At 44.9% G+C, this 288358-nt stretch overlaps 4 protein-coding genes across 6 annotated transcripts; 3 read left to right on the top strand and 1 right to left on the bottom strand.

The window, feature by feature from the left end:
- The first annotated feature begins 57800 nt into the window (after positions 1-57800).
- LOC141077409 (general transcription factor II-I repeat domain-containing protein 2A-like) lies at positions 57801-158385 on the top strand. Of its 2 annotated transcripts, none has more exons than XR_012227558.1 (4): positions 57801-59053; positions 150207-150313; positions 150385-150529; positions 158229-158385. XR_012227558.1 is itself a non-coding variant. In XM_073564324.1 (4 exons), the coding sequence occupies exon 1, from the start codon at positions 130516-130518 to the stop codon at positions 131428-131430; it is 915 nt and encodes a 304-aa protein (XP_073420425.1). In that variant the 5' UTR covers positions 129730-130515; the 3' UTR covers positions 131431-131859; positions 150207-150313; positions 150385-150529; positions 158229-158385. The 2 variants fall into 2 exon arrangements, 1 of the variants encoding a protein (XP_073420425.1); XM_073564324.1 differs by lacking the exon at positions 57801-59053 and adding an exon at positions 129730-131859.
- SNRNP40 (small nuclear ribonucleoprotein U5 subunit 40) lies at positions 80591-172932 on the bottom strand. The gene is made up of 10 exons (XM_073564314.1): positions 172793-172932; positions 148261-148390; positions 116115-116208; positions 107727-107892; positions 105425-105547; positions 99392-99512; positions 89540-89622; positions 89402-89463; positions 89209-89312; positions 80591-80976 (listed from the first exon to the last, which is right to left on the bottom strand). Exons 1-10 carry the CDS (start codon positions 172871-172873, stop codon positions 80927-80929), a joined length of 1014 nt encoding a protein of 337 aa, XP_073420415.1. The 5' UTR covers positions 172874-172932; the 3' UTR covers positions 80591-80926.
- On the top strand, positions 132862-135948 carry LOC141077392 (uncharacterized). Its single transcript, XM_073564302.1, has 2 exons — positions 132862-133628; positions 134430-135948. Exons 1-2 carry the CDS (start codon positions 133382-133384, stop codon positions 135131-135133), a joined length of 951 nt encoding a protein of 316 aa, XP_073420403.1. The 5' UTR covers positions 132862-133381; the 3' UTR covers positions 135134-135948.
- On the top strand, positions 172928-278174 carry ZCCHC17 (zinc finger CCHC-type containing 17). Of its 2 annotated transcripts, none has more exons than XM_073564342.1 (8): positions 172928-173051; positions 187732-187825; positions 235629-235686; positions 235780-235880; positions 262034-262125; positions 262201-262301; positions 271828-271949; positions 277837-278174. In XM_073564342.1, the coding sequence occupies exons 1-8, from the start codon at positions 173035-173037 to the stop codon at positions 278020-278022; spliced, it is 771 nt and encodes a 256-aa protein (XP_073420443.1). In that variant the 5' UTR covers positions 172928-173034; the 3' UTR covers positions 278023-278174. The 2 variants fall into 2 exon arrangements, with proteins under 2 accessions (XP_073420443.1, XP_073420453.1); XM_073564352.1 differs by having other exon boundaries at positions 173051-173181.
- Positions 278175-288358: the final 10184 nt, after the last annotated feature.

Raw genomic sequence — 288358 nt, 5'->3', positions numbered from 1 at the left:
CTTTTTCGGAGAAAACGTCAGTATAATCTATCAGGCACTCCGGAATGCCTTCTAGACCCACGGATGACACAGACACAGAAACAAGACATTTCTCAGAGCAATAGGGACCCCATTTAACAATATCCCGAGATTCCCAATTAATCACAGGATTATGCAGCTGTAACCAGGGGAACCCCAACACCAGTCCCGCAGGCAGGTTGTTCATTACAAAACATGAAATACGTTCCTGGTTTAAGGAACTCACTTTAAGGAGAAACTCTTCAGTACAAAACACAATGTCATTCTTAACCAGTGGTGTTTTGTCAATAGCAACAAGGTGAATCGGAGTTTCCAACCTAACTGTCCCTAACTTACACCTGGCCACCAAGTCAGAGTCAATAAAGTTCAATGATGAACCGCAATCCACGAAACGAAGGCAAAAGTGGATGTGGAGACACCCCCACAACAAAGTTCCACTTGAAATGACATTTTAGAAAATGCAGAAAAGGGTACCTGAGAGACTGGGTGACCTCCACGATAATCACCCGGGCTCAGTCGCTTGTTGGTTAGTGGCCGGGAGGGGCAATCCTTTTTCCAATGTCCAGACTCGCCACTGTGAACACAGCATTTTCTCACGTGCCGTTGTCTCCTTTCTTCCTCCTTAAGGTTGATGGTTCCCATCTCCGTGATTTTCAATGAACTGGCTCCCCTTCCTTGGGAGAATAATGAAGTCTCGGTTTGTATCACTCCCCTTGCCCGTAACCTGCGATCCATTCGGATGGCCTGTGTCATAGCTTCCTCCAGGGCATCAGGTGGGGGGTGGAGAGCCAAGGCGTCTTTCAGATGCTCAGACAGGCCTCTACGGAACAACCCCCGGAGAGCGGCGCCGTTCCAGCAGACCTCAGCAGCCCAGCGTCTGAACTCTGAGCAAAACCACTCGGCTGAGTGTTTCCCCTGGCAAACATTCATCAGCCTGTCCTCAGCCATACGCACCCGATCAGGCTCATCATAAATATGCCCCAGGGCCTCAAAAAATGCATCCACAGTCATACGCTCAGGGGCCGTGGTAGGAAGGGAGAAAGCCCAAGCTTGGGGGGCTCCCCTTAACAGAGACATAATGACCCCCACTTTCTGACTTTCATCCCCAGAAGAGTGTGGTCTTAAGGAAAAAAAAAGCTTACAGCCCTCCTTGAAAACTCTGAAGTCATTTTTATCTCCAGAAAAGGTATCTGGTAACTTAACCGGAGACTCAGGGGAAACTAATGTAACATCCCGAGCCCCCCATGAAAGAACCCCCTGCACAGTGTCGGCGATCAGCTGCTGAGACTGAGCCAGGACTCTTTGTTCTCCAAAGAGTTTCTGAGACATCTGCGTCAGATGCTTAACATGCTCAGAAAGAGTGTGCATAGGATCCATCACACACACAGGTGAATGGGAGCAGAGAAAAAAAAATGGTATGGGTCAGTTATAATGTCAGAGACACCGCACTGCACTTGCTCATAGAGCCAGTGCGCGTGTCCTGAGTACAGAAGCAGTGCTGAATGTTACCTGTGGAGCAGGGCAGCAGAGGTGACCATGCGTGCTTCAGGCTAATAGTGTCAGGGTCCAGTCAGCGCTGGAAAGTAAAGAGGCATAGGACCTGCGGACACTGAAACTGAATAGTCTGCACGGGACCTATGGTCATGTGACAGCAAGGGGGCGGGGCTTAGCGTCCTGTATTCAGATAGGACAGGACACCATACAAACAACTCAGAGTCAGGCAAAACAGAGGTCACAGCAGTACGGGCAAACGAGGTACAGAGGGACAAACAGACGGGAGGTCAGACAGAGCCAAAGGTCATACACAAGAGGGCGGTGCGGTACCAAGGGGACGAGCAGAGAGGAGTCGGGTCACAAGCAGAGAGTCATACACGAGAGGTAGCGCAGTACAAGAGGGTCAGGCAGAATTCGTAACAGGGACAGAACCAGATCACAACCGAATAAGCAAGCAAGTTATCAGGCACAAGGCACACGTATACAAGAGGTCACTTAACTCAGCCGAGGGCAGGAGTATAACTGACACCGGACCCAGGTCCAGTGAGCACTAAATAGCCTCCTGCTGCCAGAGAGAGGCAGCACAATTAACCCATAGTCTAACCAGGACGGGTCAAAGCGAAATCCCGTTCTGGATCATGACAGTTTGTATGTTCTCCCCGTGTTTGCGTGGGTTTCCTCCGGGTCCAGGTCCCACACTCCAAAGACATACTGATAGGGAACCTAGATTGTGAGCCCCATCAGGGACAGTGATGATGTCTGTAAAGCGCTGTGGAATTAATGGCGCTATATAAATTAGTAAAATAAATAAATGTCCTGTTCTCTCAGGTGTGCCATTGCCTCCGCCACTAATTTGGTAAATACCCAAGGGGCTATTGATAACCCAAAGGGAAGGGCTTTGTACCGGAAACGTTTATGGAGACCGCTACTCTGAGAAATCTCTGGGAGTCTTTTTGTTTAGGGACATGGTAGTATGCATCATTGAGATCCAGAACCATCATGAAACAATTTGGAAACAGTATTTTGACGGTCGACATTATTGACTCATTATTGAATTTTTGAGTCTTTACATAACCGTTCAGCCCGCTCAAGTTTATGATTATCCGGTAAGACCCATCTGGTTTGTTTACCAGAAACAACGGGGAGTAGAATCCTTCCCTTCTTTCTCAAGGGGGAACTTGCTGGAGAACGGCTTTGCTTACAAGGTCCAAAACCTCGCACTCTAGGGCCTCTTGTTCCTCTGGAGGGGACCGTAGGAGAGTCACAACAAAGTTCTGGGGAGCGAGAGAATGGAAGTCTACTCGAAGGCCTGTCCTAACAAGATTTAGAATCCAGGGGCTGTTTGAAATCTTTTCCCAGGCCGGAAGGAAACGGGATAGTCTGTCCCCCACCTGGGAAAAAGTTATTTCGACAGCTTCCTATCCCGAGGGGAGTTTCCGAAGAGGAAACCCTTGTCTTTCCTCTTGGGTCACACGCATTAAGCAAAGCATCGCATTAGCTAAGCATCCAGCAAAAGACAGTTAGTCCATGACAAGGAACTATCATCCACCTTCTCTCTTCACTCAGGTAACCATGTCATTCAACTTCTGATTTGAACCAGCCTGCATGTATTTCACTCCATTCAATGTTAGCAAGCAGTGTGAATGGTAACCATGTCATTCAATTTCTTTGCTATAATTCATCTGTTACATTGTTCTCAGTACTTACTATTGTATATCCACAGGAGGGAACTGTGTAGATGTTATCTCAGGAGAGGTGCTATAGCATAGAGATGGTATCAGGACTGCGTCTTTGATCATGTTTTGCACACAAGTAAAGCGGGAGTCACACATAGCAATCTCGCTAGCGAGATCACTGCTGAGTCACAACTTTTGTGACACAACAGCGATCTCACCAGCGAGATCTCTGTGTGTGTCAGCGATCAGCGACCGGCCCCCCTGCCGGTATCGCTGATCGCTGCAAGAAACCTCTGGACATATTTTTCGTCGCTGGTCTCCGGCAGGCCAGCACACATCGCTGCATGTGATAGGCGGGAGACCAGCGATCAGCTGTAAAAAATAAAAAAAAAATTAAAAATATTGTTATTCTCACCTTCCGATATCCCGCGCAGCCATCCTGCCTCTCTCCACGCTCTGGTCCCAGTGATCCTTTGCACGAATGACCGCGAGACGTCGCGCTGCCGTGAGACCTTGACATTCTCGCGGTCATTCTCGCAAAGGATTACTGGGACCGGAGCGTGGAGAGAGGCAGGATGGCTGCGCGGGACGTCGGAAGGTGAGAATAACAATATTTTTTATTTTAATTCTATTTTTTTACAGGGATATGGCATCAGCGCTAACGATCACAGCGATGCCAGGAGCTCGGCATCACTGTGCTGATCGCTGGTGAAGCTGTCTGTTTGACAGCTCACCAGCGATCACATAGCGACTTACCAGCGATCCTGACACGTTGATATCGTTGTCGGGATCGCTGGTAAGTCTCTATGTGTGACTCCAGCTTAAGTGTGGAGCAGCTGTTGGTAATTTATAACTAAGCAGCTCCCACAATCAATCTCTCCTGGCCCTGTATTGGGGTGTATAAATTAAGACTAATTCTAAGGGGAACACGCAAGGGAGGGGTCGCACGCATTAAGCAAAGCATCGCATTAGTTAAGCATCCAGCAAAAGACTACTCCATGACAGTTAGTCAGGACAGGAGTCAGGTAAATCACACTTTGCTCTCCCTTTTAACCATGTACTTTATTTCTATCCTCCTGTGCTCCCTTGCCATCCACATTCACCACCCCATCCCCCCACCATCACGACTCATACACATCAGCCCCTCTATACTTCCCTCTCCAATGTACAGCTCCCATGCACTTCTCACCTTCCTGAAAAATCTCAGCCCATCTTGCCCAAACACATTGCACAAAAAAAGGTCTTACTTTTCAAAGAACTACTTTCTTTTTATGTTCCTTCTCCTTGTGATTTCAGCGGACATCTCCCCCAACCCCGGTCCACCATCCCCCAACCTCAGCCACTACCCTTCCCCATATCAAAACCATAATTATCTTATTAACATAACTTGTATTCCCTCATCTCCTTCATTTAATTGTGCCCTCTGGAATCCATGGTCTGTATGAAAAAAACTTCCTTTCCTGCACAATTACTTTCTGAACAACTCTCTGAATCTGTTGGCCCTCACTGAAACCTGGGTTCAGGACTGACACTGTCTCCCCTGCTGCCATTTCCCATGGTGGCTTACAATTCACTCATTCCCCGAGACCCACAAACAGACCTCGTTATGGAGTCGGCATACTCCTATCCCCACAATGCACTTTCCAGGTCATCCCCCCAGTTCCGTCACTCTCATTCCCTTCTTTTGAGGTACACACCATCGGCTCTTTCGTCCCCTCCCCCTCAGAGTAGCGGTCATTTACCGGCCCCCAGGCTCACCCACCCACTTCCTTGACCACTTCTCAGCCTGGCTTCCGCACTTCATGTCCTCAGAACTACCAACCCTTATCCTGGGAGACTTCTACATTCCTATTAACAGCCCCACTTCCACAGCTGCATCCCAGCTTCTAACAGTAACTACTTCTCTTGGCCTCTCACAGCTCTCAACTTCTGCGACACACAAAGACGGTAACACCCTTGACCTGGTCTTTGTCCGGCTCTGCTCAATCTCCTACCTAAATACCTCACGGCTTCCCCTCTCTGACCACAACATTCTCTCCTTCACGCTCACAAATCCTCGCCCACCCCAGCACACTCCTACCTACCACACATTCAGAAATCTACAAGCCTTTAACCCTCAGACACTTTCAGACTCCCTACACTCATCACTGTCCCTCATCTCCTCTTTTTCCTGTCCTGATCTGGCTGTACATCACTACAATAACACTCTTAGAAGCACCCTTGACCAAGTAGCGCCCCTCACCCTCAGAACCTCCAAACACAGGGTAAAACAGCCCTGGCTCATATCCCAAACTCGACTTCTCTAGCGTTGCTCTAGAAGTGATGAACGCCGATGGAGAAAAACCCGCACACCAGAAGACTTCATCCAATTAAAATTTATGTTAAGAACCTATAACTCTGCCCTTTACCTCGCCTAACAGACCTACTTCACCACCCTGATCTCACTAGCCAACAACCCCAAGAAACTTTTTGACAACTTTCACTCCCTCCTCAGGCCAAAAGTACAAGCCCCTGTCACAGACATTTATGCGGATGACCTGGCCTCCCACTTTATAGAGAAAATAGATAACATCCATCAGGAAATCCGCTCCCAACCACCAACTGCTGTGACTCCTATCCTTCCCTGAATTTCCCATGGCTCACTTTCCACATTTGATCCAATCACAGAAGAAGTCTCCAGACTCCTCTCTTCTTCTCGTCCGACTTACATGCACTACTGACCCCATTCCCTCACATATCCTCCAGTCTCTCCAGTCGTCACAACTCACCTAACTACTATCTTTAATCTCTCCCTCTCCTTGGGCATTTTCCCATCCTCCTTCAAACACTCTATCGTTACTTCATTACTAAAGAAACCCACTCTCGACCCATCCTGCACAAATAACTACAGACCAGTCTCCAATCTCCCCTTCATCTCTAAACTTTTGGAGCGCCTAGTCTACTCCCGCCTTACCCGTTACCTCTCGACTCACTCCCTCCTAGACACTTCACAGTCCGGCTTCCACCCACTACATTTGACAGAAACTGCACTCATCAAAGTGACCAACGACCTTCTGACAGCAAAATGTAACGGTGACCACTCTCTGCTCATTCTTCTTGACCTTTCTGCAGCCTTCGACACTGTTGACCACTGTCTCCTCCTCTCTAGACTCCAGTCACTAGGCATTAAGGACACTGCTCTCTCCTGGTTCTCTTCCTACCTTTCTGACCCACTCCTTCAGTGTTTTGTTTGCTGGCTCCGATTCATCTCCTCTTCCTCTTGCTGTCGGGGTACCTCAGGGCTCAGTCCTTGGCCCCCTTCTCTTCTCTCTCTACACAGCCCCAATTGGACAGACCATCAGCAGATTTGGCTTTCAGTGCCATCTTTATGCTGATGACACACGACTATACACGTCATCCCCCGACCTTACCCCTGCGGTACTACAGAATGCCAGTGACTGTCTGTCTGCAGTCTTCAACATCATGTCCGCTCTCTATCAGAAACCTAACCTTTCAAAAACTGAACTTCTTCTGCTCCTGCAGTCTACTAACCTCCCTAAATCTGACATTTCCCTCTCCGTGGGTGGCCCCATAATAACACCCTGACAGCAGGTGTGCTGTCTGGGTGTTATGTTTGACACCAATCTCTCCTTCACATCCCATATACAATCTCTTGCCCGCTCTTGCCACTTACACCTAAAGAACATCTCTAGAATCCGCCCTTTTCTCACCATAGAAACAAAAACTCTCACTGTAGCATTGATCCACTCCCGCCTAGACTACTGCAATGCTCTATTAATTGACCTCCCTGTTACTCGACGTTCCCCTCTCCAGTCCATACTTAATGTAGCGGCCATGGTTATCCATCTGGCTAATCGGTACTCAGACGCGTCCGCTCTTCGCCAATTGTTACACTGGCTGTCCATTCATTATAGGATCCAATTCAAAGTACTTGTTCTCACCCACAAAGCTCTCCACAGTGCAGCACCCACCTACATCTCCTCCCTCATTTCTGTCCATCGGCCTAACCGACCGCTGCACTCTGCAAACGACTTTCGACTAACCTCTGCACTAATCCGCACCTCCCACTCCCGACTCCAAGATTTCTCCCTTGCTGCACCAATCCTCTGGAATGCTCTACCCCAAGAAATTAGGACTATCCACAATTTACACAGCTTTAAGCGCTCCCTCAAACACATTTGTTCAGAGCGGCCTATCACGTTCACTAATCAGTCATTTTATGTGTAAGTGTGCGTGTGTAGCCCATTCACTATCTCAATCTATCTCTCACTCCCTCAAGATAGCTGGACCATCATTGAAAATACACCATTGTAATAGACACATGTACTTTGTAACTCCCCCACCTCATTGTAGATTGTAAGCTCTCAAAAGCAGGGTCGTCTTATTTTGTCTAATTTTGCTTTAATTATTGTATTGTTAACGTTGTTACTTATGACTTGTGTTTTGAAACTTGTGTTTTGTTAAACTGTAAAGCACTGCAGAATATTTTGGCGCTATATAAAGATTATTATCCATCTACACTGTTCCTTTGGGGGCCTCCTACGGAATAATTTTCTGCTCCAAAAGGACCAAATGAGTGTGAGGGTGGCCATGTTAGGGAACCCTTTTTTCTTGTCCCCTGCCTTCTGAAGGGTGTCATCTAATGTTTCCCCAAATAAAAACTCTCCTTCACATGGGACTGAGCATAACTTTAATTTGATCTGCAAATCCCTCAACCAGCATTTGAGCCAAAGTGCCCTAGGGGCTGCGTTCGAGAGAGCTGCAGATTTGGATGCTAATCTCAATCAATCAATCAATCAATCAAATTTATTATCGCCAAGTACATATTACATATATACAAGGAATTCTTTGTGGCAAAGAGGCAACATAATATATCACAACAGATACAACAAGTAACATCTAACAAGACAGATACAGTATATATGACGATTTAATTGTTGAACAGAGAGTGGATAGAAGCTGTTCATATGGCGGTTGGTGCTGCATTTGGGGACTCTGAAGCGACGTCCTGAAGGGAGTAGTTGGAATGAGGAGTGTCCCGGGTGAGAGGGATCGGATAACATTTTCAATGCGTGGGATCGAATACTCTTATCATAAAGATCCTGGATTTTAGGCAGGGGGGAACCTATAATTCTCTCTGCTGTTCTGAAAGTCCTTTGTAAGCGGAGTTTGTCATGCGCAGTGGCTCCCCCATACCAGACTATCAGAGAGGAACAAATCACAGATCTGATGACAGCATTAAAGAATAAGATCAGCAGATTCTTAGACAAACCATATCTTTTCAGCTGACGCAGGAAGAACATCCTCTGTTGTGCTTTTCTTATAACAGCATCCACGTTTTTTCCCCCATTTAAGATCATGAGAGATGATAACACCAAGGAATTTGGTCTCTGTGACCCTAAGAACCACTTCGTCATGGATGTAGATTGGAAGTATCTCATGTTGATCTTTCCTAAAATCCACAACCATCTCAGCAGTTTTTTTAGCGTTGAGTACAAGATTATTGGCTTTACACCAGTCACATATTCTTTTCACCTCACTCCGATACAAGTCTTCAGCATTTCCCCTGATGAGACCAATCAGTGTCATATCATCGGCAAATTTCAAGATTTTTACTGAGTCTGCTGAAGAGATGCAATCATTCGTATAGAGAGAAAACAGTAACAGGGACAAAACACACCCCTGAGGTGCCCCGATGTTTGTGAGTCAGCTGAAGAATCCGCCAAGAAAGCAGCAGAGGTACAGGTAGCCGCTATAGTGGGCCTAAGATTACTCTGATGTTTCCCATGCCCCTTTAAGAAAAGCATCAGCCTTTTTATCTAATGGGTCTTTCAAGGTTCCCATGTCTTCAAAGGGGTGGGCAAATATTTTAGAGGCCTTGGCAACCGCGACATCTAATTTTGGGGCTTTATCCCATGATGTTGATGCCGCATCCTCAAAGGGGTATTTTCTTTTAAGGGAAGGCACTGATTAATGCTTCCGATCAGGTTTTTCCCACTCTTTTTTGGTCAGGGCCTGAATATTTTCACTCAGGGAAATGCTTTCCGCTTAATCTGGAACAATGCACCAAACATTACGTGCTGTACTCTTTTATTGGGGCGAGGGTCTATCACCCCCCTCCCATTTCATCATCAGAGGATGAGGAGGAATCTGATATATCTGAGCCTTTTTCCCCGGAGCTAGAGGGCTCAGACTGGGTGGACTTTATCCCCCTGTGTGAGGGACCTAAAGGCACTTTCGACCTCCGATTAGATTATTGATCTTAGCTCGAAGGCAAAGTCTGGGGTTTGCATAGCACTTGTCCTATGTAGGAATGGCATAACCTCTTGTCCCAGGTGACTGGTAATTCTTTATCACATATGGGGCAACATCTGTGCTTTGATTTTCTCAATCTCTTCCTTCCCTAAATAACAAAAGAGGAGAAAGGAACCCTAATTACAAGGTGAACTTTCACGAAAATCACTCACCAATCAGACGCAGCCGCGGGTACCGGTTCTGGAGGAGGGGTTGCTGTCACTGTGGTGGTTGTGGCTGCTGCTGGTGCTGAGGTTTGCGGTCTTCCATCATGCCTGGGACTGCTTGCGGCAGGGAGCATCTCCACGCTTTCCCTATTTGAATCTGCCGCCCGGCATCCTCAGCCCTACTTCCAGTCTGCCCCGGAAGTACCTTCTCTATACTGATCTCCCTAGCCACGTCATCAGGGGGCACGTGTCCGCCTGCGCGCCGGCCGGAAACCCAGAAGCCCTGAAGATCTGGTGCGGCGGCTGCGGTCCCCCCGCTCACCAGCGGTGATGGCTTCATGCACCGAACCAGCTGCAGCAGGGGCCTCCCCACTGCCTGAACCGAACTGGCCAGGCCTGGACCATTTTCATTCAGAATCTTCATCCAAGTACCACTGAACTGAAGGTTCCCCATCAGGGACAGGAAACCAACTGATGCGAGAGGTGCCACCATTTTTATCTGTAGGTTTCCTGTCCCTGAAGGCAGGGCTGGTTTTAGACAAATTGGGGCCCTAGGCAAAGTTCAAAGTGGGGCCCCCATGTCCATATAAAACACGTACATGTTACACTGTCATCAGTGTTTTCAATCAGTGTGCCGTCCATGTGCCATCCGTGTTTTTCCGGTATGAATAATGGAAATGAAATTACAAAGTTTCTCACCTACTTTCCATGTTAAACACGGACGACACACGTACAGCACACGGACGGCATGTTTAACACGGACCCATAGACTTGTATTGGCCCTTGTCATCTGTGCTGCTGGGAAAACACGGACATGAGTGCAGCACTGTAGGTCAAATAGAGGACACATGGCATCTGTGAAAAACATGATAGGTTGTGTGTTACATAATAGAAAACATTAGCAGAATTGCCATATTTTTCTACATCCTACCTCCCAAACAGCAGAATAAAAAGCAAATAAAAAACAAGTCCTACATTTCTCCCAACCTACTCTGCTAAATCCCCTCTGGCTCCGTGGCCAATGGTTCGGGGTCCCTGATAGTTATTATTCACTTTGCAGCTATAATATAAGGTGAGGTCACAAGACCCCTGTAGCCCAGTGCTAAGACTGGCAGAGACCCCCGGAGCCACAAGACCACTGCAGCCCAGTGCCAAGACTGGCAGAGAACCACTGCAGCCCAGTGCTAAGACTGGCAGAGACCCCAGGAGCCACAAGACCCCTGCAGCCCAGTGCTAAGACTGGCGGAGACCCCCAGAGCCACAAAACCACTGTAGCCCAGTGCTAAAACCCGCAGAGACCCCCGGAGCCACAAGACCCTGCAGCCTAGTGCCAAGACTGACGGAGACCCCCAGAGCCAGAAGACCCTTGCAGCCTAGTGTTAAGACTGATGGAGACCCCCAGTGCCACAAGACCCCTGCAGCCTAGAGCTAAGACTGACGGAGACCCTCGGAGCCACAAGACCACTGCAGCCCAGTGCTAAGACTGGTAGAGACCCCTGGAGCCACAAGACCACTGCAGCCCAATGCTAAGATTGGCAGAGATCCCCGGAGCCACAAGACCCCTGCAGCCCAGTGCTAAGACTGGCGGAGACCCCCAAAGCATCAATGCTGGAGCCCCAGGGGACTTATCATTTCATGCTAATTAGTTTTACATTATCAGAAAACCCCTGTAGACACTGTTCACATGCACCATTTTTGCTGCGGATTGATCTACAGTGTTGGCAGGAAATATTCAGCATTTTTGCAGCCTTTTCACTTGCCTTTTTGTGTCCCATTCATTTGAATAGGGAAAAAAGTCTGCAGAAACGTTGAAAGACGACAGCAACAGATTTATTTATATAAAAAAAAAGTCTTCTGGCTGCTATCCGTGTCTGGCCGTTGTCCGTGTCTGGCTGCTGCACTGGGACAGTGCGGAATAGTATGGTAGACTACACTATGCCACACAAAATTATATTAAGCCATGTTCACATTGCTCTTCTGCAGTGCGTCCGGGGGGCTCTGCCTGAATCCTTCTAATAGGATTCACGTGAGGCTAGTTTCAAACTAGCGTATGACCGAGCTGCGGAGGGATGCAGACTTCCTCCGTGAAGCTCCGTCCATGGCCGCACCTCCTCCGGTCAGCTCCGCCTACGTGGCCATGCGTCCTGCATACCCTATCTTTAGCATTGGGTACACAGGCCATACCGATGTATGCGGATGTCTCTGCATGCGTCGTTTTGATGGTGCGGCGACCGCAACAAAAGGCAACATGTTGCATTTGGCGCAGGTCGCCGCACCGTCAAAACGACGGATGCAGAGGCATCCGCATACATCGGTATGGCCTGCGTACCGAATGCTAAAGATAGGGTACGCAGGACGCATGCCGACGTAAGTGGAGCTGACAGGAGGAGGTGCGGCCGTGGACGGAGCTTCACGAAGTAAGTCTGCATCCCTCCGCAGCTCGGCCATACGCTAGTGTGAAACTAGCCTAAATCCCCGATGGGGCCACAGATGGCACTGACACAAGCAGAGGTCAAATGATTTTTTTTTTCCTGAAATTGACTGATTCATTTTCTTAGGCCGGGTGCACATGATCAGGAATTGGCAGCGCTTTGGATACAGCACATGTCCGCTACCGGCTATTGAACACAGGTGACTCCACATGTGATCATTGAACTGTGCGGATTCACTGTGTCCAATACATTGTACTGGTGAGATTTATCGTGTCGATAAAAAGACATTTTACGATCTGGAAACATGCATCACATGTCCGTCTCAGCGGGTGAGTCACAGGCGTCTGTGGATGCATAGTGGGCATGGGGTTTCTTGAGATCCCATCCACTATGCTGTAACATCTGGATGCTGCACAAGTACATAGCGTCCAACCCGCAGCGATCACTGATCATGTGCACCTACCATCAGAGTCTGTTTGTGGTTTTTGGCTAAAAGTGTCCACTTTTCTGTGGCCGTTGGAACAGACGGACACGTTCAGAAAAAAAAACATCACATGTGGAATTCATCTAAGCTCCATTCCTGTCATTGCAATCTATGGCTCTATACAGGATTCAGGCAGAACGCACCGGGTGCAGTAAAGAAAAGAAAGACAGTGTGAACATGCACTAATTTAAGAAACAGGGAATAGACGGTATGTTTTCAGATTATAACATGCACTTTTTTCCCAAAAAATTTTGGGGGAAAATGGGGATGTGTCTTATAATGCAGATATATCTTACCGACCGCGGTGGAGCAGGGTCCCAGGGTCTCTGCAGGCCGCAGGCTGGGATGAGGGGGTGATCACATGTGCGGTGCTCCGCTGCGGGTGTTCGGTACTGCAGGTTTATGGTGCTGCGGGTGTACGGTGCTGCGGGGGCTCTGCCGACATTTTGTGAAGGGCCTGAGCCCCCGCAGTTGCATGTTTTCCTACGGGGTGGACTCCGGGAAAATGGCTGCCAGGGGCGGCGCATGCGCAGATGAGGAGCTCTACACCGGGATCTCGGGAGATGAGATTTCAGCGCTGAGATCTCATCTCCTGAGATCTTGGTGCCGAGATCTCCATCTGTACATGTGCCGCCCCTGGCAGCCATTTTCCCAGGAGTCCACCCCATAGGAACCCATGCAACAGGGGAGGCACGGTCGCTCAGTGGTTAGCACTGCAGCCTTGCAGTGCTGGCATTCTGAGTTTAAATCCCACCAAGGATGACATCTGCAGGGAGTTTGTATGTTTTCCCTGGGTACTCTGGTTTCCTCCTACATTTCAAAGATAGGGAACTTAGATTGTTAGCCCCTTGGGGACAGTGCCACTGATGTCTGTAAAGCGCTGTGGAATTAATGGCTCTATATAAATGAGTAAAAATAAATAAACTGCGGGGGTACTGGCCTTTCACAAAATGTCGGCAGAGCCCCCGTAGCGGCGCGCCGCACATCCGAACACCCTCTCATCGCGGCCAGCAGCAATGCTCCTCTCTTGCTTCTCCAGCAGCGACCCTGGGAACCCACTTCACCGCAGCCACAACCCCCTGTAAGCAATAAGACTCATGGAGCACCACCATTTTATTAAAAGAAAGGTTTTTTTTTCCATATTTTTCACCTCAAAATTTGGGGTGCGTCTTATAATCAGGAGCGGCAAAATACGGTAAACTACTTATTCTTATTATGGTGACACTGCAATTACAGAACTATATATGCAGCACATATACACAGATACACACTATACAGTACATGTACACACAATATATATATTTTATAAATATAGAAATGTCGGGGTAGCTATTGAGGGAGGGCTAAATTAACCCTTCACGGTTGAGCCAGTGATGTCCAAATTATTCCACAGTGTGTTGCTAGCAACGCAAATGACCACACGGAGACGGGGGTCTCTGTACGGGAGGATCGAGACAGATCACTAGTCCCCTTTATTTTAGTCACTTCTTTTATAAATCTTTTGCTTAATTATGCAATGTTCTCAACTACCAATAGCATCATTTCACTTTATAAGCCAATAATATTGCAAGAAAACCGGAAACTGCATATATGTCCATATCCAAAAGTAGTATAATGGCATATTCTTCAGAGTTCTACACCCCCGCCTCCCTTATCTTGCACCTGATGTGAACAGTCTGGTTTCATGACAGCCCAACCCAATTACAAAAATTTATCTTACAGCAACAAAAATGGAGAAACGAAACCTTCAAAGAAATGGAGAAATGAAACTTCAGCTGATTTTAGTTTTAAACCTTCACATTCCCCCCAGATACATTTTTTAACACATATGCAGCATCAGAGGTGCTATCCCAAGCTAACAGCTTGAGGGGTACTGGTCTTCACATGACTGATGCCGCGTTACCAGTCATGGCTGTCGCGGCGCACCCGTCCCCCCTGTATACTGCAATTCACGAATAACAATTTTTGATGACGGTGGTGGAGATCTTTTGTAGGTAGCCATGTGCTTGGCTTCAACATCTTCATCAAGTAGCCTTTTGAGATCGGTGTAGAGAAGAGCAGGGGCAACGACGCCTATGGTATCATCATTAGCTGTCTTAGTGCAGAATTTCCTAATACATACAGAAATACACCAAAGAACAAGTTTTAGTATCACATATACAACAAGGATACAGGCAGCAATATGCAACAAGCTTTGTAAGATCCCAGCTATCCAGCCCCAAATTCCCTTAAACCAATTGTCTGGATTGAGAAAGGAGAAGGTGTCTGACCACCAACTGTCCTTATTACGATCATTGTCTTTATCGTATTGATCTCTGAGTCTTTGAATATCTTCTAACTTTAACTTTTACCAATAATAATATGGAAAATGCGAAAAACCAAAACATTATGTCCCTTTATTTGCTATTGGCTTGTTGGGTGATGAGGAGGACTTGTTAGGGACCGTCGTACAAGAGTTCTAGTCCGTGCTTCCTGACATGCCTCTTCACGACTACCAAATCTCCAGGCTTCAGGTTATAACAGGTGTCGGTTTCTGCTGAATCTGGAAGAGAAGAAGAAACTAGAGCATGGGTGTTAGCAAGATTTTTACTAAGCTGAATAACACATTGAACAGCACGGTCAGTTTCGTTTGATAACTGCTGAGGCTGGAAATTTGCAATTGGGGGCCTAGCACCAAACAATATCTCATATGGGGACAGTACATGTTTTGCAATAGGGGTAGTGCGAATGTGCTATAGCACAATGGGTAGGAGCTCTGGTCATGGAGCCGTAATCTCCTGCATCATTTTGGTCACTTGTCCCCTCAGTGTGCCATTCAGCCTCTCAACTTTCCCACTGGATTGTGGGTGGTACGGAGTATGGAGGGCTACAGTGGATCCAAGCATTGTCAGAACTTCTTGGTACACAGGAGAAGAAAAGGCCAGATCTTGATCACTTTCATCAACTTCTGGAACCCCATATCTGCATATAACTTCCATGACCAGTTTCTTCGCTGTTGTATTTGCAGTCATGTTGGTAACAGGGAATGCTTCTGGCCAACTGGAGAACTTGTCAACAACAACCAAACAGTATTCATACCTTCCAGACTTAGGCAACGTGATATGGTCCACCTGGAGCCTTTGGAAAGGATAGTCGGGCTTAGCAGGATACTTCGGGGGTACACGTTGACCGGGATTACAAGTCTGACAGATATTACAGGCATGGATGAGCGCTGTCAAAACTGTGGAAATTCCCGGGGCCCAGTAGAATTTTTGCACCAGGGCGAGGGCCTGATTCTTTCCTCGATATATTGGCCCATATGGTAATAGCAGGGTACATCCACTTAGGGAGACACACGAGTTGGTCCTTTTTTCCAGAGACCATTATCCATACGTGCTCCATCAGTCTTCCATTGCTTCACCTCTTCCTTTGGAGACATTCTCTGCATCGTCATTAAGCGGTCTCGCAGGGTCCGACAGAAAACTTCAGTCTGTTGTAGATCTTCAGGTTCTTGTAGGGTCAATGCTTCTTGTAACTGTTTACGCTGAGAGCGTGTGGTCACCATAGTTGGTATGGTTGGTTCAACGGGTAAGAGAGTGGTGGCTTTCGCTTGCATATCCGCAAATACATTGCCAACAGTCTGTGGACTGTTCCTAGGACCGTGCGCCTTAACTTTGATAATAGCACCTGAGTAGGTAATTTGATTGAGTCCATGAGAGTTTTAACAGCTTTAGCATTTTTCACAGGAATTCCGGCAGTAGTAATAAACCCTCGATTGGCCCATAGAGCCCCAAAATCGTGAGCAATACCAAATGCATACCTTTAGTCCATGTATATATTACCTCATCTGTTCTTGGCCAAAGTACATGCAGTAGACAGAGACTGGAGTTCGGCTTCTTGTGCTGACTGTGAGGGCGGGAGTGCAGCTGCGTGCACTACAGTGTCCTCTGTGGTAACAGCATATCCCGTGTGGAATCTACCAAACTCATCAGCATATCTTGAACCATCCGTGTATAACACCAGATTGGGATTTGGGAGTGAATTCTCACTGACATTTGATGGAGTAGCTGTTTCTTCTATCAGAAATTGGGAACAATCATATTGGAGGTAATCCTCATCACTGCCATTTTTCCTTATAATTCATTATACCGTCTTTCAAGGCGTTGTAAAGGGGTTTCATTATGCGGGATGCATCCAGTATCCACTGACAAAAATAAGTGCATAGTCCAAGAAAACGCTGGAGTTCAGTTTCATCTTTTGGGAAAGGAAGGGAGCGGACAGCTATTTTTCTTTCATCTGCGAGGTGTTTGGCACCCTGAAGGAGACAGTGACCCAAGAATATCACTTGACCAAGGCAGAACTGAAGTCTCGAGGCCGAAACCTGACAGTTCAGTGCTGCCAGATGCTTGAGGAGGCTAACAGTGGCAACAATGGCAAAAGACACTCGCTCATATTTTTTTTTTTTGCAAAGTAGTTGGGACTGTTTTGGGCCCCTTGTGGCACCTGTGGGAAAGGCATGCAAAATACAGATTTCCTCACTGTCTTCATCTACATAGAGATTATATAACGTAAGAGCCATCTGACCATCATCTTGGAATTGTATTCTGGAGCGAAACTGTGATAATAAATCTGCCCCTAGTAAATTTACTGGACATATGGAAGAGATTACAAACTGAGTAGTAACCTTGGGGAAGGGTCCCACATGATGGGGTTTATAAAAGTATATTAATTGGGAGTATTTAGATTATGATTAGAAGAGGGAACTTGAGGGTAGCATCTATCAGCGAGAGTGTGACAGTCTCTCTGGAAGTGTCCGAGTCGGCCACAGTGCCAACATTGCAGACGAGAATTGGCATGGCGGGTCTGGGTAGTAAGGTTCCTAGTCATAGGATTAGGAGAGTAGGGAGCTGAAGTCTGAGGGGGGGCAGAGTTTGCTGTGTGCTCGCAGCCGCACTGGGCACGATGGTGGGGGCTGCTGCTAGAGCAGGGACGTCTGTCACAGCTGCCGCTGTTGATTTATTTTTCTGTTTCCTTGCTGCTGCAGAATGGGTTAAATTCTTCTGAAAACTTTTTATTACTTTCAATGCATTGTCAGAAGTGGAATTCGCAACGTCAGGTTTAACTGAAATTATTGCCTCTTGCAATTCGGGTCTGAGGCCGGACATCAAAGCTGCCACAAAAAGATGTGTATGGGCTTCATTACACAGTGAGAATCCCAGATCTCTAAATACTACCATAAGACGCCTATAAAACTTCTTGGCAGTCTCCCCTTTGGCCTGTGTGATATCTGTGAGAGGTAGCCTGGTCTGCTAATCTATCTTCTGCCCAAACCTTTAAAGCATTGCAGAAATCACCACTCTCATAGGTTCCCCCATCCAGATTCACATTATACATTATGCCACCCTCAATAATTGGAAACTGCCCCTCCCCAACTTTTACTCGAAGTATGTGTAATAGATCTCTTCGGGGAGTGGAGTAAATCTCTCGATTTGCTGCCATTTGCCTGTAGAAAGCCATGGGGGAAGTCTCTGGATTGGGTAATTGATTGCAAATGGTGTCTATTTGGGATGGGGTGAAGGGAGTATACTCATAACCACTAGCAATATTAGACATAGCGGGGACTGAGGCTGGCGGCGGATGATAATAGGTACCGTCAGCGTCTCCCGGTCTCCTTGTACAATTGTCATCTAGCAGGGAGACCTCTTCTTTCAAATCATTGTTTGTCTGCCCGACACATCAGTCTTGATATCCATTTCTTCTTTAATCACTTCCTCAATTCTCACACCACAGTCACTTTCTTGAACCACAATACATCCAGTCCTTGCCATAATAGACAATTTTCCTTCTTTAACATAGCAGTAACAGAAACAATCAGAATTCACTTTCTCTGTTCTTCCTAACACCTTCGTCACACAATTCATGTGCCAAGCCACAAAATTCTTCTTTTCCTTCCACGGATTCTCTCATTTAGAGCTAAATATCCTTACTTCAGTTGTGCACAGATCTGGAGCGGCCGTTTCGGTCTCTGTTCCACTGGGTCAATATTCCCCCTCTGGGAAGCCCAAAATTCAACGCGGTACTCCGTGAAAGGAGGAGGGCGTCTCAGACTATCCCTCCGGACACCTCTGGTTATATATATCTATCTATATATACCTGAGTTACGTATCCTACCCAGTCTTCGATCACATCACCACGCCTGACTCTAACAGTGAATTCAGGATTTCAGGATATTTTGACTATAAAGAGAGTCACAATCACTGGTCAATCCGGGGTGTCTGTCCCTTATGAGGTACAGTTCGAGCACTGGGCCCCCAATGGGACTGCACCTCTATATGATTCCACCCATGAATCACCCCACCACAGGGACAAACCTCAGATCCTCTTTGCAGCAACAAGCACAGGAAAAACCACACCAACGGTCAGTCTGAACAGTATAACTGCCAACTTACCGTGGTTGATGATCAGTCCCAATTTTCCAGCACCTGCGTCCGCTCCGAGGGTCCTTTGTCTTGCTGTCCTCCGGGGGCAGAGGTGTCCCTGTTCGGGGGCCCCACATTGGGCGCCAAGCTGTCGGGGTAGCTATTGAGTGAGGGCTAAATTAACCCTTCACGGTTGAGCCAGTGATGTCCAAATTATTGCACAGAGTGTTGCTTGCAACTCAAATGACCACACGGAGACGGGGGTCTCTAGAACGGGAGGATCGAGACAGATCACTAGTCCCCTTTATTTTAGTCACCTCTTTTATAATCTTTTGTTTAATTATGCAATGTTCTCAACTACCAATAGCATCATTTCACTTTATAAGCCAATAATATTGCAAGAAAACTGGAAACTGCATATATGTCCGTATCCAAAAGTAGTATAATGATATTCTTCAGAATTCTACACCCCCGCCTCCCTTATCTTGCACCTGATGGGAACAGTCTGGTTTCATGACAGCCCATCCCAATTACAAAAATTTATCTTACAGCAACAAAAATGGACAAGCGAAACCTTCAGAGAAATGGAGAAATGAAACTTCTGCTCTGATTTTAGTTTTAACTCTTCACAGAAACACACTATATACTGTATATTCAGTATACAGACACATACAGTGTGTACAAGCACATATATAAAGTATATACACACAAAAACATTCAGTTTATATACAGTATATACAGTATGCTCACATACATATATATACTAACCCCAGCTTACCCCAGTGGTATTTATGACCTTGTTTACTCTGGCTTGATTGTATGCATCTGGTCCACCCTTACTTCTCTGACCAAGATGAGCAGAGACCACTCCTCTCTGCTTCACACCTGACTGCACTTAGTTGTACATAAATTGCAGAGCACAAGTCTGCATAAAGACTTCAGTCTGCAGTGTGATTTCTATAAGTGTGTTCTAGAAGTGTGAAGATTAATTTAAGAATTAAAACCAGAATTGAACCAGAAGGGAACTGAAGGTAACTGTACACAGTCACTGTAAACAATGTTTCTGTTTGTTTTCACCCCTATAATCCTTCACTTTCTGCTAATTCCCCTAATCCCTACTCCTAGTAAGGAACTGTTCATCTCTTCTTCAATCCTCCCCATCCACCTCACCTCCGCCTCAAAACTGTTCCTTACCATACAATCCTCTGTCTCCAAACACAGACAGCCCCCTCATTCCCTCTCCTGCTCCCACCTGCTAACACTTTCTCTGCTCCTTCTCACTGCTGGTGATATCTCTCCAAATCCTGGTCCTCCTCACCACATTCCCACAGTCATTTCTACCTCCCATCCACGCTCTATCACAATCTTCCGTAACCTCTCCAACCTTATACCCATTCACCCAGCCCCCGCTTCCCCAGTCCCACTAACAGGAGCTCTGTGGAACGTTCGCTCTGTCTGCAACAAGCTTTCCTACATCCATGAGCTTTTTGTTACTACCAAACTTTCCTTCCTCGCCATCACCGAAACCTGGCTCACCCCTTCTGACACAGCCTCTCCTGCTGCACTTTCGTATGGCGGCTTCCACCTTTCTCACACCTCCCGCCCCAGCAGCAAACATGGCGGAGTTGGTTTTCTCCTGTCAGATACCTGCTCCTTCACCCCAATCCCACTGCCACCCTCTGTTACCCTCCCTTCCTTTGAGGTGCACTCTGTGCGCATCTACTCCCCCTCCAACCTCCAACTGGCTGTCATCTACCTCCCCCCAGGGCCAGCCATCACCTTCTTTGACCACTTCACCACCTGGTTACTTCATTTCCTTTCCACGGACATCCCTACTATCATCATGGGCGACTTCAACATCCCCATTGACACTTCCCTCTCAGCTGCCACTAAACTCCTATCTCTCACTTCCTCCTTCTGCCTCACTCAATGGTCTTCTACAGCCACCCACAAAGATGGCCACACACTGGACCTCATCTTCACCCGCCTCTGCTCCCTATCTAACCTCTCTAACTCACCTCTTCCTCTCTCTGACCACAACCTTCTCACATTCTCTTCCCTCTTCACTCCATGTCTACAATCCCCACCCCACAAACTTTCACACCCTCGCAGGAATCTTAAACACCTTGACCTACACTCATTCTCTGAATCCCTCCTCCCTCTTACAGATATAAGTTCCTTACACAATGTGGATGACGCTGCCGCTCTATATAACACCACAATAGCTGTAGCTTTGGAATCCGCTGCCCCACTTACACATACCAAAACTCACAAAATCAACAGACAGCCCTGGCACACCAGCCTGACCAAAGAGCTGAGGCGAGCTTCCAGGGCTGCTGAGCGCAGATGGAAAAGATCCCACTCCAACGAGCACTTCATCGCATTCAAACAGTCCCTCACTACTTTCAAGACCACACTCGCCACAGCTAAACAAACCTACTTCTCATCTCTCATATCCTCCCTGTCTCACAACCCTAAACAGTTATTCAACACCTTCAATTCTCTACTCCGCCCCCCAGCACCTCCTCCCTCCCCACTCATCTCAGCTGAAGACTTTGCCTCATTTTTCAAGCAGAAGATTGATAACATCAGAGACAGTTTTGGTCAACAACCCCCAGAGCCCTTCCTCCCGACTTCCCAGCCCTCCACCTTCAAAACCAACTTCTCCACCATTACAGAAGATCGACTCTCCACTCTACTCTCAAGATCACATCTCACCACCTGTGCACTTGACCCGATCCCATCCCACTTCATACCAAACCTCACCACAGTCTTCATCCCAACCCTAACCCATCTCTTCAACCTATCACTAACAACTGGTGTTTTCCCCTCAAACTTTAAACATGCCTCCATCACACCTATCCTCAAAAAGCCCTCTCTTGACCCATCCTCTGTATCTAGCTATCGCCCTATATTACTTCTCCCCTACGCCTCCAAGCTTCTGGAACAACACGTCTACCTTGAACTGTCCTCCCATCTCTCTTCTTGCTCCCTCTTCGACCGCTTACAATCTGGCTTCCGGTCACACCACTCCACTGACACTGCCCTTACTAAGGTCACCAATGACCTCTTAACCGCCAAGAGCAAGCGACACTACTCTGTCCTCCTCCTCCTGGACCTGTCGGCTGCCTTTGACACAGTGGACCATTCCCTATTATTACAGACTCTCTCATCCCTCGGCATCACAGACTTGGCCCTATCCTGGATCTCATCATACCTAACAGACCGGACATTCAGCGTCTCCCACTCACACACCACCTCCTCACCTCGCCCCCTATCTGTCGGAGTCCCACAAGGTTCAGTCCTTGGGCCCCTGCTGTTCTCTATTTACACCTTTGGCCTGGGCCAGCTCATAGAATCTCATGGCTTTCAGTATCATCTCTATGCTGATGACACACAGATCTACATCTCTGGACCAGATATCACCTCCCTGCTAACCAGAATCCCTCAATGTCTGTCCACTATTTCATCCTTCTTCTCCGCTAGATTTCTGAAACTCAACATGGACAAAACAGAATTCATCATCTTTCCCCAATCTCACGTGACCCCCCCTACGAACCTATCAATTACAGTAAATGACTGCCCACTCTCCCCAGTCCCACAAGCTTGCTGCCTTGGAGTAATCCTTGACGCTGATCTCTCTTTCAGGCCACATATCCAAGCCCTTTCCACTTCCTGCCGACTTCAACTCAAAAATATTTCACGAATCCGTTCATTCCTCACCCAAGAATCTGCAAAAACCCTAGTCCATGGCTTCATCATCTCTCGCCTTGACTACTGCAACCTCCTGCTCTGTGGCCTCCCCTCAAACACTCTCGCACCCCTCCAATCTATCTAAACTCTGCTGCCCGACTAATCCACCTGTCCCCCCGCTATTCCCCAGCTTCTCCCCTCTGTCAATCCCTTCACTGTCTCCCCATTGCCCAGAGACTCCATTACAAAACCCTAACCATGACATACAAAGCCATCCACAAGCTGTCTCCTCCATACATCTGTGACCTCGTCTCCCGGTACTTTCCCACATGCAACCTCCGATCCTCAAAAGATCTCCTTCTCTACTCCCCTCTTATCTCCTCTTCCCACAATCGCATACAAGATTTCTCTCGAGCATCACCCCTACTCTGGAACTCTCTACCACAACACATCAGACTCTCACCTACCATCGAAACCTTCAAAAAGAGCCTGAAGACCCACCTCTTCCGACAAGCCTATAACCTGCAGTAACCACCGATCGACCAAACCGCTGCACGACCAGCTCTACCCTCGCCTACTGTATTATCACCCATCCCTTGTAGATTGCAGAAATGACGTGGAAGTGCAATAAGGACTGCACTTGCTTCTGGTAGAGTAAAGGGTTCTTTATTCAGCCAACGCGTTTCCTGAGCCTGCTGGCTCACTTCATCAGGGCAGTTATTGCACTGCCACGTCATTTCTGCAATTCTGTCCTAGGACCCTGTGCAGACTTGCTGCTGCTTCTCAAGTGTTCATGGGTGTTGTGACTTCCTCACAACCCCAATAGGTGAGCACCTTCCCTACTGTTCCACAATTTTAATTGTTTTATACGGATTTCACACAGTGGATGCGCCCTGTATCTCTCCTTTTATCCCTTGTAGATTGTGAGCCCTCGCGGGCAGGGTCCTCTCTCCTCCTGTACCAGTTATGACTTGTATTAAGATTATTGTACTTGTTTTTATTATGTATACCCCTCCTTACATGTAAAGCGCCATGGAATAAATGGCGCTATAACAATAAATAATAATAATAATAATAATATTTACACAATATACTGCAAAAATTAAGTATACAAATATAATATATACACATACTATATACTGTATGTACGTGTGTGTGTGTGTGTATATATATATATATATATATATATATATATATGTGTGTATATATATACACACATGCACCAGATATACACAATCATACTATATACTGTATATATGCATTGCACACACATACTATATACACATATACAGATACACATACTCTATATACAGCACATGTACACACACAGATATACATATTCATGTAAACTTACAAGATTCTGCGGCTTCACTTGTACAGATCCATTCCCAGGACAGTGCTAGGAGCAGCCAAGATGAGGAATCAGGAGGAGATGATGGCACAGACACACAGGACAGTAGGCATATTCCTGGCCCCGCTGTGACCTCTGTTTGCTGTGCTATAATTGGCCCCTCCCCTCAGTCTCAACTAACCTGACTTCAGGGAGAAAGAGAGGGGGGGCGGCTGCAGAGGTGTGTGTGAGAGACGCTCCGGGACTACAGAGGATGCACAGCATTATTCACTGCTGTACACCCTATGGGCACTTCATAAAGAGGCTGCAGACGCAGGGGGCCCCCTTTGTGGGTGGGGGCCCCAGGCATCTGCCTGCCAAAAATGCCGACCCTGCCTGAAGGGCGGCTCCCCTCTCTCAGTGGTGCTGTCTTGGGGAAAGCAGAAACATATAGACTGAGAAAGGTTTGCTAGAATATTGGACAACCCCTTTACATTTACACTGTTCCTTGTGCTGCACAAATTGTTAACTTTGTTTTGTGGGTCAGTATGACTCAAACAATATCAAGTTTATATAGTCTTTATATTTTATTTTTTATACAATATACACTTTAAAAAAAACACTTTTTCCCAGGACATCCGTCATAACAGCACTACAGGAGGTAGTTCTACTCATCCTCTAGGGACAGGAAACACACATGAGGTTTAAGGCCCCCTCCACCACACCCTCAGTGTTTTTCCTGTCCCTAACAGGACAGAGCACAAAAGAGAAGAGCGGAAAGAACTTAACTTGGAGATCAGTGAGATCAGAGAGAACTGGATGTCTTCCCTTCCCGCTGTCAAGAGACTCCCACGCTGATACCTCACTGGGCGGGGGTCCATCAGCCTGTCGGTGGAGCAGGACAGAGGTCCTGAATTTGCGGCTTTCCTCTGCGGATGGCTCTCAGCTCCCTGCTGCTGCTGCCACCGGACTTCCAGGTTGCGCATACAGGCGTGCGTTCCAGCGTGGAATGCATTTCCGGCCTGGGACGCCTTCTGATGACGCATTTGCGTTCCACAATGGAGCGCACTTCCGATCGGGGTGGCGAGGCATGCGTTCCACCCAGGAATGCAAGAAAATGCTAAGGGGTAATATGAAGGCCAGGTTGAGGAGGTTCTAGTGCCACACACGATACAAGAGGAAATGTTTGGAGGGCTGAGAACACAAATAAATAGGATGTTCTTGGTTAACAAACATATAAGGGCAATGATCCAGGAAGTAAGGGAAGATACAAAGAAGCGTCTTGTCATTCCCAGAGATTTTAAAGCCCATCTCCCCTTTGATCCAGAGGAAGTCAAGGTTTGGGAAGAGATCCCAAAAGTGGATATTCCTATCACCAAGCTGGTAAAAAATACCTCAATACCATTCAAGGGTTCTTCCTGCCTTCGGGATGCTATGGAAAAGAAGGCAGAGGGTCTGCTAAAGAGATTGGGAATTTTCAGCGGCCGTCATTAAGGCTAATATAGCAGCCACCTCGGTAGCTAGGTCCACGAGTATCTGGATCGACGAGATGACATCTCAATTCAAATACAACACCCCTAGAGAGGTCATGCTAGAATCCCTCCCTGTGTTGAAAATGGCGACACAATTTATGGTGGATGCCTCATCTGAATCCGTGAGGTTTGCAACAAGGAGTTATGTCATCTAACTTGGCGCATCGAGCGATCTGGTTTAAAACGTGGTTCGGGGACAGCCATTCAAAAAACAAGCTCTGTTATATCCCATTCTCAGGCCCACATGTCTTTGGTCTAATGCTAGATGACATTTTAAGGCTCATACTCACATGCGAGAAACTCGGACGAGTCTCGCACGTCAAGCACTCAGATCGGAGCGTTCAGCTGCATAGAAATACATGCAGCTAAACGCTCCCATCCGAGTGCCTGCGGCAGTGCCGGGTATGATCTGCGAGACTCGTTCAAGTTTCTTGCATATGAGTATGCGCCCTTAGAGAGGGTCTCTGACATTTAGAAAAAAAAGTACCACTCCTTTCGTAGGTCCTATCAGTCCCAAAGGCAGAATTATAAGGTGGAGTTACCCCAAGGGGGCAGAAGTAGATCTACCCAGTTTTCTTCCAGCTCACCAGGGAGATCTTGACTCCAGAAAGGTGGGAGACCATTACAAACAATCAGTGCATCCTATGAACCATAAGGGAAAGGTACAGGACAGACTTCTCCCATCTCCCTCCACAACAGTATTGCACCACCAGACCCTAGTCTCTCTAGCTTCAAAAAGATTCTGGGGTGGGGAAGGCCGGAACCTCTTAAAACTAGGGGGCAGCTGATCCAGTACCCATTTCCGAGATAGGTCAGGGTCACCATTCCTCCCTTTTTTCCATTAAAAAGCCTTTGGGCAAATATCGTACCATTATAAATCTAAAACCCCTAAATCAATGGGTCAGGTACAAAAAAATCAAGTTGGAGACAGTAAGAGCAAGCATTCAGTTGATAGGGGAGGAGTCCACCATATACACATTGGATCTAAGAGATGCATACTACCATGTGCCAATCCACACCAACCAACGTCAGTCTCTGAGGCTTGCGCTGGAACATCAGGGATGTAATGTCTATTGTCTGTAGAAGTCCCCTCTATAATGTAAAGTGCTGCGGAATATGTTGGAGCTATAGAAATAAAAATTATTATTATTATCAGGGATCAATCCACCATTTCCAGTTCACATGTCTACAATTCAGCCTTTCCTCAGCGCCTCATATCTTTATGAAGGTAATGATGGAGGACGCGGCTTTCCTATGGAAGAAGGGAATTATTGTAGTGCCATATCTGGACAACATCCGTCCAGTAGCAGACTCAACCATCCTCCTCACTCAGCAGCTTACCCAGACTATCGACATACTAGAGAACTTGGGATGGCGCATCAACTGGGAAAAATCCAACTTGCGACCAGGTACTCAATAAGTGTTCTTAGGAGTCCTCCTTGAGTCACATCTCAGGATGTCTTCCCTGCCACTCATAAAGCAGGAGGAAATCAAGGAGAAGATGCAAGCATTGCAGAGAAAGAGGCTAGCCTCTATCAGGTATGCCATGAGAGTCCTAGGCCTGATGACGTCCTACATTCCAAGTGTATGGTGGAGTCAGGCCCACTCGAGACAGCTAGAAGGAACAATCCTGTCAGTCTGGAACATACATCCATCTGGCCTAGACAAGAAAATGAGGATTTCGACAAGCCTGAGAAATTCCCTGTCATGGTGGACATCTGGGAAGAAACTTTTTTGCAAAAAACGTATCAACTAAATACCCTGTTTTGTTATCTTTTTACTAGCACTTGCTGCTCATTGTTGGAATTTTTTTACAGCGGAGTATTTTTTTCATGTTTGTTGTACTGTGGCTCTCTGTGTTTCAGTCTCTTTGTGGTGTGAACACCGTCTTACCGAACTGTTCACTGTATGTGCATGGCCCATGCGTTCATTTTTATTCTATTGGCTTCTTGCTTTTGCAAGTCTTTGGGAGGTTTCCACCCCTCCCATGTGAGCCATGCACATATAAAGCCGTCTCACACAGCATTCCCACATCAGACATTGCCTCTCTGAACCCTGCTCATATAGGCACTGTTCACATGGTCAGGTTTTAAACACATTGAATAAGACTGCTCTGAGGGGTATACCTTGGCGTTGGTGGTGCGGCTTAGCGTACATTTTTTGCAAAAAACGTATCAACTAAATACCCTGTTTTGTTATCTTTTTACTAGCATTTGCTAGTTCATTGTTAGAATTTTTTTAATAGCAGAGTATTTTTTCATGTTTGTTGTACTGAGTCTCTGTGTTCCAGTTTCTTGGTGGTGTGAACACTGTCTTACCGACCTGTTTACTGTATGTGCATGGCCCATGCGTTCGTTTTTATTATACCATGTGGTGCTGTGCTATATACCATGGTGGACTGTGCTATATACCTTGTGGTTCTGTGCTATAAGTACTGTGCTATATACCATGTGGTACTGTGCTATATACCATGGTGGGCTGTGCTATATACCATGTGGTGCTGTGCTATATATCATGGTGGGCTGTGCTATAAGTACTGTGCTATATACCATGTGGTACTGTGCTATATACCATGTGGTGCTGTGCTATATATCATGGTGGGCTGTGCTATATACCATGTAGTACTGTGCAATATACCATGTAGTACTGTGCTATATACCATGTGGTACTGTGCTATATACCATGGTGGGCTGTTCTATATACAATGTGGTGCTGTTCTATATACCATGTGGTACTGTGCTATATACCATGGTGGGCTGTGCTATATACCATGTGGTACTGTGCTATATTCCATGGTGGGCTGTGCTATATACCATGTGGTGCTGGGCTATATACCATGTGGTGCTGTGCTATATACCATGTGGTGCTGTGCTATATACCATGTGGCCTGTGTTATATACCATGGTGTTGTGCTATATACCATGTGGTGCTGTGCTATATACCATGTGGTGCTATGCTATATACCATGTGGTGCTGAGCTATATACCATGTGTGGCTGTGCTATATACTATGTGCTGCTGTGCTATATACCATGTGGGGCTGTGCTGTTGTGAACTCCCTTGCTCGGATTTCTGAGCCGACGTTCCCTCTGCTCCCTCTGGTGGTTGCTTAGAGTAGTGGAGCTGGCCAGGTGGATGGAGGTTCTCCACCTGACGATGATAACTGGGAATCTGGGATTGCTGCTCTTGAAGGTTGCTGGTGATTTTTTCCTCTGTGTGCATTTGGAGCTCTTTCGTCCCCTGCCTGATCTGCATGTTCAGCTAAGAGATTATTTTGCTAATCCTTTGCATCTAATCTGGTTGTCTTTTTTTGCTTTGATGCTAGGTTATACCAGAGTGCTGATCTAGCGGGGGTGAGATCGTGTGATCTCAGGTTTTTTTGTATAATCAGAAGTGTTGGACTTTTTCAGGGTTTTGGGCGTGATTGCAGACAGTATCTTTTTCTGTCCTGTCCTGTGTAGACAGGTTGGGCCCCACCGTTTGCTCAGTCTGTTCTCTGCCTGTTTGTGTCTCATCTTGTCTCACCGACAATATATGTTTGGGGGCTGTCTATTCCTTTGGGGATCTGCTCCGGGGCAGTTTAGAATTCATCTTTCTGTCTTTAGGGTTAGTTAGTCCTCTGGCTGTGACGAAGCGTCTAGGGCATCGTAGGAACGCTCCATGGCTACTGCTAGTTGTGCGGATAGGATCGGGGGTCTGCAATCCGTTTAGCTACCAACCTCTCTGGTCTTCTGGTGACTTAGCCTGTTCCTGCATCCTCCTTGGTGACCCATTCATAACAGAATCACCAGCCTAACCACAGACTCTAGGGTACTCAAAAGAAGGAGAGAATTGTAAAAAAAAAATGTCAATTTTTTTTTATATATTTTTCCACTTTTTCTTTGGGGCCGAAAAAGGATTTTTCTTTAATGGAGACTAAGCAATTATCAGATCGTGTTGAGCAGCTCGCTGCTGAAGTGCGGGGAATTTCTGCCTATCTCGCTCAATCATCTGCTGTAGAACCAAAGATCCCTACTTCTGTGTGTTTTCTGGAGATCGGTCTAAATTTTTGAATTTCAAGAATAACTGTAAACTATTTCTTGCCTTGAAGCCTAATTCACCGGGGAGCTCGGTGCAGCAGGTTAAAATTGTCATCTCACTGCTGTGCAGCTATCCCCAGGATTGGGCTTTTTTCTGACACCTGGAGATCCTATTCTGGCTAATGTGGATGCGCCTTTTCAGGCCCTGGGGTTGTTGTATGATGAACCTAATACTATTGATCAAGCTGAAAAGACCTTATTGGCATTGAAACAGGGTCAGGATGCTGCGGAGTTATACTGCCAGAAGTTCCGAAAGTGGGCAGTTCTTACTAAAGGGAATGATGATGCCCTAGCAGCTCTCTTTCGGAAAGGTCTGGCAGAAACCGTAAAAGATGTTATGGTGGGATTTCCTGTCCCCTCTGGTCTTAATGACGCCATGTCATTAGCCATTCAAATTGATCAACGTTTACGTGAAAGTAAAAGTACGCGAGAGGCGGTGCTGCCTTTTGAACAAACTTCTGAACCCATGCAATGTGATAGGGTTCTGTCTAGGACGCAACGTCAAGAGTTTAGAAGGCGTAATAAGTTATACTTCTTTGGTGGGGACGCCTCTCATGTTTTTGCGGTCTGCCCTAAGCTAGAAAAACGTTTTGCTCATGCTTTTGCGGTGGGCAGTGTACAGCCAAAGTTTCTTTTGGCGGTTACCTTGATCTGCTCGTCTACTTTTTCTGCTAAGGTCTTTGTGGATTCAGGAGCAGCTTTGAATCTGATGGATCTTGACTTTGCTAAGCGTTGTGGTTTCCCCATGGTGCCCCTGAGAACCCCTATTCCCTTGAGTGGGATTGATGTTACCCCTTTGGTGGAGAATAAACCCCAGTTTTGGACCCAGGTGGTAATGCGGGTCGCCCCGGACCATCAAGAAAATTGTAAATTTTTGGTGTTGCACAATCTACATGATACTATTGTACTGGGTTATCCTTGGTTGCAAACCCATAATCCTATTTTAGATTGGAAATCTTTGTCTGTGGAGAGTTGGGGTTGTCAATGTGTTTTTAGTGACACTCCTGTTTTCTCCACCTCTCCCCAGTCTCAAGACGTTCCTGATTATTTGGCTGATTTTTCTGATGTATTTAGTGAGAGTAAGTCCGCGTCTTTGCCTCCTCATAGGAGTTATGACTGCGCAATTGAGTTAATGCCCGGTTGTAAATTTCCCAAGGGTCGGCTTTTCAACTTATCTGTACCTGAACATGATGCTATATGATCTTATATCAAGGAATCATTAGAGAAGGGTTATATCAGACCATCCTCTTTGCCTTTTGGGTGCTGGTTTTTTTCTTTGTGGCAAAAAAAGATGGCTCATTAAGGCCATGTATTGACTATTGTTCCCTTAACAAGATCACTGTGAAATATCAGTACCCGTTACCCATGATTTATGATTTATTTTCCAGAGTTAAAAGTGCTTGTTGGTTTACCAAACTTGACCTCAGGGGGGCGTATAATCTTATTCGCATCAAGCACGGGGATGAATGGAAGATGGCGCTTAATACTCAAGAGGGACATTTTGAGCACCTGGTGATGCCTTTTGGGCTCACTAATGCCCCTTCCGTCTTCCAATCTTTTATGAACGATATTTTCCGGGACCTTGTAGATAAGTTTTTGATCATTTATCTGGATATTTTGATTTTTTCCAGTGATTGGGATTCTCATGTGGAATATGTCCAGACTGTATTCCAGATTTTGAGGGAAAATACTCTGTATGTTAAGGGATCGAAATGTCTTTTTGGTGTACAGAGGATTTCGTTTTTGGGATTCATTTTGTCCCCGTCTGCTATTGAAATGGACCCGGCCAAGGTACAAGCCATTTATGATTGGGTTCAGCCCACTTCTCTGAAGGCTCTTCAGAAGTTTTTGGGTTTTGCTAATTTCTACCGTAAATTTATAATTAATTTTTCTGGTATTGTTAAACCTTTGACGGATTTGACCAAAAAGGGCGCTGATGTGGTAAATTGGTCTCCAGAGGCAGTCTCGGCATTTCAGGATCTTAAGCAGAGATTCACTTCTGATCCGGTTCTACGGAAACCTGATGTTTCACTCCCTTTTCAGGTGAAGATAGATGCTTTTGAGATTTGTGCAGGTGCCGTTTTGTCTGAAAGAGATCCGGTAACCTCTAGGATGAATCCCTGTGCCTTCTTTTCTCGAAAATATTTTCCATCTGAACGTAACTATGACGTGGGGAATCGGGAATTATTGGCCATGAAGTGGGCATTTGAAGGGTGGAGACATTGGTTGGAGGGAGCTAGATATCAAATTGTGCTCCTCACCGAACGCAAGAATTTGATTTATCTTGAATCAGCCAAGCCCAACCTAGAGAGGCTAGGTGGGCCTTGTTTTTCACGCGTTTTAATTTTGTGGTCTTCTTACTTTCGGGCACTAAGAATGTTAAGGCAGATGCCCTTTCTAGGAGTTTCTTTGCGGATTCTCTTGACGTGACCGAGCCTACGACCATTCTAAATGAGGGTGTAGTTCTTTCCACCATCTCTCCTGATTTGAGATGTGCCCTGAAGGAATTTCAGGAGGATAAACCTGAACGATGCCCTATGGGAAAATTTTATGTCCCTGACAAGTGGAGGAAAAGAGTAATGTCTGAAATTCATTGCTCCGTGTTGGCTGGTCATCCAGGTATCTTTGGTACCAGAGATTTGGTGAGTCGGTGTTTTTGGTGGCCTGCCTTATCTCGTGATGTCAGGAATTTTGTGCAGTCCTGTGGGACTTGTTCTCGGTCTAAGCCCTGTACTCATGCTAGTGGTTTATTGATGCCCCTGCCGGTGCCCAGGAGGCCCTGGACCCACATCTCAATGGATTTTATCTCTGATCTCCCTGTCTCTCAGAGAATGACTGTTATTTGGGTGATCTGTGACAGATTTTCTAAGATGGTCCATCTTGTACCACTCCCAAAGCTGCCATCGTCTTCTGAGTTGGTGCCCTTGTTTTTACAAATGGTTGCTTTGCACGGAATTCCTGAGAACATTGTGTCGGACAGAGGGGTCCAGTTTGTTTCCAGATTTTGGAGGGCTTTTTGTTCCAAACTGGGAATTCAGTTGTCTTTCTCCTCTGCATTTCATCCTCAGACCAATAGGCAGTCTGAGAGAACAAACCAGACGTTGGAGTCCTATTTGAGATGTTTGATATCTGCTGATCAGGATGATTGGGTCTCATTTTTGCCCTTGGACAAATTTGCGCTAAACAATAGAGCTAGCTCTGCCACTTTGATGTCTCCTTTCTTTTGTAACTTTGGGTTTCATCCTCGATTTTCTTCGGGACAGCTAGAAGCTTCTGCCTGCACAGGTGTGGATTCTGTGGTAGAGAGAATGCAGCAGATTTGGGACCACGCAGTGGATAAGTTGTCCCACTCTCAGGAAAAGACCCAACGGTTTTCCAACCGGCATAGGACCATTGGTCCCCAGTTTAAAGTGGGCGATATGGTTTGGTTGTCCTCAAAAAATATTCCCATGACGGCTGCATCTCCAAAATTCAAGCCAAGGTTTGTTGGACCTTATAAGATTTTGGAAATCCTTAACCCCGTTTCTTTTCGTTTGGCTCTTCCAGTTACGTTTAAGATTTATAACGTCTTTCATAAATCTTTGTTGAAAAGTTTTGTGGAGCCAGTCGTTCCCATGACAGCGCCCCCTGACCCTGTACTGGTTAAGGGTAATTTGGAGTATGAGGTAGAGAAGATATTGGATTCTCGTCTAGCTAGACGAAGGCTTCAGTACTTGGTCAAGTGGAAGGGTTATGGCCAGGAGGATAATTCTTGGGTCTCTGCTTCTGACATCCATGCCAAGAGATTGATTCATGCCTTTCACCGGGCCCATCCTGATCGGACTGGTGGTGTGGATGAGGGTTCGGTGACCCCTCCTCAAGGGGGGGGGTACTGTTGTGAACTCCTTTGCTCGGATTTCTGAGCCGAAACTCCCTCTGTTGGTTACTGAGAGTAGTGGAGCTGGCCAGGTGGATGGAGATTCTCCACCTGACGATGATAATTGGGAATCTGGGATTGCTGGCTGAGAGCATATAATGGAGCTGGCTGCTCTTGAAGGTTGCTGGTGATTTTTTCCTCTGTGTGCATTTGGAGCTCTTTCATCCCCTGCCTGATCTGCATGTTCAGCTTAGTGATTCTTTTGCTAATCCTTTGCATCTAATCTGGTTGTGTCTTTTTTTGCTTTGCTGCTAGGGTTCAGCGGGCTCCCTGCTGGGGGCAGCGCTGGGCCCTGCTTCATGTGTTGCAGCTTGTTCAGTCCTCTGTTATGTTAGTATCTTTTTGCTTGCTGCCAGTTTATACCAGAGTGCTGATCTAGCGTGGGTGAGATCGTGTGATCTCAGGTTTTTTGTATAATCAGAAGTGTTGGACTTTTTCAGGGTTTTGTGTGTAATTGCAGACAGTATCTTTTTCTTTCCTGTCCTGTCTAGACAGCTTGGGCCCCACCGTTTGCTCAGTCTGTTCTCTGCCTGTGTTTGTGTCTCATCTTGTCTCACCGACAATATGTTTGGGGGCTGTCTATTCCTTTGGGGGATCTGCTCCGGGGCAGTTTAGATTTTATCTTTCTGTCTTTAGGCTTAGTTAGCCCTCCGGCTGTGACGAAGCATCCTGTGCATCGTAGGAACGCTCCACGGCTACTGCTAGTTGTGCGGATAGGATCAGGGGTCTGCAATCCGCTTAGTTACCAACCTCTCTGGTCTTCTGGTGGCTTAGCCTGTTCCTGCCATCCTCCTCGGTGACACATTCATAACACTGTGCTATATACCATGGTGGTCTGTGCTATATACCATGTGGTGATGTGCTATATACTATGTGATACTGTGCTATATACCATGTAGTACTGTGCTATATACCATGTGGTGCCGTGCTATATTCCATGTGGTGCTGGGCTCTATACTATGCGGCTGTTTTATATACCATGGGGGTACATTTTACATTATATTCTCTGGGGAGGTGGGCTGTATTATATTCTATTTGGGGCTACATTATATTCTATGGGGGGCTGTATTATATTATATTCTATGGGGGGTGATTACATCATACTCTATGAGGCGTCTACATTGTATTCTCTGGGGGGGCTTCATTATATTCTATGGGGGGCTAGATTATTTTGTATGGGGGCTTCATTGTACTTTATGAGGGGGCTGCATTATTTTCTATGGGGGATGCATTGTACTATATGAGGAGGGCTACATTGTAGTGTATAGAGGGGCTACATTATACTATATAAGGGGATGCACTATACTCTATGAGGGGGTTGTCATATTCTATGGAGGGGCTGCATTATACTATATGCGGGGGCTACATTATATTCTATGGGGGAGTTACATTATATTCTGTGGAGTGGCTGCATTATTCTCTAAGGGGTGGCTGCATTATACAATAAGAGGGGGGCTGCATTATATTCTATGGGGGTTACATTATATTGTATAGCGGGGCTGCATTATACTCTGGTGTAGCTGCATTATGCTCTATGGGGTGGCTGCATTATACTGTATCGAGGACCATGGGGAATGCATTATATGAAGAACTATTGGGTGCATTATACTATGGGAAGTGATTTTTACTACATAGATGACTATGGCGGGGAATTATCCTATATGGAGCACTATGAGGAGTGTATTATACTATATGGAGGACTGAGCAGTGTATTTTAATATATGGAGGGCTATGAGGAGTGTATTATACTATATGGAGGACTATGGGGAGTGTTTTATACTATATGGAGGACTGAGAAGTGTATTATACTATATGGAGGACTATGGGGCACATTATATTATATGGAGGACTATAGGGACTGTATTATACAATATGGAGGACTACGGGGGACATTATATTATGTGGAGGACTATGGGGTGTAAACTGTAGATGTGCTGCTGATAACATGATACTGTATGGTGATCTGTTAGTGATCCATTAGTGATTGTTCTATCCCCTTCATTCTTTCTCAGACAGTGGAAAGAGGCTGGGAAACAAGTGTTGAACGACTTCAATACTGTCGATCACACTCATTTAGCGTCCTGAATTCAGCGCATGTAAATATAACCGAAATGCTTCTGTGTGATGTGCAATATGTTAGCATTTGGGGCCCCATTTTAAATTTTGCCTAGGGTCCCCCTTTGCCTGAAACCGTCCCTGCGCTCAGGATCCAGGCAGACAACGGTAGGAGCCTCACATTAGGATGGTGTATTCGCCCCTGAACTAGTAGATCGTGCCTCTCTGGAAGGATGATGGAATCTTCTATGGCCATCCTTCTTAGTAAGGGAAACAAGCTCCTTCTGGGCCAAAAAGGTAATATTATGATCACCTTGGCTTGAAACTTCTGTTTCTTCCTCAGCACTGCTGGGATTAGCAGAAATGGGGGAAAAGCATACGCCAGGTCCATGTCCCATTTTTGAGATAAGGCATCTACTCCTGTTGGCCTGTCTCCCTGATTGAGGAAAAAACATTTCTCTGCTTTTGAGTAGCAAACAGCTCCACCAGAGGGGGTACCCCTCGGCGTACTATGTGACTGAATCAGTAGCATAACTACAGGGGGGGCAGATGGGGCCGTTGCCCTGGGCCCCGGCACATGAAGGAGCCCACCGGGAGTGACTGTCACTTTTTTGATGATGCAGAACACAGCACAAGAGGAGAGCAGGAAAATGCATGCTCCCCTGCCTGACAGATTCTGCACGCCGGACACAGTGGCCAGTTGCAGAGTTTCCATCCTGGCTCCTACAGTGAAGAGTGCTGGCTTTACTGACCTGAGGAGTTTCTTCCGGGTTGCAGTTTGGTGCATGCTGGGATTGGCTCAGGCTGGGTCCTAGTGCCAACCCTGCATTTCTCCCAGACACTTCTTGGTCCTGTCTCACTGCCTGCAATGTAACCTGGTAAGTGGGGATGGAATGTAAATGTACTACATTGATTAAATGTAGGCATGTCATGGTCACTGGGGGGTGAATGTGAGAGGATGAGGATATTGTTGAGGCTTAAGTGGGGGAGGGGGGACAGGGCACTGGGGAGCTGAATGTGAGAGGATGGGGGTATTGTGGGGGCTGAAGTGGGGGAGGGGGACAGGGCACTGGGGAGCTGAATGTGAGAGGATGGGGTATTGTGGGAGCTGAAGTGGGGGAGTGAATATGAGAGGATGGGGGTATTGTGGGGGCTGGAGGGGGACAGGGCACTGGGGAGTGAATTTGAGAAGATGGGGTATTGTGGGGGCTGAAGTGGAGGGTGGAAGGGCACTGGGGGGCTGAATGTGAGAGGATGGGGGTATTGTGGGGGGAGGAAGGACAGGGCACTGGGGAGGCTGAATGTGAGATGATCGGGGTACTGTGGGGGAGGGGGGAGGGCACTGGGGGGATAAATGTGTGAGGATGGGGGGTACTGTGGGGAGGGAGGACAGGGCACTGTGGGCTGAATGCGAAAGGATGGTGTCATGATCCAGGCTGGATCTGACAGTTTAAATGCACAAATTGAACTTTTTTCCTTTGGCTTGGTGCCAAAGTGGGTTGATTGCCATTAGAATTATTACACATGGTGTTGTTCATTCTAAAGGCCCCGTCACACTAAGCAACTTACCAGCGATCCCGACACCGATATCAAGGTGTCAGGATCGCTAGTAAGTCGCTATGTGATCGCTGGTGAGCTGTCACACAGACAGCTTCACCAGCGATCAGCACAGCGATGCCGAGCGCTCGGCATCGCTGACCATCCCTGTAAAAAATAGAATCAAAATAAAAAATATAGTTGTTCTCACCTTCCGACGTCCCGTTCTGCCATCCTGCCTCTCTCCACGCTCCGGTCCCAGTGATCCTTTGCGAGAATGACAGCGAGATGTCACGGTCTCGAGGGATAACAAAGTCTCGCAGTCATTCGTGCAAAGGATCACTGGGACCGGAGCGGAGAGAGGCAGGATGGCTGAACGGGACGTCAGAAGGTGAGAATTACTATATTTTTTTCAATTATTTTTTACACCTGATCGCTGGTCTCCCGCCTGTCACACGCAGCGATGCTGGTGAGATCGCTGTTACATCACAAAAGTTGACGTCACAAAAGTTGTGATTCAGCAGCGATCTCGCTACCGAGATCGCTTAGTGAGACGGGGCCTTAAGTTGCCCGGTGGTGGTTAGTGGTATCGCACCTTAGTTTTAGGGTTAATGTGCACGCAATTACAAATCAGGTGTTAGGCTCTATAAAAGGGAGCCAGGTGGGTTCAATCACGGTTGGTGACATTGATTGTGTGTTAGTCATTCACAAGGAAGCCTGGGTGAATGAAGCATGGCATGGCGTAGTGGAGTCCCAGTTTATGGTGTTGGCAGGAAGTGCTTGCATGGCTTGGTGGAGTGACAACTATGGAGAGAGTTGCACTCAGCATGCGGGACTTGGTTGCTGAGAGCTGGACTCAAGCATGCTTGACTTTTGGGGCAGGAGCTGAACTCATCTTTGGGACTCTGTTACTGGACTTCTGCAATTGGTGGTGGACTCTGCTCCAAGGCTGCACTATGGTGAAGGATCCAGTTATGGTGATGGATCCGGGTGGAGAAGATGCACACAGGTGGTGGGCTCTGTTGCTAGGAACGTACGCAACAGAGCAAAGCTAAGTAGTGTTTCCCCTGTTTTGTCATCTTTCCTCATGTGTGTTTTAGTGCAGTGGTGGGATTAGTTTCCGCAACGACCAATTCCCTAGTGAGGGTTTAGGTCAGGACAAGCTAGGGTTTTTAGGTTCCTGTTGCGCGCCCGGTGCGGAACCGGCATAGGGAACGTTAGGAGTGCAGGGACACTGGCTCAGGGGAGCTCAGGAGGTCTCCACTTCCCTATTCCCTATCGCAGGGCCCACTATTGTTAATGTTTCCCAGGATTCCCTTATTGTTTAAATTCGCCTTACTGGAGACGGGGTTTCCAGACTTGTATATACGTGTAATGTCTAAATTCGCCAGTTGGAGACGGCGTATCCAGCTGCACGTATTATTTAAATTTGCCCCACTGGAGGCGGTGTATCCAGGGTCATGTGTGTCATATGGGTTCGCCTTGCGGTGCTCGCTGCGTCCAGACACACATGACCGTGACAGATGGGGGTATTGTGGGGGCTGAAATGGAGGAGGGGGATAGGGCACTGGGGGACTGAATGTGAGAGGATGGGTTTTTGTGTGGGCTGAAGTAGGGGGGATGGCACAGGGGGTGAATGTTAGAGGATGGGGTTATTGTGAGGGCTGAGGTGGGTGAGGGGCAACAGAGCCCTGGTGGGCTGATTATTATACTGTTCTGTTAGGAGAGTATATGCATTACATGTAATAGTTGCTATCTGGAGGGGCTGAAGATGTGGAGGTAGGGGGCTTTTGATACTTACCAACTGGGTCTTATACAAGTATTAGTATATACAAGCTCCCATATAGTATCCATAAACTGCATCACATTTAAAGGGGATCGGTCCCCTTTCCCTGGACGTATATGACCTATTAATATGGGCATACAGGTAATAAAAATATGTATGCCTCATATTTATGGTCTTGTTATGGAGAAATGTTATATTTTCTTGTTATGTTAATGATTACGTCAACGCGCCCTCTGCTGCCTGAACGTCACTGACAGAGGACGCGGAGTATAGAGTGGCGTGCAGCGATGGACCGGGGACAGGTGAATATCGCATATACTTACTCCCTCCTGGTGCGGTCTCTGCAGCCCCTGCGTCTCCGGCAGCTCCTTCAGCGGTCAAGTGGTACCGCTCATTAAAGTCAAGATCTGATCTTCACAAGGTACCCTATATACACTGAGCCTGCACCTGAGCCCCCAGCCACTGCCGCTTGCGTCTGTGGTGATCAATATAAACAAGGACCGTCTCCACATAATACCCTTCTTTAGGTTGGTTATGGACGTCCACCAGGCTAACAACATTTTTGTTACTGCTGACAGTTTTAACTTCTTGTCTAGCCTATCTGTCCTGCTCCAGGTTGTCAAGACCTGATGCTGCAGTTGTCTAGAGTGGAATTGACACCACTGGACCCCTGGAATACAAGCAGTCATCAGTCCCAGAATCCTCATAGCCTCTCTGATGGAAACCTGTGATCTCCTTCTGAAGGCTATAACCGGTTTCTTTTCTCGCAGGAAGGACATCTGCTGTTCGGAGTCCAAGAGAATTCCTAGGAAGACCTTTTGTCTTCCTGGCACCAGATCTGATTTTTTCCAGTTTAAGATCCATCCTAAGTTGTTTAACACTAAGATGGTTAACACTAAACTGGTCCTCAGTTGCTAGGGGGACTCTCATCAAGAAGAAGTCATCCAGATACTGGACAATGAATATTCCTTGCTCCCTGAGAAAGGCCATAACTTCTGCCACCAGCTTGGTGAAAATGCGTGGTGCTGAGGAAAGACCAAATGGGAGGCATTTGAATTGGTAATGTTGAGTTTTTCCCTCCTTTACCAATGCAAATCTTAGATACCGCTGGCTGTGAGAATGAGTAGGCACGTGATAATACGCTTCTTTGAGATGTAACGTGCACATTACCATATTCTCCTTGATTACTGGAGTCGTAGATCTTATAGACTATTTTGCCTCTTGTGTATGATACCCATCTCTTTAGTGACTTTAGATTTAATGCAGTGCGATAGTCTCCCCCTGGTTTCTTTATAAAGAACAGGCCCGAATAGTACCCGAGACCCCATTCCGCCTCTAGCACTGGAACCACTGCCCTTGATTTCACCAACTTTTTACGTCCGCCAGAAGCCTTCTTGCGACCTGGGAAGACTGGATAGTTGTCAGGTGGAATCTTCCCTGAGGTATCTGCACAAATTGTATCTTGTAACCGTCTGTTACCGTTTGCAATATCCATGGGTTCCTGGATACCTCTGTCCAAGCCGGAAAAAAGTTTTGTGAGACTTGCCCTCCACTTTCCTGGTGTCATAGTTTAGGTGACTATTTGCTGAACCGGAAAAGGTACTTCTTCCTTTACCGCCCTTTGGGTATCTTCATCTGTCTTCCCTTTCCCTTTGTATTCCGGTTTCTGATGGGATTGAGGCTTCTGAAAGGACAAAACTTTAAGGTTTCTCTTCCGGAAACCCCTTTATTCATCGAACGCCTTTTTCCAACATGTCGTCCAGTACTGGACCAAACATTCGAAGGCCAGAAAAGGGGATGGAGCACATTTTATTCTTAGAGTGACAATCCCCTAACCACATTTTCAGCCATATTGCCTGCCTAGCCAAATTGGCTAGTGACCCATTCCTTGCGCCGAATCTAAGGATTCTGCTGAGGCGTCCGCCATAAAACCTGTTGCCATTTTGAGCAACGGCATAGACTGCAAGTTCTCCTCTCTGGGTGTAATCTTTCTTAGATGAGCCTCCAACTATATATTCATGGATCTTGCCACAGAAGTAGAGGCTATATCAGCCTTAATTATGGCTGCAGAGGTCTCCCATGTTTTTGTGAGAAGACCTTCTGCCTTTCTGTCTACAGGATCTTTTAGGCATGAAGAGTCTTCAACGCGGATAGCAGTTTTCTTTGCTACCCTCGCTATAGGGATATCCACCTTAGGGATTTCTTCCCATAGTTTTATGTCCTTCGACTCAAAAGGTAGACGTGAAACTTCTTGGAATTGTCAGTCTCTTCTCCTCGTCTAATGAAAGAAAAAACACGGATGGCACCGCTATAACCGTAGAAGCGCTAGCTTAGCGTGAAACGGCCGTTGTCAGCTCTCTGCATACTCCTGCTCTCACACCCTCGGCCAGAATGTTTTACATGTGCCAATAAAAGAGCAAGTCTTTTCTTCACTAGCCCGGTGAGTGAGGTCCATCTTTTCCTCGTCTTCCCACTCCTCCAGGATCATGGCTTTAATATGCTTATTAACAGAGAACACCTTGCTCATATGGCTCCTTAAACCTCCAAACATTACATCCTGTATTGAGGAGGGGGGCTGGTGGGTAGCCTCCACCTTCGTAGTATTTGACATCTGATAATAGAGCAATAGAGCATCAGTATCTTCCCACGAGAAAAGGTCCTTCTTTTCCTCTGGGAGCATTGTAATAAATTCTTCCCTTTCCTCTTGTTCAGGATTAGAGTAATCTGATAATCTTCCCCTTCTGAACTGGATTCCATATCCCATCGTGGTCTTTTTTTTACCTGGGAGCCATTCGGGAGGATTGTGAGGGAACTAACTCAGTGATGGAATTCTGAACCTTTTATTATGCTCCTTATATTGGCAATAAATGAGGCATGTTTATCTTTAACCACCTTGGCAATACACTCAGGGCATAACTGTTTCCCATATGTGCCAGCGGTTTAGTATTATACATAGCACATCTCTTCCCTTTCTTTTAACCTCTTCCCGACCTTTGACGCCACATAGGCGTCATGAAAAGTAGCGCCAATATGACCCATGACACCTATGTGGCGTCATGAATTGATTGCCCCCCTGCGGGTCGGGTGACCGGAATCACTGAAAGGTCACCCAACCTGCACACTGAGGACACTTTATAGTTAACCCCAGGGGAGTGGCTTAGCCTACGATTGCTCTGATTGGTTGTTAAAAGTGAAACTGCCAATCAGAGCGATTTGTAATATTTCACCAATGAAATTTGGTGAAATATTACAATCCAGCCATGGCCGATGCTGCAATAGCATCAGCCATGGCTGGAGACCGAGACCTGACCCCCCCACACCAAAATGGGGTCACTTGCATTCCAAAATCGCGCTCCTTCCCTTCTGAGCTCTCCCGTGCGCCCAAATAGTGGTTCCCCACCCCACATATGGGGTATCGGTGTACTCAGGACAAATTGCACAACAACTTTTGTGGTCCAATTTCTCCTGTTAGACTTGTAAAAATAAAAAATAGCAGGCTAAAAAAAATCCTTTTTGAGGAAAAAAAGGATTTTTTATTTTCACTGCTCTGCTTTATAAACTTCTGTGAAGCACTTGGGGGTTCAAAGTGCCCACCACACATATAAATAAGTTCCATGGGGGGTCTAATTTCCAAAATGGGGTCACTTGTGGGGGAGCTCCAATGTTTAGGTACACAGGGGCTCTCCAAACGCGACATGGTGTCAGCTAACGATTGGAGCTAATTTTCCATTCAAAAAGTCAAATGGTGTTCCTTCCCTTCCGGGTCCTGCCGTGCGCCTAAATAGTGGTTTATGACCACATATGAGGTATCGGTGTATTCAGGAGAAATTGCCCAACAAATTTTAGGATCCATTTTATCCTGGTGTCCATGTGAAAATGAAAAAACTGAGGCTAAATGAAAATTTTTGTGAAAAAAAAAGTCCTTTTTTTTACGGATCAATTTGTGAAGCACCTGGGGGTTCAAAGTGCTCACTATGCATCTAGATAAGTTCCTTGGAGGGTCTAGTTTCCAAAATGGGGTCACTTGTGGGGGAGCTCCAATGTTTAGGCACACAGGGACTCTCCAAACGCAACATGGCAACCGCTAAATATTCCAGCATATTTTCCATTAAAAAATTCAAATGGTGCTCCCTCACTTCTGAGCCCTGTCTTGCACCCAAACAGTGGTTTATGACCACATATGAGGTATCGGTGTACTCAGGAGAAATTGCACAACAAATTTTAGGATTCATTTTATCCTGTTACCCATGTGAAAATGAAAAAATTGATGCCCAAAAAAAATTTTTGTTGGAAAAATTAAAATGTCCATTTTTTCCTTCCACGTTGCTTTAGTTCCTGTGAAGCACCTGAAAGGTTAATAATCTTCTTGAATGTAGCTTTGAGTAGCTTGAGGGGTGCAGTTTTTAGAATGGTGTCACCATTGGGTATTTCCTGCAATATAGACCCCTCAAAGTGACTTCAAATGTGAGGTGGTCCCTAAAATAAATAGTTTTGTAAATTTTGTTGTAAAAATGAGAAATCGCTGGTCAACTTTAAACCCTTATAACTTCCTAACAAAAAAAAAAATTTGATTCCAAAATTGTGCTGATGTAAAGTAGACATGTGGGAAATGTTATTTATTAACTGTTTTGTGTCACATAACTCTCTGGTTCAACAGAATAAAAATTCAAAATTTGAAAATTGCTAAATTTTCGCCAAATTTCCATTTTTTCCACAAAGAAACGCAAAAATTATCGACCTAAATTTACCACTAACATGAAGCCCAATTTGTCACGTAAAAACAGTCTCAGAATCGCTAGGATGCGTTGAAGCGTTCCCGAGTTATTGCCTCATAAATGGACACTGGTCAAAATTGCAAAAAATGGCCAGGTCATTAAGGTCACAATAGGCTGGGTCATGAAGGGGTTAATGTGTGGATGGTGCCACTGTACCTTTTAGGGGCTTGCTTGTCCTATACAGGAACCAGGGAAAGTGCTATGAATTATACCTTAGACAGACAGCGTGAGACCCAAACGCCCAGAAACTCACTTGTACCAAGGATTCAGCAGGGCTTGACTAGTGGCTTGACCTTCCATTGCTGGCTGACTAGATGCACTGGAACCTCAGCTCTCCCCTGCCCATACTTTAAATAGTATTGCGTCACTGGTCTTGCATCTGAATCGTCAAAAGGCGGTTCCCCTTTAACCCCTTTCTGCCATTAGACGTACTATCCCGTCCATGTGCCCTGGGACTTAATTCCCAAGGACGGGATAGTACGTCTAATGCGATCAGCGGCGCCCACGTGGTGAGCGCCGCTGATCGCGGCCGGGTGTCAGCTGATTATCACAGCTGACACCCGGCACAATGTGTCAGGGGCGGTCACGGACCGCCCCCGACACGTTAACCCCTTGTACACCGTGATCAAACACGATCACGGTGTACCGGGGGTTAAAGGGAAGCATCGGCAGGGAGGGGGGTCCCTCCTTGCTTCCCTGAGCCCCCCACGGCAGCGCAATGTGCAGCGCTGCTGCGGGGGACTCCTTCCCTACAGGCCCCCGGATCCAAGATGGCGACAGGGACCTTCGGGGGCCTGCAGGGAGCTGACTTCCTCACTGCCTGCAAAGTGCAGGCATGAGGAAGTCTGCAGAACTGTCTGTGACAGATTGCTGATCTGTCACAGTGATCTGTGATGTGACAGATCAGCGATCTGTCACAGGACAGTGATGGGACTATGTAATAAAGTAAAAAAAAAAGTACACATATTTGGTATCGCCGCGTCCGTAGCGACCCGCCCTATAAAACTGTCCCATTAGTTAACCCCTTTAGCGAACCCCTTAAAAAATAAAAATAAAAAAAGAAGCAAAAAATAATGATTTATTATCATACCACCGAACAAAAAGTGCAATAATGCGCGATCAAAAAGACACATATAAATATCCATGGTACCGCTGAAAACGTCATCTTGTCCCGCAAAAAACGAGCTGCCATACAGCGTCATCCTCAAAAAAAAATTAAAAAGTTATAGCTCGCAGAATAAAGTGATGCAAAAATAATTATTTTTTTATATAAAATTGTTTTCATTGCAAAAAACCGACAAAACAAAAAAACGACCTAAATGAGGTATCGCTGTAACCGTACCGACCTGAAGAATAAAACAGCTTTATCAATTTTACCGCACGTGGAACTGTGTAAACGCACCCCCCCCAAAATAAATTCATGAAACGCTGGTTTTTGTTCATTCTGCGTCCCAAAAATCGGAATAAAAAGCGATCAAAAAATGTCACGTGCCCAAAAATGGCACCAATAAAAACATCAATTCGTCCCGCAAAGAATAAGACCTCACATGACTCAGTGGGTCAAAATACGGAAAAATTATAGCTCTCAATATGTGGTGATGCAAAAACTATTTTTACAATAAAAAGCGTCTTTTAGCGTGCGACAGCCGCCAAACATAAAAACCGCGATAAATAGTAAATCAAACCCCCCGTTATCACCCCCTTAGTTAGGGAAAAATAATAAAATTAAAAAAACGGTAATTAGACCTACCGGTAATTGTGTTTCCAGGAAGCCATCCTGACAGCACGCTGGAGGACGTCCTTCTTATCCACAGTGGGACAGGAAACCACGAGAGTTCAAAAGGACCCTCCCCTCACCACCCTTCAGTGTTTTCTCAAAGTAACACATCTGGATGGATGCAAGATTTTTATTTAACAAAATTTCCACATACACAGGTTACATCACAATAGTACGGATGAGTATTCTAGGGAGGGAACTAATAGTGCTGTCAGGATGGCTTCCTGGAAACACAATTACCGGTAGGTCTAATTACCGTTTTCCAGGTCACCACCTGACAGCACGCTGGAGTAGTACCAAAGGAGACTGGTCCTAGGGTGGGACTACCACATGGAGTACCTTTCTGCCGAATGCTAATTGTGCGGATACCACATCTAATTTATAATGTTTAGAGAAGGTACTGAGACTGGACCAGGACGCGGCTCTGCAGATCTGCTCTGCTGAGGCTCCCCCCCCCCTCTCTGCCCATGACGTGGCCATGGCCCTAGTTGAGTGGGCTTTAAGGTTCCCGGGGGGATTCTGCCCCTGTGTCCTATAGGCTAGACTAATTGTGGATTTAATCCATCTCGCAATTGTGGACTTAGGCGCCTTTCTCCCTTTATTCGGACCACTATATTGAATGAAGAGATTATTATCTTTCCTCCAAGGCCTGGTTGCGTCTAGGTACCTGAGTACTGACTCCCTGACGTCTAGGTTATGGTAGGCGCTCTCTTTCCTATTCTTAGGGAACTGACAGAATGAAGGGAGCACTACCTCCTGATTCATGTTTGAATCTGAGACAACCTTTGGAAGGAAAGCCAGGTCAAGTCTTAAGATTAATCTATCGTTAAACACCTGTAGATAAGGGTCCTGGATAGACAGGGCCTGAAGTTCTCCTAGCCTCTTTGCTGACGTGATCGCTACCAGAAATGCCGTTCTGATCGAGAGGTTACCAATCCCTATGTCTGCCACTAGCTGGAATGGGTTTTTACATAGTGCATTGAGGACTAGGTTAAGATCCCAGGGGGGAACCGACTTCCTTATTAAGGGCCTCAGCCTCTGAACTGCCCTGGAGAACCGGGCTACTCAAGGGTGTGCTGACAGGGCGCAGTCATAGAACACACTAAGGGCTGCGATCTGTACTCTTAGCGTACTGGGTCTAAGACCCTTTTTGAACCCTGCCTGCAAGAAGTCCAGGATTTTGGGGATATTGGGGTGGTCAGTCTCAACTGTCGTCTCTCCACAGAAGCTGCAGAATCTTTTCCAGATCTTGTTATATATTGCAGCGGTTACCGGTTTCCTACTCGCCTGCAGGGCAGAGATGACGTCGTCTGAGAGGCCCTTTGATTTTAAGACCTGCCGCTCAGGATCCAGGCCGACAATTGGAGTGCTTCTGGTGCCAAACCGGACCCTGGTGGAGGAGGTCCCTTCTTTCTGGTAAAAGAATGGGTTCTTCCTCTGCCATCTTCCCCAGCAAGGGGAACCAACTTCTCTTCGGCCAGAATAGCACTATTAGTATGACTCTGGCTCTGTCTTCGTTGATTTTCCTGAGAGTTCGCGGTATGAGAGCGAGAGGTGGGAAGGTGTATAACAGGCCCCTGCTCCATGATTGTGATAGAGCATCGATTCCTGCTGGGTTCCCCAGAGGGTTCAGAGAGTAGAAGGTCTTGACCTTTGTGTTCTGCTTGACTGCGAACAGGTCTATCTCCGGTGCTCCCCACCGGCTGCATAGGTTGTTGAATACCTCGCTGTTCAGCTCCCATTCCGTTGCGACAACTCTTCTTCTGCTGAGAAAGTCTGCCACCTGTTTTTTTTGCCCTCTAGGTGCACTGCTGAGATCGAGAGGGTGTTCTTTTCTGCCCATCTGAAGATCTGTTCGGCTAGGCGCTGCAGTCCTGGGTGTCTTGGACCGCCTTGGTGACGCAGGAAAGCTACTGTCGTGGTATTGTCCGATAGTATCTTGACGTGCCTGTTCCTCACTAGTGACTGGGCGAACGATAGTACCTTCCATACCGCATGAAGCTCTCTGAAGTTGGAGGACTCCTTGCTGTCCTCTCGACCCCATCGTCCCTGGTAGTATCTTCCCTGGACGTGTCCGCCCTAACCTTGCTGACTTGCGTCTGTGGTGACTATGACCTCTGGGAACTGGATCCATGAGACACCGGTGCGTAGATTCTTCGGAATGGTCCACCACATCAGGGAATTCCTGACTCGGTGAGACAATCGGATCTTCTTGTCTAACGAGCTCTGCCTTCTGTCCCAGGAAGACAGAACTGCCCGTTGTAGATCTCGAGAGTGGAACTGGCTCCACCTGACACAGGGAATACAGGATGTCATTAGGCCCAGAATCTTCATGGCCTCTCTGATAGAGACCCGTTGTCTTGCGAACTGGCGAATCCTTTCCCTCGTGCTGGTCTGTTTTACCTCTGGAAGGTAAGACATTCTTTCCTCTGAGTCCAGCATTACTCCCAGGAACTTTATTTTTGACTTGGGTACTAGATCTGATTTTTGCCAGTTTATAATCCAACCCAAGCTCTGCAGTGTGGAAATCAAAGACTGACAGTCGAGTCTGAGCCGGGCCACTGAATCTGCTAAGATGAGGAAATCGTCTATGTAAGGGACCACCGTAATATTTCTGATTCTTAGGTAGGCAACTACCTCTACCATAAGCTTCGTAAAGACCCTTGGAGCTGAAGCTAGCCCGAAGGAGAGGCAGCGGAACTGGAAATGATAGATTCTTCCCTCTTTCCTGACTGCAAACCTGAGATATCTCTGATGGTCTGGGTGGATGGGAACATGGTAATATGCACTCTTTAAATCTAAAGTACACATTACCGCCCCCTTGCCTAGGAGAGGAATCGTGGATTTTATTGATTCCATTTTGAACCTTTTGTATCTTAGCCTCCTGTTTAGGGGTTTGAGATTGATTATAGTTCTGGACTCTCTTGACGGCTTTCTTATTGAGAAAAGGCTTGAGTAGTGCCCTCTGCCTTCCTCTCGCGCGGGTACTGGGATAACTGCGGCCGTTGTTAGGAGGTCCTGAATATCCAGCCACATGGGGGAGGCAGAGTGGAGGTGAGAGTTGGTTATCAGAAAACGGCTTGGAGGGAGGGAGTCGAATTCTATCCTGTACCCCTGCAAGATCACCTGTAGCACCCAGGGGCTGCTGGAAATTTTCTGCCATCCCTCTAGGAACCCCAGCAATCGTCCCCCTACTCTGGTGGCGTCATTTCCTTCGGGAGTTTGACCCGGAGAAGATGGAATCGTTATTTCTACCCCTGCTCTCTCCCCCTTTGGGGTAGCTCCATCTTCCAGTTTTCCCCTTCCCTCTGTAGTCAGACCTTTGGTTAATCCGGGGTCTACGAAAGGGCTGATATTTTTTGCGTTTCTCTTCCGGGAACCCTTTTTTCTCATCAGAGGCTTTCTCCAAAATATCATCGAGCACCGGCCCGAAGACTGTGCCTCCTGAAAAGGGGATTGATCAGAGCTTATTCTTGGACTGAACATCCCCCGACCAGCTCTTTAGCCAGATGGCTCTCCTGGCCGCGTTGGTCAGGGACTGATTCCTGGCCGTAAATCTGACTGTTTCTGCTGAAGCGTCAGCTAGAAACCCAGTGGCTAACTTTAACAAGGGAAGGGATTTTAGGATAGTCTCCCTTGGGGTTCTATCTGTAAGGTGCTCCTCTAAGTCATCTATCCAGAGGTGCACTGATTGCGCTACAGACGCTGCTGCTATATTTGCCCGTATGACCGCGGCTGAACTTTCCCAGGCTCTCTTTAAGAGGCCGTCTGCCTTCCGGTCCATGGGCTCCTTCAAATTGGAGGAGTCCTCAAAGGGAATTACCGTCTTTTTAGACACCTTTGCAACCGGGATATCTATTTTTGGGATTTCCTCCCAGACCTTGACCTCCTCTGGGTCAAATGGCAGTCGCAGCTTAATGTCTCTAGGGACAGTAAGTCTCTTCGCTGCCTTTTCCCATTCCTCCAGTATCATTGCTCGTATATGCATATTTACTGGGAAGACCATCGAGGTTTGCGACCGCAGTCCCCCAAACATCTCGTCCTGTACTGATAGAGTCTCTGGGGGTTCCTCGACCTGCATAGTGTGTCTTACAGCACCTAACAGTTCGTCCGTATCCCCTGATGAAAAGAGGTACAGTGGGGCAAAAAAGTATTTAGTCAGTCAGCAATAGTGCAAGTTCCACCACTTAAAAAGATGAGAGGCGTCTGTAATTTACATCATAGGTAGACCTCAACTATGGGAGACAAACTGAGAAAAAAAAAATCCAGAAAATCACATTGTCTGTTTTTTTTTATTTTATTTGCATGTTATGGTGGAAAATAAGTATTTGGTCAGAAACAAGCAATCAAGATTTCTGGCTCTCACAGACCTGTAACTTCTTCTTTAAGAGTCTCCTCTTTCCTCCACTCATTACCTGTAGTAATGGCACCTGTTTAAACTTGTAATCAGTATAAAAAGACACCTGTGCACACCCTCAAACAGTCTGACTCCAAACTCCACTATGGTGAAGACCAAAGAGCTGTCAAAGGACACCAGAAACAAAATTGTAGCCCTGCACCAGGCTGGGAAGACTGAATCTGCAATAGCCAACCAGCTTGGAGTGAAGAAATCAACTGTGGGAGCAATAATTAGAAAATGGAAGACTTACAAGACCACTGATAATCTCCCTCGATCTGGTGCTCCACGCAAAATCCCACCCCGTGGGGTCAGAATGATCACAAGAACGGTGAGCAAAAATCCCAGAACCACGCGGGGGGACCTAGTGAATGAACTGCAGAGAGCTGGGACCAATGTAACAAGGCCTATCATAAGTAACACACTACGCCACCATGGACTCAGATCCTGCAGTGCCATACGTGTCCCACTGCTTTAGCCTGTACATGTCCGGGCCCGTCAGAAGTTTGCTAGAGAGCATTTGGATGATCCAGAGGAGTTTTGGGAGAATGTCCTATGGTCTGATGAAACCAAACTGGAACTGTTTGGTAGAAACACAACTTGTCGTGTTTGGAGGAAAAAGAATACTTAGTTGCATCCATCAAACACCATACCTACTGTAAAGCATGGTGGTGGAAACATCATGCTTTGGGGCTGTTTCTCTGCAAAGGGGCCAGGACGACTGATCCGGGTACATGAAAGAATGAATGGGGCCATTTATCGTGAGATTTTGAGTGCAAACCTCCTTCCATCAGCAAGGGCATTGATGATGAAACGTGGCTGGGTCTTTCAACATGACAATGATCCAAAGCACACCGCCAGGGCAACGAAGGAGTGGCTTCGTAAGAAGCATTTCAAGGTCCTGGAGTGGCCTAGCCAGTCTCCAGATCTCAACCCTATAGAAAACCTTTGGAGGGAGTTGAAAGTCTGTGTTGCCAAGCGAAAAGCCAAAAACATCACTGCTCTAGAAGAGATCTGCATGGAGGAATGGGCCAACATACCAACAACAATGTGTGGCAACCTTGTGAAGACTTACAGAAAACGTTTGACCTCTGTCATTGCCAACAAAGGATATATCACAAAGCATTGAGATGAAATTTTGTTTCTGACCAAATACTTATTTTCCACCATAATATGCAAATAAAATGAAAAAAAAACAGACAATGTGATTTTCTGGATTTTTTTTTCTCAGTTTGTCTCCCATAGTTGAGGTCTACCTATGATGTAAATTACAGACGCCTCTCATCTTTTTAAGTGGTGGAACTTGCACTATTGCCGACTGACTAAATACTTTTTTGCCCCACTGTATCTCTTCCCCTTTTCTGCGGGTTCTCTCATCTCCTCCTCGTTTAGCCCTGATTCAGACGGGTCACCTTCCGACGAGGAGTCCGACTCCCTTGGCCTTTTACCGGATACCTGGGGAATCGGCTGCGGAGTCTGGGGGCATCTTAGGCCTGATACTGAAGCCTGTACCTCTTCCCTTATAATGGATCTCATGTTAGACATCATAGTGGCTTGCTCATCCCCCACTATGCGTCTGGTGCATGCGTCACATAAGGGCTTCTGCCATGTGTCTTTTAGTTTTTTGGCACAGATTGGGCACTTTCTCTCCTTCTTCTTAGACTCCTTCTCTGCAGGGGTCCCCTGGAATACATAGAATATGTGTCCTATGGGATCTGCCTACCTAGGGTCCTGCAGTAACCTTTGGTGAGGTACTCACGTGACCCTGGCCATCTGGCCCCGTCTCAGATTTCGCCTGATCCTCCATCTCTGCAGGAGTGGCTGTATGGGGCTGCTCTCCACCGCTAATCCGGGCGATGTCCGACCTGCTCTGAATCCTCCTGGAGGGGACGTCGCCTGTTGGCTTTCCACACCGGGGCACGCGGTTCAGTTCAAATCCTGTGACAGAACCGCTACCCGGAAGTACTGCCGTCGCCCGGGCCCGACCCCGGAAGTGACGCGGTCGCTCGGGTCGCAATCCGCCCTCCCCCCGGAAGCTGACGTCGTGGACCCCGTGACCGGAAGCCCTGCAAAGCCGCCGCCTGGAGAGGCGCGATCCACCCCACGCCGGCTCTGCTTCACCTGGCTGTGGGTCTTTTGCCGTGCTGGCTGCGGAGATGTCCTGCGGTCATCTGGTGCCGGGACCGCTTACAGGATACGGCTCTGTAGAGGCGGCCTGGCAGAGGGACATCTGAGGCGACGCCTGGAGTCGAGAGCCCCCTCAAGGGAAGCGACTCCATCCCCCAGGAGCAGCGCTACACTGGGTCTGCTGAGGGACCCTCAGGTGGGTGTTAGCCTGCAGAATTCTTGAGGCGGGAAGGGAAAGGCTGGGCCCCCCGATCCTCACCACCTGCTCAGAACGGTCAGATCTCTCGTCGTTCCCATCCGCAGTGGGACAGGAAAAAACACTGAAGGGTGGTAAGGGGAGGGTCCTTTTGAACTCTTGTGGTTTCCTGTCCCACTGTGGATAAGAAGGACGTCCTCCAGCGTGCTGTTAGGTGGTGACCTGGAAAAATGTATTTATTTCCATTTTCCCATTAGGGCTAGGGTTAGGGCTCAGATTAGGGTTAGGGGTGTGTTGGGGTTAGGGTTGGAGTTATAATTGGGGGGTTTCCACTGTTTGGGCACATCAGGTGCTCTCCAAATGCAACATGGCGTCTGATCTCAATTCCAGCCAATTCTGCATTGAAAAAGTCAAATGGTGCTCCTTCCCTTCCAAGCTCTGCCATGCGCCCAAACAGTGTTATACCCCCACATATAGGGTATCAGCATACTCAGGACAAATTGCAAAACAACATTTGTGGTCCAATTTCTCCTGTTACCCATAGGAAAATAAAAAATTGGGGGCAAAAATATCATTTTTGTGGAAAAAAATGATTTTTTTATTTTCACGGCCAGGCGTTATAAACTTCTGTGAAGCACTTGGGGGTTCAAAGTGCTCACCACACATCTAGATAAGTTCCGTGGGGGGTCTAGTTTCCAAAATGGGGTCACTTGTGGGGAGTTTCAATAGTTTAGGTACATCAGAGGCTCTCCAAATGCACATGACACCCGCAGACCATTCCATCAAAGTCTGCATTCCAAAACGTCACTACTTCCCTTCCGAGCCCCGACGTGTGCCCATACAGTAGTTTTCTCCCACATATGAGGTATCAGGGTACTCAGGACAAATTGGACAACAACTTTTGGGTCCAATTTCTCCTGTTACTCTTGGGAAAAATAAAAAAATTGGGAGACTAATTGATCATGTTTGTGGAAAAAATACGATTTTTTTATTTTTATTCCTGGGCATTATAAACTTCTGTGAAGCCCTTGGGGGTTCAAAGTGCTCACCACACATCTAGATAAGTTCCTTAGGGGGTCTAGTTTCCAAAATAGGGTCATTTGTGGGGGGTTTCCACTGTTTAGGTACATTAGGGGCTCTCCAAAGGCAACATGACACCCGCAGACCATTCCATCAAAGTCTGCATTCCAAAACGTCACTACTTCCCTTCCGAGCCCCGACGTGTGCCCATACAGTAGTTTTCTCCCACATATGAGGTATCAGCGTACTCAGGACAAATTGGACAACAACTTTTGGGGTCCAATTTCTCCTTGTACCCTTGGGAAAATTAAAAAAATTGGTGACTAAAAGATCATGTTTGTGGAAAAAATACGATTTTTTTATTTTCACGCCCGGGCGTTATAAACTTCTGTGAAGCACTGGGGGATTCAAAGTTCTCACCACACATCTAGATAAGTTCCTTGGGGGGTCTTAGTTTCTAAAATGGTGTCATTTGTGGGGGAGTTTCCACTGTTTTGGTACATCAGAGGTTTTCCAATCGCGACATGGTGTCCGATCTCAATTCCAGCCAAAAACGTCAAATGGCGCTGCTTCCCTTCCGAGCTCTGTCATGTGCCCAAATAGTCATTTACACCCACATATGGGGTATCAGCGTACTCAGGACAAATTGCACAATATCTTTTAGGGTCCTGTTACCCTTGGAAAAATAAAAATTGGGGTGAAAAGATCATTTTTGTGGAAAAAATATGATTTTTTAATTGTACCGCTGTACGTTATAAACTTCTGTGAAGCCCTTGTTGGTTCAAAGTTCTCACCACATATCTAGATAAGTTCCTTGGGGGGTCTAGTATCCAAAATGGGGTCACTTGGGGGGGGTTTCCACTGTTTAGGTACATCAGGGGCTCTCCAAACGCGACATGGCGTCCGATCTGAATTTCAGCCAATTTTGCATTGAAAAAGTCAAACGGCGCTCCTTCCCTGCTGAGGTCTGCCATGCGCCGAAACAGTGGTTCCCCCCCACATATCAGGTATCAGCGTACTCAGGACAAATTGCACAATAACTTTTGCAGTCCAATTTCTCCTGTTACCCTTGGTAAAATAAAAAAAATTGAACCTGAAGTATTTTTTTAGTGAAAAAGTGTTAAATGTTCATTTTTTTTAAATATTCAAAAAATTCCTGTGACGCACCTAAAAGGTTAATAAACTTCTTGAATGTGGTTTTGAGCACCTTAAGGGGTGCAGTTTTTAGAATGGTGTCACTTTTGGGTATTTCCTATCATATAGACCCCTCAAAGTGGCTTCAAATGTGATGTGGTCCGTAAAAATAAAATGGTGTTGCAAAAATGAGAAATCGCTGGTCAATTTTTAACCCTTATAACTTCCTAACAAAAAAAAATTTTGGTTCCAAAATTGTGGTGATGTAAAGTAAACATGTGGGAAATGTTACTTATCAAGTTTTTTGTGTGTCGTATTTCTGTGATTTAAGGGCATAAAAATTAAAAGTTGGAAAATTGCGAAATTTTCAAAATTTTCGCCAAATTTCTGTTTTTTTTCACAAATAAACGCAAGTTATTTGAATGAAATTTTACCACTAACATGAAGTACAATATGTCACGAGAAAACAATGTCAGAATCACCGGGATCCATAGAAGCGTTTCAGAGTTATTACCTCATAAAGGGACAGTGGTCAGAATTGTAAAAATTGGCCCGGTCATTAACTTGCAAACCACCCTTGGGGCTTAAGGGGTTAAATTAGGATTCTGCGTCTTTTTTTCCTGCAGGAAAAAGGGGAGAGATGACGAGAACCCGTCCCGTTACTCCTGCGTCCGGCATCAGGAGCTCCAGCTCGCTGGAAGATGACAAGTACACTCTTCTGTGTCTGGGCCGGATAGTGACAGGAAAAGCACTGAGGGGTGATGGAGTGAGGGGCCTTTTAACCTCTTGTGTTCCTGTCCCTATCAAGGATAAGGACGACAACCTCCTGATAGTGCTGTCAGGAGGGATGTCCTGGAAAATTCTATTCATATGTAGGGGAATCCGTTACAGAGTAATCCCATCCAGACATTCCTAAAATCCTAGAGTTCCTCCAGATAGGATTCGAGAAGGGACTAAAGCCTAGCACGCTAAAAGTACAGATTTCTGCCTTAGTGCCTTTCTGGACTTCCTTCTAGCAGACCACCCTTGGGTTTCGAGATTTACTCAAGCCGTTACTAGGTTGAGACCCACGATCAGTAAGACTGTTCCACGATGGGACCTAAACCTAGTGTTAGGGACCCTATGCAGACCTCCCTTTCAACCCTAGGAAGAAGCGAATATTAACTTTCTCTCCATGAAAACTGCATGTTTGGTGGCTGTCACCTCTACAAAACGGTTAGGGCAGATCCAGGCATTGTCAGTAAGGGATCCTCACCTACAGAACCATTTAATATTTAGACTTGACCTTTCTTTCCAAAGGTAGTATCAAAGCAAATTTGAACCAGGAGATCGTTTTGCCAATTTTTTGTCAGCTCCCGAAGAACAAAAAAGAAAGACTATGCCACACACTGGAAGTAAAGAGACCAGTGATGCGCTTTTGTGGAGGTCACAGATTCTTAAAGACAGGACTTTAGCTTGTTTGTGCAGTATGCAAGAAAGAATAAAGGCAAGAAAACCTCAAAGACAACTTTATCCAGGTAGATTACTTAAACCATTTCTCGGGCATACTAATCAGAAAACAAAGAGCCCCCACTTAACATTAAATATCACTCCACGAGAACGATTTCTGTATTCTAGGCTGAGCGAGCAGGGGCTTCCGTGGAGCAAATTTGTGGGGCCGTAACTTGGTCTAATATAATGACTTTCTGCAGACACTGCAAACTAGATATAATGTCAGGTCAGCATTTAACTTATGGACGCAAGGTCCTACAAGCTGTAGTCTCACCCTAGAATGCGATTGATTTGGTATTTCTCCTGTTGTGCTGTCACGAGGGACATCCTGGGGAAAATAGGTATTAGTCCTACCGGTATTGTACTTCTAGGAGTCCATCATGACAGCACCATTACATTCCCTCCCCTGAATTGTTTGTAGGAATTCAATAAAATAGCGTTGCATCCATCCTGGTGTGGTGATTGGTAAAAATACTGAGGGTGAGGTGGAGTGTGTGTGTGTGTGTTTATGTGTATGTGGGTACTTTTAACCTCTTGGGTGTTTCTTGTCCCTAAAGGATGAGTAGGACTACCTCCTGTCATGCTGTAATGATGGACTCCTGGAAATACAACTACCGGTAGGTAGGACTAATTCCTATTTTTTTGGGTTGCCATATTTTAAGAGTGATAATTTTCAATTTTCTGTCAGCAGCGCCTTACCAGGGCTTATTACTTGCGGGACAAGATGTAGATTTCACTAAAAACTTTTTGTTAACTCTTTGGGAGGCAAACAGAACAAAAAAAAATTATTCAGTTTAGTATTCGGTAAAATAATCATGTTGTTATTCTGTGGGTTGATACAATCACACTGATAGGAAAATTTTAAATTTGCTATGGTTTGATAATTTTGCACACAAAAAAATATTTTTTGATCACCGTATTCTGACAACTTATTTTTCAAGTGCTTGTTTTCACTGAGACAAGCTGTAGTTTTTACTAAGACAAGCTGTAGTTTTTACTGATACCATTTATGGATACATACAACTTTTGATCACTGTTTCTTTTTTTTGTCAGTAAGCATGAACAAAGAACATTTTACATAATTCATGGTGAATAATTGACATGTTTATATTGATACTTACATTTTTTTTTGCGTTTTGTTAGTCTTGGTTTAAAAAAAATATAGAACAGAAATTATGGCATAGTTTTACATATATTTATTTTTAGCTGCATCTCATACAATATGAAAAGTGGTTGTTTTATCCTATGGGTTGTTACAAACGCCACAATACCAAATATACAGCAGGTGAAGTAAGTATTGAACACATTACCAATTTTTTAAGTAAATACATTTCTAAATGTGAAACAGATAAAAAAAAAAAAAAAGGTATTCTCATACCAAAAAAAAGAACCACACTGTGTAAAGTGGCAAGGAAAACAAGATAAGTGGCGTACTGAGAGAACCACTCACGGCAGGAATGGCTGAAGTGACTACAGCGACAGCTAATAGCATTACAATACATTTAGCAATAAGTAAATAAACAGATAGAAAATATAAATAAGTAAATAACCCCAGGCAAGATGTACAATAGCAGAAAAACATTCAGTATAGAAATAAAGTGCCCATTTGCCAATCAGGTAAGTTATGTTTAATTATTTATCTTTATCAAATCTACATACAAAATTCGGCAGGTTGGCCAGCCACTTTGAGTCCAACATTATTTAGTAGGCGGTGGGGTTTTTACTTCTCAGTATTTCTAAAGGTGTCATTGAGATGAAATTCTCACTAGATATTCGTAACAACCCATCCAATCCACACGCATTGAAATCAAATCAGACATATGCATAAATTAAGTTATGTGCAATAATGGGAAATGACACAGGGAAAAAGTTTTGAATACATGAAGAAAGGAGCAAAAAGCCATAAGAAGTCATGACATCAGATGAAATACTGTATATCAGTAATTAGAAAGCAATCCTGCCACTTAGTGGAAAATAATATTGGGGCACGGCCTAGCACTCCATGTGAGCAGACTGCTTTCAGGACTCCTCTGCTGTAATCCTGATTTTATCCGGTTAAAGGTGCCTCTAGATTACCGTTACTGCCCTATACCAGTGCAGAAGATTGCAGGAACCAGCCCTGACGTGCGGTGTAACTGAGAACTGTGGCTATGGTGAGAAGAAGGCATAGGGATGCGGGTGCAGGGAGCCAGGATCATGATAGTGCCAATAGTGTGGAGGCAGTGGAGAAATCGGATGCAGCTCATGCAGCATACTAAAAGCGGCTGGAAATTGCTGCTAAACTTGAAAGATGTGCGTGGATGGATGGAGCAGCACAGGAGATGGCAGAAAAAGGTGAGGAGGGGGCCGGGGAGAAGCTGGATGGAGAAGATATGGAGGATTGTGCAACACAGGAGGGGCCAGAGGGAGAGGGGAGAAGGCAGGAGCAAGAAAGCATGATGTAAGAGACTTCTGAGGAGGCTGTAGTAGGGGAGCCCACAATGAGAGACATATATATGACCTGGTTAAGTTTTGCAAAACTGCACTAACTACCCTTACAAAGAGAGTGGACAGTTTAAGGGAGGAAATGATCAATATGAAGGCAGCCATTAACAAGGCTGATACCAGAGTGGGGGTGGTGGAAGAAAGAGTGAGCACACTGGAGGACCAACTTTCTAAGCTGTAGAAGTCTCACACTCAATGTTGGCAGTGGTGTGCCATTCTGGCTGATAAAAATGATGATTTAGAAAACTGCTCCAGGCAGAATGTGCAGTTGGTGGGCATCCCGGAAAAGGCAGAAGGGACTGATCCTACAGCATTTGTTGAGGACTGGCTCTGCAATAAAATTGACGCTAACAATCTGACCAAGCTGTTTGCACATCGAGTCCCCATGAGGCCCCTCCCTCCGGGTGCCCCCCCATGTACCATCCTGGCCAAGATCCTTAATTATAGAGATAGAGACATTATCCTACGGAAGGCAAGAACAGCTAAGGATATGAGTATTAACGGCCAAACAGTGTCCATATATCCTGACTACTCGGCTGAGGTTCAGAAGCAAAGAATGTGGTTTGGTGGGGTGAAGAAAAGGTTGAGATATGGAACTGGCTTACACTATTTTGTATCCTGCTAAGCTCAGGGTTGTGGCCCTGGGATCTGTTCATTTTTTTCCAACTCCGGAGGAGGCAACTAAGTGGCTAGATTTGAACGAGAAAAGGATCAGAGCTGGTAAAGGAAGGGAGAAGTGAGAAGACCCGCTGAGAGACCTGGAGGTTCGTATACTTGTGAAAGAGGAAAGATGGATGGTGCTGTTATATAGAGACATTTTGTTCCTGCGTTCTAGTTATGGTTAATGGATGGACTGTAGATGATAGCACATATAAGCAGAGGAGAAATGGAGGGATTGAATGTAATTTAAAGTTTAAAAATAACGTTTATGAGTTTGCTAGGTATAGAGTTACCCACTCTCTGGTTTAGAGGGGAGAAACACATTGGTAGTCTTTGGTAATGGTTTGTTATGTTCATCAACAGTGGGGAGGGAGGTCCTTCAGGCTATGGGTTGGTTCTGGGGATGCTTGGGAGAAGTTCTGTCCTCTATAGGATTGGGAATGTATACATATAGGAGAATATGGTGGGTGATAAGATTAAAGTTATTAATTGGAATGTGAGGGGATTGTCTGATGGAACGTGAAGAGTGGCGATTATGGACTATATTAGGAAGGGGGAAGCTGGATGTGATATGCCTTCAAGAGACACATTTGATTAAGGAGAATGTGGAGATATTGAAGAGAAGATGGATCGGGAAAGCATATCACTCCACGTACTCCTCATACGCTGGGGGGTCTCGATGGTGGGAGCGTCCACACCCTTTGAGGAAATTGAAAGCCATGTCGACAGTAAAGGCCGTTTTTTTAATTTGAAAATTTATGAATAATTGCCATGTATAGTGGCCATGTACATATCACCTCCGTACTCGCGGAAGAAGATCCAGGAGGTGATAGAGTTGTACAAAATGGGTGCGGGATTACCGTTAATTATTGGCCATTTTAATAATGTGATAGATGAGGGATGGGACAAACAGGAAAAGGCAACGGTAAATTGACATAATTTGGGAACTATGTGAAAGAGCTTGGAATGATAGATCTGTGGACAGTGAGAAATGAGGATGTGGTGTGTTATGTCTGCTATTCTGCTACTCATAGATCTCTCTTGCAAATTGATCTGGCGCTAGGTAATGAATTGTTGACAGGTTTCTGGAGTGAAATATCTTCCGAGAGTGATGTCGGACCATAAGCCTCTGGAGTTGCTTATTAAAAAGATGGGGGGGAAGGTCTAGACAGGGGAGTGGGTGGAGGCTCCATCCACTATGGCAGGAAAATATTAATATGGAAGCAATAAAGGTGCAGTTAGACGAATATTGGCAAATTAATAAAGGTAGTGCTGACAGGAGAGTGGTGTGGGATGCCATGAAGACATATTTGAGGGGTCTTCTGTTTCAAGAAATTTTTAGATGCAAGTCTAGAAAAAACAAAGATGGAAAGCGCACATAGGGTTTATCATCTAGAAGAACCACAATAACAAGCAAGCCCAATCAGTTAGACTCACCTGCTGAAGTTGTGTGAGTCACAACAAACTGAGAATCACTCATAAAAGTCCGGTCGTCGCTGGTATCCCGCTGATAGTGAATGAAACAAATCCAAAATGGAAAAAATCCAAAGTGGAAAAAAAAGAGTCTGGCTGAATAAACCACGCTGACCAGAAAAAAACACACCTTCGGCAGTCCATATAATAAAAAACTTCTTTAATAAGCCTACGTGTTTCGTGGCAAAACCAGCCACTTCATCAGGGCATAAAGAACAATCACAAATTCAGGATATAAATACAATCACAAACTGCTTCAATACACCTTTCTTTGACATCATTTCCTGTGGAAACGCCCATATATCATAAAAAACCAGGTATATAAATAATATGCTTAAATATAATTGTGATTAAAACCTAAAAACATTTCTATCAATATCATGGAAATATTATACACCAAAATAACAAATATATTATAAAATAAACTGCAAAAAAATATAAACTCGAACCCACCTCTTCAGAACAACTCAAAAATGTAGTTCACGTGTCTTAGCCCACTAGACCACACCAAGTCCACATACCTCCTCAGACCCTCATATATAATTAACAAATACCCCACTCATGTTATTATTTCACCAGAATATGTCTAAAAAAGGTCACTAATTTCATTTAAACCCATCGGTTGGAGTGTATTTAATCTATATATCCAATAAGTTTCCTTTCTTTTTAAATTTTGTATTCTATTTGGGGTATGTTCGGATACATGATCTATGGGAAGCACCGTTAGAAACACAGAACCCTGATGGAACACTGCGCAATGACGGGACAAACCATGTTTCATATATCCCTTCCGAATGTTAAATCTATGGGAATTAATCCTCTTATGTAATGGTAGAGATGTCCTACCTACATATTGCTTCCCACAGTTGCATTGAATCAGATAGATGACAAAACTGGTCATACACGTCATCCTATATCTGATCCTAAATTCCCCACTGGGATAACTAAGGGAGTGAAATCTATCAGTAGAATCAATTATAGATCTACAACACTGACAGCCCTTCCTGTTACATTGAAAAGCGCCTTTTTTCTCATGTGGTATACTACTGTTTAGTGAAATATCCCTTGAGGAGATAACACTAGGGGCTAAAATATTCTTAATGGTGGGAGCCCTCCTAAAAATCAACCCCAGCTTCTGATCCACCACCTTATTCAAAACTGGATCATTTAAAACAATTTTCCAGTGCTTTTCCAATATGTTACGAATCTGAGAATTCTGCACAGAAAAAGTGGTTATAAAATTCGCATCATAATTATCCACACCTCTATCAGTCTTACGAGAATAAATTAAATCCTTTTGGGTCAAATTTTTTGCTGATTTATATGCTCTTTTTATCAGTCTGGAAGGATAATTTTTTTCTTGTAATCTATTTAATAAACCTTTGCTCCCCTCCTCAAAGGTTATATCTGAGGAGCAATTTTTTCTAATCCTAGTATATTGATTGCGGGGAATATTTTTAAGCCAAGGCTTATAATGGCCACTATTATAGTGAACATAGCCATTGGCATCAACCTTTTTGAAATAATTACTAGTAAGAACCTTCCCAGAATTGTTTACATAAATAATGAGATCCAAAAAAATAACACTCTGCTTATCAATCAGTGGAATCAATTCTATACCCCAACAATTATTAGTCAACCCATCTAAAAAAATTTTGACATCGTTCCCTTCATTATTATAAATGACAATGTCATCAATAAAGCGTTTATATAACACTAATTTTGCCCCATAATCACCACGGAGGACATGTCGGGACTCGAAGACAGCCATAAACAAATTTGCATAAGTAGGTGCTGCCCTCGAGCCCATGGCGGTGCCCCGTGTCTGGTGGTATATAGCATCCCCAAAACAGAAGTAATTAGTCTGTAAAATAAAAGCCATACTTTTAATCAAAACATTTTTTTGTGCTATGGATAAAGCCAACTCCCTATTCACATACATCTCAAAAGCAAGACAGACCAATATTATGTTCAATATTCGAATATAATCCTGTAACATCCATAGTAATGAACATATATTCATCTTTCCATACGATATCTTGAAGTATCTGTATAAGATGGGTAGAATCTCTGAGATAACTTCCCAATCTTTTTACAGAGTTGTTCATTAACGAATCAACATTGGCGGCTAAATTAGAGGTTAATGAATTAATCCCTGCAATAATGGGGTGCGCAGGAGGGTTCACTAAATTCTTGTGTAGTTTTGGTAGGTGATAATAAATAGCCATACAAGGGTTCTTTATATCAAGATAGTCTTTCATTCTTATTTAAAATCCCAATCTTATCAGCATATTTAATCAATTCCCTATAGTTTTTAACCGCATTGTCCTATTCATCAATACTAGAGATGGCATAAGTAGTACCATCTGACAAAATCCGATCCGCTTCTTTTAAATAGACATTCAGATCCTGTATGACAATACCCCCCCTTTATCGGCAGATCTGATCACTATGTTGGTATCATTTTTTAGAGATCTCAAACCTCTGATTTCTGCAGCAGAGAGATTACCCATCTTTTTTCTTTTCAAATTAAGGGATTCAAAATCCTTCAAAACCAAATCAGTAAAGGTTTTTAAATGATGGCCTTTATTATGAATAGGGTAAAAATTGGATTTTCCACGAAGTTGAGAATGAACTATTCCATCTTCCTTGGTTCCCACTGCTTCTCCCCTAGCATGATTTATTGCAAAATGATGCTTAAGGGTTAATTTTCTCACAAAATGCTGCAAATCCATATATAAATCAATATCTCTAGAAGTATTTTCGGGGCAAAAAGATAATCCCTTATTTAGAATCAAAAATTCCTCCCTCCGTGAGGATATGTCCAGAAGTATTAAAAATATTTCCAATTCTTACTACACACTGTTCAAAAGTACGACCCACATCGATTCCAGAACTTCTATTTTCCATTAACACAGTCCTGATTTCTTGTTTTTTGTTTTTTTATTATTTTTTCCTCAAGTTCCCCTTCTACATTTTTTCTTTTTTGTGATTTTGGTGTAAGGTATCTCGTCCTAGTATTTTTTTGTTCCATTACCTTGGGTAAAAAAAGATACAGATTCCGATCCCGAGGTGGAATTATCTATTATATGCCCTTTTCTGGTTCGATCACACTCATTCCTTATTTTATTACTACTATTTTTATTTTTAGGGTCCTCAAAATTAGTATTTAATACAATTTCAGGAACAGGAACAAGGGGAGAGTGTGGAATGTTACCCACCTCACCCTCCTCAAATAAAGGGAGGTCCAAAATATTAGACTCTCCCACCAATTCTTCGGCTGCTAAAGAAATAAGTATATCCAAGGGGTTTGAGTGACATACAGTATTTAAATCTAAAAGTCTATCTTTTTTAATTTTACCCATTTGCTGTTTCACTTGCTCCAATTGTATATCAATATCTGAGGGGGACAATACAATGTCCCCTTTCTCATTACTTATGTGTTCACTAACTGAATCCCCAATAGCGATGTGATCACGTATTCATCATGATTTTTACTTTCATCAATAATACTGTCATCCTCCAAGGGAGTATCCTGAGAAAAATCTCCTTAGTCGCACAATCATCACGAATGTTTCCTACTGATTGAGCAAAATTATCAGATAAACGCTTATTTTGCTTGATCTTATTTTTCATAGTCTCTTGATGTTTCCCTTTATTAATGCTACCCATAGTAACAATTTGATTACTAGTGGTATCAGAAACAACATAATCCTGTTTCCTAGTGTGATTCATCCCATCTGATACCACGGGTGGGGCCAGTGACAAATCTTTCACAGGTAATTTAGACGGTTCCACTGATTTTTGTATCTCCTTCCTCATTTTTTTTTTAAATCATCTCTATCTCTCTGTAATTTTTTGGACTTTCGTGCAATTATATCCTACTATAGTTTAAGTATTCGAGCTGCTATATCAGAATTTAATCTGTTAAATTCTGGATGTGTACTAAATACTAAAAGTTCCTTGGATAAATTCGTAATTTTCTCAACAAATGCATCTACTAAAACAATTCTCTTCTTAAACAAACACCCTATTAGATTAAACATACATTCCCTTAGTGAAGCCTCCCACTCTTCAGTGAAGCTAACATCCTGGGGGAATGGAGATCTGCGATAAACTCTCAGGCCCCTAGGGCAAATCTTCTCATCCATATAAATGGATAAAAATCGTGCATCAAGCTGGTAATGTAATTCATCCTTTAATAAATCCTCAAACTTGTTGAATTTCCTCTTCATAATTATCGTCTCTTCCTTAGAGAAAGTCGATTCACATTCCTTATCCTTGTTCTCATATAAACTCCCCAGTCCAATGGATTGTATAATAAGTCTTTCTCTGGAGGATAGTCTATGTTGGAAATAATCCATGATGGAGACACCCGAGTGCTGCTGACCCAGGAAAGAGGGTTTTAGAATAAAGGGCCCTCAAAAATGCTAGAAAAAACAAAGATGGAAAGCGCACATAGGGTGTATCATCTAGAACAGTGGTCCCCAACCTTTTTTGCACCGGGGACCGGTTTCAAGCAAGACCATTCTTCCATGGCCCGGCAGGGCGGGGATGGAGGTGTGGCAGGGGCGGGGTTTTGGTCATAAGGGGGCGGGGCTATGGACACGGTTGTAGTGTAGCAGTGCATACTTATAATTAAATAACATTTATAATGTGACTCAACTCACCATAGGTTTTGAATGAGTGCTCCATCACCCCCTTCTCCCCATCATTGCCTTCACCCCATCACTCCCTTCTCCCCATCATTGCATTCACCCCATCACTGCTGTCTCCCCATCATTGCCTTCACCCCATCACTCCCCTCTCTCCATCATTGCCTTCACCCCATCACTCCCTTCTCCCCATCATTGCCTTCACCCCATCACTCCCCTCTCCCCATCATTGCCTTCACCCCATCACTCCCTTCTCCCCATCATTGCCTTCACCCCATCATTCCCCTCTCCCCATCATTGCCTTCACCCCATCACTGCCATCTCTCCATCATTGCCTTCACCCCATCACTCCCCTCTCCCCATCATTGCCTTCACCCCATCACTCCCCTCATGGCCTTCTCCTCATGTCCCCATCTCCTCCAGGGCCAGGCTACACACACACACACACACACATTATATACACACACACACACACAGACATACATGTACACACACATTATACACACACACACAGACAGACATGTACACACACATTATACACACACACACAGACATACATGTACACACACATTATACACACACACACACAGACAGACATGTACACACACATTATACACACACACACACAGACATACATGTACACACACATTATACACACACACACACAGACATACATGTACACACACATTATACACACACACACACATGTACACACACATTATATACACACACACACACACACACAGACCTACATGTACACACACATTATACACACACACAGACAGACATGTACACACACATTATACACACACACAGACAGACATGTACACACACATTATACACACACACACCACCTCTCTCCTCTCACCTGCCCGCCGCCCGCGCTTCCTTGCTCTCACACAGCAGCGGCCGCGCTCTCCTCTCTGTGTCAGAGACAGGAAGCGCGGGCAGTGGGCAGGAAGCTGGACGGGTCCTTGCAGCTCCGCTCCTGCTATTCCCTCTTGCAAGCAGCGGAGCTGCTTGATCGCTCCCTGGCCGCCGCTACACACGCCGCCCCAGCCCCCGCTACGCCACTGACCGCCCCTGGCTCCCCTTGTATCCGCGGACCGGCAAGGGCACTGCAGCGGCCCGGTGCTGGGCCGCGGACCGGCGGTTGGGGACCCCTGATCTAGAAGAACCACAATAGCAAGCAAGCCCAATCAGTTAGACTCACCCGCTGAAGTTGTGTGAGTCACAACTGGGAATCACTCATAAAAGTCCGGTCGTCGCTGGTATCCCGCTGATAGTGAATGAAACAAATCCAAAATGGAAAAAATCCAAAGTGGAAAAAAAGAGCCGGGCTGAATAAACCTCGCTGACCAGAAAAAAAACGCACCTTCAGCAGTCCATGTAATAAAAAACTTCTTTAATAAGCCTACGTGTTTCGTGGCAAAACTAGCCACTTCATCAGGGCATAAAGAACAATCACAAATTCAGGATATAAATACAATCACAGATTGTTTCAATATACCTTTCTTTGACATCATTTCCTGTGGAAACGCCCATATATCATATAAAACCATGTATATAAATAAAATGCTTAAATATTGTGATTAAAACCCAATAACATTTCTATCAATATCATGGAAATATTATACACCAAAATAACAAAAAATATATATTATAAAATAAACTGCAAAAGAATATAAACTCGAACCCACCACTTCAGAACAACTCAAAAATGTAGTTCACGTGTCTAGCCCACTAGACCACACCAAATCCACATACCTCCTCAGACCCTCATATATAATTAACAAATACACCACTCATTTTATTATTTCACCAGAATATGTCTAAAAAAGGTCACTAATTTCATTTAAACCCATCGGTTGGAGTGTTTTTAATCTATATATCCAATAAGTTTCCATTCTTTTTAAATTTTGTTTTCTATTCGGGATATGTTCGGATACATGATCTATGGGAAGCACCGTCAGAGACACAGGACCCTCCTAAAAATCAACCCCGACTTCTGATCCACCACCTTATTCAGAACTGGGTCATTTAAAACAATTTTCCAGTGCTTTTCCAATATGTTACGAATCTGAGAATTCTGCACAGAAAAAGTGGTTATAAAATTCGCATCATAATTATCCACACCTCTATCAGTCTTACGAGAATAAATTAAATCCTTTTGGGTCAAATTTTTTGCTGATATATATGCTCTTTTTATCAGTCTGGAAGGATAATTTTTTACTTGAAATCTATTTAATAAAACTTCTGAATAAGGTGGTGGATCAGAAGCTGGGGTTGATTTTTAGGAGGGCTCCCACCATTAAGAATATTTTAGCCCCTAGTGTTATCGCCTCAAGGGATATTTCACTAAACAGTAGTATACCACATGAGAAAAAAGGCGCTTTTCAATGTAACAGGAAAGGCTGTCAGTGTTGTAGATCTATAATTGATTCTACTGATAGATTTCAATCCCTTAGTTATCTCAGTGGGGAATTTAGGATCAGATATAGGATGACGTGTATGACCAGTTTTGTCATCTATCTGATTCAATGCAACTGTGGGAAGCAATATGTAGGTAGGACATCTCAACCATTACATAAGAGGATTAATTCCCATTGATTTAACATTCGGAAGTGATATATGAAACATGGTTTGTCCCGTCATTGTGCAGTGTTCCATCAGGGTTCTGTGTCTCTGACGGTGCTTCCCATAGATCATGTATCCAAACATACCCCGAATAGAATACAAAATTTTAAAAGAAAGGAAACTTATTGGATATATAGATTAAATACACTCCAACCGATGGGTTTAAATGAAATTAGTGACCTTTTTTAGACATATTCTGGTGAAATAATAAAATGAGTGGGGTGTTTGTTAATTATATATGAGGGTCTGAGGAGGTATGTGGATTTGGTGTGGTCTAGTGTGCTAGGACACGTGAACTACATTTTTGAGCTGTTCTGAAGTGGTGGGTTCGAGTTTATATTTTTTTGCAGTTTATTTTATAATATATATTTTTTGTTATTTTGGTGTATAATATTTCAATGATATTGATAGAAATGTTATTGGGCTTTAATCACAATATTTAAGCATTTTATTTATATACATGGTTTATGATATATGGCCGTTTCCACAAGAAATGATGTCAAAGAAAGGTGTATTTAAACAGTTTGTGATTGTATTTATATCCTGAATTTGTGATTGTTCTTTATGCCCTGATGAAGAGACTGGTTTTGCCACGAAACGCGTAGGCTTATTAAAGTAGTTTTTTTATTATATGGACTGCCGAAGGTGCGTTTTTTTCTCGTCAGCGCGGTTTATTCAGCCCGGCTCTTTTTTACCACTTTGGATTTTTTCCATTTTGGATTTGTTTCATAGATGTAAGTCTAAAACTAGTTCAGAAAACAGGGCAGTGATGGAAGCTTTAGAAGGGGCAGAAAGGGAACTGATAGTGAACCCATCAGTGGAGAGTCAGAACGGGCTCAAGGAAGCTCAGGAGGGAGTCAACGAACTATATATAAAGAGAGTAGAGAGGAAAAGAGCTTTCCAGAAGGCACAATTCTACGATGATGGAGAAAGGGTGGGGTATTTGCTATCAGTAGTAGCAGCAGCACAGAGGGAATCTTCATTTGTATATGGATGAGGGGATGGAGGTGGAGGATATACTGGAAGTTTTTAGTCGGTTTTATGAGCAGCTATATACTTCTAAGTCAGGAGCCTCATCTGCAGAGATGAAAGGGTTTCTTGGGGCGGCAGGACTCCCTAGGATTGTAGAGTGACAGAAGATTGGAAGAGCCTGTAACACAAGAGGAGGTTGAAATAGCTATAATGTCTATGACAAATAATAGGGCCCCGGGGGCGGATAGACTTCTGGGCGAGATCTATAAACAGTTGATTGTGATGGTAGCAACTAGACTGAAGGCAGTCTTCGAGGAGGCTTTGGAGTGTGGTGCACTGTTGTCCATGAGGGAGGCTGTGGTAGTGGTCATCCCTAAGGAAGGTAGAGACCCGAAGTTGGCAGAGTCCTACAAACCCATTTTGTTGCCGACGGCGGATGTAAAAATTCTGGCCAATCGATTAACCTGTGGTGCAAGACCTTCTCCACCCCGATCAATCTGGATTTATGTCAAATAGGTCTACAGCGATAAACATACGTAGACTCTACCTTAACCTGCAGCTGCCGTCGAATAACGGGGGTCATAGAGTAGTAGTAACGTATGCGCGTAAAGCATTTGACAGTATCGAATGGAGTTGTCTTTGGAAGGCGCTGGAGTGCTTGGGATTTGGACCAACCTTCATATCTTGGATACGGCTGTTGTATACATCCCCAACTGCTAGGGTCAGGGTTAATGTGCAGACATCCAGACAATTCGCTCTTCATAGGGGGACCAGACAGGGGTGTCCACTGTCTCCGCTGCTTTTTGCGTTGGTGGTGGAGCTCCTGCACAGATAATTAGAAAGGCAATATAAAGGAAAAAATAGCTTTATGTGCAGATGATGTGTTGCTTTTCCTGGAAGACCCTGATGAATCCTTGTGGGGTGTGATGAGCATCATTGAGAGATTTGGGGCAATGTCGGGCCTGGAAATCAATTGGGAGAAATCCAGTATTCTAACTGTGGACGGTAGTGGTGAAGATCTTAAGATAGAGGGGGATGGTAGTAGGCTGGCGGTTGTGCGGCAGTTCAAGTACCTGGACATTCAGATATCGCTCCCGCGTTCGAGTTATACAGGCTTAAATCTGGTCCCGCTATTGGGTAAGTTCAGAAGCAAAGTGGGAACGTGGTGTAGATTACATCTATCAGTGGTAGGAAGGACAAATCTGATTAAAATGGTACTGATGCCCCAGGTGTTGTACGTGCTGCTAATGCCCCCATATGGTTACCTAAGCGGTGGTTTCGTACAATCAAGTCCATATTTAGGGATCTTGTGTGGGGGAAATAAACAACCAAGGATTAGAATGGAAATATTACAGAGGCCCAAAGATGAGGGGGGCTGGCACTCCCGAATGGGTGGATTTATTATCTAGCTGCTCAGGGCCAACAGCTGAGGAGATGGAGAGAGACAGAGGGTAGGGGTTCGATGTGGCAGATCTTGTCTCGGGCTGGGGAGAGACTCATTGGTTCAAGGACTGGAGGCAGGTAGTTTTAGGAAACAGACTGTCATGCCGACTCTGGCCCAGGTACACAAGGTGTGGGAGGAGATTAAAAGGATTAGGGGAGTGGAGGCCCTGACAAATTATTCCCCTATATGGCAAAATGAAAATTTGCCATAGTTTGACAAAATGGGGGAATTTAGGAATTCAATACATGGCTCAATTACAGCACTCACAAGGACTAGAGACTTTTGAGAAATTACAGGAGAAATATGAGTTATCTGAGATCTGTAGGTTCCAGTATAGACAGCTCTGTCACACTTACATAGCGCAGAGTAAGACGGTTTCTATGAGGGTCCATGAGACATATTGGTGGACTGTGTGTGTAGTGATGGGGGAACAAAAGGAGTTATGTATTTATAAGGACTTAATGCACACCTTTTTAACTAATTACCCGATTAAGGCTAAAGAGAAGTGGGAAGACGAAGTGGGGCCAATAGAAGAGGATAAGTGGGAGGCGATTAAGGAATATATACCCCAATTGTCACTGAGTGAGCCAGGTAGACTCTCACAAATATATGTGCTCCATAGAGTATATAGGACACCTGAAAGACTATTTAGGGCAGGACTGGATGCCCTCGTTGTCAGGCTGATGGGGCCGGGATCTTACACGTTGTGGCAAGTTCTCCATACTGGACAGTGGTTATTAACACTATAGAGGGAGTGTGTGACTGTAGAATTGAGAGGATGGTTTGTATTTTGGGTTATGTGGAGGAGATTCATATTCAAAATCATTTCAAATTGGCGATTGCTAGGTTGTTATACAGTGCACATAAATTAATAGCCAGGCACTGGATAAATGAAGAACCGCAAATGATATAAGAATTTATTAGACAATCAGACTTTATTGTAAATATGGAAAAAGGTATTTATGCCAAAAGAAAAAGGGAAAAAATGTTCAATTCATTGTGGACACCGTGGGAGGAGAGACGATGATCCCAAAAGGAGGACTTACTTCTGAATATATGTTGCTGTTTTACTATAAGGCGGGAGGGAGGGGATGCGCTGTAACTGAAAATATGTGACCTTGTTGGACATTGTAATGTCTGGACTTTGTTCTCTGTTTAAATTTCGTCAATAACAATTTATCTGATTCAAAAAAAAGAAAAATAATATCAGCTGGTCTATAAATAGGTGTCTCATGACCAAAATGCCACTCAAGAAACATCTTATGATGGGTAAAATCAGTGAGCTGTCTCAAGATCTTTGAAACCTTATTGTTGCAAACATATCGATCACTTTGGTCACAGAAGAATTTCTAAACTACGGAAAATTCCAGTGAGCACTGGCCATAATCTTGAAGTAGAAAGAACATAATTTCACCATAAACAGACCATGGAAAAGTGCTCCCCGAAAGATTAAAGGAGTGAAAATTATTATCCAAATAGTTGTCCACCTGTCGAGAGCTACAGAAAGACCTGGGGTAATATTGTTTAAAAAAAACCAAAAAAAAAAACTAATAAGGCACTCAACCTCCATGGCCGGTATCCACGCTCACCATGCAAGACTCCATTACTGAGCAGGATGTTCAAGCGTGTTTAAAGTTAGATAAGCCTGTGAAATACTGGGAGAATATAGTCTGGTCAAATGAGACCAAATTGAACTCTGTCTGCTAAAATACACACGTTTGGAGGCCAAAAGGCACTGCATATCACCCCAAAAGCACCATACCAACAGTAACGTCTGAAGGTAGGAACCATCATGGTGTAGGGCTGATTTTTCAGCATACAGCAATTACAAACATATCATTGAAGGAAGGATAAATGGACAGATGTACGACGACATTCTTGAAAAAAAAAAGCTGCTGCCATCTACCAGGATGGTGTACATTTCAGCAAGACAAAAATCCCGAACACACAGCCAAGGAAACCCTCTATTGATTTTAACCCCTGTCCGACATCAGGCGTACATTTACGCAGATGTCGGACTCCCTCCCTTTGATGTCGGCTCCAGCGGTGAGCCCACATCTTTCCCGGAACATGTCAGCTGTTTTGAACTGCTGACATGCCCGCAATAGTCGCGGGTGGAATCATGATCCACCAGCATCTATTAGATTGTTAAATGCCGCTTCCGGCAATCGTGCCCAAAATATGCACACCGGTGACCTCCGTCACATGATCGCGTGTCACCAGTGTGTTGGCATGACAACCCGACCTCTATGGTTGCTAATGCCGGATTGCTGTGAGCGCCACCCAGTGGTCGGCGCTCATAGCAAGTCAGCAATTCTGCTACATAGAGGTGATCTGACCATCGCCTCTATGTGAAAGTTGCTGAAAGACCCGGTCTGAAGGGCGCTAAGGACAGGATTCTATTGATGCAAAAAATTCTTCATTTATTAAAGAAACAATTGGAATTTAAAAGAGTCCACAAGAGAAGATCCGTCTTCCTGAGGTGGCCAGAAGCGCGCGTTAAATGCCGCTCTCAGCGTTTGACAGTGGCATTCAACTAGTTAATAAATAGGGCAGCACTTTGTAGCGCCATAGCTTGCAAACATGAAATATGAAAGTTGAACTGCATTACTGCATTAGAAATATGAAAAATTGAGAATGCTTAGCGCATAAATTGGCCAACTCATGTGTACCTGGAACCCACATTAAGGCGATTCTCGTTTTCCAGGACCTAACACTGCCAAACCTCTTTTAGACTAAAGTCTTCATGTGTATGGGAAACTGTGAATCCTTTCTTGGACTAAAATCTATATCTTTGTGGAGGGGGAGGGTCCTGCTATGATTAAAAATGCCTGAGACTAAAAGGTGGAGTGCTCCTATACAGGTTCCCATACACATGAAGACTTTAATCTAAAAGAGGTTTGCCAGTGTTAGGTCCTGGAAAACGAGAATCGCCTTAACGTGGCTTCCAGGTACACATGAATTGGCCAATTTATGCGCTAAGCAGTCTCAATTTTTCATATTTCTAATGCAGTTCAACTTTCATATTTCATGTTTGCAAGCTATGGCGCTACAGAATGCTGCATTATTTATTTGATTATATTTGAGTTGGTGACTCTAGGTAAGCACCTGTTCAGACCTAGTCTATGTTTGTCAGATTTTTGAAATTTTTAACTAGTTAATAGGTGCGAGTCGATCGCGATTCCACTCGCACCTATTGCGGGCACATGACAGCTGTTCAAAACAGCTGACATATCCTGGGTTTTATGCGGTCTCACCGCCGGAGCCCTCATCAAAGCGGGAGTACTGCCATTGGATGTACTATAACATCCAGTGGCAGTAAAGGGTTACATATTACATATACACACACACAATTATATATATATATATATATATACACACACATACATACATACATACACACACACACACACACATCACCCCCCTTTCGCCCCATTCAAAATAAAGCGATAAAAAGAAATCAAGCATGCACATTTGGTATCGCCGCATTCAGCATCGCCCAATCTAGCAATAATAAAAGAAAAATGATTAAGGCTAGGTTCACATTAGTGTTTGAGTCAGCAGCGTATCATCCACATGCGCAAACGCATGTTTATGCAGCGGTTTTTATGCGCATCTTACGCATGACGGGGAAAAACGCTGTGTGTGCATGCGTTTACGTTTTTTATGTGCATGCGTTCGATATGACACCAGACAAAAATGGGCGTGTCTCATGGGATTCCTATCTGTATTTTGAATAACGCATGTGTTCCCATAGGCCGTAATGCATTTTTTGACACACTCATCCGCATGCACATGCCTGCGCATATTTGCCGGATTATTGCAACATGTTGCATTCGCCACGCACCGCGATATGACGCATCGTGAGCAAAAGCATGCAAATGCATGTCCCTGCGTACACCATGCTAAATATATGTACGCATGACACATGCGGATCAAATGCTGCACACACCGACGCAAATGTGAAACCAGCCTTAATAATAATAATAATCTTTATTTTTATATAGCGCTAACATATTCCGCAGCGCTTTACATTTTTGCACACATCATCATCACTGTCCCCGATGGGGCTCACAATCTAAATTCCCTATTAGTATGTCTTTAGAATGTGGGAGGAAACCGGAGTGCCCGGAGGAAACCCACGCAAACACGGGGAGAACATACAAACTCCTTGCAGATGTTGTCCTTGGTGGGATTCGAACCCAGGACCCCAGCGCTGCAAGGCTGCAGCGCTATCCACTGAGCCACCGTGCCTTACCTGATCGTTAAACGGCATGGTGAGAAATCACGAAAAATGAAGACGCTACAGGCCTTGGAAAGTGGCACAATTTTTTTTTTTTTTTTTTTAGTAAAGTTTGGAATTTTTTTTTTTACCACTTAGATAAAGAAAAAGAACCTACACATGTTTGGTGTCTATGGACTCGTAATGACCTGGAGAATCATATTGGCAGGTCGGATTTATCATTTAGTGAACCTAGCAAAAAAAAAAAAAAAGTGTGGGATTGCACTTTTTTTTTTGCAATTTCACCGCACTTGGATTTTTTCCCCGTTTTCTAGTACACGACATGGTAAAACCAATGGTGTCGTTCAAAAGTACAACTCGTCCTGCAAAAAACAAGCTCTGGGGGGTTAAGGAGTTAAAGAAAGAAAATAAAGCTACTAGAATGGCCCAGCCAATCACTGGACCTGAATCCAATATAAACTTTATGTTAGGAACTAAATCTCAGAGTTCATAGAAGGAGCCCACTGAACCATCAGGATTTGAAGAGTGTTTGTGTGGAAGAATGGGCCAAAAAAAATCACACCTGAGTAGAGATAGGCGGAAACCTGGATGTTTAGGACCCGTGGGTTTCCCTGAACAGTTACAAAAATGTCAGGTACCAAAACCAGGATCTCACTCACTTGAATGGGGGCCTGAAGATCCAGTGTTTACCACACCGTCATGTGCATGACAGAGTGACAAACACCGCTTCTGATAGGTGGTAAAATCATCACCGCCGGTCAGACAGCGAAGTGAAGAATAGGGCGCACTACAGTTTAATTGTACTTAAAAAAGGTGCCACATCCAGCAGTATTGTAAATAACAATGTGCAGAGAGAAGAAGAAAAAAAAGCACTATTGAAGGATGTGCACACTATAAGTCATATAACAATAACAAAATAATTTTATTGCACACAGTTTACGAACAATTAAAACAAGTAAAACAATGGAGGTTCCATCACTCCAACACCATAAATAACAAGTGAACAAATGCTACTATGGATAGAACATATAAAGCATGTCATCAACAAGATATAAACGACTACTATAAGTGTCTAAGAATAGACCCCTGGACGAAGCATTTCCAAGTGAAACATGCATCGGGTGTGGTAGGTCCCCGCATATTGTCCTAAGGAAATTATAGCTCTCAGTCCTGACATTAGATAATGGGCTTTTGACTACATTGCACTACTGTTATGGAAATATATATGTAATTCATATAGATCTCACTTGCCTGCTATAGGCTATACACTCATGCTCTCTGCTTTAGGCTATATACTGCTATATACTCAGATATACTGCACACAGATGCATATTCACAGTTAGAACCTTGTAAAATGACCTACTGCCCCCCCATGAGAGAGTCTGGGGAGCAGATGGTATCTTATGATAGCATTGTCTTGTGATATTTGTCCCAGACATAGAAAGAGGAAGTTTAGGCCAGATGTGCCAGCCGATACCAGAACATGCTGACACTGTAGAAACAATAGGCTGTAAATTACATTGCTAGAATCAGCTTTTTGGTAAACTCTTCCATATATGTTCATGTATTCAAACTGACCAATTACACTAGAAGGTCAGCCTTTATGTTAATGAGTAACCACTCCTTTTTTGTACAACTGATAAAACCAAGTATATTCAATAAACTTCCAGAGTTTTGCTGGGAGGTATTGCTGCCAACCAAGTCTGGCGTCTTTCCTTCTTTGAGCGCTCAGTAAGACGCTGTCAAATTTGGGCAGACCACAGTACGCACAGGGGTAAATTTACCCGACTATAAATTTCCACATCACTACTATATACCTTTGATACACTATGTATATATCTACATTTATGTCGCTACTGTGACGGCTGTCTGCGAATCTGGGCTGCAGTGGGGACAGCACCCCGAGTAACCCCGAGACCCTTAACCCCTATACAGGGATCTGGAATTGTAGCAAGGCCCAGGAGGTAGCTGTCTAGATTAGCAGTGGACCAGAGCAGGATGGCCACCAAGGGGTCAAAACTAAAACCCGTAATCAAGGTCAGGATGCAGGAGTCTGAGACCAGGGCGCCGCAGAGGCACAAAATCAGCAGACAGAGGGAGAGTCAAAAGTCCAGGCCAGGGTCAGTAAAACCAGGAGGGCAGCGAGGTACAGAATCAGCAGGCAGAAGGAGAGTCAGGAATCCAAGCAAAGGTCAGCGTCAAAAAGTCGGAAGAGAGGCGGAGGTACAAAAACGGCAGGCAATAGAATGGTCAAGAATCCAGGCTGAGGTCAGAGTATACACTATAGAAATTTACACAGTAACACGCAAGGGAACCAAGAATATATCCGGCGGCTTGCAAGACCATTCCCCAGGTATCTGAGGGATCAGGTCCTCCCTCACAGGTTCCCAGCCCGATGATGTAACCAGGACCGCCCCCGGACCAGGCCAGATGGACATGCAGTAAGCCCTACATGACTGACAGAGGGGCGGAGCCTGCGCCCACCAGATGCCTGTGCAGGAGCCCCCTCTCTGCCACCACCCTCACCCTGGAGCGAACCACGGCGCCTCCCAGTGGCTGAGGCAGGAATAGCCGTCCCCGAGTCCGACGGCGATGTGACGGTCCGGCGCCCCCGAGTGGCCGAGACCGGAACTGCAGGCCCTGAGTCTGGCAGTGACGTCCGGCGCCTCCTAGTGGCCGACGCCGAAACAGCAGGCCCTGAGTCCGACGGCGACGTGACGGTCCGGCGCCCCCGAGTGGCCGAGACCGGAACTGCAGGCCCTGAGTCTGGCAGTGACGTCCGGCGCCTCCTAGTGGCCGACGCCGGAACAGCAGGCCCTGAGTCTGGCTGCGACGTGACAGCTACATTACAGGGCTTAGTGTAATATATGTGTCTTTATTTGGAATCTGTGAATTCTATTTTTCTTATTATGATTGCTACTATGTTGTGTATATTGGACTGATACTTAAAATAGCTGTGGTAATACGCTCTTATATGTGAGGTTTCTACCAGGACTATTGACTTTTTTATTTTTAGGTGTACCCACCTAGTGTTCTGTACTTGTGGTGTTGTATCTGATTCTTTTATGTATTGTTTTTACTTGAATTTACAATAAACTGAATTTTTAACTGTTTTCTCTAGCCGGTGTTAAAGCAATTTTCTTTTGAGTTCTAAGAATAAACAAGTAGATATTTGACCACTAAATCAGCAAGCTCCAAAAATCCCTGCCAGCCCAAGGATAAATTTGTTAGGCCACACATCTACAGCATGTGTAACAGCAGCGGGCGCAGAGCTAAATGTGGAATAAGCAGTATGGAGGACTAAATGATATGACCATTGTGGTGAGGCAACGTGCGTGCTCAGCTTGTACCGTACACCATAAATGGCCTCACCGCCGAAGCAATGGCACGAGAAACAGTCCTATGAACCCTAATGGGTGCTGCTAGTGAGCGCACAGCTATGATCATAGGTATAAAGTTTACCTCCGGCCACTGGTGTCAGCTGATGGAACTACTGCTCCCATCAGCCGACGCCTGCTGCCACTAATAACAGTGTGATCAGGAGCAGCTGATGGGCGTATTCATCAGCCAGCTCCTGCACTGTAAATAAATAATTAAGCAAGGCTGGTTATTAAGAATACAGGGGTCCCCACGACATATTTTTTTATTTAAAATAAGTTTAAAAAAAAGGCACGGTGTCCCTCTCATTTTTGACAACCAGCCTTGCTAAAGCAGACAGCTGGGGGCTGGTATTCTCAAGCTGGTAAGGGGCCATGGATATTGGCCCCCAAAGCTGAAAAATAGCAGCCCATAGCAGCTCAGAAAAGGCACATCTATTAGAACCGCGGCTCTCTGATGATAATTGTACTGCCGATCAGAAGCGGTGTTTGCCGGCCTGTCAAGCACATGCCAGCATGACAAACACCTGGTGTTCAGGAGGCCAAACCCGAACAGTAACACAGACTTACTAGTGAAGTCCATGTTCGGTGTCCATGCCCGAACAGTAGGCGTTCGGTACCAACGCCGAACTTTACTGTTCGGGCTCGCCTGAGAAACGCAAGTGACTAGTTCCTCCATACAGGCGGAGTCTTGAAGCTGTCAATCACCAACAAAGGCTTTTGTATGAAGTGTAAATTAAATTTAAGTAAGCATGTTCAAAATGTTTTCCCCATGTCATTTCTTATTATTACACACAACTTAAAGGGAATCTGTCACCCCTTTTTTGAGATATCATATAATGATATCATTCAGTTGTGTGTCACATAAGGATTCTCTTAATACTTTTGCTTCCCCCGACCCCGCACCTTTCATGCATAAATACCTTTTTTATATCGGTTCAGATGTATGTAAACTGCCGGTGTCCGGTCCGCTGGGCGGGGCTTATTCAACTGCTCCCCCCCTCCCTGTCTTGCTCTACACATTTCTTCTTGTGTAGAGCAAGACAGGGAGGGGGGAGCAGTTGAATGAGCCCTGCCCATCGGACCGGACCGTGGCAGTTTACATACATCTGAAACGATATAAAAAAGGTATTTATGCATGAAAGGTGCGGGGTCAGGGGGAAGCAAAAGTATTAAGAGAATCCTTATGTGACACACAATTGAATGATATCATTATATGATATCTCAAAAAAGGGGTGACAGATTCCCTTTAATTTATGGACATCTGCTGAGAATTTCGTGTCAATAGCAGCTTAAGAAACATGTTTACCTATAAAATTGGTGACATGTTTTAATTTATTTTACCTCGCTGAACAAAATTATTTATTAAAATTGTGATTGTGTTAAAAATGAAAAAAAATAACATTTAGGCTATGTTCACACATTGATTTTTTGTCTTTATCCTGTAGACTGTGAGCCCTCGCTGGCAGGGTCCCATCTCCTTATGTACTTGTGTGTGTGTGTCCCTTGTCTTACATATGTTTATTATACTTGTTTATATTTCCACTTTTCACATGTAAAGCGCCATGGAATAAATGGCGCTATATAAATGCATAATAATAATAATAATTTCTGCAGCCCAATCCAGATATCTAGGCAGTAAAAAAAAAAAAAGCTGCAGGCAAAAAGCAGTGTTTTTTCAGGATCCCAAAGTTCAGCTTTGCTTTCACCATTCAAGCATGAACAATGCAAGATGTTAGGCCACCAATGCAAAACATATGTGAAAACGTAAAACATTTTTGGAAAAAAGGGCAATTTGATCAAATTTAGTAGAAAAAGATTTTTATGTCTGAAAAAATAGTGAGTATTCTGAACAAAAAAAAGTTCATGAAACAAACAATTGCAAATGTGAAAAACAGGTGGGGGTGGGGTGGGGAGTTCAATTGGTCAAGAATAGTTTACCCAAGACATTGGCAGAGCATTTTGATGATTGGGCAGTGTTTACCGTCTCACTTTGGTCAGTCCTTGAGTTGATCAGGTATTGTTCAATTTCACACCTTGTTCATCTTACTTTAAACACATATCACTAATTTAATTTAATTAAACTGAACTAATTAATAAATGCTAAGCTCATGTGAGGACACAAAGGCATTTTTGTTTAAACTTGAGAAAAATCACAAAAATAAATGGAATTTAACATGCTTCACATGTTTTTTTCACTAAAAACAATGATGGCAGCATTTTTTCCTGCATTTTTGCTCTTACTCATTGCTTTCTAGGAGTGAAAAAACGCTGTGAAAATGCTGAAAGTATTCATATGCTGGAGTTTTTTTTTTTTTTTTCTTTTAAGTCTTCCAATTCAGTCAGGAAAAAAAAAAACAATGTGTCTGCATGAAATTTCTGAAATCTCATAGCTTTTGCTGGAACTGTAAAAAGCAGCTTTTAATTTTCATTAAAAAATGAAGCAAAAAGAAAGTTTGGAAAAAACTGTAAACACTTACTTTCCTGTTTTACAGTACATACTGCTTCCGAAAGGAGACTTATCAATGTGATTAATTTTTGACTAACAGTAAATCTAAATGCCTTGGTCACTGGCGGTATCCAATTGGCTGATGGTTATGGCTGACATGGAGGTGATCCAATTGGCTGATGGTTATGGCTGACATGGAGGTCATTGCCACTGCAACCATTGGCACCCCACAATCATCTCCCTGTGCCAAACTCCTCACATGCCATCATCACAAATGAAAGCAGCATCTGATAGTTAAAGTGCTGTGATTGGAACTATGTCTGATCTCAGCGTATGCAGAAGCAGCCTGGTTGTGAAAAGCAAACTAGAAATAAGAGACAAATCACACAAATGTACCAAAACATTTTATAGTCTAAAATAAAAACGGGTCCTTGTATCAGTCAACAATGAACATTTTCTAATCCTACATGAATCCTACATTCATCATGCATTCTCATTGACACTTGTACATGTGCAGAAATAGAAAGGGGCAACCCTACTTCACAATTAGAATATCTTAATATATGGCAGATTTGTTGCAAAAAATATTCTGCAAATAAAAATGTATTCCTCGCATATGAATCTATTTATAAAGCATGCATGTACAAGTTCCTATTCAAATGTATGAAAAAGCCACAGAAGATCCTGTGACAAAACTGCAGTGTGAATGAATAAAAAAAAAATCTCTTCATTGTATTTCCCCCATGTAAAGTCTTTTATCACTGGAAGCAGAGAGAACTGTGAAGAAACCAAAACAAAAGAATTTAAAGTTATTAGATTAGATATGATGGGTTATTACGGTATACTGATGGTGAAGTGAACTGGCCACATGCATTTATTGCCCATGTCTATATTCAGAACACATGATGATGATGGAAATGTGCTTTACGCTCCAAGGTCAACCAAGTTTACTTCTGCCATCTCCAACATGACGAAGAATTATTATTTTTTGTTTAAACCCTAAAGTTCCTTAAAAGAATTTTTAGTGTACAAGAGTTCTATCACCAAGAAAGAGGTAACAGACCAAGTTCCTCTGTGCAGGTCACAACTCTAAGGTGACTGGCAAGAGGTAGGTTATTTCTCATTAAACACACTTCACCTGCAGCAAAACCTCCTCAACCTGATCATTTAGCTGCTTTTTGTCTGCCCCAATTGTATTTCATTCTCTGTAGTGGTTTTAACACATGTTGATAATAGATGCCACAGTTCCTAAAGCACCAATTGGGAAAGAAAGTCTTAGGCTACCTTCACATTTGCGTTTAGTGCAAACGCGCATAAAAACCGCATCATGCGTTTTAATGCGTTTTCTTGTTTTTTTTGCGCATGGTTTTTTACAAAAACGCATACGTTTTTAAACGCTGACGTGCGCATAACCATGCGCACGTCAGCGCTCCCATAGACTTTAATGTGTTTTTGGAAAAATTCCGTATGCATTGCGTGCGCATGCGTTTTTTTGAGACAGGTCGGACGCACAAAAAATGCAACAAGTTGCATTTTGTGCGCCTGGGCGCACACTACAAAAAAAACGCATGCGCATACAAACGCGTATAAACGCATGACAATGCGCACCCATGTTAAATATAGGGAAAAAGCGCATGTTTGCGCAAAAACGCAGCACAAAAAAACGCAAGTGTGAAACCAGTCTAAGTTGGTTAACGGTATTTTCCGGAGTCCATGACAGCACCACCTGAGAGAGGGCATCCGCCCTTCAGGAACAGGAAATCCTACAGATACATAAGGGCGGCACCTCTCCCACGCATCAGTTGGTTTACAGAGCACAAGAGGACCACCAAGGTTAATGGCATGATTTATGAACAATACTCTACTTAACTATTACCAGTGTACATATAAGAGGAAGAAGTGCACACCCAAACTAAACAAAAGGGAGGGAATCTACGGGTGCTGTCATGGACTCCGAAAAATACCGTTAACCGGTGAGTAACTAAGACTTTATTCGATCGTCCATGACAGCACCACCTGAGAGAATTACAGAGAGTAAAAATTACTTAGGGAGGGACTAGCCTGCAAAACCCTTACACCAAAGGAGAGGTCTGAGGAAGCACCCAAGTCTAGCCTATAATGGTTGTAAAAGGTGCTTGAAGGGGACCAGGTAGCTGCATTACATATTTGGTCGATCGAGACTTCCGATCTCTCCGCCCACAAGGTTGCCATGGCTCTGGTGGAATGTGCCCTCAGCTTGCTAGGCATCGACCTGCCCTTTGAGGTGTATGCGAAATGGCCTCCCTAATCCACCTAGCTAGCGATTTTTTTGGTGTCCTAAGGCCCTTCCTAGTGCCCTGATAGGAGATAAACAAGGCATTATCTTTTTTCCAGGGATCCTTAACTGTCAAGTATTCCAGGAGACATCTCCTAACGTCTAGGGTGTGTAGTTTCCTTTCCTTTTCATTGACTGGATTAGGGAGGAAGGATGGAACGACCATTTCCTGCATTCTGTGGAAACTGGAAGCTACCTTAGGCAAGTATGCTGGATCAGGTGTAAGTATTACCCTGTCGTCCCTGAATTGTATGTAAGGAGGAAGTCTAGATAACGCCTGGATGTCACTTACTCTACGGGCTGACGTCAGTGCTACCAGAAAGGCTGCTTTAAAGGGACAGATTTTTTGTAGCGGCTGATGAAATAGGTTCAAACGAGGCCTCTGTCATGGCAGTGAGGACTAGGTTTAGATCCCATGGAATAAACCTATCTTTCACTACTGGTCTGGACCTGCCTGCTGCTTTAATAAATCTACTGATCCAGTAGTTACTGGCGATGTTGCAGTTAAAAAGTGCCCCTAAGGCTGACACTTGTACTTTAAGGGTACTGGTAGAACGCCCCATGTCCAGACCTCTTTGAAGGAACTCTAGGATCTGCGCTATCGGTGTAGACTGTCCAGCTACTACCCCTGAGTTCTGAAGTAATCTTTTCCAGATCCTAACGTAGATTTTGGTTGTGATCAGCTTTCTGCTCTTAAGCAGGGTGTTAATCAAGGCTGGGGAGAAACCTCTTTCAGCAGTGACCATTCAAAATCCACGCCGCCAGATGTAGGCCAGCCACCTGAGGATGGTAAACTGGGCCCTGGGATAGGAGATCCGGGATGTCTGGTAGGACCCATGGGTCGGACACCGACATGGTCCTGAGGCATGAGAACCATGCCCTCCTGGGCCAAAACGGGGAGACCACTATAATCTTCGCCTTGTCCTTCCTGATTTTCCTCATCACCAGGGGTAGCAGAGACAGGGGAGGGAAGGTGTATGTTAGCCTGAAGTCCCACTTTATCAGAAGGGCATCTACCGCCAGAGGGCCTTCTCTGAGATTTAGAGAGCAAAACTGAGGCACCTTCCTGTTCTCCCTGGTGGCGAAAAGGTCCACTTCTGGCTGCCCCCATTTTTGTACGATCAGGTCGAAGATGGAGGTTTTTAAGGACCATTCCCCTTGTTTTAGCAGGTTGCGGCTTAAGAAGTCCACCGTGGTGTTTTCTCTTCCTTTTATATGCAGAGCTGTTAAAGACAGAAAATGCTGCTCTGCCAGTTGGAACAGCCGCTCTGCTACATTCATCAGGGGTCTGGAACGAGTCCCACCTTGGTGGTTGATATAAGCCACGATGACATGATTGTCGGAGAATATTCGAACATGATGACCCTGTAGATACACAAGGAGGCTTTTAACTGCCTGCTCTGCTGCTGTTAGCTCTTTCAGGTAAGAGGACATTTCTATCTGATGATGCTCCCATAGGTCCTGGACTAAGACCTCCCCCATGTGGGCACCCCAAAGGGTAGGGCTTGCGTCCGTGGTGACCACACGGGTTATGTCATATTCCCAGGGCACCCCCCTGGCTAGATTGTTTTACTCTAGCCACCAACCAAGGGATTTTATAGTATTTTGGGACAAAATCAGGATTTTTTGATGAAGCAAAACCTCGGCCTGTAGTACCCTTGTATGAAACTGGGCCCACCAGACCACGGGGATGCAGAACGAGAGAGAACCTAGGAGATATGGCTTTCCTGAGGGACATGGTGGGGTTATCGGAGGCGTTCAGGACCTGATGACATAGGCAAATCAATTTTTCAGGTGGCAGACGACACTTCTGATTCTGCGAATCTAGGATTAGTCCCAAGAACTGTTGAATCCTCATGGGATTTTTTAATGTTTAGTAGCCACCCTAATTATTCCAGGGCCGCCTTTGCTTTTTGCAATTGATCCAGACAATTGTCTGCTGTTTTGCCTACAATAAGGAAGTCATCCAGGTAGGGGACCACTAGAATATCTGCTTCGCGCAGATGGGCCATAACCTCAGCTATAACTTTACTGAACACTCGGGGGGGCAACCGCAATACCAAAGGGAAGGGTGACATACTGGAAATGCTGTACCGACCCCTTGAAATGAACCGCCACTCTAAGGAAACGCTGATGAGACGCATGGATGGTTATATGGTAGTAGGCATCCTTTAAATCCAACACCACCATAAAGCAGTTTTCAAACAGTAATTTTATTGTGGAATTGTTTCCATTTTAAATGGGCGAATGACCAAGAATTTATTGAGTGCCTTTAGATTGATAATGGTCCTGTAAGAGCCATCCGGCTTACGGACCAGGAATAGAGGGGAGTAGAAGCCTTTGCCTTTTTCTGCCTCCGGTACCTCTGTCAGGACCTTTTTATAGCATAGGTCACGGATTTTGGTTTCTAGGGCAGCTTGTTCCGATAGGGAAGACCTGAGAGGGGTGATCTTAAAACTGTTCCAGGGGGATACAGGAGAATTCTAGCCGTAGACCTGAGGCTACCAACCCCAGGATCCAGCTACTGTTTGAAATCAGTAACCAGGCCGGGTAGAAGGCAGATAGTCTACCTCCCACCGGAGCTGCTAGTCATTGGGGAGGCTTCTTGGACTCACGGGATGATCCTTCCTGGCGTCCCCCTCCAAACATAAACTCGGTACCGTTCTCCCTCTTATCTTCCCATCTGCCTCAATCTCTGGACGACCTTCTACGGAAAAATCTCTTCCTAGTGAAGGGACGTCTATAGGAAAGGGTTGGCAGGGAAGGGAATTTCTTTTTATCGTCCCTGGCTTTATCCAAAAGTTCATCTAGAACTGGACCGAAGAGATAATCTCCCTCACACGGGATGGAGCAGAGACGGGATCTGGCCTGGATATCTCCGGGCCAGCACTTCAGCCATATAGCCCTTCGGGCTGCATTTGATAGACCTGCGGCTTTGGCCGCCATCCTTGCCGAATCTCCCAAAGCATCGGCTAAAAAGGCTGCAGCATTCTGGATTGTAGGAAGGGTCTTCAGGATGGACTCTCTCGAGGCTCCGTCTTCTAACTGTGACTCAGGCTGGTCCAGCCAGACCATCATAGATCTGGCTGTACAAGTAGCCGCTACCGCCAGCCTTAGGGCGCCAGCTGACAGTTCCCATGTCCCTTTCAGAAAGGAATCTGCCTTTTTGTCCAGTGGATCTTTCAAGGAGGCCATGTCGTCAAAGGGAATAGCAGATTTTTTGGATGCTTTAGCCACCGCTGTGTCCAATTTTGGGCCTTTATCCCACCTGTTAACCAAGGGGTCCTCAAAGGGATATCGTCGCTTAAAAGCCGGTGGTAGGGAGACCTTTTTTTTTTGTTTCTTCCATTCCCTATTGCTCAGGTTCTGGACCTTGTCGTTTAATGGGAAAGATTTACGTTTCCTGGGGTCTAAGCCGCCGAACATCAGGTCTTGTGCTGACCGTTCTGGTTTTGCGTCTGCTTCCCCCATGGTGGCCCTTACTGCCACCTGTTCTAGACTTAAGCAGAAATTATTGGAGTCTTCCTCTGAAGGGGATGCAGAAGAAGAGGTTGAGGGCTCTGAGGAATCTCTAGGGGCAGCTGCGGAGTCCGACTGAGAAACTCGCTCCCTTTTTCCTCTTAGAGGATTCCCCTTGGGATAAAGACTTTAGAGAATCCTTAACTTTCGTCCTGATAATTTCCCTTAGACTTGTAGTGAAGTCAGGTCTCTTCCGCCATCTGCAGAAGTGGGGAAAGTGTAAGGAACTATGTATGGTAATTTAGGGACTACTGCCCCCTAGCCTCTTTTTTTTTTTTTTTTCAAATCCCCTACTGTCTGCCGTATACAAGGCTTTTTAGGGTAGGCGTCTGGCAAGGGAGCACTTCTTCCCCTATAGGATAGAAAATATAAGGGGAACACTGCATCAGGGCACATTCACGTAGGTCTCTTACCCGAGCAGTAGGAGTAGGTACCGGATCACGGGGGAGGGGGGCGAGCTGGATCATTCAACCTGGAGGAACTTCTGCGGCTGGATTGCCCACTTCGTTTTTCCAGCTGGTAGCTTGCCTGGGGCTCCTCTGAGGCATGCCCCTTCTCTTGGTCCAGCTGGGCCACGGGAGCTTCGGGCTCATTGATTGCTGCAATGGGCCAAAAGCAGCGCTGCGGCGTTTCTGTGGCTTTTTATGATCCTCCCTCCGGAAATCCGGGTCAGCAGGCGATGTGGCCAGGGGTTCCGTTTCCCCCCTCCCCCACTTCGGGATGTCCACGGTCTCTCCACCGTGCTCGCCTCCTCCGCCGCCATGCTGCCACACGCGCCGACACGACCCGGTGGCGCACAGAAGAGAAAGATCGGCACCCGACTTCCGGCCCGGGGCCACTGGCCCCGCCCCCGTCACTTCCGGCGCTTCAGTGAACGCGCGGTGAAGTGACAGCGGCCTGGCGCCCCTGTCCGAGCTGGCATGGCGCTCCATGCACGCTGCCATGGCAGCCGGCCCCAGACAGCGACCCGGACCGGAGGACCAGAATCCGGGGGGAAAAAATACTCACCTACCGGCGACTGCCCTGGAGACGGGCATCCTCCGGACCCCGCTCCCACCTGCTCCTCAAACTGTCGTGGAGCCCTGACCGGACCCACCGTGGCGCTTCCAGGGACTCCGCACTGACCGAGGTAGGAGAACCCCCCCCTACCTGAGTAGGTCAGCGGACCTGGGGATTGCTCGTCCATGATGGTACGATCTGTAGGGAATCCTGTCCTCCAGGAACAGGAAACCAACTGATGCGTGGGAGAGGTGCCGCCCTTATGTATCTGTAGGATTTGCTGTTCCTGAAGGGTGGATCCCCTCTCTCAGGTGGTGCTGTCATGGACGATCGAATAAAGCAGGGGTAGTACACATTAGTCAAAGAATGTTTGGCACTTTATGCTAAAGCAGTGTGCCAAATTTGGGTCTTCTCCTAGTCTGTACACTCTAGAGTGGATCTAGGCTTTGGAATCTAACATCTATAACCTGTTTTTCTCCCATTAGCCCCCCTTAAAGCAAGCTTAGCTCCCATGAGGGTCTCACCTGGTGAGGTGCCATCAGTTCATTGTTAAAAATGACAATTTTGAAGTTGCTCTGCTCACTATCTGCCTATACCTTAGTGTGTCTTTCTGAGTCTGTCAGATAGTAAATCAACCACCCCTATTAAATTTGTCCTTAAATATGATTGATTTCTGCATTTCCGTTTTATATATTGCCTAATCAGAACATGTTGCTATTTTTGTGCCAACTTAATATGCCCACTTCCATGCCTGCAATATTTATCTACTTTTGTAAAATATATGAGTGAATGTACCTCTGGATTGGAGGAGCACTTGCAGCTATTACAATAACATATTACTTACTAACATACCGTATATACTCACGTATAAGCTGAGATTTTCAGCCCATTTTTTGGGGGCTGAAAGTCGTCGTCGTCGCCCCCCCCTCTCTCGGCTTATACACGAGTCATATGCCGGGGGTCGGCGGGGGAGAGGGAACGTGGGTGTCAGAGACCTATGCTCACCCCCTCCTGGCACGTCTCTGCAGTCCCCCCACCCCGGCTTCTCCGTAGGTCTTCTGCGCCTGTGTTCAGTGGTCACGTGGTACCGCTTATAAACTCATGAATATGCGCATATTCATGAGTTTAATGAGCGGTACCACGTGACCGCTGAAAGCAGGAAGACGACGACCGAGGGAAAAGCAGGGGCTTCGCCAGGAGGGGGTGAGTATGATGGGGGCAGAGCAATATTCACCTGTCCCGGTTCCATCGCCATGCACTACTGTGTCTCCGGGCCTCCTGCGGTGACGTTCAGCAGAGGGCGCGATGATGTAGTCAGTGTGCGCCCTCTGCTGAACGTCACTGCAGAGACCCGGGAGACGGCGATGGAGCGGGGATCGGTAAATATCGCCAGTGTCGGGGGTCTGAGCCAGCGGTGACATCAGAACCTGTCACCGCCTGCTCAGGACACCGGCACCTGGCCCCCAGCGACGGAGAGGTGAGTAGGTCATTTTTTTTTTCTTAATTGCAGCAGTGGCAGCAGCAATATATGGGGGGGTATTTATGGAACATCTTATGAGGCAACATTAACCCTTGTGCAGCAGCATATGGGGGTATTTATAGAGCATCTTATGGGGCAGCATTAACGCTTGTGCAGCAGCATATGTGGGGGTAGTTATGGAGCATCTTCTTGGGCCACCATTAACCCTTGTGCAGCATTTTATGGGGGGTATTTATCGATGGAGCATCTTCTTGGACCACCATTAACCCTTGTGCAGCACCACCCTTGGCTTATACATGAGTCAATAAGTTTTCTGCGGCAAAATTAGGGGGGGTCGGCTTATACAAGAGTATATACGGTAATCCTTAACATATTAGCAATTACTAAATATACTCTGTATAACTAATTCACCTGCTGCAAACTGGCACAATGTAAAGAAACATAACTGTCAGGAAAAGATATTCCTAGCAATTGCCACAGCAGCCTTACAGCAACATAAAGACTGCTGTTTATAGCTTTATAGTTCCTTTATAGGCTGCAAGGAAACCAAAAGGTCAGCTGTGGAGTAAGCTGCAAGAGCAACTTTACTACTGTTAGCAATGTAAGTGTGACTTATACATTACAGTATTAATGCAAACTAGAAATACACATTCTTCTGTCCATCAAGCAAGAAATAAATGTTTTCTTACAAACTTACCTATTGACTCTTCAGGATGGAAAGCTACCTCATTGACAGAACCAGCATGGCCTGGAAGCTTATACAAAATCCTGCGGGATGTAGTATCCCAAACATAAACAAATCTGTTTTGCAAAAGGTAAAAAAAAATTGAAATTGTGGATTCTTCATTTATAGATATGTCAAAATCAGCAGAAGAAGACAAGCCACTTACCTGTCTGCTGACCCTGCTGCTATCTTGCTTCCATCAGATGACCATGAACAGCGCAGCAAATTCTGGAATATAAAGGCAGTTAATGATCCTAAATTTGAGTAATTCCAGGAGAGGACAGATATGGTTATAGTTACTAACCTTTTCAAAATTGTGCACATTTCCTTGGAAGATTTTCACACATCTCTCTTTTGGGGCAAAAGGGCGAATATCCCATACACGAACTATAAAAGAAAAGATATCAAATTGGTCATTTTTACTTTATTTAGCATTGTCACATTTTCTGCAGAACTTGCATAAAATAAAAATAATACACTCCACACATCACTGCTCCATCTAGCTTCAAAACTCCTTGAACAACATTGTCCACATTGCATTCTCTTTCCACTCACTATTCAACAACCTACAATCCGATTTCCATCATTCTACTCAACAAACCCTAAACAAAAATGTTACAAACTACTTACTAAACATCAATGCTAATCCATAGACAATATGGAAAGGAGTCTTCTGCTCACTGAGCAGATGCTCAATGGGATAGATGAGGGGGGGGATGCTAGGTTGGAGCTGCAGGACAATGAAGCAGCTAGCTGGGTGACAGTAAGAAGGCGGGGTAGAGGGAAGAGCACCAGGGAGGCTAGTCCTGATCTGGCACACCCCAATAAGTTTGCTAAGTTGGCAGATGAGGGGACTGTCAGTGCAGGAGTAGCACTGCTGCAGCAAGGCATGTCCTCTGACAGCCGGAGGAGTGTCTGCTCCAGTAAGGGGGGAAATAGGAGAGCAGGGCAGGCCAGACAGGTTCTGGTAGTGGGAGACTCAATTATTAGGGGAACAGGGCAATCTGTCACAAAGACAGGGATCGTCGAACGGTGTGCTGCCTACTTGGCGCTCGAGTCCGACACATCGCTGATCGGGTTGACAGATTACTGGGAGGGGCTGGTGAGGATAAAGCGGTCATGGTGCACATTGGCACAAATGACAAAGTTAGAGGTAGATGGAAGGTCCTTAAAGATGATTTCAGGGAATTAGGCTGCAAGCTTAAAGCAAGGACCTCCAAGGTGGTATTTTCAGAAATACTTCCTCTACCACGTGCCACACCAGAGAGGCAACGGGAGATTAGGGAGGTTAATAAGTGGCTCAGGAATTGGTGTAGGAAGGAGGGGTTTGGGTTCCTGGAGAACTGGGCCGACTTCTCAGTTGGCTACAGGTTCTACGCTAGGGACGGGCTGCACCTCTATGGGGAAGGTGCAGCTGTGCTGGGGGAGAAAATGGTTAGAAGGTTGGAGGAGTGTTTAAACTAGGGATGGGGGGGGGGTATTCCTTTTATAGGAGGGGAAGACAGTGCAGATAGAGACCTGGGCACAAATAATGAAATTGGGGGTGGCATGGGGGTGGGGTTAGAACAGTTAATAATTTTAAGAAAGAATAGAGGTACAGAGAGATACATAAAGTGCATGTATACAAATGCCAGAAGCCTCGCCAACAAAATGGAGGAATTGGAGTTAATGTTGTTGGAACATAATTATGACATGGTGGGGATATCCGCGACATGGCTGGACGAGAGCCATGACTGGGCGGTTAATTTACAGGGCTATAGTCTGTTCATAAATGACCGTACAAATAAGCGAGGGGGAGGCGTGTGTTTATATGTAAAATCATCGTTAAAACCCATCCTTCGTGATAATATATATGAATCTAATGAAAATGTAGAGTCCCTGTGGGTAGAGATAAGGGGAGGGGGGAAAATAATAAATTACTGATAGGAGTTTGTTATAAGTCTCCAAAAATAATGGAAGCAACAGAGAATATCCTCATCAAGCAAATAGATGAAGCAGAGACTCAATGAGAAGTCATTATTATGGGGGACTTCAACTACCCTGAAATACATTGGGGAACCGAAACCTGCAGTTCCAGCAAAGGTAATAGGTTTTTGACAACTATGAGAGACAATTACCTTTCACAACTGGTTCAGGACCCAACAAGAAGGGGGGCACTGCTAGACCAAATATTAACCAACAGGCCAGACCGCATATCAAATGTAAGGGTTGGGGGTCACTTGGGTAATAGTGATCACAAATTAATAAGTTTTTATGTATCCTTTAATAAGATGTGTAGTAGAGGGGTAAGACACTAAACTTCAGGAAAGCAAATTTCCAACGGATGAGAGATGATCTTGGTGCAATTAACTGGGACGATATCCTGAGACATAAAAATACACAAAGAAAATGGGAGACGTTTATTAGCATCCTGAATAGGACCTGTGCACAATATATACCGTATGGGAATAAACAAGCTAGAAATAGGAGGAGACCACTATGGTTAAATAGAGCTGTAAGGGGACCAATAAGTGACAAAAATAAAGCATTTAGAGACTTAAAGCAAGTAGGTAGTGAGGAGGCATTAAATAAAAACAGAAAATTAAATAAATTCTGTAAAAAGCAAATCAAAATAGCAAAGATTGAGACAGAGACTCATTGCCAGAGAAAGTAAAAAATGATTCCAAAATATTCTTTAGCTACATAAATAGTAAGAAGCTAAAAAATGATAGTGTTGGTCCCCTTAAAAATAGTCTGGGTGAAATGGTGGATGAGGAAAAAGCCAATATGGTAAATGACTTTTTTTCAACAGTATTTACACAAGAAAATCCCATGACGGATAACATGATCAGGGATAAAAATTCTCCATTAAATGTCACCTGCTTAACCCTACAGGAAGTACGGCGGCGTCTAACAATCACTAAAGTTGACAAATCCCCGGGCCCGGATGGGATACAGCCCCGAGTACTGCAGGAATTAAGCACAGTCATAGATAGACCATTATTTTTAATCTTTAAAGATTCCATAACAACAGGGTCTGTACCACAGGACTGGCGTATAGCAAATGTGGTGCCAATATTCAAAAAGGGGACAAAAACTGAACTTGGAAATTATAGGCCAGTGAGTTTAACCTCAACTGTGGGTAAAATCCTGGAGGGTTTTCTAAGAGATACTATACTGGAGTATCTGGAGACTAATAACCTCATGACCCAATATCAATATGGGTTTGCAAGGGACCGTTCCTGTCAGACTAATCTGATAAGCTTTTATGAAGAGGTAAGTTCCGGACTGGACCAAGTGAATGCAGTGGATGTGGTGTACATGGACTTTTCAAAAGCTTTTGATACGGTGCCACACAAAAGGTTGATACATAAAATGAGAACAATGGGGATAGGGGAAAATATGTGTAAGTGGGTTAAGAGCTGGCTCAGGGATAGGAAACAAAGGGTGGTTATTAATTGAGCACACTCGGACTGGGTCATGGTTAGCAGTGGGGTACCACAGGGGTCAGTTTTGGGCCCGCTTCTTTTTAACATATTTATTAATGACCTTGTAGGGGGCATAGAGAGTAGAATTTCAATATTTGCAGATGACACGAAACTCTGCAGGTAATCAATACAGAGGAGGACAATTTTATATTACAGGAGGATTTATGTAAACTAGAAGCTTGGGCTGATAAATGGCAAATGAGCATTAATGGTGATAAATGTAAGGTCATGCACTTGGGTAGAACGAACAAGATGTATAATTATGTGCTTAATTGTAAAACACTGGGCAAAACTGTCACTGAAAAAGACCTGGGATGCATTAAAAGAGGCATAGATGCTCATGAGGAGAACATAATTTAACCTCTATATAAGTCACTAGTGCGACCACACTTCTAAGAAAGACATAGCTCAACTGGAGCAGGTGCAGAGAAGAGCGACCACGGTTATTAGGGAACTGGGGGATCTGCAATACCAAGACAGGTTATTACACTTGGGGTTATTTAGTTTGGAAAATCGAAGGCTTAGGGGTGATCTTATTACAATGTAAAAATATATGTGGGGACAATACAAAGACCTTTCTAAAGATCTTTTTACTCTTAGACCTGTGACAGGGACAAGGGGGCATCCTCTACGTCTGGAGGAAAGAAGGTTTAAGCATACTCACAGACGTGGATTCTTTACTGTAAGAGCAGTGAGACTATGGAACTCTCTGCCAAATGAGGATGTAATGAGTGATTCCCTACTAAAATTTAAGAAGGGACTGGATGCCTTTCTTGAAAAGTATAATATTACAGGGTATATACACTAGTTTCCTTAATATTGCGTTGATCCAGGGAGCTAGTCTGATTGCCGTATGTGGAGTCGCGAAGGAATTTTTACCCCAATGTGAAGCTTACTGTTTGCCACATGGGTTTTTTTTGCCTTCCTCTGGATCAACATGTTAGGGCAAGTTAGGATAGGATATGGGTTGAACTAGATGGACTTAAAGTCTTCCTTCAACCTTAATAACTATGTTACTAATAGACAATGTTCTATATGCATTTGTGTAATTTTAATCCTGGCCGCTGCATTCACACACATCCACCGCCCTGGCATTAACTCTCTACACTCCATCCACATTGGCCCCTCGCTTCTTTCCTCTCCTATGTATAGCACTCATGCTCTTTTCACGTTGTTAAACTGCACAGATCCAGTCAGTCCCACCATTCAACATCAGAGACGCTCTCACAAATCACTTAACCATCTGCTCACTCTTTCTATCCTCCTTCTCCTAGTCGCAGGAGACATTGCTCCCAACCCTGGTCCCCCATGTTATAGAAAGTCAAACCCCCCGACTGCTACACTTAGAAACCCCTCTAATCTTATTAATATTCCCTGCATGCCATCTGTCTCTCTGAATTGTGCACTTTGGAATTCTCGCTCAGTGTGTAACAAACTCTCCTTCATTCATGACTTTTTCCTTTCTAATTCTCTTAACCTCCTGGCTCTTACTGAAACCTGGATCCAGCAGTCAGACACTACCGCTGCTGCTGCTCTTTCATACGGGGGGGCTTCACTTCTCTCATACCCCAAGATCAGACAATAGAGCTGGTGGAGGCGTTGGTCTGCTCCTATCACCAAAATGTACCTTTCAGGTTATCCCTCAAGTACCCTCACTTGTCTTCCCTTCTTTTGAGGTCCATGCCATCAGACTCTACACCCCCTTCTCCATGCGAGTGGCGGTGGTGTATCGTCCTCCCGGCCCCTCCCATCAGTTCCTGGATCATTTTGCCACTTGGCTTCCACATTTTCTCTCCTGTGACATCCCTACCCTCATCATGGGTGATTTCAACATCCCCATTGCTCTTCCCCTCTCACCATCTGCTACTCACCTTTTATCTCTAACCTCCTCATTTGGCCTTTTGCAGCTTACTAATTCTCCAACGCATGAAGACGGAAACTCCCTCGATTTGGTCTTCTCTCGGCTTTGTGCAGTGGATGATTTTGCAAACTCCCCTCTCCCGCTCTCTGACCACAATCTTCTTTCATTCTCTATCAAGAACTGCCAGGCTGCTCAGGTCACCCCCACTGTTCATACTTATAGAAACATACAGGCCATTAACACCCAGAAACTTATGAAGAACTTGCAGTCTTCATTGGCCCCTATCTCCTCCCTCTCATGTCCTGATTCTGCATTGAAGCATTACAATGAAACACTTCAAAGTGCCCTGGATGAATTTGCACCCCCTATAAATAGAACACCACAACGCAGACGGCGACAACCCTGGCACACTGTGCAAACACGTTTCCTGCAGCGGTGCTCCAGGTGCGCCGAACGTCTGTGGAGAAAATCCAATCTACCCGAAGATTTCATCCATTTTAAGTTTATGCTTAGAACATACAACACTGCCCTTCACCTCTCCAAACAAACCTATTTCAACACCCTCATCACCTCACTGTCCAATCACCCGAAACGTCTCTTTGACACTTTTCATTCTCTACTCAATCCAAGAGTACAGGCCCCAACCACGGAGCTCCGAGCTGACGATCTGGCCAATTACTTCAAAGAAAAAATTGACCAGATCCGACAGGAAATTATCTCCCAATCACCTCATACCATGCACCGTCCTCCCTCCCCCACTGCATCTAACTCACTCTCTGATTTTGAACCAGTCACAGAAGAAGAAGTAAGCAGGCTCCTTGCATCTTCTCACCCAACTACTTGCACCAGTGACCCATTTCCGTCACAGCTCCTTCAGTCCCTTTCCCCTGCTGTCACCCCTCACCTAACTAAAATATTTAACCTCTCTCTCTCTTCTGGTATTTTTCCCTTCTCATTTAAGCATGCCATCATACATCCACTACTTAAAAAACCATCCCTCGACCAAAACTGTGCCGCTAACTATAGACCTGTCTCTAATCTTCCCTTCATCTCTAAACTCCTGGAACGCCTGGTCCACTCCCGTCTTATCCGCTATCTCTCAGAAAACTCTCTTCTCGACCCTCTCCAATCCGGTTTCCGCTCTTTACACTCCACTGAAACTGCCCTCACTAAAGTCTCTAATGATCTGCTAACAGCTAAATCAAATGGTCATTACTCCATGCTAATTCTCTTGGATCTCTCTGCAGCATTCGACACTGTGGATCATCAGCTCCTCCTCACTATGCTCCGTTCCATTGGCCTCAAGGATACCGTTCTCTCCTGGTTCTCCTCCTATCTCTCCGACCGCTCCTTTACTGTATCTTTTGCCGGTTCCTCCTCCTCTCATCTTCCCCTTACTGTTGGGGTCCCCCAAGGATCGGTTCTAGGTCCCCTCCTCTTCTCCTTGTACACTGCCCCTATTGGTCAAACAATCAGTAGATTTGGTTTCCAGTACCATCTCTATGCTGATGACACCCAATTATATGCTTCTTCTCCTGACATCACGCCAGCCTTTCTAGAAAACACCGGCGATTGTCTAAACGCTGTGTCTAACATCATGTCCTCACTATATCTGAAACTGAACCTGTCAAAGACTGAACTCCTGGTGTTTCCTCCCTCTACTAATGTACCTATACCCGACATTGCCATTTCTGTGTGTGGTTCCACTATTACTCCCCAGCAACAGGCCCGCTGTCTTGGGGTCATACTTGATTCCGAGCTTTCCTTTGCCCCCCACATTCGATCACTGGCTCGCTCTTGTCATCTGCACCTCAAAAACATTTCTAGAATTCGACCTTTTCTTACCTTTGACTCTGCAAAAACTCTTACTGTTTCTCTTATTCATTCTCGTCTCGACTATTGTAACTCTCTTCTAATCGGTCTCCCTCTTACCAAACTCTCCCCCCTCCAATCTGTCTTGAATGCTGCAGCCAGGATCATATTCCTCACCAATCGTTACACTGATGCCTCTACCTTGTGCCAGTCATTACACTGGCTACCCATCCACTCCAGAATTCAGTATAAACTTATTACCCTCACTCACAAAGCCCTCCATGGCTCAGCACCACCCTACATCTCCTCCCTTGTTTCAGTATACCACCCTACCCGCGCCCACCGTTCTGCTGATGACCTGAGATTAGCATCCTCAATAGTCAGAACCTCCCACTCCCGTCTCCAAGACTTTACACGTGCCGCACCAATTCTTTGGAATGCACTTCCCAGGTCAGTACGATTAGTCCCCAATCCCCACAATTTTAAGCGTGTCATGAAAACGCATTTATTCAGACTGGCCTACCACCCCAACACATTAACCTAATCTATCCCTGTGTGGCAGAGCCATAAGTTTTACCATAACCAGGTTCCCCGCATCATGTTCCCACATGCTTTATGCCTCCATTAGCCCTCTGTGTCTGTACTGTTACACACTTAACATTATGACTGGTCCATACAATCAGGGTAACTGTTACCACCCACCTTTCGTGTCTACCTCTTTCCTCATAGACTGTAAGCTTGCGAGCAGGGCCCTCTTTCCTCTTGGTATGTGTTATAATCTACTGTATGTGATTATTGTTATGCTGTAATGTCTATTGTCTGTACAAATCCCCTCTGAAATGTAAAGTGCTGCGGAATATGTCGGCGCTATAAAAATAAAATTTATTATTATTATTATTATTAAGCCTGTCCTCAGCTTTCGACAGAGTTGATCACTTCCTCCTACTACAGATCCTCTCTTCCTTTGACATCAAAGACATTGCTCTCTCCTGGATCTTCTACCTCACTACCAGCACATTTTGTGCCTTCTATTCCCATACTACCTCCCCATCCCGCCTTCTCTCTGTTGGTGTCTATTCAAGGCTCTGTCCTGTGACCCCTAATCTTCTGTATTTACACCTTTGCCCTGGGAGCGCTCATAAAATTCCATGGCTTCCAGTAACACCTACAGGTGCTTCTCACAAAATTAGAAAATCATCAAAAAGTTAATTTATTTCAGTTCTTCAATTCAAAAATTGAAACTCATATTATATAGAGTCATTACAAACAAAGTGATCTATTTCATGTGTTTATTTCTGTTAATGATTATGAATTACAACCAATGAAAACCCAAAAGTCATTATCTCAGTAAATTAGAATAATTAACAAAAAAACACCTGCAAAGGCTTCCTAAGCATTTAGAAAAGTCCCTTAGTCTGTTTCAGTAGGCTCCACAATCGTGGGGAAGGCTGCTAACCTGACAGATGTCCAGAAGGCAGTCATTGACACACTCCACAAGCAGGGTAAGCCACAAAAGGTCATTGCTAAAGAAGCTGGCTGTTCACAGAGTGCTGTATCCCAGCATATTAATGGAACGTTGAGTGGAAGGAAAAAGTGTGGTAGAAAAAGGTGCACAAGTAAACGGGATAACCGCAGCTTTGAAATGATTGTTAAGAAAAGGCCATTCAAAAAATTGTGGGAGATTCACAAGGAGTGGATTGCTGGAGTCATTGCTTCAAGAGCCACCACACACAGACGTATCCAGGAAATAGGCAACAAGTGTCGCATTCCTTGTGTCAAGCCACTCATGACCAATAGAAAACGCCAGAAGCATCTTACCTGTGCCAAGGAGAAAAAGACCTAGACTGTTGCTCAGTGGCCAAAGATGTTGTTTTCAGATGACAATAAATGTTGCATTTGATTTGTAAATCAAGGTCCCAGAGTCTGGAGGAAGAGTGGAGAGGAACATAATCCAAGCTGCTTGAGGTCTAGTGTGAAGTTTTCACAATCAGTGATGGTTTGAGGAGCCATGACATCTGCTGGTGTAGGTCCACTGTGTTTTATCAAGACCTTAGTCAGCGCAGCCGTCTACCAGGAAATTTTAGAGCACTTCATGATTCCCTCTGCTGACAAGCTTTTTGGGGATGGAAATTTCATTTTCCAACAGGACTTGGCACCTGCCCACACTGCCAAAAGTACCAATACCTGGTTTACAAACAACAGTATCACTTTGCTTGATTGGCCAGCAAACTCACCTGACCTTAACCCCATAGAGAATCTATGGGGTATTGTCAAGAGGAAGATGAGAGACACCAGAGCCAACAATGCACAGGAGCTGAAGGCTGCTATCAAAGCAACCTGTGCTTCCAAAACACCTCAGCAGTGCCACAGGCTGATCGCCTCCATGCCACATTGATGCAGTAATTGATGCAAGAGGAGCCCCGACCAAGTATTGAGTGTATTTACTGAACATACATTTCAATATGCCAACATTTCAGATTTTAAAATAATTTTTTCAAGCTGGCTCTATAAAGTATTCTAATTTACTGAGATAATGACTTTTGAGTTTTCATTGGCTGTAATCCATAATCAACATTAACAGGAATAAACCCTTGAAATAGATCACTCTGTTTGTAATGACTCTATATAATATATGAGTTTCACTTTTTTGTGTTGAAGAACTGAAATAAATTAACTTTTTGATGATATTCTAATTTTGTGAGAAGCATCAATATATGCTGATGACACTGAAATCTACTTCTTCTCACAACTTGAAAAGTCAGCTCTTCAGGAAACCTACAATAAACCAGCTGACACTTCACCAGCATCAGAGCTGCTGCAACTACCTCACCCCAACCTACTGTCTCCTTCCCCATCACCCTGTAAGCCCGGCATGTTCATGATCATTTATATTTTGTATGTAAAACCTCTTCACATACACAACACCATGGCATTGATGGTTAACACTTGGGTATTCTTCCACCCTTAGACACAAAACAGTATTCCTGTTTCCAGACAATATTTTAATGTGCAATACCTGTGTTATCCATAGCATTTGAAAGCAAGTAAGAACCTTCAGAACTTAGGGTCAGGCCAGTCACAGAATCTCCATGTCCTCGCATCGTGTACATCAACTTATTCTGCCTCAAATCCCAAACCTGACAGAAGGGGAAATATATTTATTCACATTACAAAATAAAAACTAGACAGGCATTTCCTGAAGGAAATACATGGTGCTTGAACAGCGCTGCCAGCTTTACAGCAGTGTATCAGGTGTCGACTGTAAGAAAGTAAAGTTAGAATATGAATGTTGTGTATATCCACTTTGGCCACTTGGTAGTCACTTTGGCACATTCGGCACCTCGGTAGCCACTTTGGCCACATGGTAGCAACTTTAGCACATTTGGCACCTCGGTAGCCACTTTGGCACATTCGGCACCTCGGTAGCCACTTTGGCCACTTGGTAGCCATGTTGACACATGCTGCCACTTTGTCTCGGGGGCCACTTTGGCGCTCCGGGCCCCTCAGGGGCCACTTTGGCACACTGGGCGTCTAAAGCCACTTTGGCGTCTGACTGCAGTGATGGCGAACCTTGGCACTCCAGCTGTTGGAGAACTACAACTCCCAGCATGCCTCAACTGCTGCAGATTGCAAGGGCATGCTAGGAGTTGACAAGTGCCAAGGTTAGCCATCACTGGGTGGGGCTTTTCAGAAGCTATTGGCGCGCTGTGCCTTTAAGACCTTGAATCAGCAATCTGTCAGCTTCTATTAGCTAATACGGGTCATGTGTAGAAGCTGCATTTGCATAGATGCAATCTTTGTAAGGTCACTGCACCTGCGCTGTGGCTTCAATCCATGTCAGTTGGGGTCATGGAAAGGTCGCCATTAATTCCTATGGGAAAATTTTGCTTAAAATGCGATTTTTTAAAAAACTACAAATCGGATCGACTCCAAAAATACATAGCACACCTGTCCCCACCGAGGGCTTCGAAACGCCGCCTGAATGGGGTCTTTGCACTGAGCAGTTCGGGCTGCATTAATTGCAGAAAACGCGGAGAAGTAGAATAATAACTAGATGTGGATTTTCTGAAGGAAGTACAGATAGTGCTTTGAAATGGTGCCCGGGCTGCCCCTTTAAGAGAGACTTGCCTGTTGCCCCTGCAAGACTTTCAACTCAGGATCTGTTATAACTGTGGCTGCCTCTCAGGGGTCACTTTGACCTGTGGGGCCACTCTGGGTCCGATTTGGAGGGCGGGGCCACTCTGGGTCCGTTTTGGTGGGCGGGGCCCCTCAGAGTCTGATTTGGTGGGCGGGGCCACTCTAGGTCCGATTTGTAGGCCAGGGTAAATCAGCCTCCGATTTGGAGCCTGGGGTCACTCAGCCCTTTAAGACTTATTTGGTGCGCCGGCCCTGTGGGGTCATGTAAAGTTTGTAGGCGTTGGCATAGTAACTGGGTCTGCCTGCGCATATCAATGAGCTTAACTGCCATTTGAATCGCCTCACGACTCCCCAATGTATTCCTATGGCAAAATTTTCCCATTGAAATGCATTGAGACAATGCATTCCAATGACGGGAAAAAAAAATTTCAAACGCAAATTGCGCTAAAACTACAAATCCGATCGACACGAAAAATACTTAGCACACCACCCGTGGACGCTGGCTTCGAAACGACGCCTCAACGGAGTCTGTGCGTGTAGCAATTGGGGCCGCATTAATTGCGGAAATCAACTGAATAACTAGATGTGTATTTCCTGAAGGAAGTACAGATAGTGCTTTGAAATGGTGCCCGGGCTGCCCCTTTAACGCCTTACCTACAATGGACGTAATATTCCGTCCATGTGACCCTGGAACTAATTACCATGGACGGAATATTACGTCCCAGCGATCGGCGGCGCCCACGTGGTGAGCGCCGCTGATCGCAGCCGCGTGTCAGCTGATTATCACAGCTGACACCCGGCACAATGTGTCAGGGGCGGTCACGGACCACCCCCGACACGTTAACCCCTTGTACACCGCGATCAAACGCGATCGCAGTGTACCAGGGGTTAAAGGGAAGCATCGGCAGGGAGGGGGCTCCCTCCTTGCTTCCCTGAGCCCCCCACGGCAGCGCAATGTGCAGCGCTGCTGCGGGGGTCTCTTTCCCTACAGGCCCCCGGATCCAAGATGGCGACGGGGGCCTGTAGGGAGCCGACTTCCTCACTGCCTGCAAAGCGCAGGCATGAGGAAGTCTGCAGAACTGCCTGTGACAGATTGCTGATCTGTCACAGTGATCTGTGATGTGACAGATCAGCGATCTGTCACAGGACAGTGATGTCCCACCTGGGACAAGGTAATAAAGTAAAAAAAAAAAAAAAAAAAGTTAAAAATAATTAAAAAAAAAAATCGCTAAATAAATTAGTAAAAAAAAATATTCCCCAATAAATCCATTTTTCTTCAAAATAAAAAAAAAAAACAATAAAAGTACACATGTTTGGTATCGCCGCGTCCGTAGCGACCCGCCCTATAAAACTGTCCCATTAGTTAACCCCTTTAGCGAACCCCTTAAAAAATAAAAAACGAAGCAAAAAATAATTATGATTTATTATCATACCACCGAACAAAAAGTGCAATAACGCGCGATCAAAAAGACGCATATAAATATCCATGGTACCGCTGAAAACGTCATCTTGTCCCGCAAAAAACGAGCCGCCAAACAGCGTCATCCGCAAAAAAATAAAAAAGTTATAGCTCGCAGAATAAAGCGATACAAAAATAATTATTTTTTATATAAAATTGTTTTCATTGCAAAAAAACGACAAAACATAAAAAAACGACCTAAAAGAGGTATTGCTGTAACCGTACTGACCCGAAGAATAAAACCGCCTTATCAATTTTACCGCAAGCGGAATGGTGTAAACGCACCCTCCCAAAAGAAATTCATGAAACGCTGGTTTTTGTTCATTCTGCGTCCCAAAAATTGGAATAAAAAGCGATCAAAAAATGTCACGTGCACGAAAATGGTACCAATGAAAACGTCAACTCGTCCCGCAAAAACATAACAACCGCCATAAATAGTAAATGAAACCCCCCGTTATCACCCCCTTAGTTAGGGAAAAATAATAAAACTAAAAGAAAATGTATTTATTTCCATTTTCCCATTAGGGTTAGGGCTAGGGCTCAGATTAGGGTTAGGGGTGTGTTGGGGTTAGGGTTGGAGTTAGAATTGGGGGGTTTCCACTGTTTGGGCACATCAGGTGCTCTCCAAAGGCAACATGGCGTCTGATCTCAATTCCAGCCAATTCTGCGCTGAAAAAGTCAAATGGTGCTCCTTCCCTTCCAAGCTCTGCCATGCGCCCAAACAGTGGTTTACCCCCACATATGGGGTATCGGCCTACTCAGGACAAATTACAAAACAACTTTTGGGGTCCAATTTCTCCTTGTTACACTTAGGAAAATAGAAAAATTGGGGGCAAAAATATAATTTTTGCGGAAAAAAATGATTTTTTTTATTTTCATGCCCAGGCGTTATAAACGTCTGTGAAGCCCTTGGGGGTTCAAAGTGCTCACCACACATCTACATAAGTTCATTAGGGGGTCTAGTTTCCAAAATGGGGTAATTTGTGGGGGTTTCCACTGTTTAGGTACATTAGGGGCTCTCCAAAGGCAACATGACACCCGCAGACCATTCCATCAAAGTCTGCATTCCAAAACGTCACTACTTCCCTTCCGAGCCCCGACGTGTCCCCATACAGTAGTTTTCTCCCACACATGGGGTGTCAGCGTACTCAGGACAAATTGGACAACAACTTTTGGGGTCCAATTTCTCCTGTTACCCTTGGGAAAATAATAAAAAAGGGGGACTAAAAGATGATGTTTGTGGAAAAAATACGATTTTTTTATTTTCACGCCCGGGCGTCATAAACTTCTGTGAAGCACTGGGGGGTTCAAAGTGCTCACCACACATCTAGATAAGTTCCTTGGGGGGTCTAGATTCCAAAATGGTGTCATTTTTGGGGGGTTTCCACTGTTTTGGTACATCAGGGGTTTTCCAGTCGCGACATGGTGTCCGATCTCAATTCTAGCCAAAAACGTCAAATGGCGCTGCTTCCCTTCCGAGCTCTGCTATGCGCCCAAATAGTCATTTACACCCACATATGGGGTATCAGCGTACTCAGGACAAATTGCACAATAACTTTTAGGGTCCTGTTACTCTTGGAAAAATAAAAATTGGGGGTGAAAAGATCATTTTTGTGGAAAAAATGATTTTTTAATTGTACCGCTGTACGTTATAAACTTCTGTGAAGCCCTTGTGGGTTCAAAGTTCTCACCACATATCTAGATAAGTTCCTTGGGGGGTCTAGTTTCCAAAATGGGGTCACTTGGGGAGGTTTCCACTGTTTAGGTACATCAGGGGCTCTCCAAACGCGACATGGCGTCCGATCTGAATTCCAGCCAATTTTGCATTGAAAAAGTCAAACGGCGCTCCTTCCCTACTGAGGTCTGCCATGCGCCGAAACAGTGGTTCCCCCCCACATATCAGGTATCAGCGTACTCAGGACAAATTGCACAATAACTTTTGCAGTCCAATTTCTCCTGTTACCCTTGGTAAAATAAAGAAAATTGAACCTGAAGTATTTTTTTTGTGAAAAAAAGTTAGATGTTCATTTTTTTTAAATGTTCAAAAAAATTCCTGTGACGCACCTAAAGGGTTAATAAACTTCTTGAATGTGGTTTTGGTGGGCGGGGCCGCTCCGGGTCCGACTTGGAGGCCGGGGCGGCTCAGCCTCCGACTTGGAGGCCGGGGCGGCTCAGCCTCCGACTTGGAGGCCGGGGCGGCTCAGCCTCCGACTTGGAGGCCGGGGCGGCTCAGCCTCCGACTTGGAGGCCGGGGCGGCTCAGCCTCCGACTTGGAGGCCGGGGCGGCTCAGCCTCCGACTTGGAGGCCGGGGCGGCTCAGCCTCCGACTTGGGAGGCCGGGGCGGCTCAGCCTCCGACTTGGGAGGCCGGGGTCGCTCAGCCTCCGACTTGGGAGGCCGGGGTCGCTCAGCCTCCGACTTGGGAGGCCGGGGTCGCTCAGCCTCCGACTTGGGAGGCCGGGGTCGCTCAGCCTCCGACTTGGGAGGCCGGGGTCGCTCAGCCTCCGACTTGGGAGGCCGGGGTCGCTCAGCCTCCGACTTGGAGGCCGGGGTGGCTCAGCTTTCGATTTGACGTGTCGGCCCTTTAAGACTCATTTCGGTGCGCCGACCCTTTAAGAGCTAGTTTAGCTCACTGGGCTTCTTCTAAATCAACTTTGGCGGACATTATCTCTAAGGGGCAAGTGTCATGTGATGAAGCTAGATTTGCATTTTTGCTGTGGGTTTCGCTTTAAGAGCTGATATTATGTGGCAGAAGCTCTGTTCTGGGGGCGTCATGTGACATTCGTAGGCGTTGGCATAGTAACTGGGTGTGCCTGCGCATATCAATGAGCTTTACTGCCATTTCAATCGCCTCAGGGCACGTTTTAAGTTTCCCATTCAAATGCATTGAGACAGTGCATTCCAATGACGGGAAAAACATTTTTCTTGCGCAAAAACTACAAATCCGATCGACACGAAAAATACTTAGCACACCTCTCATGGACGCTGGCTTTGAAACGACACCTCAACGGAGTCTGTGCGTGTAGCGGTTCGGGCCGTATTAATTGTGGGAAGAAGAAGAAGGAGAAGGAGAAGAAGGAGGAGAAGAAGAATTACAATATAGTGTTTTTTTCAAACCACTATAATAAGTTAGCAGCGTTCGGATTACAATATAGTGGTTTTTTCAAAAGCACTATAACTAGATGTGTATTTCCTGAAGAAAGTACAGATAGTGCTTTGAAATGGAGCCCGGGCTGCCCCTGCAAGACTTTCAACTCAGAAATCGGATTACAATATGTTGCTTGAACCTAGAGGTTCAAGCACCATAATAATAAAAAAAAAAGCTTGTTTTACAATCAGGCTTCAGACTGTTATAAAAGTTATGGCTGGTTAATACGTCATTATACTGTTTGACTACAAGAATCAAGGAAAATAAAATAATTAGAGAGAGAAAAGAAAATCAACCAATGCTTACCTTTATATCGTTATCAATTCCTCCTGAGATGATCTGGTCACTGGTGTCATTGAATGTGACAGACAACACCTGATACGTGTTTTGGAATGTCTGCACTGCAGCTTTTTTCCTGAAGTCCCAAAGCTAAAGAAAAAAAAGAAGTGTTTGCAAACTGAATAGATTGCTCTCATTCTTAACACTTTAGTTTAAAATAAAGATCAAAATTTGCAGTAAGTGCTATTAAACATAACCTATACTTCAGAATGCTCGCAACTTTACTGCTACTTCAGGCACTTGATTTCCTCTATGATTGAAACCAAGTTCATCAAACTGAATAAACAATCTTTATTTTTATATAGCGCTAACATATTCTGCAGCGCTTTACAGTTTGCACATATTATCATCACTGTCCCCGATGGGGCTCACAATCTAAATTCCCTAACTGTATGTCTTTTGGAAAGTGGGAGGAAACCGGAGTACCCGGAGGAAACCCACACAAACACGGGGAGAACAGAATAAACCAGAGGTAAAAGGTGATGGCCATCATCCATTCACAAGTAGTAGGTAGTGAGTGTTTAGTACAGTCATTTATGTCAGATGGCAGAAATTACTATTCTATTTCAAAACTTTGCACCCCATGCTTTAACCCTTTCATGACGGAGCCCTTTTCGCTTTTGCGTTTCCGTTTGTTGCTCCCTTATTTCCCAGAATCATAATTTTTTTTAGTTTTCCATCCATACAGCCATGATAAGGGCTTGTTTTTTTTTGCGAGATGATTTGTACTTCTGAATGACACCATTGGTTTTACTATATTGTGTACTCGAAATTGGGAAAAAAAAATCCAAATGCTGTGAAACTGCAAAAAAAATTAAATAAAAAAAAGTGCAATTCCACAGCTGTTATTTGTATATTTTTTTTACCATGTTTACCAAATGCTAAAACTAACCTACCATTATGATTCTCTAGGTCATTACCAATTCATTGACACCAAACATGTCTAGGTTGTTTTTTATTTAAGTGGTAAAAAAAACAAAAACAAAATTTGTTTAAAAAAAAAAAAAAAGCCCATTTTCTGATGCCCTTAGCGTCTCCATTTTTCAAGATCTGGGGTCCAGTGGGGGATTATTTTTTGTGTGCCAAGCTGACGTTTTTAATGATACCATTTTGTGTGTATACAATCTTTTGATTGCCTATTATTGCATTTTTATGCAATGTTGCGGTGACCAAAAAAAAAATAATTCTAGGGTTATGACTTTTTTACTACGCTGTTTATTGGATTATTTTAATAGCTTGATAGATCGGGCGGATTCTGAAAGCGGTGATACCAAACATTTGTCTATTTGATTTTTTTTATTGTTTTATTTTGAATGAGGCGAAAGGCTGAAGTGAGTGATTTGAAGTTTTTTTTTTTTAAATATTGTTAAAAACTATTTTATTTTTTTACTTTTTGCATGCTTCAATAGTCTCCATAGGAGACTATAAGCTGCAGTACTTTGATCTGCTCTGCTACACACAGGCGATGATCAGATCGCCTGTGTGTAGCAGAAATGCTCACTTGCTACGAGCGCTTACCACTGGGAGGCGCTCATAGCAATCCAGCTATGACAAACCCTAGAGGTCTGCTGAAGAACTCTGGTTGTCATGCCAACCCATCGTTGACCTGCGATCACTTGACGGGATCACCAGAGGGTGAGATTTCCATTTTGCTTCTAGTAAGCGTGAGTTAAATGCTGCTGTCACAGATTGACAGCAGACTAACAGGTTAACAGCCGCGGGTGGATCGCGATTCTATACGCGGCTGTTAGAGGCACATGTCAGCTGTTCAAAACAGCTGACGTGCTGGGAAAGATGTGGGCTCAATGCTGGAGTCCACATCAAAAGGGGGAGACATGACATGCAGAGTACATGTACGACACATCTTTTGAAGGGGTTAAGCTAACTCTGCTAAAATTATTAAAAGCAAGAAAACGTTTCTACTGGTAGTCATGTCAGTTAGACTAGTAGCAGAGCCATGTTTACAATTTTTGTTATCACAAATAGAAAAGTAAAATGACAGCTTTCATACACATCAACAAGGTTTGACTCACAAAGAGAATACAATTTTTCAATTTAAAAAAAGAAAGCCCAGTGTTCAGCCAAAGGCAGGGAGTTAGACTACTGTACCCTGTGTCACCTGCAAAGTATTAACAAATTGTCGTTCATATAAAAGGTGAACAGGCCAAGTCCATCAGAGCAGGACAGCAAATATTGAGTCCTGCCCGTGACACCATAGTCTGTCATTAGGTGATCCTCTCCAGAAACAATATAAGATCAGCTTACCCACCTTCACAGTACCATCATCACTACCAGTACAGATTAGTTGAGGACCCCGTCTGGCAGGGTAACAGGAATTCACAAATGATGTGTGTCCCTTGAGTCTCTTCACTCTCTCTCCTGTTTCACAGTCCCAAATTGCAACAGTTTTATCAGTTGAAGCAGAAAATAGTAAGCTGTAAGATTAAAAAAAAACACATTCAGTTATTACAAACTGCCAGTCACATAAGCACAGCAAAAGAAAGATTACTTTAAGAACGTTAAAAGGAAGCTAGTGACAAAGAGACTAGGGCTGCATTTACACTGGACGATTATCAGCAACGAGCACTGCTAGGACCGCTCATTGCTCGGACCGTTCATTTACCAATAACTGGCCAGTGTCAACAGGCTGCTAAACACTGGACAAACTAGCAACACATTGGCTTGTTGGGTGAAATAAAATTCAAATTTGCTTAAAAAGCATCTTTCATCACAGTGCATCAACATCATCCTGTGTAAATAGGACATGTGCTGCCAAGAACGACAGTCTATGACAGAACTAAATATTACTGATCGCTTTTTTTTTTTAAATATTTCCTTTTCAAACGTTTTTATTGAATTTTACTTATAAAACAGGAGTTGGGATATAGGAAGGAGTAGGGAAATAACAGTAAAAGGAAAAGGATAGGTGTGGGATAGGAAAGGGAAAATAAAGCTAGAGAACTCCAGTTTGCTTTGAAATAATTTACAGATACACAACTAGCTAAGGAAACAAGATATCAAAATCCATAAAATGTTCGCATAAATGAGACAAAGATAGCAAGTTCAAACCAGTCCAAAGTACATGCCAAGTATCGTGAAATTTGGCATTCCAAACTTTCCACTTCTTAGAATATCTAGTTAGACCATCATTAACCAACACAAATCTCTGTTCTAATGAACTATGATTGTGAATCTTGTCCAAAATTTCTGAAAATATTGGTGGGTTGAGTTTTTTTCCCACCAATGAGCTATTGTAGTTTTGACTACAAGAAAAATATGTATAACTAGCTGAAGAGCCCGGCGCTGCCCGGGCATAGTAACTAACTGTGGTTAGTCATAGCAAATTATAATTATCCTCCATCCCATAGTCCCGTGCCCATATACCCATCACACATCCTTCATCCCATAGTCCCATGCCCATATACCCATCACACATCCTTCATCCCATAGTCCCATGCCCATATACCCATCACACATCCTTCATCTCATAGTCCCATGCCCATATACCCATCATACATATCCTCCATCCCATAGTCCCGTGCCCATATACCCATCATACATATCCTCCATCCCATAGTCCCATGCCCATATACCCATCATACAAATCCGCCATCCCATAGTCCCGTGCCCATATACCCGTCATACATATCCGCCATCCCATAGTCCCATGCCCATATACCCATCATATATATCCACCATCCCATAGTCCCGTGCCCATATACCCATCATACATATCCACCATCCCATAGTCCCGTGCCCATATACCGGTCATACATATCGTCCATCCCATAGTCGAGTGCCCATATACCCATCACACATCCTCCATCCCATAGTCCCGTGCCCATATGCCCGTCATACATATCCTCCATCCAATAGTCTATTGCCCATATACTCCCATAGTCCCATGCCCATATACCCATCATACATATCCGCCATCCCATAGTCCTGTGCCCATATACCCGTCATACATATCCTCCATCCCACAGTCCCATGCCCATATACCCATCATACATATTCTCCATCCCATAGTCCCATGCCCATATACCCATCATACATATTCTCCATCCCATAGTCCCATGCCCATATACCCCTCATACAAATTCTCCATCCCATAGTCCCATGCCCATATACCCATCATACATATTCGCCATCCCATAGTCCCATGCCCATATACCCATCATACATATTCACCATCCCATAGTAGAGTGCCCATATACCCATCACACATCCTTCATCTCATAGTCCCATGCCCATATACCCATCATACATATCCGCCATCTCATAGTCCCGTGCCCATATACCCGTCATACATATCCTCCATCCCATAGTCCAGTGCCCATATACCCATCACACTTCCTCCATCCCATAGTCCCGTGCCCATATACATATCCGCCATCCCATAGTCCCGTGCCCATATACCCGTCAAACATATCCTCCATCCCATAGTCAAGTGCCCATATACCCATCACACATCCCGGGCATAGTAACTAACTGTGGTTAGTTATAGCAAATTATTATTATCCTCCATCCCATAGTCCCGTGCCCACATACCCATCATAAATATCCACGATCCCATAGGCCCATGCCCATATACCCATCATACATATCCTCCATCCCATAGTCCCGTGCCTATATACCCATCATACATATCCTCCATCCCATAGTCCTGTGCCCATATACCCATCATACATATCCGCCATCCCATAGTCCCGTGCCCATATACCCATCATACATATTCTCCATCCCATAGTCCCGTGCCCATATACCCGTCATACATATCCTCCATCCCATAGTCCAGTGCCCATATACCCATCACACATCCTCCATCCCATAGTCCCGTGCCCATATACCCATCATACATAACCTCCATCCAATAGACCAGTGCCCATATACCCATCACACATCCTCCATCCCATAGTCAACCATTATGACATCATAATGAGCGGCCGCAGGGCTTGCAACCTATGACATCAGCGTCGCCATGGCAACCATTGTGACATTATAATGAGGGGCGGGGCTTGATACGCACACACTGTTTCCCCAGTATGCAAATAGGGGCATTATGACATCATAATGAGGGGTGGGGCTTGACGCGTACACGCTTTTTCCCCAGTATGTAGATAGGGGCAAAATTGTTTGGTGAGTTGGAACGCGCGGGGTTAAAATTTCGCCTCACAACACAGCTTAGGACGCTCTCGGGGTCCAGACGTGTGACTGTGCCAAATTTTGTGGCTGTAGCTGCGACGGTGCGGATGCCCATCCCGGACATACACACACATATACATACATACACACTTTGAGCTTTATATATTAGATAATCAACTTAACAGAGGGATCAACTAGTTTCATGTCCAAAGACAACAAGGCTCTTTGGGGTGTGATCTTAAAATTCTGTAAAAATGAGTTGATGTGAAGTGACACTTGAGAACTAAGATTTTGTATCTTTGGACAACCCCAAAACAAATGAAACAAGTTCCCTCGTTGACCACAATTCCTCCAACAAGAGGAGAATGCTCCTTATTTATATGGGACAGCCTGACAGGAGTATAATACCATCTAGTTAACAACTTGAAATATGACTCATGAAGAGCCATAGAAATATTAGACAGGTAAGTAGATCTGATAGAGGTGTCCCATTGTTTGCTCTCTATGACAAAGTTCAGGTCAGACTCCCACCTCCTCCTGTATACATATTTTTGGAGCTAACCATATCTCTGTTACAATGGTTATATATATTTTTTAAACTCCAAATATTTTTATTACTCACGTTGCACAGCAGTGAATTAAAAATCTTCAGATTCATACTTTTACTGCGTATGAGTTTCTGTACATTTTTTTTTAAATTGTAAAGAAAATAAATTCGGATGAAGGTAGGTTGTATTTAAACCTACTTTCGCTAAAAAGTAGAGATTTCCAATTCTCTTGATATTTGAGTTGGACCAGGACTCTGACAAAGGAAGGTTATATACTAAAGTCAATAAATGCAAAGAAAATTTCCTGAACTGAATCTTTTTGTTATAAGATTTCAGAGGCTTCAAAAGTATTCTCCAGGCTTGGATAATGGGCTGAAAAATTGGATGTGAGGAATTCAGCCTCGGGTTATGGAAAATAAAATTGAATAAAATGCTCTCTGGCTAAATAAAATTTACCTACAGTGTTTTCCAAATTGGTCCACGCAGGTTGAATCTTACTGCTGAACCAGAACCAACTTTGTGTAACCAATAATGCTTGATAGTATGCATATAGGTTAGGAAGACCTGAACCCCCATTGCGTTTACATTTGTACAATAAGTCTGATGATATTCTAGCTCTTTTCCCACACCAGATAAAGGAACTGATCAAGATCTGCATCTTAGTAATGAGTAGGGAATGATTAACCCCTTAATCCCCAAGGGTGATTTGGACATTAATGACCGGGCCAATTTTTACAATTCTGACCACTGTCCCTTTATGAGGTCATAACTCTGGAACGCTTCCATGGATCCCTGTGTTTCTGACATTTTCTCATGACATATTGTACTTCATGTTAGTGGTAAAATTTCATTCATATAACTTGCGTTTATTTGTGAAAAAAACAGAAATTTGGTGAAAATTTTGAAAATTTCGCAATTTTCCAACTTTGAATTTTTATGCCCTTAAATCACAGTGACATGGCACACAAAAAACTTAAATAACATTTCCCACATGTTTACTTTACATCAGCACAATTTGGGAAGCAAAATTTTCTTTTGTTAGGAAGTTATAAGGCTTAAAAGTTGACCAGTGATTTCTTATTTTTACAACACCATTTTATTTTTAGGGACCATATCACATTTGAAGTCACTTTGAGGGGTCTATATGATAGAAAATACCCAAAAGTGACACCATTCTAAAAACTGCACCCCTCAAGGTGCTCAAAACCACATTCAAGAAGTTTATTAACCCTTCAGGTGCTTCACAGGAATTTTTTGAATGTTAAAAAAAAAAAAAAAAAATGAACATTTAAACTTTTTTTTCCACAAAAAATTACTTCAGGTCTAATTTTTTTTATTTTACCAAGGGTAACAGGAGAAATTTGACTGCAAAAGTTATTGTGCAATTTGTCCTGAGTACACTGATACCTGATATGTGGAGGGGAACCACTGTTTCGGCGCATGGCAGAGCTCAGAAGGGAAGGAGCGCCGTTTGACTTTTTCAATGCAAGATTGGCTGGAATTCAGATCGGGCGCCATGTCACGTTTGGAGAGCCCCTGATGTGCCTAAACAGTGGAAACCCCCCACAAATGACCCCATTTTGGAAACTAGACCCCCCAAGGAACTTATCTAGATATGTGGTGAGAACTTTGAACCCACAAGGGCTTCACAGAAGTTTATAACGTACAGCCGTACAATTAAAAAAAAATCATTTTTTCCACAAAAATGATCTTTTCACCCCCAATTTTTATTTTCCCAAGGGTAACAAGACCCTAAAAGTTATTGTACAATTTGTCCTGAGTACGCTGATAACCCATATGTGGGGTAAACCACTATTTGGGCGCATGGCAGAGCTCAGAAGGGAAGCAGCGCCATTTGACTTTTACACTCCCTGACAGAAGTTACGTCACTTATCCATGTTATGTAAATAAAAGTTTATAACCTGACGTTAAATTCATCCATTGGTTGTATAAATTATTCTTTTGAAAGCTGAAACCCTCCGAAATGTGGTTTAGGTTAAGAAAATAAATTGTCATCATTGCAGAAATATTGATCAGTTAATGGACACAGAATGGTCAGATTTCGGCAAGACAAAAGTTTTGTCGCCCACAGAAAGTAATGTGATATTCAAACAAATAATTAACTTAAAATATATGTTGCATAACATTGGTGAATGAAGTTGTGGTGCTATTAGAGTCATATTTAATATTTTGTGTGACTTCCATGAGCTTGAAGGACTGCATCCATGCGGTTCAACAAAGATTCATACAATTTATTAATGAAGTCATCAGGAATAGCAAAGAATGCAGTCTTACATGCCTCCCAGAGTTCATCTAGATTCTTTGGTTTTGTCTTCCAAGCTTCCTCTTTCATCCTACCCCAAACATGCTCAATGATGTTCATGTCTGGTGACTGGGCTGGCCAGTCATTGAGCACCTTGATCTTTTTTGCCTGGAGGAACTTTGTTGTAGAGATGGATGTATGAGATGGAGCACCATCCTGAGGCAGAATTTGACCCCTTTTATGATTTGGAATATAAGAGGTAGCTAATACTTCTTGATATTTTAGGCTATTGATGTTGTCTTCCACCTTGCAAATGTTTTGCACACCCCCATACTAAATGTAACCCCAGACCATGATCTTTCCACCACCAAATGTAATTGTTTTCTGGGTGTATTTTGGATCCATACAGGCTCCAGTAGGTCTCCTGCAGTATTTGCGGCGGCTGTGGTGTAATTCTACTGAAGATTCATCAGAGAAATCCACCTTCTGCCACTTTTCTAGCATCCCTCTGTTTAGCAGGCTGTGGGAGTTTGCAAATGCCACACGGCTTTTTATTTGCCTTTTGTTTAGTGCTGGCTTCTGGGCACTGATTCGACCATGGAGGCCATTTTGAGACAGAATCCTACAAACTGTTCTATTTGACACAGAGACTTGAGGTGACCAGGCTCTGCTGCAGTGGAAGGGGGGTCTTGCTTTGGATTTTCTAACGGGATTTTCAGCAGGGGTCTGCCGGACCTGGGCTTGTCAAACACATCTCCAGTCTCTTCGAATCTTTTTTTAATTCTTTGTACTTGACGCTGAGACACATCAAAGTGCCAGCCACCTCTGCAGTGGATCTGGTCTTCAGCCTCTTGATAATCCAGGTTTTGGTCGCAGCTCAAGTGAAGGTCTGGGGTGCTGGGTTTCTTTTTATACACACCCACTAATTAAACGATCATTTACTGAGCACAGGCGAGGATGTAAACTAGGATTGGGTGCATTATATGATCAGGCGACAAAACTTTTTTCTTGCCAAAATCTGACGATTCTGTGTCCATTAAATGATCAATATTTCTGCATTGATGCCAATTTATTTTCTTAACCTAAACTACATTTCGGAGGGTTTCAGCTTTCAAAAGAATAATTTATACAACCAATGGATGAATTTAACGTCAGGTTATAAGCTTTTATTTACATAACATGGATAAGCGACATAACTTCTGTCAGGGAGTGTATGGCTGGAATGGAGATTATTACTATTATTATTATTTATTGTTATAGCGCCATTTATTCCATGGCGCTTTACATGTGAGGGGGGTATACATAAAAACAAGTACAATAATCTTAAGTCATAACTGGTACAGGAGGAGAGAGGACCCTGCCCGCGAGGGCTCACAATCTTCAAGGGATGGGTGATAATACAGTAGGCGAGGGTAGAGCTGGTCGTGCAGCGGTTTGGTCGATCGGTGGTTACTGCAGGTTATAGGCTTGTCGGAAGAGGTGGGTCTTCAGGCTCTTTTTGAAGGTTTCGATGGTAGGTGAGAGTCTGATATGTTGTGGTAGAGAGTTCCAGAGTAGGGGTGATGCGCGAGAGAAATCTTGTATGCGATTGTGGGAAGAGGAGATAAGAGGGGAGTAGAGAAGGAGATCTTGTGAGGATCGGAGGTTGCGTGCAGGAAAGTACCGGGAGACGAGGTCACAGATGTATGGAGGAGACAAGTTGTGGATGGCTTTGTATGTCATGGTTAGGGTTTTGTAATGGAGTCTCTGGGCAATTGGGAGCCAGTGAAGGGATTGACAGAGGGGAGAAGCTGGGGAATAGCGGGGGGACAGGTGGATTAGTCGGGCAGCAGAGTTTAGAATAGATTGGAGGGGTGCGAGAGTGTTTGAGGGGAGGCCGCAGAGCATGAGGTTGCAGTAGTCAAGGCGAGAGATGATGAGGGCATGGACTAGGGTTTTTGCAGATTCTTGGGTGAGGAATGAACGGATGCGTGAAATATTTTTGAGTTGAAGTCGGCAGGAAGTGGAAAGGGTTTGGATATGTGGTTTGAAGGAGAGATCAGCATCAAGGATTACTCCGAGGCAGCGAGCTTGTGGGACTGAGGAGAGTGGGCAGTCATTTACTGTAATTGATAGGTTCGTAGGGGGGGTCACGTGAGATGGGGGAAAGATGATGAATTCTGTTTTGTCCATGTTGAGTTTCAGATATCTTGTGGAGAAGAAGGATGAAGATTGGACGCCATGTCGCGTTTGGAAAACCCCTGATGTGCCAAAACAGTGGAAACCCCCCACAAATGACACCATTTTGGAAACTAGACCCCCAAGGAACTTATCTAGATGTTTGGTGAGAACTTTGAACCTCCCAGGGCTTCACAGAAATTTATAACGTACAGTCGTAAAATTTAAAAAAAAAAATAAATAAATAAAAATTAATCACATTTTTTTCCCACAAAAAGAACTGGATGAAACTCATGTCAAACCAGCTTAAGAGAAAAAGATTTCACTTCCTGTCAGGTCATACTTCAGGAAATGGACATTGTGGCATAACATTTGAGAGAGAGGATGGCGCAGAAGCAGCCAAAGAAAAGAACCATTTATTTTTAATGTAGCTGACGAGAAAAGCAAACAATATAATAAAATGGCTAATACTGCTTGTTTTACACAACTGGAACAAGAAACATAAAACAGCCTTTAATTCTCAGAGAATGACTTGTTACCCTACCTGCCGTCTGTATTATAATGAAGTTCCATCACGGCCCCACTGTGACCCTTTAAAGTTGCATAGTTATCACAATCTCCATAAACGTTCCACAGAACTGAAAAATAAGGAAGTGGAATATTCAGATACAATGTATGATCTCTGCAGATAACAGAATGAATTCAAACAACTTACAAAAACTATCATCTGGAAGCTTTTCTTGGGGAATGGCTCTCGTCTTTTGTAGTTTTTTGGGGGAATCTGTCAGTAGAAACAACCCCCCTAAGCTGTCTATATGGGCACGCAGGTCATGGAAAGCTGAATAAAATGATACCTTGATAACTGCGATCAAAGAGAAATCCACGTTTGTTACATAGTGGGGAAAATAAGTATTTGATACACTACCAATTTTGCAAGTTTTTCCACCTACAAAGAATGGAGAGGTGTGTAATTTTTATTGTAGGCGCACTTCAACTGTGAGACAGAATCTAAAAATAAAATCCAGAAAATCCCGGTCTCTTATACACGAGCATATACGGTAATTTATTTGCATTTTATTGCATGAAATAAGTATTTGATACAGTAAATAAACAAAACTTAATATTTTGTACAGAAACTTTTGTTTGTAATTACAGAGGTCAGACGTTTAGTTCTTGACCAAGTTTGCACACACTGCAGCAGGGATTTTGGCCCACTCCTCCATACAGATCTTCTCCAGATCTTTCAGGTTTCGGGGCTGTCACTGGGCAACATTGAGTTTCAGCTCCCTCCAAAGATTTTCTATTGAGTTCAGGTCTAGAGACTGGCTAGGCCACTCCAGGACCTTAACCCCTTTACTCCCAAGGGTGGTTTGCACGTTAATGACCAGGCCAATTTTTACTATCCTGACCACTGTCCCTTTATGAGGTAATAACTCTAGAACTCTTCCATGAATCCCAGTGATTTTGACATTGTTTTCTCATGACATATTGTACTTCATGATAGTGTTAACATTTCTCTGATAGGACTTGCGTTTATTTGTAAAAAACAAACAAAAAAAAACAAACAATTTTTGAAAATTTCACAATTTTCATGCCCTTAAATCACAGAGATATGTCACACAAAAATCTTATTAAGTAATATTTCCAACATGTCTACTTTACATGAGCACAATTTTGGAACGAAAATTTTTTTTTTGTTAGGAAGTTATAAGGGTTAAAGTTAAACAGCGGTTTCTCATTTTTACAACACCATTTGTTTTAGGGAACACATTACATTTGAAGTCACTTTGAAGGGTCTATATGATAGAAAATACCCAAAAGTGACACCATTCTAAAAACTGAACCCCTCATGGTGCTCAAAAGCATATTGAAGAAGTTTATTAACCCTTAAGGTGCTTCACAGGATTTTTTTTTTAATGTTTAAAAAAAAAAAAAATGAACATTTAACTTTTTTCACAAAAAAATTACTTCAGGTCCAATTTTTTTTTCATTTCCCAAGTTTAACAGGAGAATTTGCACTCCAAAAGTTATTGTGCAATTTGTCCTGATTATGCCGATACCCCATATGTGGGTATACCACTGTTTTGGCGCATGGCAGAGATCGGAAGGGATGGAGCACCGTTTGACTTTTTCAACACAGAATTGGCTGGAAGTGAGATCAGACACCATGTCGCATTTGGAGAGCCCCTGATGTGCCCAAACAGTGGAAAACCCCCAATTCTAACTCCAACCCTAACCCCAACACACCTCTAACCATAACCCTAACCACAAACCTAACACACCTCAGCACCATCCCGAACCCTAACTTTAGACCTAACCCTAGCGGGAAAATGGAAATAAATACCTTTTTTTATTTTATTATTTTTCCCTAACTAAGGGGGTGATAGAGGGGGTTATGATTTACTAATCATAGCGGGTTTTTATAGCTTTTTTTATGTTTGGCAGCTGTCACAAGCTAAAAGACACTTTTCATTGCAAAGAAATTTTTGCATCACCACATTTTGAGAGCTATAATTTTTCTATATTTTGGCGAGGTCTTATTTTTTTGCTGGACAAGTTAATGTTTTTACTGGTACCATTTTCAGGTACATGAAATTTTTTGATAGCTTTTAATTACGATTTTTGGGAAGCAGAATGAACAAGAACCGGCAATTCACGAATTTCTTTGGGGAGGGGGACGTTTATACCATTCCGTGTGTGGTAAAATTGATAAAACAGTTTTATTCTTTGGGTCAGTGCGATACCTCATTTATATCATTTTTTTTGTGTTTTGGCGCTTTTATACTATAAAAACAATTTTATATAAAACATTTTTGCATGTCTTTATTCTGCGAGCTTTAACCGCTTCCCGACCGCCCACAGTAGATAATCGTCGGCGCTAGCTGGGCTTTGTGCAGCGCTGACGTTTGACTACGGTGGGTGGTCTCGCAGCGCTCAGGACCCCCAGGAGGCTGCAAGCGCTGCAATTCCTGTGCAGAGCCGTTGCTCTGACAGGTGGCATCATCGGGACCTGATTAGATCAGGTCCCAATGATGTTAACCCTTTGCTATCTTCAAGATGCCGTGATCGCGGCATTTAGAAGATAGCAGGAGGAGACCCCTGCTATTGTTACCTCTCTGACGCCCCCCGTGATAAGATCAGTGTTGCCTGGCAGCCGCAGGTCACGTGATGACTTCCCGGTCTGCCTGCTGCACTGGCTTGTGAGATTCAGCCGGCAGCTGAGTCTAACAAGCGATCTTCCTCTGCAGCACTGACAGGTCTCTTGTAATGAAATACATGTGTATTGCATTGTAAGAGACCAGTGATCAGACAAATAAAAATTTAAGTCCCATACAGGGACTAAGTAAAAAAGTAAAAAAAAAAAAAAAAAAGTTTTAAAACTATGAAAAAAAATGTCACAAAATAAATAAAAAAAAAAAGAAAAAATATTAAACCAATAAATACATATCTAATATATAAAGCTCAAAGTGTGTGTGTGTGTGTGTGTGTGTGTGTGTGTATATATGTCCAGGATAGGCATCCGCACCGTCGCAGCTACAGCCACAAAATTTGGCAGTGTCACACGTCTGGACCCCAAGAGCGTCCTAAGCTATGTTGTGAGGCGAAATTTTAACCCCGCGCATTCCAATTCACCAAACAATTTTACCCCCATCTACATAATGGGGAAAAAGTGTGTGCGTGTCAAGCCCCGCCCCTCATTATGATGCCATATTGGTTGCATGGCGACGCTGATTCATCATAGGTTGCAAGCCCCGCCGCTCATTATGATGTCATAATTAGTGTTGAGCATTCCGATACCGCAAGTATCGGGTATCGGCCGATATTAGCGGTATCGGAATTCCGATACTGACTTCCGATACTTTTGTCATATCGGATTCCGGAATCGGAAGTTCAAAGTTGATTGACAGCCGAAATGACGTCATCATGATGCGCGGTGTGTGCGCATCATGATGCGCCGTCATTTCGGGCCTTCCGGGGGTCTCTGCCGGCCTGCCGGGGGGCTGTGTGGACTGCCCGGGGTCTGTACCGGCCTGCCGGGGGGCTGTGCCGGCCTGCCGGTGGTCTGTGCACCCTGTGGGGGTCTGTACCGGCCTGCCGGGGGGCTGTGCCGGCCTGCCGGTGGTCTGTGCACCCTGTGGGGGTCTGTACCGGCCTGCCGGGGGGCTGTGCCGGACTGCCGGTGGTCTGTGCACCCTGTGGGGGTCTGTGCCGGCCTGCCGGGGGGCTGTGCCGGCCTGCCGGGGGGCTGTGCCGGCCTGCCGGGGGGCTGTGCTGATGTCCGGGATTCTGTGCAGGCATCGTCCGATGGGACTACAAGTCCCATCGGGCGATGCCTGCTACCATGACAGTGATTGACACATTAGCCAATGATGGGACAGTAGTAGTCCCATCATCCGGCTAATGTGTTAAATGTAAAAAAAAAAAATAAAAAAAAAAATACTACATACATACATACATACATACTACATGCATGCTACATACATACTACATATATACTACATGCATGCTACATACATACTACATATATACTACATGCATGCTACATACATACTACATGCTACATACATACTACATATATACTACATGCATGCTACATACATACTACATGCTACATACATACTACATGCTACATACATACTACATGCTACATACATACTACATATATACTACATGCATGCTACATACATACTACATATATGCTACATACATACTACATATATACTACATACTACATACATACTACATATATACTACATGCATGCTACATACATACTACATGCTACATACATGCTACATACATACTACATGCTACATACATACTACATATATACTACATGCATGCTACATACTACATATATACTACATATATACTACATGCATGCTACATACATACTACATGCTACATACATACTACATATATACTACATGCATGCTACATACATACTACATGCTACATACATACTACATATATACTACATGCATGCTACATACATACTACATGCTACATACATACTACATATATACTACATGCATGCTACATACATACTACATATATACTACATACATACTACATGCATGCTACATACATACTACATGCATGCTACATACATACTACATATATACTACATGCATGCTACATACATACTACATATATACTACATACAGTGCCTACAAGTAGTATTCAACCCCCTGCAGATTTAGCAGGTTTACACATTCGGAATTAACTTGGCATTGTGACATTTGGACTGTAGATCAGCCTGGAAGTGTGAAATGCACTGCAGCAAAAAAGAATGTTATTTCTTTGTTTACTTTATTTTTAAATTGTGAAAAGTTTATTCAGAGGGTCATTTATTATTCAACCCCTCAAACCACCAGAATTCTGTTTGGTTCCCCTAAAGTATTAAGAAGTATTTCAGGCACAAAGAACAATTAGCTTCACATGTTTGGATTAATTATCTCTTTTTCCAGCCTTTTCTGACTATTTAAGACCCTCCCCAAACTTGTGAACAGCACTCATACATGGTCAACATGGGAAAGACAAAGGAGCATTCCAAGGCCGTCAGAGACAAGATCGTGGAGGGTCACAAGGCTGGCAAGGGGTACAAAACCCTTTCCAAGGAGTTGGGCCTACCTGTCTCCACTGTTGGGAGCATCATCCGGAAGTGGAAGGCTTATGGAACTACTGTTAGCCTTCCACGGCCTGGACAGCCTTTGAAAGTTTCCTCCCGTGCCGAGGCCAGGCTTGTCCGAAGAGTCAAGGCTAACCCAAGGACAACAAGGAAGGAGCTCCGGGAAGATCTCATGGCAGTGGGGACATTGGTTTCAGTCAATACCATAAGTAACGTACTCCACCGCAATGGTCTCCGTTCCAGACGAGCCCGTAAGGTACCTTTACTTTCAAAGCGTCATGTCAAGGCTCGTCTACAGTTTGCTCATGATCACTTGGAGGACTCTGAGACAGACTGGTTCAAGGTTCTCTGGTCTGATGAGACCAAGATCGAGATCTTTGGTGCCAACCACACACGTGACGTTTGGAGACTGGATGGCACTGCATACGACCCCAAGAATACCATCCCTACAGTCAAGCATGGTGGTGGCAGCATCATGCTGTGGGGCTGTTTCTCAGCCAAGGGGCCTGGCCATCTGGTCCGCATCCATGGGAAGATGGATAGCACGGCCTACCTGGAGATTTTGGCCAAGAACCTCCGCTCCTCCATTAAGGATCTTAAGATGGGTCGTCATTTCATCTTTCAACAAGACAACGACCCAAAGCACACAGCCAAGAAAACCAAGGCCTGGTTCAAGAGGCAAAAAATCAAGGTGTTGGAGTGGCCTAGTCAGTCTCCTGACCTTAACCCAATTGAAAACTTGTGGAAGGAGCTCAAGATTAAAGTCCACATGAGACACCCAAAGAACCTAGATAACTTGGAGAAGATCTGCATGGAGGAGTGGGCCAAGATAACTCCAGAGACCTGTGCCGGCCTGATCAGGTCTTATAAAAGACGATTATTAGCTGTAATTGCAAACAAGGGTTATTCCACAAAATATTAAACCTAGGGGTTGAATAATAATTGACCCACACTTGTATGTTTAACATTTATTAAAATTTAACTGAGCAACATAACTTTTTGGTTTGTAAGATTTATGCATCTGTTAATAAATCCTGCTCTTGTGTGAAGTTTGAAGGCTCTAACTTATTTGCATCTTATCAAACCTGCTAAATCTGCAGGGGGTTGAATACTACTTGTAGGCACTGTACATACTACATGCATGCTACATGCATGCTACATACATACTACATGCATGCTACATACATACTACATGCATGCTACATACATACTACATGCATGCTACATACATACTACATGCATGCTACATACTACATGCATGCTACATACATGCCACATATATACTACATACATACCACATATATACTACATACATACTACATACATACATACAATACATTCATACAATACATACATACATAGACATACAGTACATATAACAGAGTAACATACTTACCAATACTTGTCACATTGTTCCCTGAAGCCATTGTCTTTTACAGAATAAATATTAAACATAACAAACCACAAAAATACTCACCCATGATCCGAAGCAGTCCACGAGTGTGTCCCACGACGATCTTGGGTAGAGAACTGCAGCATCAGCTGATGCTGCCGCTCTCTACGGGCTGCAGGAATCCAATGACGGAAGGTAGGTATCCTTCCGCACTGTATTCCTCCGCCACTTAAAAAAAAAAAAAAGTCCCTAGTTTCACTTTATGGTAAAAGCTGTGTGGGAAATTCCCACGCAGCAATGGCATAAAGTGAGACTAGGGACTTTTTTTTTTTTTTAAGTGGCGGAGGAATACAGTGCGGAAGGATACCTACCTTCCGTCATTGGATTCCTGCAGCCCGTAGAGAGCGGTCGCATCAGCTGATGCTGCAGTTCTCTACCCAAGATCGTCGTGGGACACACTCGTGGACTGCTTCGGATCATGGGTGAGTATTTTTGTGGTTTGTTATGTTAATATTTATTCCGTAAAAGACAATGGCTTCGGGGAACAATGTGACAAGTATTGGTAAGTATGTTACTCTATGTTATATGTACTGTATGTCTATGTATGTATTGTATGAATGTATTGTATGTAGCATGCATGTAGTATGTATGTAGTATGTATGTAGTATATATGTGGTATGTATGTAGTATATATGTGGTATGTATGTAGTATATATGTGGTATGTATGTAGCATGTATGTAGCATGCATGTAGTATATATGTAGTATGTATGTAGCATGTAGCATGTATGTAGCATGCATGTAGTATATATGTGGAATGTATGTAGCATGTAGTATGCATGTAGTATGTATGTAGTATGTATGTAGTATGTATGTAGCATGTAGTATGTATGTAGCATGTAGTATGTATGTAGCATGTAGTATGTATGTAGCATGCATGTAGTATGTATGTAGTATATATGTAGCATGTAGTATGTATGTAGCATGCATGTAGTATGTATGTAGTATATATGTGGTATGTATGTAGCATGTAGTATGTATGTAGCATGTAGTATGTATGTAGCATGCATGTGGTATGTATGTAGTATGTATGTAGTATATATGTAGCATGTAGTATGTATGTAGCATGCATGTAGTATGTATGTAGCATGTAGTATGTAGCATGCATGTAGTATATATGTAGCATGCATGTAGTATATATGTAGCATGCATGTAGTATATATGTAGCATGCATGTAGTATATATGTAGCATGTAGTATGTAGCATGCATGTAGTATATATGTAGCATGCATGTAGTATATATGTAGCATGCATGTAGTATATATGTAGCATGTAGTATGCATGTAGTATATATGTAGTATGTATGTATGTAGCATGCATGTAGTATGTATGTAGTATATATGTAGCATGTAGTATGTATGTAGCATGCATGTAGTATGTATGTAGTATATATGTGGTATGTATGTAGCATGTAGTATGTATGTAGCATGTAGTATGTATGTAGCATGCATGTGGTATGTATGTAGTATGTATGTAGTATATATGTAGCATGTAGTATGTATGTAGCATGCATGTAGCATGTAGTATGTAGCATGCATGTAGTATATATGTAGCATGCATGTAGTATATATGTAGCATGCATGTAGTATATATGTAGCATGCATATAGTATATATGTAGCATGTAGTATGTAGCATGCATGTAGTATATATGTAGCATGCATGTAGTATATATGTAGCATGCATGTAGTATATATGTAGCATGCATGTAGTATATATGTAGCATGCATGTAGTATATATGTAGCATGTAGTATGTAGCATGCATGTAGTATATATGTAGCATGCATGTAGTATATATGTAGCATGCATGTAGTATATATGTAGCATGTAGTATGTAGCATGCATGTAGTATATATGTAGCATGCATGTAGTATATATGTAGCATGCATGTAGTATATATGTAGCATGCATGTAGTATATATGTAGCATGTAGTATGTATGTAGCATGTAGTATATATGTAGCATGCATGTAGTATATATGTAGCATGCATGTAGTATATATGTAGCATGCAGTATGTAGCATGCATGTAGTATATATGTAGTATGTATGTAGCATGTAGTATGTATGTAGCATGCATGTAGTATGTATGTAGTATGTATGTAGTATGTATGTAGCATGCATGTAGTATGTATGTATGTAGTATTTTTTTTTTTTTTATATTTAACACATTAGCCGGATGATGGGACTACTACTGTCCCATCATTGGCTAATGTGTCAATCACTGTCATGGTAGCAGGCATCGCCCGATGGGACTTGTAGTCCCATCGGACGATGCCTGCACGGACCCCCGGACATCAGCGCAGCCCCCCGGCAGGCCGGTACAGACCCCCACAGGGTGCACAGCCCCCCGGCAGGCCGGCACAGCCCCCCGGCAGGCCGGTACAGACCCCCACAGGGTGCACAGCCCCCGGCAGGCCGGCACAGCCCCCCGGCAGGCCGGTACAGACCCCCACAGGGTGTACAGACCCCGGGCAGTCCGCACAGCCCACCGGCAGGCCGGCACAGCCCCCCGGCAGAGACCCCCGGCAGGCCCGTACAGACCCCCGACAGGCTGTACAAGGGCAGGAAAGGGTTTTTCCAATTCCGATACCGGAAGTCTCGTAGACTTGAATGGGACTTCCGGTATCGGCATCGGCGATACCGATACTTTTTTTTAAAGATCGTCCGATCCATTCCGATCCGATATTTTGAAGTATCGGACGGTATCGCTCAACTCTAGTCATAATGGCTGACTATGGGATGGAGGATGTGTGATGGGTATATGGGCACTGGACTATGGGAAGGAGGATATGTATGATGGGTATATGGGCACGGGACTATGGAATGGCGTATATGTATGATGGGTATATGGGCATGGGACTGAGATGAAGGATGTGTGATGGGTATATGGGCACTCGACTATGGGATGGCGAATATGTATGATGGGTATATGGGCATGGGACGGAGGATATGTATGATGGGTATATGGGCATGGAACTATGGGATGGAGGATAAGTATGATGGGTATATGGGCACGGGCCTATGGGATGGAGGATGCGTGATGGGTATATGGGCACGGGACTATGGGATGGCGGATATGTATATGGGCACGGGACTATGGGATGGAGGATGTGTGATGGGTATATGGGCACTGGATTATTGGATGGAGGATATGTATGATGGGTATATGGGCACGGGACTATGGGATGGCGGATATGTATGATGGGTATATGGGCACGGGACTATGGGATGGAGGATATGTATGATGAGTATATGGGCATGTGACTATGGGATGGAGGATATGTATGATTGGTATATGGGCATGGGACTATGAGATGAAGGATGTGTGATGGGTATATGGGCACTCGACTATGGGATGGCGAATATGTATGATGGGTATATGGGCATGGGACTATGGGATGGAGGATATGTATGATGGGTATATGGGCATGGGACTATGGGATGGAGGCTATGTATGATGGGTATATGGGGACGGGCCTATGGGATGGAGGATGTGTGATGGGTATATGGGCACGGGACTATGGGATGGCGGATATGTATATGGGCACGGGACTATGGAATGGAGGATGTGTGATGGGTATATGGGCACTGGACTATGGGATGGAGGATATGTATGACGGGCATATGGGCACGGGACTATGGGATGGCGGATATGTATGATGGGTATATGGGCATGGGACTATGAGATGAAGGATGTGTGATGGGTATATGGGCACTCGACTATGGGATGGAGAATATGTATGATGGGTATATGGGCATGGGACTATGGGATAGTGGATATGTATGATGGGTATATGCGCACGGGACTATGGGATGGAGGATAATTATAATTTGCTATAACTAACCACAGTGAGTTACTGTGCCCGGGCAGCGCCGGGCTCTTCAGCTAGTATATATATATATATATATATATATATATATATATATATATATATATATATATATATATATATATATATATATATATATATATAGCTGGGATACCACAGCCAGTGGCAGATACATGCTTACCACAGTTAGGGCAACATGTATCATTTGTGACAGATTCAAGTTCTAGAGGCAGATTCTCATGCTGATTAGAGTCATGCCCATAGAGCTTAACATCTCATCCAAAAATGTGAATATCTGTGAAATGAGACATTGGATCTTAGCTATCAAGTTATCATTTTAATTTAACTTTCTATGACCTACATGCCCATGGCTGAAAGTGTTGGCACCCTTGAAATTGTTCCAAAAAAATAAGGTATTTCTCCCAGAAAATTATTGCCAATACATATTTAATTTCCTATTGTGTATTGGAACAACACAAAAAAAAAAAAAATGAAAAAAAAGAAAAAAAGCCAAATTGGACATAATTTCACACAAAACCCCAAAAATGGACCAGACAAAAAATTGTTGACATCTTCAACTTAATATTTGGTTGCACACTCTTAATTGCTAACAATCGCTTCCTATAACCATCAACAAGATTCTTACACCTCTCAACTGAAATTTTGGACCACTCTTCCTTTGCAAACTGCTCCAGGTCTCTCATATTTGAAGGGTGCCTTCTCCCAATAGCAATTTTAAGATCTCTCCACAAGTGTTCAATGGGTTTAGATCCATACTCATTGCTGGCCACTTCTGAACTCTCCAGCACTTTGTTTCCTTCCATTTCTGGGTGTTTCGTGAAGTATGTTTGCGGTCATTGTCCTGCTGGTAGACCCATGACCTAGGACGCAAACCCAGTTTTCTGACACTGGGCACTACATGGCAACCCAAAATCTTTTGATTATCTTCAGACTGCATAATGCCTTGCACACAATCAAGGCACCAAGTGATAGAGGAAGAAAAGCAACCCCAAAACAACTTTGAACCGCCACCATATTTGACACCATATCTGTTTTGTGAGCAGAAATGTCAGAAGTTGTCCAATAGGCTTCTAATAAGACCAGGGTCACACATTTACGTTTGAGTCATGCAGTAAAAACTTTTAAGGTTTGCTCCTGCTGCTGACATCTATCACCTAACAAACAGCATAATCATGAACACTTTTTAAAGTAGAAGAACTACACCTACAGGCAAATATCTCCATAGTAGAGATATTTGCACTGCACATTGCAATATATTTTTGCTGTTGGATTCTGTACATTGACGTTTTATCTCCCAGTGAAGTGTTTTAGACAAGGAGAAGTGTTACCCCTTAAGACCTCAGTCCAGAGCTTCTCAACTAGCCAAATGAGTTTTCACACTTTCCACTGACAGGGAGCAATACCCTGAAACATAGTGTCTGCAAATTGTGATTATGATCTGAATTTTATCCAAAGTAACATTTCAAGGCTCATTAAAGGGTCAAAAGGAATCACTGAATATCAATATTGTACTTTATCCTCACTAAGTTCAGACTATGCACATAAAATCACTATTTATTAGTATCTAGTAAAATAACACATGCTCTTTTAGTGAGTCCACGACAGCACCCACTGGAAAGAGGGATCCGCCCATAGGAACAGGAAACCTGCAGAAATAAAAGGGTCGGTCCGCCTTTCCTCCTCAGTTGGATTTCAGAGTACCAGGAGGTCCGCCAAATATTAGGCAAAACACTATCCTTTTTTGTTCAAACTTATTCACTCTACATCTAAGTAGATTTACTCTATTTGTATGTGCTCTATTAATTTCAGGGAGGGTAGTGAGTGGGTGCTGTCGTGGACTCATTAAAAGAGCATTACCGGTAAGTAACCCGGCTTTTTACTCTTCGCCATGACAGTACCCACTGGAGAGACTTTCAGAGACCTTCACATGGGAGGGACCACCGTGCTGAGGACAGCTCTGCCAAAGGCTAGGTCAGAAGAGGATGACAGATCGAGCCTGTAGTGCAGGGGTCCTCAAACTACGGCCTGCGGGCCGCATGCGGCCCTCCAAAGACTTTTATCCTGCCCCCCGCCAGGCCGACTTTGAGCTCATGAACTGCACTGCAGTTCAGTGCCGGCGGGCCGTGTAATTGCGGGCGGGACGAGGCTCCGAGGACAGGCGTTGCGCAGCCCTCCCGCAGCACAGTGCACAGAGACGACGTGATTGTCATCACGCCGCCTGCGCGGTCTGATGATGTCACGCTGCCTGGGCCTGTGCCGGAAGAAGACAGAGACGAGCGGGCGCCTCTTCAGAGCAGGGCGGGGACATAGACGAGTACTTTTTTTTTTTTTTTAATGCCGGGTCCTATTGGGGACATTGTTCTGCCTAGTGGGGACCTGTGCTACCTAGTGGGGATATTTTCCTGCCTAGTGGGGACATTTTCCTGCCTAATGGGGACATTGTTCTGCCTAGTGGGGACCTGTGCTACCTAGTGGGGATATTTTCCTGCCTAGTGGGGACATTGTTCTACCTAATGGGGACCTGTGCTACCTATTGGGGACATTTTTCTGCCTAGTGGGGACATTTTTCTGCCTAATGGGGATCTGTGCTACCAATTGGGGACATTTTCCTGCCTAATGGGGACCTGTGCTACCTAATGGGGACATTTTTCTGCCTAGTGGGGACATTGTTCTGCCTAATGGGGACCTGTGCTACCTATTGGGGACATTTTCCTGCCTAATGGGGACATTTTTCTGCCTAATGGGGACCTGTGCTACCTATTGGGGACATTTTTCTGCCTAGTGGGGACATTGTTCTGCCTAATGAGGACCTGTGCTACCTATTGGGGACATTTTCCTGCCTAGTGGGGATCTGTGCTACCTATTGGGGATATTTTCCTGCCTAGTGGGGACCTGTGCTACCTATTGGGGACATTTACCTGCCTATGGGGGACTACTATGCTGCCTATGGGGGACTACTATGCTGCCTATGGGGGACTACTATGCTGCCTATGGGGGACTACTATGCTGCCTATGGGGGACTACTATGCTGCCTATGGGGGACTACTATGCTGCCTATGGGGGACTACTATGCTGCCTATGGGGGACTACTATGCTGCCTATGGGGGACTACTATGCTGCCTATGGGGGACTACTATGCTGCCTATGGGGGACTACTATGCTGACTATGGGGGACTACTATGCTGACTATGGGGGACTACTATGCTGCCTATGGGGGACTACTATGCTGCCTATGGGGGACTACTATGCTGCCTATGGGGGACTACTATGCTGCCTATGGGGGACTACTATGCTGCCTATGGGGGATTATGATGCCTATTAGGGACTACTATGCTGCCTATGGGGGATTATGCTGCCTATTGGGGACATTTACCTGTCTATTGGGGACTGGCAAGGCTGCATTGATAGGCACTGATGACATTGTAATGATGGGCAGTGCAGTCTGTATGTCTCTGTGTGTGCAATTTTATTTCTGGTGTAGTTTTTGTAGAGCTGTATATATATTGGTATTTTACTAATAGTGATTTTGAATCTCTAGGAAACAATGACATCGAGAAAGAGAAAAATTGACTCGGAGTGTAGGATATTCAAGGAACAGTGGACTTATGATTACTTTTTCATGCAGTACAAGGAAAGAGCTGTCTGTTTGATATGCCAGAATATAGTGTCTGTGTTCAAAGAATACAGTTTGCGTCGACACTATCAAACTCAACATAAAGATAAATATGATTGTTTGGTCGGAGAAGTGAGAAAAGATAAAATATTAAAACTAAAAAATACATTGACAACTCAGCAAAATACGTTTGTGAAGCAGAAGCAGCTAACTATTTCATCACTGCGAGCAAGTTTTCAAGTTGCCAAGCTAACAGCGTGCACTGGCAGACCATTCGTGGAGGGAGAATTTGTTAAAGAATGCCTTCTTTCTGTAGTCAAAGAGATGTGTCCAGAGAAGGTCGATTTATTTAGTACAGTGAGTCTTTCAAGACCTACAATTACATGAAGGATTGAAGAAATGGGAGACAATTTGCATCAGCATTTGCAAAACTCCGCAAAAAAACTTTCCTATTTTTCCTTGGCACTCGCCGAAAGTAATGATATTCGTGATTCTGCACAACTTCTAATTTTTATTCGTGGGACGAATGATTATTTTGAAGTCACAGAAGAGCTTGCTGCACTGCAAAGCATCAAAGGAACAACTACAGGAGAGGATATCTATGAAAAGGTTTGCCAAACTGTGAATGGTTTGGAGCTGGACTGGTCTAAACTAGCCAGTGTGACAACTGATGGTGCTCCTAGCATGGTGGGGTCTAAGAAAGGAGTAATTGCTCGCATTAACCAAGAGATGGACAAGCATAACCATTCTCATCCAATAGCCATACACTGCTTAATCCACCAACAGGCGCTGTGTAGTAAATCACTTAAGTGGGACTCTGTTATGAAAATTGTGGTATCTTGTGTTAACTTCATTAGAGCTAATGCATTAAACCACAGACAATTTCAGGAATTTCTGTCTGAGCTAAATGTTGGCTATGAAGATGTTCTGTACCACACAGAAGTCCGTTGGCTGAGTCGAGGGAGAGTTTTGAAACGTTTCTATGACTTGCTTCCACAGATTACAGAATTTCTGCTTTCAAAAAACAAAGAAATACCAGAGCTCAATGATGCAGAATGGAAATGGCACCTTGCCTTTCTGACAGATGTAACAGAGTTACTTAACAGTTTCAATGTGCAACTTCAAGGAAAGGGGAAGCTCATCTGTGATATGCAATCACATGTGAAAGCATTTGAAGTAAAATTAGGCCTCCTCATCAAACAAGTGACGGAAGAAAATTTCTGCCATCTCCCCACAACTCAAAATTTGTTAGCGGAAAAACCACTGGTTGCATTCCCAAACAAACATGTGTGGATTCACTGGAAATCTTACTAAAGCAGTTCGAATTTAGATTTAAAGAGCTTCATCTCCATGGACAGGACATACAGCTTTTCCGTAACCCATTTTCTATTGACATTGAAAATGTGGATACAGTTTACCAAATGGAACTGGCTGAACTACAGAATTGTGACTCTCTGAAAGACGCATTCAAGTCAAGCAGCCTTCCTACTTTCTATGCATCTCTCTCCTCTGAGACATATCCTAATCTCAGGAAGCATGCACTCAAAATGGCAACCATCTTTGGCAGCACTTATGTCTGTGAACAGATTTTTTCCAGAATAAAACACCTGAAATCTCCTACCAGATCTAGACTAACTGATGAACACTTGCATCACTTGTTACGACTAGCAGTGACAAATATGGAACCGGACATTGACCATCTCATTAGCCAGAAGCAGGCCCACAGTTCCCATTGAAATATTGGTAAGTTTGTTGATTTAACACTTGTTCTTCATTTTAAAAATTGTATTTGTTCCGGTTTTGTTTCTTTTTTCTTCTGAATAAGATATGTGCAGTGTGCATAGGGCAGGCCATAGGAATTTGTTCATAGTTTTTTTTTTAAAAAACTATATTCCGGCCCTCCAATGGTCTGAGGGACCGTGAACTGGCCCCCTGTTTAAAAAGTTTGAGGACCCCTGCTGTAGTGGTTATAGAAGGTGGACGGAGCCGACCAAGTTGCAGCCCTACATATGGACTCGATTGAGACGTCTCTCCTTCCCACTCAGGAGGATGCCATAGCTCCAGCGGAATGCGCCCTAATACCCTCCGGAGGATCTTCATTTCTCGCAGAGTAAGCCAGACAGATCGCGTCCCTGATCCATCGAGACAGGGTGCCCCTCGTGACTCCATACCACTGTATTTTAACACTACTCTTCTCACGGCTAGGGTGTGGAATTTCTCTTCTTCTGGAGTGGAGGGGGAGAAGGATTTCTTGTGATCTGTGAAATCTTCCTGCTACTTTTGGAAGATACGAGGGATCTGGATTCAATATCAACCTATCCTGGAATGTCAATAGGAAGGGTGGATCTATGGACAGCACTTGGATCTCGATGACTCTCCTTGCCGATATCAGTGCCACTAAAAGGGCCGTTTTTAGTGACAGGTATTTAGGTGACACTGAATCTAATGGTTTAAAGGGGGGTCTTGTTCGGGCATCTAGGACCAGGTTTAAGACCCAGGGAGGAACCCTAGATATGTGAACAGGGTTAATAAGTTCACAGGCTCGATGAATCTGGATATCCATCTGTTTCCTGCTACAATATAGCCATAAAAGGCTCCTAGAGCGGATACCTGGACCTTTAGTTTATTGACCGATAGGCCCAAATCCCTTCCCTTTTGTAGGAATTCTAGCATGGGTGAAATCTGAACTTCTCTAGAGTCAGGGTTTGTATGGAATTCTAGGAACTTCTTCTATATCTTGGTCAGGGTGGATTGATTTAAATCACGCCGATTTAAATCATGATTTAAATCACGATTTAAATCAAAAGATTTTTTTCTATTTAAATCGGATCGATTTAAATCATGATTTTAATCATGATTTAAATCACTGATTTAAATCAAAAGGTTTTTTTTTAATATAAATCACGATTAAAATGAGAAGTGAGAGCAGTGTGCATGTGCGCCCATAGTTACACGGACGAAACTAGGGGCAACGATCTAACGCCAGGGTGAGGGGGGGACCCCAAAGTAAGTAAAAATCTTTTTTGTTTTACTATATGGCTATAGGTAGGTGTTTAAAAGCAGCATGTCTTAATTGTATAAACTATTAATAGCCTCCACATTTTGTTCATACTGCCCCTTTAATTCCACACTTCTAGCTTGGTTTTGGTTTAGTTTCTTTTTCCCTGCATTCAGTTGACATGCCCAAACTTGTTGGATAGTCAGCAGTGCTTGGCTCAGGCTGTAGTAACAATCAAACTTCATAAGTGATCTGTGTGAGCCTGCCATGGCAGCAGGTCGTAAGAGAGACCCTATTTGGGTTCATTTTGTTGAGATGCCAGCAGCAGATCTTGGAAAGAAAGGTGCAAGAGCAAAGTGCAAATACTGTCAAAAGGATATCCAAGGACTTGTTTGCCGTTTGAAATCACATTATGAAAACTGCAACCAGAAGGGAAATGAAGATGTTGATAGTGATACAACTAATGTCAATGAACCCCCACAGCTTCTTATGCACCAGGAGCCTAGTACTAGTGGTAAGTCTGGCAATTAATTTACAACCTATTTTTTTAACAGACATTTTACTGGGATGGTTAAAGTCTATGAAAAGAAAAATTTCTAGCACTGGTAGTTCTGGAGTATAGAATTTAAATTTATGTTAAGGCAATATTTCACAGAAAATTAACGCTAAAGGACATGTGCACCTTTATTTTTTTAAGGTGCACATGTCCTCCCCCCGCAGCGCTCTTACCTCCGATCCCCGCAGCGCTGAGATCCGTGGCTTCGTTTTGACCGTCCGCCTCCCGTCCTCCGGTTGCGGCCTACTCGCAGTGATCCAGCGGCGTGACGTCAGCGGGCCGCACGCTCCATTGAAATGAATGGAGGCGCGCTCGCGGACGGGCAGAACGAAGCCACGGATCCCCGCAGCGCTGACATCGGAGGTAAGAGAGCTGCGGGGGGAGGACATGTGCACACTGTGACTGGCTGCACCTTAAAAAATAAAGGTGCACATGTCCTTTAAGTAAAAATAAAGTGTGTATACGCTTATTTTTTTTTTTATTGTAGGCTGCAATTCACTTTTGAAGTCTGCCAAATTGACCATTTTAAAAAAAAAACATTTTTAAAACTTTTGTGACATAATTTTTTTCAGTTGCTGAGGCTCTGATATTAGTTACCAGTATTACAGCAACCTCACCGGAAAACTTGAGTAGCATAACTTTTGAGACAGCCCTTATAGGACGAGGACCATTACATTGTTCAAAAAGTTTGTTTCAATATTTTCGTTATATTTCTTCAAATACGCAGTCGATTTATATTTTTAATTTCTGTGCTTTCAGGGTCAAATATGGCTTGTGCTGCACGTGACAATCAATATCTGGGTACAACTTCAACAAAGCAGCCCAAAAAAAAACTTTGCGTGCAAAGTGTAGAAAAATTCATCTTAAAGACTACGACGAGCCAGAAAGAACATTTTGATGAATTAATTGCTAAATTCATATTTGCAACCAATTCTTCTTTCCGACTAGTTGAGCACCCATTGTTTGTACAAATGATCGAAGGAATTAGACCAGGCTACAAACCACCAAGTAGATTTGATATCTCAGGAAAACATCTTCAGGCTGTATACGACATAGAAAGAGCGGCTTGTACAAAATATTTGAAAGACAAGGTTGTTAACATGAGCTTGGATGGTTGGAGCAACATCCACAACGACCCCATAATTTGCACTTGTGTCACAACAGAAGATGGTGAAACTTACCTTACAGACACAATCGACACATCTGGAAATTCACATACTGCTGAATATTTACTTGAAATTGCTAAGAACTCAATTCACCAATGCCAAGAACAGTTTGGATGTAAAGTAAGGAGCTTAGTTACTGATAACGCAAGCAATGTGGCAAAAATGCGAGCGGAACTGGCACAGGATGACACAAATGTCATTACATACGGTTGTTCTGCCCATTTGTTGCATCTTTTGGCAAAAGACCTGCATATTTTGGGTGTCAAGGAAGTAGGAACATGTTGTAGAAATTGTTAAATATTTCCGCAATAATCATTTTGCACATGCAACCTACAAGGAAATGGGAGGACTGAAGTTGGTTCTACCACAAGATGTTAGATGGAATACCTTGGCTGACTGCTTGGAACTGTTTATTAACAACTGGTCAAAATTACTGTCCATTTGCGAAACACATCGGGATAAAATTGATGCTAATATACGAAGCAAAGTATTAAATCTTGGTGTGAAGAGAAATGCCGAGGACCTTTTGGAAAGGTTAAAGCCAATATCGATTGCGTTGGATAAAATGCAGAAAGATACTGCAACCATAGCTGATGCCACAGAAGTTTGGAAAGATTTAGAAGGTTCTCTAGATCTCTTGAACCTCTCAAACTATGTAAAGGTTGCAATACAGCACCGCAAGGACCAAGCATTAAAAGAAGAACACTATTTAGCCAATATCTTGCATCCCATCTACAGAGGGAAAAAATTATCTGAGGCGGAAATCAACTCTGCAATGGAGTGGCTCGCCAATACTAACCATGACATTGTGGCAACTGTGCTGAAATTGAAGTGTGAATCTGCACCATTTCAAAAATACATGTTTGCAGATAACGTCGTTAATGAACTAAAACCACTGGACTGGTGGAAGTCGCAATCACTTGTTCTTCCAGCAAAGATAATAAATCTAGCTACTCAGCTACTGACTGCATCGGCTTCATCCGCAGGAGTAGAGAGATTGTTTTCTTCATTTGGTTTTGTGCACACAACAGTCCGAAACCGCTTAGGAACTGCTAAAGCAGGACAACTGGTTTTCCTATTAAAAGTCCTAAATAAACAGTAGGCTTAAAGGACTGTTGTATTCACTGAAGATGTTTGCTTACTTCAAACGTTAGAGATAGGCTATTGTTAAAAAGTACTTACTCTCTGTAGTTCAATTCTGAGTGTTTAATAGTGCAAATAAAAATTATTAGGTTTCATAATCAACTGTTTTAATATTTTTATTTGTGTAAAACAATTAGATTTGCAAAAAGACAAAGTTTTGCTTGTGTACAACTTGATTAAAAAATCTGATTTAAATCAAATGATTTAAATCAAAAAAATCTGATTTAAATCAAAAAAATCTGATTTTTTTGATTTTTTTAAAAAAATCAAGATTTTTATCCACCCTGATCTTGGTGTAGATCTGTTAGGAGTCAGATTTCGGCCATTACTAGGCAGGAATCTAGACCCTCACATGCTGCAGTCTCCTGCTCTTTGTATAATGTAAAGGAGATTGCTTTACAGCCACTCTCTCCAGAGGCTAAGTCCTTCTTCTGAGCATGCTCATGGGACAATCGGCCATTGAAGCTCAGGTGCTCAGGTCCTGCTCCAGATTCCATTGGCTCAGCTCAGAGATCTGGAAGCCTTTGGAAGGTCCCGCTTGCTATAAAAAGCGCGCATGGCTGTTCCACCATGCGCTAGTATAGTCATACTTGCTGCAGTGTGTATGTTGATGGATGCATGGACTGGTGCATGACTCATTTGAAACCCCCTTCCTTGGTTATTACGTCTGTGTGAGGGAATAAGTTATAGCCAGTAAATAGCGCCAGCGCGCTATTGCTCCACTATTGCACTTGCTAGCGTCTAACATCGCGCTTGCGTTACTGCGGTGTTACCTTGCGGCCAGTCTCACGCCGCACTGCTGTAGCAGCTGTTGTTTGCGACTGCAGTTGCAGCGCCTATTTTTCACGAGAGTTTACGGTAGGTCCTGGCGGAGAGAGTGCCATTTTTTAACTACTCCCGTGACCATATACCGCTCGTGCACCGCTGAGTTCCTGTGTTCTGAACAGGCTCAGCGTTTTTAAATTTTCTTTATTGGCTCTGTGTGTTTAACAGAGATTCCTTTGTGCACCTGGGTGCTATCGAAACCCTGTGCACATTACCGCCAGATTGCTCTGCATCACTTAGCTGCGGTTTCTCCATCTACCGCACGGTGGACCCCGAGTGGCGAAGGCACTTCATTTATAATTTTTATTTAGTGCCTTCCGCCACTCCTAACAAGATCTTTGTGGTAGATTGCCTTCTGCTCTGTAGGAGCGTAACTAACCCGTCCGAAAATCCACTTGATCTCAGTAACTGCCTCTCAAGTTCCAAGCAGTCAAATGGAGGCTGTCCACTTGAGGATGGAAGAATGGGCCTTGAAAGAGCAGATTGGGGGCTGAAGGGAGGACCCAAGGGTCTGATACTGACATGGTCAACAACCACGAGAACCATGGCCTCTTGGGCCAAAATGGTGCTATTAAGATTATCCTCACCTTCTCCTCCCCGATTTTCCTGATGACTTGTGGCAACAGCATGGTTGGAGGAAAGGCGTACGCCAGTTTGAACTGCCATGGAGCTTGAAGGGCGTCCACTATTTCCGGGTGGTCTGCCATACTCAGGGAGACGAATCTTCGCACTTGTCCATTTTCCCTCGTGGCAAAGAGGTCTATCTGAGGGAGGCCCCATAATGACATGATCTTTTAGTATATATCTGGTGATTCAGACACCATTCTCCTTGTTGTATCGTGTGTCAGCTTAGGAAATAAGCATCTAAGTTGTCTTTCCCTCTGATGTGAAGAGAGGAAAGGGATAGATGTTTTTCGGCCAGAACAAAAAATTTTCTTGCGGAAGACAGACCTTCCGATCGAGTTCCGCCTTGCTTGTTCAGATATGCCACTACTGCGGTGTTGTCTGATAAGATTCTCACGTGCTCTCCTTGAAGCTGCGGAAGAAAATGGTATAATGCATAACTAACTGCATTCAACTCTTAAGTTTGAAGAATCCTGCAGTTCTTGTCTATTCCACCGACCTTGGGAGAAGGTATCCCCCATATGAGCACCCCATCCCCTAGGGCTAGCATTGGTAGTCACTATACGGGATGGTCTTATCACCCATGGAACCCCTCCCGATAGGTGATTGTCATCTAGCCACCACGCTAGAGGTGTTAGGACTACTTGAGGCAAGGTTATCTTCTTTTCAAGATGGCCTTGCAAATGTGTTTCCTCTAGGAGAATCTGAAGTTGTAATCTCCGGGTATGGTACTGAGCCCACTGGATTGCCGGGATACAAGAAGGGATCCTAATAGGGACATGGATTCCCTCAAAGACATGCATGGTCTGTCCATTGCTGCTCTAACTTTTGCTTTTATTACTGAAATTTTTACCTGCGGAAGCAGATACCGCTGATTTGTGGAGTCTAGATGCAGCCCTAAAAAGGACTGGAGGGTTTGTGGAACAATCCTGGATTTCCTGAAACTGATGATCCACCCTAGGGCCTGTAAAGATTAGATTTTGTCAGCTACACCATTACTACATTGGATAGCGGAGTTCCCTACTATTAGAAAGTCATCAAGATAAGGTATTATTAAAGTGTCCTTCTGACGTACGAAGGCCATGACCTCCAACAATCACCTTCGTGAAGATTCGGGGTGCCAGAGAGGCTGAAGGGCATTGCTGTAAACTGGAAGTGTTGGATCCCGGCGGCGAGGGAGACTGCCACTCTGAGGTATCTCTGATATTTGCCATGGGAAGATAACATGCATCCTTTAGATCTAAGCCGGCCATCGTACATCTAGGAAAGAGAAGCTTAATCTGATCGACTTCATTTTAAATTTATGGTTATAAATGAATGTATTCAATTTTTTTAAATTAGTAAATGTTCTGAATGAGCCATCAAGTTTGGGAACCAGGAATAAGGGAGAATAGAATCCTCGTCCTTCCTGTCATTTTGAAACATGAATACATTTTTGGCTAATAAGCTTCGAATCTCCACCTCGAGGGCCTCCTGCGGAATTGGCGATTTGAGAGATGTAATAATGAGTCATGGGGCACATGATGGAATTCTAATTTTAATCCCTCTATGTTTAGGATCCAAGAACTAGCTGTTATTTTTTCCCATTCTTGGAAGAAAGACCTCAATCTACCTCCTACTTGAGGGTCTGGTTTCTCAGTATCTATCTTTTCGGAAGGAGGATGCTTTCAATATAGCACCTTTTTGTTTATCCTCTTTTGTGGACCAACGAGCTTGTCTTTCTGCTGGCCTCCCTTTGCTGAATGGCCATCTTTTGAATGCTCTCCTATAAGATGGAAGAGAAGGGTTAGGGAAACCTTTCTTCCTTTCCTTTAGTGAGAATCTCATCTAGGGTTTTTCCAAAGAGAAACTCACCCTCACATTGGATAGCGCAGAGTTTCGACTTGGACTGCGTGTCCCCCTTCCAACTTTTGAGCAATAGGGCATGCCTGGCATTGTTAACCAAGCCCGCTGTCCTAGCTGCTAGACGCAAGGAGTCTGCCATAAATGCAGCTGCACCTCTGATTAAGGGAATAGCAGCTTGCAATTTGTCTCTGGAGACCTTCTGATCTATTTGCTGGTCAAGCTGATCAATCCATACCAGCATGGACTGGGCAGTACATTTGCTGGCTATGGCTGGCTTGAATATGCCTGTAGCTGCCTCCCATGATCTCTTTAGTGAGGCATCCGCCATGCGGTCAAGTGGGTCCGACAACATGCCTGCATCTTCTACTGGTAGTGCTGAATTTTTCGAGGTAGAGGCAACTGCTGCATCCACCTTAGGGACTTTGGTCCATGTCAGCAGTTCCTCATCACTAAAAGGATACCTCCTTTTTGAGGCTGAAGGGAGGTAGCCTCTCTGATCTTGTTTTTCCCACTCTTTCTTGATCAAGGTTTTGACTGCCGGAATCACAGAGAATGCTCTCCTCTTTCTCTCTGCCAATCCTGCAAACATTATGTCCTGGGTTGTTTGAGCTCCCTTTGTCTGTGCACCCCATAGTGATTCTGATGGATTTAACTAGATTATCCACACTATCTAGGGGGAAGCACGAGCGTCCTTCCATATCGGATGAGGATAATGATGAGGACGTCAGTGAGGAATCAAAGGATACTCCATGGTCATTATCAGAATCTGACCTGGATATTATCAATCTTTTGCTCCTACTTTCTTGAGGCGTACTGGACTGACTTAAGGCCTGTAATTCCTCCAAGATCATTGCGCGTATGTCCATAGCAGACACCGCTGCCTCTTGCATGGTCTCACTGATACATCCCTGACTTAACCTTTTGGGGTAGGAGTCAGGGAGTGGCTGTCTGCATAGGGCACATTCCTTATGCTTTTTTTTTTTGCTTTTTCTTAGTCTGGAAAGAAGGGAGACATATAGCGAGAGAAAGAGGGTCAGCTTAATAGGCAGAGTTCATACACTCACCCAGTGAAGCTGTAAGTACTGGATCAAGAGGCCGTGGTACAGTCCTAGTGGCGTCCTTGGTATCACTCCTGCGGCTCCTGTCCATGGAGCTCCTGCGGCTCCTGTCCATGGAGCCCCTGCTGCAGCGGTCCCTGGACGCGCCTGCGACTGCAGTATCTACTGCCGGGGGATGCATACTCTGCCCTGGAGAAGACATAATGGCACCGATTTTCCCCAGCACCACTGGGGTCTTAAATGGCCACTCCCCATTCAAATTTCGCAGCCCCCGCCGCCTGTACAGCCTCTTTCAGTGTTTCCCCCGGAAGTCCCCTTCCATTTCCGGGGCAGGAGCGCTCCTGGTCTATTTGCGCATGCGCGGCCCAGCTCCATGCCACCGGGACCGCGCTGCTACCACCAGCGCTCTCTGAGGGACAGCTTCCAATTTGCCCCGGAAGTTCCTCAGTCGCTTGTGGTGCCCTTTTGCACATGCGCAGTCCCCCAATGCCTCAGGGACCGCACCGCCAGCGTTGTAGGGTGAACGGAGGTCAGGACTTCTCCTCCTCCGGTCCCGCACTCCCACGTGGGCCGAGACGGTCTTACCCGGACCTCGATGGTGCATCTCCTGCATGGTGCATCTCCTGGGAGGCCTCCCCCCAGACACGGTGTTCAGCCATACATCAGACGAGGGGGAGCCGGAATACAGCACTCCCCCGACGCTTCTTCCAGACCGCAGCCCCTGCTGTTCTCACGGATACTGTGCAGGTGGCATGCTGGCCCAGGTATTTTTCTTCATTGCAGGAATTCTTCCTGCGGCTTCCATAGGAACAGGAAACCAACTGAGGAGGAGAGGCAGACCGCCCCTTTTATTTCTGTAGGTTACCTGTTCCTATGGGCAGATCCCTCTCTCCAGTGCGTGCTGTCATGGCGAAAGGTAAAACAACCATTTTGAGAAGTGTTCAGAACCCGGAGAGACAGCTAAGAACAACAGGCTGTGGACTGAATCTTTTCTTTGGGAACTCTCCTCCCCTTATCGACACGTCATACAGTACTTGTGACTGAGATATAGTAAGTTTCCTACTTTAATCCCTTTTATTTCTGACTGTCGGTAAATATTGTATTTTGCCTCTTTTTGTAATTTATTTTGTATTTTTGTAAACACTGCCGATATTTTCTAGAGTAAACTTATAAATTTACTAGTTTCATTCTTTATGCTCTATGATTGAACCAACACGTATTCCGCGCCAAATCACCCTACCTGTGGGTTGGTTCCTGAACTGATAAAGGGTTTAGTATCAAACGAGGAACTGGTGGCAGCGAAGCATTCTGGTGGTACTGGGGAACCCTGGCAGTGACGGATTCCTTGCCTGGGACTGGCGATATACATACTGCCCTCACTGCAGAGTGCCCGATAGCCAGTATGCGACAAGGCAGCCCTTCTGGCAACTGCTTATCCTAGGTGCAGTTCCCTGACTGACCTGAGGGTAAGGGGAGCACCAGAGAGCTGCAAGTTCCTAACTGGAACTGAAAGTGCTGTATTTTGTTGCGAGCAATTTGTGCATGTGTTTACATATTTTGCATAGGTTGTGGGTCTTACGCCTTTCGGGGCAACAATGGGTGCAGTTTCTAATTTTGAGATGTCACTTGTTGATGCCTGTTGCATTACTTAGCACTTCACATGGCACCATAGGATAATTTTTGTATACTTGGTTGAGAACCTTGTGCTTATACAGTTTATATATGGATACATGTGGTAAATCTAATATATAAAGCTCAAAGTGTGCATGTACTGTATGTATGTATGTATGTATGTATGTATGTGTGTGTCCGGGATAGGCATCCGCACCGTCGCAGCTACAGTTGCAAAATTTGGCAGTGTCACACGTCTGGACCCCGAGAGCGTCCTAAGCTATGTTGTGAGGCGAAATTTTAACCCCGCGCGTTCCAATTCACCAAACAATTTTGCCCCCATCTACATACTGGGGAAAAAGTGTGTGCGCGTCAAGGCCCGCCCCTCATTATGATGTCATAATGCCCCTATTTGCATACTGGGGAAACAGTGTGTGCGTGTCAAGCCCCTCCCCTCATTATGATGTCACAATGGTTGCCATGGCGACACTGATGTCATCATAGGTTGCAAGCCCTGCCGCCGCTCATTAACATAATGGTTGACTATGGGATGGAGGATGTGTGATGGGTATATGGGCACTGGACTATATTGGATGGAGGATATGTATGACGGGTATATGGGCACGGGACTATGGGATGGAGGATGTGTGATGGGTATATGGGCACTGGACTATGGGATGGAGGATATGTATCAGGGCTGTGGAGTCGGAGTCGTGGAGTCGGAGTTAGTTTTGGTTGGAGTCGGAGTCGGTAGAAATGTACCGACTCCAGCTTTAAAAAAAATGTATTAATATTTCAGAATTGAACTTTCATATGAATTTTATAAATGTTACTCAAATATATATGTTCTATCAAACTATGAACAACAGTGATAAGCAGTTCTGCTGGAGATAGAGACATTTCTTACTTCTTGTGTGTCACTGTTCTCCACTGCCCTTATCTAATCTTATACTTGGTTAACCTCTTGCTGCCCCAACCCCCCTACTTACAATGTATGAAACTGAAAGTGAAAATGTGTTGCAAATTCTTAGTAGTAAAGCTCCTCCTCTAGACTAGATCATACTAGGTGTGCGTCTTCCAAGCATCTCACAGCTGCCTGCTACTCAGAAGAGGAAGACTGTAAGAAGTATTATCCTTTCAACAAACTTTGCATCAGTTAACTGTGAGTACATGAGGAATAATAACAGTATTACTGACCACTATATCAGTTGTACGACCTGGCAATAATTTTGTACAATTGTTTTTAGGAAAAACAATTGTCATTTGGATTGTGAATGCAGAATTAAAAACCTGAGAATGTCAAAGAAGCATCACATTAAATCAGATGTATTTGAACATTTCACCATCACTCAAGATAGAAAACATTATGTCTGTCAGTGTATGACAAATGATCCAGACGAAAACAAATGCTGTGAAGCCAAGATGAGTGCATATTCAGGCAAAGATAAAAATGCTCCTACCAGAGCTAATCTAAAAAGACATTTACAGCGCTTTCATCCAGAAGTACTGAAAGCAGTGGATGAGAAAGACTGCATCCAAACCAATGAACCAGTGCCCAGCTCTTCCAGCCAAACAAAGGAGCAGAGAACTTTGCAGCCATCAGTTGCAAGATATTTTGTCAGTGACAAAGTTACTGTGACAATGACAGTAGATACATTTAAAAAACAGATCATAGAGCTTGTTGTAAAGGATAGTGTGCCTATTTCATTATTTTCACGACCAGCTTTTATGTGTCTGAATGGGGAATTGGCCCGCAAGCTTGGTGTTTCTCTGGAGAGAGAGAGTATTAGAAAATTAGCAATCGAAGAAGCTTTTAAACAAAAGGAAGAACTTAAAAAAACTCTCAAGGGACGCTTTCTGTTTCTTAAAATGGATGCCTGCAAACGTCACAGAGTGAACCATTTTGCCATCAATGTCCGATTTGTTTGTGACAAAAATGAAATAGTTACCAAGACATTGGCAGTAAAAGACACCAAAGCTCATCACACCAGTGAGTTTCTCCAGGTCTTGGTGGAAAAGGTTCTGCAAGACTATGAACTTAAAAAAGAGCAAGTTCTTTCTGTCGTAACTGACAATGCTTCAAATATGATAAGTACTATTAAGCTAATGAATGAGAGTAATGATGGTGACCAGCAGCTAGAAGAACATTCAGGGTCCACAGACACAGAAATGTTTGAAATAGAGGAACACAGTATTGTAACTGAGGAGCAAACTGAAGTTGCTTCAGATGAACAGCAACATGATAGTTTAGATGATCTTGTTGAAACTGTGTCAATATGTTCTTTCATTCATCACATGCGCTGTGTTGTGCATACGCTACAGCTGGCTATAAGAGAGAGTCTGCAAGAAGGACATGCTGCTGCACTGATTGGCAAGGTGAGAAAATTGGCTACTGTTGCCAGAACCCCTAAAGTTGACTCAATTTTGAAGAGACGTGCTGGAAAAGGGGCAATTATTGATCAAGCCACACGATGGGGCAGTACTTACTTAATGATTCAGCGCTTGGTTGAACTGAAAACCTTTCTTGTAGACATGGCTAACCCTCAACTGACGCTAAATGAAAGTCAGTGGAATCAGGTGACTGAGCGGAAAAAATTGCTAGAGCACCCATTTACAGTGACTAAAAAATTACAAGCAGAGGACTTAACTCCAGGTATTTTCTTAAAGGAGTGGAAGAACCTGATGTTTCGCCTGTCCCAAAGAGGAGGGTTAATTGCAAGTGGCATTGCTACATCAATGAAACGGAGAGAGTAGCTAATATTACAAAATAACATTCTTTTGGCAGCTGTTTATGTAGACCCAATGCATCGGATTCTTCTAGATGATCAACAGCTAAGTAAAGGAAAAGAAGCTCTGTTTGAAATAGCAGTAAGGATGAAAGGGTTGCAGAACAGTCAGGAGGAACAAGAAGAATTTGGTCGTCCTGCCACATCTTCACCCTCATCATCAACTGATGAAGAATTTAATTTAGAAAAATATTTGGATCACAAGGACCGTGCAAAGCGTTCCCGCATAGAAGAAGAGTCATCCCCATCAAGGAACACAGCCAGTACATTTCAGCAGAATTTTTCATGTGCACTAAAAGAAATTGAGAAATTTGACCGTTCATCAAAAATAACAGTGCAACAAGCGATTCCTCTGTATCCTGACATTGTCAGAGATGTTGCCCGAGTGGTTACTGCTTTGCCACCAACACAAGTTAGTGTAGAGAGGTTGTTCTCTGCTCTCAAAATAATTAGATCAGATTTGAGGGCATCCATGAAGGAGGATCTGACAGAGGCAATACTTTTTCTGAGGACAAATTTATAGATTTCTTCTTATTAACTGTATAAGTGTTTATTGCATATTTACCTACAGTTTATAAAAGTTTATAAAAGTTATTTGCTATATTCTAATTGTATTCTAATAAATGTAGTTTTTGCTCTAAGTGGTCTGATTACTTATATGATGGTGAGAAACTGAATAAGCACGATGTTTAATATTTTACAACAGTAAATTTGTTGTTATGAATTGGCCATTTATGAAGGAGTCGGAGTCGGAGCCTGATAAAATCCAGGAGTCGGAGTCGGAGTCGCAACTGTGGCTTACCGACTCCACAGCCCTGATATGTATGATGGGTATATGGGCACGGGACTATGGGATGGCGAATATGTATGATGGGTATATGGGCACGGGACTATGGGATGGCGGATATGTATGACGGGTATATGGGCACGGGACTATGGGATGGAGGATGTGTGATGGGTATATGAGCACTCGACTATGGGATGGAGGATATGTATGATGGGTATATGGGCACGGGACTATGGGATGGAGGATATGTGTGATGGTTATATGGGCACGGGACAATGGGATGGAGGATGTGTGATGGGTATATGGGCACTGGACTATGGGATGGAGGATATGTATGACGGGTATATGGGCACGGGCCTATGGGATTGTGGATATTTATGATGGGTATATGGGCACGGGACTATGGGATGGAGGATAATTATAAATTGCTATAACTAAACACAGTTAGTTACTATGCCCTGGGGAGGATGTGTGATGGGTATATGGGCACTTGACTATGGGATGGAGGATATGTTTGACGGGTATATGGGCACGGGACAATGGGATGGCGGATATGTATATTAGCACGGGACTATGGGATGGAGGAAGTGTGATGGGTATATGGGCACGGGACTATGAGATGGCGGCTAAGTATGATGGGTATATGGGCATGGGACTATGAGATGAAGGATGTGTGATGGGTATATGGGCACTCGACTATGGGATGGCGAATATGTATAATGGGTACATGGGCATGGGACTATGGGATGGAGAATATGTATGATGGGTATATGGGCATGGGACTATGGGAAGGAGAATATGTATGATGGGTATATGGGCATGGGACTATGGGATGGAGAATATGTATGATGGGTATATGGGCACGGGACTATGGGATGGAGGATATGTATGATGGGTATATGGGCACGGGACTATGGGATGGAGGATATGTATGATGGGTATATGGGCACGGGACTATGGGATCGTGGATATGTATGATGGTATATGGGCACGGAACTATGAGATGGAAGATAATTATACCGGGTGAGTCATAAAGGACGGATGTATTTGAAGTGGCTATAACTCACCACCAGGTGGAGGTAGAGATGTGCGGGAGGCGGGGTTATGTTTGTGAGGTGAAAGCATTGTTTTTATTTTAGTTTCAGTTTAAGCTATGGTGCCGTGGACGATAGAACATCGCGTTTTTGCGTACGACAGTTTTGTCAAGAATAATGAGTGTATCACAGCCGTTCAGCGTGAGTTTCGGCGTCATTTCAATATTCACAGAAATCAAGCTGTTCCCGCTCGTAACACTATCCTACGTTGGGTTGAAGCACTCCGTACACGAGGTACACTAATGAACAAACGACCACCGGGGGCTCCACGAACGGCACGTACCCCTGAAAATGTGGAACGCGTCAGGCAAGCCATGCTGCGTAGTCCGAGTCGATCTGCTCGGAAACATTCTTTAGAACTTGCCCTCAGTAATCGTACAGTAAGGCGTATTTTGCATTTAGACCTGCATTTCCACCCCTATAAATTGGCCATTGTGCAACAGTTGGAGCGCGGAGATGTGTGGTTTCAACAAGATGGGGCAACGGCCCACACAGCCGGAGCAACAATGAACGTTCTTCGCCCTCTCTTCCCTGGTCGCATCATTTCCAGGTTTGGCGATATTAATTGGCCTCCTAGGTCCCCAGACCTGTCCATGTGCGATTATTACTTATGGGGTCACCTCAAATCACGTGTATACAAGCTTAAGCCTCGATCATTACAAGAACTGAAGGAAGCTATTCGAGTGGAAGTTGCCCAAATCGACAGAGTTGTGTTGGAAAGTGTTGATGCCAACTTCCAAGAACGCCTTTGGAAATGCATCACTGATAATGGCCACCACATGGCAGATGTGGTTTTCCACACTTGAATTTGTCAAATATTTGTCAGTATACGTAACCAAATCTGTGAATACATTTATATTTAATAAATATTTAACGATTTTATGATTAGTTTAAAAACGTCCGTCCTTTATGACTCACCCGGTAATTTGCTATAACTAACCACAGTTAGTTACTATGCCCGGGCAGCGCCGGGCTCTTCAGCTAGTTTTATATATATGTCCTTGTGTTCAGAGATATTTACTGATTGCATATGATATATTTGTATCTAGAATCTAACACTATCCTTATATGAATTCTAATCTTCCTTGTGCTGAGGTATTGTCTGCTGAATTATTGTCCAGAGGATTGGATCAAGATATCTAGCACTGTATTACCCTGTTTTAGTTTGCCCCTACATATGTCATCGTAATAGGGTCTTATAGGGACCTATAAGGAAAGCCATTGTGGGGCGGGGGCATCATTTGTGTCCCAGAGGGTGCCAAACTTTGCTGAGAGATAGGGATAAAAAGAGGGCAGAATAGGGTGACGGCCCTATCCTATTGTATTAATAGCCTGGTACCACTCTGGATCTAGTATTTTTTGGTAGATTTTTTTGCTGTGTTATTTTAATAGATAATAAATAGTGATTTTATGTGTATACTCGTTAAAAGTTCAATAGTGACTTGTAGGGTTGCTGAATCCAACAGGTGGCACTAGAGTCAAGTGCTCTTCACAGAAGAGGCAATGTGCATATCAGAAACATTAAGAAACTCTCATACTTAAAGCCTCAGGTATATTTTTTTACGTTCATTTTCTAAAAGCCGATCTGGAAAATATATAATAAATGTTGAGGTTCATCTTTCCCACACAACGCCAGGTATAAAATACTTACGAATAAGTCTGTCAAATCCTGCCGATGCCAAAGTCAGTCCATTGGGATGAAATTTGCAGCAGTAAACTTCTCCTTCATGTCCCGATAACAGCATAATAGGAGCCAGGAGACTGGTTGACCTCGGTGGACCCTACAAGACCGCAAAAGTAGCGAAACATGGCTCAGCAGCTCTTGTATCAGACCAAATAAACAAAACACAGCAATGAACGTACGTTTGACAGCTTAAGTTCTAAAGTAACGGCAGCCATCTATGGTAATGCTGTTATTACTTTGCATTACTTGATATTCTATGATAAGGCCTGTTTCACACTTCAGTTTTTTCAAATCAGTCAAAATCCGCCAAAAAGTGAAAATGGCGGATCCGCCATTTTTTCCCATTGGGATACATTAGTGGCGGATGGTCGTCCGTTACGTCCGCTATTCGGCGGATCCGCCAGATTCCTGGCGGATTCTGTCTGAGGTGGACGGAGCTTGCAACGTTTTCTTGGCGCCGTCAAAATGGCGAAAGACGGCGGATCCATCGTCGTCTGCCATGCGGTAGAATGGGTGCCTATGGACGGCGGATCCGCCGGGATCCGCTATTTTGCGGAATCCGCTAAATCGCACTGAGCAAGCTCAGAAAAAAAGATACTTTTCCAGACAGTCCCAAAACTATATAAGGTGGGCTAATTAATCATTGGGCCCAGACATCCGGCACCAGCCAGGCTGATAGGAGCCAGAGCCAGCCATCCAGCAAGCTATAAAACCTGCCTGCTCAGCTGCAAGACCCCTGGAGAGCAAGACCCCTGCACCAGCCTGCCTGACATCACCTGCCCAGCACCAAGACAGGACGGAGAGGCCTGCTAGCAAGCCAGCCTGCAATTGGGTGAGTATAACTATTTGTGTGTCTGTGGCTTGCCTGCCTGTGTGTGTGTGGCCTGTCTGTGTGTGTGGCATGCGTGTTTGTCTGTGTGTGTGTGGGGTCTGCCTTCCTGTATGTATGTTCTTGGCCTCCCAGTGTTGCGTGTGTGTGTAATTTTATTATGCTTTTTTTTTTTTTCATACTTTAATTGTTTTTCTGTTGCATGTTCACTGAATTTTATTTTCATAGTACTGTAATTTTATTTAAATATTTGCAATTGTGCTAAACTATTTGTGTGGGGCATGTCTGTGTGTGTGTGGCCTGTCTGTGTGTCTGAGTGTGTGTGTGGTGTGCCTTCCCTACATGTATGTTCATGGCCTCCTAGTGTGGCGTGTGTGTGTGTGTATTTTTAGTATGCTTTTTTTTTTCATATTTTAATTCTTGTTCTGTTGCACGTGTACTGTATTTTATTTTCATATTTGCAATTGTGCTGTGATTGTGTTGTGTATTGTATGTGGTGTTTCTCTTGTATATCACTGGTTTATTTTTCATTTATTGTGGTATTTAAAATAAAGAGCAGAGTAGCTCCTACTTGTGTAAAAAAAAAAGAAAAAAAATTAACTAAAAAAAAAATTTTAATAAAAACTTTTTAAAAACTGTCCGTAGTATTATTTTAAAACCAGGTAAAATGAAGTATGGATATATGTACAAAAAAGGTACATGAAGTGTTGGTTTTTGGTATACAAGTGTGGTTATACTCTCAAGTGAGATATTGGAATTTACACTTTCAAACACTTGGGTATTCTCTCGGTGAGAGATTTTCATGGAATTCAAACACATGCAAACACAAAGTGTGGGTATACACAGGAATTACACACATGCAATCTCAGTGTGGATACACGCTCAGTGAGAGTTTTTAAGAGAATTCACATATGCAAACACAAAGTGTGGGTATACACAGGAAACACCTGCAATCACAATGTGGTTACACTCTCAGTGAGAGTTTCAGGGAATTACACACATGCAATCACAGTGTGGCTACAATCTCAGTGAGAGTTTCAGGGAATTTTTTTTTATGTTATTAAAATTTTCTTAATACTTTCAGATCATTTCAGGAAGCACCGCACACCCGCCAGTCCGCAGCAGATCCACTACACCGCAGCAGACCAACCAGGCCGCAGCAGACCCACACAAAAGAGTGAAATTTTCTCAGTAAGTATAAAAGCCTGAAAGCTTTTGTTATCCTTTGTATAGTAGCTTAACAAGTGTCTTTATACTTGCAGATCACTTCAGGAAGGACAGCACACCCGCCAGTCCGCAGCAGACCAGCCAGTCCACAGCAGACCCACCAGGCTGCAGCAGACCCACCAGGCTGCAGCAGACCCACCAGGCTGCAGCAGACCCACACAAAAGAGTGAAATTTTCTCAGTAAGTATAAAGGCCTGATATCCATCACACATCCTTCATCTCATAGTCCCATGCCCATATACCCATCATACATATCCTCCATCCCATAGTCCCGTGCCCATATACCCATCATACATGTCCTCCATCCCATAGTCGAGTGCCCATATATCCATCATACATATCCTCCATCCCATAGTCCAGTGCCCATATACCCATCACACATCCTTCATCCCATAGTCCCATGCCGATATACCCATCATACATATTCGCCATCCCATAGTCGAGTTCCCATATACCCATCACACATCCTTCATCTCATAGTCCCATGCCCATCATACATATCCTCCATCCCATAGTCCCGTGCCCATATACCCATCATACATATCCGCCATCCCATAGTCCCGTGCCCATATACCCATCATACATATCCTCCATCCCATAGTCCCGTGCCCATATACCCATCATACATATCCTCCATCTCATAATCCCATGCCCATATACCCATCATACATATCCGCCATCCATAGTCCCGTGCCCATATACCCGTCATACATATCCGCCATCCCATAGTCCAGTGCCCATATACCGGTCATACATATCGTCCATCCCATAGTCCCGTGCCCATATACCCATCATACATATCCGCCATCCCATAGTCCAGTGCCCATATACCCATCACACATCCTCCATCCCATAGTCCCGTGCCCATATGCCCGTCATACATATCCTCCATCCCATAGTCCCGTGCCCATATACCCGTCATACATATCTGCCATCCCATAGTCCAGTGCCCATATACCGGTCATACATATCGTCCATCCCATAGTCCCGTGCCCATATACCCATCATACATATCCGCCATCCCATAGTCCCGTGCCCATATACCCATCATACATATCCGCCATCCCATAGTCCCGTGCCCATATACCAGTCATACATATCCTCCATCCCATAGTCCAGTGCCCATATACCCATCATACATATTCTCCATCCCATAGTCCCATGCCCATATACCCATCATATTCTCCATCCCATAGTCCCATGCCCATATACCCATCATACATATTCTCCATCCCATAGTCCCATGCTCATATACCCATCATACATATTCGCCATCCCATAGTCGAGTGCCCATATACCCATCACACATCCTTCATCTCATAGTCCCGTGCCCATATACCCATCATACATATCCTCCATCCCATAGTCCCGTGCCCATATACCCATCATACATATTCGCCATCCCATAGTCGAGTGCCCATATACCCATCACACATCCTTCATCTCATAGTCCCGTCCCCATATACCCATCATACATATCCGCCATCTCATAGTCCCGTGCCCATATACCCATCATACATATTCTCCATCCCATAGTCCAGTGCCCATATACATATCCGCCATCCCATAGTCCCGTGCCCATATACATATCCGCCATCCCATAGTCCCGTGCCCATATACCCGTCAAACATATTCTCCATCCCATAGTCAAGTGCTCATATACCCATCACACATCCTCCCATGGGCATAGTAACTAACTGTGGTTAGTTATAGCAAATTATAATTATCCTCCATCCCACAGTCACGTGCCCATATACCCATCATAAATATCCACGATCCCATAGGCCCATGCCCATATACCCATCATACATATCCTCCATCCCATAGTCCCGTGGCTATATACCCATCATACATATCCTCCATCCCATAGTCCCGTGCCCATATACCCATCATACATATCCGCCATCCCGTAGTCCCGTGCCCATATACCTGTCATACACATCCGCCATCCCATAGTCCCATGCCCATATAACCGTCATAGATATCCTCCATCCCATAGTCCCGTGCCCATATACCCACCACACATCCTCCATCCCATAGTCCCGTGCCCATATACCCATCATACATATCCGACATCCCATAGTCCCGTGCCCATATACCCATCATGCATATCCTCCATCCCATAGTCCCATGCCCATATACCCATCATACATATCCGCCATCCCATAGTCCCGTGCCCATATACCCGTCATACATATCCGCCATCCCATAGTCCAGTGCCCATATACCCGTCATACATATCCGCCATCCCATAGTCCAGTGCCCATATACCGGTCATACATATCGTCCATCCCATAGTCCCGTGCCCATATACCCATCATACATATTCGCCATCCCATAGTCGAGTGCCCATATACCCATCATACATACAGTGGGGAAAAAAAGTATTTAGTCAGTCAGCAATAGTGCAAGTTCCACCACTTAAAAAGATGAGAGGCGTCTGTAATTTACATCATGGGTAGACCTCAACTATGGGAGACAAACTGAGAAAAAAAAATCCAGAAAATCACATTGTCTGTTTTTTTTTCATTTTATTTGCATATTATGGTGGAAAATAAGTATTTGGTCAGAAACAAGCAATCAAGATTTCTGGCTCTCACAGACCTGTAACTTCTTCTTTAAGAGTCTCCTCTTTCCTCCACTCATTACCTGTAGTAATGGCACCTGTTTAAACTTGTTATCAGTATAAAAAGACACCTGTGCACACCCTCAAACAGTCTGACTCCAAACTCCACTATGGTGAAGACCAAAGAGCTGTCAAAGGACACCAGAAACAAAATTGTAGCCCTGCACCAGGCTGGGAAGACTGAATCTGCAATAGCCAACCAGCTTGGAGTGAAGAAATCAACTGTGGGAGCAATAATTAGAAAATGGAAGACATACAAGACCACTGATAATCTCCCTCGATCTGGTGCTCCACGCAAAATCCCACCCCGTGGGGTCAGAATGATCACAAGAACGGTGAGCAAAAATCCCAGAACCACGCGGGGGGACCTAGTGAATGAACTGCAGAGAGCTGGGACCAATGTAACAAGGCCTGCCATAAGTAACACACTACGCCACCATGGACTCAGATCCTGCAGTGCCAGACGTGTCCCACTGCTTAAGCCTGTACATGTCCGGGCCCGTCTGAAGTTTGCTAGAGAGCATTTGGATGATCCAGAGGAGTTTTGGGAGAATGTCCTATGGTCTGATGAAACCAAACTGGAACTGTTTGGTAGAAACACAACTTGTCGTGTTTGGAGGAAAAAGAATACTGAGTTGCATCCATCAAACACCATACCTACTGTAAAGCATGGTAGTGGAAACATCATGCTTTGGGGCTGTTTCTCTGCAAAGGGGCCAGGACGACTGATCCGGGTACATGAAAGAATGAATGGGGCCATGTATCGTGAGATTTTGAGTGCAAACCTCCTTCCATCAGCAAGGGCATTGAAGATGAAACGTGGCTGGGTCTTTCAACATGACAATGATCCAAAGCACACCGCCAGGGCAACGAAGGAGTGGCTTCGTAAGAAGCATTTCAAGGTCCTGGAGTGGCCTAGCCAGTCTCCAGATCTCAACCCTATAGAAAACCTTTGGAGGGAGTTGAAAGTCCGTGTTGCCAAGCGAAAAGCCAAAAACATCACTGCTCTAGAGGAGATCTGCATGGAGGAATGGGCCAACATACCAACAACAGTGTGTGGCAACCTTGTGAAGACTTACAGAAAACGTTTGACCTCTGTCATTGCCAACAAAGGATATATCACAAAGTATTGAAATGAAATTTTGTTTCTGACCAAATACTTATTTTCCACCATAATATGCAAATAAAATGAAAAAAAAAACAGACAATGTGATTTTCTGGATTTTTTTTTCTCAGTTTGTCTCCCATAGTTGAGGTCTACCTATGATGTAAATTACAGACGCCTCTCATCTTTTTAAGTGGTGGAACTTGCACTATTGCTGACTGACTAAATACTTTTTTTCCCCACTGTATCCGCCATTCCATAGTCCCGTGCCCATCCACCCGTCATACATATCCGCCATCCCATAGTCCAGTGCCCATATACCCATCACACATCCTCCATCCCATAGTCCCATGCCCATATACCCATCATACATATCCTCCATCCCATAGTCCAGTGCCCATATACCCATCACACATCTTCCATCCCATAGTCCCATGCCCATATACCCATCATACATATTCTCCATCCCATAGTCCCATGCCCATATACCCATCATACATATCCTCCATCCCATAGTCCAGTGCCCATATACCCATCACACATCCTCCATCCCATAGTCCCATGCCCATATACCCATCATACATATTCTCCATCCCATAGTCCCATGCCCATATACCCATCATACATATTCTCCATCCCACAGTCCCATGCCCATATACCCATCATACATATTCTCCATCCCATAGTCCCATGCCCATATACCCATCATACATATTCTCCATCCCATAGTCCCATGCCCATATACCCATCATACATATTCTCCATCCCATAGTCCCATGCCCATATACCCATCATACATATTCTCCATCCCATAGTGCCATGCCCATATACCCATCATACATATTCGCCATCCCATAGTCGAGTGCCCATATACCCATCACACATCCTTCATCTCATAGTCCCATGCCCATATACCCATCATACATATCCGCCATCCCATAGTCCCGTGCCCATATACCCGTCAAACATATCCTCCATCCCATAGTCAAGTGCCCATATACCCATTACACATCCTCCCCCGGGCATAGTAACTAACTGTGGTTAGTTATAGCAAATTATAATTATCCTCCATCCCACAGTCCCGTGCCCATATACCCATCATAAATATCCATGATCCCATAGGCCCATGCCCATATACCCATCATACATATCCTCCATCCCATAGTCCCGTGGCTATATACCCGTCATACATATCCACCATCCCATAGTCCCGTGCCCATATACCCATCATACATATCCGCCATCCCATATTCCTGTGCCCATATACCCGTCATACATATCCTCCATCCCATAGTCCAGTGCCCATATACCCATCACACATCCTCCATCCCATAGTCCTGTGCCCATATACCTATCATACATATCCTCCATCCCATAGTCCAGTGCCCATATACCCATCACACATCCTCCATCCCATAGTCCCATGCCCATATACCCATCATACATATCCTCCATCCCATAGTCCCATGCCCATATACCCATCATACATATCCTCCATCCCATAGTCCAGTGCCCATATACCCATCATACACATCCTCCATCCCATAGTCCCATGCCCATATACCCATCATACATATTCTCCATCCCATAGTCCCATGCCCATATACCCATCATACATATTCTCCATCCCATAGTCCCATGCCCATATACCCATCATACATATTCTCCATCCCATAGTCCCATGCCCATATACCCATCATACATACTCTCCATCCCATAGTCCCATGCCCATATACCCATCATACATATTCTCCATCCCATAGTCCCATGCCCATATACCCATCATACATATTCTCCATCCCATAGTCCCATGCCCATATACCCATCATACATATTCTCCATCCCATAGTCCCATGCCCATATACCCATCATACATATTATCCATCCCATAGTCCCATGCCCATATACCCATCATACATATTCTCCATCCCATAGTCCCATGCCCATATACCCATCATACATATTCTCCATCCCATAGTTCCATGCCCATATACCCATCATACATATTCTCCATCCCATAGTCCCATGCCCATATACCCATCATACATATTCTCCATCCTATAGTCCCATGCCCATATACCCATCATACATATTCTCCATCCCATAGTCCCATGCCCATATACCCATCATACATATTCTCCATCCCATAGTCCCATGCCCATATACCCATCATACATATTCTCCATCCCATAGTCCCATGCCCATATACCCATCATACATATTCGCCATCCCATAGTCGAGTGCCCATATACCCATCACACATCCTTCATCTCATAGTCCCATGCCCATATACCCATCATACATATCCGCCATCACATAGTCCCGTGCCCATATACCCGTCAAACATATCCTCCATCCCATAGTCAAGTGCCCATATACCCATTACACATCCTCCCCCGGGCATAGTAACTAACTGTGGTTAGTTATAGCAAATTATAATTATCCTCCATCCCACAGTCCCGTGCCCATATACCCATCATAAATATCCATGATCCCATAGGCCCATGCCCATATACCCATCATACATATCCTCCATCCCATAGTCCCGTGGCTATATACCCGTCATACATATCCACCATCCCATAGTCCCGTGCCCATATACCCATCATACATATCCGCCATCCCATATTCCCGTGCCCATATACCCGTCATACATATCCTCCATCCCATAGTCCAGTGCCCATATACCCATCACACATCCTCCATCCCATAGTCCTGTGCCCATATACCTATCATACATATCCTCCATCCCATAGTCCAGTGCCCATATACCCATCATACATATCCTCCATCCCATAGTCACATGCCCATATACCCATCATACATATCCTCCATCCCATAGTCACATGCCCATATACCCATCATACATATCCTCCATCCCATAGTCCAGTGCCCATATACCCATCACACATCCTCCATCCCATAGTCCCATGCCCATATACCCATCATACATATTCTCCATCCCATAGTCCCATGCCCATATACTCATCATACATATTCTCCATCCCATAGTCCCATGCCCATATACCCATCATACATATTCTCCATCCCATAGTCCCATGCCCATATACCCATCATACATATTCTCCATCCCATAGTCCCATGCCCATATACCCATCATACATATTCGCCATCCCATAGTCGAGTGCCCATATACCCATCACACATCCTTCATCTCATAGTCCCATGCCAATATACCCATCATACATATCCGCCATCGCATAGTCCCGTGCCCATATACCCGTCATACATATCCTCCATCTCATAGTCCCGTGCCCATATACCCGTCAAACATATCCTCCATCCCATAGTCAAGTGCCCATATACCCATTACACATCCTCCCCCGGGCATAGTAACTAACTGTGGTTAGTTATAGCAAATTATAATTATCCTCCATCCCACAGTCCCGTGCCCATATACCCATCATAAATATCCATGATCCCATAGGCCCATGCCCATATACCCATCATACATATCCTCCATCCCATAGTCCCGTGGCTATATACCCGTCATACATATCCACCATCCCATAGTCCCGTGCCCATATACCCATCATACATATCCTCCATCCCATAGTCCAGTGCCCATATACCCATCACACATCCTCCATCCCATAGTCCCGTGCCCATATACCCATCATACATATCCTCCATTCAATAGTCCAGTGCCTATATACCCATCATACATATCCTCCATTCAATAGTCCAGTGCCCATATACCCATCACACATCTTCCATCCCATAGTCAACCATTATGACATCATAATGAGCGGCCGAAGGGCTTGCAACCTATGATGACATCAGCGTCGCCATGGCAACCATTGTGACATCATAATGAGGGCGGGGCTTGATACACACACATTTTCCCCAGTATGCAAATAGGGGCATTATGACATCATAATGAGGGGCGGGGCTTGCCCGCACACACTTTTTCCCCAGTATGTAGATAGGGGCAAAATTGTTTGAATTGTAACGCGCGGGGTTAAAATTTCGCCTCACAACATAGCTTAGGACGCTCTCGGGGTCCAGACGTGTGACTGTGCCAAATTTTGTGGATGTATCTGCGACGGTGTGGATGCCTATCACGGACATACATACACACACACACACACACTTTGAGCTTTATATATTAGATTATGTTTTCACAGGAAGCTGAATCTGAGGAGCTTCCAGGAGGAGACATGCAGGGTGGAGAGACGCAAGGAGGGGGCGCGTAGAGTGTAAGTTTAGCACATACAGACATACATGCATAATGCTACACCAAACACAAACATTCATCACAGCTCACACACAATAACTACGTATTCATCCAAACCAAAATTTATTTTATTTTTTTTTTTTTTTACAGTCTTCACAATCTGGTGCCCGCACAAGAGCGACTCCCAGGACATCCCAGCGTAGTCGAGGTGATGCCTCTGGTGGTCGGCAAACGGTAAGTAACCCTATTTGGATAATTGAGTAATGACCCTCATGTGTTTGAATAGAATATTTTTTTTTTTTCACAGGTTTCACAGCGTGCTCCCCTGAGACCAATTGAGGAGGGTCTCATAATAAACACTGACGACATCATCCATGAAGTAGAAACACGGGAGCCGCTGTGGAACATGGGAAACCGTTTACATGCCGACCAACCGACGGCTCTGGGATGAGGTGTGTTCCGAGGTTGTAGAGAACTGGGAGGAGCTCGATGCGAGGGCCAGGGATTTAGTGCTTAAGTATTCCAACTTCAGTAACTTATATTCCAGCATGTGAAGTGTTGAATACTAACCACTTTGTTTTTTTCCTTCACAGGTGACAGGGTTATCACACGGTGGCGGTCGCTCAGGGATCGCTTCAAGAGGGACTTCAACAAGGAGATGCAGGCCCGAGTGGAACAGGAGGACGCAGGAGCAGCCAGTATAAATACTACAGAGCCCTGGCGTTCCTCCGGTCGACGATGGTGACCAGAAGGTAAATATTCCACACACCATTTTTGTAGTACAAATGTTTACATGTTTAACCAATTTTTTTTTGTTCAGCAGTTAAATTAAATATCAATACCTTAATATATATTTTTTTTCTCTTTTTTTTAGCACCGTCTGCAGCACTCGGGAGCCTGCATCTGAGTTGCCTCCCTCTGGAGGGATCCCTTGCATCCCTGGGTTGACCATGATCAATGAAATTATCATGGAACTCAGAAGATACATGGAACAGATGAATTCAGAGTCAAACCAGACGCCGAGTCATATTTTTTTTCAATCAGATGTCTGGCAAATGGAAGGTTTAAGTACTCACCAACAGATGCGTGTGATGCAAGCCTGTCACAATGCTCTAGTGGAAGTATTGTCCGAAGCATCCCAACCTCCCCTTGTCCATCCTCCCTCTGTCCATCCTTCCACCGTCCATCCATCATACAACCATCCCTCCTACCACTCCCTCTCCTTTCTCTAGTTCCCCATTCCATTCTTCCCAGTACCTTCATTCCCCACTGCATTATACCCCAATGACATCACCATACCCACCCCTACACACACCTTCAATGTTCCCACAAACCTCGTCTGACCATCCACTCCCATCCCAACCTCATGTTTTCAACCCCCCTTCCACTTCTGATCCTCACCAACTCCCTTTCCCAGTCCTCCACCCCCCCCCTCGATGTGGTCAACCCTGTTAACCCCTCCGATAGTATCTCCACCAAAAACTACCAGCATTTGTATTGTTATTTTATGTATTTTCAAAAAAAAAAAAATTAAAAAAATTTCCTAACCAAAAAAATAAAAAGTTTTCTAATATAAAATTTTGAAAAAAAATTTGAGAAATAAAAACAATTTTTTCAAAAGAACTTTATTGTGTAGTTTCTTTTTTTTTTGTTTATTTCTTGGTAAAGGTTGAAAGTACACTGGTGGTGTAAAAAGGTCACAACACTTGGTAACATTTAAAAGTACACCACTGTGTAAAAGGTAAAAAAAAAAATTGGTAACATTTCACAGTAAACCGTTGGTGTAAAGGTTAAAATACAACATTGTTATTACCTACAATTGGTATAAAAAGAAAAAAATTATACCATGCCATCTTGCCAGTCAAGTTGTCCCTCTGGTGTCAGAAAATAATCTGCAAATGTGTCCCTCATTCTTGCCACTGACCCAGTACTCCGAACAGTTGGCTGCTGATAATCCCAAAAGGTGGTTTCAGACAGATTTTCTTCTATTAGTCCATGAGCCGGGCTAGATATCGGTACCACGCGGAGTGACTAATTCTCTTTGGTGTTTTTAGGTAGATGCATGTCTGTAGTTTATGTTTTGATATGATAGCCTTTGCACATCAGTAGCTTAACCCCTTCAGGCCTATTTGTACCCAAATGCCTAGGCCATTTTTGGTAAATCTGACCTGTCACTTCATGCGGTAATAACTTTGGGACGCTATCACCTACCCACGCCATTCTGAGATTGTTTTCTCGTGACATATTGTACTTCATGGTAGTGCTAATTGTGAGTCAATAGATTTTACCTTTCTGCATAGAAAATTACAAAATACACGAAAATTTGGGAAAAATTCGCTATTTTTGAACTTTGAAATTCTCTACTTTTTACAAAAATGCTGATACCCCCCATAACAGTTATTAGTTTACATTCTCCACATGTCTACTTCACATTGGCATCATTTTGGAAATGAAATTTTATATTTTTCGGATGTGATAAGGCTCATAGTTTTATACGCAATTTTTAAAGTTTACGACTAAATTTCCAAAACCCATTTTTCCAAGGACCAAGTCAGTTCGGACATCACTTTATGGGTCTTGTATAACAGAACCCACCCATACATTACCCCATTTTGCAAACTACACCCCTCAAGGTGTCCAAAACGGATTTTCAAAACTTTGTTAACCCCTTAGGTGTTGCACAGGAATTCAAGCAAAATGACAGTGAAATATCAAAATTTCAATTTTTTGGCAGATATTCCATTGTAATCCAATTTTACCTGCAACCCAGCAAGGGTTAACAGCAAACCCAAAATTGGTTACCCCAATTCCGCAGTTTATAGAAACACCCCACATGTACACGTAAACTAAATTATGGGCGCGCAAGAGGGCTCAGCACAGAAGGAGAGCTAGGCGGTTTTTGGGATAATAGATTACACTGGAAGAAATCCAGTGGGCCATGTCGTATTGGAGAGACCCTGAGGTACCCCCAGAGTGGAAACCCCCAAAAGGTTACCGCATTTTGGAAACTACACCCCCTAAGGAATGTTTTAGGGGGTATAGTAACCACTTTGACCCAACAAGCGCTCCATTGGAGTTTCATGCACTTGGTTGAGGAAATTGAAAAGTACGTTTTTTACCGAAAAATGTCGCTTTAGGCCCACATTTTTCATTTTGAAAAGGGGGACCAGGAAAAAGTACACCCCACTTTTTATTCCCCATTGTCTCCCGAACACGGCAATACCACAAGTGTTGTCTAAAACCACAGTATTGGCGCACGGCAGGCTTCGTAAGCAAAGCTGCGGCAAAATTCACTGTAAGAAATCTATGGGGCCATGTCACATTTGGAGACACCCTGAGGTCCCGCACAGTGGAAACCCCAAAAAAGTGACCCCATTTTTGAAACTACACCCCCTAAGGAATGTTTTAGGAGGTACAGTAACCACTTTGCATCGGGAACCGGCTCCCGACCCGCGGCGATCGCCCGGCATATGATCCGGGTACGATTCGCCGTACCGCTACGGCGGCCGGCGCGAAGGGGTTAATGGTATTTTTCACCTTTTGAATAGATCCTACCTATATTTCCCAAAAATAATGATTAAAGGTCGATTTAGGGGAAATGCCAAAATGTCAATACAATGCATGTAGTATTTGTAACAAAATTTAATCCAAGTTATGTAAATACACACTGAACATGTCATGGGCTTGTCCATACTAGTGTGTGTGTGTGTGTGTGTGTGTGTGTGTGTATGTATAATTATATAACGTTACTCCATATCTTCAACATCAGACTCTGAATCTGACTGTTGTTCTACTGCTTGTCTTCAATACCTTGTTCTGGCATGTCTGTAACCTGCACATGTCCGTGCACTTCAGGCCATTGCTGAGGCAAGTACACTGAGGAAGTTCGCATGACCGCACACACTTGCAGGACAGTAGCTGGATAATAGCTTCTGGTGCTGGTGCCCCTCGCATCCACTTGACAACAAGCTTTCCGTCATTATCTATCATCCAACCGCAGTCTGTTGGGTTTGCAACAAATGGCTGGCTCTGCAGACTTCTCCTCCAGATCGCAGCCTGGTAGTTTGCACGCAGTGCATGCATGAAAAGGCAGTCTTGGCAAGGAGGGAGTTGACTTGACTCTACCACTCCACGTCTGGCACAGAACAGCTGATACCGGAGCCTGTTTACCTCAGTTGTTTGGGTAGTTGGCAGGTACATGTGGAAGGTGATTTCCTGTAACTTCTCAAAGAGTTCGGGAGACACTTCCCATGAACGACCAACTTCCTGAAAGGCATCCTGGTATGTCTTGTTCATCTTCAACTGCTTGAGTGTCATCATCTTCCCATGGCCAGCGAATGCACTGACTGTGTCACAGCCTGTAAATGCATGCATACCAATCAATGAATCACACACGCTGCCTCCCAATGTTCTGCTCAGAGTGGTGATATCCAGGAATCTTGTCCGGTTCTGTGTACCGCATTTCTGGAACAGGTGGGATGGGATTTTGTGGCACATGCCCAGACACAGGACCATGACATCAGTATACTCTGTAGAGTTGATGACAGACTTGTAACCAGATTCTGCTGCATGAAGAGCATGGAGAAGGGGGCGTGTGTTTGCTTCTTCTTGACTTGACTTAAGGTCAGCAGCCTCTTCCCACTGTTCTTTGGTGATCTTAAAGCAGAGCTGCTCACATGTGACATACATCTCCTTCTCATCAAGCTTCTCCCTGTGGTGTTTCACCTTCCATTCTTCTACCAGAAACTTTATGAGACTTGCCTTGTTGGAGGAATTACTTAGTAGCTTTCTCCACTGCTGGATGTTGTGCCCATGTTGAATGTTCTTGAAATGGATCCCTGTGCCTTCATATCTGTTGACTCTTTCTGTATCTTTGATGGATGTCTCCTTGTAGACGTCAAAGACAATATCAATGCGCTTGCTCTTAGCACCCTCATGGATAGCGCGACTCATTGCTGTGCCTGCTAGCTGGGCAAATGTTGCATCGTTTCCCTTCAGTTTCTGAACCAGGCTCATCCCATCAATGATGGTTGCAGAGGGCTCAGGGATCACCTCTGCAGGAGGAGCATTCCTCTCCAACTCCCTTGCTAGGGCAGCCTTGTTGGTCTTGCGGATAGACCCATCACCGTTGGCAAGTGCCCATGGCAATGGCCCCAGGGGATGAGTCAAGACATCACTCATTTGTAGCTTTCTGTTCTCAGCTACAAGTATCATCTGGCCAAATAGGTTCCTGTCAGCCTTCAAAATTACCTCCTTGCCAAGGCCTTGTCTGTGTGTCTTCATTCTGATGTTAGAGAACGTTTTAAGATTGTTCTTCGTCACCTTGTCATGAAACAGTGTAGTTGGCGTATCGGTACCCAAACGCTCATCCTTGAATGTGTGATATGCATCCTCTCCTATACTGTATGCCCCTAGAAGGTCTTTGGCTACATCTGGTGGTGCTGCAGTCGCTGTTGATAAACTGATAAGTTCACCATTATGCTCTTTGTTGAAGGGGTTCAACCAACCAGTCTCCAGCAGTTCAACAAAAGATCGGTCATCGGCTTCATCTCTTCTAATCCTGGACACCTGTAGGTCTGAATGACTGAAGTCAGTATATAGTTGGCCTACTAGGGCCCTCAGCTGCCTCAAGTACATGCTGCGGTACTCCGATGTCAGGTAGAATCTGGCGACAGCTCCAACTTTGAGGCTGAAGCCTTTTGTGCCCCCTGGTGTCTGGGTGTCTTTGTTGATTGTTTCTTCGATGGTCTGGTCCACAGGAATCCGTCCAAAAGGATTCTTGCTACCGATCTGGACCGAAAAGCCACCTTTCATGAAGTATTCATGGACCTCTGGGTGGTCTATGGGCAGCCGAGACATCGTAGCATAGTAATAGGTTAGGTATCGGGCATAGTTGACCTTGTCATAGGCAAAACACCACGGTATCATCTGTCGGATTGATCCTAGGTGAAGCATCCAGTTGTCTTCTCTTGAAGCTCGAACCAGGGCCAGCATGGTCTCGACCATGTCCAAGTATGACATCCAGAATGCTGAGAGTTGTTCATTTCTGAAGGTATCAAGATAAACTTGAAAGCGCTTCAGGGTAAGTGTGCAAGATTCATTATCCAAGAACTTTTCGAAGGATCCCTGCGACACACTGATGCGAAAGTTTGTGATGTTCTTCAGTGTTTCATCCAGATGGTGAAGGTCCCTTGCATGGTTTTCTTCTAGCCATGGAAGGAAGTTTTTCCATGCAAGCCTCATAAGTGCTTCATAGACCAGCTTGTGTAGTCTCACTGCTCTGTTGTACCTCCGGCCGTCCATCACTCCAGACACTGATCTTTCAGCGATGACACCGGATTCAACACACAGATCTCTAGGGCCTGCATCCTGAAATCTCTTACCTATGATGGAGAAGAGATTACAGATTGTGTGGAAGACACCCATTCTAATTATAATGTTCTTGAACTTCTCCTGTTTCCAGATAACCTCGGCAGCTTTGGCATAGAGTGCTTGATCAAACACGCACACAATTCTGTTAAGCTTCAGGGTCTGCATGATGGCATGTGTTTGCTCCAAGACTTCATTCACAGTGGACATGGCTGTTGCAGGAGCATTGATAGTGGGCAGGTAGCTTACAGTGTCCTGGGCCACTACAATGTCGCTGCGGATTTGGATGTTGAACCCAGTCCAACTGCTAATGGTCTGATCCTCATGGTCTGACATTCTAGCCAGAAGCCAGATATGGTTCTTGGTTTTTGAATCCTGGACCTCCTCGGTAGTGTTAACATTCGCAGTCTCAATCCTGGGTGGCCCTCCCCGCCGCCCAACATTATATATTGGTAGCATTAATTCTGTCGGAATTATGCTTCTTTTCTTCGACTTGTTTACATCTGGCAGGACTTTTGTCACAGAGCATGCAACATTGGACTGAACAGCGATGCCATTGACTCTATGAGATGTACCTGCTCCACTTAGTGTCTCCTCAAGTCTGTCAATGTTATCCCAGGCCAAGGTTGTGAACACACCAGGGTAGATATTTGCTGGCATTGGGATGTCATGCGTTGAACATTCCAACTTCTGGATACAAAGGGCTGTATCGATCTCCTCAGCCGTTGAATATGACACACAGTGGCCAAGACGATTCAGAGTTCGAACCAGTTCTGTATTGCCGGTCAAAGACTTAATTGCAAAGGACAGCAGTACGTGCTTGGGTGGCTTTGTCTTTCCATTGGTAACAGCAAAAACCAAGTCACTGCCGAAGGATGTGGCAAGACGTTGAGCTCTTTCAGAGGGAGTTTGGCACTCACAATCTCCTGTAAGCAGGGTTTGCAGGAATTGAGTGACTAATGCAGGAACGACATTCTGATCTGTATCGGGAGGCCATGGCTGACTCACATCTTGCTTCTTGATCTCATTCCTCAGCTGCATTGGTTACGACATCTCCAGAGTTAGCGGCTCTTGCTTCTTGCAGATCTTTTGTCATGCTGTGTGCTTGCCGGGCAAGGTCATCCATTGATAGGCTATATGGATAGACTAGAAGCTTACCTTTCTCATCGGAGAGAAAGCGGAGTGATTCACCAAACTCTGTTTCAAGTTTTCGGCGAACATGTTTCTTTGTCGATGGTTTCAGTTTGATGATACCACGGGACATCATGCATCTCTGAAGCCTAGATGTGAGGTTTATCATAGGCAGTACTTCTGGGTATGGGAACAATTCAGTCCTTATATACAAGAAGAGTTCCTCAAGGGCTTCTCTCTCTGCCTCTCCGTAGCGTACTTCCTTGCTTTCTTCCTGATTTTCTGCTGCACCAGACCTACAGGCCACTTGGGAATCATCTTTTGTGAATAGTTTGTAGCACGACTTGTGGTAGTGCCCCTCTGAAGCAACAAGGTCTCTGCTAAGTAAACCAAGGATTCTCTGTGTGCCTTTCCTTATCGCTGCTCTGCGGATCGTCTCATCTGCTCGTAGCTCAACACACTGGACGATTGGCTCCCTTGTTTTTTCTCCTTTGAGATACTTGCTTGACTTCTCGCAGAACATACATACTTTGGCATACACCCTGCTATCACTGGGGGTACCCCTCGGTAGCCTCCTCCTGGGGATTTCGTTTGCTGTTTCGACATTGACACCCTTGGCAAGGATAGAATCCAGTGACTTCTTCATTGTAAAGAGACTACGACATTTACGGTGATATTGTATGTGTGGTATTTCTCGTTCTTCAAGGCCCTTAGCTGCTTCCAGGACGGATTCATGCTGTCTGATCTCTGCAGCCCTAAGCAATGTTTTCCAGGAGTCCAAATCCTGTAGGGACGCCAGATCATCACTGTCATCATTAGAGCAGTGTATGATACAGTCGATCCGTGATTTCTTCCTCGCTGGTACTTCCATCATGCCATTAGATATGTCAGTAAACACCTGCAAACATAAAGAAAAACATTAAAACCCTTGGCACTGAGCGCCGTACGAGTACTGCTCTCTCGTCCTGGACCAAAGCAGTACTAGTACGGCATAACCCCTTTAGCGTCCCCGCCGCTAATCGCGCGGGGATCGGGGGTAGATGGCCGCACTTACCGGCAGCAGGGCTTGTCCCCTCGCCGTGTGTGGCCATCGCGCCGACCCCCTGCAGCTAGAATCACTGTGATTCGCTGGGCTATATAGCCCAGCGAATCACAGCATGCCTTGTAAAACATGGCGTGATTCGCTGCAGGGGTTCGTGCCTGTGGAGCGATTGGTGCATTTACCAGTCACTCCACAGGCCAGGGGGAGGATGTCAGTGTCTGATCTCCTCCCCCTGTGCTGCGATTGGCTAGAACATCGTTCTAGCCATAGCAGCGATGTAGCAGGGCCGACACAGTGTCGCCTCTGCCTGTATTAGATCCTGTCAGCACAGGGTCTCATACAGGGACGATCGCTGCACTGTGCAGGCTGGCCGGACCTGCCTGCACTCGCTGGAACTTGTGGTAACACAAGTCCCAGCAAGTCTGGGCAGGCAGGCAAAAAGTGTAAAAGAAAGTTAAAAAAAAACAAAAACACTACACTACACATCCCCCCCTCCCCCTACCATATGCGCCAATACTGTGGTTTTAGACAACACTTGTGGTATTGCCGTGTTCGGGAGACAATGGGGAATAAAAAGTGGGGTGTACTTTTTCCTGGTCCCCCTTTTCAAAATGAAAAATGTGGGACTAAAGCGACTTTTTCCGGTAAAAAAAACATACTTTTCAATTTCCTCAACCAAGTGCATGAAACTCCAATGGAGCGCTTGTTGGGTCAAAGTGGTTACTATACCCCCTAAAACATTCCTTAGGGGGTGTAGTTTCCAAAATGCGGTAACCTTTTGGGGGTTTCCACTCTGGGGGTACCTCAGGGTCTCTCCAATACGACATGGCCCACTGGATTTCTTCCAGTGTAATCTATTATCCCAAAAACCGCCTAGCTCTCCCCTTCTGTGCTGAGCCCTCTTGCGCGCCCATAATTTAGTTTACGTGTACATGTGGGGTGTTTCTATAAACTGCGGAATTGGGGTAACCAATTTTGGGTTTGGGTTTGCTGTTAACCCTTGCTGGGTTGCAGGTAAAATTGGATTACAATGGAATATCTGCCAAAAAAATTGAAATTTTGATATTTCACTGTCATTTTGCTTGAATTCCTGTGCAACACCTAAGGGGTTAACAAAGGTTTGAAAATCCGTTTTGGACACCTTGAGGGGTGTAGTTTGCAAAATGGGGTAATGTATGGGTGGGTTCTGTTATACAAGACCCATAAAGTGACGTCCGAACTGACTTGGTCCTTGGAAAAATGGGTTTTGGAAATTTAGTCGTAAACTTTAAAAATTGCGTATAAAACTATGAGCCTTATAACATCCAAAAAATACAAAATTTCATTTCCAAAATGATGCCAATGTGAAGTAGACATGTGGAGAATGTAAACTAATAACTGTTATGGGGGGTATCAGCATTTTTGTAAAAAGTAGAGAATTTCAAAGTTCAAAAATAGCGAATTTTTCCCAAATTTTCGTGTATTTTGTAATTTTTTATGCAGAAAGGTAAAATCTATTGACTCACAATTAGCACTACCATGAAGTACAATATGTCACGAGAAAACAATCTCAGAATGGCGTGGGTAGGTGATAGCGTCCCAAAGTTATTACCGCATGAAGTGACAGGTCAGATTTACCAAAAATGGCCTAGGCATTTGAGTACAAATAGGCCTGAAGGGGTTAAGCTACTGATGTGCAAGGGCTATCATATCAAAACATAAACTACAGACATGCATCTACCTAAAAACACCAAAGAGAATTAGTCACTCCGGGTGGTACCAATATCGTCAAAATTGGCTCTTGGCTCATGGACTATATGGAAACAGGTTTCTTTGAAAGCACAAAGTTGTGCAGGATGACACACGCCTTCACCACCTCATCCACAGTCTCTGTTTTCATTTTTATGGCCGTTAACAGGACTCTCCATTTTGCAGTTAAAATCCCAAAAGCGCACTCCACCACTCTTCGCGCTCTGATCAATCGATAGTTATATATTTTTTTGCGGTGTGTCAATCCACGACTACCATATGGCTTGAGTAGGTGTTTGGACAGCTGAAATGCGTCGTCACCAACGCACACAAATGGCATTGGTGGGACTGTTGTTCAAGGGAGTGGTCTTGGAGGTGGAAAGTCAAAATTGTCTCCATACAAACGACGTCCCATTGCGGACATCTTGAAGACCTGAGAATCGTTTGAACGCCCATACGCACCAATGTCCACGGCAATAAATTTGCAGTTGGCATCTGCAATGGCCATAACTACAATGGAGAAGAATTTCTTGTAGTTGTAAAATTCTGATCCAGATCCGATGGGTTTCACAATCCTGATATGCTTCCCATCTACAGCACCAACGCAATTTGGAAACTGGCAGATTTGTTCAAAGTTGTCGGCAATCTCCAACCACCTCTCCTGTGTTGGCTGTGGGATGTATTCCTCCTGTAGACAATCCCACAATGCCCGGCAGGTCTGTTGTACAATTCCAGATATCGTTGAAATCCCAAGGCGGAACTGGTAATGGAGGGAGGTGAATGATTCTCCAGTTGCCAGGAAACTTGTAAAAAAAGGGAAAAAAGTAAAATTAATACAAACTACAAGCCATAACATAACAATAAAAGCCTGCAGAATCTGAAACCTTTTAAAAATAGATAACTTACCGAAGGGTCACCATCAAACGCTCCGCCGGTGAAATAGAAGACTGCATGTAGGTGTCCCTTCTCCGAATTTGTGCTCCAACACACTCCACCAATATCTCAAAGAAGTCCTGCCTCATGCGCACATAGTTGAAGAATTTGTCCAGATTATCCTTCAATTCCAAGTACAGTGTAGAAAACACGCCACGGGTAAACCTCTGCGCATTTATCTGATGAATCCACTGCCCTCGTCTCCTCAGACGCAGGATTTGCAGTCTTCTTTTCTCCCTCTGGAGAGCAATAATTGCCAACCGATTGCAGTGAAGATCAAAGTCCACACAGAAGCTGTTAATACTCGCAATAACTCCTTCCATCGCTGCCACTAGCTCTAAAACCATTCAAAGATTTTGTTTTACAACACCATAGATATAGTTTTCCCTAGTTTCCAGGATCCAATCACATTTGGGAGCATCCTATTTTGGAGGTGTGGAAAAACAGATCCGCAAGAAAACGGATCCAACGGATGGAAAAAACGGATGCCAGGGGATGGGACGGATCCGTACAAAAATCCGTATAGCGGATCCGTAAAAAAACGGATCCGTACCATCAGCTGGCATCCGTTTTTACACATTTTTTGCGGATCCGCCATTTTCACTTTTTGGCGGATTTTGACTGATTTGAAATAACTGAAGTGTGAAACAGGCCTTAGATGATCAATTATAGTCAATCGTGGATGTGGTGTATATACTCATGGCATGAAAAATTATTTTCCTGTAGCTTCCAAAATCAATTGTTTGAATTGCTCAATATTTCCGATTCCCTGCTCTGCCTTCACACATTCTAGTTTATATAAACAGCTGAAAACCTGAACCGAAAACTGAACTCACCTAGTGACCCTCAAAGCTGCCCATAAACGTGCGAAGCAACACTCTGCTGACCATTCTCTCCAGACTCCACACTCAGCCGAGAGCCAAATACGAGAGAATATCACACGGGCAGGAGGAGACCGCTGAGGCTAGAAAAGCCGCATCACTGTCTGACCGGGGCACACCACCGGCACCCAGGGGAGACTCCGTGATACAACACTCTTCCAGGTAGCGCGCATACTCTGCTCACACACACACTCTGCTCACACACTGCACTCTCTGCTCACACACACACACACTCTCTGCTCACACACACACACACACTCTCTGCTCACACACACACACACACACTCTCTGCTCACACACTGCTCTCTCACTCACACACTGCTCTCTCACTCACACACTGCTCTCTCACTCACACACTGCTCTCTCACTCACACACTGCTCTCTCACTCACACACACACTCTGTGTGTGTGAGAGCAGTGTGTGAGCAGAGTGTGTGTGAGTGAGAGAGAGCAGTGTGTGAGCAGAGTGTGTGTGAGTGAGAGAGAGCAGTGTGTGAGTGAGAGAAAGCAGTGTGTGAGCAGAGAGTGTGTGTGTGAGTGAGAGAGAGCAGTGTGTGTGTGTGTGTGAGTGAGAGAGCAGTGTGTGAGCAGAGTGTGTGAGAGAGAGCAGTGTGTGAGCAGTGTGTGTGTGAGAGAGAGCAGTGTGTGAGCAGAGTGTGTGTGTGAGAGAGAGCAGTGTGTGAGCAGAGTGTGTGTGTGTGAGAGAGAGCAGTGTGTGAGCAGAGTGTGTGTATGAGTGAGTGAGAGCAGTGTGTGAGCAGAGTGTGTGTGTGTGAGTGAGCAGAGAAAGTGAGTGAGCAGAGAGAGTGTGTGAGCAGAGAGAGTGTGAGTGAGAGAGAGCAGTATGTGAGCAGTGTGTGTGAGAGAGAGCAGAGTGTGTGTGTGTGAGCAGAGTGTGTGTGAGCAGAGTGTGTGTGAGCAGAGTGTGTGTGAGCAGAGTGTGTGAGAGAGAGCAGTGTGTGAGTGTGAGAGAGAGCAGTGTGTGAGCAGTGTGTGTGAGAGAGCACACACACACTCTGCTCACACTGCTCTCTCTCACACACACACTCTGCTCACACACTGCTCTCACACACACACTCTGCTCACACACTGCTCTCTCTCACACACACACTGCTCTCTCTCACACACTCTGCTCACATACTGCTCTCTCTCACTCACACACACTCTGCTCACACACTCTCTCTGCTCACTCAAACACACTCTGCTCACACACTGCTCTCACTCACTCATACACACACACTCTGCGCACACACTGCTCTCTCTCACACACACACACTCTGCTCACACACTGCTCTCTCACTCATACACACTCTGCTCCCACACTGCTCTCTCTCACTCACACACTGCTCACACACTGCTCTCTCTCACTCACACACACACTCTGCTCACACACTGCTCTCTCTCACTCACACACACTCTGCTCTCTCTCACTCACACACACACACTCTGCTCACACACTGCTTTCTCTCACTCACACACACTCTGCTCACACACTGCTCTCTCTCACACACACACTCTGCTCACACACTGCTCTCTCACACACTCTGCTCACACACTGCTCTCTCTCACTCACACACTGCTTTCTCTCACACACACACTCTGCTCACACACTGCTTTCTCTCACACACACTCTGCTCACACACTGCTTTCTCTCACACACACACTCTGCTCACACACTGCTTTCTCTCACACACACACTCTGCTCACACACTGATTTCTCTCACACACACACTCTGCTCACACACTGATTTCTCTCACACACACACTCTGCTCACACACTGATTTCTCTCACACACACACTCTGCTCACACACTGATTTCTCTCACACACACACTCTGCTCACACACTGCTTTCTCTCACTCACACACTCTGCTCACACACTGCTTTCTCTCACTCACACACTCTGCTCACACACTGCTTTCTCTCACACACACACTCTGCTCACACACTGCTTTCTCTCACACACACACTCTGCTCACACACTGATTTCTCTCACACACACACTCTGCTCACACACTGCTTTCTCTCACACACACACTCTGCTCACACACTGCTTTCTCTCACACACACTCTGCTCACACTGCTTTCTCTCACACACACACTCTGCTCACACACTGATTTCTCTCACACACACACTCTGCTCACACACTGATTTCTCTCACACACACACTCTGCTCACACACTGCTTTCTCTCACACACACTCTGCTCACACTGCTTTCTCTCACTCACACACTCTGCTCACACACTGCTTTCTCTCACACACACACACTCTGCTCACACACTGCTCTCTCTCTCTCACTCACACACACACACTCTACTCACACACTGCTCTCTCTCTCTCACACACACTCTGCTCACACACTGCTCTCTCTCACACACACACTCACTCTCACACACACACACTGCGCTCCCTTTCCCGCTGCACTCACCGTCGCCACCACCTCATTTCGCGGCTTTTTCGCCGGCACTGGGACCAGCTCCAGTCCTTTCCGCTTGTTCTGTTCGATCATGATTGACTTATTTTTCTAAATCTCTTCAGCCAACAGATGAATGAACCTCCGTCTCCCTGCATGCAACTGGGCCGTACCGTTCCGGCGCCGGAAAATGATGTAATAGACGTGCGACTAGAACTGCAAGGTGATAGGCTGCGGCTGATCATGTGACAGGACGGATGTTGAACAAAGACAGGTAACTGTCCGAGAGATTTTACAAGGAGGAAATTCTTGTGGTAGAACTTGGACGCTGCTTTCCTAATGGTTACTGAGCTGAGTTTGGGAGGAGACGTGTCATGGCGGCGCACACAAGTTACACACTCATAGTAAGCTAAGCCTCTGTCTGCTGAGCGCTTTTTTCAATATTCGGGCTGAAGTCTCTGTATGGCTGCCGTAGGTGGGAGTCCCCCGGCTCGCTCTGTGTCCCTGCCGCAGGTGGGAGTCCCCCGGCTCGCTCTGTGTCCCTGCAGCAGGTGGGAGTCCCCCGGCTCGCTCTGTGTCCCTGCCGCAGGTGGGAGTCCCCCGGCTCGCTCTGTGTCCCTGCCGCAGGTGGGAGTCCCCCGGCTCGCTCTGTGTCCCTGCCGCAGGTGGGAGTCCCCCGGCTCGCTCTGTGTCCCTGCCGCAGGTGGGAGTCCCCCGGCTCGCTCTGTGTCCCTGCCGCAGGTGGGAGTCCCCCGGCTCGCTCTGTGTCCCTGCCGCAGGTGGGAGTCCCCCGGCTCGCTCTGTGTCCCTGCCGCAGGTGGGAGTCCCCCGGCTCGCTCTGTGTCCCTGCCGCAGGTGGGAGTCCCCCGGCTCGCTCTGTGTCCCTGCCGCAGGTGGGAGTCCCCCGGCTCGCTCTGTGTCCCTGCCGCAGGTGGGAGTCCCCCGGCTCGCTCTGTGTCCCTGCCGCAGGTGGGAGTCCCCCGGCTCGCTCTGTGTCCCTGCCGCAGGTGGGAGTCCCCCGGCTCGCTCTGTGTCCCTGCCGCAGGTGGGAGTCCCCCGGCTCGCTCTGTGTCCCTGCCGCAGGTGGGAGTCCCCCGGCTCGCTCTGTGTCCCTGCCGCAGGTGGGAGTCCCCCGGCTCGCTCTGTGTCCCTGCCGCAGGTGGGAGTCCCCCGGCTCGCTCTGTGTCCCTGCCGCAGGTGGGAGTCCCCCGGCTCGCTCTGTGTCCCTGCCGCACGTCTTGAGTTCCTGCCATACTTTTACTTTATAATGCAAAATGGTGGTGACAGTTTCTCTTTAGACATGCAAAATTTAGGCACATTTAGAGGGCGAAGTGTGGCATAACACTTTGGTGGATCGGGCCCCAAGAGTTTCCAGTGTGGAAGCTCATAGCTGCTGGATGCCGATGTATGATGACTTTCACAGGCATTACATGAAAGAATATATCATGAGCTGTTTAATGGCTTTTCATGATGGCGCTGTTAAGTAGAGGCTTATCTGTGACACTTATGGCCCAGAGACTATAATGGCATCTGTTTAACATGTAAATAGTGGAAAACTATTCAAAACTCATGATATAAGAACTAAATGATACAATTGTAACCCATGGAAGCCAGTGTTTGTCCTCTGTCACTGCCTTGTAACATAAATGGCTGAAGCTTTTTCCAGAGTGTATGTTAAAGGGAGACTAAAAATGTGGTGTGAACATGGATGAGGGTCCTGATTGAGCCCTCTCGTGTATCCAAGTGGATCTATTACATAGACATATACATATGGGCAGCATATTACCTATAGAGGCAGTGGACCCCAATACCAAACCTCCAACAGGTACTCAATCTGGTATTTAATGGGCTTGTTTGGCCTTTAGTACAAGTCTGCAGTCACTCTGTGATTGCAGACTTATGTATCCTTACAGTGCACGCACTGCAAGGATTCATCGGCGGCAGGAGTGTGACCACAAGAATGTGATTTGCATACATGCCGACTAGACATGTGTGGCCTCACTCATTTCAAGTACGTTCAGTGTAGCCAGAATGTGTATAGTAGTATGCAAATCGCTTTGGGCGCCGGAGAATCCTCACTGCATGCGGTGCAAGTGCTGTGAGGATCCACAAGTCAGCATACATGTACAATGACTGCACACTTTTACCCTAGTGCTGGACATCCCCTTTAATAGTATTGATCTAAATTGGGCTAAAGGGGCCATTGGGCCCTGGTTCTACTGCAACCCCTGCGCCCATTATAGTTATGCCCCTGGATGCAAATCTGTACTTCTTGGAAACCAGTTGTCTTATTTTCAGGGTTGCCCAGCTGCCGTGTATGCATTCACCTGTGTGAAGTAAGAACTGATTGCATTATTTATGCCTAGCATTGAAAATTCTCTGTTAGGATGCACTTATAAATGGAGGACATATTCCAATATACATTAAACCAACTCAAAACGAAAAGAGTGCTACTGGGGTCCATAAAAATTAATATGTTAATAAGAATAACAGAAAGACGGAGAATTGTGCAAAGAACAGAATACTCCTATGGGGTGGTACCAGAGCACCTATATCATATATATCTCAAATGCACGGATATGGTGTTTCAGTAAAAGGGGGAGTTTAAGGTGCATGTGCTCTGGTCCACTGGCCCCAACGCACGTTTCACCCAAGGCTTCGTCGGGGGTGAAACGTGTGTTGAGGCTGGTGGACCGGAGCAAATGCAACTTAATCCCCCCTTTTACTGAAGCACCATATTCTTGTAAATACTTTTTACATTGCGCTCTCACTAAAAGTTAGTCTCAGCATTAGGCTAGTATGACTTGGGGTACCTTTGATGGGGTGTTTTTTCAGTTTCAGTGTTGTTTTGCACGCCTTGTTGCACTCTGCCTTTATTAATGTGGATATGATATATATGATATAGGTGCTCTGGTACCACCCCATAGGAGTATTCTGTTTTTTTGCACAATTCTGTCTTTGTTATGTACATGTATGGTTTTAATTCTTATTAATAAAAGTGTTTTATTGGACCCCAGTAGCACTCTTTTTTTTGTTTTGAGTTGGTTTAATATATTTATTCTCAGAGTGTCTCTCTTATGTTTTTCTTCTGATTAGCTCTATCAATATACAGTAGTATCTCAACATGGTAAGCAGAGATGCTCACCACTTAGCGGTTTTAGTAATGTATTACCCATGAAGTAAAAATGCGAGTTAAGGGGGTTTTACACTAAGTGATATCGCTAGCAATATCGCTAAAACGTCACTGGTTTTGTGACGTTATAGCGATATTGCTAGCGATATCGCTATGTGTGATACTTGCCTCCGACCGGCTCCCCCGCTGTCCATCGCTGATCGCGCGAGAATGTCCGGCTCCATTTCTCGTCGGGCGCTTCCTGTTGAGACTTCCTGCTGTGACGACGAGCGACGCGTGGAGGCGGGCGGGAGGACGCCAGGATCGCTGTGTGTGAAAGGTGAGTATCGTGCGCTGCGTCGCTGCTGCATCGCTGTGAGATCTTTCTGTGTAAAAGCTCACTAGCGATCATTTAGCCATGCACCAGCGATCCTGACCGGGTCGGATCGCTGGTGCATCGCTAAATGTAAAAGGGCCTTTAGCGGAGTATCACTATTCCTGTTATCAATAGGATGTGCCACTGAAAGTATTGGAAATACCAGACTATGTAGATAAACACCTTATACATAAGGGGAATAGTAACATCTAGCTGTCAATTTATACATTAGTCAACATTTCCAGACGGAACAAGAGGAACAGCACCATGCAGAGTTCTAAGGCTAGTTTCACACTTGCTTTTTTTTGCAGCGCGTCTTTCCCGCAAAAAAACGCATTAAAAAAACGCATACAAATGCATACAAACGCTGCGTTTTTTTCCAGCATTTTAATGCGCATGCAGGAAAAAAACGCAGCGTTTTTGCGCGTTTGTATGCGTTTTTTGTGCGTTTGCGTTTTTTTACAGATTTTGGAAAAACCCCACAAAAAAGAAAAAACAACCATTCAACAACACACAAGACCAATGGGACTTCATTGTGGGTGTGGTATGTTAATATATATAGACCCTGTCTACAGTATTCTTCACATTTGCTTGATTCTTCTCATGACCATGGATCTGCGCTGGAAGAGTTTTCACTTCAACTTGGATTTGGACATCGCGATGGCTCACGCGTATGCAGTTGCTTGCCATGAACAAAGGAAGAGAGAGAGGCAGCGAAGACGGCGGCGTATGTGGATACATCCGATTGTTGAACTCCGGGAGAGCCGTGGGGCATACCACACCCTCTACAGCGAGCTACGTGCAAACCCGGAGAAATTTACTGATTATATCCGGATGTCCCACGAAAGTTTCATGGATTTGCTTGCTCGTGTCCAACAATCCATCCGGAGACAGGACACACAGCTCCGTCGTGCGATTCCTCCTGAGGAACGGCTACTGGTGACATTACGGTATGTTTTAAAAACAAAGGGGTGTGGTCTGATGTTTTTTTTTGTAAATTTAGTATTCAAAACCTTGGGTAATTAGTTTTCGTGAATGTACTAATATTTTTTTTTATAGTTTTTAAAAATAATATACATAAATATTAATATTACTTCTTTGTCTGTTCACAGATTCCTGGCGACTGGAGAAACCCTATCCTCACTACACTTCCAGTACCGTATTGGAATCTCTACCTTGTCTGGAATTGTTGCTGACACCTGCCGGCCTCTCTGGAATGTTCTTTGCCCAGAATTTATGCCCCTGCCCACCGCTGAAAAGTGGATGGAAATTGCTGACAAATTCTGGACAGTATGCAATTTTCCCAACTGTTTGGGAGCTGTTGATGGGAAACACATACGGATCATCAAACCCCAAAGAACGGGATCTGAGTACTATAATTACAAAAAGTACTTTTCAATGTACTCATTGCAATTGCGGATGCCGGATGTATGTTTGTAGCAGTGGACATTGGAGCATTTGGCCGTGGTAATGACTCGCAGGCTTTTAAAAACTCAGACATGGGCCGGAGGTTGTATGGCAACCAATTTAATTTCCCTATGCCACGGCCTCTTCCTCACACCGAAGCTCCGCCACTGCCCTTTGTAATGGTTGGCGATGAGGCTTTTCAAATGTGCGGAAACTTACTGAAACCCTACTCCAGCCGGGACTTGGACCACACCAAAAAAATTTTTAATTACAGGCTGACCAGGGCCAGAAGAACTGTCGAGTGTGCTTTTGGGATTCTTGTTTCCAGATGGCGAATTCTGGGCACGGCCATTAATCTTAAACTTGAAACAGTCGATGAGGTGGTGAAGGCCTGTGTGGTTCTACATAACTTTGTGATGGCTAAAGAGCACCCGACCTTTGAACTGGACGATGATGCTCCTAACCCATTGCCTGAATTCACTCAGCACACTCTCAGGTCATCCGTTGAAGTTGGCCAAATGAGGGACAAATTTGCGGCCTACTTTATTTCTGATGTAGGACGGGTGCACTGGCAAGATGAAATGGTGTAATGTTGTTGTTTATGGTAATAAAAATCCTTATTTGATACCATTACTGAGTGCACTATATTTTTTAAACTCCAATTAATTAAAAAACTTCCCATGTATAACTGAATTTTGTTATGTTCACACACCTGGGCAGGTAAATACACATACGAGTTAAAATGCAGCATTGCTAGTCTGCGTGAAATATATTGGAATGAGCAAAGCTGCAGGCCATGAATCAGGAAACCATTTTTTTTCAAGAGAAAATTGTGCAACTAGTTTAAAACAAAGTATGTGATTTTCTCAAAACACAACCCTCAAAACCCAACCCCAATGAAAGTCCATGGGGAATACAAGTCAGCATTGAGTGGATGAATGTAATCTGCTCATGTAATCTGCTCCATTACAAGTTATTACACTAGGCCTTGGAATGACTATACTAGGCCGTGGTATTTCAAATATGAGTATAGTAGGCCTTGGGGCTAGTAGTATAGTAATATGTGAAATACCACGGCCTAGTATAGTCATAACAAGGCCTACTCGATTTTGGCCAACTAGTATCTTGTTTCATAAAAAACAAACGGGTGAAACTTGACAAGTTTCAACAGTTTGAAAATAGATTCTAGTTGGTAAAACTAGAGTTATTACACTAGGCCTTGGAATGACTATACTAGGCCGTGGTATTTCAAATATGAGTATAGTAGGCCTTGGGGCTAGTAGTATAGTAATATGTGAAATACCACGGCCTACTGTAATAACTCGATTTTTAACAACTAGCATCTTGTTTCACAAAAAACAAACTGGTGAAACTAGAAAGAAACTTATTTTTTAGACAAGTTTCAACAGTTTGTTTTTCATGAAACCAGATTCTATTTGGTAAAACTAGAGTTATTACACTAGGCCTTGGAATGACTATACTAGTCCATGTTATTTCACATATGACTATACTAGCCCTTGGGTTGGTTTTTAACATGTATTTACCCATCAGTGTGTGTGAGCGGCGCAAACAACATTAATGAAACTTATTAATGGTGAACCACAAATGTAAATTTATTTTTTATCACAAAAAAAAAACTAAAAATTATTTTTTACGGCGTTTGGGGGCAGATGGTTTCAATTTGGGGGTGTGCAGGGAATATGCAACACTTGCAGTTGAAGACGGTGTTTGAGGGGAAGGGGCAACAAAACTTGTGGGGGAAGGTAGTCCAGTTAAGGGAATTAAACTTGGAACACTTGTAGGAGAGGAAATCTGTTCAGGTACATTAGTTGTAATGGCATGTCGCCGTAGGCTTGTGTGCCTGGACCGACTTTGGCCCAATGCCCGCCTTGATTGATTTCGCCTTGAAGTAGGGGCAAATATGGAATGTAGGTCCCCCGTCTGCTGGTGCGGCTGCTGCTGCAGAGGTGGCGGCTGCTGCTGCAGAGGTGGCGGCTGCTGCTGCAGAGGTGGCGGCTGCTGCTGCAGAGGTGGCGGCTGCTGCTGCAGAGGTGGCGGCTGCTGCTGCAGAGGTGGCGGCTGCTGCTGCAGAGGTGGCGGCTGCTGCTGCAGAGGTGGCGGCTGCTGCTGCAGAGGTGGCGGCGGCTGCTGCTGCTGAGGTGGTTGCTGCTGCTCTTCGTTGTCAGTGCTCGTCCTTGCAGGAGGACTGGTGGCGGCAGTGATGGCCCAGGTTTGCAGAGTGGTGGTGGCAGGGCTACTACATGTTGTTGTAGCGGCAGGGCTGTTCCATGTTTGCCTAGTGGTGGCTGAGCTCCACGCATGCATGGGATTGGCGGTGATGCTCCAGACAGGAGCAGCGCTTGCCATGGTGGTGTCGGTGAAGTGACCAGCTGCACTCAGACTTGTGGTGGTGTAACGGTGGGTGTCCTGGCTTTGAATAGAGGTGTCCGTGCAGTGGTATGCAGCACAAGTCGGTAGTGAGGTGAAGCGAGTCAATGGTGGCACAGGTGGAAAGGACACCACTGACTGCTGACCGTACCGATTATGCTGCATAGCCTGCAAGAAAGCATTGTTGCAGGCCTGCAGCACATTCAGCTGTTGATCAGGACTAAGGTGTTCCGCCATGCCCTTTTCAATCTTACTAAAAAAATGGTGTGCTGGTCTGTTGAGGTCGGCCTCCAGACGGTCAAGGCGCTGTTCTACAGAATTGAAGCCGTGTTCAAAGTGGTTAAAACCACGTTCCATGAGTGCAAAACCGCTTTCAACTCTGTCGGACAGTGACTTGAGGCTGGAATTAAATGTCTTGCTCAAATGCATAAACTCGGGCAAGACATTCCTGTCCAAGGCCCTCTGCCGCTGGCGGGTAGTGCCCGCATAACCAGTGGCAGAGACCTGGGACAGGGGGACACCTGATGGCCCAGCTTCCTGGTCACCAGCTGTGTGTGTGGTTGACCTGCAAGGTGCTTCCTGGCTGTCGGATGGCTGGGACGGGTCAGAGGACGTCCGAGGAAGGACCGCTCCAGGGCTAGGTTGCAGGGTGCTGCTCCAGGTGCTGTGGAAGAAAGGAAAATCATTACTACCATGCCTTTACAAGAAGCATCAGCTGTGGATTAGAAAAACACAGATTAATAAAAATAAAAACCCAAAATTTATAATACTTACGATCTTGTGGCAAGGACCGGTCTTAGGAACTGCAACGCGTGATAGTGACGGTATCTAGTTCTGGTCCTTGACGCAGATCCACTGCGAACCTGGCCCTCAGCACGAACATCACTGTTGAAGCGGTCCTTGATCGAACGCCAACGTGTTCGGACTTTGTCCACTGTTGATAAAAAAAAAAACAGTGCCATCAACGACAACAGTCACTGCGGCACATTGTAGCAATACAATACTCAAAGCAGTCACTGTAGACCCCGATGACACTGTTGGGTTTCCTGCTAGAATACGCCTAGCACGAAACCCAACAGTGCCGTCAAGGACAACAGTCACTGTGGCACAATGTAGCAATACAATACTCAAAGCAGTCACTGTAGACCCCGATGAAACTGTTGGGTTTCCTGCTAGAATACGCCTAGCACGAAACCCAACAGTGCCGTCAAGGACAACAGTCACTGCGGCACAATGTAGCAATACAATACTCAAAGCAGTCACTGTAGACCCCGATGACACTATTGGGTTTCCTGCTAGAATACGCCTAGCACGAAACCCAACAGTGCCGTCAAGGACAACAGTCACTGCGGCACAATGTAGCAATACAATACTCAAAGCAGTCACTGTAGACCCCGATGACACTATTGGGTTTCCTGCTAGAATACGCCTAGCACGAAACCCAACAGTGCCGTCAAGGACAACAGTCACTGCGGCACAATGTAGCAATACAATACTCAAAGCAGTCACTGTATACCCCGATGACACTGTTGGGTTTCCTGCTAGAATACGCCTAGCACGAAACCCAACAGTGCCGTCAAGGACAACAGTCACTGCGGCACAATGTAGCAATACAATACTCAAAGCAGTCACTGTATACCCCGATGACACTGTTGGGTTTCCTGCTAGAATACGCCTAGCACGAAACCCAACAGTGCCGTCAAGGACAACAGTCACTGCGGCACAATGTAGCAATACAATACTCAAAGCAGTCACTGTAGACCCCGATGACACTGTTGGGTTTCCTGCTAGAATACGCCTAGCACGAAACCCAACAGTGCCGTCAAGGTCAACAGTCACTGCGGCACAATACAGAGCAGGGAAATACTCACTAAACGCCTTTTTGGAGGATGCTGAGGCGCTGTCCCAGCCATCCATCAACGCTGCGGCCACCTCATTCCATAGCCGCCGGGTCACCACATTGTCCTTGTACAGCCGGTCACGGCTGTCCCACAACGGCGAACGCTCCTGGACCAGGCTGATGAGCTGCTCATTATCCAGGTAGACGTCTTCATCCCGTTGTGGAACCTAGACAAAACACATTCATTAGAATAATCAAATTTAAATTGAATAAAAAGTTACAAAAAAAGAAACATAAAAAAGAGTAAAAATAGAAGATAAAAAATAAAGAACATTACAAATCATTTGATACTTACATTCCGTATCACCACCGGGACTTGGCTTCGCTGCTCCTCCTCTTCGCCCTCACTAGTGCCGTCCGCAGATGATGATGACGATGTCTTAAAAAAGTTGAAAAAAACGTAAGAGATTTGGAGAAGCAGCAGATATACTTACCAGATGCACGAAAATAATCACCTCACGGTCTGCTTGCGCCAATTCCTGCCGCGATGGGGAATACTCGGATTCTGAAGACATACTGCATGTAAAAATAATAAAAATCATTAGTACATACATAATTTAAAAGGACAGGCATATAATGTAATATACTCACATTCTTCGCTGATATAATGGGTTCTTGGTTGACTGTCTGCTCTTCAATCTGTCAGTGTAGTAGTAGCAGAGTTTTGGCAGGCACCTCCTTTATATAGACTTTTTTTTTTTGACTTTAGAAGATTCTAACTAGGATAAAAAGTGGACACCACCCAAAAAACGCAGCGCTAAAAAATCGCATACCTGCGCATGCCAGTGCGCACGTATGCGCATCCATAGGCTATAATGGCCATTTTTAGCGCAAAACGTGCGCATGCGCTTTTTTCCAGGGCCAAAAAATGCAACATGCAGCGTCTGGAAAATACCAACGCACACCCCAAAAAAACGCAGCGCATGAAAATCGCATACATGCGCTTACAAGCGCGCATGTATGCGCACCCATGTTAAATATAGGGGAAAAATCGCATGCGCACGTATGCGTTTTTTTCCAGCGCTAAAAAACGCAAATGTGAAACCAGCCTAAGAAAAGATGCTCTTTAACAAAATATGTTTATTATAGGGTGTTTTCCGGTCATCTATCCTTAAGATAGATCATCAATATGATCAAGATCCTTAGGCTAGGTCATCGATTTTAGATCGATGGGGACCCAACTGCCCACACCCCACTGATCAGCTGTCATTGGCCCTGGAGGCAGCCCGCTGTAAATACTTTACATTAAACGGAGCTGCACTGTGCCACTCCATTCAAACTGTAGTGGCCGCTGCCACTGTTTCACTTCTGCAACGTCATCTTCAGTATAGGTCAACAAGACCTCGTGACCTCAATTTAAAACACATATCTAAAGTAATTGTTCAGTTAGCCCCCTTGGGTAGGAAGGTCTTTTGTCCATAAGGTTTTCACTATAGAGCCACTCGCTACGTGTATTTATTACACCAATTAAAAATTGCCTCCTGCAATGTCAAACAGTATTGCCTTTTAAAAGTGCTAACCATTATTTTTTAGCTATATACTGATAGGGGAAAAAAAAAACTTTTTTTTTTTTTTTAATAAAATGGTAGTGCTTCTTACAATCCATGTGTCTTATTGCTTACCGGGGGTGGTGGCTGCGGTGAAGCGGGTTCGCTGCTGGTGGAGGCAGGGCTGGGGTGATGCTGCGGATCCCAGACTGAGAGAAAGGGGTGTTTGGATTTGTGATGATGCGTTTGGTGGTGAAAGCCCAGAGCCCCTACATTTCCATGGTTTACTATGCGGTGGACTCCGGGAAAATGGCTGCCGGGGGCGGCATATGCGCAGATAGATGTCTTGGCGCTGAGATCTCATCTCCTGAGATCTTGGTGCTGAGATCTCCATCTGTGCATGCGCCTCCCCCGGCAGCCATTTTCCCGGAGTCCACCGCATAGTAAACCATGGAAGTGCAGGGGCTCCGGGCCATCAAATAATGTCGGTGCAGTTGCGCACATCTGAACACCCCCCTCATCCCAGCCTGCTGCCTGCAGCAATCCTCCACTCTTGCCTCCTCCAGTAGCGACCCTGAGACCCTGCTCCACCACGAATGGTAAGGTATATTTGCATTATAAGGTGCACCCCCATTTTCCCCAAAAATTTGGGGTAAAAAGTGTCTTATAATCCGAAAAAATACAGAACTTTGTTAATACTTCTTTTATGGTGTCCATGAGCAAATTTCAAGTGGTTGTTGTCGCTAAATCACAGCTTTTCTCCTGTACCCGGGATTGCTGATCTCACTGATCACTGGGATCCCCACATATCCCTAGTCCATGTTCGTGAGGAGATCGCCTACTATAGTTTACCCATTTCTGTCAGGCCTATAAACATTTCTTGTAGAGTCAGTAGGCATGACTGACTGCTGCTCCATTCATATAGAGGGACTCCAGCACTGGAACCATCAGAAATGCGAGACCTATTACTTATTCTGTGGTAGATAAGTTTTGATTGTGGGGCAGCCTTTGCTTTATTAAAATCAATATGATTTCTCAGAGGTGTAAAAAGTGGAGACCTGAGGAAGAACAATGAAATCAGGTGGGCTGGTTATAAATTCATTAATTTTCATAAGAATTGCTTTATCCGAGAAGGCAGGAATGGAAATCATATTGTAGCATTTCATCGTTCCCAATACTGTAGATTTCAAGGAACAGGGGCAAGCTGTCTTCTGGTATCCAAATGTTAAGGGAAATTTCCATTTATAAAAAAAAAAAAAAAAAATGACTAAACTTTGGAACACATTTTGTCATGTTATATCTCCTCTAGAAATCGTGTTGTTCAAACCACAAGCAGAAATGCTTGGCTAATTGGAGAGAGTATGCACAGCCATGCATGTCTGTGGGGTTGAACACCGCTGTGCACACTGAGGTGTAAACCAGTCCACAAAAAAGAAAATGGATATCCGGCACTGTTATGTCAAAGAATTACCCTAGAGCTTGCACATATAATCTAAGGTCCACAAATGCAAGCAACACCTTAAATCCTCTTAGAACGGGTGCACAATCCCACATTGGAAAAACAGCAATCCTTATGAAAAAAAGGAAAAAATTGGATGGCACTCACCATTCATCAGATCACTTTATTTCAAATACATCAGGCATTGGCACGGGAACAATGTGCCGATAGACTGACAACAGCCGTTTCGCGCGAAACGGCTGTTGTCCGTCTATCGGCACATTGTTCCCGTGCCAATGCCTATGCCTGATGTATTTGAAATAAAGTGATTTGATGAACGGTGAGTGCCATCCTATTTTTTTTTTTTTTTTTTTTTTTCCCCTTTTTTTTTCACACTGAGGTGTAAGCTGACTACTTCTAACTTGTGATTGCTTAGGGTCTCGGGATCCGTACACCTACCATTCAACAGGGTTTTAAAGGCAATCTGTCACTACATTTTTGCTGTATAATTTGCGAGCAGCGTGATGTAAGGGCTGATATCCTAATTCCAGCTATGTCACTTACTGAACTGCTCGCTTTCATTTTGATAAAGTCACTGTTATCTGCTGCAGATTTAGCAGTTCTCTGAATGCTGAGCTCTTTATATCCCCACCCACACCACTGATTGGCAGCTACCTGTGTACACAGTATATTGACAGAAAGTTTGTGATGGTGGGAGTGTGGTTTTACAGAGCAGTTGACCGGGTGACACTAGGCACCTAGTCCTGTTGATAAAACACTCATTTATTTTATTGAAACACACAGTGCAGTAAGTGACACGTCTTTGGAATCTGGCTCTCAGATTTCATAGAAATGACCTATTGACAAATTCCCTTTAAAGGGCAATAAGTTATTTAAAAAATGTTTCAAAGTATTTTTACATTTTAAGTAAAGTTTTTATTATACCTAAAATTTAGTGGGCAGATCCTGCAGATTTCCATATAATAGGTCATCAAGTCGTATGATCAGCTTTCCAATCACTGAATGATTTTGATCTACAGTCATGGCCAAAAGTTTAGAGAATGACACAAATATTATATTTTCACATGATCTGCTGCCCTCTGGTTTTTATGTGTGTTTGTCAGATTTTTTTTTTATCACATACAGAAATATAATTGCAATCATATTATGAGTAACAAAAGGTTATATTGACAGTTAGAATGAGTTAATGCAGCAAGTCAATATTTGCAGTGTTGACCCTTCTTCTTCAGGACCTCAGCAATTCTCCCTGGCATGCTCTCAATCAACTTCTGGATCAAATCCTGACTGATAGCAGTCCATTCTTGCAAAATCAATGCTTTTATTTTGTCTGAATTTGAAGGTTTTTGTTTGTCCACCCGTCTCTTGATGATTGACCACAAGTTCTCAATGGGATTAAGATCTGGGGAGTTTCCAGGCCATAGTCCCAAAATCTCTGTTTTGTTCCCTGAGCCATTTAGTTATCACCTTTGCTTTATGGCAAGGTGCTCCATCATGTTGAAAAAGGCATTGTTGATTGCCAAACTGCTCTTGGACGGTTAGGAGAAGTTGCTCTTGGAGGACATTCTGGTACCATTCTTTATTCATGGCTTTGTTTTTAGGCAAGACTGAGAGAGAGCCCATTCCCTTGGCTGAGAAGCCACCCCACACATGAATGGTTTCAGGATGCTTGACAGTTGGCATGAGATGAGACAAGACTGGTGGTAGCGCTCACCTGGTCTTCTCCGAATAAGCCATTTTCCAGATGTCCCAAACAATCGAAAAGGGGATTCATCAGAGAAAATGACTTTACCCCAGTCCTCAGCAGTCCTCCAAGAGTCTCTGCCTCACAGTGCGTGCAGATGCACTCACACCTGCCTGCTGCCATTCCTGAGCAAGCTCTGCACTGCTGGTAGCCCGATCCCGCAGCTGAAACACTTTTAAGAGACGGTCCTGGCGCTTGCTGGTCTTTCTTGGGCGCCCTGGAGCCTTTTTGGCAACAAGGGAACCTCTCTCCTTGAAGTTCTTGATGATGCGATAGATTGTTGACTGAGGTGCAATCTTTCTAGCTGTGATACTCTTCCCTGTTAGGCCATTTTTGTGCAGTGCAATGATGACTGCACGTGTTTCTTTAGAGATAACCATGGTTAACAGAAGAGAAACAATGATGCCAAGCACCAGCCTCCTTTTAAAGTGTCCAGTGGTGTCATTCTTACTTAATCATGACAGATTGATCTCCAGCCCTGTCCTCATCAACACCCACACCTGTGTTAATGGAGCAATCACTGAAACAATGTTAGCTGGTCCTTTTAAGGCAGGGCTGCAATAATGTTGAAATGTGTTTTGGGGGATAAAGTTCATTTTCTAGGCAAATATTGACTTTGCAAGTAATTGCTGTTAAGCTGATCACTCTTTATTACATTCTGGAGTATATGCAAATTGCCATTAGAAAAAATGAAGCAGTAGACTTTGTAAAAATTAATATTTGGGTCATTCTCTAAACTTTTGGTCATGACTGTAGCAACAAAGGTCGAGCAGGTCGGATAGTGACCTCTCAGATTCTCGATTTTATCTGAACATAAGGTGCAACTGCTAATATTTCACCTCTATGAACAAGATGAATGCTTTGAGAAAGTTTGTAGGTTAGCCTACAGCTAGATAAAGGGATTTTCCACCTCGGGGCAAATTTTTGATTGCCAAACCATTGCCTTGGGGTGAAGGGTAATTTATTGTCTATAGCCATCTTATCAAAATCTAAATAATGAGGTGCAGTAGGACACTTCTATATACAGTTTAGTAAGCGCTGTTCTACAGAATGAAACTAATATGTTGGTTTTGTTTTATTTTAGATTGATAAAATATTCTAAAATATTAGCCATCAAAAATCACTATTGTTTAACAATGGATGACGTGCCAGAATTGTATGAAGTCTTCCAAGGAGAGGTAAACTAAATAAGACTGACTTTTCCAGTAATGTTTAACGTTCAGATTTACTGTTCTAATATTGGCATTTTTGCAGTTCAGATGTTTGAGGTGTTGCGTTCCAAAATAATAACCAATACTAATATTTACAGGTATACTACATAGTAAAGTGTTATGTACCGTATTTTTCGGACCATAAGACGCACTTTTTTCCTTAAAATTTGGGAGGAAAGTGTGGGTGTGTCTTATGGGCCAAATGTAACATGTGCGGAGGGGGCAGCGGCGGAGTGGGATCACACTCGCAGGAGGCAGGAAAAAGTCACTGCTGCAGGATTTCGTTGCCGGGGAAACCACGTGGTCCTGATGCTTAAAGTGAAGGAATATCCATTAGCCGCTTCCCCGCCCACCTGTCCGCGCCGAACGGGGAGCAGCAAATGAATATTCCTTCACTTAAACAGCGGACCCACATGGTTTCCTCAGCGCAAGAATCCTGCAGCGGCTGTGGAGATCGTGTGTCCGGTGGAGAAGAGGGCGGCAGGAGAGAGCGCCACAGTCTCATACCTGACAGCACAGTGCGTACTTTGCTGATGCTGAGTGCTCCTGTCATTATAGGACCTGTGGTGAGGTAATGAAGAGGGCGGGCTGGAGCGTCACATGACAGCACAGAGCCCTCCCTTTTCATTATGTCACCACAGGTCCTGCAGAAGCCACAATAGAAACAATGCCGTTTCCTCTTACAGGACCTGTGGGGAGGAAATAAGAGGGAGGGCTCTGTGCAATCATGTGATGCTCCAGCCCTTCCTTACCTCACCACAGGGTCCTGTAAGCTGTAGAGAGAGAGATACTTTCGGTTTTCTAGCGGGGCTGGCTGCAAGACCTGCACTGATGTGAGCACAGCCTGTACAAGTAAGAATTAATTAAAAGTTTAGTAATTACATCACATAAAAAAAGCACTCTGCCACTCCTGTGGTGAACTATAACTCCCAGCATGCCATAGGATCTGTAGAACATGCTGGGAGTAATAGTTCTCCCATGGGATCTTAAAGCAGTAATCCAGTGTTATTTTTCAGTGCTGGAGTGATGCTTTAAATATAAGCCCTGTGCCCCCATTCTTATACTCACCCTCCAGCCTCTTCATATAGAACTTAACAGACACCACACTGGTCTCGCAGCACCATATTCTACCCGTAGCTTCCAGCATAATAAACTATTATATATAATAGTATGTTATTTGGGTTATTAAATATTTCACCACATATTTTGCTTCAAATATTTTTTCCCCTATTTTCCACCTCTAAAGCCTGGGTGCATCTTATAGTCCAAAACATTGCTATATTCAAACATGGCTGCTGGAATAACACGAGTTCTGTTTTCATGGACTGTTCTGCAGTTAGGTCCAGAAATATTTGAGCAGTGACCAAATCATCATTATTTAGAATTTGCATGCCACTATTTTGGATTTAAAATGAAACAACTGAGATGCAACTGAACTGGATTTTCAGGTTGAATCTGAGCAGAAGGTATTGCCCTGTACACTTCAGAATTCATCCGGCATCTTCTGTCTTCTGTCACATTATCGATAAACACTAGTGACCCAGTGCTATTGGAAACCATGCATGCACATGCCATCACACTGCCTCGCCCATGTTGTACAAAGTGTAAAGTGTGCTTTGGATCATGAACTGTTCTAAGTAGTGATGAGCGAGTATTTTGGTGTGCTCGGAGATTTAGTTTTTTCCATCATACATGACGGCACCACGAGAGTGGGGATCCGCCCAACATGGACAGGAGCTCTTCAAGATAAAAGGGGCGGCTCCTCTGTCAGGAACACCACACTGCACTTGCTCACTGAGCCAGTGCGCGTCTCCTGAGTAAGACAAACTGTGCTCAGAGATTCCTGTGGAGCGGGCAGCAGTAGAGAAGATGCGTGCTTAAGACCAGCAGGACCTGAAGCACTTGACTGCTGGGGGTGTCGCCTAAACTCCAGAGAGCTAGGAGCTGAAGGAAAACTCCTAGCAGGGTAACTTCGGGACAAAGTTACCAAAAGGCATAAACAGAGATGTAAACAGATCAGGCCGGGGTCAAAGCTCGAGATAGCACGACAGAACTGATAGTCAGGACGTAGCCAAGAAGTCAGAAACCAGAGAAACAGATACACAGTACAGAATCAACAGGCAAACTCAAAACGGGGGACAGAACCGGGTCAGAACCATATAAGCAAGCTAAGACAACGAACAGGCACAAGGCACACAGGGGTCAACACACTCGGCCAAAGGCAAAAGTATGACTGGGATTGTAGTTTCCCAGGGCTATAAGAAGCTCTCCCTGAACCAAAGAGAGGCCACAATAATTAACCCCAGGCGTGCAGGTCAAAGCCTGCACTGGGCTCAAGACATCCTCTCCCGCATCAGTTGGTTTCCTGTCCTTGATGGGGAACCCTCAAGATGAAGACTCTTGAAGACTCTGAAAGAAGAGGAGGCTTGGGTCGGATGGTTACTGGCAGGCATCGGTCTGCTACATCCGTCACCAGGTACCGGTAGTCTCCTCGGGGGCCATGTATTCCCATTCCGCCCCGGGCGAGTGCATGGCCACAGCCCGTGAGGCAAAATGGCCGGGTGAAGTTAGAGCCTCGGAGGCCACATTGGGTGTACCCTCCCAGATGCTGACATACCCCATAGAAGACCACGGAGGCTACTTTCTGTGCTCCTTCCCTGTTGATGTGTGGTGGCCATGCAGCCCGTAAGGCACATCGGTGCCCGGGCAGAGGTAAAGCTCCTCGGAGGCCTCAGATGTGTGCCCTCCCTGTTGAGGCCAGACACCAGACCCCACTGGACGTGAGCCCTGGAAAGAGGTTTGATACCTGTTTCGGTGGTGGTCTGGGTGATGTCCATGTTCCTCCAGTGAGATCACAGGTATGAGGGGTCAGGTGTCATGGCATTGGTGGCGTGGGAACGCCAGAAATGGAGCGGGCACGCGCACCGGAAGTGACCCGGGCGCGTACCGGAAGTAGAGTCTGTGAGCGCGCAGACAGCGCGTACACCCGGGGAACAGAGGCGCCGACTAGGTAGCAGTGCGCATCGGCTCCAGCAGGCTCCAGAAGCATAGGTCTGACGGCTGCAGAGCACACAGGCCATCACAGGGCAGAGTGTCAATAGCGCGCACCGGAAGTGGATGCCGGGTGTGCTCAGGGAGTGCATACACCCTGGTAATAGACTGGGGGACGCGGACACTAGTTAAAGTAGCGCACACCGGATGTGGATGCCAGGTGCGTGGGGGTACATTTAGGTAGCGCAATTGGCAGTCAGGTGCAGGATCAACCAGGTGGTCAATTAGTTAACAAAAAAAAGGGAGAATGCTGTTATTTAAAGGCAGCAGGAAGTGCTGGCAGGAGTCACCACACCATTATTGGGTTGGATGTGACTGCTCTCATCAGGAAACAGCAGCTAAGCCGCTTATAGGATGGAAAGCCCTTCACCAAAGCACTTGCAGCTGCACCAGGAGGTACAGGAAAGGCGGTCTCGTTCAGAAGAGAAGAGCCAGACACGTCGCAGCAGCAGTGGGAGTCGCTCGGGCAGCGCATGGATGGATCGTCACCGCAAAAAGGAGGGGTCCTTAGTCCCTGTGGGAGACAGTGAGAAGACCAGTTAGCCTCCAGATCCGGTACCCGTACTGTGAAGCGTCCGAGTGGTGAGTAAGCTTCGAGTAAGTCCAGCACGCTAATGTCTGTTCTTTCTGTCTCTCCCTTGTCTCCTCTCTCCCCTCTTTTTACATACATTGGTGGGGGGGGGAGTATAGGAGGTCCCTAAGAAAAGTAGATAAAAATCTAAAAATAAGGAATGTCCCTTATGCAATAGTCCCTTAGGAGCATCATGGAATAATAAATTGTGCCAGAATTGTATTAATAAGACACCCTCTTTTGCTGATAATCTGAGATCCCTGATTCAGTCAGAAGTCTGTAAATCATTGAGGCGTTTACAATCAGCGGATACGGATAAGCAAAGCAAGAGAGGTCTAGCCCCTCAGTAGTCTCTCAGGAGGACTCCACAGGATCAGAGGAGGACTCAGATAAATCCCGCTATTCAGATAGCAGTTCTGATGAGAAAGACGCATTCCCAGTGGAAGCTACAGATAAGCTTATAAAAGCAATCCCATCTACTATGGGGCTGGTAGATGAGCGAGCAAAAAAGACGGCTCAAGAACTCATGTTTAGCGGGTTGCAAAAGAAGAAACGTAGAGCTTTCCCTATTAACGAACAGCTGGAAGGGCTCATAAAAAGGTAATGGGAAAAACCAGAGAAGAAGTCCCAGATAATCAATTCCCTGAAAAGAAGGTACCCCTTTGATGAAGAAGCATCCTAATCCTGGCATAGAGCTCCAAAGATTGACGTAGCGATCTCAAAAGTCGCCAGAAAATCCTCCCTACCCTTTGAGGATTTAACTTCCCTAAAGAACCTCTGGACAGAAAGACAGATAATTGTCTTAAAACAGCCTGGGAGGCCTCGGCTGGGGCACTAAGGCCCGCCATCGCGGCCACTTGTGTTGCTAGATACCTAAAAATATGGGTTGATAACATGGAGGATCACCTAGAGCAAGGAGTCCCCAGGGATTCTATCATAGAAGCAATACTAGCCATCAAAGCAGCGGCAGTCTTTCTAGCTGAGGCTTCAGCGGATTCAGCCAAGCTAGCAGCAAAATCAGCAACTTTAACTAATGTGGGACACCATGTAGTATGGCTCAAATGCTGGCCAGGGAACACACAGGCAAAGATGAAACTCTGCTCTCTGCCGTGTGAGGGAAATTTCCTGTTTGGACCTGCATTGGATGACGTGTTGGAGAAAGCCGGCGACAAAAAGAATTTCCCAAAACAGCCATTTCAGGCCTTTCGGCGCTCCTTTCAGAAGGGCCGAAAATTCAGAAGACAGCAGTACAGGGATCGAGACAGAACTCTGACAAGCGTTCCAGAGGAGGGAGAGGTTTCTACTTCGGCAAGCCCTCCAAAGACACAAAAAAACCCTCCCAGTGACGGTCCTTCTCAGGTGGGGGTAGTATGGCTCAAATGCTGGCCAGGGAACACACAGGCAAAGATGAAACTCTGCTCTCTGCCGTGTGAGGGAAATTTCCTGTTTGGACCGGCATTGGATGACGTGTTGGAGAAAGCCGGCGACAAAAAGAATTTCCCAAAACAGCCATTTCAGGCCTTTCGGCGCTCCTTTCAGAAGGGCCGAAAATTCAGAAGACAGCAGTACAGGGATCGAGACAGAACTCTGACAAGCGTTCCAGAGGAGGGAGAGGTTTCTACTTCGGCAAGCCCTCCAAAAGACACAAAAAAACCCTCCCAGTGACGGTCCTTCTCAGGTGGGGGTAAAGCTCTCAGTTCCTCCCAGCCTGGGAGAGGATCTCATCCAGCACCTGGATCTGACAAATTGTGGGGTCAGGTCTGGAGTTAAGGTTCCACCACTGGCCGCCACGAAGATACATGCAAACTCCAGTACAGTACTATCAAGAAAAGCAAGTCAGTCTGGAAGTGGAAGTAATCTGGCTCCAGACAAACATGTCCTGGAAGAGGTTCCGATAGAGGAAAGAAAGGGGGGGAGTAAAAACCGTCCTATTTCTTATAAAAATAAAAAAAAATAAAAAAATAAAAAAAAAAATTCCTGGAGGACAATTATAAATCTAAAATGTCTCAACAAATATCTGATAGTCCCATCATTCAAAATGGAAACAAGATCGACAGTGAAGCTCCTCTTTCCTTAGTGCTACAGTGAGATCCATATATATTTGGACAGACAACATTTTTCTAATTTTGGTTCTAGACATTACCACAATGAATTTTAAACCAAACAATTCAGATGCAGTTGAAGTTCAGACTTTCAGCCTTCATTTGAGGGTATGCACATTAAAATTGGATGAAGGGTTTAGGAGTTTCAGGTCCTTAACATGTGCCACCCTGTTTTTAAAGGGACCAAAAGTAATTGGACAATTGACTCCATTTCTTGGACAGGTGTGGGCAATCCCTTCCCTATGTCATTCTCAATTAAGCAGATAAAAGGCCTGGAGTTGATTTGAGGTGTGGTGCTTGCATTTGGAAGGTTTTGCTGTGAAGGAAACAAGCGGTCAAAGGAGCTCTCCATGCAGGTGAAACAAGCCATCCTTAAGCTGAAAAAAACCCATTCGAGAAATTGCTACAACATTAGGAGTGGCAAAATCTACAGTTTGGTACATCCTGAGAAAGAAAGCACTGGTGAACTCTTCAATGCCAAAAGACCTGGGCGTCCACGGAAGACAACAGTGGTGGATGATTGCAGAATAATCTCCATGGTGAAGAGAAACCCTTTCACAACAGCCAACCAAGTGAACAACACTCTCCAGGAGGTAGGCGTATCAATATCCAAATCTACCATAAAGAGAAGACTGCATGAAAGTAAATACAGAGGGTTCACTGCACGGTGCAAGCCACTCATAAGCATCAAGAATAAAAAGGCTAGACTGGACTTTGCTAAAAAAACATCTAAAAAAGCCAGCACAGTTCTGGAAGAACATTCTTTAGACAGATGAAACCAGGATCAGCCTCTGCCAGAATGATGGAAAGAGAAAAATATGGCGAAGGCGTGGTTAGAAGTCATGATTCAAAGTATACCACATCATCTGTAAAACACGGCGGAGGCAGTGTGATGGCTTGGGAATGCATGGCTGCCAGTGGCATTGGGTCACTAGTGTTTATTGATGATGTGACACAGGACAGAAGCAGCCGAATGAATTCTGAGGTGTTCGGAGCCATACTGTGTGCTCAGATCCAGCCAAATGCAGCCAAACTGATTGGTCAACTGTAGTATGAAACGACGACCAATGACCCAAAACATAAAGCCAAAGCGACCCAAAACATAAAGCCAAAGCAACCCAGGAGTTTATGAAAGCAAAGAAGTGGAATATTCTTCAATGGCCAAGTCAGTCACCTGATCTCAACCCAATTGAGCATGTATTTCACTTATTAAAGACGAAGCTTCAGACAGGGCCACAAACAAACAGTAACTGAAAACCACTGCAGTGAAGGCCTGGCAGAGCATCAAAAAGGAAGAAACAGTTTCTGGTGATGTCCATGAGTTCAAGACTTCAGGCAGTCATTGCCAACAAAGGGTTTTCAACCAAGTACTAGAAATGAACATTTTATTTACAATTATTTAATCTGTCCAATTACTTTTGGTCCCTTTTTAAAAACAGGGTGGCACATGTTAAGGAGCTGAAACTCCTAAACTCTTCCAATTTTAATGTGGATTCCCTCAAATGAAAGCTGAAAGTCTGAACTTCAACTGCATCTGAATTGTTTTGTTTAAAATTCATTGTGGTAATGTCTAGAACCAAAATTAGAAAAATGTTGTCTCTGTCCAAATATACAGTTGTGGCCAAAAGTATTGACACCCCTGCAATTCTGTCAGATAATACTCAGTTTCTTCCTGAAAATGATTGCAAACACATTCTTTGGTATTATCTTTTAATTTGTCTTAAATGAAAAAACACAAAAAGAATTGTCCTAAAGCCAAATTGGATATAATTCCACACCAAACATAAAGAGGGTGGACAAAAGTATTCGCACTGTTCTTAAAATCATGTGATGCTTCTCTAATTTGTGTAATTAACAGCACCTGTAACTTACCTGTGGCACTTAACAGGTGTTGGCAATAACTAAATCACACTTGCAGCCAGTTGACATGGATTAAAGTTGACTCAACCTCTGTCCTGTGTCCTTGTGTGTACCACATTGAGCATGGAGAAACGAAAGAAGACCAAAGAACTGTCTGAGGACTTGAGAAACCAAATTGTGAGGAAGCATGAGCAATCTCAAGGCTACAAGTCCATCTCCAAAGACCTGAATGTTCCTGTGTCTACCGTGCGCAGTGTCATCAAGAAGTTTAAAGCCCATGGCACTGTGGCTAACCTCCCTAGATGTGGACGGAAAAGAAAAATTGACAAGAGATTTCAACGCAAGATTGTGCGGATGTTGGATAAAGAACCTCGACTAACATTCAAACAAGTTCAAGCTGCCCTGGAGTCCGAGGGTACAACAGTGTCAACCCGTACTATCTGTCGGCATCTGAATGAATAGGGACTGTATGGTAGGAGACCCAGGAAGACCCCACTTCTTACCCCGAGACATAAAAAAGCCAGGCTGGAGTTTGCTAAAACTTACCTGAAAAGCCTAAAACGTTTTGGAAGAATGTTCTCTGGTCAGATGAGACAAAAGTAGAGCTTTTTGGGCAAAGGCATCAGCATAGAGTTTACAGGAGAAAAAGAGTCATTCAAAGAAAAAAACACGGTCTCAACAGTCAAACATGGCGGAGGTTCCCTGATGTTTTGGGGTTGCTTTACTGCCTCTGGCACTGAACTGCTTGACCGTGTGCATGGCATTATGAAGTCTGAAGACTACCAACGAATTTTGCAGCATAATGTAGGGCCCAGTGTGAGAAAGCTGGATCTCCCTCAGAGGTCATTGGTCTTCCAGCAGGACAATGACCCAAAACACACTTCAAAAAGCACTAGAAAATGGTTTGAGAGAAAGCACTGGAGACTTCTAAGGTAGCCAGCAATGAGTCCAGACCTGAATCCCATAGAACACCTGTGGAGAGATCTAAAAATGGCAGTTTGGAGAAGGCACCCTTCAAATATCAGGGACCTGGAGCAGTTTGTCAAAGAAGAATGGTCTAAAATTCAGTCAATCAATCAAATTTATTATCGCCAAGTACATATTACATATATACAAGGAATTCTTTGTGGCAAAGAGGCAACATAATATATAACAACAGATACAACAAGTAACATCTAACAAGACAGATACAGTATATATGACGATTTAATTGTTGAACAGAGAGTGGATAGAAGCTGTTCATATGGCGGTTGGTGCTGCATTTGGGGACTCAGAAGCGACGTCCTGAAGGGAGTAGTTGGAATGAGGAGTGTCCCGGGTGAGAGGGATCGGATGACATTTTCAATGCGTGGGATCGAATACTCTTAGCATAAAGATCCTGGATTTTAGGCAGGGGGGAACCTATAATTCTCTCTGCTGTTCTGAAAGTCCTTTGTAAGCGGAGTTTGTCTTGCGCAGTGGCTCCCCCATACCAGACTATCAGAGAGGAACAAATCACAGATCTGATGACAGCGTTAAAGAATAAGATCAGCAGATTCTTAGACAAACCATATCTTTTCAGCTGACGCAGGAAGAACATCCTCTGTTGTGCTTTTCTTATAACAGCATCCACGTTTTTCCCCCATTTAAGATCATGAGAGAGAACACCAAGGAATTTGGTCTCTGTGACCCTAAGGCCTCTTTCACACTTCAGTTTTTTGCATCAGTTCAAATCTGCCAAAAAGTCAGACAAGCGGATCCGTTGTCAACTGATGTTAACGGATGCCACAGGATCCGTTTTCAGACGGATCCTGAAAATGAGGAAATTTAAAGGAACCGCTGGCCGAGAGAGAGATTTTTACTGAGTCTGCTGAAGAGATGCAATCATTCATATAGAGAGAAAACAGTAACGGGGACAAAACACACCCCTGAGGTGCCCTGATGTTTGTGACCAAGGTGTCCGAAGTGAATGGTCCAACTTTTACACTCTGTAAAAGCAGAGCATTGTAAGAAACTCATTGATGGTTACCGGAAGCGGTTGGTCGCAGTTATTTTGGCTAAAGGTTGTGCAACCAAGTATTAGGCTGAGGGTGCCAATACTTTTGTCTGGCCCATTTTTGGAGTTTTGTGTGAAATGATCAATATTTTGCTTTTTGCTTCATTCTCTTGTGTTTTTTCATTTAAGACAAATTAAATGAAGATAATACCAAAGAATTTGTGTTTGCAATCTGTCATGATCTCAGTGCGGGTTTGACTCGCACATGTGAGTTTACTCGTCTGGACTCGGGGTGTCCCGGGGCTGAGGGCACTGTTCAGCGATTACAGAATACATGGGCAGAAGTTTAGTGGAGTATATCGACGTCTCAGGGCAGGTATAAGTTTTTCGCGGACAGGAAACGAACACCAGGGCCCACGTTTCAAGTTGGAGACAAGGTTTGGCTCTCCACGCGAAACATTAAGTTGAAGGTTCCTTCAGCCAAGTTGGGGCCCAAATTCATTGGCCCATACAAGATTGTGGAAACAATCAATCCAGTGGCATATAGGCTGTGCCTTCCACCCTCTTTCAAGATCCCTAACGTCTTCCACAAATCTCTGCTGAATCCTTTTGAAGCAGTCCGGGGAGACTCCGAGTCCGCTGCTCTTCCTGTTTTGGTCGAGGGGCAGGTGGAGTACGAGGTTGGTCATATCGTAGATTCCAGGTTGGTACAGCGGTCGGTACAGTACCTGGTTCATTGGAAGGGGTATGGACCGGAAGACAGGTCCTGGGTACCGGCCCGGTTGATGCATGCTGATCGCCTGGTGCGGTCTTTCCATGCTAAGTACCAGGGCAAGCCTGGGGGTCCAGAGGCCCCCCGTTGAGAGGGGGGTACTGTCATGATCTCAGTGCGGGTTTGACTCGCACACGTGGGGTTAATGTCTGGAACCACTGCTGATGACTGGCATTTCTGGAGTTAAAGGTTGTGATCCCAGTGCAGGCTTACCTGCACACCTGGGGCTATGATTGTGGCCTCTCCCAGGTTCTGGGAGAGGCTTCTTATCCCCGTCAGTTATACTTTTGCCCTTGGCATTGTGTGGTGACCCCCTGAGTGTGTTTGTGCTGTGTTCAGGTTGCTTGATTCTGTGTACGACTCAGTCTGTTCTCTGGATATTGCTTTGGATTCTGCTTGGTACCTTCTATGTCTGTTTAGTTTTGACTTCTGCTTGGCCCTGACTCTCCGTTCTGTCTCATCCCTGGTGCTTTACTGATATCTCTTTGTATGACCTCCGTTTTACCTGACTGTGTATTTCTGTATTGTGTATTTCTGTATAGTGTCCTGCCATCTCTGAAAGCAGGACGCTAAGCCCCGCCCCCTTGCAGTCACAAGACCGTAGGTCCTGTGACTGCTTGCTAAACTTCAGCGTCCACAGGTCCTGTGTATCTGTACTTTCCGGCTGTACCTGACCCCAGACCCCCTACAGTGCGGGTGAGTCCCTGCTCAGCGGAGGCTGCACGCCGGCACTGACAGGATCCTGACACAATCATTTTCAGGAAGAAACTGAGTATTATCTGTCAGAATTGCAGGGGTGTCAATACTTTTGGCCACAACTGTATATGGACCTAACTGTATATGGCAGTCCTGAACCTCAAGGACTCTTATTATAATGTCCCGATCCGACAACGAGATCGCAATTATCTCAGGATGGCGGTCCAGATGAGGTCTCAATGGCGCCACTTTCAGTACAGGGCTCTGCCCTTTGGGGTAGCAATAGCCCCCCGAGTGTTCACAAAATTAATTGCAGAGGTCACAGCACATCTCAGGTTAAAAGATACTCTGGTGATACCATATCTGGACGACTTCTTGATAGTGGGAAGAAATCTCTCTCACTGTCAAGAGCAAGTGAAAATAGTGATGGAGATACTACAGACACTGGGATGGCAGCTGAACCTCAAAATCAAACTAGAACCAGCAATGATCCAGAATTTCTTGGGGTTGATAGTGGACTCGGTGGTGCAAGAGTGTCGCTTCCCAGAGGAGAAAGAAGAAGAAAAGATCAAAAAGTTAATCATAACAATAAAAAAAACCAGAAATGACTTTGAGAAAGGCCATGTCAGTGTTGGGGTCCCTAACCTCCTGCATACGGCGGTGAAATGGGCCCAGTTCCACACAAGGGAACTACAATGGTGAGTGCTACAAAACGAATTGAGACTTCAGGGACAGTTAGAGCAGAAGCTCACGCTCCCGGACCCTGTACTCCAGTCACTCAGGTGGTGGTCACAGTCATCTCCGAGAGGCGTACCCTGGACATACACAGCCTCCAAGGTGGTCACAACGGACGCCAGTCCTTGGGGGTGGGGAGCCCACCTAGACACACTATGGCTCCAGGATCCCTGGGCCCAGGAGGAAAGAAATCTATGCTCAAACGATTGGGAACTTCTAGCAATCGAAAGGGCACTAAAAGCGTTGTTGACACACCTAAGAGGACACCATGTGAGAGTCCTATTAGACAACCGAACAGCAGTTGCATATGTAAACCACCAGGGGGGCACTCGTTCTCGGTCCTTGATGCAGATAGCAAAAAGGATCATGACTCTGGCGGAACACCAGTTCCTCTCATTATCGGCCCTGCACATCCGAGGTGTAGAGAACCTGAAGGCAGACTTTCTGAGCAGGAACCACTTGAGGCAAGGAGAATGGTGCCTAAAAGAGTCCATTTTTCAACAGATAGTGCACATGTGGGGAGAACTCAGTATAGATCTCTTCGCCTCAAAAACTAACAGGAAGGTTCAGAAATTCTGTTCCCTAAGTCCAGCAGACAGGCCGTTGGCAGACGCCTTCAGGATAAAGTGGACATCAGGTCTCCTGTACGCCTTCCCTCCAATATGCCTCATACCAGCGGTTCTAAGGAAGATCAGGGAGGACCGAGCCAGAGTAATTATGATCACTCCTTTTTGGCCGAAAAGACCATGGTTTTACTGGCTGAGAGTGATGTCAGTAACGGACCCATGGGTGCTCCCAGAGGACCACGACCTTCTAACACAGGGTCCCTTCAATCGCCCTCAGAGGTCCGGGCTGCATTTAACAACCTGGAATTTTCTAGGTCACTACTAGAGAAAAAGGGATTCTCAGCGGGGTTAATATCCACCTTACTCAGTAGCAGAAAACCAGTGACTACAAAAATTTATGGAATGATATGGAAAAAATTCTTATCTACCTCAGGCCCAATACGGGAAGGGGAAGTCACGATAGTGGCAATACTGGAATTTCTGCAGAAAGGTTTAGAGTTGGGGTTAGCTGTCAGTACCCTCAAAGTAAACGTCTCTGCCCTGGCAGCCTTATTCAACTGTGACCTGACAAACAAGTGGGCTGACTCTGTCCCGTCCCCTACTCCTCCTCCTTGGGATCTAAATTTAGTCCTATCCTCTCTGACAGAGTCCCCGTTTGAACCACTAAACACAACATCAGATAAAGTTCTAACATTAAAAACAGCCTTATTAGTGGCACTCACACCGGCCCGTAGGTTGGGGACTTACACGCAGGTCATTGGCCAATAGAGTTGTGTTAAAATTAGATCCAGCATACCTCCCCAAAGTGGTATCAAAATATCATAGGGCTCAGGAGATAGTCTTACCATCCTTTTGTCCCGACCCTAGTAACCAGAAGGACGAGAGGCTTCATTGCCTAGACCTTAGAAGATGTATCCTGCAGTATTTAGAGGTAACAAGACCTTGGAGAAAACAGAGGGCCTTATTTGTCTCATACCAGGGGGCAAGGAAGGGCCTTAAAGCCTCTAAACAGACTATAGCTAGATGGGTGAGAGAGGCCATTATGCTAGCATATAGTAGTGCAGGCAGGGCTGTTCCAGAGGGTCTAAAAGCCCACTCCACGAGGGCCATGGCGACGTCCTGTGCGGTGAGAGCAGACGCCTCCACCGACTAAATCTGTAAGGCTTGGTCCTCTCCGTCTACCTTTTTTAAAAATTATTGGTTAGAGCTATCTGCTACCTCTGATCTCACATTCGGGAGAAGAGTGTTACAAGCAGTGATCCCTCCCTAAGAGAATACAAATCTCTCTAAGGCTATGTGCCCACGTTAGCATTTTTAAATGCTCAGGAAACTGATTCCCCCCCCCCCCCCCCCCCCAGAAAACGCGCGTTTTTTTTTCCGCACGTTTTCTTGCAGAAAAGACGCGCGTTCTCTTTGAACATTGGGGAAGGCTAAAAATGCTCAGCAATGCGGAAATTAATGAGCATGCTGCGTTTTTAGCCGCTAAGCGATTCCTGAGCGTTTAAAAATGCATGCATTGGCACAAAAAGCCAAAAACGCATGTAAATTATTTTGAAGCTTCTTTTAAGCGTTTCTGCAGCATCTGAGCCGGCACAAACGCTGCGGAAACGCTTAAAAAAAAACGCAACGTGAGCACACAGCCTTAATCTCTCTTTGTGCTGTCATGTATGATGGAAAAACACTGGTATTACATACCTGATAATGTGTTTTTTCATGAGACATGACGGCACCCTTATATTCCCTCCCTATTGATCACATCATTAGTTAGGTGCATTAGCATTATACACTCCCTTGGGTGTTGGAAATTTAGTAGTGTAAAGGATGTATTATTTATATGTACACTAACCTGTGGAGTTCCTCTCGTGCTCTGTAAAACAACTGATGCATGCAGAGAGAGGAGCCGCCCCTTTTATCTTGAAGGTTTCCTGTCTTTGTCGGGTGGATCCCCTCTCTCGTGGTGCCGTCATGTCTCATGAAAAACATTATTGTTTCATCACCTCAGCTACATGATTTGTGACTGCTAGACAGCATGAATACATGTGTGGAATGCCTGTTTCTTAGGGAAATCCCACATATGTTCAGCCTGTCTACAAGTTGCAAATCATGCAACTGAGATGACGACAAATAAATCTCCGAGCACGCCAAAATACTCAGAGATCACCCAAGTATGCTCGGGGAGACCTCAGCAACAAAGCTACTTGCCCATCACTAGTTCTAAGCCTTCTTCATGCTTTCTTCTAACCATGATTCTGGTATAGGTTGACCTTAGTTTCATGTGTCCAAAGAATGCTTTTCCAGATCTGGGCTGACTTTAGATGTTTTTGGCAGTCTAATCTGGCCTTGCTTTTTTTTTAAAGGGAACCTGTCAGCAGGATTATGCATAGTAACCTACAGACAGTGTGAGGTTGGCGCTGTTATACTGAATAAAATAATACCTGGGTGCTGAAATCCATCTTGTGGTTGTTGTTTAGTCTGTATTTTTATTTATTTATTTTTTTCTGTCTTTATGTGGTGCTCATATATTCATCTGTATGGCTTCTGACAGGTCACTGATCCCGACCGTCAGCTCCATTTTAATAATTTTTTTTTTTTTTTCCAAAATAAATGTATATCACTAAATAAAATATTTTAATTCATCTTATAGATGTGAACATGCTGCAGTGTAGGCACTGACGCCTGCTGAATGTGATTTTTAATAAATATCATATTCAGTACATAAAATTAGGGGGGCAGGTCACTGAGGGATCAGTGACCTGTCATAAGCCATCAGTATGAATACTTAAGCAGAGCAGCATATAAAGACCTCCACACAGACTGTCCCTGAGCATGAGAATCTCATTAACTGAAAACTACAAGTTCAAATTAAACAACAACCACAAGACAGATTTAATCAACCAAGGTAAAAATTTTAATCAGTATAACGGCGCCAACTTGACACTGTGTGTAGGTTACTGTGCACAGTCCTGCTGACAGGTTCTCTTTAAGGCTAATTAATATTTTGTTCTTTGTGTTGAACCCTCTGTTTTTGCTCTCATGAAGTCTTCTCTTTTTATAGTAGCTTTAGATAGTAAAACACCTACTTCCTTGAGAGTGTTCTTCACTTTGGTGGATGGTGTGAAGGAATTTTTCTTCACCATGGAAAGGATTCTGCGATTATCCACCTCTGTCATCTTACTTGGACGTCAAGGCCTTTTTGGCGATCTCTAGCTCACCAGTGTGCTTTCTTTCTTTCTATTTTTTTTTTATCAGATAGAAAAAAATGAACTGAAAGGTCATAAAGAATGATAGGACAAAAAAATGAGAAATATAAAATGTTAACTTTTTATTGAGACCAAGAGAAAACAGTGGGCAAAGAATGGCTCCAATGACATACAGTGTGGGGAAAAAAGTCAGCCACCAATTGTGCAAGTTCTCCCATTGTTGGCAATGACAGAGGTTAAATGTTTTCTGTAAGTCTTCACAAGATTGGCACACACTATTGGTGGTATGATGGCCCATTCCTCCATGCAGATCTCTAGAGCAGTGATATTTTGGGCCTGTTGCTGGGCAACATGGACTTTCAAATCCCTCCAAAGGTTTTCTATGGGGTTGAGATCTGGAGACTGGCTAGGCCACTCCATGACCTCCATATGCTTCTTACGAAGCCACTCCTTCATTGCCCTGGCAGTGTGCTTGGAATCATTATCATGCTGAAAGACCCATCCACGTTTCATCTTCAATGCCCTTGCTGAGGGAAGGAGGCTTGCACTCAAAATCTCACGATTCATGGCCCCTTTCATTCATGTACACGGATCAGTCGTCCTGGTCCCTTTGCATATAAACAGCCCCAAAGCATGATGTTGCCACCCCCATGCTGCACAGTAGGTATGGTGTTCTTTGGACGCAACTCGGCATTCTGTCTCCTCCAAACATGACGAGTTTTGTTTCTACCAAACAGTTTTACTTTGGTTTCATCAGACCATATGACATTCTCCCAATACTCTTCTGGATAATCCAAATGCTCTCTAGCAAACTTCAGACGGGCCTGGGCATGTACTGGTTTAAGCAGGGGAACACGTCTGACAGGATCTAAGTCCCTGGCGGCGTAGTGTGTTGCTGATGGTAGCCTTTACCATGGTCCCAGCTCTATGCAGGTCATTCACTAGGTCCCCCCCCCCCCGTGTGGTTCTGGGGTTTTTGCTCACCGTTCTTGTAATCATTTTGACCCCCAATGGGTGAGATCTTGCATGGAGCCCCAGATCAAGGGAGATTATCAGTGCTCTTGTATGTCTTCCATTTTCTTATTATTGCTCCCACAGTTGATCACACCAAGCTGGTTGGCTATTGCAGATTCAGTCTTCCCAGCCTGGTGCAGGGCTATAATTTTGTTTCTGGTGTCCTTCAACAGCTCTTTGGCCTTCACCATGGTGAAGTCAGTGACTGACGTCCATCCGCAATGTGCAGACAGTGTCAGTCAGGGCCGGGGTGTGGTTACAGCGGCCGCTCGGTGTTTTCTGCGGTGACTGGTCCAGCAGCGCTACCACCTCCGTCACTGAATACCGAATGCTGGCAGGGAGAATAAAGATCAAATTCCCCCTCCCCCTGCATAGAAGACAGCAGCAGCAGCCATCACTACCATCATCAGCTTGCCATCAGCATGATGGGCATAGTAAAAAAGGCAGCCGTTCAAGTGGCAGAAGCATCAGCCGTCCCAGTCAAAGGAGTGGAAGATTGCACTACCCCTCGGTATCCAGGAGGAATGTCGTATGTACCCCTGAACAGCCTCTGATCGGGTACCCTTAATGTGACAGCGGGTTATGAGTGATCTTCATGAATGTCACCAATTATTTCTAGGGCCATTTTCTTGTTAAATCACTAGGAGCCTAAGGCCTCTTTCACACATCAGGTTTTCGCTGTCAGGCGCGATCCGGCTCTTTTGACAAAAACCGTATCTGGCGAAATGCAATGCCGGATCCGTTCCCCCCCCCCCCCCCATTGACTTGCATTAGCGCCGGATCGCCATGCGTTTCGTCCGGTTTTCGCCGGATCCGGCAATGTGTCGCAATCCGGCGTCTGGAAAAAACGGCTACTGTAACGTTTTTTTGTCTCCGGCGAAAAAGCCGGATCCGGCGCGTACGGCTTTTTCACACAATGAAAGTCTATGAGCGCCACAATGTGCCGGATCCGGTTTTTTGGGTCTGAGCATGCTCAGTAGCTCTGCCCACAGCACACATATATAAAACCATGACAGTGGGACCCTCAGCCACACCCAACATGCCACCCAAGACAGGAACCAGGCGCAGGAGAGCACTGCACCACCACCCCAAATGGAGCAAAGCGACCATGCAGAACAACCGGAGGGGAGTCCACCAGCAGATGACAGACGGTAATTATCAAATCCCCCATTCCTCAAAACTAGGGCCATGGAATATCAAGATATTCATTGGCCCTTTGTTTCTCTTTATTCAACAGCCGCCCAAGAGATGCAGCACCACCCACCGGAGTGGAGTCTGGCCAGCAGGAGGACACCACATCTTCTTCTGGGAGCCCTCCCTCGCATCGTCAGCGTTTGACGGTAAGTTTTTATTTCCAAAATCCATCATCTCTGTAATATATGTCTATTCATTGGCTTTTATTTCAAAACAGGAATCACAAGCTGAAGAGGAGCTCCCAGAAGAAGAAGGAAGGGGTGGACAGCCACCTGGAGTGGGCTCACAATTGGTAAGTTTTTTTTCATCAAACGCAGAAACACAACATCACACTACACACAACACATAGAAAACAATGTACCGCAGACATCACACAGCAAACAAATATGCCGACATCCAAACACATAAATTTTTTACTCTTCTTCTCTAGTCTTCCCAATCTGGTGCTCGGCCAAGAGGTCCTCGCAGTGCCTCCTAGGGTCGTCGGCGACAGCAACGCGGCGGTCACCAGCGTGTAAGTATAATATTTTAGTTAAATTTTTGTACACTTTTTATTTCATGTCTTAAAGTGTGGTGCCTAATTTTGCTATTTTTCTCTTTTACTTTAACAGCCTTCACAGCGTCCCCCCCACTCTGACGGTGAGGATGGAGGAATTGATGTTGACCAGCTAATCGATCTCGTCAGAGAAAGGGAGTCGCTATGGAATATGGCTGACCACCGCCATGCTGACCTGATAGTTACCCGACGGCTCTGGGAAGAAATATGTTCGCTCCTTGTGGACCGCTGGGATGCTCGGGCCCAGATTAAAGAGCGTAAGTATATACAGTACCGGTTGCTTGATGTAAACCAGTGTTTCCCGAACTCCAGTCCTCGTGGTCCCCACGGATCATGTGTTCAGGATTTCTATTTACTATGGAAATCATGAAAACATGACCCCTGGGGACCACGAGGACTGGAGTTTGGGAAACACTGATGTTGTATACTAACCACTTTGTCATTTCTCGTTTCAGGGGAAAGAATTGTGAAGCGGTGGCGGTCTGTGAGGGATTGTTTCAAGAAGGAGTTCAATAAAGAGATGCGTGCCCCGAGTGGATCTGGAGGACGCAGGAACAAGTACGCACGAGCCCGGTCGTTCCTCCGGGATACAATGGTCACCAGAAGGTAAATATTACACACCACATGTAAAAAAAAAAAAAAAATGTTTAGATGTAAATTTTTTTTTTTTTCAGCCAGGGCCATGTCACTATTTTAATTGATTTTTTTTTTTTTTCTCTTTATTCCACAGCACGGTGAGCAGCACTCGGGAGCCTGCACGGGTGGACCCTTCTGAGATGATCCCTGAGGAGACCGGCACCGAGGGACACTTCGACCGCCCCGGTACATCTGCACCTTCCCAGCCTTCCCACACATTCGACCCATCTGTCCCATCCACCAGCACAGGAGCATCGTGGCCGACAACATTACATGGAGCTGCTGGTGAGGAGATCGCTTTCCCTTTACCCCACCCTTCTGCCCCTGCCACCTCTAGTACACCTGCGGGTACTGGGCGGCAGTGGCAGAGGGGTCAGGAAAAGAGTTATGCGCCAGAGTTCTTGCATCTGAATGAATCTTTCCAGAACTGTCTAAAAGTCTTGTCAGAGCAAATCTCCGCAGGCTTTCAGCAGATTAACTCCAGCATTCTGGAGGTGAAGACATTTCTGCAAACTATGCATTCAGAAGCAAGATCTTCGCCAAACCACACCTTTTTCAGGTCTGTTGTGGAGCGCATGGAAACGCTCTCTCCTAGCCAGCAGATGCATGTAATGCATTCGTGCCACGGTGCTCTCCAGCACGTTACCTCCCAACCTCCTCCTCCCACCCCAGTAGTTCCTCCAGCCACTTTCCATCTTCCCCCTCCTATTACATACCAGCAACCTTCCCCGTACCACTTTCCATACACATCATCTGCTCCTACAGTCCCTGCCCAACCCTCCACTCCACCACCCACCACCTCTTCTGCCTCCCACATGTCCACCCATTCTCTAGCTTTTTCCACACCTTCACCTCTAACTGTTCCTTCCCCACCACGTTCCCAGTCCTCTCTCCACACTCCCAGTGTCGAAGTGTCCCGCAGCCCCTCCAGCAGTATTTCCACCCCACACTACACAAATTTATAAAAATGTGTGTATTTAAATAAATGACCAATTTTATGGTTTCAAAGGTTTATTAAAAAAGTTTATTTAAATTTCAAAAAAGTTTTATAAAAAAAAAAAAAAAAATTTTCAATAAAAGTTTAATTATTGTTTTACACTGGTTGTCTGTCATTTCTTTCTGCGGCGAAATATGGTAAAAAAAAAAAAAAAAAAAAAAAAAAAAAAAGGTTAAATACAGGGTATTTAAAAGGTAAAAAGGTTTTCAAAACCGGGTATATAACTGTGGGTAAAAGGTAAATAAATTTTACCTTTTTGCCACAGTTGTGTTCCTGGTTGTGTTTGAAGCAAAGTATTTCACCAAAAAAGTTGTGTTTATTGTTGGTGATTTCCTAACAATGTACACAACTTTTGTTTAAAGGTGAAATACTTTGCATATAACACAACCAGGTACACACCTGTGGCCTAAAGGTAAAAATAGTTAAACCATGACAAGATAGCCAACTTTGGTTGACAAAGGTATATACTGTTGGTACAGAAGGTACACAAGTTTGGTTAGGGCACAAATCTTTCACACTCTGTCATCCTGCCAGTCTATTCTGCCTTGAGGCGACAAAGTATTGTGCAAAATTGTTCCTCATTACTGAAACCGTCACAGAACTTCTAGTGGTAATGTTCTGGTAATCTTGCAAGGTGGTTTCTTCAGAGGTGTCCTCAATGGAAATGGGTTCCTTGCAGATAACAAAATTGTGGAGTACCACGCAAGCTTTGATCACCTCGTCCACAGTTTCTGTCTTGAGGTTGATCGCAGTCAATAGGACCCGCCATTTGGCTGTCAGAATACCAAAGGTACATTCAACCATTCTTCTTGCTCTTGTGAGGCGGTAATTAAAAATGCGTTTTGTTCTTGACAATCCTCTGCTACCGTACGGTTTCAAAAGGTGTTCTGACAGCTGTAAGACTTCATCCCCTACACAGACAAATGGCATAGGTGGACCAGATGTATGCGGCAGCGGTCTAGGGGATGGGAACTGGAAGGTGTTTCCATACAGTTTACGCCCCATGGCAGACAGTTTGAAAACTTGAGAGTCATTGGAGCGGCCATAGGCCCCAATATCAACAACAATAAATTTGTATTTTGCGTCAGCGATGGCCATGAGGACAATTGAAAAATATTTCTTGTAATTGAAATATCCTGATCCTGCTGGCTTTACAATGTGGATATGTTTCCCGTCCACAGCGCCCAAGTAGTTCGGAAACTGACATATCTGTAGAAACTTTTCAGAAATTTCAATCCACCTCTCTGTTGTGGACTCTCGTAAAAACTCTTCAGCTAAGGAGTCCCACAGTGCACGGCATGTGTGCTTCACTATTCCAGATATGGTGGAAATCCCAAGTCTGTACTGGAAATGCAGTGACGAAAGGGATTCTCCAGTTGCAAGAAATCTGTGGGGAATTAAAAAAACAATCAATTAGTTTAAAATCACAGCATTACATACCAAAACTCAGCTATAACACTTGGAGATACAAACTACCACCAACAAGATTGCAGTGAAAGTGTGTTCTGATGTGAGCATATCCAATAAATGTGGCTTACCTTAAAGTCACCATCAGACGCTCTGCGGGTGAAACAGAGAAGCGGCAATAGGTGTCCGATTTTCTTATGAGGTGTGCAATGCGCTCCACCAAGTAATCAAAATAATCCATTTTCATCCGAACATATCCAAAAAATTTCTCCGGGTTTCCTCTAAGGTCCATGCAGAGTGTAGAATAGACCCCACGCGTCATTCTCTTGGCTGTGATTGGGTGGATCCACAAACGTCGTCTACGATGCCTGATGCGCTGCTGTCTCGCTCTCTCCTTCTCCAGAACAATCACCCTCAAACGATTCACCTGTACTGTAAAATCCGCCAAATTCTTCAAAATATTTCCAATCACAACATCCATCTTCGCCAGTCACTTGCTCTTCTCTCCAACCTGCACTTTCTCCTCTACAACCTGTCAAAGAAGGGCTGTAGGAACACGGTATATATAAAATGCAACATGCTCCATATTAATATATGCCCCATATAATGCTGCACAAAGGTTAATGTTGGCCCATAACATGCTCCATATTAATATATGCCCCATATAATAATGCTGCACAAAGGTTAATATATATGCCCCATATAATGCTGAACAAAGGTTATTGGTGGCCCATAACATGCTCCATATATGCCCCATATAATAATGCTGCTGCGATTTAAAAAAAAAAAAAAAAAAAAAAAAAAAAAGACATACTCACCTCTCCTTATGGCATGGCTGGCTCACCCTCCCCCAGTGCTACTCACCCTCCTAGTGTCAACTTTTGTAGTGGCATCTGCTGCGTGCTTTGGAGCTGACCCTATTAGAATGATTAGTAGAGAATCTGCAGAATCTGGCAGATTGGTGGCAGCGTTAGATCATCAATATTTGATCCGTGGAGATCCATCTTGAGAATTAATGTAGTGGAGTGACCCTTTAAAGGACTAAAAGGGGTAAGGGAAACCTTGTGATGGGGTAATGCTAGGCCTGCCAGCTCATGGTGGCAGATGCAGCCGAACAGGTACGTTGTGGAGCTGAGTAAAGGAAAGGACAGGCAATATGTCTGTGCTGCACTGATAGTCTTTCACCTCTCCTCTTAGTATTTCCTCCTGCCTGCCATGTAGTAGATTGAGCTCCAGGCAAGCCAAAGACTCCCGATCACTTATTCCTGGCTCGGTCTCCCCCGCCTTCCGTCTGTGCCCACAAGTCATACAATTAGGTTAAGGTAATCGCTGGCCTGGACAGTTTCCTATTTTTATTGTTACAGCACAGGAGGATACAGACCACATCACTCATGGGGAACGCTAAATAAGATCCCACTATATATATCTTTATATATCTCACCATCCCCCAGTTCTACTCACCCTTCTGGAGTCTGCATATCCCCGGCTCTGCTACATCTCAGTCCCGGCATCTGTATCTCCCTTTCTGAGTGTCTTCCTCCTGTGTGGTCACGTGGTACCACTCATTAAAGTCATTAATATGCGGCTCCACCCCTATGAGAGTGGAGAGGCGTCCATATTCATGACTTTAATGAGCGGTACCATGTGACCGCACAGGAGGAAGACAGGAAGGGAGATACAGACGCCGGGACTGATATGTAGCAGGGACTGAGATGTAGCAGAGCCGGATATGCAGACACCAGGAGGGTTAAGTATCATGTCTCCTGCTCCCCCTCCCTAGCTGACTTTCAAGTGTTTTACTCGTGTATAAGCAGAGAGGGACTTTTTCAGCCCAAAAAGGGGCTGAAAAACTCGGCTTTTACACAAGTATATACAGTATATCAAAACAGATTCAAAGAGGAATTAGGGCCCTGCTAACAAGCTTGCAATCTATGAGGAAGAAGGGGAGACACGAAAGGTGGATGGTAACAATTGCTCTCATTGTTAGGACCAGCCATAGTGTAAGAGTCTGGTGTTCATGTAATGCTGCATTATCTGCCGGTTATCAGCTTAAGTATGTAACAGTGCAGACACAGAGGGTTATTAAATTCATAAAGCATGTGAGAACATGATACGAGGAACCTGGTTATGGTAAATATTTTGATTGACCCAACTATCCCTATGTTGCTCAATGTGTTGAGGCGGTAGGCCAGTCTGAATAAATGCATTTTTGGGCACGCTTAAAACTGTGAGGATTGGGAATTAATCGTATTAACCTGGGCAGTGCATTCCAAAGAATTGGCGCAGAATGTGAAAAGTCTTAGAGACGGGAGTGGGAGGTTCTGATTATTGAGGTAACCTCAGGTCATTAGCAGAACGGAGGGCACATGGGTAGGGTGGTAGGCTGAGACGAGAGAGGAGATGTTGGGTGGTACTGAGCCATGGAGTGCTTTGTGGGTGAGGGTGATAAGTTTGAAATGGATTCTGGAGTGGATGGGTAACCGGTATAATGACTGGCACAAGGTAGAGGAATCGGTATAACGATTGGTGAGTAATATGATTCTGACTGCAGCATTCAAGATAGGCTGGAGAGGGGAGAGTTTGGTAAGAGGGCGCCGGTTAGTAGAGAGTTAAATAGTACGGACAAGAATGAATAAGAGAAATAGTTTTTGCAGAGTCAAAAGTAAGAAAGGGTTGAATTCTAGGAATGTTTTTGAGGTCCAGAGAAGAAGAGCGAGCCAGTGATCGGATTTGGAGGCTGAATGAAAGCCCAGAATCAAGTATGACCCCAAGACAGCAGGCATGTTGCTGGGGAGTTATGGTGGAACCACACTTTGAAATCGAAATGTTGGCCATAGGTAGGTTAGTACAAGGGAGGAAACACAAGGCGTTCAGTTTTTGACTGGTTCAGTTTCAGATAGAGGAAGGACATGATGTTAGAGACAGCGGTAAGACAATCACTGGTGTTTTCTAAAAAGGCAGGCATGATATCAGGAGAAGTGTATAATTGGGTGTCATCAGCATAGAAATGGTACTGAAAACCAAATCTACTGATTGTTTGTCCAATAGGGGCAGTATACACAGAGAAGAGGAGTGGGCCTGGAACTGATCCTTGAGAAACCCCAACAGTAAGGGGAAGATGAGAGGAGGAGGAGCCAGCAAAAGATACAGTGAAGGAGCGGTCAGAGAGATGGGAGGAGAACCAGGAGAGAACAGTGTCCTTGAGGCCGATGGAGCGAAGCATAATAAGGCGGAGCTGATGATCCACAGTGTTGAATACTGCAGAGAGATCCAAGAGAATTAGCATGGAGTTATGACCTTTAGATTTAGCTGTTAGTAGATCATTAGAGACTTTAGTGAGGGAAGTTTCAGTAGAGTGTAAAGAGCGGAAACCGGATTTTAGAGGGTGGAAAAGAGCCTTATCTGAGAGATAGCGGATAAGACGGGAGTGGACCAGACGTTCCAGGAGTTTAGAGATGAGGGGAAGATTAGAGACTGGTGTATTAGCGGCACAGTTTTGGTCGAGGGATGGTTTTTTAAGTAATGGATGTATGATGGCATTCTTAAATGAGGAGGGAAAGATACCGGAAGAGAGAGAGGGGTTTAATATTTTTGTTAGGTGAGTGTTGACCGCAGGGAAAAGGGACTGGAGGAGATGTGACTAAATGGGGTCACCGGTGCAAGTGGTCGGGCTAGACGATGCAAGGAGCCTGATTACTTCTTCTGTGACTGGTTCAAAATCAGAGATTGAGCTAGATGCAGTGGGGGAGGGAGGATAGTGCATGGTATGAGGGGATTGGGAGATAATTTCCTGTCGGATATGGTCATTTTTTTCATTGAAATAATTGGCCAGATCATCAGCGCAGAGATTCGTGGTTGGGGCCTTCACTCTTGGGTTGAGTAGGGAATGAAAAGTGTCAGACGTTTTGGGTTATTGAATAGTGAGGTAATGAGGATGTTGAAATAGGTTTGTTTGGAGAGGTGAAGGGCAGTGTTGTATGTTTTAAGAACAAACTTATAATGGATGAAATCTTCGGGTAGATTGGAGTTTCTCCAGAGATGTTCGGCGCACCTGAAGCACCGCTGCAGGAAACGTGTTTGCTGCGTGTGCCAGGGTTGTCGACCTCTGTGCCATGTTGTGTTATGTATAGGAGGTGCAGTTTCATCCAGGGCACTTTGCAATGTTTCATTGTAATGCTTCAGTGCAGAATCGGGACATGAGAGGGAGGAGATAGGCGCCAATGATGACTTCAAGTTCTTCATAAGTTTCCGGGTGTTAATGGCCTGTATATTTCTATAAGTGTGGAAAAAGTGGTGACCTGAGCGGGATGGCAGTTCTTGATAGAGAGTGAAAGAAGGATGTGGTTGGAGAAGGGAGTTTGTAAATCATCCAATGAGCAAAGCCGGGAGAAGACTTCATGCGTAGGAGCGTTAGTATGCTGCAAAAGGCCAAAAGAGGACGTTATAGATAAGAGGTGAGTGGAAGATGGGAAGAGGGGGAAAAGCAGTGGGGATGTTGAAATTACCCATGATGAGGGTGGGGATGTCACAGGAGAGAAAATATGGAAGCCAGGTGGCAAAGTGACCCAGGAACTGATGGGAGAGGCCCGGAGGACAATACACCACTGCCACTCGCATGGAGAAGGGGATGTAGAGTCTGACAGCATGGACCTCGAAGGGATAACCTGGAAGGTACATTTGGGTGATAGGAGCTGGCCAATGCCTCCATCTGCTCTGTTGCCCGATCTTGGGGTATGAGAGAAGTGTTGTCCACCATAACAGAGAGCAGCAGCTGAGGTGTGTATTATGAGCTTATTCAGCAGCTGAGGTGTGTAGTATGAGCTTATTCAGCAGCTGAGGTGTGTATTATGAGCTTAGTCAGCAGCTGAGGTGTGTATTATGAGCTTAGTCAGCAGCTGAGGTGTGTATTATGAGCTTAGTCAGCAGCTGAGGTGTGTGTTATGAGCTTACTCAGCAGCTGAGGTGTGTATTATGAGCTTACTCAGCAGCTGAGGTGTGTATTATGAGCTTACTCAGCAGCTGAGGTGTGTATTATGAGCTTATTAAGCAGCTGAGGTGTGTATTATGAGCTTACTCAGCAGCTGAGGTGTGTATTATGAGCTTATTCAGCAGCTGAGGTGTGTATTATGAGCTTATTCAGCAGCTGAGGTGTATTATAATGATATAGGCCACAATTGAGGTGTGTCCTGGGAAGTTTAGTCTGCTGAAGGGTGTATGAATGGTTAGAAATCTGTGCTCTCTAATCTTACAGCACTTCCTAAATCATGCAGGAGGTTAGATCAGGGATACATCTCTCACACATAACAGGCCTTAGGCTGAATGGTGCCCTGTGCAAAATTGCCTGCTAGTGCTAAACCCCATTGTTTTTGCTTAGTTTACCGAGGACACACACACAGGCTGGAGGCTTTTTTTGATATCTTAGCTAAATTGATATAGGCCAGATTCATACATCAATGTTTCGTGGTTCACACTTGAAACAGGAGAGCTGTGGCACCAGCTAACGACTTGCCACACATATAAAACTGTTTCCCTTTGTTAGAGCATTTGCAAGCAAATAAGGAAGATCGTGGCACTAGCTCACAAGTATAACACAACAGTCTTTTGTAGAAACAGAGCAGCACTCGCCACTTCTTTCTAAAATGGAAAGTCTGTTATTTTTCAATAACGGGACATCCATATGGTACGCAGGAGAATGCAGGGTGCAGGAGAGATTGTGCAAAGCGTCTGTTTCGCACCTGTTTGTGTGCGATCGCCGCCGGACGTTCAGCTAACATTATAGCTTACATCCGCCTCTCACTGCCAGGAGCGGTGCTCTTACCGCTACCAGTACTTTAACCCCCTAATGCTGCTATCCATTTCAATCACAGCATTTGGAAGGTAGGGATAAGGAGGGGATTCCCTCTCCCCACCGATCGGCTCCCCTGTGATGTCGTAGCAAGGGGCCAGTCATTGCCATGGTGACCCAATATCGTCATGATGACATTGGGTCACCAGGGCTAGCAAGCTTGCTAGATCATGTACAGCTCATGGTCTAACAAGCTTGTGTCAGTGCAGCACTGACAGTTAAAAACCATTGCAATGCTTTATAACTGCGATTACACTGCAGTAAAAAAAAAATTCACAAAAATAAAAATCTATTTTACCAATAAATTAAATATTTTTGTGGAAAATATACATATGGTATTGCTGCTTTCAGAACGTCTCGCCCTATAAAACTGTCCCACTGGTTAACCCCTTCAGTGATCACCGTAAAAAAATAAATAAAAACAAGGCAAAAAAGATGCTTTTTTCATCATACCGCAGAACAAAACAAAAATTAAAATAAAACGCGATCAAGAAGATGAATGTAAACTAAAAACGGTATGACTGAAAACACCATGTTGTCCCGCAAAAAAAGCCACCATATAGGTCCATCAGCGGAAAAATAAAAAAGTTACAGCTCTCAGAATGAAGCAATTCTAAAGTAATTATTTTTTTCTATTATCGTAAATAGTTTGTGTAAAAGTGACAGAACATAAAAAAAGCCGTCTTGCTGTAATCCTACTGACCCAAAGAATAAAGCTTCCTTATCAATTTTACCACACGTGGAAGGGCATAAAAAAAACCTAATTCCAGAATTACTGTTTTTTTGCTAATTTTGCCTTCAAAACTTCAGAATAGAAAGCAATCAAAAAATGTCATGTGTCCGAAAATGGGACCAATAAAAATGTCAGCTCGTCCTGCAGACAACAAGCCGTAACATGACTATGTCAGCAGAAATCTAGAAAAAACGGAGATTAGACCTACCGGTAATGTTATTTCCATGAGTCCATCCTGACAGCACCATGGGGGGTTGTCCTTTCATCCTTACAGGGACAGGAAATGCATGAGAGGTTAAAAGGTCCCCTCCCACACCACACTCCAGTGATTTTCCAAGGTACCACACCAGTATGGATGCAATTAAAAATTATTGAGATTTAGTACAAGCATAATGATACCAATACAAATCATAGGGGGGGAACTACCAGTGCTGTCAGGATGGACTCCTGGAAATAACATTACCGGTAGGTCTAATCTCCGTTTTCCAGGATGTCCTATCCTGACAGCACCATGGGGAATACCAAAGTAGGAATTTGCTTAGGGTGGGACTACTGCTTGTAGCACTTTACGACCGAAGGTCGACTGGCTAGCTGTTAGTGTCCTATTTATAGTGTCTACAGAAAGTGTTCTGTGTAGACCAGGTGGCGGCCTTGCATATCTGTTCTACTGAGGCCCCCGCCCTCTCTGCCCACGAAGTCGCTATCGCCCTGGTGGAATGGGCTCTAAGCCCTTCAGGTACGGGCAAGCCTTCGGCCTCGTATGCCGAGGAAATTACTGCTGTTATCCACCTTGCCAGAATATGTGTAGCCACGCTTTTACCTCTATTTTTACCGCCGTACTGGATAGTTTTGTGTCCTGTCGCCAATCCCGGGTGACTTCTAGGTAGCGGGTGACCGTACGTCTAACATCCAGTGAATGAAACAGTTTTTCTTTATCGTTCTTTGGGGCTGGACAAAATGAGGGTAGGACAATCTCCTGGTTTAGATTCTGCAGAGACACTACCTTAGGGAGAAACCTTGTGTCTAGTTTGAGCATTATGTGGTCCTCGAAGATCTGAATGTAGGGATTTTGGACTGAGAGGGCCTGTATCTCACCTAAACGTTTGGCTGAGGTGATAGCTACCAAAAATGCTGTTTTTTGTGTGAGCTTTGAAATGTCCATCTCTGAAATTGGCTCATAAGGGGGCCTACACAGCGTGTTGAGTACCAGATTTAGGTCCCACGGGGGGATAGTTTTTCTCAATCTGGGTCTTAATCTCTGTGTGGCTTTTGTAAATCGTGCTATCCATGGATGGGAGGATAGAGAGAATTTGAAAAAGGTACTTAAGGCCGCTATCTGGACTTTGAGTGTGCTCGGGGTCAGGCCTTTATCAAACCCTGCATGTAGGAAGTCCAGGATCTGAGGGATGTTTGGCCGAGACAAATCTAAGGGGGCGCTACCACTTTCCGAGCAGAATCTCCTCCAGATCTTACAATATATTGCTCTTGTAATAGGTTTACGGCTGGCCTGCAATGTGGAGATCACTCGGTCCGAGAAGCCATTGGACCTTAGGATGTCCCTCTCAGGATCCATGCTGCCAGTTGTAGGCTTCCTAGGTTTGGGTGTAGCACTGGGCCTTGAGAAAGCAAGTCTGACGTTGCTGGTAGATGGAGTGGCCCCCTCTGAGCCATCTTCTTGAGGAGGGGAAACCAACTCCGCCTGGGCCAAAAGGGTACAACTAGCATCACCCGAGCTCTCTCCTCCTGGATCTTCCTGAGAACCCTCGGTATTATGGCGATCGGTGGAAACCCGTATAGAAGTCCCCCTCTCCAACTCTGGTTCAGGGCGTCGACTTCTTCTGGATGGTCCGCCGGATTGAGGGAGTAGAACTTCTTTAACTTGGTGTTTTTCCTTGTCGCAAAGAGGTCCAGTTGGGGTGTCCCCCAGCGATGGCACAAATCTCTGAAGATCTCCTCCTTTAGCTCCCACTCGGTGGCCCGGACTTCCTGCCTGCTTAGATAGTCGGCTATGTTGTTTTGGGAGCCTTCTAGGTGCACTGCTGACAGGGAGAGAGAGTTGCTCTCCACCCAGGTGAGGATGCGGGCTGCTAGATCCTGAAGTTTCCCGTGCCTTGGGCCCCCCTGGTGGCGTAGGAAGGCTACTGTGGTCAAGTTGTCCAACATGATCTTTATATGTCGGTTCTGTAGGCTGCAACTGTTTCTTTTCAGTGTCTCCCAAACCGCTCGTTGTTCTCGGTAATTTGAGGACTGTAAGCTGATGTTCTTGGGCCATGTTCCCTGAAAGTATCTTCCCTCTAGGTGGGCTCCCCATCCTCCTCTGCTGGCATCCGTGGTGATGGTGACGCATGGGGACAGGAACCAAGGAACCCCCTGGCTGGTGTTTCTGTGACTGACCCACCATCTCAGAGATGATCTCAAAGCCGGGGACGGTCTGAACTTCTTGTCCAGCGAGGACTGCCGTCTGTCCCATTTTGACAGGATCTCCCTCTGCAGGATTCTTGTTGAGCCTGGCTCTACATGACGCAGGGTATGCATGCAGTTAGGGTGCCCAAGATCTCCATTGCGGTTCTTATTGAAACCTGGTACTGGCCAAACTGACGACCCTTGCCCATGATGGGTTTCTTCTCTTCCGGCAAGAATGAGACTCTTCTTTCGGAGTCTAGCGTGACTCCCAGGAATCTCTTCCGGGTACTGGGCTGCAGGTCTGATTTTTCTCTGTTTAGGATCCAACCTAGGCTCTCGAGGCTGAAAATTATTGAGATGAGTTGTTCTCTTAACTCCGATGCTGAACGGGATATTACCAGGAAGTCGTCTAAATAAGGCACAATGATTATGCCTCTCTGTCTCAAGTCTGCTACGACTTCGGCGACCAGTTTCGTAAAAACTCGAGGTGCTAATGCCAAGCCGAACGGAAGAGCCTGAAACTGAAAGTGGTAGCATTTGCCCCCTTTTTTTTAGAGCAAAGCGTAGGAACCTCTGAGATTGAGGATGGATAGGAACGTGATATTATGCGCACTTTATATCTATAGTGCACATGGAAGCGTTCTGGTCTATTAGAGGGATGGCGGTCTTCAGGGACTCCATTTGGAATTTTTTGTACCGAACCCATTGATTTAGTGGTTTTAAGTTTATGATGGTTCTGCTTTCCCCCGACGGTTTTTTTTATCGTGAAGAGTGTGGAATAGTGGCCCTGGCCTCTCTACTTCTGGGACTGGAACCACTACTTCTGTTTTTAACAGGTCCCTTATGTCTGCCCATATAGGATCTATTATGGCTCTGGAACGGGGTTCTGTAACCATGAATCGTGCTGGGGGGGTTTCTGTAAATTCGAGGGTATAACCCTGGGAGATTCTATTGAGGACCCAGGGGTTTTGGGAGATGAGTTGCCATGTCTCCACAAAGTGTCTGAGGCGCCCCCCTACAGGTATGGCATCATTGTCTCCTGCTTCTGGAACTTTGTCCGGAGCAAGACGGGGGAGCCCTACTTCTTCCCCCCTTTGAGTACTCCCAGCGAGGTGATTTCCCTTTCCCTCTGGGGGGAAGCGGTATCGAGTCCTGGAGTGACACTCCACGGGACCGCCGGCAGAGAACCGGCAGCAGCCAAACATAAAAACCCGATATAAATCTGGTATCGCTGTAGTCGCACCGACCCGAAAAATAAACTTATACTACACGAGGAACGATGTAAAAAATAAAACTTTTTTTTTTTGCAAAAACTAGTTTTTGCATTGCAATACTTTGATAGCTATAATTTTTCCCTATTTCGGTAGACAGTCATGTGAAGGCTTGTTTTTTGCAGAAGTTGACTTTTTCATTGGTATCATTTTCGGTCATTTTTGGGGAGGCAAAATTACCAAACAACAGTAATTCAGAAATTTTTTTGAGTTTTTTTTTTTTTTTTAATTTCAATACATTTTTATTTAGAAGCTTATTAAACCAAATCCAAGTTCACATCAGGGGCTCTCCAAACGCGACATGGCGTCCGATCTCAATTCCAGCCTATTCTGCATGGAAAAAGTCAAACGGCACCCCTTCCTTTCTGAGCAAACAGTGATTTACCCCCACTTGTGGGGTATTGCCGTACTCAGGACAAATTGCACAACAACTTTAGCGGTCTAATTTCTCTAATTACCTGCTAACCTTGGGAAAATTAAAATTTTGGGACGTTAAGATCATTTTTGTGGAAGAAATATGATTTTTATTTTCACTGCTCTACGTTATAAACTTCTGTGAAGCACTTGGGGGTTCAAAGTGCTCACCACACATCTAGATAAGTTCCTTGAGTGGTCTAGTTTCCATAATGGGGTCACTTGTGGGGGGTTTCCACTGTTTAGGCACATCAGGGGCTCTCCAAACGCGACACGGCGTCCGATCTCAATTCCAGCCAATTCTGCATTGAAAAGATCAAACGGCGCTCCTTCCTTTCCAAGCTCTATTGTGTGCCCAAACAGTGGTTTACCCCCACATACGGGGAGAAATTGCACAAAAAAATTTGTGGTTCATTTTCTCTTTTTACACTTGTGAAAATAAATACATTTTAAAAAATGTGTTTCTGAATTAAAATGTTTTTGAAAAAATGTTAAATGTTTATTTTTTCCTTCCACATTTCATTCATTCATGTGAAGCACCTGAAGGGTTAATAAACTTATTGAATGTGGTTTTGCGCACCTTGAGGGGCGCAGTTTTTAGAATGGTGTCACTTTTGGGTATTTTCTGTTATATTGACCCCCCAAACTGACTTCAAATGTGAGGTGGTCCCTAAAAAAAAATGGTTTTGTAAATTTTGTTGTAAAAATGAGAAATCTCTGGTCAACTTTTAACCCTTATAACTTCCTAACAAAACAAACAAAATTGTTTCCAAAATTGTGCTGATGTAAAGTAGACATGTGGGAAATGTTATTTATTAACTATTTTTTGCGATATGACTCTGATTTAAGGACATAAAAATTAAAAGTTTGAAAATTTCAAAATTTTCGCAAAATTTTCTTTTTTTTTTAACAAACGCAAGTCATATCAAACAAATGTTACCTTACCACTAACATGAAGTAAAATATGTCACGAGAAAACAGTCTCAGAATCACCAGGATCTGTTGAAGTGTTCTAGAGTTACGACCTCATAAAGTGACACTGGTCAGAATTGAAAAAATTGGCCCGGTCACGAAGGCAAAAACAGGCTCTGGCGCGAAAGAGTTAAAGGGCATGACATACTATTCCGTCCATGGGGATTAAATCCAAGGTCACATGGACGGAATAGTGGGTCAGAGGTCAGGAAGGGGTTAACTCCCTTATCACCTCACTGTCCAACAATCCTAAACTACTTTGACACTTTTTACTCCCGCCTCAACCACCAGCCTCCGCGCTGATGATCTGACAAGTTATTTCAAAAGACTCTTCACATTTTTTCGCCATATTATTTGCACCAGTGACCCTATTCCTTTACATTTCCTTCAGTCCGTTTCCTCGGCTGTCATCACTCACATAACTAAAATATTTAACCTCTCTATCATCAGGTATCTTTCCCTCATCCTTCAAACATGCCAGCATACACCCATTACTTAATAAAACATCCCTTGATCAGAACTGCTCTGCTAACTAAAGACCTGTCTCTAATCTCCTTCACGGTGGCTCAGTGGCTAGCTTTTTGGTTCGAACCCACCAAGGAAAACATCTGCAAGGAGTTTGTATGTTCTCCCCGTGTTTGCGTGGGTTTCCTCCGGGTACTCCGGTTTCCTCCCATTCCAAAGACATACTGATAGGGAATTTAGATTGTGAGCCCCATCGGGGACAGTGATGATAATGTGTGCAAACTGTAAAGCACTGCGGAATATGTTGGCGCTATATAAAAATTAATATTATTATTTTTAAACTTCTGGATCCTTTGGTCAACACCCGTCTAATCTGCTTAATTTCAGATAATGCTCTTCTTAACTCTTTACAATCCAGTTTTGTCTCTTAAGGCTATGTGCACACGGTGCGGACTCTGCTGCGGATCCGCAGCGTTTCTGCAGCTGCGGGTCCGCAGCAGATTTAGGTGCGTTGTACAGTACCATTGTTTTCAATGGTAAACTGTAAAACGCTGTGCACATGCTGCGGATTTTTCCACGCGGTTTTGCTGCGGTTTACAATTCGCAGCATGTCAGTTCTTTAGTGCAGAAACGCTGCAGTTTCACACCTCATCCATTATGAGGTGTGAAACCGCAGGGCAAAACCGCAGATAAACCGCAGGACTTTAGTCCTGCGGATTTATCTGCGGTTTTCACAACAAAATCCGCAGAGCCAAAAAACTTTTGTGTACACATACCCTTACACATTACTGATACTGCCCTTACTAAATTCTCTACTGAATATCTGATACCTGGGCAGAAAGTACTAGGTCACCTAACTAATCATTAAATCATCCTATCAAAAAAGCTGAAGACCTCTATTAGATAATAATAGACAAATCTTTATTGAACACAACAACAGTGAATTAAAACATAAAGATTACAAGGTAGTACATGATTGGGCTTCCGAAGAAGCAATAACGCAAAATGCGCGTTAGGGGGTCCCTACACGTGGTCCATCGGTATTGAGTCTGTGGTATGTCGTTCTAAGGTTTATATGTGTTTTGACATGATCTTTTCTTTTCTTCACCCTCTACATTCAATCACTCGCTCATGACCGATACACCTGAAAAACATCTCCAGAATTCAACTTTTTCTTGCCTTTGACTCTGCAAAAACTCTTAATGTGGTTCTTTTTCATTCTCGTCTGGACTATTGCAACTCTTTTCTAATCGGTCTCCCTCTCACCAAACTCTACCCTCTCCAATCCAACATGAACGCAGCAGCCATGATCATATTCCTCTCCAACTGCTTTGCCTCTACCCTTTGCCAGTCAATGCGCTGGTTGCCCATCCGCTACAGAGTAAACTTATCACTCTCACCGGAAAGCTCTCCAGTTCTGCACAACCCTACATCTCTCTCATCTCTGTTTATCACTCTACCTACCTGTGACCTCTGTCCCCGTATAATAATAATAATAATTTTTATTTATATAGTGGCAACATATTCCGCAGCACTTTACAATTAAGCGGGGACATGTACAGACAATAAATTCAATACAATTTAAACAGTGACATTAGGAGTGAGGTCCCTGCTCGCAAGCTTACAATCTACAAGGAAATGGGGGGGGGGGACACAGTAGGTGAAAAGTGCTTGTTAATTTTGCTAATTCAGGTCTGGCAATTATAATAAATAGGGATTTTCATATAAAGCTGCATGATCTGGTCATCAGCCCGTGTGTTTAAGTGCAATAGTCAAGTATCAAGTGCAGTTATCGTGTGCATGGAGGGTGTGGAGACAGATGAATAGTAGGGTGCAGATTCAGAATAATATTTGGAAGGAGGGAACAGGGCAAAGTTAGTTTACTGAGTAGTTGATGTGGTAGGCTTGTTTGAAGAGATGGGTTTTCAAAGCGCGCTTGAAGAGATCGGGGCTAGGTATCAGTCTGATCGTCTGGGGAAGTGTATTCCAGAGAGCTGGAGCAGCACGAGAGAAGTCTTGGAGACAGAGGTGCGAGGTTCGGATTACGGGGGATGTTAGTCTTAGGTCATTTGTAGAATGGAGGGCATGTGTAGGGCGATAGACAGAGATGAGAGAGGAGATATAAGGTGGTGCAGAACAGTGGAGAGCTGTGTGGGTGAGAGAGATGAGTTTATACTGGACCCTGTAGCGAATAGGTAGCCAGTGTAATGACTGCCACAAGATGGAGGCATCGGTGAAGCGGCTGGACAGAAATATGACCCTGGCTGCCCCATTCAAGATGGATTGGAGAGGAGAAAGTTTGGTAAGAGGGAGGCCGATCAGAAGAGAGTTACAGTAGTCCAGACGAGAATGAATAAGAGCAACAGTAAGAGTCTTAGCAGTTTCAAAGGTGAGAAAAGGTCGGATTCTGGAGATGTTTTTAAGATGCAGGTGAGAAGAGCGAGTGAGTGACTGGATATAGGGAGTAAAGGAAAGTTCAGTGTCGAATATGACCCCAAGACAGCGGGCATGCTGCTTGGGAGTTATGGTTGAACCTTCCAGGGTTATTTCGATGTTAGGTAGAGTGAGGTTAGTAGAGGGGAGAAACACAAGAAGTTCAGTTTTGGAGAGATTTAGTTTCAGATAGAGGGAGGACATGATGTTAGAGACAGCAGACAGACAATCCTTGGTATTTTGAATTAGAGTAGGGGTGATGTCAGGGGAAGAAGTGTATAATTGGGTGTCATCAGCATAGTGATAATACTGGAACCCAAATCTGCTGATTGTCCTATAGGGGCAGTGTATAGAGAGAAGAGGAGGGGGCCTAGGCCTGAGCCCTGCGGGACCCCGATAGGGGACGAGGAGAGGAAGAGGAGCCGGCAAAAGATACAGTGAAGGAGCGGTCAGAGAGGTAGGAGGAGAACCAGGAGAGGGCTGTGTCATTGAGCCCTATAGAGCGGAGCATAGTGAGGAGGAGCTGGTGATCCACAGTGTCAAATGCGGCAGAGAGATCCAGGAGAATCAGCAGGGAGCAATGACCTTTAGATTTAGCTGTAATTAGATCATTAGAGACTTTAGTGAGGGCAGTTTCAGTAGAGTGTAAAGAGCGGAAACCAGATTTTAAGGGGTCGAGAAGAGAATTATCTGAGAGATAGCGGATTAGACGGGAGTGGACCAAAGCGTTCCAGGAGTTTAGAGATGAAGGAAAGGTTAGAGTCAGGTCTGTAGTTAGCAGTGCAGTTCTGGCCCAGGGATGGCTTTTTAAGTAGAGGGATTATGATGGCATGTTTAAATGAGGAGGGGAAATATACCTGAAGAAAGAGAGAGGTTAAATATGTCAGGTGAGTGGTGACCACTGGTGAGAGAGACTGCAGGAGTTGTGAAGGAATGGGGTCACTGTTGCAGGTTGTAGGCCGAGCGGAAGCGAGTAGCTTGGAAACTTCTTCTTCTGAAACAGGCTCAAAGATATCTAGTGAGCTTGAGGTGCGGCAGGGAAGGGGATCCAGGCACTGAGGAGATTGGATGAGATATCCTGATGGATGTGGTTGATTTTTTTCTAGGAAATAAGTGGCCAGATCCTCACTGCTGAGGTTGGTGATGGGGGCCTGTACTTTAGGTTTCAGGAGGGAGTTTAAGGTATCAAAAAGTCGTCTTGGGTTGTTGGATAGCGAGGTGATGAGGGTGGTGAAGTAGGATTGTTTGGCCAGATGAAGGGCAGAGTTATAGGTTTTGAGCATGAACTTATAGTGGATGAAGTCTTCTGCTAAGAGATTTTCTCCACTGCCGCTCTGCACACCTTGAGCAGCGCTGAAGAAAGCGTGTTTGCATTGTGTGCCAGGGCTGCCATTGTCTGTGTCGGGTCTCTGTGTGTAGAAGGTGCTGCTTCATCTTGGGCATTCTTCAGTGTATTATTGAAGTGCGACAATGCTAAGTCTGGACAGGAGAAGAGGAGATGGGGGCTAAAGATGTGTGGAGATTGTCCATAAGCTGCTGGGTATTAATGGTACGTGTATTCCGATAAGTGTGGTAAGTAGGGCTGTCCCGGGTGAGGAGACAATTCTTGACTGAGAAGGAAAGAAGGTTGTGGTCCGAGAGCGGGAGAGGGGAGTTAGTAAAGTCGTGCAGTGAGCCATGACGGGAGAAAACCAGGTCCAGAGTATTCCCGTCCTCGTGTGTAGGAGAATTAGTAAACTGTGAGAGGCCGAATGAAGAAGTTAGAGAAAGAAGAAGATGAGAGGCAGATTGGGAGAGGGGATCATTGATGGGGATGTTAGTCTCCCATGATGAGGGTGGGGATGTCACAGGATAGAAACTGGTGGGAGGAGCCTGGAGGGCGATAGACAACCGTCACTCGTAAGGAGAAGGGCTTAAAGAGTCTGACTGCGTGGACTTCAAAGGAAGGTAATGTAAGTGAGGGAACCGGGGGGATGACCTGGAAAGCACATTGTGATGAAAGGAGCAAACCAACACCTCCACCCTGTCTGTTCTCAGGTCTGGCAGTATGTGAAAATTTTAGCCCACCAAACGAGAGAGCGGCAGCAGCGGTGGTGTCTGAATGCTGGGTCCAGGTTTCTGTAATAGCCAGAAGGTTAAGTGAATTAGAGAGAAAAAAATCATGAATGTAAGTCAGTTTGTTACGCACAGACCGTGCATTCCAGAGAGCACATTGGAAAGAGATAGGAGAAGGCATGCACTGAATGTTAATAATGACTTAAGACTAACATCCTCAAAAATCTGAACCTCCCAAGACTTCTTGCACCAGTTCTCTGAAATGCATTAATCATCTTGAGTATGACAATGCCCCATATGTGGGGGAAATATCTGTTTAGGCGCCATTTTGGCTGGAATAGTTTGTGGACGTCATGTCACATTTGAAGAGCCCCTGACATGCCAAACAGAAAACCCCACAGTTGATCCTTATTTTGGAAACTACACCTCCTGAGGAAGTCATCTAGGGGTGTAGTGAGCATTTTTAACCCTCAGGTAATTCAGAGAATTGTATAACATTGCGTTGAGTAAATGAAAAATATTTTTTTTTCTAATAAAATGTTGCTTTGGCCCCAAGTTTTTCAGTTACAAAAGGGATAATAGGAGAAAACAATGTGTTAAGCAATTTCTCTTGAGTATGTAAAGACCCTATATGTGGTCAAAACTTCCACATTCCAGAGTTTGCTGGAATGGTTTAAGTGTGCCATATCACATTGGAAGCTCCCCTGACATGCTAGAAAAGCAGACACACACACACACACACACACACACACACACACACACACACACATGACAACCCTTTACAACCTACACTTATCAATGAATTTATCTAGGGGTGCTGCGATACCAGATATGCCTCACAAAATTTTATACCATTGAGTGGTGATGAACGCATAATTACATTTTTAGCACTAAAATATTGTTTTAACCCCAAGTTTTTAATTTTTATTGGGCTAATAGGAAAAAATTGACTGCACTGTTCATTGTATAATTTCTACTGAGTGCTCCAATACCCTACCTGTAATCAGGAAAGCTCAAAAGGGACGGAGCACCATACTGTAGTGCAAATTTTTCTGCTATGGGTTGCAGGTGCCATGTCTCATTGACAGAGGTGTCAGAACAGCAGAACCCTGCCCCACCCTCCATAAGTGACCTCGTTTATTAAACTACACCTCTCAATGAATTCATTTAAGGGTGCACTGATCATATTGACACCATAGGTGTGTCACAGTTAATACCATTGGGCGAACAAAAAAATATATATATTTTTTACGACAAAAAAAATTTGTTATAGTCCCAAATGGCACCAAAATTTGTCTCAATTTCTGCTGAACGTCGCAATAACCTTAATGTGACTGTACAGTACTGCTCAGCCACATGGAGAGATTCTGGAGGGAAGGAGCGCTATTTTACTCTTGGAGAACAAATTTTTGTAGAGTAGTTTGTGGACTCCATATACTGAGCCCTTTAGTGCCGGAACAGCAACCCTCCGCCCTTTCAAGTGGCCACATTTTGGAAATTTCACCCCTCTGGCAATTCATCTACAGGTGTAGTGATTATTTTGACTCCATTTTGAGTGTCATGTTGATGAGAGAAAATTGCAAATCTTCCATTGTAGTGCCCATACATTGTCCCCAGCTCATGCTTCTGGAGACATGCACACCGTAAATTAAGCAGACTCTCGTTGCTAGAGAAATGCCAAACATTGTGGATCTCTGATTCCAACTCCTCAATTTCCATGACTCCGACTCCACCAAAATGGGCTCCGACTTCACAGCCCTGGTTAAGGCACATTTTGGGGCACAGAAATGAAGGGGACAGTCTAATTTAGGAGTGCAGATTTTTCTGGATTTCTGTTTTGGGGGGGAGCCATAGCGCTTTTCCAGAGCCTTTGTGCCTTCAGTAATATGAAAGCCCCCAGGTATTTTCATTGATAAATGACGAAACTAAGTGGGGGTTTGTTTTTTTTTGTTGTGAATGAAGTTGACTTTTAAATAAAATTTACACTTAGCCTGTGCTCTATGCTGAGCACTTAGATCGCGTTTTCCATCTTAATCTCCAAATTATGTAATTCTGATGAAACCCCCAAAGGATCCATTCACTATAATGAGTTACTCTGGACTCCGTTTAGCCTCTGTTCATTAGTGTCCTTCTTTTCAGAAAGGCACAAAACAGTGGTCGACTGCGCTTTTTTGCACGCCTAAAAAGACGGACACCACAGGATCATAGGCCAGACATAGTGTCTCCTTCTGCCTCATTATAGTGAATCTTCTAGCAGCGGTTCATCTGAATCATGTATTTCAGAGATTTACACAGAAACCCCAGTGTAAGCGCTCAGCACTGAGCGCAGGATAAATGTGAGCCGAGCCTTACTGCAATCTTTGGGAGGCAGAATGAGCAAATCAATAGCAGGTCAAGAATTGGTTTTTATTTATTTTCTACGCTGTTCACTGTGCGTTATATTTGATTAGAGATGGGCAAACCCGAACAGTAAAGTTCATCCAGGGGTCTGCCCATCTCTAGTGATTAGTGGATTTATGTTATGAGATCGTGCAGCACCTGAGATGTGTATTATGAGGTTCTGCAACTGAGGTATGTATCATGCTGTTCTGCGGCACCGATGTGTAAACTGAGGTCATGCAGAAGCTGATATATATTATAATAGCCAACACCTAAGGTATGTAGGATGAGCTTTTGCAGCAGCTGAGGTGTGCATATTGATGATCTGCAGCAGATAATGTGTATTATGATGTTCTGCAGCAGCCATGTATAGGACTAGTGGACAGGTGTGATCCTGAATAACCCCTTCAGTAATAAGGGCATAGTTCACACAATATGCAATTGTTGAGAATAATTTTTTAAATTCCTATCAACAAATTGAAAGAAAATCTGTAAATCATATCCACACTGTGTTGATTAGATATTGGTGCAGATTTGCCACTGGTGATTTCTCCTTCGTCTCATTGGGGGACACAGGTACTGTGGGTGTATGCTACCGCCGCCTGGAGGCTGACACTAAGACTAGTTTCACACTAGCGTTTATTCCACGCAGCGCACGGCGCCACTAAGCCCCGCCCCCTGCCGGCTCCCTGCCCGCCCCATCCGGTCATCGCCGCCTACTATCGCACATGGACGCTTGCGATCTGCGCACCCTATCTTTAGCATAGGGTGGGCAAATCGTGCGCTGGCCGTGCGCTAGTAGGATTTTGACGTGCGCTGCGCACTTTTGAAGGCGCGCCGAAATGCAACATGTTGCGTTCGGCGCACCTTCAAAAGTGCGCAGCGTATGCCAAAATCCTACTAGCGCACGATCTGCGCACCCTATGCTAAAGATAGGATGCGCAGATCGCAAGCGTCCATGTGCGATAGTAGGCGGCGATGACCGGATGGGGCGGGCAGGGAGCCGGCAGGGGGCGGGGCTTAGCGGCGCAGTGCGCTGCGTGGAATAAACGCTAGTGTGAAACTAGCCTAAGTGAACAAAAAGAGGTTAGCTCCTCCTCCGCCGCATACACCCTCACCCCGATTGCGTTCGGAAACCAGTTTTATGCTTAGCGTCTGTTGGAGGCACACACGTCTGATTTTCTCCAGACTTTTTTTTTTTTTTCTTTTCTTTTTCTGTGAAGATGAGACGGGCGACGGACCCTATTGAAAGGGTCCGATCTCCCCAAACCAACAACGGGCGAGCACGTATGAGTATCGCCTCCACGTACCATCTCCCGCACCGTGGGACATATCTGGGCCGATTTCCCCAGATCGTTTTTTTTTTTCTATGAAGATGAGACAGGGGCAACGGACCCTATTGAAAGGGTCTGATTTCCCCAAACCATCAACGGGAGAGCACGTGTGAGTGTCCCTCCACGTATCCTCTCCCGCGACGTGGGACATGATGCCGGACTTAGCCCTGACCACCCCTAGGTATTGAAACCATGAGCTGTACAGAGGCACAAGACAGTCCGAGCGGCCCCCCACTGCTCCACCAACGCTAGACGGTGATGCTGCAAGGCGACGGACTGGCCCTCTCCTCATTCCTGGAAGGAGGACTGAGCTAGGGTGCCTGCACTGTCCTGGATATCGCCCCCCTCCCCTACCTGATCGGCGAAGTCATCATGGAGGTGATGGCTGGGAGGGCTCTGCGGCAGCGTCCAGAGGGCTGGAGCCCTTAGCTTCATGCGGTCGAGGAGCAGCGGTGCGCAAAGGTCCATATTCAGGCTCCCCGTCCCTGGCGGCATGCCGGACGCCGGGTTCCTTCCTTGGTATGCGGCGGCCTGCCTGCCCGCCCGCCACCCCTCCGTGGGCGTACGCTAAAAATCCAGCCCGCGGCTTCGGCCGGTGTTAGGCCGCGGGCGGAAGTCCCGCCCTCCCTGCGCAATGTCACTTCCGGCAGCCCGCCCTCCGTGGCCTGGGCGGGCGCCGAATAAATTGAGCCCCCGGCTTCACTCCAGGGTAGGCCGCAACCGGGAAAGGATGGCTGCCTCGTTCGGCCCATCCACAGCGCGCACATCGGAGAGGAGCAGCGCGCGGCAAGGACATGTGGGGGACACAGGACCGGGGTAAGTGCGACCCCAACTTTTGAGGCCTCACTACGTATAATCGAGGAGGGCCCTATGGTTAAGGACATGGCGGGCCAATTCAATTTCCAAGAAGTCCTTAACTTCCCTGCCTTATCAAGGTGGCCGCCTATTCGGGGAAAGGTTAGACCAGCTCATCTCCGATGCTACAGGGGGAAAGAGCAGTTTCCTCCTGCAACAAAGGGTCAAGCCGCTGTTTCGCCACCAGGCTCAGGCATGGTTTCGGGCCTTTCGCAGTCCCGGGTGGACAGCAGCAACCAGTTCCATCGCTCCAACCAAGCCAACCCGTTGGGGAGGATGCATGCTCGCCAGCCCAGGTCAAGGGGAACCAGGTCCCAGAGATCCTCAGCTAAATGACTCAGAGCACTTTTTAGGCAACATCAGCAGAGTAGGCGGCCGCCTGCTCTGGTTTCTCCACGTCTGGGTCACGGTAGCACACTACTCATGGGTGACGGAACTGGTGTCCTCGGGGTACAAGATAGTTTGTCAGGTTCCCCCCAAAACGGTTCTGTCTTACCTGTCATCCCAAAAGGGAGGGCAAGGGCGTTGATAGGAGTCATCGAGTCACTCCAGCACAACGGAGTCATTATTCCCATGCCAGAGCACGAGAAGGCTCAGGGCTTTTATTCCAATCTGTTCGCAGTCCCCAAAAAGGATCGGTCAGTCAGGCCTGTTTTGGACCTGAAGATCCTGAACAAGTTCGTCAGGATCAAACATTTCCGAATGGAATCTCTCCGTTCAGTTATATTGGCCATGGGGCAAGGAGAATACTTGGCCTCTATCGACATCCAGGATGCCTACCTGCACGTCCCCATTTTTCCTCTGCATCAAAGAGTTCTACGTTTTGCCATCTATGGCCGACATTTCCAGTTTGCAGCACTGCCCTTCGGGCTAGCCACCGCCCCCAGAGTGTTCACAAAGGTTATGGCAGTCGTCATGGCCATCTTACACTCTCGGGGCATAAGTCGTCTTGCCATACTTAGACCTCTTGGTGAAGGGCCCCTCATTTCGGGCAGTCGAGGAGAGTGTCGGCATCATGCTAGATACCCTCTCCCGCTTAGGGTGGTTGGTCAACAGGAAGAAATCATCTCTTGTCCCAGCCCAGAGGATTTCTTTTTTTAGGGATGATCTTCAACACCTCCCGAGGGTTGGTAATTCTCCCTCAAGACAAAGCCCTTGGGATGAGGGTACTAGGTACGGTTTGGGATGAGGGTACTAGGGAAAATGGTGGCAGCAATGGAAGCGTTTCCGTTTGCCCAATTTCATCTGCGCCCCCTACAGCACGCCCTCTTGTCATCCTGGGACAACAACCCGTTCACGCTCGATCATTGGTGTCGGTTGTCCTCTCAGGTCAGACAGTCACTAGAGTGGTGGACAGTCAGTTCCTCCCTTCTACAGGGAAACCCTTTCCCCCAGACCAGTGGTTAGTGGTCACAAACGACACCAGCCTCCTCGGCTGGGGAGCAGTTTTTTGCCACCACACGACCTAGGGGCAATGGTCGCAACAGGAGGCATGCCACCCGATCAACTTGTTGGAAATACGAGCGTTCCGGCTGGCGCTGCAACATTTTCAGCACCTTCTAGCAGGACGCCCGTCCGGATTCAATCGGACAATGCCACGGCGGTGGCTTACGTAAATCATCAAGGGGGCACCCGCAGCAGGGCAACTATGCGCGAGGTGGGACACGTGCTTCACTGGGCCGAGAGGAACCATTCGGTGATATCGGCTGTCCACATCCTGGGCGTGGAAAACTGGGCGGCAGACTTCCTCAGCCGGCAGGGTGTCGCGGCCGGGGAATGGTCTCTGCACCCCGAAGTCTTTCAGCAGACTTGCCAACGGTGGGGAACACCAGATGTGGATCTGATGGCCTCCAGGGTAAACGCCAAGGTACCCATGTTCGTCGCTCGGTCTCAAGACCCGCGGGTGATCGCCGTGGATGCGTTGGTTCTGCCATGGAACCAGTTTCGCCTTCCATACTTGTTCCCCCCACTGCCACTACTTCCGAGGGTCGTCACGAAGATCAAAACAGAAGGGGCTCCAGCGATTCTGCTGGCCCCAGACTGGCCCCGTCGAGCATGGATCTAGTGCAGCTGCTCGCCGACGTTCGTTGGCGTCTCCCATAGCGCCCGGATCTACTGTCCCAGGGCCCAATCTTCCACCCGAACTAAGGGGCCTTGTGTTTGACGGCATGGCCGTTGAATCTTTGATTCTGACCCAGACGGGGTTTGGGCGCGAGGTGGTCGCTACAATGGTTAGCACCCGGAAGCCTACCTCGGCGAGAATTTACCATCACACCTAGAAGGTCTTCTTTGCTTAATGTCAAGATTGCGGGTTTTCTCCGCTGACATTTTCTATCCCTAACATCTTGGCCTTTATCCAGTCGGGCCTAGACTCAGGGTTGGCCCCGAGCTCCCTATGGAGACAGATATCGGCTTTGTCCATACTTTTCCAGCGAAAAATTGCTACCCCCTGGAAAAAGCTACTAGCGAAACACGCGTCGGGGCCCTCTCCCTACTGGTCTACACGGTAAATATGCCTTACTATTGATGGTCAGCTCAGATTTATGCGCAGTATTATGGTCATATAGCTACTTAATAGCATACTGGGTACTTGCACCTCTACATTAACCATAGCCTGCTTTCTTATTCTTGCACTATTGCACTTTATATCCTGCTGACTTTCATTGTTAACTACTTGTGCACTATTGCACCTTATATTCTGTTGTTTATCACTCACTTAGAAAATAAACTTTTTTGCTAGGTTTGCAGTCACTTGATTGTTACTGTTATACCACACATGATTTACTTGGTTCCCACTTGGAGTTAATTTATATCATGCATTTTATCATGTGTTGTAATCCTCTTGTGATGTGGTGATTTTATACTTTCTACCGAAGCATATGCAGCTGCATATAAATATAAAATCCTTTGTGTGTAGACCTTTTGGAGTTCATTCTGTTCATTTTTAGTCCTTATATGTAAATGGAATTTTATTATTTTTTTTTTATTATGTAGTCAGTAAAGATTTTTATTTATATTCTGGTTTCACACTTCCGTTTTTTGAGAGTCTAATATAGTTTGAGGTGTGTCCTCTATAATTTTGGTCTATTTTTTGGGATTCAGTATGCAGGTGAGGACTTTCATCCAGGAAGTCTCCCACTTGGTACCTCCCTATAGGGCACCTTTGGACGCCTGGGACGTTGACCCGGTCCTGAGTGTGCTGCATGAAGCTCCATTCAAACCTCTTCAAGATATTTCTTTGTCGTACCTTTCCTGGAAGGTGGTATTCCTTGTAGCCATAACTTCCATTAGGCGAGTCTCGGGGTTGGCGGCCCTATGCTACCGAGCACCGTTTCTCACCTTCTACAGGGATAAGGTAGTGCTTAGACCAGCTCCCCCCTTTCTGCCGAAGGTCGTTTCCTCATTCCACATTAATGAGGATATTGTCTTGCCCTCGTTTTGTCCAGCGCCAGTACACCGTGTGGAAAAAGCTCTTCACACATTGGACCTGGTGAAGGCACTCAGGAGGTACAGTACGTGTCGCGGACAGCACCCTTTCGCCAGATAGACACGCTGTTCGTGCTTCCCGAGGGGCGCAGGAAGGGACTCGCAGCCTCAAAATCTACCATAGCCAGGTGGATCCGTCTAACTATTCAGGAAGCCTACCGCATCAGGGGTGCGCCGGTTCCAGCAGGGATCAGAGCACACTCTACTCGGTTAGTGGGCGCTTCGGCACCAGGCTTCGACGGAACAGGTGTGCAAGGCAGCAACCTGGTCCAGCCTGCACACGCTTACTAAACATTACAATGTCCATACTCAGGCTTCGGCAGATGCGAGCCTGGGTAGAAGGATTCTCCAAGTAGCGGTGGCGCATCTTTAGATATGAGGTGCATGTAGCTTGGATTGGTGAGTCAACTTCCCACCCAGGAACTGCTTTAGGACGTCCCACAGTACCTGTGTCCCCCAATGAGACAAAGGAGAAACATGGATTTTTGTGATAAACTCACCGTAAAATCCTTTTCTCCGAGACGCTCATTGGGGGACACAGCACCCACCCTGATAGCCAGTTGGCTTTTTTTATTTAATGTGCATTTTTGCATTTTTGTTGATGTTAGAGTGGTTCCTTTCCAGACATATTGTTATCTGCATTAAGGCTGATTTTTTGTTGTTCTCCTACTGCTGTTGCACTAAACTGGTTTCCGCCCGCAACCGGGGCGAGGGTGTATACGGCGGAGGAGGAGCTAACCTCTTTTTGTTCAATTTGTGTCAGCCTCCAGGCGGCGGTAGCATACACCCACAGTACCTGTGTCCCCCAATGAGCATCTCGGAGAAAAGGATTTTACGGCGAGTTATCACAAAAATCCATGTTTTCCTGTTAGTTATATAAAGAAGAAAAACACATTGAAAGAAGAAAAAGCACCTCAGCTGCTGCAGAACATCACAGTATACACATCAGCTGCTGCAGAACATCATATACACCTTGGGTGCTGCCGAGTCTCTTAATATACCTCGGGGGCTGCAGATGGTATTGTATATTTAGTGATTGATTCAATCTCATACTGCATTCAAGAATATATATTGGTTCAGGTCATGACTTTAAATTGTATTAATGTAGAGGCATACAATAAACAGCGCCGGCAAGAAATTAAGAGACCACGACATCAAAACCCTGTCATGGGCAACCCATTCTCCAGACCTGAACCCCATTGAAAACCTCTGGAATGTAATCAAGAGGAAGATGGATAGTCACAAGCCATCAAACAAATAAGAACTGCTTAAATTTTTGCGCCAGGAGCAGTGTGAAAGACTGGTGGAAAGCATGCCAAGACGCATGAAAGCGGTTTTTAAAAATCATGGTTATTCCCGAGTTAAAACATTATTGTTTTTTCTAAATGATTATGAGCTTGTTAGCATTATTTGAGGTCTGAAAGCACTGTTTTTTTATTTAATTTTGACCATTTTTCTTTGTCAGAAAAAAAATATAAAATTTATTGCTTGGAAATTATGAGATGTTGTCAGAAGTTTGTAGACTAAAAGAACAATTTACATTTTACTCAAAAATATACCTATAAAGCGAAAAATCAGACAAAGTGAACATTTGAAAGTGGTCTCTTAATTTTAGCCAGAGCTGTATTCCCCACTCCAAATTGATTACAATGATAAAGGTGCTGTATGTATTATTTAGTGGATATAATAAACATTAGTAAATGTGATAGATCATTTGTCGTATATTACTTTTGTGACATATGGTGGTTTAATATATTCTGTCATTTACTGTGCCAATTTCTGATTATCCACAGGTTGCAAATTTGACTGACTATGGAGCGTTTATTAAAATACCAGGCAGCAGAAAGCAAGGTAAGAAAGGATTCTCCAGCTCCTACCCTTTTCTTAACCTGTTAAAATATTTAAAAACTCTGGATCACATAAATTTTTTTTTCAAATTGGCAGGTCTTGTTCACAGAACACATATGTCATCTGCCCACGTTGAGCGTCCCTCTGAAGTAGTAGATGTTGGAGAGAAAGTGTGGGTGAAAGTCATTGGCCGTGAGGTACAACACTAGAATATATGTGTTAAATTGTACAACTCCTGACTTTTTATAGACAGAGCGTGTTTTACTATACACTGACAGTTCTCTGCAGCTGCCTCTATGGGAGATACATTGATCTCTAAGTACACAGTTTATGCTCATTCTCATCCTCATTTACAGAAATCATCTCTAGTATTTCTGGGACCAAACTTTAATGGTATGTGCACACGCTGCGGATTTGGCCTTGCGGATCCACAGCAGTTCCACAGACAGTGTACAGTACCATGCAAGTCTATGGGATTTACAATCCGCAGTGCACATGCTGCAGTTTTTTTCACTGCAGAAAAGCTGCGGTTTTAAATCCGCAGAAAGAATTGACATGTCAATTCTTTCTGCGGTTTCTGCTGTGGTTTGACACCTATTCCATTGTCCAGGTGTCAAACCGCAGGGGAAAACCGCTGGCCAATCCGCAGGTCACTTTACCTGCGGTTTTACCTGTGGATCTGCACGGAAAAATCCTCTGGTGAATCCGCAGCGGGTGCACATAGCCTAAAACGATGAGGACTAAATATAAATAAAGGATAGCACAAAAATAGTCTTCTTCCATAGACGTGTCAGAAGAGTAGAGTGATAGTCTATGAGCTCAAACCTCTGGTTCCAATAAGTATGAAGTACATTTTAAATATACTGCCAAATCCATGGATATGAAGGTAGGGTGTATCGATAACCGGGATCTAAGACATGTACACACGTGGTCAAAATTGTTGGTACCCCTCGTTTAATGACAGAGAAAACCACAGTGGTGACAGAACTAATTTGAATCTGACAAAAGTAATAATAAATCAAAAATCTATGAAAATGAGCAAATGAAAGTCAGACATTGCTCTTCAGCCATGCTTCCACAAATTTAAAAAAAAATAACTAAAACTCATGAAATAGGCCTGGACAGAATGATGATACCCCTGAAAATAATGTGACAAAAGGGACATGTTAAATCCAGGTGTGTCCACTAATTAGCATCACAGGTGTCTTCAACCTTGGAATCAGTGAGTGGGTCTGTATATAGGATTACAGATACTCAAAGTGCTGTTTGGTGACGGTGTGTATCGCACTCAACATGGACCAGAGGAAGGGAAGGATCTGTCTCAGGAGATTAGAAAGAAAATTCTAGACAAACATGCTAAAAGTAAAAGTTATAAGACCATCTCCAAGCAGTTTGATGTTCCTGTGACTACAGTTGCACATATTATTCGGAAATTTAAGCTCCATGGGACTGTAGCCAACATCCTTGTATGTGGCCGCAGGAGGAAAATTGATGGCAAACCAAAGAGACGGATAATACGAATGGTAACAAAAGAGCCCAGAAAAATTTCTAAACAGATTAAAGGTGAACCTCAAGCTCAAGGAACATCAGTGTCAGATCGAACCATTCAGTCATTGTACAGTCATGGCCAAAAGTTTTGAGAATGACACAAATATTATATTTTCACATGATCTGCTGGCCTCTGGTTTTTATGTGTGTTTGTCAGATGTTTTTATCACATACAGAAATATAATTGCAATCATATTATGAGTAGCAAAAGGTTATATTGACAGTTAGAATGAGTTAATGCAGCAAGTGAATATTTGCAGTGTTGACCCTTCTTCTTCAGGACCTCAGCAATTCTCCCTGGCATGCTCTCAATCAACTTCTGGATCAAATCCTGACTGATAGCAGTCCATTCTTGCAAAATCAATGCTTTTATTTTGTCTGAATTTGAAGGTTTTTGTTTGTCCACTCGTCTCTTGATGATTGACCACAAGTTCTCAATGGGATTAAGATCTGGGGAGTTTCCAGGCCATAGTCCCAAAATCTCTGTTTTGTTCCCTGAGCCATTTAGTTATCACCTTTGCTTTATGGCAAGGTGCTCCATCATGTTGAAAAAGGCATTGTTGATCGCCAAACTGCTCTTGGATGGTTGGGAGAAGTTGCTCTTGGAGGACATTCTGGTACCATTCTTTATTCATGGCTGTGTTTTTAGGCAAGACTGAGAGAGAGCCCATTCCCTTGGCTGAGAAGCAACCCCACACATGAATGGTTTCAGGATGCTTGACAGTTGGCATGAGACAAGACTGGTGGTAGCGCTCACCTGGTCTTCTCCGAATAAGCCGTTTTCCAAATGTCCCAAACAATCGAAAAGGGGATTCATCAGAGAAAATGACTTTACTCCAGTCCTCAGCAGTCCACTCCCTGTACCTCTTTCACAATATCAGTCTGTCCATGATGTTTTTCCTGGAGAGAAGTGGCTTCTTTGCTGCCCTCCTTGAGACCAGGCCTTGCTCCAAGAGTCTCCGCCTCACAGTGCGTGCAGATGCACTCACACCTGCCTGCTGTCATTCCTGAGCAAGCTCTGCACTGCTGGTAGCCCGATCCCGCAGCTGAAACACTTTTAAGAGACGGTCCTGGCGCTTGCTGGTCTTTCTTGGGCGCCCTGGAGCCTTTTTGGCAACAAGGGAACCTCTCTCCTTGAAGTTCTTGATGATGCGATAGATTGTTGACTGAGGTGCAATCTTTCTAGCTGTGATACTCTTCCCTGTTAGGCCATTTTTGTGCAGTGCAATGATGACTGCACGTGTTTCTTTAGAGATAACCATGGTTAACAGAAGAGAAACAATGATGCCAAGCACCAGCCTCCTTTTAAAGTGTCCAGTGGTGTCATTCTTACTTAATCATGACAGATTGATCTCCAGCCCTGTCCTCATCAACACCCACACCTGTGTTAATGGAGCAATCACTGACACGATGTTAGCTGGTCCTTTTAAGGCAGGGCTGCAATGATGTTGAAATGTGTTTTGGGGGATAAAGTTCATTTTCTAGGCAAATATTGACTTTGCAAGTAATTGCTGTTAAGCTGATCACTCTTTATAACATTCTGGAGTATATGCAAATTGCCATTAGAAAAAATGAAGCAGTAGACTTTGTAAAAATTAATATTTGTGTCATTCTCAAAACTTTTGGCCATGACTGTATGAGCCAAAGTGGACTTCATGGGAGATGACCAAGGAGGACACAACTGTTTAAAAAAAGCCAGACTGGAATTTGCTTAACTACATGTTGACAGGCCACAAAGCTTCTAGGAGAATGTCCTATTGACACATGAGACAAAATGGAACTTTTTGGCAAGGCACATCAGCTCTATGTTCACAGATGGAAAAATGAAGCATATCAAGAAAAGAACACTGTCCCTACTGTGAAACATGGAGGAGGCTCTGTTATGTTCTGGGGCTGCTTTGCTGCATTTGGCACAAGGTGTCTAGAATGTGTGGAATGTGTGCAGGGTACAATGAAATCTCAAGACTACCAAGGGATTTTAGACAGAAATGTGCTGCCCAGTATCAGAAAGCTTGGTCTCAGTGGCATGTCATGGGTCTTGCAACAGGATAATGACCCAAAACACACAGCTAAAACACCCAAGAACGACTAAGAGGAAAACATTGGACTATTCTGAAGTGGCCTTCTATGAGCCCTGACCTAAATCCTATTGAGCATCTTTGGAAAGAGCTGAAACATGACACATGGAAAAGGCAACCTTCAAACACGAGACAACTGGAGCAGTGTGCTCTTGAGGCGTGGGTCAAAATATCTGTCAAGAGTTGCAGAAGTCTAATTGACAGTTACAGAAATCTTTTGATTGCAGTGATTACCTCAAAAGGTTGTGCAACAAAATATTAAGTTAAGGGTACCAACATTTCTGTCCAGGCTTATTTTATGAGTTTTATTTTTTTTTAAATTCTGTGGAAGCATGGTTGAAAAGCAATGTCAGACTTTCATTTGTTCATTTTCATAGATTTTGGATTTATTACCGTATTTTATGGCGTATAAGACTGGGCGTATAAGATGACTCCCAACTTTTCCACTTAAAATATAGACTTTGGGATATACTCGCCGTATAAGTCGGGGGTCATCTTATATGCCGGGTGTCATCTTATACGGCGGGTGCGGAGCTCTGCGGTCGCCGCATACGGTGCGGGGAGCAGTTGCGATGACTAGGTGCCTCACTGGGATGGTGTAAGTGAATCAAGCCCGCGCTTGTATCCTATTACCTCCTTCTCTTTCACCTGTCTTGCCCACGCTTCTCTGCCGCTCAAATTTCGTAAGGATTTAAGTGAAGCGGCACAGGCACGCATGTGCCTCTACACTTCCATCCTCCCGAGACTTGAGAGGCAGAGAAGGGCGGGCCAGACTGGTGAAATAGAAGGAGGTAATATTGTATAAGGGTGGGCTTGATTCTCTTACACCTTTCCCAGTGAGGCACCTCCTCATCGGGACCACTCCCCGCATCGAATGCGGCGAACGCAGAACTCCGCACCCATCGTATAAGACGACACCCGGCGTACGTTGCAAAATACAGTACTTTTGTCAGAATCAATCAAGTTTTCCATTTCGTCCCTCCGGACAGCACCATGGAGGAAGTCCTCCCTTGACCTGTAGCGGGACATGATCACAGAGAGGTTAAAAGGTCCCTCCCCCATCCAGTGTTTTTCCTGTCCCAAATGGGACGGTCGTAGGAGAGGTTGCTCCAGGAGGAGTGAAGATAGAAGGTGAACGTTTGACGGGGCCCAGGGGGATCGGGCGGCTGGGCCAAACCTTCCCCCTGTCAAGCAGCCCGGGGCTGAAACCCTCCTAGAAGGGGTCCCTCAGCCACAGAGACCAGGGTGCGGACGAGGCTCCTGGGTAGAGCCGCTTCCTCCCACAGTGGAGGCTCTTGGCTCCGACGCCGGCCTGCAAGCCACTGCTACTTACAAAAATCGGGTGGAGAAGAAGGCGTCGCTCCTCCGGTGATGCCAGAGCAGGTCGTCGTGCGTTCCACTGTAGAACGCGGTTGTGCAGAACGAGACAGGCAACAGGCGAGTTTCCTGGATCTCGTGGGGCACAGGAGAGGAAATCATTGGCAGTAATGCAGCATGCCTGACGGGACGCCGTTTCCCTCCATGGTGGGCTCGGCGTTACCAGCTCCCCCTGTTTTCTAGCAGGTATGGAGCCAGCACAGGTAAGTGCATGGTGGAATGCTGTTGATGGCCTAGGTCTCTGGACGGATGCTAGTCTCATGACTTTGTGACGAAATCTGCTCAGGTGATGAGGTATTTGTAAACATATATGCAGTTAAGCCTTGGACCTCTAGGCTATAATAAGGCCATATGTCTAGGTTACATCTCATGGTTCGACTTACAGTCATGGCCAAAAGTATTGACACCCCTGCAATTCTGTCAGATAATATTCAGTTTCTTCCTGAAAATGATTGCAAACACAAATTCTTTGGTATTATTATCTTCATTTAATTTGTCTTAAATGAAAAAACGCAAAAGAGAATGAAGCAAAAAGCAAAACATTGATCATTTCACACAAAACTCCAAAAATGGGCCGGACAAAAGTATTGGCACCCTCAGCCTAATACTTGGTTGCACAACCTTTAGCCAAAATAACTGCGACCAACCGCTTCCAGTAACCATCAATGAGTTTCTTACAATGCTCTGCTGGAATTTTAGACCATTCTTCTTTGGCAAACTACTCCAGGTCCCTGATATTTGAAGGGTGCCTTCTCCAAACTGCCATTTTTAGATCTCTCCACAGGTGTTCTATGGGATTCAGGTCTGGACTCATTGCTGGCCACCTTAGAAGTCTCCAGTGCTTTCTCTCAAACCATTTTCTAGTGCTTTTTGAAGTGTGTTTTGGGTTATTGTCCTGCTGGAAGACCCATGACCTCTGAGGGAGACCCAGCTTTCTCACACTGGGCCCTAAATTATGCTGCAAAATTTGTTGGTAGTCTTCTGACTTCATAATGCCATGCACACGGTCAAGCAGTCCAGTGCCAGAGGCAGCAAAGCAACCCCAAAACATCAGGGAACCTCCGCCATGTTTGACTGTAGGGACCATGTACTTTTCTTTGAATGCCTCTTTTTTCTCCTGTAAACTCTATGTTGATGCTTTTGCCCTAAAAGCTCTACTTTTGTCTCATCTGACCAAAGAACATTCTTCCAAAATGTTTTAGGCTTTTTCAGGTAAGTTTTGGCAAACTCCAGCCTGGCTTTTTTATGTCTCGGGGTAAGAAGTGGAGTCTTCCTGGGTGTCCTACCATACAGTCCCTTTTCATTCAGATGCCGACGGATAGTACGGGTTGACACCGTTGTACCCTCGGACTGCAGGGCAGCTTGAACTTGTTTGGATGTTAGTGGAGGTTCTTTATCCAACATCCGCACAATCTTGCGTTGAAATCTCTTGTCAATTTTTCTTTTCCGGCCACATCTAGGGAGGTTAGCCACAGTGCCATGGGCTTTAAACTTCTTGATGACACTGCGCACGGTAGACACAGGAACATTCAGGTCTTTGGAGATGGACTTGTAGCCTTGAGATTGCTCATGCTTCCTCACAATTTGGTTTCTCAAGTCCTCAGACAGTTCTTTGGTCTTCTTTCTTTTCTCCATGCTCAATGTGGTACACACAAGGACATAAGACAGAGGTTGAGTCAACTTTAATCCATGTCAACTGGCTGCAAGTGTGATTTAGTTATTGCCAACACCTGTTAGGTGCCACAGATAAGTTATAGGTGCTGTTAATTACACAAATTAGAGAAGCATCACATGATTTTTCGACCAGTGCCAATACTTTTGTCCACCCTCTTTGTTATGTTTGGTGTGGAATTATATCCAATTTGGCTTGAGGACAATTCTTTTTGTGTTTTTTCATTTAAGACAAATTAAATGAAGATAATAATACCAAAGAATTTGTGTTTGCAATCATTTTCAGGAAGAAACTGAGTATTATCTGACAGAATTGCAGGGGTGTCAATACTTTTGGCCATGACTGTAACTACTTCATCCATAAGAGGACACAGGGGGTTAATGCAGCACAGTGTCTCCATGAAGGCCCTCCAGCTGTAGCTCAGTAATTAGCTCCTTTGGGTGGGGTCAGTCTGACAAATGAGATGTTCCGTTCAGAGTGGCAGCTCATGGCACTAGCCGTAGAGAGAGGGAAAGGAAAAGAGAGAAAATCACACCACTCAACAGGATTGAGACCAACGGCTGGGTCTACAAATTATATTGAGCCTCTATGCTTCAGATTGCATTATAGCGCTTCTATGCTTTATATTGTGGGCCTCTGTGTATCATATTGCATCAGACTGCCTCTATGCATTATATTGAGTGTTTCTCTGCACCATATAGCTTCTATGCAATATATTGGGTGCCTCTATGCTTCATATCGCATTAGTGCTTCTATGTTTTATATTGAGGGCCTCTGTGTGGTGTATTGCATCATAGTGCCTCTATGCATGGCACTGAGTATCTCTATGCATCATGTTGCTTCTATGCATTGAGTGCCTCTATTGTTGTGAGTTCATTTTCCCCTTCGTCACTGAGGTCTGGTGAACTCCCTATTCTGGTAAAGGAAGGTAATGAGCCTGATTATCAGGCACCTGAGCCTAATGAGGATGACTGGCTGAGTGGAGTCACTGACTGGATATAAGGCTGCCGACGCCCTTCTGCCCTGCGGGTGATTTCTCTGTGGACTTCTAGGACACCAGTCTGATTCCTGCTCCTCTAAAGCTTTGCCTGTTAGCATTTGTGTTTTGTTTTTGTTTTCCTTGCTTTTCTGGATTCTGCCATTCCCTGCTGGGATGAGCTGAATCTCCTTTTGCCGATTGCTCTGTCTTCAGAATATTCCTGAGTACTGACATAGCTTTTTTGAAGCCTAGTGTCTTCAGGGCCTTTTTCACTGTCAGTCTGTTGGCTCTTATTTTCATAGGGTTTTTCACGGATTGCAGACAGCAGCCTTCCTGTCCTTTCCTATCTAGTTAGCTTGGGCCCCGTCTTAGCTCAGTCTATTTTTCTGTCTGTGTTAGTGTTTTCATCTTGCTTCACCGTCATTATATGTTGGGGGCTGCCTATTGCTTTGGGGTCTGCTCTGGGGCAGTTTAGATTTCCCCTTTCTTTAGGCCTATTTAATTCTCCGGCTGTGATCGAGGGGTCTAGGGCATCGTAGGAACCCCCCACGGCTACTGTTAGTTGTTGTGGATAGGATCAGGGGTCTGCAATCCGATAGCTGCCAACCTCTCTGGTTTTCTGGACTTAGCTAGCATTTCTGTTTTTGCCTCCTACGGTGACTCAATCATAACACTCTATGCTTCATATTGCATTATAGTGCTTTTATGCTTTTTATGGAGTGCATTTGTGCATAATAGCATCATATTGAGTATCTCTATGCATCATATTGCCTCTATGCTCTATATTGAGTGCCTCTATGCTTCATATTGCATTATAGTGCTTCTATGCTTTATATTGAGTGCCTCCGGACATCATATTGCATCATACTGCCTCTACGCATTACATTGAGTGTCTCTGTGCACCATATTGCTTCTATGCATTATATTGGGTGCCTCTATGCTTTATATCGCATTAGAGTGCTTCTATGTTTTATATTCAGGGCCTCTGTGCATCATATTGCATCATGGTGCCTCTATGCATGGCACGGAGTATCTCTATGCATTGAGTGCCTCTATGCTTCATATTGCATTATAGTGCTTTTATGCTTTATATGGAGTGTCTCTGTGCATATCATTTCATCATAGCATCACATTGAGTATCTCTATGCATCATATTGCCTCTATGCGCTATATTGAGTGCCTCTACGCTTCATATTGTATTACAGTGCTTCTATGCTTTATATTGAGTGCCTCTATGGATCATATTGCTTCATAATGCCTCTGCATCGTATTACATCATAGTGCATCATATTGCATCCATAGTGCCCGGGGCATCAGATGGCATCATAATGCCTCTGTACATAAACTGTGTTCCAAATTATTATGCAAAAAGAGTTTAGGAGTGATAAGGTTAGAATTTTTTTGTCATTTAAACTCATTGATGGTGATGTGTGTCAGGGCTCTTTATATCACTGAAAGTAATTGCAGATACCTGTGCAAATTAGTTTGGCAGGTGTGTCCAAATAAAGCAGGGCTGTGGAGTCGGAGTCCGTGCTCATTTTGGTGGAGTCTGAGTTGGAGTCGGTATAAAATAGACCGACTCCTAAAATATATAATAAATTGGGTACAGTAATTCAATGCAGAATATGCTGAATATTTTTTCATAGGAATTTGGGAAAGTTATGAAATGTCCTATAAATGACTGTTCTATTCCTGATCTAAGGCTACATTCACACACAGCGTTTTTCCTGCGTTTTTTGAGGATACGTTTTTCAGTTGCAAAAGCAGATCCGCTTTTTAAACAACCGCATGACATGAAAGGTTTTTGAGCTCATAGATAATGTTTTCAATAGCAAAAGCAGATTAGAAATCTGCTCTATCTATATATCCATTTATCCATATCTGTCTATCCATATCCTATCTGTAACAAAAAGAATGAAAGCCGGATAGCACACAGACTAACACTCCTTTTTTTTTTTTTTTAGCACCAGTCAGGTACACCTCATAGCTGCCCAAAAGGACGCCCAGGACAGGCATTGCTCGTCTTCAGTAATATCAACATCAACTGATAGTTGGAATAAATAGACTGCATTCATCACCACATCTTCTTAAGGTGCAGGCTTTATTTTAAAGTGTGGGGGTGTGAAGTATGAGGTTCTGCAGCAGCTGAGGTGTGCAGTATGAAATTCTGCGGAACAGTATGAGATTCTGCCCCCCCTCCCCCTAGGTTTGATCCTGGCTACGCCCGTAGTGTGAATGTAGCCTGAGGATCTAGGCTTTATCTTAGCCGAGATGTCATAGTGTATGTATGTGTGTGTATATGTGTATGTGTGTGTGTATATATATATATATATATATATATATATATATATATATATATATATATATATACAGTACAGACCAAAAGTTTGGACACATCTTCTCAATCAAAGCGTTTTCTTTATTTTCATGACTATGAAAATTGTAGATTCACTCTGAAGGCATCAAAACTATGAATTAACACATGTGGAATTATATAATTAACAAAAAAGTGTGAAACAACTGAAAATACTGTGTGTCTTATATTCTAGGTTCTTCAAAGTAGCCACCTTTTGCTTTGATTTCTGCTTTGCACACTCTTGGCATTCTCTTGATGAGCTTCAAGAGGTAGTCACCGGAAATGGTTTTCACTTCACAGGTGTGCCCTGTCAGGTTTAATAAGTGGGATTTCTTGCCTTATAAATGGGGTTGGGACCATCAGTTGTGTTGTGCAGAAGTCTGGTGGATACACAGGTGATAGTCCTACTGAATAGACTGTTAGAATTTGTATTATGGCAAGAAAAAAGCAGCTGAGTAAAGAAAAACGAGTGGCCATCATTACTTTAAGAAATGAAGGTTAGTTAGTTCGAAAAATTGGGAAAACTTTGAAAGTGTCCCCAAGTGCATTGGCAAAAACCATCAAGCGCTGCAAAGAAACTGGGTCACATGAGGACCGCCCCAGGAAAGGAAGACCAAGAGTCACCTCTGCTGCGGAGGATAAGTTCATCCGAGTCACCAGCCTCAGAAATCGCAGGTTAACAGCAGCTCAGAATAGAGACCAGGTCAATGCCACACAGAGTTCTAGCAGCAGACACATCTCTACAACAACTGTTAAGAGGAGACTTTGTGCAGCAGGCCTTCATGGTAAAATACCAGCTAGGAAACCACTGCTAAGGACAGGCAACAAGCAGAAGAGACTTGTTTGGGCTAGAGAACACAAGGAATGGACATTAGACCAGTGGAAATCTGTGCTTTGGTCTGATGAGTCCAAATTTGAGATCTTTGGTTCCAATGTAAAGCAGCAAATGAGATAAAATGTAACTTTTAATATACCAATTAAAAAATACCAAAAATAATGTCACCCACAAGGGAATTTAAAAAAAGATGCAAGATAAATGAGTGATCCTCAGAGGATATTTGCAAAAGGAACAATCTCACGGTTTATGGCAGACAGCAGATAGCACAGAGAGCGGGAGGATGTATTTCTCTTAGCTATAGCACTATGGCACTTTAAACAAGTTAGTCCCCTGAAGAGTTACTTGGATGAAACGCGTTGGGACGCTCCTTATAGGGAAAGTGCAGGGCATGTGCAATATAGGGCTAGCTGTGGACTGCCCTTGTAAGGGCAGGAGCCTGGGGATCAGTTAATGGTTAGCATGTAAGGGAATTGACAGGGTATTGTCTTCCCATGTCTACCTTCCTGTTGGCATACAGAGTATCCCTGGTGACTCCTGACCGTCTGCATAAACCGGTGAGATTGTTCCTTTTTTGAAATCTCGTTCCTTTTTTGAAATCTCGTTTATGAAAGGCTATGAACCTGTGGTCTGGCCTTTTAAAAAAATATACATGTGTATACATGTGCAATTGGCTATAGCATTGTGCTACTTTTTTATTCATGCTGTATCCATTATATAGGTTGTTGTCTGTTTTATCAGTTACATTCTATATCCCTTATGTGGTGCGTTTGGGTGCTTGCAAATATCCTCTGAGGATCACCCATTTATCTTGCATCTTTTTTTAAATTCACTTGTGGGTGACATTATTTTTGGTATTTTTTAATTGGTATATTAAAAGTTACATTTTATCTCATTTGCTGCTTTACATTGTAAATTTGGATGGGAAATAATTGTCATTTCGGACTGATATTGGCTTTGCTTTATTTGGTTTATCTTTGGTTCCAACCACCATGTCTTTGTGCGACGCAGAAAAGGTGAACGGATGGACTCTACATGCCTGGTTCCCACCGTGAAGCATGGAGGAGGAGGTGTGATAGTGTGGGGGTGCTTTGCTGGTGACACTGTTGGGGATTTATTCAAAATTGAAGGCATACTGAACCAGCATGGCTACCACAGCATCTTGCAGCGGCATGCTATTCCATCCGGTTTATGTTTAGTTGGACCATCATTTATTTTTCAACAGGACAATGGCCTCAAACACACCTCCAGGCTGTGTAAGGGCTATTTGACCAAGAAGGAGAGTAATGGGGTGCTACGCCAGATGACCTGGCCTCCACAGTCACCAGACCTGAACCCAATCGAGATGGTTTGGGGTGAGCTGGACCGCAGAGTGAAGGCAAAAGGGCCAACAAGTGCTAAGCATCTCTGGGAACTCCTTCAAGACTGTTGGAAGACCATTTCTGGTGACTACCACTTGAAGCTCATCAAGAGAATGTCAAGAGTGTGCAAAGCAGTAATCAAAGCAAAAGGTGGCTACTTTGAAGAATCTAGAATATAAGACATATTTTCAGTTGTTTCACACTTTAATTATATAATTCCACATGTGTTAATTCATTGTTTTGATGCCTTCAGAATGAATCTACAATTTTCATAGTCATGAAAATTAAGAAAACTCTTTGAATGAGGAGGTGTGTCCAAACTGTGGTCTGTACCGTATACATGTACATGTATACAGTGTATTACATATTTACAATTTATTACAGTTTTTTGTGTTCTAAAGTTGTATTCCAATAAATAGATATTATGTTCTATCTAAATATCTTGATTATTGGATCATAGAAATGATTAAATGTCTGATGTTCACATTGTACTACAATAAATTTTTCACTTAAATATAAGCAATATATGTGGGAGTTGGAGTCGGTGTAAGGGAAATTAAGGAGTCGGAGTCGCAGGTTTGGCTTACCGACTCCACAGCCCTGAAATAAAGGCAAGACTACTTAAGAAGGCTGTTCCACATTATTAAGCAGCCTACATTTTTTGCCAAAATGGGAAAGAAAAAGGATGTGTCGGCTGCTGAGAAGCAACAAATTGTGGAGTATTTAGGTCAAGGCATGACTACAATCAACATTGCCAAGACACTTCATCGTGATCATCGCACAATCAAGAAGTATGTAGCCGATTCCCAGCACACACGTGTGCGTGCTGATAAGGAAAAATTGAGGACTCTTTCCAACAGGCAATTGCGTCATAGCAGCAGACAAGTTTTTGAAGCTGCTGGTGCCTCCAACGTCCTCCGAACAACAAGATGCAGGCAGGGTCCTTTAGAGGTTTGCAGCTGTGCGTAAGCCATCCTGTCGACCACCCCTATCCACTGCACACAAGCAGAAACGGCTCCAGTGGGCTAAACGATACATGAAGACTGACTTCCAAACTGTTTTGTTCACCGATGAGTGCCGTGCAACGCTCGATGGTCCAGATGGATGGAGTGGAGGATGGCTGGTTGATGGACACCCCATGAAAATACGGCTAAGGCGCCAACAAGGAGGAGGTGGAGTAATGTTTTGGGCTGGAATCATGGGGAGAGAGATTGTCGGCCCCTTTAGGATCCCTGAAGGGGTAAATATGAACTCCATAATCTATGTGGAGTTTCTAAAACAGCACTTCCTGCTATGGTTCAAGAGGAAGAACCGTGCTTTCCGCAGCAAGATCATTTTCATGCGTGATAATGCACCGTCTCATGCTGCAAATAACACATCTGCATCTCTGCTATGGGCATAAAAGGGGACAAACTTATGGTGTGGCCACCATCTTCCCCTGACCTCAACCCCATTGAGAACCTCTGGAGCATCATCAAAAGGAGTGTCTATGATGGCGGGAGACAGTTTACATCTAAGCAACAGCTCTGGGAGGGTATTCTGTCCACATGCAAAACAATTGAAGCACAAACCATCCAAAAACTGACAAATTCAATGGACGAGAGAGTTCAGAAGCTTCTTTCGAACAAGGGGTCCTATGTGCAAATGTAACATCACCTAGAATAAAGTTTTGACTTGAAAACTGTTTGATTTCATTTTGTAATAAGCTGATAATGCTTCTAATTTCACAATTGACCATTTTTTTGTTCAAAATAAAAAGGTTGAAAACTGCTGTGCATAATAATACTGTTTTCATAGGCAGTTTGTTCAAAAACATTACAATTATACTAGAATATTAGATGACTGGAAAATAGCAATGACTGTAATTCATATAGGTAATTTAGAGAAAATATGAGGAAATATTTTTTGCATAATAATTTGGAACACAGTGTAATATTACATCATAATGCCTCTATGCATTATATGGAGTGCATCACGTTGCACCAGATTGCATCATAGTACCTCTGTCATAGTGCCTTTGTGCATCATATTGCATCATAGTGCATCATAATACCTATGCACGTCATAGTGCTTCATAGTGCCTCTGCATATTGAACCATAGTGCTTCACAGTAACTCGACATCATATTGCATCAGAGTGTTTCACAGCAACGCTGCATCATATCGCATTATAGTGCATCATATTGCCTTTAGGAATCATATTGCATCATAGTGCTTCATAGGCCTCTGTGCATATTGCATCATACTGCTTCACAGTGCCCCCGCATCATATTGCATCATAGTACCTTTATGCATCATATTGCATCAGCGCTTCATAAGTGCCTTTTTGCTTCATATGGCGTCATAGTGCTTCATAGCCTCTCTATACATCATAATGCGTCATAATGCTTCGGTGCATCATATGGCATCATAGTGCTTCATAGCGTCTCTATACATCATATTGCGTCATAATGCTTCGGTGCATCATAGTGCTTTGGTGCCCCTGTGCCTCAGGGTGTATCACTAGTGTTTCATAGTGCTTCATAGTACTTTGGACGTTATGGCTTTGTGCCGCTGGCTGTGGGCCTCTGGCTTAGACATTCTGACTTGGGCCTTGTCGTGTGGCCGCACCATGTATTGTTAGCCTACCACTTCACGTTTTGTCTCAGGCGCAGAGTCCTTCAGTTTGGACCCAGATCCAACTTCTGTTGCTTCATTCTTGGCATCCGAGCTTAAAAGAAAAAAAAAAAACACCTTTGTTTGAATTGGCCTAGTAAAATAGCATTTCTTCTGTCTGGAACAGAACTCTCAAGGAGCTACTGCCTTGAGTGCTAAGGGCAAGTCTCTTTCATAATTAGCTTTAAAGGGAGATATGGAGAGGTGGAAGGAAACAATCTTTCCCAGCTCCACATACAGCAATCAGACTAGTTGCCTTGATCAACATCCAGTAGACAGATTTTTGTCACATAAGTCTGTTGTATTATGTTTACCATGGACTGCATCATTGCCTTTGTAAAAACAAAAGAGAACATTCAGCTCACCCCCAAGATATAATTCCAAGCACAAGAAGGAGCACATCTTCCTCACTGCTGCACAGTGTCCAAGGCAATAGGGAAACTAGAGGTGGATCCATCCCACTCACAAGGCTTAATTAAAAATCCAAAAAATTTTATTGGATGATCCTTAAAAAATTCAAAATGACAAAACCGACATCTCAGATGTCACAGCAATGACAGGGGGTGGTGTGTAATGAGACCATATGCGTTTCGAGGAACACGGCTCTTAAACACTGTTTTTTCATTACCTTGTGGCGAAACAGCAGCAATGCGTCAGGTGGCAGATGATACCACACACACTGTCCTTACAGCAGTCAGGGCTCCTGAGATAAAGAATCTGTAACCTGGACGCTTAAGGGCATGTCACACTAAGAGATATCGCTAGCAATATCGCTATAACTTGTGACGTTATAGCGATATTGCTATGTCTGATACTTACCTCCGACCGGCTCCCCCGCTGCTTATCGCTGATCGCGCGAGAACAGGCTGGACTGTTTCTCGTCGTCAGCTTCCTGCGGCGCTTCCTGCTGTGACGACGAGCGACGCGTGGAGCCAGGTGGGAGGACGCAGGATCGCCTGGTGTGACAGGTAAGTAGCGACCCCCGTCCCCAGCGATGTCGCTAGTGAGATCTGCCTGTGTGGCAGCTCACTAGTGACCACTTAGGCCTCTTTCACACATCCGGTTTTTGTAATCCGGCACGATGCGGCGAAATTTTTAATAACCGGATCCAGCACCGGATCCGGTTTTGTCCCACAAGCTTTCATGGTCGCCGCATCGTGCCGGATGGCTATGCGTCTTGTCCGGTTGTTGCTGGACACGGCATAAATTAGCCGTCCGGCATCTACAAAAAACGTTCCCTGCAACGTTTTTTGTCAGCGCCGGACCGGCTTTTTACACAGCGCTTGCCCGGACTCTGTGAATGTTAACCCCACAAGTGCCCGGCGAGAGAGAGATCTCTCTCTGTCACCCGGACACTTGTGAGAGATCTCTCTCGCCGGGCACTTGTGGGGTTAACACTCAGTGTCTGGGTGAGAGAGAGAGATCTCTCTGTGGGGTTAACCCCACAAGTGCCCGGCAAGAGAGAGCGATTCTCTCGCCTGGACACTAAGTGTTAACCCCCCATGTCTCTCTCTCTCTCCACCCCCCCTCTCCCCTCCCCTCCCCTCTTCTATCCTCTCCTCCCCTCCCCTCACCTCCCTTTCAGCAGGGCTGCCTCTGTCCACCTCGTCCTGCGGCTCCTTTAAATAATGTCCGAGCCGTATCTCTCGCCGCACACACATCCGGTGTCACGGCTGCAGGCCGGATCCGGCGGCCCGGCTTTTTACCGCACGCCGCCGGACCCCACACACCGGATGTGTGAAAGTAGCCTTAGCGATGCACCAGCGATCCTGACCGCGTCATATCGCTGGTCGGGGATCGCTGGTGCATCGCTAAGTGTGACAGTACCTTTAGAGTTGAGAACCCTTAGTCCCATTGCCTCACAGTAGGTAATCCCCCTCTGTGATGGGGAGAAAACTACTCTCTCTAGCTATAGGGTATGGTTACGCCCACCATGGCAGTCTGGGTGTATAAATATCACTGAGAAAATTGCCTTTTAGGCTATGTGTGTATATCTGTGTGTGTGTGTGTGTGTATATAGATATAGATAGATAAGTTGACTTTTATATATAATGTCCGGACTAATGACTCGTATAGAGGCAGTTCGAAATAATCTCTCTTCTCACAGTTTTTTTACCAACAACCCCCCACCAACACCAATTTCATCGATTCCAGAGTCCAGACTCCCTGTGTCTAACATACTGTAGGTAAAATAGGCGTGATCCACGTTTCCCTTTCAGTGCTTCTAATAAGAAGCCCTATGTTGGTAATGGCAGGAGATATTACCTGCCAGATAGCATATTTTCTTAGTTTCAATAATAATCAACCCTTACTTGGGGTTTAGACATCAAAGGGTTCGTAATAGACATGATCTCCTGGATGAGTAGTGTATGTGCATCCCAATGCTCTGCCCATTATCCATGTACTAACTGTTATTGGTTTGATCTTCCTGCAGTCCGGGGTCTCTGTCTTGCAGGTTTCCTTGTGCTTTGGTAAGCTGATCTCTAACCAGGGTTTAACCTGAGCCCAGGAGCACCAACGAAGGAACAGTCTTTTGTCGTTAACCACATGCAGCGGATTACTGGTCTGTACAGTCCTCATTGTGTTGTGGCTGCGGCTATCACCATGCTTTGCTGGGCAATAAGGTTTTTAAACCTTTTCTGTGGCTGCGGTGTTTTATAAGTATCTATCACAGCAACTATAATTCACGGCTATTCGTTATTGGTATTGGGGTACGGCGGGTGTGTTTCACTCTGTTTCTGCTGCATGCCTTGTTTGCCACATTCATTCTGAAATTGGCCATTATAGACATAGATCAGACACTCACTACGGTGTTTATCTTTGCGGTTTTCTTTAGACATCAATATTTCTTTGATCTTGCAGATCATTTCTATATCTAGCCTGGTTCTTGCCTGGGACTTTAGGTCCTTGGGTTTCTGTACCCACACTGGGATCTTTCGTTTGATGTTCTCCATGGTGCTGTCCGGAGGGACGAAATGGAAAAAGGGAATTAGACCCACCGGTAATTCGGTTTCCAGTAGTCTCTCAGGACAGCACCCTTAATTCCCTCCCTTATGTTTGTCTTTAGGCTTGCACGGGATCAATCTTCCGGCAGATCGTTCGTCCATCAGGTTGCCATGGCTCCAGACTAAGATGAAGCTGTTAAATGGTCTCTTATATATGCGTTTGTAAGGGCGCGTTTAGACCATTTCCATCCCTCCTCGGTGGTACTTTGAAAAAACACTGGAGGGTGGAGGGGGGAGGGACCTTTTAACCTCTCTGTGATCCTGTCCCACTATAGGTCAAGGGAGGACTTCCTCCATGGTGCTGGTCTGAGGGAACCCTGGAAACAGAATTACCGGTAGGTCTAATTCCCTTTATTTCTGTCTCCATTGTGGGTTTTTCTGTCATTAGACAAGGGGTACCAACAATTTTGACCACATGTGTAGGATGATCAGTTTTGGCTCAATGTAATCTTAAATAGAAAGTAAACCTTTTGATAAAAATGTTTGTATTTATTTTTTTGTCCAGCTACTAATTGCTAGCAGTAGGGATCCGGGTCCTGAGACCTTCCACCAATCACTCATGATGTGCATAGATTAGGTGACCGAAGCGCATAGCTCCTGCTTGAGCGTATAAACAGAGTGGGGTACGGATACAATAGAAAACATATACTTACTACTGAATCCATAAGCTGTATGCACACGTTGTGTTTCTGTCTTTTTCCTGTTCAGTTTTATCACAAGACCTAAAGCGTTGCCTAATGCCAAGACAGTGAATGAGGATCCTGAAGTCTCGTGCACACGTTGCTTATTTTTCCTTGCAGATTTGCAGCTGTTTTGAATTTGTAGCATGTCTATTCTTTCAGTGTTTTTGCTGCATATTTCAGCCATACTATTGAGTAGTGAAAAATCTGTCCTAATTTTTACTGCTAAGAGATGCAAAAATGGTGCTGAAATGTCTGCACCAAATAATTGATGTGTGCGCCCAAGCGCTGCTTGAAAAAATGGACAGTTACCCTTTGAGTAAATGTGATGAGCTGCTGTATATTGCCACTTATTTAGAACAGCCACGGGCCTTTTTAAACAATTAGGAGATAGGACATCACTAAATACCATCTTGTTGAAATGCCTTAGAAGTAGAATATATGCTTTTTATGCATCATCTTTGTGTTTTGCAATGGACAAAACATCAAAATATTTGAAGCATCACAGCATATGAGGGTTAAAAGATTTGTCTTTTTTTAGGGCTCATACTCATTTGCGAGAGACTCACACGATTCTCGTGCGAGTCTCTCGCATGAAAACCTGACACAGCCACCGGAACTGGGACCGGAGCATGCGGCTGCATAGAAATGCATGTAGCCGCATGCTCCGGTCCAAGTGCATGCTCCGGTCCGAGTGCAGGCACTGCACTCGGACCAGAGCGTGCGGCTACATGTATTTCTATGCAGTCGCATGCTCCGGTCCCAGTTCCGGTGGCTGTGCCAGGTTTTCATGCGAGAGACTCACACGAGAATCGTGCTAGTCTCTCGCAAGTGAGTATGAGCCCTTAATCAGTACAATTGCAAAATGCTTATAATAATAAACAACTTTACAATTTATGTATTAAAAATCCCCTACACTCTAAAGAACGAAGTGATTTTTAATTTTTCTGTTTACTGCTCGCTGGCAAGCTTCCCAGGTAAGACCGCAGTGGTGAACGTACAGTAGAAGTTGGCTTCATCGCTCAAGTGACTTCATCGCTCAAGCTCAGCGTCAGTGCATCTGTGCTTCTCTGATGTTACAGATAGTGATGAGCGAATTTGTTCGGAAAAGGATGTCCAAACATAAATATGGCATGAATATGGCACATTCGGAAATATTCGGTAAAAGTGCGGGAAAATATTTGCGTTGCCACAAAATTATTTTCAGCACTTTATTAACGATAATGGTGGTGTATTATGAGCGTTTGGCACGTGTTTGATGAAAGGAGGATGTTTGCAGTGCTCAGAGGCGCGGCGTTCTTGTAAACAGTCATTTTTTTCCCCCTAACTTTAGGTGTGCACATTGCGGCTAGCCAATCAGGGCGCATGAAATTGCTTGTGTCATGTGATTTCAGCAGCCAATGTCCCTCTCCATATAAATAGCGGACATCTTGTTTTAGCGCCATTTTGACACTGTAACATCGCAGAGAGCCTGCTCCTGACAATGGCACTGTTAGCAGCAAGATTTTAGCTAGTTAGCTAGGTGGTTGTTTATCTGTCAGATACTGTAGCTAGATAGTGTCCAGTGTGGCTGTTAAACTTACCTTCCAGCATTTTTTTTTGGCCATTACTGAGGTCCACAGACAAAGCCAGCAGGGTACATGTCATAGAAGTGTGATGTACAATGCTTCTATTATTCTCCATGCATGTGTATAGCATTCTAATTAATATTTTTTCACTAGCTAAATGTGAAACAGCCTGCTATATCCCACCTTGCCATTTAGTGCTGTGGTGATATAAAACTATCTGCAGACCTAAAGCACATTAAAAAAAATATGTAATTTTTCAGTTGCAAAAAGTTAAAGTACCGTTACACTTAGCGATGCACCAGCGATCCCGACAACGATATGGATCGCTGGTGCATCGCTAAGTGGTCGCTAGTGAGCTGCCACACAGGCAGATCTCACCAGCGACATCGCTGGGGTCTGGGGTCGCAACTTACCTGTCAGACACGGCGATCCTGACATCCTCCCGCCCGCGTCCACGCGTCGCTCGTCGGCGCCACAGGAAGCGCCCGACGAGAAATGATCCAGGACCTTCTCGCGCGACCAGCGATAATCAGCGGGGGAGCCGGTCGGAGGTAAGTATAACATGTAGCGATATCGCTAGCAATATCGCTGCTACGTCACAAAATCGGTGACTTTACAGCGATATTGCTAGCGATATCGCAGTGTGTAACGGGGGCTTTAGACAACCCGCCATATCACACTGTCATTTGGTTGGGTTGAAATTTAAGCTGTAGAGGCCTGATTCAGAGGCCACAAAAATTCTTCTGTTCCTAGAGTCATACGGTAGTGGACCTGACTTTAAAATAATAAGTAGCATCTACTGTGTTATAGAGGCCTGATCCATAGGCCACAAAATAATTCTTCTGATCCTAATGTCATACAGTAAGGGACCTGACTTTAAAATAGTTTGTAGCATCTAGTGTGTTATACAGACCTGATCCAAAGGCCACCAAAAAATCCTTCTGTTCCTAGTGTCACAGTAAGGGACCTGACTTTCAAATTGTTTGTAGCATAACTTCTTTATCATGCAGGCCTCATCCACACTCAAACAATTCTTTTTTCTGTGACTAACATGATACAGCACACCATATTTCAACTTGGAATTTACTGTCGCTGAAATTTAGCTGTTTGCAGAGGTGGTGCAGAGTTTAAAATCTAATTTTAGTTTCTAATACTGTGCTCCTACCACACTATCTGAGCAACATGACTGGGAAAAAACGAGGCCGTGGTGGAAGGGAAATTAGGCTTGGTGTTCGAGGTGTACGTGGGGTAGGTGGTAATGTTTGTGAAAGCACTAGTGAACCTACGTCACATCCTATGCAAAGACAACTGACAACTTAAGCTACTGGACAGGGTACACAACTACCTTTCTTTGGGTGATGCACAGTAGTATGCCTTGATGATACCCAGAAAGAGCATGTAATCGAATGAATGGCAAGTGCAGCTTCAAGTGGCCTCTCCTCCTCTTCCTCCATCTTAACATCACACCCAGTACAGTCCACAGAGGTGGCACCCAAATTCCCCTTGCTTCACCCTGCGTTCCAACTATCCTACCCATTCAACTGACTGTACGGAACCACAGATGGTAGTCTGTAGAGCTGTTCACACATTTTATGCTATGGTCATCAGAAGTGTACTCAAAAGCTTTGCAGAGTCAAGAGGAGGAAACCTGCACCGATGCCCAAATTTTTTTTTTTAGTTTGGATTCAGGGCAGGATGAAAGACGGTCTGAACAGCATCCTGACCCTTGTCATCAGACATTAACCCCTTGGGGGGGAAGTGATCCTGATGAGACTTGGATATCTGAAGCTCACGTGGACTGTACAGTGCTGTCAGGGCAAGAAGAAGATGGTGACTCCAAGGGCAACGAATGTGATAACACAGAGGATGATGATGATGATGATGAGGTATTAGATCCCAGTTGGCGTGAACATAGAGGCACACAACTGAGTAGTTCATTGGAGTAGGAAGACGAGGAGGGTACGTTGCAGACACATAGTGATGCAGCCTTGATGAGCAATGCATTGTCAGCCACAACTGTGCCTATGACCAGCAGCGTCCGTGGGTCTGCAGCTCGCAGGGGTGGCAAGGGTTGCCTAACCTAGGCCCTTTTTGACACTGCAAAGGATGAGCCAACTCGCGTGATCTGTCAACTTTGCAAAGAAAAAAAAAACTTGAGTCGAGGTAAAAAGTGCAATAATTTGACTACTGCATGTATGAACTTTCACATGCGCAATCAACATGCTTTACTGTGGGAATCCCAATGCGCATAAATGCGGACCAGCGAACATCAACAACCATCAGCCGTCCCATCAATCGCATCTGCTGCTTCTTCCTTCTCCCCTGTTACCGTGCCAACTTTTGAAACGCAGATCTTTGACCACAGAACCTCAGGTTCTTTACCCGCTCCAGTCACACTGACCGAGAGCCCTCCATCAGCTGTAATGGAAGCGGACATGCCTGCTTTTTGACCAATCTCAGTGAACGAGCACACCACAAGTTTCTCAGTCCATCATAACATCTCCGCCTGCACCTCTCTCACGGTCCAGCAGTTTGTCCAGTTCACCATACTCCGCCCTCTCTCAGCACTGCAATCAGTCCACGGTTCCGCAGTTGTGGTCACATAAGATTGTTTCCTTCTACGAATGACTAAACCAAAGGTGTTGAACACCACTATCTCCATCTGTTGGCCAAGGAAATGCTGCCTTTCCGCCTGGTAGATACAGTTTCCGAAAGTTGATGACCATCGCAGTCCCCCAGTAACAATTGCCCAGTCACCATTACTTTTCTAATAAAGCTGTGCCTGCGCTTTACCAGCATGTCGCAGACAAAATCTGTCTGCGAGAGTGCATTTGACCACAGACACTTGGACGAGTAAGCATGGCCAAGGACGTTACATCTCGCTGACTGGGCACTGGGTGACTGGTGGCTGTGGGGGCAGGCACTGCTCCACAAATCTTGGAATCCCCAAGGCTTGCAGGACAAACCACTACATTTAACACTTCCTTCACTGCTTCTGCCTCCTTTATCTCCTCTAGGGCCTCCACCTGCGCCCTCAACCATCTTCCTTAACGAGAAACGCGCTTCAACAGTGCAGAGCAAATCCCCACTACCTCCGTACTGCACAGCTAGGGCTCACCGCAATCAGGCAGTATTAAAATTGATGTGCCTTGGAGATTTTAGTCATACAGCTGAAGAGTTGTGGACAGCTCTCCAGGCTGAGTTTGTTCATTGACTGTCTCCGCTGAACCTGTATCCAGGGACGGCCGTGTCCGATAACGATGCAAACCTGGTGGCGGCCCTACGGTAAGGCAAGCTCACACACGTGCCTTGCATGGCTCACGTCCTCAACCTGGTGGTACAGCATTTTCTCTGCCACTATCCTGACCTGAGTGAGCTGCTCCATAAAGCATATAAGCTGTGTGCTCATTTCAGTGGTTCGTACCCCTCTGGTCATCGACTTGCATCGATACAGAGGTCTTTGTCCATGCCAGTTAACAGGTTGATAGGCTTAGTGCCGACACGGTCGAATTCCACTCTGCACATGTTGCAGCAACTGTGGCAGCAGCAACGAGCCTTGACGCATTGTGTCATGTTGTATATTTGGAGCCAACGCAGTACGGACGGAGCGCATATCACGTTTACAGAGTGGGCACAGATTAAGGACCTCTGCACTACTCTGCACAGTTTCAAAATGGTTACTAAGATGGTTAACGCTGATGCTGCCGTCATCAGCATCACTATTCTGGTCATCTATTTGCTGGAGCAGACTTTGTATAGCCTGCGGGAGGAGATGGTGGTCCCAGAAGAAGAGAGGATGCAGAGGACGATGCCGAAGGGATAACATTGTCTCAAAGTTCAAGACTGTTGTCACACAGTCGGGTGCCAAGGGAGGTTGGATTACTGCAATCCCGGGCGTCTGGTGATAACAGACAAACTGTTATCGAAGGTGCAAGATCTGAGGAACAAATGGAGGAGGAAGAGGTGATGGGCGATCAGCTGTCAGATGAAGAGGATAATCCTCCCCTCTCTGTTGTCCGTGGTTGGCGGGAGTGGACAGAGGAAACAAGCCCCGTTGTTACCCAGCCACCAACACAGCATGGGCTTGGACCTCATGGTAGAGCCTGACATATGAGTGCCTTTTTGCTGCATGATCTGCAACTTGATCCCCGTATAGTTATGATTAGGAATAATGCTGACTACTGGGTTGCCACTTTATTAGATCCACGTTATAAAACCAAATTTTGCCAGATGATTCCTGCCCTAGAAAGGGACCCATGAATGCTGGAGTATTGAAACATGCTTTTACACAACCTTAAGAGAGCTTTTCCCCAAGACAGCAGTGAAGCACACAGTTCACATTGCAGCTCTAGACTTCCAACCTCCGCCACGTCAATTCATCAGCACCAAAACATCTGCAGCAGCAGTGGTGGAAGTGGAAGAAGCAATTTCTGTGAGTCCTTTGACGCTTTTTTTTTTTTAGACCAACTCGTGCACCAGCACAACAGAGTCCAAGTCTTACACGTGGTGAACGAATGGAGAGGATGATGCAGGAGTGTCTAGCACTGAATATAAATACCATCAGGGAGGGTTTGGTCCCTTTCAGATTTTGGTTTTCCAAAATGGATGAGTGGTCTCACACGCCTTGGAGGTTTTATTGTGCCCGGCAGCCAGCGTTCTCTCAGAACGTGTCTTCAGCGCTGCTGGTGGTATCCTGACGGATAAGTGCAGACGGATGTCTTTTGAAAGTGTAGACCGCCTAACTTTCATCAAGATGAACAAGTCATGGATCTCCAAGGACTTTTGCACCTCAATCGCAGACTGTACAGACTAAGTGATACTGCATTTTTTAGTGTGCTGCATTAATGTCACGTAAATTTACCCTGTGATATCTTTAGTGTGGCTTCTGTGCCTGCTGTGGCTGCTGATGTTAGCTGTAGCGGAAGACATCTCGGTTCCAATTATACTATTTCTATTTTCGTGACAGTTATTCCACGGTGGTGTCAGGCCCTCATTTTTTAAAATGTGAATACTCCTGGATGGGTGTTCATCTGTTGGATTGGGTGTAGTGGAAGACCTGTCGTGTGGTAAAATTGATACCACTTTTGTGTTGTCTGCCAGTAATTTTTGGAAATGTGAACACTCCTGGTTGGGTCTCCTTCATGCGTGTTGCCTGTAGCAGTAGGCCTCTGAGATCGTCAGGCCTTCACTTCCTTGGACTCAACTATGCTTGTTACTATTGTTAAATTTTTCTGACAATGGTAGTCTACAAAACTGATATTTGTGCCATCTAAGTGTGGCTCAGCATGAAAACAGGTAGAGGTGTTGCATGTGGTATCATGGCTGCCAGCAAAGAAGGCCTTCACTGATCCCTCACCCACCTTGTCTTACTGTGACGTTCAATTGAAAGCTGTAAATGCTGTCCCAGACCCCGATACCGCATGCCTGGCTGATTGCTGCAGTTCCATGCTGCAATTTGTACTATGGGTGAATTGAGGCCACTTTCCTGGTGTCTGTCCCTCATTTTATGTGCTTGGTCAAAGAAACAAATCAGGGCGCATCCACTGTGTGAAACCTTTAAAACACAATAGTAATGGTGAGGCAAGGAGAGACTCACCTGATAGGGTTGTGAAACTTCGGTCACAACACCTACAAATGCATGAAACAGCTGCTGCAGTCTGCACAGGGTCCAAGGACTTGTAAGTGCAATAATATACTGCGCTGCTGTAGGTATAATTCAAGGAAATTTATTGGTGCCTACGCGTTTCCTGAGCTGTCCCAGCTCACTTCATCAGGGCATCGATGCCCTGATGAAGTGAGCTGGGACAGCTCAGGAAATGCGTAGGCACCAATAAATTTCCTTGAATTATACCTACAGCAGCGCAGTGTATCATTGCACCTTAAAGCCATCTTCATTTATGTGCTTGGGGCTGTTATAAGGTGGTGTGCATGCGTTTGTTTTTTGCCTCCTATTGAGCTGAATGGCGTTCGGTTATGTTTGGCGAATATTCGAACCTTGAAATATTCACTCATCTCTAGTTACAGAGCCTTTACCTGAATCATTGGAAATGGCACAGGTAACCAGTGGCACAATGCAGCTAGTCAGAGCTATCATTGCATCAGGAGTACAACCGACAAGTAGTAAGCTGGGAGGGCGGGATCGGTACGTAGCTGCAGCAGAAAAGGAACCAGTCTCAATTGGTAAATTATGGGGTTTGTAGTGTTTCCCAGTAACAAATGTTTGTATTCTTGTTTCAGGTAAAGGATGGGAAGCAAAAAATCTCGTTATCGATGAAAGTTGTGCACCAAGGAACTGGAAAAGATTTAGACACCAATAATGTGGTGCTGGAGTAAGTGATGTCAAAGCCAGAAATCTTTCACTTTTTACAGGTGTTGTTCCCTTTAACATCATTTTCTCTATTCAGGCAGGATGAGAGAAAAAGACGAGAGTTTAGAGACTACAGCAAACAGAAAATTACACTGGAGGCAGTGTTGAACACTGTGTGTAAGAAGTGCGGCTGTAAAGGTTAGTCATGCACTAATATATATATATTACAGTTCGGTCCATATATATTTGGACAGAGACGACACTTTTCTAATTTTAGTTCTAGACATTACCACAATGAATTTTATACAAAACAATTCAGATGCAGTTCAAGTTCAGACTTTCAGCTTTCATTTGAGGGTATCCACATTAAAATTGGATTTAGGGTTTAGGAGTTTCAGCTCCTTTATATGTGCCACCTTGTTTTTAAAGGGACCAGAAGTAATTGGACAGATTAAATAATTGTAAATAAAATGTTCATTTCTAGTACTTAGTTGAAAACCTTTTGTTGGCAATGACTGCCTGAAGTCTTGAACTCATGGATATCACCAGACGCTGTGTTTCCTCCTTTTTGATGCTCTGCCAGGCCTTCACTGCGGTGGTTTTCAGTTGCTGTTTGTTTGTGTCTGAAGTTTAGTCTTTAACAAGTGAAATGCATGCTCAATTGGGTTGAGATCAGGTGACTGACTTGGCCATTCAAGAATATTCCACTTCTTTGCTTTAATTAACTCCTGGGTTGCTTTGGCTTTATGTTTTGGGTCATTGTCCATCTGTAGTATGAAACGACGACCAATCGGTTTGGCTGCATTTGGCTGGATCTGAGCACACAGTATGGCTCTGAATATCTCAGAATTCATTCGGCTGCTTCTGTCCTGTGTCACATCAATAAACACTAGTGACCCAGTGCCACTGGCAGCCATGCATGTCCAAGCCATCACACTGCCTCCGCCATGTTTTACAGATGATGTGGTATGCTTTGGATCATGAGCTGTACCAAGCCTTCGCCATACTTTTCTCTTTTATCATTCTGGTAGGGGTTGATCTTGGTTTCCTCTGTCCAAAGAATGTTCTTCCAGAACTGTGCTGGCTTTTTTAGATCTTTTTTTTAGTAAAGTCCAGTCTAGCCTTTTTATTCTCGATGCCTATGAGTGGCTTGCACCGTGCAGTGAACTCTCTGTATTTACTTTCATGCAGTCTTCTCTATATGGTAGATTTGGATATTGATACGCCTACCTCCTGGAGAGTGTTGTTCACTTGGTTGGCTGTTGTGAAGTGGTTTCTCTTCACCATGGAGATTATTCTGCGATCATCCACCACTGTTGTCTTCCGTGGGCGCCCAGGTCTTTTTGCATTGATGAGTTCGCCAGTGCTTTCTTTCTTTCTCGGGATGTACCAAACTGTAGATTTTGCCACTCCTAATGTTGTAGCAATTTCTCGGATGGGTTTTTTCTGTTTTTGCAGCTTAAGGATGGCTTGTTTCACCTGCATGGAGAGCTCCTTTGACCGCTTGTTTCCTTCACAGCAAAACCTTCCAAATGCAAGCACCACACCTCAAATCAACTCCCAGGCCTTTTATCTGGTTAATTGAGAATGACATAACGAAGGGATTGCCCACACCTGTCCATGAAATAGTCTTGGAGTCGATTGTCCAATTACTTTTGGTCCCTTTAAAAACAGGGTGGCACATGTTAAGGAGCTGAAGCTCCTAAACCCTTCATCCAATTTTAATGTGGATACCCTCAAATGAAAGCTAAAAGTCTGAACTTCAACTGCATCTGAAATGTTTTGTTTAAAATTCATTGTGGTAATGTCTAGAACCAAAATTAGAAAAATGTCTCTGTCCAAATAATTATGGACCTAACTGTATGTGTGTGTGTGTGTATATATATATATATATATATATATATATATATATATATATATATATATATATATATGTACATGTATGTATATATATATATGTGTGTATATGTATGTATGTGTATGTATATAATACACATACACACCGTGTGTGTGTGTGTGTGTGTATATATATATATATATATGTATATATATATGTATATGTATGTTGTGTGTGTGTGTATTATACATACACACAAACTTACATATACAGCTCTGGCAAAAATTAAGGGACCACTGCACAATTTTATAAAAATCCGCTTCTCTACCTGTCTGACAGCCATTCCATTCCATTGTCAGTTGAATTCCAACCATAGTACACCTCATTCTAGTATAAATAAACCTTCAGTGGTGTTCACAATCCTCTTGCAATAGGAAAATCTGGATGGCAAAACAAGTGCTAGTAATATCCCAAAAGTAACAGGAATGAAAAAATAACTTTTAACCATGTCAAAGGAGTTGAAAAGAAAAGTCTTCAGTGAGGAAAAGAAGGGCTCAATTCTAGCTTTACTAGCAGAGGGATACATGTTGCCTCCATCCTTAAAATTTCTAAGATGTCAGTCCATTACAACAAGGTCAAGCAGCAGACTTTTGGGACAACAAATATACAGACTGGCAGAGGGCGAAAAAGCCTCTCCACTGACCGAGATGATGATCATCTTATTCCAGCAACCACTGGATGACATCAACTGACCTACTAAAACAATGGCAAATAGCAGCTGGGATGAAGTGCACAGCAAGAACAGTTCGTAACAGGCTTCTAGAGGCAGAGCTCAAGCCATGTAAAGCTAGAAAAAAAGCCTTTCAACAATGAAAAGCAAAGGAGAGCCAGGCTGAAGTTTGCCAAAGACCATAAGGATTGGACCATAGAGGACTGGAGTAAGGTAATCTTTTCTGATGAGTCTAATTTTCATCTTTGCCCAACACCTGGTCGTCTAATGGTTAGACGGAGACCTAGAGAGGCATACAAGCCACAGTGTCTTGCACCCACTGTGAAATTTGGTGGAGGATCGGTGATGATCTGGGGATGCTTCATCAAGGCTGGGATTGGGCAGGTTAAACTTTGCGAAGGATGTATGAATCAAGCCACATGCAAGATTATCCTGGAAAAACAGTTGCTTCCTTCTGCTAAGGCAGAGTTACCCAACTCTGAGGAATGTTTTTCCAGCAGGACAATGCGCCATGCCACACATTGATTGACCAATCAATGTGTGGATGAAGGATCTCCACATCAAAACCCTGTCATGGGCAACCCATTCTCCAGACCTGAACACCATTGAAAATCTCTGGAATGTGATCAAGAGGAATATGGATAGTCACAAGCCATCAAACAAAGAAGAACTGCTTACATTTTTGTACCAGGAGTGGCATAAGGTCACCCAAATGCAGTGTGAAAAACTGTTGAAAAGCATACCAAGACGCATGAAAGCTGTGATTAAAAATCATGGTTATTCCACAAAATATTGACTTCTGAACTCTTACTGAGTTAATAAAACATTAGTGCCAGATCACTCATTATTTTTATCTTGGTTCTGTCTGTTAATAGCTGCAGTGTGAATGTGCATCTACATACTGCATGTTGCACTTCTTCCAACAGGTGTGCCGACCCATTTCTTTGATTTTGTTTAGTACTTTGCACATATACTTTTGGGCTGTGCATCTTGTCTATGTAGCTCTCCACAGGCAGATATGATACTGTCAGGCCTGGGTCCTGCTCTGCCTCACATCTATTTTGAGGCCTGCTGGCACATAATAGGAGAAATACTACAGTTACAGATCATCCTGATTGGGTAGACCTTATCGCGATGAGATGGGTTTTTATGTTTTTTTTTATTTAAATTAAAATAGTTTTACCTAAGTACCCTCTGTTATTTACATGTACTATTACTATTTACCTACTTACTGTAGAGTATTTGCTCATTGTTTTTGTCTAGGTTTAGTAGTCATAACTGTTTATCTGTTTGGTGAACACAGAACCATGGGATAATCTTCTGCCACTTAGAGGCTGAAACTATTTTTGCAATTTTTGGCTGCTTTTCACCAGCAAACTATACCTCTCCTGCTTGAACAGGATTCATCAGTTTAGTGTAGTGTCTGTTGGAGGCATGGTCTGTCTCAGACCTGCCTTAGTTTAAGTTCTAACCAGATGGATGTCTCAGGGCAATAGATTATAATTGTGCACTGTTTCACGCACGTAGCGACGGAGAGTACAGGCGGTCATTGTTCAGTCTGTATCCTCTCACGTCCGTGTGGCTGGACTAAGGTACCTAGACACAGTTGATTCAGTTACTGAGGCGGAGGACCGAAGCCAACTACATCTTGCCTGCTGCCCCACATAGTCACGGTTGCATAGAGCAGAATATAAAGGGATTCAGAGCTTCAGGACAGTTACAGTTGTGGCCAAAAGTATTGACACCCCTGCAATTTTGTCAGATAATACTCAGTTTCTTCCTGAAAATGATTGCAAACACAAATTCATTGGTATTATCTTCATTTAATTTGTCTTAAATGAAAAAACACAAAAAGAATTGTCCTAAAGCCAAATTGGATATAATTCCACACCAAACATAAAAAAGAGGGTGGACAAAAGTATTGGCACTGTTCGAAAAATCATGTGTTGCTTCTCTAATTTGTGTAATTAACAGCACCTGTAACTTACCTGTGGCACTTAACAGGTGTTGGCAATAACTAAATCACACTTGCAGCCAGTTGACATGGATTAAAGTTGACTCAACCTCTGTCCTGTGTCCTTGTGTGTACCACATTGAGCATGGAGAAAAGAAAGAAGACCAAAGAACTGTCTGAGGACTTGAGAAACCAAATTGTGAGGAAGCATGAGCAATCTCAAGGCTACAAGTCCATCTCCAAAGACCTGAATGTTCCTGTGTCTACCGTGCACAGTGTCATCAAGAAGTTTAAAGCCCATGGCACTGTGGCTAACCTCCCTAGATGTGGGCGGAAAAGAAAAATTGACAAGAGATTTCAACGCAAGATTGTGCGGATGTTGGATAAAGAACCTCAACTAACATTCAAACAAGTTCAAGCTGCCCTGCAGTCCGAGGGTACAACAGTGTCAACCCGTACTATCCATCGGCGTCTGAATGAAAAGGGACGGTATGGTAGGAGACCTAGGAAGACCCCACTTCTTACCCCGAGACATAAAAAAGCCAGGCTGGAGTTTGCCAAAACTTACCTGAAAAAGCCTAAAACGTTTTGGAAGAATGTTCTCTGGTCAGATGAGACAAAAGTAGAGCTTTTTGGGCAAAGGCATCAACATAGAGTTTACAGGAGAAAAAAATAGACATTCAAAGAAAAAACACGGTCCCTACAGTCAAACATGGCGGAGGTTCCCTGATGTTTTGGGGTTGCTTTTCTGCCTCTGGCACTGGACTGCTTGACCGTGTGCATGGCATTATGAAGTCTGAAGACTGCCAGCAAATTTTGCAGCATAATGTAGGGCCCAGTGTGAGAAAGCTGTGTCTCCCTCAGAGGTCATGGGTCTTCCAGCAGGACAATGACCCAAAACACTTCAAAAAGCACTAGAAAATGGTTTGAGAGAAAGCACTGGAGACTTCTAAGGTGGCCAGCAATGAGTCCAGACCTGAATCCCATAGAACACCTGTGGAGAGATCTAAAAGTGGCAGTTTGGAGAAGGCACCCTTCAAATATCAGGGACCTGGAGCAGTTTGCCAAAGAAGAATGGTCTAAAATTCCAGCAGAGCATTGTAAGGAACTCATTGATGGTTACCGGAAGCGGTTGGTCGCAGTTATTTTGGCTAAAGGTTGTGCAACCAAGTATTAGGCTGAGGGTGCCAATTGTTTTGTCTGGCCCATTTTTGGAGTTTTGTGTGAAATGATCAATGTTTTGCTTTTTGCTTCATTCTCTTTTGTGTTTTTTCATTTAAGACAAATTAAGATAATAATACCAAAGAATTTGTGTCTGCAATCATTTTCAGGAAGAAACTGAGTATTATCTGACAAAATTGCAGGGGTGTCAATACTTTTGGCCACAACTGTAAGTATAACGCCTCTCTGGGGGGGAGGGGGGACAGCTGCACCGCCTGATCCGTTACCAAAACTGGTTTCTTTAAGAGGTGTAAGCATGTGGCTAGATCCTTTTCTAACTACAGTTGAAGCTAGAAGTTTATATACACTATATAAAAAGACACATATGCATGTTTTTCTCAATATCTGACATGAAAGCAGAATATGAAAAATAAAATGCAAAGAGAGGCGCAATGAGTGTACCTGTGTTTAAATTAGTTCCCTAACTGAAACGACAGGGTGCTCACCTTACAGGGTTGTGCCACCCTTGCACAACCACGGTGTGAACGTGAATGATAGTTGGGGAGCGTGTCCTCGCAACCCAGAAGGGCACTGTACGTGGCTGTCAGCAACCTCCGCTCTCCTGGTCAGTCCATCTCTCACCGGCTTCCGGATGTGAAGTTGAGACCGATCCCAGCCGTAAGTGAACACCTAGGATCCCGGAGCGTCCCAGCACCGCCCAGCAAATGCAGGTTATCCCACCTGAGGAAGACGGCTGTGACCTTAGAAATGCGTTGTGGGTATTGGAGGAAGAATTAAAGCTGAGTTTTTTACCCTTTTTTTTTGGTTTCTGCCTCTCCCTTAGCGCTCCTATAGACCGCTTTTTTTGTTGTTGCTTCACAATGAAAGCAGAATAAACCTTTCCCGTTTTAGATCAATTAATATTTCCTTAATTATTAATATTTGCCAAATGCCAGAATAATGAGAGGGAATGTTTTAAGGCCTTTTTATCTCAATTTTTATAAATTTTCAATAGGATTGAGATCAGGGCTTTGTGATGGCCATGCCAAAACATTGACTTTGTTATCCTTAAGCCACTTTGTTACCATTTTGGCAGTATGCTTCGGGTCATTGTCCATTTGGAAGACCCATTTCCGCCCAAGCTTTAACTTCCAGGCTGATGTCTTGAGATGTTGCCTTCAGTATTGCCACATAATCTTCTTTTCTCCTGATGCCATATATTTTGTGAAGTGCACCAGTCCCTCCTGCAGCAAAACAACCCCACAACATGATGCTGCCACCCCCCCGTGTTTCACAGTTGGGATGGTGTTCTTATTCTTCAAAGCTTCTCCCTTTTTCCTCCAAACATAACGATGGTCATTATGCCCCAAAAGTTCAATTTTAGTTTCATCTCTTCTTCCCTGCCTGGCCAAAAATCTCAACGAATGGCTGGATTCTTGATAAAGTGGATTCTGAACTGAGATTGGATTTTCAGACTGTTCCTAAGCAGACCTTTGCGGCAACAACTTTACAGAGGTCTCTGGGGCAACAGTTAGCCCTGGAATCAGAAGTTCTGCATTTTGTTCAAAAACAGGTTCTCATAACTCCCCAGATGTCTCTGGGGCAAGAGTTAGCCCTGGAATCAGAAGTTCTGGATTTTGTTCAAAAACAGGTTCTCATAGAAGAAGCCAAACGGCACCTTCAGGACCATAATCAATTTGAAGAATCTAAAGGAATTCCTGAAATATCAGCCTTTCAAGATGGAGTAAATAAAATTGAATATAAAACTTATTTCCAAGCAGGACCCAAAGGACACATACTACCATGTTCCAATTCATACAAATTACCAAAGGTTCCTAAGAGTGGTCCTATCCATAAACAAATTTGTCAGGTATTTTCAGTTCAGGGCTCTGCCCTTCGGTCTGTCTATGACCCCGAGGGTCTTTATGAAAATTATAGCAGAAATGACAGCCCACCCTCGTGAATATAATACTCTAGCTATTCCATACCTGGATGATTTTCATACATAACGCAGATCAATAGAACATTGCAACTTACAGATAACAGGGGTCAGAGCTACCCTGGCGGAAATAGGCTGGTTCCTGAACCTGAAAAATTCAAGACCAGTTCCTTCAAGAGTTAAGGCCATATTGAGCCTTCTCTTAGACTGGTTAGGTCAGAGCTGTTATCTACAAAAAGAGAAGAAAGGAAAGGTATTATGCCTGGTATCAGAAGCAATAAATTACCCTACCATGAGGTACTGTGGGCTCAATTTCATAGCAGACAGTTTCAGTAGGAGATCCTGATAAAGTGCTGAAAGGGTATTTAGAAGGAAGATTAGATATTTCTTCAGTGGCTAGAGACTACTGGAGACTTTAAAGACATATGCTTTAAAGTGAAAGAACTGTGAGTGCAGGTAGTCTTCTCATCAATTCTCTGTAGGAGAGCTTCAGACTGGAGCATTATGAGATGTGAAATATATGACCAGGAAAAAGTATGCAGCTAATTAGTTCTTTTGAGAATCCTGCTATTAGAAGTGGAAAATAAAAACAAAGACAACACTGAATGAAAATAGGAGCAAGAGAAACCAACTGCAAACTAAAATGTGTCTATACAAATGCACAGTACATGGGAAACAAACAAGGATAATTGGAGATGCTAACACAGGAAGAGATATGTCAAAGGCATCACTGAAACTTGGTGAGGTGATACACGATTGGAATACAAACCTTGCAGGATACAACTTATTTATAAGAAGCATGCTTAACGAGAGGTAGGAGGAGGGGAGGTATTGCATTGTATGTTAGGAAAGTGTATATCTCCACATAGATCCAAGCTTCAGAGTATGGTAGCTCTGTAGAAACTGTTTGGGTAAGAATTCAAGGAGAGAAGAACAGAAAAGACACTATTGTAGGTGTTTTACAATGGGACACCTGGACAGACTAAAGATATGGATGAACTCTTTGTATATTAGATGTCTTTGTTCTCAAAAAAGTATGACATAGTGATCATGGGTCATTTTAACTATCCAGATATTTGTTTGGAATTTCTCTCAGGCAAAAGTAATGTGTCCAGAAAATTCTTATCTTCTCTCACTGACAACTTTATATTTCAAAAGTTGGAAGAGAGAACAAGAGGATCGGCAATCTTGGACCTAATTCTTACCAACAGGCAGGAAATGGTTGTTATTACTGCTAAAAAGACACTGGTCAGATTTTGAAAATGAGGTTCGGTCATTAACATAAAAAATGGCTCAGTCCTTAAATGGCTCAGGGGTTGTCTTCCTCTCTTAAAGGTCCAGAGCTTTCATTACTAAATTAGCCAGGTATTGGCTTTATAAATGAGTATTGTGGTATTGCTACTCACTTGGGGGCGTCGGGATGCAAAACAGGAAGCGGTTCCGTTTAAATGTCCCTGCTGGTTTATTGCTGCTTCATAAACCAACCATAAGCAAAGGAAATAATAAACAGCCTTCATTGCAGGAAAAACAAAGTAGACAGTTCTTTTGACAGCCTCTTGAGAGCCAGTCGTGATCACACAGGCTGGATAGCATTCATTATACTTACACAGTATGGAGATAATACACAGGAAGTCTTCTCCCTCCACACACAGACCATGTGTCAATCAATGGACTCCATTTTAACCACACCCAGAGTTGGGGTATGTGAGCAGCCAGACCCGCCCATCTCTGACTGCCCATAAAGCCTGGCCCAGAAGCACCAAACAAACCTCTTAGTGCTGTGTGCATTATAGCAATACTACAGGTCTACATCATAAATGACAACCATCTCTATAATACATACCTCCCATTAACTGTGTCTGGTAGCTACTATATATATATATATATATATATATATATATAATATTTTTTTTTTTTTACTTCAGAAATTTTTCCAGCTTTTCTTCATGTCTCACTAGACACAGGTAGTCAGTAGTAGCTGTAGTTGGGTGATGCTTTATGTATTTTAATTAAAAATGTTGAAAAAAAGGCTCCTTTTTAATTTATATTCTAAAGATCTTTAAAATTCCCTAATATTTGTTAATTACTGCACTGTTCTTCTAGGTCACTTTGCCAAAGATTGTTACATGCAGCCTGGGGGAACAAAATACAGTTTAGTGCCAGAAGAGGATGAAGATGAGGATGCTGATAAGAAAACAGATAAGCATGTCAAGAAAAAAAAGAAGGTGATAGTGGACTTAATGACCACAAAAGTATATAAATCCTGTGCTGTGACATTTTTACAAAAGGATATTTTCTCTCTCACCCATGACAGCACCACGGAGAGAGGGGATCCGCCCTTCAGGGACAGGAACCTACAGATAAAAAGGGCGGTACCTCTCCTCCGCCTCCAGTTGGGTTCCTGTCCCTGACAGAGGGACCCACAGTACAGCGTACCTGCGTATCCAAGGAGCCGGGGCCGGCCTGTCCGGTAATCGGCAGCGGGGAGGCCCCTGTCGCGGCAGGTGCGGTGCCCGAAGCCGCCACCGCTGGGGCCGATGCGGGGGGGAGAGAATCGCCGCTCCGGAAAGGAGTTTGGGGCTCATCGGGACCCGGTGGAGCGGGGCAGCGCCATAGTACAGAGAGTACCAAGATGGCCGCTGCCCCAGAAGTAGAGGAGCGACTTCCGGGTCCCGGAACCAGGAGCGCGCTCCCCGACCAGCGCGATGCAGGATGGGAGCGGTGACGTCACGCAGGCGGCAACTTAAAAAAGGGTGAAGCGCAGAAACTCCTGGCTAGAAGCGATCCTAATAATGGTGGATAGGAGGACAGCATGCCAGGCAGCAGCTGAAGCAGCAGCAGCACCACCAACACCACCACCGACAAAAGGAACGAAACAGAAGGCCGTTCCAGCGTAGTACGTCAGCGGCATGGAGCAAAACGCCACCAGGAGATCAGCCTATACAGGACCTGACTCCGTCTCCCGAACCGGCAGCTGCAGCCGCGCACCTTTTTGGGGTAAGTGATCTTCGTGAATGTCACCCTTGTAATACAATTCCTCTCCCTTATTAGGGAAAGAAGGCAAAAAAGAACAGGGAATCACTTGCACTAGACCCCTACCTGTATCATGGGAGAAAAAACTATGCAAGTCCTGCACAAAAGAATTTGTTTGTCAGGAGACTCCGGATTTCGCATCTGACCTAAGGGCCGCAATTAAATCAGAGGTTGAGTGCCCTCGAATCCCTTAAACATAGGGATAAAACGAGGAAAAAAGACACAGTAGAAACCTCCCAGTCAGACTCTTCCACATCGGGAGAAATCTCGTCTAAATCGTCAGAATCCCGCTCCTCAGATGAGGAAACAGAAGGACGCCATTGTTTTCCCCTAGGAGAGGTAGACAAACTAGTGAAAGCTGTAAGGTCTACCAGGGGGGTATTGGATCCGAGGCCGGATAAAACAGTCCAAGACATAATGTTCGGTGGACTAGGCCAGAAAAAACGGAGAGTATTTCCGCTTAACGAAATTGTCTAGGGTCTAATCAAAAGAGAATGGGATAAGCCAGACAGGAAAAATACTACCGTCCCTTCCCTTAAAAGAAAATATCCCTTTGAGGAGGAGGCATCCACGTCTTGGGATAGAGCCCTGAAACTCGATGTAGCAGTCGCTAAGGCCTCAAAAAAATTTGCCCTTCCCTTTGAGGATATGGGCACCCTCAGGGACCCCCTAGATAAAAAGGCGGATACCTTTCTAAAGGGGGCTTGGGAGTCGGCAGGCTGTAACCTCAGGCCAGCGATAGCGGCGACATGTACCTCAAGAGCCCTAATGGTATGGGTGGACCAACTTGAGAATCAGCTGAGGGAAGGGACACCAAGAGATAAAATCTTAGATTCTATCCCAGTAATAAGGGGAGCGGCTGCATTCCTAGCAGACTCATCGGCCGATTCAGTCAGGCTATCGTCCAAAACAGCAGCACTTTCAAACGCGTCCCGAAGGACACTATGGCTTAAAAGTTGGCCAGGGGACCTACAGACCAAAATGAAATTATGCTCAATCCCCTGTGAAGGGAAATTCCTTTTTGGGGAGACGTTAGATGACATCCTCCAGAAAGCAGGGGACAAGAAAAAAGGATTTCCAAATTTAGGGCCAGCGGCATTTAAGAGGCCCTTTCGAAATAGGAGGTTTTTTCAGAGGAGACCACCAAGGGAACAAAAGTGGGATGACAAAAGAAGAGATAGAGGCTTCTTCTTTAATAGCTCTCCCCGAGACAAATAGCCCTCCAAGTGACCGTGCGCCCAGGGTGGGGGGAAGGTTAACCCTTTTCCTTCCAGCCTCGAGGAGAATTTCAAACAACCCATGGATAATAAAACTAATCCAGGAGGGCCTAAGAATAGACTTTCTCTCTCTCCCGCCTCAAAAATATGTAACAACGCCGCTGAGATCCAGTACGCGAGAACAAGAAGCGCTAGAAAGCGAAGTCCTGGTCCTAGTAAAAAAAGGAGTCCTCCAGGAGGTTCCCCTGCAGCATATGGGCAGAGGGTTCTACTCCCCCCTTTTTTTAGTAACCAAACCGGACGGCACCTTTCGTACAGTTATAAATCTGAGAAAGCTAAACGAATACGTCAAGAATCAGAGCTTCAAAATGGAGTCGATCAAGTCTACCACCAAAGTCCTGTTCCCAAACTGCTACATGACGGTGTTGGATCTCAGCGACGCCTACTATCACGTCCCTATCCACAAAGACTCCAGGAAATATCTGAGGTTAGCCGTCTCAATAAAGGGCAAGGTGAAAGAATTCCAGTACAGAGCCCTGCCGTTCGGAATATCGATAGCCCCGCGGGTATTCACCAAAATAGTAGCGAAAATGATGGCTCATATAAGGGAACAAGATATAATAATAATTCCGTATCTAGACGATTTCCTAATAGCAGGCAGCTCGGCTCAAAAATGCAGGGAACAGAGAGACAGGGTGATGCACACTCTACAAGACCTAGGCTGGCTTCTAAATCTTAAAAAAATCAAGATTAGAGCCAAACAGGGTACAAGAATTCTTGGGCCTAACACTAGACTCAAACATTCAGGAGTGTCGCCTCCCAGACCACAAAAAGGAGAAGATCGCTCAAATTACAGCAAGAGCAATCCAAAATCCCTCCATGACACTAAGGAAGGCTATGTCACTGCTGGGTTCCCTATCCGCCTGCCTGCCAGCAGTTCACTGGGCTCAGTTACACACGAGAGATCTCCAGTGGGACGTTTTGGCCAACCAGGCAGCAATAGGGGGACACCTAGAGGGTCGCATTACCCTAAATTCAAGAACTACTCATTCCCTAGCTTGGTGGGGAAACCAGGAAAATCTGTCCAAAGGGATCCCCTGGGTAACAAAGATAACACACATAGTGACAACGGATGCCAGTCCCACGGGATGGGGAGCGCACATGAACAACGAGGTGACTCAGAACGTATGGGGAAATCAAGAACTAAAAGCCTCCTCAAATCAAAAAGAGCTTTTAGCAGTAGGCTATGCCCTGGCACACTTCCTACCCCGGCTCCAAAATCACCATGTCCGCATTCTTTCGGACAATCGAGTCACAGTGGCCTATATAAACCATCAGGGGGAACCAGGTCCCAAGCCCTAATGGACACATCCGCCAAAATCCTCAAACTGGCAGAGGCAAACCTGCTATCTCTGACAGCCCTACACATCCGCGCTACAGAGAATCAAAGGGCAGACTTTCTGAGCTGCACCCGATTACAACAGGGGTAATGGGTACTAAAGCGGTCCATTTTTCGGCAGATTGTAAAAATGTGGGGGACCCCAGACATAGATCTGTTTGCCGATTTCAAAAACAAAAAAGTAGACGCCTTCTGCTCCCTAGATCCCAGGGGGAATCCTCTAACCCTGGACGCGTTTATGATCCCATGGACACAGAGTCTAACATATGCCTTTCCCCCAATCATGCTCATTCCAGCGGTCCTAAGGAAAGTCAGGGAGGACGGGGCAAGAATGATACTGATAGCCCCTTTCTGGCCCAAAAGAACCTGGTTTTCCTGGCTAAGAATGCTCTCAGTAACCGACCCATGGATCCTACCGGATCTCCCGGACCTGCTATCGCAGGGCCCAGTGTTACATCCTCAAGCACCGAACCTCCATTTAACAGCATGGAATTTGAGAGGGCACTGATGAGGGACAGGGGATTTTCAGAGAACTTGATACCTACACTAAAAAAGTAGGAAACCGGTTACCATGAGAGCTTACGGCAGAACATGGAAAAACTTTCTATCCACTTCTAGGGCAAAGGTTCAGGACGGGGTTCAGATTGATAAGATCCTAGAATTTCTACAAAAGGGCCTAGAACAGGGTCTGGCGGTCAACACATTAAAAGTACAAATAGCGGCGTTAGGCGCCCTCTATAACCATGATGTGGCAGGTGACCCCTGGGTAGCACGGTTTATTAAAGCCGCAACCAGATCTAGGCCAATAGCCAGTCAAAGGTTACTGTCTTGGGACCTGAATCTTGTACTTTCAACACTGACAGGCCCTCCGTTTGAACCAATTCATTCGGCACCCCTAAAAATCCTATTACTTAAAACGGTGCTTCTGGTGGCACTAACATCAGCTCGAAGAGTGAGCGATATTCAAGCCTTGTCAGCAAGGCCTCATTTTACAAAAATTCTAGAGGATAGTAATCCTAAAACCTGACCCAGCCTATATACCTAAAGTATCATCACATTTCCACAGGTCCCAGGAGGTAGTCCTTCCTTCCTTCTGCCCAAATCCAAAAAATAAGGGGGAAGAAAAATTCCACACTTTAGATGTTAAAAGGTGCCTAGTACAGTACTTAGAGGTCACCAAAAAGTGTAGGAAGGAAGGCTCTCTCTTTGTGTGTTTCCAGGGTCCTCGGAAGGGGCTGAAAGCATCCAAGAGTACCCTGGCAAGGTGGATAAGGGATGCGATTGCCCTGGCATATTCATCCAGTGGGAGTACAATCCCAGAGGGGCTGAGAGCTCATTCCACAAGGGCAATGGCGACCTCATGGGCTGAAAAATCAGGTATTAATAGAACAAATCTGTAAGGCGGCCACCTGGTCATCACCTTCGACCTTTTTTAGGCACTATATAGATTAGATCTAGCCTCTACATCTGACCTGACCTTCGGGAGAAGGGTCCTTCAGGCGGTGGTCCCTCCCTAAGCTACCAATCTCTGTTATTCTCTCCGTGGTGCTGTAATGGGTGAGAGAGAATAGCTTAGTTACTCACCGATAACGGTGTTTCTCGGAACCCATGACAGCACCCGCTTATTCCCCTCCCCTTAACGAGTATCGTGAGCACGTTTTTACTGTTAGTAGAGTGTTTCTCTTTAGGCACGGTGCTTTGATAAGTAAGCAGTATTATAATATTGTGTATATATTTCTGTTATCTAACTAACCTGGAGACCCTCTGATGCTCTGTAACCAACTGAAGGCGGAGGAGAGGTACCACCCTTTTTATCTGTAGGTTCCTGTCCCTGAAGGGCAGATCCCCTCTCTCCGTGGTGCTGTCATTGGTTCCGAGAAACACCGTTATCGGTGAGTAACTAAGCTATTACAAATGGTGCTCATGTAAAGCAGACATGAGGGAAATGTTATTTCTTATGTGGTTTTAGTATCTGAATTAGAGGGACAATCATTCAAAGTTTGAAAATTGCTAATTTTTTTATTGTCAAATGTCTGAAATTTTCATGAATAAAAGCAAAACACATCAACCTAAATTCACAATTAACGTAAAGTATAATGTGTCACGAAAAAACTTTCTCAATCAATGGAAAAATGTGGCTTGGTCACTAAGTGGTTAAGCAAAATCTTATTTAGGCTGTCAACATCTGGAGCTTTGGTTACAGTTCTGCATTTCTTATTTTAGCCCCACTTAGCATATAGTACTATTGAAGGTGTATTTTGAGAGTTGGACTACTTGGTACAAATTTTTATTTTCGAGTGTAATGATCTAAAAAAAAACTACCTGAGCAAAGGATGTCACCATTTGTTTAATGATTGGCTCTTAGTTCCTTGACGTCATTTGATGCACATTTTAGTTCTTAGTTTAGGCTGTTGATAAATTGAGAATTGTTATTGTATCATCAGTTCTACTTTTTATCACTAGGAAAAGAAAAGAAAAATGCGTCTGAAGGAAAAAGAGGAATCTTCAAGAACGGAGAGTTCATTAAGCAGCAGTTCTGAAAGTTCAGTCTCTGAGCCTTCTAGGAAGAAGAGACATCATGCGGAAAAGTGCAAAAAGACCTCAAAGAAAAAGAAGAAAAAGTATAAGAAACACAAACAAAGGGACTGAGTAGAAGGGTCACTCTTTACACTGGTGTGCTGGACAACTATTTCCCATACAGCTGTTCTACAGTGGTTGTGAAATTTAAGCTATCCTGTTCTCGTAGTGTAGTCCAAGGGGTATATAAAGGATGCTTTTAAAATAAAGAATTAATTGAAGGATCTCTGAGCATTTATTTGTTAGTCATAACATACGACAGCTGGCACGTCAACGACTAATAAAAATTGAAAAAATTTTTATGGTCCTGGTATAACAAAATTGCACAGATTTTATTAAAGACTCTTCATTATGTGAGCCAATACTGTACTAGTAGATTTGCTCAGCCTTGCATCTATTTGGCTTGATTATTTGATGGTGTGTGGTTAAAAACTTTGGTTGCTTCTGATATGAAGTTAACATGTCTGACTTATGCACTGAAATGTTACGATACGCTTTTTAACTGTTGTACTTAAAGGTACTTATTCCTCAGCGTCGCTTTTTAACCCTAGAACGCATACCTGGGGCCTCGCAGGCCTGCCAGGTTACTTGTTTTCTATTTTCTGTAAAAGTACTTTAGTTAGAATTTTGAAAATCTAGGTAATCCTCAGGTATATAGTTGTTAGTAATTTCCAGTTATTCATATATTTTCATGTTACAGACATTTCGGTATAACAACCTTTTTTTGGGACTACCCCATATTCACGCACCTGGGGCCTTTTAGGCCTGTACTAGGTTTACATGTGATACTCAGTCTTTTTGTCTGTATTGTTGCTGGGGAAGAACTTTTATGACTCTGCTATTGCTGGAAAGAGTGTGGGTTCTGCATGACAACATGGTCATGTGATCTTGGAAGTGAGGCTCCCTCACAAAGTCATGTGTCTCTGACCTCATCGCAGGTCTTTTTGTCCTAATTGCTGGAGAGACTTTGGAGGAAGAAGTCAGCTTTCTTTTGTCTGGAAATAGAAACTTTCTGAGCTCCAAAACCAGAGGCTTCTACTGCACTACAAGAAAGTGATCTGTTGGAGGTAAGAGGAGGGGGGCTGCACTTTACCTGCTTTATATCGCTTGGTGTGCTGGGACCCTAACAAAGAGTCTTATCACATACTGTTTACAGTGCACAAGCCTGCTTGTAATCTTTTTTTTTTTTTTCCTTTTTAGTTTCTGACATCTAAAATTACAATGGCACAGTCTAATTCCAGGGAATTGACTGACCATGAAATCGAGGTGATTGTTTTCAATAGTGATGAAGAAAGTGAAATTTCTTTGTCTGATGAAGAGTACATGCCACCAGCTAATGTATCAACTTCATCGTCCAGCGATTCTTCAGATGATGAAGTAGTAGTGGATCCAGCAGAACGTTCAAATAGAACATCTAAAACGAATATTTTTTGGAACAGTACTGCTGCGGCTCCTGCACGCACCCCATCACATAACATTATTAGAGTTGCTCAAGGAGCTGTCAGAATTCCCCAATTCATGTCCAAAAGAGATGTTTTCTGTAAATTTATTTCGGATGATATTGCAGATGAGGCAGTTTTGTGTACTAACGTAGAAGGAAAACGTATCGCGTCAGGAAGGAAAAAAAACATGGAAAAATATAACTAAGGAACTATATGCTTATATTGGCCTTACTCTTCTGGCAGGGTCGACAAAATCATACGATGTTCCAATCAGAGAGTTATTTTAGGACCCATTTGCAGATCCACACTACAAAGCTACTATGTCCCTCAATAGATTTGAGGTTATTCGGAGGTGCCTTCGTTTTGATGAAAAGAGAACTCGCCCTGTGAGGTTGGCAACCGATAAATTAGCCCCTATTAGCTATATCTGGAATCTTTTTATCAAGAACTGTACAAAGCTGTTACACTTCTGTTACACCTCGGATGCCGGAAGCGAGCGTGGACCCACTGGACCGTGACGCCGAACCCTCCCCGAGCGAGCGCACCAAGTGGACCGACCCCTATACAGGGACCGTTAGGGAACAGACTCGAGGAGTTCAAGCGCCACGGCAGCCAGGACCAGGGGTCGGCTCAAGAGGATGAGCGATGAAGAGGAGTGGTGGGAGATCCGAGGAGGAGACGGTGGGACGGCGGAACCAGCAGGAGGCAGGAGTGGAAGCAAAACTAAAAAGGAGAGAGGAAACCGAGGGTTAAACAGATGGCAGGAGCAGGAGACAAAGCGATAACACTATGGCACAGCAGGAAGCACAGAGACTGGGAGTACAGGGACAGGGAGCACAGAGACAGCACAAAGGCAGAGGCAGCACAGAGGGTTAACAGGACAGCAGCTGCAACAGCAGCGAGCACGGCCTAGACACAAGAGACAATAACTCAATAGTCAGGCGCCTCCACTAGGGGAGGGCGGCCTGAAATACCTGGTGGAGGGCTCTGATAGGTCGGGAGGAGGTCCGAGCAGGTCACGCCGACAGGCGGCTATAGGCGCACAATCTAACCCTCCGGCGCGTGCGCAGAGGTACCATGCGCGCGGCCGAGGGAAGTGGAGGAGGGCGTCGGGAGGCCAGCTGCCGGAAAGCGCGCAGAGCGGGGGCGCGCGTCAAGGCAGAGACTGAGGAGGAAGCCGGACCAGGAGCGGGAGCGGTGAGCACAACCGGGGAGCGGTGCTAACAGTACCCCCTCTCTTACCCTCCCCTCCACTGCGTCTGGCTAAAAACTTCTTAAGAATGTGCGGAGCATTGATGTTCTCTTGCGGCTCCCAAGATCTCTCCTCGGGACCGAAACCCTTCCAATCGATTAGGAAAAAGGTTTTACCCCTAACTTTTTTCGAGGCCAAAATGTCCTTTACCTCAAAGATATCATTGGAAGAGACAGGTAGAGGAGAAGGGTTAGGAGCTGGGTGGAACCGATTCAAGACAACTGGCTTAAGGAGAGAGACGTGGAAGGAGTTGGGGATCCGAAGCGAGACGGGTAACTCCAGTTTGTAAGATACGTTGTTAATGCGTTTGAGAATCTTGAAAGGTCCAATGTAGCGAGGTCCCAGTTTGTAAGAAGGGAGCTTTAGCCTAATGTACTTGGCCGAAAGCCAAACTTGTTGACCCGGGAGGTAGATCAGAGAGTCCAAGCGTCTCTTGTCAGCGTGTCTCTTCATGCGCTCCCCAGACTTCCTGATAGCCTCCTCGGACCAGATCTTAGAGAACTCCAGGGTCAGAGAATCTGCTGCAGGCACACCAGAGGTGGTGGAAATAGGTAGAGGGATACCAGGATGCATTCCAAACACCACGAAGAATGGAGACTTGGCCGAAGACTCGCTGGGGTGATTATTGTAGGAGAACTCTGCCCAGGGAAGGAGATGGACCCAGTTATCCTGATGAGCGTTGGTGAACTGCCGTAAATATGTCGCTAGTACCTGATTAATGCGTTCCACTTGGCCATTGGACTGGGGATGGTACGCGGAAGAAAAGTCCAACCTTACCTCCAGAAGCTCACATAAGGCTCTCCAGAATCGCGAGGTGAATTGTACGCCTCGATCAGACACAATATGCTTCGGAAAGCCATGGAAGCGAAAGATGTGCTGGATAAAAATCTTCGCCAACTCTGGGGCGGAGGGCAAGACTGGAAGAGGAGTGAAATGGGCCATCTTGGAGAAGCGGTCGACAGTTACCAGGATAGTTGTATATCCGGAAGCGTCAGGCAGGTCCGTAATGAAATCCAAAGCGATATGTTGCCAAGGGACTGAGGGAATCGGCAGTGGAAGCAGAAGACCGGAGGGTGGTCGCCTGGGAACCTTGACTTTGGCACAAGAGGAACAGGACGCCGTGAAGACAGACACATCTTTGTGGGGAGAGGGCCACCAATAAAAACGAGCGATGAGCTCCATCGTCTTTTTGACTCCGACATGTCCGGAAACTTTAGAGGAATGTCCCCACTGCAGTACCTTTTCTCTGTCTGCCTCGGGCACGTAGGTCTTGCCTGGGGGAGGAGTAATCAGTCTCACCGGGGCCACCGTGATGATCTTGGCTGGATCGATGATGTGAGTCGGATCCTCCACCAAATCAGGAGACTGCAGAGACCGGGACAATGCATCCGCCTTGAATTTCTTTGGCCCGGGCGGAAATCCAGCTCGAAATCGAACCGAGCGAAGAAGAGAGATCATCTGGCTTGTCGAGGATTAAGTCTCTGGGCCGACTGGAGATACGCCAGGTTCTTGTGATCGGTAAAGATGGTAAACGGGTGGACCGACCCCTCAAGAAGGTAGCGCCATTCCTCCAATGCCAATTTTATGGCCAGCAGTTCGTGATCCCCGATGGAGTAGTTACACTCTGCTGGAGAGAAGGCTTTCGAAAAGAACCCGCAGGTAACCAGTCGGCCGGACGGGGATCTCTGAGAAAGCACTGCACCTGCTCCGATGGAAGAGGCATCCACCTCCAGAATGAATGGCTTGGTAGCCTCGGGTCGGTGTAAAACAGGTGCCTTTGCAAAGGCTTGTTTCAGACAGGAGAAGGCCTCTTCAGCCTCCGGAGACCAGGACGAGGAGTTGACGTCCTTGCGAGTGAGACTGGAGATGGGTTTGATGACGGATGAAAAATGTGGCACAAATTGGCGATAATAGTTGGCAAAGCCGAGGAACCTTTGAATCGCCTTGACTCCCACCGGCCGGGGCCATTGAAGAATTGCCGACAACTTTCCAGGATCGATCTCCAGACCAGAATCAGAAACAATGTAGCCCAAAAAGGGTAAGGAAGACTGCTCAAAGAGACACTTCTCCAGCTTTGCGTAGAGGCGATTCTCCCGTAGGCGTTGTAGAACCAGACGAACGCTCCTCCTGTGAGATGCCAGATCCGGGGAGAAAATAAGGATGTCGTCTAGATACACCACCACGCAGGAGTACAATAGGTCTCGGAAGATATCGTTGACGAATTCCTGGAACACCGCGGGAGCGTTGCAGAGACCGAAGGGCATAACCAGATATTCGTAATGCCCGTCCCGGGTGTTGAAGGCGGTCTTCCATTCGTCACCCGGACGGATGCGGACGAGATTGTAGGCTCCGCGTAAATCCAACTTCGAGAAGATGCGGGCTCCACGCAGCCGATCAAAGAGTTCAGGGATGAGAGGCAAGGGATACTTGTTTTTTACAGTAATGTCGTTCAAACCCCGGAAATCAATGCAAGGACGGAGAGAACCGTCCTTCTTTTTCACAAAGAAAAACCCGGCTCCGGCAGGCGAAGAAGACTTCCGTATGAAACCTCTGGCTAAATTCTCACGAATGTACTCAGACTTGGCCGCAGTCTCAGCTGGGGACAAGGGATAAATTCGCCCACGGGGCAGAGTGGTCCCGGGTCGGAGATCGATAGGGCAGTCATACGGGCGATGCGGAGGAAGGATCTCCGCCTCCTTCTTATCAAACACGTCTGAGAACGACCAGTATGCGGGTGGTAAGCCTCCTGGGCCCGAGGAGACTGGAGGAGGACTGACTGGACGCACAGGCCCCAGGCACCTCTCCTGGCAGGGATGTCCCCAGCGGAGAACCTCCCCGGAACGCCAATTCAGGACGGGTTCATGTGTTCTAAGCCAGGGTAGGCCAAGTAGCAAGGCATGGGCTAGGTCAGGAAGAACGTAGAATGCGATCCGCTCGCGGTGCAAGGCCCCGATTTGCAGACACACCTCCTCCGTAACCAGGGACACGGATTCCTGTAGGGGTCTTCCATCTACAGAGGCGATAACACGTGGAGTTTTCAGGGTAATCACGGGAATCCGGTACTTCCTCACCTCCTTCAATCTTATGAAGTTCCCCGCCGCGCCCGAGTACACATAGGCCACCTCCGAGCCACGTCTCTGACCAAAAACCAGCTGAACCGAAAGGGTAAGGGGATGAGAGGAGTGAGATACACCTAGGTCGGCCTCTCTTACCTGCCCTAGGTGGAGGAGTTTCCCGGCCTCTCAGGACAGGAACGCAGGAAGTGGGACGCGCTGCCACAATACAGGCACAAACCCTCCATCAGTCTCTCCTTACGGCGCTGTTCTGCCAACTTAACTCGATCCACCTGCATCGGCTCCGGTGCCAGGACGAGGACTGGACGGCCTGTGAAAAGAAGCAGATGGTCTGAGCGGTCGCCTCTCTCGCAGCCTCCCGAGCGCGTTCCTGAAACCGGAGGTCAATTCGTGTGGCCAGAGAAATAAGATCCTCCAAGGTGGTCGGGGTATCACGCCCTGCCAGTTCGTCCTTCATTTTGCCAGAGAGACCACGCCAGAAGGCCCCGACCAAAGCCTCGTTATTCCACCCCAACTCAGAGGCCAAGGTACGGAACCGGATGGCATATTGTCCGGCCGTAAGGGTACCCTGAGTGAGGCAGAAAAGGGACTCCGTGGCGGAAGCTACCCGACCGGGCTCGTCAAAGACTCTACGGGAAGTGTCCGTGAAGTTCTGGACACTAGAGACTACGGGATCGTCCCGCTCCCACAGGGGATTCACCCAGGAGAGAGCCTCTCCCTCCAGATGGGACACAATATTGGCCACCTTGGCCCGATCAGTGGGATACTGTTGGGGCAATAGTTCGAAATGCAACCTGCACTGATTTAGTAAGCCCCTGCACAACTTTGGGTCGCCGCCATACCGAGGCGGTTTACCCAGCCTGGGTGACAGGGCAGGTACGGGATCGGACCCGCGGGACAGATCGCGCGCGGCAGCCGACTGCAGGGACAGCAACCGATCGTCGACCGAGGCCATGTAAGAGAGGATATGGGCTTGGGTGTCCCGTTGCTGAACCAGCTCCTGCTGGAGGCTGGCCAGTTGGGAGGCGTTGCCAGGGTCAGCGGCCTGTAAGGCCGACAAGCGGGAATCCATGGTCTTCATAAAAGACAATTCGGGTCTGGTTTTCCCTCAGGAATACCAACTCCTTTTGGGCGGCGGCCCCGGCGGGGTCCATGTCCTGACTATTCTGTTACACTTCTGTTACACCTCGGATGCCGGACGCGAGAGTGGACCCACTGGACCGTGACGCCGAACCCTCCCCGAGTGAGCGCACCAAGTGGACCGACCCCTATACAGGGACCGTTAGGGAACAGACTCGAGGAGTTCAAGCGCCACGGCAGCCAGGACCAGGGGTCGGCTCAAGAGGGTGAGCGATGAAGAGGAGTGGTGGGAGATCCGAGGAGGAGACGGTGGGACGGCGGAACCAGCAGGAGTGGAAGCAAAACTAAAAAGGAGAGAGGAAACCGAGGGTTAAACAGATGGCAGGAGCAGGAGACAAAGCGATAACACTATGGCACAGCAGGAAGCACATAGACTGGGAGTACAGGGACAGGGAGCACAGAGGGTTAACAGGACAGCAGCTGCAACAGCAGCGAGCACGGCCTAGACACAAGAGACAATAACTCAATAGTCAGGCGCCTCCACTAGGGGAGGGCGGCCTGAAATACTTAGTGGAGGGCTCTGATAGGTCGGGAGGAGGTCCGAGCAGGTCACGCCGACAGGCGGCTATAGGCGCACGATCTAACCCTCCGGCGCGTGCGCAGAGGTACCATGCGCGCGGCCGAGGGAAGTGGAGGAGGGCATCGGGAGGCCAGCTGCCGGAAAGCGCGCAGAGCGGAGGCGCGCGTCAAGGCAGAGACTGAGGAGGAAGCGGGAGCGGTGAGCACAGCCGGGAAGCGGTGCTAACAAAAGCTTTACCATTCCAGTGATAATGTGACAGTGGACGAGCAACTTCTTGCCTTTAGGGGACATTGCAAATTCATTCAGTATATGCCCAGTAAGCCAGCTAAGTATGGCATAAAAATTTTCTGGATGTGCGATTCAGCAAGCTATTATGGGATGAATGGTCTGATTTACTGTGGCAAAGAAGCTGATGCTCCAGTCCAGAAAGACCTATGTTCCGACATAGTAAAAACACTTGCTCTACGGATTACGGATCCATTACGGATCACCTCCTGGCGGACCCCAGCGCTAGTGGGAATGCATCCTTACTTTGCAATTGTAAAATAAATTTTGAAAAGTATTTTTATTTGAGTTATTCAGTGTTATTTGCACACAGGCCTAAAAGGCCCCAGGTGCGTGAATATGGGGTAGTCCCAAAAAAAGGTTGTTATACCGAAATGCCTATAACATAAAAATATATGAACAACTGGAAATTACTAACAACTATATACCTGAGGAATACCTAGAGTTTCAAAATTCTAACTAAAGTAATTTTACAGAAAATAGAAAACAAGTAACCTGGCAGGCCTGCGAGGCTCCAGGTATGTGTCCGCCAGCCTTAGCTGGGGTCACCAGGAGGTCAGATCCATTACGGAATCCCGTCCTGGTGGACCCCAGCGCTAGTGGGAATGCATCCTTACTTTGCAATAAACTTTGAAAAGTATTTTTATCTGAGTTATTCCATGATAATTGTAAACAGGCCTAAAAGGCCCCAGGTGCGTGAATGTGTAGATTTCTATGGGTATGCTTTCTAGGGTTAATGGCGCTAAGAAATAATGCTATAGTACCCCCCAGTGTTAGAAAATCTCTGGGGTCTCGGCTACAGCGATCCCCAAAAAAAGCTTTAGATCACAAAATTTATAATTCTAAATCAATTTGCTCGTGTTAGTCTTGTGAAAATAAAAAAAAAAGTTTGGGTCTAAAATAATTTTTTTGGCGCAAAAAATTTGAATGTTCATTTTTTTTTCCACATTGCTTCAGTTCTTAAGCACCTGAAGGGTTAATAAACTTCTTGAATGTAGTTTTGATCACCTTGAGGGGTGCAGCTTTTAGAATGATGCCACTTTTGGGTATTTTCTGTCATATAGACCCATCAAAACGTCAAATGTGAGGTGGTTCCTAAAAAAAAAAATGGTTTTTATAAATTTTGTTTAAAATCAGAAATCGCTGGTCAACTTTTGAGCATTATAACTTCTTAACAAAAAAAAAATTGCTTCTAAAATTGCTCTGATCTAAAAAGTACACATATGGAAAAGGTTATTAACTATTTTGCGACATAACTCTGATTTAAGGGCACAAATATTAAGTTTGCAAATTGCAAGATTTTAACATTTTTTGCCAGTTTCTTTTTGTTTCTTCATAAATAAATACAAGTCATATCAAATAAATGTTACCACTAACGTGAAGTACAGTGTATCACAAATAAACAAGGTCAGAATCAGTGGGATATGTTGAAACATTCCAGAGATATAACATAAAATGACACTGGTTAGAATTGCAAAATTTTGGCCTGGTCATTAAGTTCAACATTGGCTCTGTCACTAAAGGGTTAAATTAATCTATTTTTATTTTGTTTTCTTTTTTACAAATATGGAGAACAGTGGGCCCTAGACAGCAGAAACACACTATATATATATATATATATATATATATATATATATATATATATATATATATATATATATATATATATATATATATATATAATTAGCTGAAGAGCCCGGCGCTGCCCGGGCAGAGTAACTAACTGTGGTTAGTTATAGCAAATTATAATTATCCTCCATCCCATAGTCCCGTGCCCATATACCCATCATACATATCCACGATCCCATAGGCCCGTGCCCATATACCCATCATACATATCCTCCATCCCATAGTCGAGTGCCCATATACCCATCACACATCCTCCATCCCATAGTCCCATGCCCATATACCCATCATACATATTCGCCATCCCATAGTCGAGTGCCCATATACCCATCACACATCCTTCATATCATAGTCCCATGCCCGTATACCCATCATACATATCCTCCATCCCATAGCCCCGTGCCCATATACCCATCATACATATCCGCCATCCCATAGTCCTGCACCCATATACCCATCACACATCCTTCATATCATAGTCCCATGCCCGTATACCCATCATACATATCCTCCATCCCATAGCCCCGTGCCCATATACCCATCATACATATCCGCCATCCCATAGTCCCGTACCCATATACCCATCACTAGAGTTGAGCGATACCGTCCGATACTTCAAAATATCGGATCGGAATGGATCGGCCGATCTTTAAAAAAAGTATCGGTACCGCCGATGCCGATACCGGAAGTCCCATTCAAGTCTATGAGACTTCCGGTATCGGAATTGGAAAAACCCTTTCCTGCCCTTGTACAGCCTCTCGGGGGTCTGTACGGGCCTTCCGGGGGTCTCTGCCGGCCTGCCGGGGGGCTGTGCCGGCCTGCCGGTGGGCTGTGCGGACTGCCCGGGGTCTGTACACCCTGTGGGGGTCTGTACCGGCCTGCCGGGGGGCTGTGCACCCTGTGGGGGTCTGTACCGGCCTGCCGGGGGGCTGCGTTGATGTCCGGGGGTCCGTGCAGGCATTCTCCGATGGGACTACAAGTTCCATCGGGCGATGCCTGCTACCATGACAGTGATTGACACATTAGCCAATGATGGGACAGTAGTAGTCCCATCATCCGGCTAATGTGT

Source organism: Dendrobates tinctorius, unplaced genomic scaffold, assembly GCF_039654945.1.
Source record: "Dendrobates tinctorius isolate UK_male_01 unplaced genomic scaffold, ASM3965494v1 ptg000015l, whole genome shotgun sequence".
NCBI classification, from domain to species: domain Eukaryota; kingdom Metazoa; phylum Chordata; class Amphibia; order Anura; family Dendrobatidae; genus Dendrobates; species Dendrobates tinctorius.
The sequence above is the reverse complement of the archived record's forward strand: the minus strand, read 5'-3'. Positions and strand labels throughout refer to the sequence as shown.

What these genes read in the sequence shown, in the direction of transcription:
- LOC141077392 (XM_073564302.1), top strand. Translation starts at nt 133,382, where the DNA reads ATGGCAGCAGGTCGTAAGAGAGACCCTATTTGGGTTCATTTTGTTGAG. An exon ending in CCAGGAGCCTAGTACTAGTG is followed by an intron (nt 133,629 to 134,429) that starts GTAAGTCTGGCA and finishes CTGTGCTTTCAG; the next exon opens with GGTCAAATATGGCTTGTGCT.
- LOC141077409 (XM_073564324.1), top strand. Translation starts at nt 130,516, where the DNA reads ATGGGAGACAATTTGCATCAGCATTTGCAAAACTCCGCAAAAAAACTT.
- SNRNP40 (XM_073564314.1), bottom strand. Translation starts at nt 172,873, where the DNA reads ATGATCGAACAGAACAAGCGGAAAGGACTGGAGCTGGTCCCAGTGCCG. An exon ending in GAAATGAGGTGGTGGCGACG is followed by an intron (nt 148,391 to 172,792) that starts GTGAGTGCAGCG and finishes GCGGTCTTGTAG; the next exon opens with GGTCCACCGAGGTCAACCAG. An exon ending in CCATCCTGAAGAGTCAATAG is followed by an intron (nt 80,977 to 89,208) that starts GTAAGTTTGTAA and finishes GTTTCTTCACAG; the next exon opens with TTCTCTCTGCTTCCAGTGAT.
- ZCCHC17 (XM_073564342.1), top strand. An exon ending in TGAAAGTCATTGGCCGTGAG is followed by an intron (nt 235,881 to 262,033) that starts GTACAACACTAG and finishes TTCTTGTTTCAG; the next exon opens with GTAAAGGATGGGAAGCAAAA. An exon ending in ATGTCAAGAAAAAAAAGAAG is followed by an intron (nt 271,950 to 277,836) that starts GTGATAGTGGAC and finishes TTTTATCACTAG; the next exon opens with GAAAAGAAAAGAAAAATGCG.